Source organism: Grampus griseus (assembly GCF_964374135.1).
Source record: "Grampus griseus genome assembly, chromosome: 11".
Lineage (NCBI taxonomy): Eukaryota > Metazoa > Chordata > Mammalia > Artiodactyla > Delphinidae > Grampus > Grampus griseus.
The window spans coordinates 11,997,454-12,285,811 of NC_139005.1; the positions used below are offsets into that span (position 1 = coordinate 11,997,454).

At 38.3% G+C, this 288,358-nt stretch overlaps 2 protein-coding genes across 3 annotated transcripts; one reads left to right on the forward strand and one right to left on the reverse strand.

Moving 5' to 3' along the window:
• Positions 1 to 964: 964 nt before the first annotated feature.
• On the reverse strand, positions 965 to 192,555 carry EPS8 (EGFR pathway substrate 8, signaling adaptor). Its single transcript, XM_082665769.1, has 21 exons — positions 192,365 to 192,555; positions 70,852 to 70,925; positions 68,545 to 68,618; positions 59,519 to 59,586; positions 58,356 to 58,517; positions 55,917 to 56,066; positions 53,159 to 53,241; positions 52,447 to 52,583; positions 48,733 to 48,806; positions 47,277 to 47,403; positions 45,467 to 45,555; positions 45,015 to 45,089; positions 39,172 to 39,320; positions 36,306 to 36,489; positions 31,789 to 31,922; positions 28,051 to 28,150; positions 27,073 to 27,216; positions 17,378 to 17,594; positions 5,571 to 5,751; positions 3,969 to 4,098; positions 965 to 2,216 (listed from the first exon to the last, which is right to left on the reverse strand). Exons 2-21 carry the CDS (start codon positions 70,908 to 70,910, stop codon positions 2,103 to 2,105), a joined length of 2,451 nt encoding a protein of 816 aa, XP_082521895.1. The 5' UTR covers positions 70,911 to 70,925; positions 192,365 to 192,555; the 3' UTR covers positions 965 to 2,102.
• A 68,494-nt stretch (positions 192,556 to 261,049) lies between these two features.
• On the forward strand, positions 261,050 to 280,164 carry STRAP (serine/threonine kinase receptor associated protein). Of its 2 annotated transcripts, none has more exons than XM_082666809.1 (9): positions 261,050 to 261,478; positions 262,196 to 262,331; positions 268,268 to 268,349; positions 269,161 to 269,233; positions 271,855 to 271,951; positions 272,624 to 272,761; positions 276,270 to 276,406; positions 278,060 to 278,209; positions 278,774 to 280,164. In XM_082666809.1, exons 1-9 carry the CDS (start codon positions 261,367 to 261,369, stop codon positions 278,896 to 278,898), a joined length of 1,050 nt encoding a protein of 349 aa, XP_082522935.1. In that variant the 5' UTR covers positions 261,050 to 261,366; the 3' UTR covers positions 278,899 to 280,164. The 2 variants fall into 2 exon arrangements, with proteins under 2 accessions (XP_082522935.1, XP_082522934.1); XM_082666808.1 differs by having other exon boundaries at positions 278,771 to 280,161.
• The last annotated feature ends 8,194 nt before the right edge of the window (positions 280,165 to 288,358 follow it).

Sequence of the window (288,358 nt, forward strand, 5' to 3'; positions counted from 1 at the left end):
TCTCCTCTGAGGTCTGAGTCCCAGCTCCATGGATTTCCTGAACTATTTCTTCTGCTGAATTCTTTTCTGAATTCCTGAGGCAAGAGCACCAGTTAGGCTGTGCCCCCTTCTCCGAGGTTTACCAGTTGTGGCGTCTTTCCTCCAAACTTCTCATCCCGTGGCCTAACTCCTCAGATGTTGGGATACAAACTCTCCCTCAAGCTTTTAAATCCCATTAATCCCAAGTCTTCTCTTGGTCTCCACATCCCAGAGGGAGGTAACTACTTCCTGCAATTACTACCTTGGTGATATTTTCCTTTGGAATTTTATAGCATAAAGACATACTTATAAATGATACCAATTCTTTTCATGTCAGATATGCTATATTACACACAGGTTATTTTCACTTTTCCGTGCCAATTTCTTTTGTCTTATACCTACATTTTCAGAGATTTTCAATAAGGGCTAAGTTATAAATGTGCATCAGTGCTTATGAAATGGGAAGGATCTACAAGAATTATTATTCTCATGTTTGCCTCACTTTGTCCAAGGGACGACGTTACGGACAGACTGAGAAATGGAAGACAAGAGATTCTCATATCCCTCATGATTTGGGGAAAGTTAGCCTTTAGGAAGCTAAGCCTCCTCATCTATAAAATACAACTCACAGATTATTGTAGATCTCTAACAAAGCGTTTATGTGGAAGCACTTTGTAATCACAAATGGTGTGTAAGGTTGTTTTTACTAGATGGTAAAAGAAAAGATGATGAAATAAGAGAGGTGGAAAGAAGAGAAACAACTGAAGAAAGTATTCTAGAGAAGTTTCTACCCACTCAGAACTCCACTGGGAATAAGTTAAAAAAAAAAAAAAAGGAAGAGCGTGGGCCTCTGTTTTTCCCATTCCATGCAACCCTGATCCCCACTCTACACGCCAAAGGTCCCTTTTGCCAACGACACAGAAGCCATTTATTAATGTACGGCAAATACTGTTTATTGCAGACTTTCCAGCTGACTCATGTGAAAAAGGCACTATGAAAATTAATGAATCTAGATAATCTCTCTAAATGGATTTATGTTAAAATATACAACATTCTTACATAACATCTGTTTTATATATGTGAAATAATATAACATTTAATGACAAAAATCATGTTTTCAAAAATAACATTTGTTGAAGGTTAAGTCTCTTTCTTTTCTCTACCTAGAATCTTTCACAGGATTAAAATATGTGTATATTATTTCTTATTACCGGAAAAACTTGACACAGAGAAACTCATAAAATGGCCCCAGTTTGCTCTTAACTACTTATATCAATATTCAGGACTGAGGCCTTCATTTAGCAGAATACTGTAACACACACCAATGCAGGCTATTTCCTGTGACAGAGTTGGAATGTATATGACCTCTTTTACACTTGTGCTTTCTCATATATAAGAACACAGTATAGATAAGAAGAAGAATATAAACGGAATCAAAATACAAGCTATACAAGGAATTGTGATCAACAGAGCCACGACAGATAAAACGTCTCGGGAATGCTCCAAGGGTTTCTATTTGTATGTCCAAGGCCTTGTTGCATTTTACAGTTCATTCACTGTTTTAATCTTTTTTAAAAACTGTTGGCATTAAGAACTTTAAATAAACCTAAACATTCTATTACTGAGTATGTTGAAGAAGAGACCTAAGTAGGCAGAGGCTAGCCTAAACTAAGCTACACCCTGGATGATACCTACCATAGTCACAGGCAAAAGTGAAGCTGTTTAGATTTTGAATCATGGGCAATATCTCTGTTTTGTTGCAATAAATAAACTCATCACTGTCAAAAAAAAAAAAAGTCTGCTTAGGCATTGAGATGGGGATGAAATAATTAAGCCAATAAAGGAAACCTCACCTTGGTAAAGTAGGCAAAATATTCCCAAGGTGAGAAATTCTGTTTAAAATGTTTTCATTTTAATAAAAATAACGGGCCCAGGAGCAAGTCGTCTGCTTACTTATGTTTGCGTTGTTTCTTTATGGCGATAAATTCTGTACACCAAGAAATGAGAATCTGACATTCCCTTCATGGCTTCTTAAAACAAAGCACGTTGGAATAATGCCAAGAATAATGGAGTTTAAAAACTAATTAGTGACTGCTTCCCTCATCAAAAGATTCCACTCCTGAATCGCTAGCAGCAGCACTGATTTTTTCCTGTCGTCTTCGCATGATTTCTTGCAACTCAGAGCTGCCGTTGTTATCCTGAAAAACAAACACGGTTCAGACGAGACGGTTACTGGTTTGTGAGGCTGCAAATCATGTCATGAAATGGCTTAGGCTAAAAGTTCTTTGTGTTTCTCTTCTCATGTCTCTAAGGGGAAAACTGAAGGCCGCCCTTCATATAAGTGATGATGCTGGACTTTACTAACATCACATTTTCATTTATACTGTCTTAAGGCAATTCATTCACCATGCCTTTCACTTGAACCTGTTAAAGATAAATCAGTAATGCATGTGGAATGCTCTAGATTCCCTGGGGGAAAGAAGAGATTATACAAGAAGCACAAAAAGATGGTAAATTATCAAAGAATGCTCTTTAGGTCAAGTAAGATACTCATCTATCTACCTTAGGGAATTCTAAATCAGGCCCAGAGACTGGGCTCGGAAGACACCAAGTTTCCTCATACCAAAGGGTTCTGACCTTCTGACATCTTGTTGGCTTTTGTCCTTTCCAAACCTGGCCTACAGTCCCTATGCACCCTCCTTATTCCTCTCTCATCTACAGAAATCTCTGGCAACACAGGTGAGTAATATGAACCATGAACTAGATGCAAGAGAAGGGCATGATGGGAAGGTGCCTGGGGAAGACAAAGAACCTCAGGTAGGAAGTCTCTGCCTTAATTCACATCCAGAGGAACAGGAGCTAGAGGCCAGGAGCACATGGGAAGTCAGGGGAAATGACAGTGATAGGGAGTCTGGACTAAAGGAATTCAGAAAGGTTAGGAATATGGAACTTTCTATCATAATCCTTAAGGAGGAATTTATACCTTCTCAACAAAATTAGAAGGTATAATGGTAACAAAACTGCCTCAGAAAAGATATAACCCCGACTCACATTCAATATACAAAAAGTCTAATATAGAATCAACCAAGATGAATGTCGTAGGAAAAATTTCCAAGGGAAATATAATTTCTCCTGAGTGAGAATGGTTACAGGGTTGTATGCACGAAGCTATTTTACTGAGTTATTTAACTGTTGAATTTATACAATAAACCTGCTAGAGATAATTACGTATTGATTTCACACCAAAGCCTACACCCTTTCATTGGAGTCTAAGTTTAATTTTCATGAAAGCTATTGAGAGCTGTGAGATGTAACAGTTAGAAACTACTACCCTTACACAGCCCACGTAAGTAGAGTAGGATATTGAAACCTTAAGAACAGCCAATCTAGAAAACATTTACTCTTTTTCTTTCATAGAAACAGCTATAACTAAAGAATGACGCTTCAGGGCCCGCTGTTTGCAATGATCCCTACCTAATATTTTCCCTCTGATTATTTATATGTATAAGCAGGCCTAAGGCACACAGCCACGGTTTTAAGACTTGACAACCTCTAACCTGCTAGAGTCTCCAAACTAAACATTAAGGACAGGTAAAAGGGTTCTGGCCTCTCAAGTCACTTACTCACCCGAAGTAAATGAGTAAATAAAATTCCTACAGAGGTCGTGCACGTAAAATGAGAACATTAGGCTTTTCACTAGATATCCAAAAGTACATGGAGCTCAAGCTTCATGTTATAGGAGCACTTATAACAAACTAATCTCCCTGAAAATGCTCGCTGATGGTCTCCAGTGACAGATTACTAAAGCTGAACCGAGTTGAATTCAGCTCTGCATGAAAGGCAAAGAGAGCGACCAATATGGACATAAATACTGTTTCCAGAGCTTTCAAATTGCAGTCCATACTCTTGACTAATGTAGAAAAACACCACCTTAGGTTGAGAAGTCGTACCTCTAATGCAGCTTTCTGTACAGTAATTTGGCTAAAGACTCTGGCCCCTTCAGGGCAGACGGTTCTCAGTTCATCTTTATTGAGAGAGAAAAGTTGTGCACCATTTAATACTCCAAGACTATTGACAGTTCTGAAAAAACAAAAGGAGGAAAAGAGGGAAATAGAGCATTAAAAATACTGTCTGGATTTGTGGTTGCCAAGGGGGAGGGATGGACTAGGAGTTTGGGGTTAGCAGATGCAAACTAGTATATAGAGGACTGATAAACGACAAGGCCCTACTGTATAGCACAGGGAACTACAGACAATATCCTGGGCTGAACCATAATGGAAAAGAATATAAAAAAGAATGCATACAGGTGTATAAGTGAGCTACTTTGCTGTACAGCAGAAATTAGCACAACATTGTAAATCAACTATACTTCAGTAAAAAGTAATTAAAAATAGGGCTTCCCTGGTGGCTCAGTGGTTGAGAGTCCGCCTGCCGATGCAGGGGACACGGGTTCGTGCCCCGGACCGGGAGGATCCCACATGCCACGGAGCAGCTAGGCCCGTGAGCCATGGCCGCTGAGCCTGCGCGTCCGAAGCCTGTGCTCCGCAACGGGAGAGGCCACAAAAGTGAGAGGCCCACGTACCGCAAAAATAAAATAAAATAAAATAAAACAAACAAACAAACAAATAAATAAAAAAAATACTGTCTGGATAAAACAAAAGAAAGATTTCTGGTCGTGCTACAACCTCTCTTCTCTAGGTGTCCCATACACTGGAACTCATAAATGGTACTAGAGTGCTTAGGGCAATGACAGGGGACGGTCATGATAACGACCCTGAGGCTATATAAGATCACTGATCGTGAAGTGTCAAAAAAGAGTCAACTGGGTTTATTATCTTTATTGTGTATTACCAATTTCTTGAAATTTGGTGTTTCGTAGAAGGAATGGATAACTTTCTAGTAGCCAAGCAACTGACTAACCAGTGTACCTCATGTTTTCAGTCACACTGGGTGAGTTTATAATGTGTCAAGTGCTCTTGAATATGTATTCGTCAAATAGTTCAAGTATATATATTCAAATATGTTTACCAAATACACGAGAAAATGTTTACAAGTTTTTAATTATAGACAAATAGAAACTTCACTGTGGCTTTCCTAAAGGAAAGCTCTATTAGATTATAACCTACGATAAGTAACGTCACCTATTTTTTATTTGCCTGGGATCTCTATGCTGCAGCAGGAGGAAAGGTTCTGCTGTATGTCCTCTGCGGTCTGGGGAGTCTAGGTAAGACTACAGACCTAGCCTGTGTCACCCTCTGAGGCAGAAAGACAGCCACCGGCCTCAAAGTTGCCAAGAGACTGCTCGAGGGACCAATGATGAACAGACACCACCATCTAGAAAATGGGGTACCATCAAATGATAGTTATTTCTCCTTCCTCCAATTTTTTTTTTTTTTTAGCTAAAAATGGCTAGAGTCATTTCCTGAGCATGGAAACAGGTGCAGTTCGGGTTCTCACATTTTCTAAGAGTCACTTGTGACATCTTAGGGATCAAATTGAAAACACTGCATGTTATACACACAGAACTGTAAAGTATCCCCAGAGAGACTTACACAGGGTTGAAGCCCTTTGACTGCAACCATGTCTTCACATCCTCTGGGGTGGAGTCATAAGTGATATTGACAACTGGCACATTCTGCCGTGGCACGTGGAACTTCTTCTGGGCGGCGCTCCGACCAATGGTCAGTCTGTGGACGAGTTCATCCTGCACTTCCTCCATCTGAGATTTCCTTCCTAGATACCAACACAGAGGAGGTTAGTTTTGAAAGCCCTAACAGTTGTTGCTCTCTCTAGAACCCCAATGCCAAGAATCCTTTGACCCCAACAGGACTTACGATCTAGTATTCCTACCATCTTTCCTTTCATCCTCACCAAGTATAAACTCTGTGATCAATTATTAACATCACTCCCTGTCTCTTCTTTCTTCACTGTGTTCATCTGGCAAGCCCCCCACCTTTGTTAAATCTCACTTTCTCTTTATTCTGTGCTGAACTTGCACGCCAAATAGAACACAACAATGCTGAGTGAGCTCATGTTAAATTCACGATCATGAACCTCCATTGGGCTGTTAATGGTCTGTGACATTCATACTACATTTCCTGAGGCCAGTGGCTTTCAACTGGGGGAAATTTTAACCACAGGGTACATCTGGCAATGGCTAGAGATACTTTGGGATGTCACAAACAGGGGGCAAGGGGGAAGGAAGCTACAGTCGTGCAGTGGGTAGAGGCCCGGGATGGACAAAACATTCTGCAGTGCACACAGGTCACGTTGCTACATCAGAGAATTATCTAGCCCCAAATGTCCACAGGGGCTCAGGTTGAGAAATCCTGCCTGGGACCGTATAACTGTCCGTGGTCAGACAAGTATTTCCTATCTTCTTCCTTTTGCAAACCTCCAGTTCCCAGCCCTCAGTCCTCTCCCTGAGCTGATGATTTCACTTGCATAATTTCTGAGTAAAATGAAGAAGTTAAAAGAAAACCTCCCGAAGTTCCCCCAGCAGCTCTCCTTACCACCAGCACTTTCCCCGTACACTCTGCCAGCCTTCCTTCTATTACATTATAGATGAACTGTTTCCACTCTCCTCAGGCCAGCCCCTCTACATGTGCACTAGACTCCGTGTCCTCTGTCTGTTTGAATACTTTGACAGTAACTTCCCCCCTGCTTCTCCCATGTTATCAATTTTCCTCTTTTACTGAATCATTTCATCCGCTTACAAGCATGCTATTATTTTATTTCTCTCATGTTTAAATAAGCCCTTTCTTAACCCCACATCCCCTGCCAGCTACTGCCCATTTCTCTGCTCCCCTTTTAGCAAAACTCCATGAGAAGCTGTCTATACCAGCTGACTCCAATTCCCATTCTCCAATTTCCTCTTGAATTCACTGCGATCAGGCTTTTGGCCCCATCCCTCCATGCCATTTTGCTAAACTCCAATGGTTGATTCCCAGTCGTTTCCTCATTTAATCTAGCAACAACACTTGAAGAAGGCGCTCCCTCCTTGAAACACTTTCTTCTTATGGCCTTCAGGACACCACACTCTCTGATTTTCCTCCTGTCTTACTGGCCTCTCCTCAGCATCCTTTTCTCAGATGCTCATCTCATCTCCCCAACTCTCCAGGCCACAGTCCTTGGACCTCTTCTGTGTCTGCACTCACTCCATCAATGATTGTTGTGCCTGGTCTCCTGGCTTTAAATGCCATTTAAAAGCTGATGACTACCCAAATTATTTCTCTAGTCCAGACTGGTCCTCAGAACTCTAGACCAATATACATCAACTGCCTATTTGATATATTCATTGGATGTCTATTAGCTATCTCAAACATAACATGTTCACATCTGAATTACTCATGTTCTTCCTGAAGCTTACTTTTATGCTAGACTTCCCAACTTGGTAATTCTATTTTTCCAGTTCCCCCAACAAAATACCATGTAGGTATGCCTGACTCCCCTTTGCCCTCGATTATATCCAATCCATTGGCAAATCCTGTCGGTCCTACCATTAGAATACACCACACAGACCAATCACTTCACTCCATTTTTTTCTATTAGCAGCCTGGTCTGAGCCACCAGCCTTTTTACAGGTCTCTCTGCTTCTACTCTCCATGAACCCACTCTTCACTCTCCATCCTTTTCTCAATATAACAGATAAAGTGATGCATTTAAAATGTGAGTCAGATACACACACACACACACATACACACACACACACACACACAGATACATTATTTGTATATCACCTTCAAGAATTAAGTGCAAAGAACTGATATAGTAATCCAATTAACTAACTTGGCAAGTGACAGTGACCTGGACACTAAGGAAGCTTTTGTGACCATTGTTCTGATTGGTTTTTTCAGGGAAAGTATTTTTAGAAAGTGTTTGGTGCCCCTGGGAAATAAATGAAAGTGTGAAATAATCAAATAGTGTTATTTCAGCCTAATTTTTTTTAATGCCTCAAGTACTCAGGAAACCTTTTGAAAAAGAAAGAAGTCAAAAGAAAGAGAACTAAGAGAAGGGAAGGGAGGAAAGGAGGGAGGATGAGGGGGCTAAAGAGAGTAAGAGGGAATATAATTGATTGTTATATTTAAGTAATACAGGACATGCATTTCATTAGTTAACTCTTTTAAATCAGTACAATGTAGTCACACTGCCATACAACACAGGAGTACATCTCAAAGAAATACAAGAGAAAAAGTATAACCACACTAAAATAGTTATCTCCTTATCTGTTGACTTAGCCACTGTGGGATCATTTCCAGTCCACAGCATAACCTCTTTCCAGGGAATATAAAAACCTCTTCTAATGTGTTCCTGGTTTTGGTTTCCATTGGCAATGTTCTAGCACATAACAACACACCAGACAAACTTTACACCTCTTTCTAAAACAACACTTCTGATTACAAAAGATTAAACTCATATAAAAGGACTAACATTTCAAAGGAAATGGAAGACATGCAAAACAACTGAAGCATTGATATCTTCAAAAGTGATGAAGAGAACCTTTTTGAATCTTACAACTCAAACTGAATAGCTTATATGACACAGGGCTCCAAGCAGCTAGTTTGAATAAACGCAGTAAACACTTCAGAAAAGGAGCCGGGTTCTCGCTACTTGTGACATTTTAAAAATAGGTCTGTTGACTTTTTTCCCTCGTTCATAGCTATTTGGTAACATTTTTATGGGTGAGTATTCAATTTACAGCTCCTTCCATTTTACTCTTATCAGAAGTCTAGGCCATAAGCAGGGAACGCAAGTACCACAAAAGGTATATTTTGAAAGAGACCTGGTTACCAGTAAAGAAGCATGTCTATTTGGTTCTAAAAAGACTGTTGAGAAGCCCCAATATTCGTTCAGTAGAAATGCTCTTCAAAAAAGTGCTCAAGAAAGAAAGTTATCAAGAAAATATTTGTTTTATAAAAAGGACTATAGTTAATGTCAAACTATACTTCTGAGCTATCTTTAAAAGGAACATTACATAAGTAAATGCAAAATTTTATTAGTTTAAGGAAACAAGTACATGTGTAAATTTGGGGACATATGTTTATGTTTTACATACCAGTGTCACCCTTTGACTTATGAAAAACAGACTTGAAAATGATGAGTCACAATTATTAGGCGGGTTCTCTATCTTTAAAGTATTCTAACCATGCCTCTTTCCCACTAGGTTATTCTTAGTTTCTTAGACTAGGACAAAGAACAAACTGTCCCAGCCCACAGACTGTTCCAAAACTGGGCCTGGATGCCTATGAACCCTGACCCCAGGCCTGGAAAAAGAGTGCCACTGTGTCAAAGATTACCGTGCTGACGTAACAAAGAAGGGAGATGTTATAAACTTGTGGGAAGAATGAAGAAAGTTTCTGAGAGGAAAATTTTCCTTAGGGAAATCAATAAAAACATTTACAGAACTTTCTCATTTCAAAACTATGTCTTTCGTGTCTGAAAAAAAAATAAAAGCATCTTTTCAAAAAATACACAAAAATATTTTAAAATTTACTTGCCAGTTATATTTATGCACACACACTCTCATACACACACATGCACAGGCATAGTTGTTTCTGCCACACAGAAAGAGCTAATCATTTTTCCAAAACTTCAGTTTTCCATTAGTTCTTTGGTAAGGTCACGATATGGATGAGAAGGTAATTTTAATTGGCTATACTTCAGCTGAGAAAGTAATATATAAAAGTAGGTTTGTGTTTATTGCATTTAACCAGAATTTCCAGAACAATTAAATAGTAATAGTTTCAGTGTCTTCTTTTTTTTTTTTTTTTAACAGTGGATTCATCAGTGTCTTCTTTTTAATTTTCTTTAAATCAAGAGTGACCACAACTGAAGAGATAGGGCTATGATTTACTGAGATGAGAACTTGAATCTTAAGTTCCAATCTCAGCTATAAAGTTAATAGTTCAAAACTTGTATCTGGACTCGGGCACAGGGAGCCTGCTGAGCTCCCAGTCTAATCCCCTGCCCTTTCCAGGTCACGTGGGTCCTTGGGGGCATAGGAGGGAGGCCGGGGAGATCAGGAGAGTCAGGCAGGAGGGGCCCTCCCAGAACCCAGACCGGAAGAGCAGCAGAGGAGAGGAGGGCATTTGCCCCACCCACTCGAGCCCAGGAAGCCTGCTAGGCTCCCAGGTGAGGTCTCCCGCCCTCTGAGACTGGGGTGGGGGGCACGCCTGGGCCCCTTTTGTTCCTTGAGCCTAAGCCCCACCGCCCACAGCCCCCAGGGCCTTTTCCAGCCCTGTGGGTCCTGAGCATTGGCCCCACCCACCACCCAAACCTCACCCTTACTTAGGCCCCACCCTCCACAGCCAAGGTCTTTCCATCCCCCCCCCAGCTTTGTTTTCCTTTCCCTCCTTCTCTTTTTTTACAATTGTGGTACTGATGTACCTTCTGGTTGTTGATTCATCTATATTTTTATTTTTACATTCTTTCTAACATATGTTAGTTTCCTAGCTTGATTTTATTTTTTATTTTGTTACTTTTCTCTCTCTCTTTTTTTGTTTTTTGCCACCCCACGTGGCTTGCAGGATCTTGATTTGCGACCCTGGGGTCGGGGGGAAGCTCCTGCAGTGGGAGCTCCAAGTCTGAACCACTGGACTAACAGAGAACCTCAGACCCCAGGGAATATTCATCGGAGTGAGGTCTCACAGAGTTCCTCATCTCAGCACCAAGACTCAGCTCAACCCAATAACCTACAAACTCCAGTGTTGGAAGCCTCAGGCCAAATGACCAGTAAAACAGGAACACAATTGCACACATTAAAAAAAAAAAATGAGATGGCAAAAAAAAAAAATGTCATAGATGACAGAGCAAGGTAAAACCCTACAAGACCAAATAAATGAAGAGGAAATAGGCAATCTACCTGAAAAAGAATTCAGAGTAATGATAGTTAAGATGACCCAGAATCTTGGAAATAGAATGGAAGCATGGATTGAGCAAATACAAGAAATGTTTTACAAAGATCTAGAAGAACTAAAGAACAAACAGAGATGAAAACACAGTAACTGAAATGAAAAATACACTAGAAGGAATCAATAACAGAATAATGGAGGCAGAAGAATGAATAAGTGAGCTGCAAGACAAATGGTCGAAATAACTGCCAAGGAGCAGAATAAAGAAAAAAGAATGAAAAGAATTGAAGACAATCTCAGAGGCCTCTGGGACAACACCAAACGTACCAACATTCAAATTATAGGGGTCCCAGAGGAAGGAGAGAAAAAGAAAGGGTCTGAGAAAATATTTGAAGAGATTATAGTCGAAAACTTCCCTAACATGGGAAAGAAAATAGTCACCCAAGTCCAGGAAGCATGGAGAGTCCCATACAGGATAAACCCCAGGAAAAACACACCAAGACACATATCAATCAAACTAATAAAAATTAAATTCAAAGAAAAAATATTAAAAGCAGCAAGGGAAAAACAAAAAATAACATACAAAGGAATCCCCATAAGGTTGTCAGCTGACTTTTCAGTGGAAATTCTGCAGGCCAGAGGGAGTGGCAGGATATACTTAAAGTGATGAAAGAGCAAAACCTATAACCAAGATTACTCTACCCAGCAAGGATCTCATTCAGATTCAATGGAGAAGTCAAAGCTTTTCAGACAAACAAAAGCTAAGAGAATTCAGCACCACCAAACCAACTTTACAACAAATGCTAAAGAAACTCCTCTAAGCGGGGAAACACAGAGAAGAAAAAGGCCCACAAAAACAAACCCAAAACAATTAAGAGAATGGTAATAGGAACATACATATCGATAATAACCCTGAACGTAAATGCCCCAACCAAAAGACACAGACTGGCTGAATGGATACAAAAACAAGACCCATATGTATGCTGTCTACAAGAGACCCACTTCAGACCTAGGGACACATACAGACTGAAAGTGAAGGGATGGAAAAAGATATTTCATGCAAATGGAAATCAAAAGAAAGCTGGAGTAGCAATACTTGTATCAGATAAAATAGACTTTAAAGACTGTTACAAGAGATAAGGAGGGACACTACATAATGATCAAAGGGTCAATCCAAGAAGATATAACAATTATAAATGTTTATGCACCCAACATAGGAGCACCACAATACATAAGGCAGATGTTAACAACCATGAAAGGAGAAATCGACAGTAACACAATAAGAGTAGGGGACTTTAATATCCCACTTACACCAATGGACAGATCATCCAAACAGAAAATAAATAAGGAAACACAAGCTTTAAATGACACAACTGACCAGATAGATCTAATTGATATTTATAGAACATTCCACCCAGAGTGGCAGAATACACTTTCTTCTCAAGTGCGCATGGAACATTCTCCAGGATAGATCACATCTTGGGTCACAAAGCAAGCCTCAGTAAATTTAAGAAAGTTGAAATCATATCAAGCATCTTTTCTGACCACAATGGTATGAGATTGGAAATCAATTACAGGAAAAAAACTGTAAAAAATACAAACACATGGATACTAAACGGTGTGCTACTAAATAACCAAGAGATCACTGAAGAAATCAAAAAAATACATAGAAACAAATGGCAACGAAACATGACAACCCAAAACCTATGGGACGCAGCAAAAGCAGTTCTAAGAGGAAAGGTTATAGCAATTCAATCTCACCTTAAGAAACAAGAAAAACCTCAAATAAACAATCTAACCCTACACTTAAAACAACTAGAGAAAGAAGAACAAAGAAAACCCAAATTCCATAGAAGGAAAGAAATCATAAAGATCAGAGCAGAAATAAATGAAATAGAAACAAAGAAAACAACAGCAAAGATCAATAAAACTAAAAGCTGGTTCTTTGAGAAGATAAACAAAATTGATAAACCCTTAGCCAGATTCATCAAGAAAAAAAGGGAGAGGACATAAGTCAATAAAATTTGAAATGAAAATGGAGAAATCACAACTGACACTGCAGAAATACAAAGGACTATAAGAGACTATTACAAACAACTAAATGCCAATAAAATGGACAACCACGAAGAAGTGGACAAATTCCTGGAAAGGTACAATTCTCCAAGACTGAACCAGGAAGAATTAGAAAGATAAACAGACCTATCACAAGTAATGAAATTGAAACCGTAATTAAAAATCTTCCAACAAACAAAAGTCCAGGTCCAGAAGGCTTCACAGGTGAATTCTATCAAACATTTAGAGAAGAGCTAACACCTATCCTTCTCAAACTCTTCCAAAAAATTGCAGAGGAAGGAACACTCCCAAACTCATTCTACGAAGCCACCATCACCCTGATACCAAAACCAGAAAAAAGACATCACAAAAAAGGAAAATCATAGGCCAATATCACTGATGAACACATATGCAAAAATCCTCAACAAAATACTAGCAAACAAAATCCAACAGCACATTAAAAGGATCATACATTATGATCAAGTGGGATTTATCCCAGGGATGCAAGGATTCTTCAAAATAGGCAAATCATTCAATGTGATACACTACATTAACAAATTAGGGAATAAAAACCATATGATCACCTCAATAGATGCAGAAAAAGCTTTTGACAAAATTCAACACCGATTTATGATAAAGACTCTCCAGAAAATGGGCATAGAGGGAACCTACCTCAACATAATAAAGGCCATATATGACAAACCCACAGTGAGCATCATACTCAATGGTGAAAAACTGAAAGCATTTCTACTAGGATCAGGAAAAAGACAAGGATGTCCACTCTTGCCACTCTTATTCAACATAGTTTTGGAAGTCCTAGCCAGAGCAATCATAGAAGAAAAAGAAATAAAAGGAATACAAATTGGAAATGAAGAAGTACAACTGTCACTGTTTGCAGATGACATGATACTAAATATAGAAAATCCTAAAGATGCCACTAGAAAACTAGTAGAACTAATCAGTGAGTTTGGTAAGGTTGCAGGATACAAAATTAATGCATAGAAATCCATGGCGTTCCTATACACCAACAATGAAAAATCAGAAAGAGAAATTAAGGAAACACTCCCATTTACTGTTGCAACAAAAAGAATAAAATACCTAGGAATAAACCTGCCTAAGGAGGTGAAAGACTTGTACTCAGAAAACTATAGAACACTGATGAAAGAAATCAAAGATGACATAACCAGATGGAGAAATATACCACGTTCTTGGATTGGAAGAATCAATATTGTGAAAATGACTATACTACCCAAAGCAATCTACAGATTCAATGCAGTCCCTATCAGACTACCAATGGCATTCTTCACAGAATTAGAACAAAAAAATCATACAATTCGTATGGAAACACAAAAGACCCCGAATAGCCAAAGCAATCTTGAGAAAGAAAAACGGAGTTAGAGGAATCAGGCTCCCCAACTTCAAACTATACCACAAAGCTACAGTAATCAAGACAGAATGGTACTGGCACAGAAACAGGAATATAGATCAATGATACAGGATAGAATGCCCAGAGATAAGCCCACACACATATGGGCACCTAAGTTATGAGAAAGGAGGCAAGAACATACAATGGAGAAAAGACAGCCTCTTCAATAAGTGCTGTTGGGAAAACTGGACAGCTACATGTAAAAGAATGAAATTAGAACACTACCTAACACCATACACAAAAATAAACTCCAAATGGATTACAGACTTAAATGTAAGACCAGACACTATAAAACTTCTAGAGGAAAACATACGAAAAACACTCTGACATAAACCACAGCAAGATCTTTTTTGACCCACCTCCTAGAGTAATGGAAATAAAAACAAAAATAAACAAATGCGACTTAAACTTAAAAGCTTTTGCACAGCAAAGGAAACCATAAACAAGACAAAAAGACAACCCTCAGAATAGGAGAAAATATTTGCAAATGAAACAACAGACAAAGGATTAATCTCCAAAATATACAAACAGCTCATGGAGCTCAATATCAAAAAAACAATCCAGTTAAAAAATGGGCGGAAGACTTAAATAGACGTTTCACCAAGGGAGACCTACAGATGGCCAAGAGGCACATGAAAAGATGCTCAACATCACTAATTACTAGAGAAATGCAAATCAAAGCTACAATGAGGTATCACCTCACGCCAGTCAGAATGGCCATTATCAAAAAAGGTAGAAACAATAACTGCTGCAAAGGGTGTGGTGAAAAGGGAACCCTTCTACACTGTTGGTGGGAATGTAAATTGATACAACCACTATGGAAAACAGTATGGAGGTTCCTTAAAAAACTAAAAATAGAACTACCATACGACCCAGCAATCCCACTACTGGGCATATAGCCTGAGGAAAGCATAATTCAAAAAGAGACGTACCACAATGTTCACTGCAGCACTATTTACATTAGCCAGGACATGGAACCAACCTAGATGTTCATCGACAGATGAATGGATGAAGATGTGGCATATATGTACAATGGAATATTACTCAGCCATAAAAAAGAGGTGAAATTGAGTTATTTGTAGTGAGGTGGATGGACTTAGAGTCTGTCATACAGAGTGAAGTAAGTCAGAAAGAGAAAAACAAATACCATATGCCAACGCATATATATGGAATCTAAAAAAACCCCAAAACAAATGGTACTGATGAACCTAGTTACAGGGCAGGAATAAAGAGGTAGATATAGAGAATGGACTTGATGACATGGGGTGGGAGGGTGAAGCTGGGGCGAAGAGAGAGTAGCATGGACATATATACACTACCGAATGTAAAATGGTTGGTGGGAAGCAGCAGCACAGCACAGGGAGATCGGCTCTGTGCTTTGCGATGACCTAGAGGGGTGGGATAGGGAGGATGGGAGGGAGGCTCAAGAGGGAGGGGATACGGGGACATGTGTATGCATGTGGCTGATTTTCTTTGTTGTGCAACAGAAACTAACATAGTATTGTGAAGCAATTAAACTCCAATAAAGATGTATTAAAAAATAAAAATAAAAAAAACTAGTATCTGGATGCCAGAGATGAGATTTGACATGAAGACAAATTTTCAAGTCACTCCTTTTCCAACAGTATAAACAATATTGAAAGAAATGAAAATAGAGTGATCATCTACAGTAAAAGTATGTTTATATGAGAAAAGAACCCAGAACTGAGCCCTAGGAGAAGCCGTTTGAGAGAATGAAAAATATCCTTTACACACACATACACTTTATATACTTTTATCATATTAAGGAAACATCTTCCTGGCTCTAGTCTTCCAAGAATTTTTATGTATCAAGTATCGATAAAGCAAAGTAATTATATAATACTTTGAAAAACATAATTTGAAGATTAAACAGACAAGATAAAATATGCTACAAAACAAAATAAAAATTATCTTAGAATTATCTTCAGTTTTCAAATTATCCACCCTGCTCTTCCCAAGTACTAAAAAGGATAATCCAAAGTTGGCCATAGGGTCTTTTGTTTTAACTTATTTAAATCTGGTTTTCAGATTTAACCACTCACATGAAAAATAAAACTTCAATTTACGAAAGTATGAAGTTGAAATCTAAAATTCTGAATTTGCAGGGCAAATTTGAAAGTGCTATTGGCAGGTTGATTATATTAAGCTAGTGTGACTGTGTGTGTATATAGACACACACACTATATATATATATATATATATATATATATATATATATATGGCAAATATTAGGAATAGAAGCAGGAAGACTATGATGGTGATACTGATGACGATAAGAGTAAATATTTACTAACTGCTCATAATGTGTCATATTGGTTAAAATCAATCAGGCTTTTTCAGCCTTAGTACCATCGATATTTTGGGCCAGATGATTCTGCTGTGTGTGTGTGAGCGGGGGAGAGGGAAGCTGTCCCGTTCATCTTAGGATGTTGTTAACTACATCCCTAACTTCTACTTATTATAATAGATGCCAGTAGCATCCACCCAATTGTGATCAAAATATGTCTCCGGACAAATACCAAATGTCTCCAGGGGAAGGGGGCAAAATCACCCCTGGCTGAGAACGACTGGTCTAAATGCTTTATACGCATTATTTCATGAAACCCTCACAATTATCCTATGAAGTAGATATCACTGTCCCCCCCTTTTCAGATATTAAAGCATACAGAGGATCATCAAATTCTTAACAGTCTCGTGGCCAGCAAGTGATATTTCACTATACAAACCCAAGCATGTCTGGCTCCAGAGTCTGTATTCAATCACCACAATATATTGGAATATGTAGAAATACACCCATTAGAGAGTAGACAGAACTTCCTGTTTCTCGGAATTACTTGGAGGATGAGAAATGAGGTGAAAATCTTTGCAATCTATGAAGTACCGTGCAAGGACTATTCTGTATATTTAATAATATTTATTACCAGCAGAACCAATAATAAACAATTTTTACTTAGAGTGCTTTTAATTCCCAGGAGAAACTGTATATATTTTGCCTCCCTAGGAAACTTACGGTCAACAGGAACTTGTTTTTGTCGTTGGCTATCTCGCACAACACTGCCACCACTCTCACTGGAGCTGCTGTTCTGACGGGTTACATTTGCTGGGACCTTTGACACAGGTGCTGAAGCAGAAGGTGGGAGGGGAACAGGAACAGGAGCTGGTGTTGGAGGAGGTGATGGAGCAGAGGGAATGTCAGTTGCTTTTGGACCATACTCCATCCTTTGTTTCTATAAAAAGACAAATCATTAATTCGGAATTGTGAAAATATAAACCTAGGCTAGGAAAACAAATTATACTTTGACAGGACCCTGTTGGCTATTTATTTGTAAACCTCCTTGCAAATCCATAGCAGATTTGTGTGTGTTAATATATATACATACATATATATGTATGTATAGACAGACATGCACAACCCTCCAATCCTACCTGATGTAATAATTATTAAAAATTATTTTTTAAATATTCTACACATTTGTTCACAATCAAAAAGGATACACCAATAGCAAACATTAGTACTAATAGTAATAAATGTCAAGAAAACTAAATTTGAACCTGGAATCACACAAGATCAGGGTAGGTCAAGAGATTTCTGATTATTTTATAGTTTCCGTTAATAAGAACTTCTAACTGCACTAGAAGCCTAAATATCAATAACAGAAAGCATTACTTACTCCTTATTTTAAATATATATTATATACAAAAGTGTTTAATTCTGCTGTTTCCAAGTAATTTGTTAAGAAGAGGTGTAATATTTCAGTAGATAAAAGGAGTATGCTTTAAAATAAACAAGTAATTTAAAAGTATTGTTAATTTTTTCAAGCCATATTCCTTTCTGCCATCATCTTAATGCTAATTTATTAAATTTAGAAAGTTTCCTTGTTAAAATAGGAATGTGGTGAGGGTAATGGTATGGTCTTTAATTAAATGTTTATGACTATGAAATTGTTCTATGACAATTTCAAAGAACTGGAAAAAGAATAGATACGTGTATATGTATAACTGAATCACTTTGCTGTACACCTGAAACTAACACAACATTGTTAATCAACTGTACTCCAGTATAAAATAAAAAGTTAATAAAAATAAATAAATAAATAAAAACAAAAATAATGAATTGTGACCAAGTTATCTAGGTTTGACCTAGAAATAAAAAGTGATTAAAAATTAGGAAATTTGTCTACATAATACAACATGTAAATAAAGTTAAAGAGAAAAATTCTTAGAAAAAGAAAAAGTTAAGAGGCTCCTGGACTTTTCATTATGTGAAACTACCTAGTATGTGCCTCCCTCTGGATTTTTTATTATGGGAATAAAGCAACCCCCTAATTACTTAAAAAATGTTTATGACTACACGTCAAAAGCATATTATTAGGAAAAAAGTCCACAGGGGAATTTGTATTAAAAAAAAGGTAGATGTGACAGAATATATAACTTTCAGTAATTTTTAAACCATGATTTAGGCTATTATAAAATATTAGTTGTGCATCTTCCCTATTAAACTACACACAATAGTTAAAACTTTAAACAAAATAATCTTAATAACTGAAATAAAATAAGTTCCAAATTCTCAAAAGGCAAATTTTTTGTATAGAATCAAAGATACAGAGCAGTGACTTATAATTTAGGTAAAGTTTAGATACTGCACTGGCACAACTTTAATTATTCTAAAATTCAGGATTAGTAGATGAAATACAAAAAGCAGGCCTTTTGGTAATCTGGTCCTTTGGCTAGAAGAGTATTTACATTTAATTTCTAAATTGGCCCAAATATAAGGTCATATTGATTGTAAAAGAGGCCTTCCCAATTTCCACAGAGATCAAAAACATCAAAATACACACCACACACACACATCACTTTGTAATTCTTGCTTAAAAAACAACACACCACCCTCAAAGGCACCTTCACAGCAAATGAGTAACACCTGTGGAAACCAGAGGGGGGAGCAGCCCTGGTTCTCTACTGCCTCTTTAAAAGCCACCGCTCACCTGCCAGTGGGTGGGGAAGGTGGGAGGGTATGAAACAAGGATGGGAGAAGGACTGAAAGAAGAGTTTATGTGCTGCTCTTTCTTGGAGGGGGATGGGAGGGAGAAGGAGAGAGGCAAAGAGGAAGGGAATGAGTAGGGGTTAAATTCACAGAGCAAGCCATGGAGTTTGATGGGAGAGAAACAGATATTGCTGACCCCTCTGCAATTCAAGGCCTGGAAACATTTCTAATATATTCAATAATCGAGTGTATTATATTATTATTATCATCATCCACAAAACAATGTTCCTATATTTGGGCCAATAAAATAGTTTGAGCAATCAAAATACAGCAAACATCACCGAAATGTAATACTTAGCACACACCAAAGTCATCAATGTATATGCAATGTACCCTTAACAAGAATGTCCTAGGCACATAATTTCATGAAGAGTTAGTGAATTCTCACATTAGGATTTCAAAAGTGTCAGTTTAAATTACTGCTTTTAAAGCTTAAACAAAACAAAAAATGCTTTCAGCTCCGCATTCCATGATATGATTCACATTTTTTGCTTTCAGAAAAACAAGAACAGCTAGCGTTTGGCTAGCCATCAAATAATACTGTGAAAAACTGAAAACCTGTGTTATTGTCACAATCAGGCCTGCAGACAGGCTCACCAAATCTTCTATGCCTTGTTTCACCCATCTGTCATTGCTACGTAATGCAACTTTATCAGTATAACCTATCAGAACTACAGACTTAAATATTCATATAATATACAGAGAAACCATAGGAAAATTTTTCATGAATTAGGTCATAATTTTATTTACTTGCATATTTTCCCCTTTTTCTTGGTCCTCCTTCCTGCCTCATCCTTCCAACCCGTGGAATGAAAAAGTGGGGGAAGGGCCTTCCTCAAATCATGATAACCTGCTCTGAAACAGAAACCAAGGTGGCTTTTCCATGGAAACTGATGTCATCCTCCACGAGGAGGGAAGGGAATCAGGAGTGACTCATGAAATCACTTGGCTCTGTCCCCTGCTACCTTCTCCACTCCCTTTTACTTACCACCCAGTTACTGCTCTTCTCCCTTTGCTATTACTGTCTCTTGGTTATATGAGGCTGAAGGTAGAGAACTGATGGCCCCTCAACGGATGGCAAGTCTTGGAGAGCAGAAGTCCACCCCAAACTTTCTTCTGCTGAACGAAGGGTGCTGAATCTCCAAATCCAAAAAGAAATCTTGACCGACTGTTCCCAGTTTGCCTGGGACTCTCCAAGTGTCAGAACCAAGAGTCCCACATATATCCCTCCAAACCCCTCAGCTGTGAGCAAACTGGGATGATGGGTCACCTTGGTGTGGCTGTACTTTTGTACGATCACCGTCACTTCCTAACTCTTGCCTTTTATCTCTCGCAAATATAAAGTTCTGCTTAAAACAAAAATCTCTTTGTTTTTTTTCTTTCTCTGAAAGAAGTCAGAATTACTAGACCCTGTGGAAAATGTACTTTTCTGTTGACAATTAAGTCCAAATGAGTCACTTTTCTTTAGCCACTAAAGCTGAGTAGAAATTCTCAAGGATTAAAGAAAGACATGTGTAGATAAGCTCCTGATTCATGCAAGATACTGCTTCAGAAGGGAATTTATGCAAGCAAACCCAACAAAGCCAGTAAAATTGAACTGTTCTTAAAAATGGAATCTATACATTTTTTCCTCTAAATTTAGTCTCTTTGGCACTCTGCAGTGAAAACTAGGCACAGCTGGAATGTTTGGAGGGTGTTAAGTCCAGAGATTGAATCCAAAAAATTACATTAAAAAGAAGTAAGTGCCTTGAGGGAACAAATACGAGTTACCTCTGACAGCTCGCCAAGTAATTGCTATTAGGAAAATGGAGCAAATCACATCAAATGAGAAGATTTAACATAGGAGATGGAACTAGATAATATCAATTATACTTTACATCAAATATCAGAAACCGTGAGCAAATTAGTTTTTGACAGTAAGATTACCTCCCAACAAATCAACCAGGGAAGGAGCCTGTAAATATATAATTAATTTCCACCACTATCTAGCCATGGAAAACTAATTATATAGGCTCACACTACAGCATAAACCATGTACAGTATTTCAGTAGATATTTGTGTATGAGTATTGTGTTTTAAAAATATTAAGATAAAGGTTCATCTTATTCTTATAGCTTATAAAGAATTCAATTAGAGTACATTTAATGTAAGACTAACTCTTAAGCTGATTTACAAAAGGAAATATATATCATGGTGTGTTTTAGTGAACTTTAGTTGAACTTGTAAGCAGTTAAGCAAACAGAAAATTTTATGATTCTGTAATATGCCTTTTGGGCAGTAATTTATATATATATGGAAAGAGAGAGATAGTAGGTATTATTCAAATTATTGCAAGAAGTATTTGGAAAAATGTCAACACGTGAAGCAGAATAAAAAGTAACCATCCCTGTCTAAAGACCATGCCTCTAATTGATAGATGAATAGAGTGTTCTAAGATTAACTTAAAAAAATTTTTTAAGAACGGAATATCATCAGGAAGTTGGTCTGCTGGAATGAAAATAAAGACATCTTTAGTAAAACTGTCCTCTCTGTCCAGCAGTGTCTGAATATCTGGATTGAGCTTGAAAAACAGAGCATTCATAACAGGAGCTAAAATTAGTAGTGCTAGTGGTCTACTATTCACCTGAAGAAAACATTTCCACTTTTAACTTAGGGCTACTTTAACATGTATATAGAAAAATAATAAAACTTTATATCTAGACTGGATTGTGGAGATCATGAAACTTGGCCCCTTCCATTTCACAGCTCAGCAAATTGGAGCAGAGAAAATGAAAACGCTTTCTTTAAGGTCATACAGCTAGTCAGTGGCAGAGCTAGGACTAGAATCCTCATGCACCAGGACCTAGACTGGAGCTGTTTCCACAATATCATAATATCTCTTGCTCGGAAACAGAGCAGATGGGGAAACTCTGTGTTGAATTTACAGGACCATAATGGCCAGACATTTAAAATTATTTGCATCTTGTAGAGTAAGCATATCTATAATAATAATAAGCACGTGGACTTCATAATTAATAATAAATAAAAGAGTTCTTTAGTCAAACCTCTGAAGATACTGGAAATAATATAAGGGCAGGGATTGGTTTCTGCTCTTGGTGTTCGACATGGGAATCTACGTTGGCAAAAGGGCGATTCTGGTAGATGAACAGTCAAAGTGCTAGAGGTCAGGGAATCAAGTCAAAAGACATATCAGGAAACTTTATGTGGCAGGTAGTTTCCAGGTGGGCAGGAAGTACCCTGGATGTCCATGTGTTGCCCAGCAAAAGTACTCTAAAGTCCTGGAATGTTCTATAACAGAATCTTCATCAAAAGATATGTCATTTATCTTCATTTCTCCGTAATCTCTCATAAACATTTGCTTCCTTGTCCCTGTGGTTTCAACCCATCTATTTTTCTTATGTTCCACATCTTTCGAAAATTCTTTATTACCTCCCTCCCCTTCATTTTTAAAACTTTGCTGAAACCCTGGTGAAAAACACTTTCGGTGGGAATGGTAGTCTTTACTGAGCTGTAAAAAATCACTCCAAATGTGAGGATATTAAATAGCCTGGACTCGCAGGGACAGTGGGTGGCAACTCAACACCTATTGACGGCTGGTGCCAGGTATGATCATCCCTGCCAACAGAGAAAATCTCTAACCAACAGTGTGTGAACTGCAGGCAAGGGCTGCTCTTGTGCCCTTCCCCCAGCAACTGCCAGTATTTCTACATATTTATTTACAGGAGATGTAAGTATGAATCTAACATCCTAAGTCTGTGGCTTTTTAAAATTCGGTGACTTGTAGATGCTACGTGGAAATCATTCACATCTAATTCCCTTATGCCCACCATTCCAAAAAAGCCTACTTTCTAAGTGAATTACATAGTTTGGGTTATTTTCTTAAATGATTAAAAAATGAAAGAATTAATGAAACCCAAGTGATGGAGGCATAAAGCAAAAACCCAATTCCAAGGGTGATGACTGATCAGATCAACTTTGATCACAGTACAGTGCAAGGTAAACCTATTCTGAGAAAGTGTCACTTTAAGCATTCATACAGTGAAAAACTATATGTCTGTACAAAATGGGATATCAGTCTTTTTTTTTTTTTTTGAGAGTTATGTTTTATTCAGCAGGAATTTTTAGGACTTCAAGCCTGGGAGGCAGCATCTCAAGTAACCCTAAGAGAACTGCTCGTGGGAGGCAAGTGGGGAAGCCAGGTTATATAGAAGTTTTGTAACAAAGGGCAGGCAGTTGGGAACATCAAAAGATTATTGTAAACTAAAGAAAACCAGATATTCCAAGTTCAGGAATTTAGCGCCTCTTTTCTAAGCATTATTCTTCATGACAGTTGAGCATATCAGAGCATAGGTTCTGATTCCAGAGTCCTGGGACCCCACTCTGGCTTCATGCGGCCATGTGACTGTGGGCAAGGTACTTCTCTGTACCTAACTTTCGTCATATATAAAACGTGCCTACTTCACAAGGTTGTTGTAGGAATTAAAATATACTGGTATTTGTGAAGTCCTTAAAGGACGTGGCATAGAGTCTGAGCATCTTTCTGTAGTACAGTACAGGGATACAAAATGTTTTTGTGAGAAGTTTCTTTAAACTTCTGTAAAATTTTGATGTCATTGGATGGACGAGACAGGGCAAAAAGTGTCAGCCACTTCTGAGCAGACAGAGGGTCACTGCTCCTGATACACAAACACAAAGGGAGGGGCAAAGCCAGGGCAGATGGCCTGGATATTTGATTCTGGGAGGCAGGCTATAATGGAGGAACTGCTCAGTCCTAGGATTTCTGTCTTTCTTTTCAAGTGGGAGATGCTGGCACTCAATAAATATTTGTGGGGTGAATGAATGAAAAGGTAAATAAGACATAGAATTGCTTTTGCTATGTTTGTAATCCAGTGGAGTTCTATGAGATTAGGGTGTTAGGATTACCTGAATCTATAGGAATATGGTGGTACCTTTACTGTCATTCTGAAATAAGCCGCAGGATTTTTCTTTAGATATTTTAGATAAAAGTGTCTGGTAACGCTGTTGTAGAGATATAAAATAATTGGCATATATTTCTGAGAGTGATTTTTTTTCATCTTATTCTATCTAGTCATTTTTTTCTGGGTGTGTTATAAATGCTTTGAGAATAGGAATCCTTTTAGAGTCATATTTATGCCAGATAACAGATAGCAGATTCTCAACCTTGCTTATTAAAATTTTACAAGATTTCGGTGGTTTTGTTGGGCTGAGACCAAATATTTCAGGAGATGTTAAAAAGTAGATTGTTTTTAATACCTTTTAAAAGTAGAGCTTTCAACCTAAACACACACACACACACACACACACACACACACACACACACACACACACAGCTTCTATACACATTTCTACGTATATCACTGCATTTAGAGCTGTATCCAGAAAATTTCAGCAGACAGTCAGATAGTGTTGAAACGTTTAAAAGGAAACAGCCCGAACAAGCAATCCCTACAAGCTTCTATTTACATAAAGTAGCCAAACAAACTCCTGAAACTTGTGAGCACTTAAAAAATTTCTTGGTTTTGCCAAAGTTGACAAAAATATAAGCTGAGGCTCTGTTCAAGAAAGGAGAAATAATTTTATGTTCTCAAAAAGTACTCTACCTATGATATGTATTAATAGTTTGGGTTCAGCTTTACACAGAAGCAACCTTTAAACAGAGTAGTCAACTTATGGCCCAAGCCGGGAATCTAAATTGAAGAAAAAAACAAGACTGAACAGTAAACAAGAAAGGTAAGAGAGGTTAAATTCCCTAGGAAACCTCAGGTGGGGAGAATACTTAGAATTCACGTTAGTAGTTGCAAGTTTTAGGGTATCTTATTTTATGGGAGTTTGCCATTCCTAGCAACCATGCACACAAATAAAAACAAATTTGGCTAAGTGTTTCTAACATTTTATATATAAAATCTGGGCTTCTGCTCACATACAGCAACTAGGGATATCCTTTGTAAATAGTGCTTCTTACTGTTTATCATGAGTTAAATATTAAAAACAGTTCAGGGGCCTCCCTAGTGGCGCAGTGGTTAAGAATCTGCCTGCCGATGCAGGGGACGTGGGTTCGTGCCCCGGTCCGGGAAGATCCCACATGCCGCGGAGCGGCTGGGCCCGTGAGCCATGACCGCGGGCCCGCGCGTCCAGAGCCTGTGCTCTGCAACGGGAGAGGCCACAACAGTGAGAGGCCCGCGACCGCAAAAAAAAAAAAACAAAAAAAAAACCAGTTCATATAGCTCAAAGGGTATGCACTCCATCACTGGTTTAGGAATACACTCTTTAACACTGCTTAAGGCATTCAGTGAAAACCTCTATAGGAAAGAACACAAAGAATTGGTATTTACAAACCAGACAGAAGCCTATATTATGTCAGGTAACCACATCACAAAAATCAGAAAAGATAGAACTTAGGAAAGAAAAAGGTATTAAGTCTAAGTTAGAAAATTCACTTCAAAAATCCATGGGAAATGGAGTAGACCATACCTTGAATAACTCAAACTCCTTCTTTGGCATCAATAGCTAATGACAAATGATGAACATAACATAAGTACATAATATATATGCACATCAGGCCAGCCCAAACATAAGCACAGCAAACAGAATTCCCACTGCCACCGCTTTAAGTTATCAAGATCTATAAATTGTACATCTATCCTTTATTTTACATGTTTCCTTGATTCTCGAATTCTAATAAGGCCAGAAGTCTCTCTGGATAAGTGCAGGGCCTGCGCTGGGCTTGAATGCCATGAGGAGGCAGAAATCCGTACAGAATGGTCATAGCAGCACGTGACCACAGTTCTAGGTTTGGACAGTCTGCATTTTACTTAGCCTAGGCATGAAATTTCACTATTTCACTGCATATTCTATGCAGTTTCAGCTTCTGCGCAAATTTATGACATCATTATGGGGTCAGATGTGATCTTTTGCTCAAGATTCTGAAAATGAAAAGAATTTTCCTGGGGGCATGAGAAAGTAGCTACCACAGGTTCAGAGGCTAAGCATGGGACAGTCCATCCATTCCGTCTCTGCCGGCAGGTGTGATTCTAGAGATCCTGTCACAGATTCAAAAGCACATGGCGGCGGCCCTGGTCTCTTGTGATTACCACATCTGAAGAAAGATAATGGCGCTGAAACTTGGGTGGAGGGTCTACCATGTGAAGGCAGTTTTTAAAAAAGGATTAGGATTCGGTAGTTGGAAAGTTGAAAGCAAACAGGCTATAATCAAAGTCTATATAGAGGATGAGAGCAAAGGCTGGTGAAGATGAACTGGTAGACACTCCAGCCACTGTCTCAGGGCCATTCTCTATCAGGCCCCTTGGGTAGGAGGGCTCTGGGTAAGAGTAAAGAGGCAGAAATACTATTTCTCCAAATGTCAAAAATATTATAGGGTAGAAAAAAATAGCATTCAGAGGAACAGTCACTGAGATAAACATTTTGAGCAATTTCCTGAAGAAGTCAATCAGAAAAACATATGTATAATTCTTCCTTATGTCCCTAGCCACTGTCCCCCTGTTGCCTTAGGAAAAAGGTATAAATTATACAGTCAATTAAATCTCAAAATGACTAATACATAAAAAGTGTTTAAGCCCTGTTTAGGAAAGATGAACTTGAAAATTCGAAAAACTTAAATTTTGCTCAAAAATTGTAATTACCTGTATGGTATGCGTGTAAGGTGGATCCGCACGCCCCAGTCCAGACTCTGGAGGTCTCACGATATCCAAAATGTTGTTTGGCACAAATCCAGAATCTCCACTTGCATTTAGAACTTTCCACCATTGCTTCCTATCATCAAGGATCTGTCATCATGCAAGAAAATAAAGGCGGCATTTGTGTACCCAAACCGAACCACGAAGGAAGTTCGATTTTTATTCTTTGACCAAGAAAATGTTTTCACTTTTAATACGCTGACTCAGCATCAACATACTGTGGGTTAAATGACTGTCAGGAATTACACTAAGAATTACAATTACTAGTATAGAACAGCTTTGGTACCACTCTACCCAAGGTCCATATTACCTCCCAAGAATGCTTAGCCATTTGCGGTATTTGAAGTACTTAAGATGAGTTACTTGGAAAAGGTCTATTGTCTCCATCCTTAGAATAGAGAGGAAAGGTATAAAAACATTTTTTCTTTTACTATTGTAACTATGCCATATTATATATTAAAGAAGATGAAGTCTCAGTTATAACTGAAGAAAGAAATTTGAGAGTCATGGGAGATTATTCCCAAAACCATTAGCACACTCACTGCTGGTTACATTTGTGCAAGGGTCCTAAAATAGGAAGGAGGAAATGTTTTCTCTTATTAAAATATTATGGTGCATCTACATCTGAAGAGAGGACCAGCCTTGATTCCAGAATGAATAAAGGCCAGAAGGAGGAAGAGAGCAAAGTAAGCCAAGAAATCCAACCCCCCCCCCACAAAGACACAAAAAACACATAAAGGAGCTACCCCGCCTAAACAGATATAGGTATCTATAATATGCTGTGTGTCCTTGGTAAAACAAACTAACACTGAAGAATAATTTCTTGACCTCAGCATTTCTTTGAGGAAGGTTTAGATACATACCAGAAAAGGAGTACAATAAATCCACTTTATTAAGAGTATAAAAAAGGTAAAATTCTATTACCTCTAAGATATCATCCTTTTGAACTGAGAGCTCACTGTGGTTCCTTGCCACAAAGTCATACCTGGATTTGGCATATTTCTTGGGTTGTGGATCACAATTTCTACACAAAGAAAGAAAAAAGATAATCACTCTGCTAGCTTGTCCTAAAGGCTGAAAGCAGAAGTGAAACACTAAGGCAAGCCAGTGCCTACCAGAAACCATTTGGACAAGTTGTTTAGATAGTGGTTAATTTTATTATATTTTATAGAGTGTGAGAATATGAGTACTTGATTTGATTGTATTTTGGAGATTTTACCATTAAAATGAACAAACTATGGCTAGGGTAAAAATAAATAATGCAAAATTACAAAGCTAGTTAGTGCCAAGCCAAATCTAGAATGCAAATCTATGAATTCTTTGTCTGTTAAATCTAATATCCAAAAGACTGGATACTGCTTTGTTAGCCAGCATTTCTACCATGAAAGAACCAGGGTAATGGTCGATGTTACCATGTTTCATAAAATTAAAGGAGACTAAACATAATGTCCAAAGTGGTAATTTAAATTATATGTTGATTTCACTAATTCAAGCAATGTCTTCAATTCATTAACCAAATATATATGAAAAAATTATGACTAAGTGTCAATATTCAGGAAAGCCCTGTCCAGTTATCCAAATTGCAAAGGAAGGTATGGGTTAAGTAATAACACTTCTTAGTTAATTTGTTAATGGGTTAAGCAGTATTTTTTTAAAAAAGAAAACTTTAAAAATAAACTACTTCTTCTTTTTTTTTTTCTTTTTTTTTTTTTTTTGCGGCACGCGGGCCTCTCACTGCTGTGGCCTCTCCCGTTGCGGAGCACAGGCTCTGGACGCGCAGGCTCAGCGGCCATGGCTCACGGGCCCAGCCGCTCCGCGGCATGTGGGATCTTCCCAAACCAGGGCACGAACGCGTGTCCCCTGCATCAGCAGGTGGACTCTCAACCACCGCGCCACCAGGGAAGCCCCAAAATACTTCTTTTAATCATTAAATGGCCATTAATAGATTTAACAACATAATTTTAAAATACTTTTATATAATATAATAAAACCTGGTATATCAACAACGTAATAATATTCTCTTCGTTTCAAAAATGAAATAATAACTTTAATTATTTTTTAACTAATTTTACTCCCTAATCTTCTCCTCCATTTACATCCCCACATTTCCTTTGTAAGAGAAAAAGCAGGAAGGCACTAATGATGTTTGGTCATCCTTCCTCTGTCAAGTGGCCATTCTGCTTGCTGCCCACCAAGATTGTCTGGAATACTGAGTCACAGCGGGGCCTGCAGGACAGCTGTGGGCACAGTATATCTTGTCATCATAGGTAATCTGCTACCTCTTGGATAGTAACTCCAGGAGAAGAGAAACAGGAACAAAGGAAAATCATAGCCTGTAAACCATATAGGCAATTTTTGGTATATTAAAAAACTAAGAAAATGTGGAAAAAGTGAAATTATGGCCAAATAATTATTATATATTATTAATAATAATAAATTTTAAACTGTGTTCCATGGACTTCCTACCCCTATCTCTAGTTTTATATGATCACGTTCCATTAAAATTTCATTTGAGGGGGAAACGTGTTTCAATCACTCCAAAGGTTAGCAAAACAGTAGTAACTTCAGTTTTCTATCTTTCTCTCCTCCCTCATGTTCTTCTCTCCAAATCACTGCTGATAACAGAGAGTTGAATGTACTGTTTAGCAAAGGGAAGAATAACTCTCTGCCACTGTGTATATCAATCAGTGCGTTGGTTAAAAGAAAAGTTGACTGTAGTTCTCGTTGAAGTCTTTGCTATCTTGCATGTCTCAGAAGTGACTGCCTAGCATGCACTTGCAAAGTGCTTTAGAATTTACAAATATTTATGGTTTATAGTTTCTTGCCCTCTATAGATTAAATGTGGGTGTGACACTGACCATAGTTATCAATCTGAAAATCACACTCTGTAATTTTTCAGATGTACCAAAGTTTCTTAAGAGATCTAGAATATATCAAAATGCATGGTCTCCGTTTCTGATTTGGAGTTACAGATACCCAGCTGATACAGAGTCGACACAGAGATGGCAATAATCTGAGACTTCTCTAAAACATGAACTGCTTTTGAATAGCAGTGAACTATAATCCATCAAAGGTGAGGGTGCTAAATTCAATAGGTGGTTTCCCTAAATGACACTGTAATTTCACTGAAGAGTGAATATACTTCATATGGTATTTAATGCATTCCTGGCATGTAATAGAGTTTAAGATGAATAATAATTACTGTAAAAACAAATTCCAAATCCCTGTATTACGTATCAGACCAGAACTTTCAGACAGTTTTTTCAATAATTATGACAAATTTTCTTAGCAACATCAATGATCCAGCTGTCTATTAAACTATCCAGCTCCTATTATAATAGCCCAGGGGAGAAATTGGACCCATAAAGGCAACTGAGATATACAATTTACTCCTTTTAAAAAAATTATTTCTCTGGCTAAATATTGACAGTCTTAAGATCTATATACTTGAATAGCCCTTCATGGAATTTCCTTCACTAATCTGAAATAATTTCTAGAATACTGACAGCTAAGACAGAAAAAAAAGGAAAAAGAAAGTACTAGGATGAAGAACAAGTTTCTCAAGAAGAATTGCCATGAAATAATTTTTAAACTTCAAAACTGATTTTCACCTGTATCTCCTAAAAATTGAATCTACAATTCAAACTTCTTTGATATGTTGGCATTTTCAAAATGTATTATTCATTGACGACTTTTCTTTGTACTGAATTTAATACGTTACTGGTGCCCTTAGAATAATAACTGTATCATTTCCACATCATTTTACTTAAGTATTACCTCTGTTATCATCCCTGACAAAAAACCAAAATTTTAAATCCCACCTTCTTTAGATTCTATTAAGAAAAGAATATACTGAAGAGAAATTAAGGGCATGTAACACTCACAGTAAGACAGGCTTTGAGGTAGGAAAGTACCTCAAAGTGGGGTAGGACAAGCTCTCTACCCCACTTCATCTTAATGATCATTCTCCCATATCCGTGTTATCAATATTTCACCTTTTTTCTTTCTCTTATGTGTATGGGTTGGCCTCTATGTAAACCTTACATGCAGTTTACACTGCAAACAAGATTGAAAAAGTGACCCTATTTCAATTCAATTTATTTCTTCCCCATCTCAATTCTCCATTTTTGCCTATATTGAATTTTTGGAGAGAGAAAAATATGGGAAAATAAATGAAATGTAAACCTGGAAAGTGAATATAAAAAATGAAATGGTAAAAATGGCAAATAAGGCATTGATTCTGTTTAAATATTCAGTTTATACTTAGTTTAAATACTTCTATCTAAAGGAAGGTTTGTTTGTTTTTATTGGGGGAGATAAAGATGGAAATTATTTCCTTTAAAAGTTACAGAGCTGGAAAGATCCTTAGAGACCATCTGGTACAAACTAGAGAGTTTCAAAACAATTCTTCTTCTTAATTCACAGATTCTGTCAGAGGCATCTTTTAAAAAATGGAAAGTTATCCAATGGCATTTGCACTAAGTTAGAATTATAGACTGGAGACTTTGCTCATCAAAGCCAGCTCTATAAAGGAACAACTGAAATTTTAACAAACAATTAATAGATGGAAAGCTCAAAGAAGCAGTGAACAGTGCAGAACTGTTTGCACTAAACCAGAGATAATCGTCCACAGCTCTCCAAATGATGCCCATGAAATGTTACCTATCTACATGGCGTTGAGGAGTTGGCTTAAAAGCAACAGCAGCTTCCCCTTGGTCCAGATGGGGCCCTCTTCCATAAATGTTGTTGAATACTGTGTACCCATCAGCTGGAGGATACTCTGATACACTGGAGTGCTGAAAGACAGAGGAGGAAAGATTAAAGAATCACCAATACTATTTGAATGAGCACTGACGTCAGTTAACAAGAACCCTCCACTACATTGTGGTCAGTTTCATTTTCAAGTGATTGACTATTATATGTTAATAAATTATGAAATGAGGGTTTTTGCCCAAGACCTAATTATAATAAGAAAAGTAATTAGTGCAAAGACTAAATCTTAATTCAGGAAATACCCAATGCTTTTATTGTATAAAAGCAATAAATTCTTTCCTCTGGAATTTCAGTAATAGGTGATTTTGGTATTAGGCAGACTTTAACAGCTTGTATAAAATAAAACTGGTTTAAAAACAGCAACGATGAAACCCTTAACTTTTGCTTTCTATGTTTAAGAAACAGACCTTTACCACCCTAGCAAAGTAAATACTATCACATGAAAATCATCTGAATTCTATGTGTTAAAATTATACCACCCTCTCTCATTATTCTCATTTTTTTAAATGTACATGGACACTATTTTTTTTTTTTTAAATGGCAGCACTATTATCGGATTTACTGTTAAGGAAAACACAGAAACGCAAAAACACATTGATCCTGAGAGTCAACAGTCCAGGATAAGACAAAGCTGGAGCCACTTCTTTTTGCAGTTAACACAACGCAGACATGAGCCTAACGGGCTACCGGGAGGGAGAACCGAAATCTACGGATCCCATTAAGCAGCATGGCTTTAAAGCTATGGGGCAAAAACAAAGAAACAAACCAAAAAAGTTCATCTATGAATTTTGTATTGTTTCCTTATGTAAAATGAAGTATGGTGGACGCACAACGGACCCTAAAGCGTTGGAATTTCAATTGTTTATGGATTCACTGGGACAGAATATTTGAAATTGGGAATGTTTTAGAAAAGTTCTGAATGCACATTTACTGTAGTTAATTCAAATGACAAAGTTGGCAGGAGTAGGGCTGAGTTCATCCACAGACAGTGTAGGTGAGGTGTCTCCAATGGACTGCTATTGATGTCAAAGTACCCGCATTATATTACTCCTGTGGAATATATATCAGGATACTGCACTTAACGTACAAATACAGATAAACAACTTTTACCATTTCAATACCTTAGCTTAAACCAGCAACAAAGTGAAAAGGCAATCTATAGCATGGGAGAAATCATATACCTGATCATATATCTGATAAGAGGTTAATATCCAAAATAGATAAAGAACACATACAACTCAATAGCAAAAAGCAAATAATCCAGTTAAGAAATGGGCAGAGGAACTAAAAAGACATTTTTCCAAAGACATACAAATGGTCAACAGGTATATGTAAGGGTGCTTAGCATGACTAATCATCAGGGAAATGCAAATCAAAACCACACTGAGATATCACCTCGTACCTGATAATAGCTATTGTCAAAAAGACAAGAGAGAACAAACATTGACAAGGATGTGGAGAAAAGGGAACCCCTGTGCCCTGTTGGTGGGAATGTAAATTGGTGAAGCCATATGAAAACAGTATGGAAGTTTCTCAAAAAATTAAAAATAGAACTACCATATGATTCAGCAGTCCCACTACTGGGTATAATACTGAAGAAAATGAAACTAGGATCTCAAAGAGAATTCTGAACCCCCAGGTTCACTACAGCATTATTCACAATAGCCAAGATCTGGAAACAACTTAAGTGTCCATCACAGATGAGTGGATAAGTAAGATGTGGTATGTATGTATATACAATGGAACATTATTCAGCCATGAGAAGGAAGAAAATCCTGCAATTTATGACAACATGGATAAACCTTGAGGACATTATACTAAGTGAAATAAGAAAGACAAACACCACATAATATCACTTATATGTGGAATGTAAAAAAAAGAGTCAAGCTCATAGAAACAGTAGAAAAGTGGTTGCCAGAGCTGGGGGTGGGGGACAGAGGGAGAGGTTGGTAAAAGGGTACAAACTTTCAGCTATAAATGAATAAGGTCTAAGGATCTAATAAAAATGTGGTGACTATAGTTGATGACACTGTATTATATAATTAAAATTTCGAAGAGAGTGGAACTTAAATGTTCTCAACAACAACAGATAAATATGTGAGGAGATGGATGTGTTATTTAGCTAGATGGGGGGGAGTCCTCTCACAGTGTACACATATATCAAATCATTACGACGCACACTTTAAATATCTTATATTTTTATTTGTCAATTACACCTCCATAAAGCTGGAATTAAAAAATAAAATAAAGAACAAATGGCTTAATTAATTCAGTTCAGCACTTCCCTACATGATCAGGCCATTTTTTTTGTTGTTGTTAAATGCTGTTATAAAAGGGAGGAGTTGAGGAAACAGAATCACCCACACCTTCTGCCTGGCTCTGAACATAACAGTGAGGTTGGACAGTATAAAGTCACTGGGTCCTGAGAGTGACTGGGAATATGAGAAGGGAGGAGAGAAATGATGACAAGTGACTAACTGTGATGACTACACAACACTGCTCAGGGCGGCTGCTGCTTCAGAGGAAGGAAAGAAGCTGAGTACTGCCACCCATATTTGTCATGCCTTGTCACCTATGCCACCAGATCCTGAATCACCCAAGTCTTGTTCTGAATGCATTTATTATAGGTGCAATAAAGTATAATAAAATCTCTCTTCTGGGGACGATTGCATGTTACACATGTTTAAGTCACCATTACTTTGGTCTCTTTTCCAACAAAATCTTAAGATATAAAATCCCATAGAACTGCTAGCAGGTGCTTTTCAATTCATTTTTTTCAAACCTCTGAATAAGTGCTTAAGCCATAAAATGGACAATAGTTTACAACAGGAAAATGATAACTCATTACGAGGAAGAATTCTCAATAATTCTTCTTTGAAAGTTACTTATTCTCTGAGAGTAGACAAACTTTTATACTGGAAGCCAGAACACATTACTCTCTCTTTAAATAAACAAATTGAAAAAGAACTCACAAAAGTGAATTTCTGAGGCATGCATTATAAAGTGGATATATTTTCTTATTTAAGACATGAGGACTGTAAACTAGAAATTTCTATGATTTGAAAATACTCAGCTGTAACTATGGCAACAGCAAGTGTATCATAATTTCACGTTTGATTACATTTTTTTACTCTAGAAAAGTTTCCCTTTATGAGGAAGGAAAATTCATTGTGATGAGGTCTGAACTATAAAATACAGCTAGGGACATATGTCTGCTAACCTGCACCCAGAACTGTGAGGTCACCTTCTTAATCACTCAGTTAGAGGGAAGGGCAGTTACAGAATCCACCGGTACCATTATATGCAGCCAGAGGAAAAAATAATTACAGTAGAAAAATATTACTTTCAGAGAAGTATATTTGCTTTATTTTTAAAGTTTCAGAATTTAAGCAATCTTCTATAATACTATGGCTATTGTCGAAAGAAACGATTTTAAGAAATTTAATTTATATAAATGTTTCTCCCTAAAAGTCAGGATATACTCTAGTTTCCTAATTCATTCCTTGATATCATATTTGCCACATTGTAAATACCCACAGGGATCGGAGAAGATTAATCTAAGGAATTAAATAAAGGAAATGAACAGGACTTCAAGGAGGACCTAGTCATTAATTTTCTGTTGCTTCTTCAAACTAGACCTCATTCATCTAACTCCTTGGGTTGTGATCGTCCGCTCAGTTTGGTTCAGCTTTAGGTAGTGTTTAATTTTCTTTTCTGTCAGAACAAGAATTGTCATAGAAAAATCATTTTTAAGGAATGTGAAGAGATAATCATACCCAATTTCAATCCCTCAATTTGCTCCCCCAATAAATCATCATCTAAAGCTTACTAAAGATCATAAAAGATACACTATATTTTATGATCTCCTAAGGATGTAATAGTGTTATAAGTCATCATTTGGACCTGGGACTGGAGTCCAGGAGGAGCTTTGGCCTTCTAGCCAGGCTGATAGGACTTCGGGAGGTTTAGAATGAGGCCAAAAAATAAAAGAAAGAAATGGGACATTCAGGAAAGAGCTGCTTGGGAGGGGCTTAAAGGTCCTGGGTCAAGGAACTGTCTTGAGGGTCTGATGACAGGAGAGGAAAATAGAAAGAACAGACCAAGCAGCAGTGGGGCAATTCCCTGATAAGCAGGGAAAGTACACAGTCCAAAGGATGGGATCACCAGGGCTCAAGGAGGACAGCTGGCACGCTGTGAGGTGTGATACGGGCTGGGTTTGGGCTTCACAGGGAAACAGAGCAACTGTCACCATGACAAAGAGGTGAGAGGTACCTAAGAGCAGCAGGACATCTAGTCATTGATTTGAGAACAATCTTCAGATCAGTAAAGGGAGAACTCACAATTAGAATTACAAGAGAACACACAGATTACTGCACTTCCCACAAAAGATGATATTGAAAGACTACCTCCGTGGATAATCTTTTTGTTTCTTGCTTGCGATGCTGTTCTGCTGCGTTTGCCACGGACTCAGTCAGTTGATAGAGATCCGGCTCCACCGATGTTCCCATGAAGTTCAGCATCGGGGGCTCCCAACCACTGCGGAACCGTGGGACATAGGGTGGGATAAACTGTTCTTTTGGCCACTCTGCTCTGCAGAAGGACATTAAGACATACGAACAGCAAAATTAAGAAACACCTCCATGCTCAAAAGGATCTTCAGTAAGGCTAGCCACAAAAAAACAAAAACAAATAAAAACAAAAACAATTCACAGGTAGTCTGCCCTCTTTCTATCCAAACAGAGAAAGTAAACATGTTTATGCTAGTATTTGATGCTGATACAATGAAAGGAAGTCTGAATTCTACTTTATGATGTGCTTTCGCTACATTGCCTCAATTATCCATTAATTCAACCTTTTAACATAAATATACATCTTTGACAATTTGAGAAAGGAATGTGAAGCTAGAAGTCTGGTGAGAACTTAGGACATAAGCTTCTCTAAGCATCAAATCGGTTCTGATCCTCGTCTTTCCCTTCACTCCCCTCCCATCATCATGAAGCCTCCTGATACGAGATGTATTTTTCAAAAGACAAACAGCAGACAATATCCTTAAGGCTCATGATCTTTTAAGTTATGAAGTCTCCTAAAATGAAGCACATTACTGATTTTATAAATTGAATGGATCAGCTAGGTTTTCATCAGTAAAATCAAGTTAGTACTAATCTGTAATATAATCATGACCCATTCATTACTTAGTAACTCTGAGACTTATTCCTATAAGCTCCTAATCACTCATGAACCACAAAAATAACTGGGAGAGACATTATTAAATTCTGCTAAAATATGTTGTTTTATCTTTCACACATGATTTAATTCTTCAGGTTATACTTCTACTGTGATGAAATGATTCTGGTTATTATGTTCCTTTAGGATTCTTTTTTATCTTTATGAGTTTTTAAGTTGGTATATTCACTTCCTAATACTCTAAATAATTAGGATCTGAAATGACCATTTTCTCATGTCAAGGGCTAACAATATGAGTTCCTTTTGATGTAGGTTTCCTAATAGTCATTAATTTTCTCATTTTGAGGTGGGACCCAAGACAAAGAAATTAAAAACCCTCAACTATTTTAGTACTATGAGATCTGATAAATTTAATAGGGTTTATGGGAAAATTTATGGGAAAAAAAACAGGGTTTATGGGAAAAAAATGAAAAGATCCCTACCTAGGCTTACCATAAAAGCATAACCTACATAAATCTAATAGATTAAGAAATCTATTTAACCAGTTTTTACATAGTATGATATATAAATGATACAATATGCTACATTCATATATAAAGAATATGCAGAAATAAATTTAGATAACATTTTCAATCAAAAAAGCAACAACTGCAGTGCCCTTAAAGAATCTTCTGTTTGGTAAACCACTCCATGTGTAAACCATATTCCCACACAAGCAGGTGCCAAAGTCCAAAATATAAGTGGGAATGGTTTACACATATTTCAATAGAAGAACAGCAGAAAAAAAAATATGAATTGGTCCATTACTTTCAGGCTAGCCTAAAAGCATTACGAAGACAAACTTCCAAGTGACCATACTGAATGATTTCCTCTAAGTAGTGAGAGAAATAAAAAGATTCAAATAAATGAGGAAAGCAGAAATTATTTAATCACATATAATGAAATGAGAAATAGTTTTATAACTTGCTTGGCTCAGCAAACTTGAATCCTGCAGTTGTTAGTGACTTCTTTTCCACAGTCACCTTACTGATGAGATACAATTCTTAAACTTATCCCCTCCTCTTTTCCATTCCCACCACCATGGTTCTAGTCCCAGGGAATGCTGATTAATAAGGAACCTCTACTATTGCATTATCGTCCCAAGGGGCCTCACGCCTCTAGTAACTTTTGTCCATGTCCTTATTAGACTCAATGACCAGACTGATCTTTCGAAGGTCTGGTTGTGTCGCACTCCTATTCACAAAGCTATTGGTTCTCCGCAGCCTACAGAACCGTACTCCAGCTCCTTAGCGTGGCACTGGGAGACTGAACCCAGCCCTGCTCATTTCTGTACACCTCATTCATCACTATTCCTCTGTTCCCCATCCTCCACAATCCCCCACTACCCAAAGTCTATACTCCGGCTAAACCCACATTCACGCTCCATTCTCTTGACTTTTTGCTTCATGGCTTCAGTCATGCTGCTCTCTCTACTGAGCAGGCCCTTTCCCTGCTACGTATTTGTGGAAATCCTACTCATCCTGCTGAAAGGCAGCTGAGCAAAATAATTACAAACATCTATTTCAGGGCCAGGTTGCCTGGATTCAAATCCCAGGTCTGTCGCTTACGAGTTGTGTGGCCTTGGGCAAATTACTTAACCTGTCTTTGCCTCAGTTGCCTCACCCGTAAAATAGCATAAAAATGGAACCTATGTAAAGTGCATGGAAGAGTGCCTAGCAAACACTGTATGTACACCCTTGTTTATACACGTATACCTCCTAGTGTTATTATCTGTTGATTTTAAATGCCAGCTCTTCTTTGAAAGCTAAGCACCCTCCTCTCTAAACCCTCTTCCTGACGGCTCCATCTTGCCAAGTGACAGCAGTTTATTCATGAGTCACCCCTGGTACTCATCGTATCTTACACTGCACACTTCTATGTTCTCCACTAGACCTCCAGCTTTTTAAGGGTTTAGCCTTTTTCATCTACAACACCTACTCCTTCATACATAGAAGGTTGAATAAATCTCTCACTAGATTCATGTACTAGACAAAGAACAATACTTTAAGTATTATAGGTATTCAATGCTAGACTCATATATATGTTTACCTGGATTTCATCCACGAGTCTCCCAATGACACCCACAGCTGCCTCTCATCGACGTTGACAGTGTAACTCAAGAAATCGATTGTGTCCTTAGTCAGTAGAGGGCTGAGTACTGAATTGGCTAGTTCAGGACCTCCTGTGGCCTGCACAACCTAAAATGGCAACAAATCACTTTTTAGCAAGAAGATGATGATTATTTGTACATTTTCAAAATGTGCAGATTAAAAAAAACCTATGATAAAAACAAGCAGCTTTTATATACTCAAATTAAATCTTCATCCAGAGCAGTCTCTCCAGCCCAATGGTGCCTAATCATCTAAAATGAAGTTAATAGTTTAACAACTTTCACAGGGTCTATCTATTGGCTTCATAGGACTGTACTTTGCCTAGAAAGTACTAATGGCTATCCAGAGAATTCTAAGTCAGCTGGTTTAACGATCACTGCCTTAAAAAAAAAAAATGTATTTCTACTGGAAAATCTATTATGTCAAACTTGAACAATATGGTTCCAGAAATGAGTACTTTAGGGAGAAGCAAGGCTCGAGTTAAGTCTATGGCTGTGCCTATAAAGACATACAAAAATAAAGGAGCCAGAGAGAAAGGTGAGAGAAAAGATGAGAAGTGGTCCTCCGAATCGATGGTATTTCTTCCCAGAATTTAATTCTAGGAAATTGCCCTCATTTAAAAGAGATAACTTAATGATTAGCAAAAACAAATAAACAGGTGCAACTCTCTGATAAGCAAAATGATGATAAGTAGGTGTCTGAACGCTGCTCCAATTTTATTACTCAGGGGCTATTTCCTGGTTAAGGAATGGTATCTCCTAGAGCAGGAACCAGAGCCCTTTTATAAAAATCTCACCTTCCCAGAGATACGGCACAAGAATAAAGGGATTTTTTTTTTGAATGGCTCCTGACCAAGAGTCCAGTCATCCAGGTGTGCTGAGCCTGCTATGCTGTTTTATTCCTCTGTGTCTTCGCACATGCTGTGTCCCAGCCCTCAGAAGGCCCTTCCCCATCATTTTAAATAGAACTCTCCTCGGATATCACCTCTTCTGAGAAGCCCTTCGTAACCCCACAGTGTAACTCTGAGGCACCCTGGGGTCCTCAAGCATGCATATCAGCTACACATGCCATTGTAACTTGGGCCTTATTTTTCAGTTCTTCTCCCTTGAGAGCTTGGACCAAAACTTATCTGACTTTGAACTGCAGAAGACACAGGGTTAGGGGAATGAATGAGAATAAGTGAAAGAAAAGATGAAGGATAAAGGAGGTGGGTAGACCCTTATTTGAGAACAAAACCTACCCTGAAAGCCCGGCACAGTGATTTTTTTTTTTTTTTAACGTCCAAGCCCTATAAGCTCTAATAAATAGGCAGGAATAACTGAGAGGGATAGTAAAGAAGTAAAGAAATATTAAAGGTCTTTGGTTTAACAGTGGGAATAGGGAATGGAACAAAGGAAAGTAAATAAAAGGCTATGGGCCATAGTTTCCTCTGAAGAATGTAAGTAGGCACACATGCCTGCGTGTGTGCTGTGGGTACGCTTGCGTGGAGATGCTGAGGATACAGGGAGGGACACTCAAGGTTTAAAGCCACTAAATTTTGTCTGACTGGTAGCAGGCCCTGAGTTAATGTTCCTTTCCATCTCTCTTGTCCAAGTGAAATGTCTGGGACTCCGCAGACAGAACATTAAAAGAAGCAATAGAAGTACTATGTTTGGGAGACCATTAATAAGGAGTCATTTTTGAGAAAAGAAAATATAAAATAAAGCAATGTTTTCAGATACATAGCCTGATCACAAAGACTAATTTTTGTGTGTTAGGGAAACCAGTCCCACTATGTTATAGTTCTACTCTGTGTAATGTCTAGATATCTACTTACGATCTGCGAAAGACTTGTGAAAGGAACGAGAAGAGGCGGCAAAAACTGCTTTATAAACAATGCTTCCTAACACACAAACTAAGACAGTATCAAACGTGTTGAAGAATAAAGAATAAAAATGTTGTTAACGAGCTAGCATCACTTTATTTGCATATGGATGGCCTTGATCTCATTTTTAAAAGAGCTTAAAAAGCAACAATTATTCAACAATAACTAAACAAGTAGAAATCGGATACTCTATAAATTATTGATGTAGGCTCGGACTTGCACCTTCCAATTGCTTATCACCCAGTTCTGACATGCTGATAAGGTTACGTACTTTCCTATGTTTGTAAGCAATATTCATTTCATATTCTACTTCAGGTCTTGTCTAGTTACTCTTGGGGAAAGAAGGATGAGATTTATCCCTTTTTGATACTTGGATTCTTTGTCTCGTTTTTTTCTGATAATCAAGCAAAACCTATGAGAAATGCTTGAATTTGCTCCATTTTTTATAAAGATCAAAGAACTCAATGACCATGGTCTTCATATGCTCTAAATCAAATCAGTGAAATTTATCTGCTTCACAGTTACCATTCTTACCCTTTAAAAAAAATCATGGAAATAATCACACTACTAACAATTATCATTGCTGCTATTATTATTCTACAAAGCAATTATTTGCTCTTTTGACAGGATGAACCATTCAAAACCACTCCACATGGGCTTCCCTGGTGGCGCAGTGGTTGAGAGTGCACCTGCTGATGCAGGGGACACGGGTTCGTGCCCCGGTCCGGGAAGATCCCACATGCCGCGGAGCGGCTGGGCCTGTGAGCCATGGCCACTGAGCCTGCGCGTCCGGAGCCTGTGCTCCACAACGGGAGAGGCCACAACAGTGAGAGGCCCGTGTACCGCAAAAAAGAAAACAAAAACAAAAACAAAAACAAAAAAAACACTCCACACATTCCTGTCTTGGCCCATCAAATAGGAAACTCTGTCCTCCGAGAAGTATTTAAAAGAAAGAGATTCTGCCTTCTTTCCATTCCTCTCTCACTTGCCCTCTCCACAAAAGGAGGAATGACCTATCAAATTTGTGGTCTTGTGGAATTGTAGAAAAGGGTGACTTGTAGCCCAGTCTCTTTTGGAATCTGTCAGTGTGTAAGGCCAACAGCTGTTCCGTCTGCTTTCTGTTGCCATGCTTTTCCCAAATCCCAGCACTTTTCTTTTTGCACTCAAATGTTATTTCAGCTAATTCTCCCAGCTGTCCTGTGGAGAAGATGGTGGTATATGTTAGCTTGGAAAAACCACTATTAGACCATTTGCAAATATAAGAAATAGAAAATGGGAAGTGAAGTATATTACTGCACCTATTTCATTAAACGTATAAGAAAAGAACATACCTGGGTACTGAAAATCTAGAAAATGAAAATGTGTATCTTGGATCCCGGCCTATGAGACAAGTGGTATAACCTTTTGCTGGATAAACTCATGGAAACATCCAGCTCCTTCACAGAAGGAATTGTTCCCAATGCACCATTTTGTTATCTTCAAAAATTATACCTTATGTAAAAAACACATGTGCAAGAAGGGAGTTTTCCAGGGGAAAATCTGTATTATGTACATATCACTAGACCTGGCACATATGGGCCTCCCAAAGACTGATAACTGTCCCCCTAGTATCCATTCTCTTCTTCTCCCTTCTAGAAAGAGAAGCCCCTACATTTTAGATGGACACATAGCCACTCTGGTGGAGACTACATGCCTTTGGTGTTAGGGATGGCCGTATGAGGGAGCTCCCGCCAACTGGATAATAGCAGAAATTGTCTAAGTTTGGAGTCACCTCCTTAAAGACAATTCTTTGCCTTTGTACTACTGTTACAAGGACAGGGAGGTAAGTCAGCTTCCACCATAGAAATGCCTGACAGAGTATCTCAATTCCTCCTCTTGGAAACAGTTTCTTCGTTTGGCTTACAGGATACCTACCATGATATTCCTGTTTTGCTTCTCCTGACTTCCTGCTGCTTCTCACTCTTCTTTGCTGGTTCTTCTCACTCTCCAATCACTGAAATTACCTAAGGCTCCAACAGCCCTTGTTCTTCTTTATTTATCATCACTCCCTTGGTGACATCATCCAATTTCTTGGCTTTGCATGCACAGGATTTATAACTCTAGGCCTGATTTCTCCACTGAACTCCAAATTCATACATTCAACTACCAATGCAAATTTCTCCATCTGGATATAAGTCACTTTTGACACTGTCTGAAGGGAATTCCTTACCTTCTGGTCCAAACCTGCCTTACCCACAGTCTTCCCCATTTCAGTTAATAATTAGTCCATCCTTCCAGCCTTAAGCCAAAACTTTGGAGATATCCTGGACTCTCACACAACACTTCCAACCTACCACCAAATCGTGTTGCTTCTGTTTAATAACCAGAATGAGGGACTTCCCTGGTGGCACAGTGGTTAAGAATCCACCTGCCAATGCAGGGGACACGGGTTCAATCCCTTGTCCGGGAAGATCCCACATGCCGCGGAGCAACTAAGCCCGTGCGCCACAACTACTAAGCCTGCTCTCTAGAGACCGTGAGCCACAACCACTGAGCCCGTGTGCCACAACTACTGAAGCCCACATGCTCTAGGGCCTGTGCTCTGCAACAAGAGAAGCCACTGCAATGAGAAGCCCATGCACCGCAACAAAGAGTAGCCCCCACTTGCTGCAGCTAGAGAAAGTGCACACACAGCAGTGAAGACCCAACCCAGCCACAAAAAAAGAGGAAAAAATTAAGAAAGTAAATAAATAAAATAAAAAATTAAAAAAAAAAACCAGAATGAAATCTCACCACCTCCAATGTTACGTGGTCCAAACAACATAATCTCCCATCTGTATTATTTCCATAGCCAGCTCAGTCCCTTCTTCCCTCAAATTTCTAAACATTGCAGCCAGAGCAATCCTTTTCAGCTGAAACCCCTCCCAAAGTGTCAAAGGTTTCACAATCACCTATAAAGACCAATAAGATATGTCCTCCTGTTTGCTGACCTCATCTCCCTCTAGTTGAGATCTCCCCCCTCATTCTATTCAAGTCACGGTACCTATTTCTTCCAAGAACGTGACTTGTATGTTACCATCTCAGTGCATCTGCATTAGCTGTTCTCTGTCTGGAATTCTCTTCCTTCAGAAACCCGCATGACTCATTCCTCACTTCATTTACTCAAATGATACCTTCTCAGTAAGTCGTTCCCTTAACCAACCCTACTCAAAAAGTGTAATACTCCACAACACACACACACACACACACACACACACACACACACAAACACACAGCACTCCCTGTTCTCCTTCTCTGCTGTATTTTTCCACATAGCATTTATTTTGGGTGAATTATTTATACATTATTTAGGTTATTGACTGCCCCTCCACACTACAACATAAGTCCTGATAAGAATTTATGTGTTTTGTTCCTATGCCAAGCACATAGCAGGCTCTCAGTTAATATTTGTTGAAAAAATGAATGAATGAATAAGTGATTGAATCAGAGATAGCTCAGGAGATGGAGGAACACCTCACTGAAAGAAATCTGGACCTCTGAGTGACTTCACGGAGCAAAGACATCCATCCAGCATTGGACTCCTCACACCTAGCTTATTTTGTGAGAAAGAGAAAATTTTCTATATTGTTCAAGCCATTTATATTACATACTAGTATATACTGAAACACTAGTATCCAATAAGTCTTTATTTCTTTTCGTTTCCCTAGCTCTATCAGAGACATCAGTTTCCTCAGCTATAAAATCAGGTGTTTGGACTAGATGATTTCTAAGGTTCTTTTCAACTCTCAAATTTCACATACTCAGTGTTCACAGTAGATGGCAAAAGAAATAGTACCCATGCAAGGCAAGGAAGAAAAACTGTCCAGATAATCTAGACAGACACGTGGGGTTGAAAACATGCTAAGAATAATTACTTTCTTAAATTAATAAAATCTTACCATATTTAATGGAGTAAATAAAAAGTGAACCAGATCTGCAGCACTAGGATTCTGGATGTGAGACTTCAGTTTGGCCTGTAACATTAAACAATCAGGCAAGCCTATTACTATGATGTAATCGAGACAAAGGCAGACATTCAAAAACGTTCAACATAGACTCAGAGAAGAGGTTTTTACTACTAGTTTCACTTTTTTGTATCTTAATTAGCAAGCGTGAGTTAGATTAGGAGAATTTCATTTTAAAAGACTGGAGTCATTCTTTTCTGATTAAATCTCTTAGATATACAGATTTTTGCAATCTGCTCTTCCAATGAAAGGCAAATCAAAACACACATACAAAAAAAAAATCTATAACAACAATTTAATCTCTTAATTTGATCAGGTACATCCTGGCTAGACTTTGATCTCTTCCGTTTGTTCCTCTTAATTGTATATAAATAAATTTCACTTACCAGAAGGTTAAATCCATGTTTAAACTTTTGGAAACAGTCAATAAATAAGTCAGGAGGTGGAGGTTTTGCCCTCAGTGTTAAAACACCCTCTAAAGAAATAAATGGGAGGAGGGGTAGATGAGAGCAGAGTTCCAAGAAAACTTATTCAATGAAAAAAATTTAAAAACACATTTATGTTTGTAAAATTTGATGATCACATCAGATATCATGCTACCTAGCTACCCTCCCACATCTCATAGTCTGACTGCAATAAATTAAGGTGATCCAACATTTGAAATGGATTCCTCTACCCTTAGACACTATCAGATTACTCATCAATTCCATAAATTTATATTGTAGCCCTTCTATGTACCAATCATTGTGCTTATCACAGTGAAGGCTATACAGAAGTATAAGTTACTCTTAAAGGCCTTAAAATCTATAGAAGACATGAATCAGATAAGTAACAGAGATATGTCAACTGAGAGCTTAAAAAGAGACTACAGATGGGGAAATGTATTCTTAAAGATGTTTCATGGGGAAAGCAGCTTTTAAGATGGGATTTGAAAAGTTTGTTCCAGGGCAATTTGGTAAGAAAAACATCATGGTTGGATAAAAACAGCATTAGCAAAAACATGGAAAAAGGAAATTGCATGTACATGAAACAACAAACATAAAAGCAAAGAAACATGAGAATGGAAAAGCAGATCAAGGTTAGATTGTGAATGACCTTGACTGCCAGACCTCAACCGCCAGAGTTTGACTTATATCAGTAGAACATGGGATTAACATGCTTTCCAGCAGAAGAATGAAGTGACCAACTTCGAGCTTTAAGAAGACTGTCCTCATAGAATGGAAGACTAAAGCCTTGAGGGTTGCTTAGAAAGCTGGGTAAAAAATGAGGCAGCTGGAAGCAGTGCTAGTTATGAAAATGAAAAAGGAAAAAACTGGGTACAAGGGACCGAAAAAACAAAATCAATGTTGGTTATAAGCTAGAGAATGGACTCATAAAAAAATCTATGGCTTTGAATCTGGATGGCCAAGAAGATAGTATACCCTTCGTAAACAGTACAAGAGGAGTAAGTGGTTTGAGACATCAGAAAGCAGTAATACTTGATTTCAGAATGTATGGAGGTGAGGTATATCCACATCCATCCATCTAGAAAACAAGTCTACAGGTCACATGCTTATGATATAGACAGAGCTAGAGAAAGATGTGGAAGTCATGTGAAATAAAAGGAATATTTATTTACTATTCCCTTATATATTTCAATCTACACCATTTTGTTCCATAATTATAATTTTATACATTTTGAGGTCATTTTAAATAGCTGAACCACAGCATACTTAAAAACTGCTTGTAGGTGACCCGAATGTACTGTTTGGTGTTTTGTGATAAGAAATTAAAATTCACTAACATTTTGAACTATTTTAATGAGAAAAGTCAATCCTTTTATTTAACAAAATAATGAGGTTCTATATTTACAATTAAATAAATTCAAATATGGGAAGAATGGTGCTATGACTTTCTTTAACAGACATTACTTTTATAATGACTAATGAAAACTATAGACATATGGTCACTAAGAGTCTCTGTAATTTAGGTAAAGTGTCCTAGAGTCTTTCTTTACTGTAGCCAACTTGGGACCAAATGGACTCTTCCCCAGGCTCATCTTAATCTCTGCCTACATCACTGGTGCTATCTCAAAACCAGAAAAGGGACCTTGGTCCCTGCTCAATGGAGTCTTATTGAACAACTCAGAAGGGCAGAAACTCTGCCTAGCACTGGCATTCTGAATGGTCTTTAGAAGGTTAAGAAAATCCAACTTACCTCCTGGTCCTTTCTTTTTACCTTTCTTAGTTTTCTTCCTTTTAGAAAGCTCAGAAAATGCTTCAGCTGCTTTTTGGAGTTTTGTGATAAAAAATTCAATGTCATCCAAAATGTGGTTTAAGATTTGCTGGAATTAGAAATTACAGAATAAAATATAAAACAAAAGAAAACTATTTTTGCCTTAGCTGTACACTGTGAAGGAAAATCAGAAAGTTAAAAAAAAAAAAGAAAGAAAGAAAAGAAAAAGGAACACCTCCCACATGCAAATTTCAGGTTTATCACTAATTCTAAGAAAAAGTTTTGAACTAAATATACCTGTGGCTAAAGTCTAACATTTACATTTTTCTTTAGCTTAATTTTGTTCTATTTTTAATACCATAAAGAAAGCATTCACAATATCTATTCAGATTATTAATTATTTTCAATTACTCTGATTTTTTCATTGTGTTCGCCCACATAAAGTTAGGGGAAAAATTTCCAAGAAACACTTTGTTAGAACAGCACTGAGCATTTCTGTTTTTCTAATAAAATTTCCAGTAAAGCACTGACAATGTTATTTCATGGAATTAAAGGGCTCTAGAGTGTTATGATAAATAAACACATAGATAATCTGCAATAATAGGCATTAATAAGCATTTCTTCTGGGTAAAACAGAAATAATGATGCACTATGCTTTCAGAGATCATGAGATCAACTTTGATTATACTATATTGTATATTATATTATACATACTATAGTCTTACTTGACTTTCTCTTTTATGTGTGAAACTTGACATTCTTTTAACTAAAGAGTAAAAACTGAGGTTAAATAAGCTTTTAAGTATTAAATAAAGTTTTAAGTATTAACAAGTAATACTGTGATGTAAAAATTAAATTCCAAACTTCAAATTCCTCTAAATATTTGTTTCCAAATAAGCTGAGAACATAAGTAGAGTATAAAAAGTAATTATGCTGATGTCATATTTTATGATTATGTCACAGGACATTGTCATTCTGCAAGGAAATTACTATGGAGAAATAAAAACAAATACAGCCTTATCCTTTAGAAAGCATTAAAATGTACTTATCTACCCTTAAGAAATGCCACATAACTTTTATCTTTCGGGCATTATAAAATATTTTAGAGTAAATGCCAGGAAGACAAATGTAGAAGATATTTCAATTATGGGTTACAAACTATGAGAAAAGAAAAACCCCTCAAATCTTGATGATTCAGCTTAAATTCCTCTGCAAACCAGTTGATAGTCTAGTTCTATCACAGCCTTAGTCTACTAATTAAATATTGGCATAAAGGCAAAAATAGTTTAAAAAAATAATTCAAAGGGCCTAACCACCACTGGAAAGAGAAAATATGGTTTCCACAAAATACCTTTATTGAAAGCAACCTAATTTTCCCTGTTAATAATTTTTCCTTTAAAAAAAAAGCCAAAGATATAAAGATGACTATTTCACTTACCACATCTCTGTCAATGCGGGCTGCCATCACCTCAGGTGTTTCTTCCTGCTGATAATAATTCCTTTGTTTCTCAACTAAAGAAAAGAGAATCATGTATCTTTCAACCTGTTGCTTAAGTGATACCAATATAGATCATCAAACATGCAAACTGGCTAGAAAAGAGCATCATTTGCAAAAGGAAACACCTCCACTGGGTACAAAAGTCAAAGCTGTGCCCATCACCTCTGACGTGCATCCTTGCTACCACACTTGGCAGGGCTGCAGTACTGGCTTTCCATTTGTATGGGACTGATTTACACTGTAATTTCCCCTCTATTCTCTCTCTTTCCAAAGTCAGCTGCCAGTGGAACCAACCCTAACTTAGTACCCTTTAATTCCTACACAAGAAAAAAATAGAAACCCACGAGGTCCTGGCCGTGTTGCCCACCACTGGCACTCCAAGGTCCCGGGGGACCAGGCCCAAGCCGTCTTTTCTCTCCTTCCCACTGCTTGCCGACCAGGTGGCTTCTCATAGAACATGCCCCAAATGGGTTGTTTTCCTCTCTCCCACTTTGGGTTTATGCGGCCCTGCCAGTGACAAGGGGCAACACCTGGGTTAGGCGATCAGGAGGATCAGCTGCTTAAGTGCGGCCCGGAGCTTCCGAGGCCTCCAAAAGGACAGAGCAGCCGACTGTCTACATTTCCCGGGCTTGCTGTAAGGACAGATGGAAAAGCACATCCAGGGGTCTGTCCCAGGAGCATCCCCATGGGAGGACTATCTCATTTCCTCTCCAAGCCCCCGCTCGTCACGTCCGAGCACCGGCTCCGACTCAGCTGGCGTTTATCTGCCTGTGAAAAGCCAGGAATTATGAGGAGGCGGCGAGGGCTGTGGCTCAGCCACTTAAGCTGCTTCTACCACCGGACACAGCTGTCCCGGCCATGCGTGCGGCTAAGCACCTACTTCTTAAAATGGGCCGACTACGTTCTAAGTTCTAAAGCTCCTAATTTTCATACCATCTAACATCATGACAACAGTAAAGCTTTGGGGGTTCTGATAGTAAAGTGCTTCTAAAATTGTAGTCTAATTAAGCTTAAAACCCACAATGTTGGGTTCATTATCATGTTAAGCCATAAACTTTATAAGTAGAAATACCTACAAGAATTTGCAAATTAAAGAACCAAAGTCTTGGGCTTCCCTGGTGGTGCAGTGGTTGAGAGTCCACCTGCCGATGCAGGGGATGGGTTCGTGCCCTGGTCTGGGAAGATCCCACATGCCGCGGAGCGGCTGGGCCCGCCTGCGCCTCCGGAGCCTGTGCTCCGCAATGGGAGAGGCCACAACAGTGAGAGGCCCGCGTACCGCAAAAACAAAAAAAATAGAACCAAAGTCTTGCATTAGCTCAGTTGGCTAGACCATGATGTTAATCATGATCATTATCATGAACTCCGTCCTGCTACAGGTCAGTTAACACTTCCACTAAACACAGATACTCATTCAAAGATTTCTCAGTAGATGAAATGAAAGAAAAATGGATGGATGAAACAGAAAAACTGTATCATCACTAATGGAAATACAACTCATGATGGATCATCATGACTCTTGATGTTCAATACAGAGAACTGCAAAAAATACTGAAAACTGCTATGCCTCCTCTATGCCTAACTTTACCATTAAATGGAATACTTGCCAAAAAGGGGGAAGAAATCGTTCAGTCTTATGAAACTTAATCGGTGAAATTTCAACATATGAAATTTTGCCAGTTAGCTGCTGCTTTACACACGGTTAGCTGCTGTCTTGGTTTTAGTGCACTCCAGAGGGCAGTAAGTTGAAGCTGAACTACAGCTATCAGGAACTCCAGTAGGTCCCCAAATATCATTCAGACGGCACAGTGAGAGAGATGCGGTATTTCTCGGATTTTTCATAATCTGCGGCGCTACTAGCATCCCACTGCCACTATTCTACAGAGGTCTATTCTGCAGTCAGGGGTAGAGCTACGTTAAGGGTCCAAAGAAGGAGTTGTCCAGCCTGAGTCAGCTGGAGCCTTCAGAGGGACCAGGGGGATACTCCTCTTGGAGGGTTTTCCACTGGCCTGGAGCCTGCACGCTGGACAGAACCTCATGTGGTAAGTGGTGTGTTCTGTTTGACCTGGTAGTAAACCAGAAGTTCTGAAAACCTTACCTAACTGTAATTTAAATAGATGAGACTGCACAGAGTATTTCAGACAAAATCTAATGAGGGCTCAGAAACTCCTGGGAATAAATTTTTGTTGTTGTACATTACATTAGGTTTTACAGATGTTTTTACAGGTTTATTCAGAATGTCTGAAAACTTAAGATGTCTTATCCTTCCTCAACTTCAAGAAAAACCATTTTGACTTCTCTCAAAATAAAACCTACATCCCCTCTACAAAATAGTAACAGTAGCAAAAATATTGTAAGTACACAAGAAGTAGAAAACACTGTAAACTCCCGTTTAGTTTTTAAACATAAAATTGTAAATACAAAGTGGATTGATAGAAATGTATATAATTCCTAAAGACAGAAACTGCTATAACATTACAGTAAATAATAATTCTGTTACTTTATTTTTGAAAAGCGGATGCTTCAAAGATTTCTTTCTTTCATCTGTTCGGTAGCTGGGTTTATATGTAAAGTGAAAATAACTTTAAGAACATGGGAATCTAAATAAAATGGAAAGCAACTGATAAAATAAAATGAACTCAATTTGGCAAAAATGGATGTCTACTACACTGTTCCAGGTACTATTATAGACATTATTTGCTTTCAGACTCACAGCAACATAGGAATTATTATCCCCATTCTGCAAGTAAGGCATAACTTCACAAGGTCGCACAGGTAGGTCCCTGTCTTGCTCCAGAGCCCAGATTTTGGCTCTCCAGACTCAAAGTACAGTCCAGTATCACTCATTTTGGCAATCAAGTTCCGTAGGTTAACTACACTGTTAGAGTCTCATGAATAATGCTTTATTAGATAAAGGATAAGAGATTTAAGAAATCACATTGAACTAGGAGGCAAAAGAATGAGGCTATGGTCTCCATCAAATTCAGACCCACTGGATCACAATTTATTCACCCTTAAAATGAAGAGATTGGACCAAACATATTTTAAGGCATTTTCCAGTTATAAAAATTTCAGACTTAGTAAAACATTCTGTCAGATAAAAGGTTACACTATGTTCTTTGCCATGATTATTTGTTTTTAAAGAAGAATGTCATGGTAAAATGATGGTACAGACATAGGGTCCATTGGGCAAGTTTACCCGATGGTGAATGCATTTTAGCCCTTTTCCGTCACCCTACCCCTGCCCTGACATCCTGTCCTTGTAACCACAAACAGTTTGTCCAAAAGAGGACAGTGGTAAGATAATAATAATGGAAAGAACTTGAAGTATTATCCTAAAAAAATATTGATCATCTCCTGTTTGGTATATATAATATTACCATTCTTTTAATTGTTAGTTGAGTCAAACTTCCTCTCTTTGACTGCTTTAGAAAGAAAAGAGTCTACCCCTAACACCATATTTATTAAGACTGGTCTGAACTCTCAGAGACAATAATCTTACAGTGCCCAAGGCTTAACTTTCCTTTAAGAAAGATTTATTTTTACAAAACTAACCTCAAGTTTCAGCTCAGAAATCAGCATCAGATTTTGAAAACAAGAACTAGGTCACAACTCAAAGTAAATGATAAATAAGCACCAATTCCTGGAAATACTCACAGTCCCCTTGGTCAGCTGCCAATGCGGACCAGGCTGCCACCCGACTTCTAACATCCACCTGGGTCACAGTCCCAGGTGGCACAGGGGCGGGAGCTCTGGGTGGAGGCGGTATACCAGGGTCTGCTTTGGAAATCATCCTAAAAACAGATGAAAACAAACTGAATTTCTACCATCTCTATTTCTACAATACATCAATTCTCTCAATTTGATGGTATTAGTCCTTCAACCTCAAGAAGAACTATGTCAAGGGGTAGAAAAACAAGGATTTCCTAACCATGCCATGTTATGTATATTTATAAATGTATATGAAATATAAAAATATAGAACATTTTCAAATCAGCTGAAAACCAGGTTTGACATTTTTTCTGGGTCTCCTATGATTTGCAAAGGCTGTTAACCAACTAGAGACCTAACATCTGTTTATAGTCCCTTTGGCTACCTTGCCTTAAAATGCCACACATTGGTTCATGGGTCTCTGTGACAACACAAGTAGAAGGAGCCGTATCAGAGAAAGACCAGAATCACGGAGAGAAAAGGCACACACACATACACCGACAAACTTGCGAGAGCAAATGAGTTGAGATTACAGGTTGTAATCTGAAAAATATAATAATATACCTTCACTGAAAATATGTATTTTTTCATTTTTAGAGGAAAAAAAAGACTTAAAAACACACCAATTCTAGCCCTTAATTTCTTTTCATGTTTTTACCTCAGGACATCAGGCCGCCTCTTCTGTTTCCCTCCTTTACTGTCGCTGATTGCACTTTCAATATCTTCACTAATTAGGTTTGCCTGCAATGAAAGACAAGTTACCTGGGGGCTTATGGATTTTTTTTTTGTCTTGATATGTAGGTTAAAACAGAAAAAGGGATTATGTTCCCTGTCCAAAACAAAAATGTCTTGATGCAAAGAAGCCATTTTATTTTTTTTAAATCTGCTTTCGAAACATAACACTTCCAGTTTTTTTAAGTGAACTTTGTAATGACAGGATTGGAAAACTGAAGGAATTTTTAAAGATTATTTAATCCAGATTCCTTTAGTTTTTTTTTTTTTTTTTTTAAAGCTATACTTGCATAAAGGCAAAGAGAAAAAGGATTTGCATATGCTGAAAGTATAAACACATGCTGAAAATGTAATGGGTCAATAGCTATGCCTGGGAAGAAGTGAAGGAATCAGAAGTACCAGCATGTGGAGCAGCATCCCTCCTCTCCCCCGTCCTCTCCATCCACTGGACCCCCATTAACTGGTGGAAACCACTCAGTTGCAGCAGCGCTACTCCCAGTTTAAGACGAACCCACATTGTCACGGGGTGGACCCCAACACTAGGTTGTAACCTTTGTGATAACCCCTTTATTTTGTCATTGCACGTTCATAAAAATTAACTTTCTCTAAATGGTTTGACCTTTCCGATCCTTTTCCAACAATAACCCTTGAACGTTTAATTTGGTTTTCTTGGGAACCAATAAGAGATTAGCAGCTAAGAAATTTATTTTGTTTGGTTCTGAAGTTTATTTAGCCAGTGATTATTACTGTATATTAGGTTCTTGCTGGGATGTATTTATCTTCTATTTTGTGCCTGCTTGTTCTCTGTAATTACGGATGTTTTTCTCAAATACATATATGCACACATACATACATACATATTATACTCTTTTACCATAAGTCCAGGTAATCATAAAATTTTAGAACTGAAAGGATACTTAAAGATCATATAATCTGCTCTTCTTGTTTTATAATTAATAAAACTGAGGAATACTTATATGATGACTCGGCCTAGGTCACACGGCTATTAAACGAGAGTGCTAATGCATCCTAGTCGGGCTTCACTTCCATACGAACATCCTCGTTTTAGGAAGACATTACAAACGTCATTTCAAAGGCTTTCTATTATGTGGGAAAATAAAACTGAAGATGCCTAGGAATCCTGAACTTCCTATGGGCAGGGTGTGGGGTTGGCCATCATATTTCTAAGAAAAAATTTACTACAGAGGTGAGCAGGAGTTTTGTGTAAAGTCCCCTGATAAAGAAACTTTAAAACACAGAACTGATGTTGCAAGACGGCCCATATAAAAGAAACCACATATTTCATTGGATTTATATTTTTAATGGGGCAAGAAAAAAAATCCATCTCATATGTGCACCAATGGGTAAATGCATATAGCTGTGTGGTGGTCCTTGACTTTTAATGAGGACAAAACAGCATTCAGTAAATCTGTTTTGGACCCATCAATATCATCATGCCCTATCAAATAAAGCAAACCTTTTATCCTCAAATCTGAAATCCAGAAACTTCACTCAGCCCAATAACTCTTAGTTTCCAGGGAGGGATTTTAGAGCGCTGAAGCAAACACCAGATTGAAAATGTTTTAGCATAGTTCTCTGTTTTTAAAATGTTTGAATTAAATTTCACTATATTTTCAGAGCAAAATATTCATCTTAATCCTTACTGATTTAATAAATCTAACCTTGCAAAATTCTTAATACGCTTTATGACTTTCAAAAGGCACTATATAAAAGTTTGATGAACATTACGTATACAAATTATCTACTGCCACAATTCTTTTCAAGTACGATTTTTAGAAAATCATTTATGACATAAATTGAAATTAAAAGAAAATTATAAAATACACAATTCATAGTCAATCTTAATTTACCTAACATATTTTAAGGTCAAAGAATTACAGAAAAGATCAAGTGACACTTCATGCTAATCTCCCGGCACTTCTTTATAAGATAAAAACTGCCTGTATATGTTATAATATGCAGTCACAGTGATAAAACACTGCTTTGGCGAAGCACCAATCAACTCAACCAAAAATGATTTCCCTTTTAGAGAAATCAACTCATGAAATAAAGATTCAAGTTTGAAGATAAATTCTAATGTCCAATAAAGCATCACAAGTTATAATCATTTGAAAAGTACAGTGTACTTTGAAATACAAATCTTCAGCATATGGCATATTATTACTGGTAACTATGCTCAACTATTTTCACATTATCAATAGGGGATTACCTATCTTGAGGAGTTATTCCAGTCACATAATTAAACAGTGAACCTTAGATCGATATCATGGAAAATGTCCAAGTGTTTCATTGCAATAATCCATGCTATGTGATTAGTGCAGAATAAAATAGGATGACATGATTATTTATTGTCCATGAAGAATGATTTTTGAAGAATCAATCTTTAATTATAAGTCCAAGTCCCTCAGTGAAGAATTTAATGTATTATCCACACCTTTGTTTTAATAAACAGAATGCATCTGATTTCTTTCTTTTAATACTATTCTATCTCCTCTTTATTTACTTAGCCTGGAAACCCTAGGGAAGATACCGAGGTATTTGTTTTCCTTACAAAATCCTAAGAAACTAAAAATCTAGTACCTACTAGCCATGTGATTGAAGTAGATAATCAAAAGCTGCTGGAACATGTGCTTAAAGGGAAAGAAAATTCACCCTTCTTTTACCTTAATCTCATCACACTGGAAAAGATGAAGATCGGGCTTGTTCTGAGTTGACTCTTTGCACACGAGGGCAAGAACTGAATCATAGTTACAGGAGTGCATCACAGCCTGGCAGTGTTGGATTGTGTTCAAAGGAAAATTCTCCAGTTCATTCTACAAAGTAAAAATATAACTTGCCTTATTTTTCATTACCTATATAAAATCCATCCCACAAAGAGCTCTAGGCATCCTACCAATAATTTTTAAAGTATGCAAATCACACTGACAATGGATGCTAGTAAACACGGTAAATTTGGAGGATGATTAGGTACAAGTAGGCAGCAAAGATAACAAGCCTGGTGGGTGGGAGAAAGAGCAACAAAAATGGAAATATTTAACAAAGGAATGTAGTTGTGTTCTTAATAAACAGAAGAAATACTGAAATTAGCATTACTGATTTCCTAAGATTACGGGCTAGAGATGATGCCTTTAAGAGCAAAATAGGTAAACTGAGGCCTCTTTCCACAGTTATTCACCATATTACCTGGTATTCTTTTCCCTGTGGCTATGTAGTTTTGGGTTTTTTTGTTTGTTTATTTTACTTGAACACTGTACAGTCATACTCTTAGTTTCTACCTTCAGTGATCACAAATGTTAGACTGAGATGAGAATAACACATCATTTGTACACTTTTTATTTCACTGAATCTCTCAGATGAAAAAATTCACTATGTAAGTTTTTCCAGCCAAAAATGTCAAACAGCATGGTCAGAACAATCTTACTAAAAAATACATTCTTCAAAATGATTAAGATATTTGGTCTTGTGAAAGTGAGTATTATTTAATGAGATATATTTAAGGTGCTTATCCTAACACTAATGGCCTTACACAAGTAGCGAGTGGTGTCATGATGGAATTGACAGGAGAAATTGTGGGGGTTTTTAAGTAAACAAAATACAATATCCCTGATAACTAGAACATAAAAAATAACAATAACTTTTATTACAGACAGCACATAGACATCACACCATAAATTTATTCTAAGTCCTGACTCCCTGGGACCCAGAAAAGGTGAAACAAAAAATGCAGGTTCCATTAAATTAGAATGAAATTTATGAGCCATACTAGAGAGATAATAACTTTTCTTTCTTTGCAAAAGCAAATTAAATAATATCTCTCCTCTACAATTACTTGAAACTATGAGGATTAGAGAAGCTCTTAGTTGCTATTCTCTCACAGAATTCAATGAATGAGATGAAAGAAAGGGCAAATTTTACCCCGACTCCTATCAGACAACAAAGAGTTGTTGTCTTTATCTTAGCAACTCAAATGCCTATTAGATGATGGAGCTCAGAGAAGGCCTTTTTTAAGAGGTCCAGCATCTTACCTGAGTAGCTGTGTAAAAGAAAGGTGCCCAGTGTTGACCTGGTGGAAGTTAATGTACATACACACAAACCTTTTTATCCTAGTTCACTCACTGGGGTTCAAACCATATCACTGGGATATGGTTTGACATAGCATGTAATTAATATGTGTCATAAAGAATAGTGCCCTACAGGGCTTCCCTGGTGGCGCAGTGGTTGAGAGTCCGCCTGCTGATGCAGGGGACACAGGTTCGTGCCCCAGTCCGGAAAGATCCCACATGCCGTGGAGCGGCTGGGCCCGTGAGGCATGGCCACTGAGCCTGCGCGTCCGGAGCCTGTGCTCCGCAACAGGAGAGGCCACAACAGTGAGAGGCCCGTGTACTGCCAAAAACAACAAAAAAAGAAAGAATAGTGCCCTACAGGGGCCGTATTTTATTTTACTTTTTTGGTATCAGTGCAATTGTTTCTCTTTTTTAAATTTATTTATTTTTATTTATTTATTTTTGGCTGCATTGGGTCCTCAATGCTGCGCATGGGCTTTCTCTAGTTGCAGCGAGTGGGGGCTACTCTTCGTTGCGGTGTGCGGGCTTATTGCAGTGACCTTTATTGTTGCGGAGCATGGGCTCAAGACGCACGGCCTTCAGTAGTTGTGGCACGCAGGCTCAGTAGTTGCAGCACGTGGGCTCTAGATCACAGGCTCAGTAGTTGTGGCGCACAGGGCTTAGTTGCTCTGCAGCCTGCGGGATCTTCCCGGGCCAGGGATCGAACCCGCGTCCCCTGCATTGGCAGGTGGATTCTTAACCACTGTGCCACCAGGGAAGTCCCCAGGGGCCTTATTTTAGCACGATGCATTTTTTCCTCAATTCTTCCATCTCATCATACATGGTTAAAAAAACATTGTATCCCTCTATCTCTAGTTTAAAAACATGATTTCACATGCATAAAGTACATAAAGTATGACACTTTTTCTTCAAAATGACTGACAAGAATATTTTACGTTGCTAAATTTTTACCCATCTTCAAACAACCTGATCTAATTGTAAACATAAATATTTGTGGACTTTCTTGAAAATAAAATAGTATAAATATTTCCAACTTGCCTTTGATTCTAAATCAATCAGGCTCACAGCTCTCTCGTCCACTTGAAGAATCATATCTTGAGTCCAAACTTTGCCCTTGGCATCAAGCAATTTCAGCTTCCTTATTCCATCATCAACAGTTATCATAGCATCTTTCCGATCCAGAACAAAGGTAGTCAAGTGCTTATGATTGGCAAAAAGAAAAAACATAATACACACAGTCTCTTATTAAACATTTTCCCAAAATATAGCAAGTTAAACTAACTGAAGTCAGCTAGTAGAGAGGGGAGAGACAAATACAAAGTACTCTAGAACTTCATGGTTACCTTATTGGGATAATAAGGTCAAACAGGTTTTTGTTGAATAGAGGAAATGATGCCTTGAATCATAAAATATCTAAATCTGTTTAATACTGAGCCTTGTGGAACTACATAAACATGACAAAAACAACCTCTAAACAGATTAAATAACATTCTCTTTATTTAATCCATTTTATTCCATTTTGGTTATTTAAATGCTGAACAATAGAAAGCAATCTACAAGGCAGCTTGAAAACTACAGACATTGGTAATTGACAGCAGCAACAGCAATTCTAGTCTGTAACAACTGTCCAACTTTTCACTCTACTGAAACAAAACTGTTTAAATGTAATTAAGCATGCTTGAGGAGGTAGAAACTTGAAAATAAGAGCAATTTAAAAATTACTTCCTACTTAAATATTTTCCATTATAATAAGCAAATGTCCACCCAAGTAGATTCCAATTAAGAGCAAATATCTTAAAAGACAGCAATAGAGGAAAAACTAAAAAAAAGAAACCATTGCTTAAACAGAACTAGTAATGACTTTAGACAAAACTAAAAGTAAAACTAAACCATCCACTGAAACTGTCAAGGCTTATTTCAAGAAGATTCCATAACACAAAATAGAAGCCTTGGTCCTGTTTTTAACCAAAATAAGGCTGACAATGATAAATGACTAGTTATCATTTTAATTTATCCTCTATGAAAACAGATTAACAAGATACTTCTATATTTAACATCTGCTTTATAAAAATCTGAAAGAAAACATGTCAACACAATTTACAACATCATAGAAATGAAATAAAACATAACTCTGATTTTACTAACAATTTTTATGTCCCTCAAGCTTCATTCTAAAGTTAGCAAACATCAAAGCATCTTACTTCAACATGGTATTGGGATATATCTGACACGCTGCTGACACTATCCCGTGCATAATTCTTCCTTTGTTCTGGAAAAGAAGTTGAAAAAGCCATTATTTACCCATGAGTGGGCTGATGTTCATATATCAGTGTCTCATGGCCATCTCTAAAACTAGTCTATCTCATATATAAGTACAGTAGTACAGTAGTATAAGTCACCACTGTGTGGTGTATCTGAAAATACTCATCGTTCACATTAAATGAAAAAGTCATGAGAAAGCTTACATTATATGCAAGAACAATTTGACCCAACGTAAGTGTTCTGAATCCCAAAGGTTAACAAGATTATTAATGTTGTAAGAAAAAGTTATTTTGTGTAAAGATTTTATTAATCAGGGACCTCTTCTTTGGCAAAAAGATAAAAACTGGCTTGTAAATTTCATCTTTTAATGCACTGAGAACAAAATGGAACTGCAGATACTGTCACAGATGCTGTATTATATGAGTTAGACTACATTATTAAAATAATAAACACTGCAAGGAACATGTTTCACCACATCCACACCATGGAGAGTGTTAAAGGAGAGTCAATCATACTCACTGCCATTAAACTTTAACAATTTTCACACATCTACAGAACACACAAATGTGATACTCAGAATTGTAGATATAAGCTGTTAGAAAAAATAAGAAAGTTAGGTAGAAAGTTTCTGCACCAACTATTGAAAAAGCAAAAAGCAACCTTTGTTTTTCTTTTGTAAAATGCTGCAAAACCAAAATAAAATATGTGAAGGCAATATTTTGTATTTGCTGCTTTCTAGTCAAGCAACTTGATTATTTGTAAATTTGCAGTTGCCCTATTTTTCCTAAAGCAGCATGCTATGGTGAAAAAGAGCTCTAAGTGGGAACCAGAAGAGTTTTGATTCTTACTTGGGCTCTGTCATTAAGTAGGAGATTGAACTTGGCAAAACTCTGGATCTCGGCACCCTTATTGTAAAATACAAGGGTTAAAGAAATAAGATCAAACTTCAAGACTCCTACAGTAGTAAAATTCTGTCTCTCTGTCTCTATCTCTTTCTCTCTCTGTCTCACACACACACCTTAGCTTTCCTAATAACCATTTTGTTTTTCCCAAATATAAACCTGTTTCTTTCAGGTAGTATAGAAACTTTTAGATTTTCCTAAAACAACAGAAGTTGAAAAGTTCTGCTGAACATAAAAGCAGAGCAAGTACAAAAATATAAAGCACATATACAGACTAAGAATGTTAACACATAGAATTTTTTTAAACTTTGATACAAGTAATGACTTTTCATTTACATTTATCTTAATGCTTACATGAAAATATAAATATGCCTTATATCACTATGATATTATTCCAATATATTCTATTTTTGCTTTTGCAGCATTAAAGTTACTTAATAAAAACAGACACACTACAAAATTCAGTATCTGCTACCTTTCTTTTTCTGTTTGGATGATGATCTGAAGAAGTATGATCCATCTGGTCCTACCAAAACAATGTGACCAAAAAGAAACATCTGGTTTCACCTAAAATGTTCTATTCTGTTATGACAAAACATAAACCTTAATTTACATATTTTAAAAAGTGAACAACCATAATTTTTCTGATTATTAGCTGAGGATTAATCGATGTGAGATATTAACAAATGGATCATTTTTCTTGGGAAAACCATTATAACTTTTAAAATACAATGGATAACTCAGGGACATATCTGAGAAAAGCACTTTTAGAAATAATCAATATTTCAGAATCACTGATTCATCGTATTCTAACACAATTCTCCACGGCCAACTCAGAACATGAGGGTAGTTCTGTTTCCTCTGGTCTGATCTGAGGACACTAAAAGAAATGGCAGTGCTTGCCATGGTCTCCAGTTTTGATATGGCGACACCAGGATGTTCAAATGCTTTTCTGAGTCTTTCAGATAAGTGATTGGCAAACACAGTTGAAGGTCAAAAATATTATGTTTTGTAATTAAATATTCTTATTATGAAATAGTAAGACTTTGTTCCCCCAAATTTCCTAACACGTAGTTTCTCAATCCCACAGAAACGTACTTTACAAAAATAGAAAAACACTATTTGATAGTATTCATAAACAGCATGATGTTAACTGATTACTCTGCTTGCCTAAAAGATATGGTACCATTTCTAACTTTCCAAATCAAGGATCCATTTTAGGAATTCCTAAGCTCTTTCTCTCCCATGTTACACAATAAATAAGATGTATGTGTTACAAGAAATTACCTTTAAAAATCCTAAAAATGTATAAATGCCATAAGATGGATTTATAAATAAACTAGTGGTTTCAGTGATTTAAGTCAATGAATAAATAAAAGTGACTATTAACATTTTAATAGGAAATTTTGAAAGAAGGCTCCTAAAAGGCAATTATAGTACATTTATTTTTTATGAAAATCACATGTATTCTCAAGTACAGCTGTAAATAGGAATTATGCTCCTAAGCCTGAAAAATCTCACCCAAAGCCTTAAAACAGTGTGAAAAGCCTAAATAAAGTCTCCATGATACTCAAGATAAAGTCTCTCCTGACGTTCACGACTTTCTCTAACAATGGTTCTCAACCTTGGCTGCACGTTAGAATGAACTTTAAAAAAAATCCTGCGCTCCCTACGCCCCCCAGGATTCTAATGTAATCGGCCCAGGATGCAATCTGGGCCCTGGGATTTGGAAAAGCTCTCCAGGCAATTCTAACATGCAGCCAAGGTTGGAAGCTACTGTCGCAAAATCTGTGTAAGTGGCAACTCATCTACCACATCTTATCTCCTTAAGTTGAAATTTTTTTCTTTCCAAATTAAGAGCGTAAATCACGGTCAAATAGTCTCTCTCTCTGAATCAATTAGAGCCAGGAACAGATTTTACTTGGTTACAGTACCACTGATTGTGTTTCACTGTTTTTCCTAATAGCTTTTATCCCATGGACCACAATATACAAACCCAGAAAGATGGAAGAATTCAGTCACCAAAGACGAAAATCCTGTAACGCATCATTTTAGCATTCTTGAGTTGATACGCTGCTGCGAAAACTGATATTCTACTTCCGGATCAGGAACTTAAACTTAGGTTTCAATGAACTTTGGATGATTATGATATATCACAATAGGTTCATCATTTGTACCAGATGTACCACTCTGGGGGGCTGGTGACAGCGGAGGAGGCTAGGCTGTGTAGGCATATGGGAAATCTCTGTACCTTCTCCTCAGTTTTGCTGTGAACCTAAAACTGATCCCAACAAAGTCTTAATTTTAAAAAATTAGGTTTCATCTAACGCTTCAATGAGTACAATGACAACTATAACAATATGCAGGTCTCAGCATTTAAACTGAATTCTCGTTTGCCTAGATTGCTGTTTATGCATAAGAGCAAGATTTGAAACAGCTAACATTCAGAAAATTGTTATTTTCTCTTTCTCTGAAAACAAAGTGCTGCTTCGAAAATAAGGACTTGATTATTAAAAAGAAAAAAATGTAACACAAAAGCAGCTGCTGAGTAGTCCTCTCCCTAAATAAAACAATGGGCTACAGTTCATATGACTTTACACTTATAAAACTTTCAACCACAGTAAAGGAGAATTCCTTTCTCACTAGTTTAGTGTATAATTTCCATAGAAGAGAGGTGGCATAGTGGGAATCAGTAAGAAGCACTGAGTAAAAATTATAAGCTCTCATTATCTAGGCAACTATAATCACGGATTGACAAATCAGTATCTGAACAAGATAACTTTTTAAAATCAAGGTCATTTTTACAAAACTACATTATTTAAGAATTAATTGTATTGGCCAGTCCAACAAGTCGTTAAAATAGCTTATCCCCGAGGAGAAAAGAAGCTTTAAAACTTTCAGCTGAGGTGGAAAAATTGCCAAAGTGTCTTTCTGAGTCACGTGCGCTGACATACTCTATGAAGCAGAATTTTGACTCTACCATCGCCCAACCTCCTGACAGTATATAATCAAGGGCCTTTTACTTCTTAAGAATTTCAAAAAGGTTTTTCTTAGAATATTTATTTTTTCCAAGTAAATCACACTTTGTAAATAATGAGTATGGCGATAAGAGAAGTGGGTTTTAACCCTTCAGTGCGACCTGAATGTATAAGAGTTGGCCTGAGCTTCAGTTAGGACAAGTAAACAGAGAGCCTAGTTCCAAACCAAGATCAGGAGACACAGAGAAACAGAAAGAAAAACAAAGATAAGTACAAAAAGAACAATACGTGGGGTAGATATCTATTAAGAAAAGTGGTATATTCAGGAATACTGCTCTGAGAAAGTTAAGTCAAGCACTATGTAAAAATACAGGAACGTGTACAGTCAAGTCAATTATACAGAATGAACTGTATAGTTTATAGATTACTTATGCTCACTTCTTACCAGTACCTCCCTGAGAAGAACAAAGAAAATCAGGAAAAAACCAAATATATTTTCCTACTTGCTAATATCACAAAAACGTTCAAACTTAAGGTAAAATGAAACTCGAGAGAGTGCCTGTCTGTCATGTTTATCTTTCACTACCTGGTCTCCCAACAATACTATAAATGTTGGTCATGACAATAAAGTATTACTAAATGATAATTCTGTGAAACTTACATTTTTCTGGAGACAGGATGACTTTAGACAGCTGATTATTTAAGGTAAATGGTCATATTCCAAATCCAGCAATATCTAATTTAAAGGAAAGTTATTTTTCTAGGAAGTTCAGCTGTTCAGCACACAGCAGAGAATCCACACTTAAATAAAATAAGCCCTCTGAGTGGCAGACAGAGACGTCACAATGTTTAATATTCAAATTTGCACATTTTAATGCATAAGGGGGAGGTCTCTCAATTCCCCACTCAGAACCCATGTACACTACTCACAAGATTTCCTATTAGTTTCTCAGCCCACACATATCAGAAGCAATGCTAGAAGCAGGCATGTTACCAACAGGGAAAAGTTCACATGGGGTTATTAAAGCTGCTTGGGACGCAGACACATGGGAAAAACAGCCTCAAATACTCCAAAGGGAAAAGATTCTGAATGATCTGGTGTAAAGGTAAGGAATGCAGCCTCTGAGCACATGGCAGTACACAAGCTCGTGTGCACACCACTGACCCTCTGAGTCATGGACAAGAGGTTACAGGAGCCACGCCCCAACAGAAGGGAATGTTTTAATACTTTTTACAAGCATGTTCCTTAAAAGCAATTTTAAAGCTTAAAGGCATTGACAAGCAGGTTAGCCAGAAAAAAATGTATAACATTTTCAATTCCCTGATTAACAGCAGACAAATGAAATGTTACTGTCATGAGATAAGAAAAGAAAGAAACCGTAGAAGAGAAAAATTAATACGTATTTCCTATTTATGTCGTCAGGGACTTTAATGACGCAGAGCCTCTGACATGCTGGCTTTGACATTTCTTGTACAATAATAAAGAAAGGACAGTATAAGGTTATTAAAACTGCAGCACATTTTAACCATTTTCCTTGAATAAACTAACACATATCTAAAAGAAGCTAACGTATTGTCATAATCGTGTAGTTTGCATTTACAGGATTTATAAAAAAAATTTCTAGTGATATCTGGAATGTAAGCTTAAAAACATATGATGAAAATTACCCCTTGGTCCTGTCAAAGTATCACTGTGATTAGATGTATAACATCATTTGGAGGTGACAGTAAAATATTCAATTTGAGAGCCTTGATGAATCTGAGGGCCCAGGACAAAAAGTGACTCTCCTATGCCCTTCCTCACTGCCATGAGAGGCTCATTACTTCTATTTTTTCCTATAAACTTACCACAATATTATTATCGTTTCTATTTTGTAGTTGAGGAAACTGGGACCAATAGGCTAAACCATTTGCTCAAAATGGCAGCCCTTTGGTAGAAAGTGCCATGATTCAGCCACAGATCGTTTGGCCTCCCAAACCCACGCCTCTCCGAGAGTCATCCTGAAGCAATCTGCATGGCGCATTATGGGGTCAGACTGAAAAGTGTGCTCATAAAAAAGACCAAGTTGCATGAAACTCCTGATACAGTGACTAGCCTGTGGTCGGTGTATAAAAAAACAGTGGTCATTACCGTGAAACTCATGTTTCAGTGCACTAAGTAATACCTTCATATCCCGGAGAAGTCCACGTACCAGCCATGAAAACAAATGAATTCTTGAAGGATTTATTCAACTGGTTTAATCATTGTGAAAGGAGAAATCTTCAAGAAAATGCACACACTGTGACACAGTAAATGACATTACAAATCTCTCCTCTACCAAGTTTCTAGTTACAAAAAACTACGCAGATTGGGAGGCTAAACACTCCCAATGTTAACTAAATATAGTTAAAACTTCAAATAGAATTTGTTCATTGCAAAGGTTTGTTCAAAACCTGGACGTGTTTCTCCACTGTCATTCATGCATCTGACCATTCATTCCATAGGCGTTTATTGGGAGCCTGTCGGAGAGAAGGCATACTGTGTGTGTGTGTGTTTGTGGACAGCAAGCTGGGAGGGAGAGGTGAGTATTAGCTACAAGGAGGAATGAAACATTACCTGCAACTTCAAGGGACTTAAAACCCTCTGACTTGTAAGCCTAATACACTGCTGAGTGTTCTTTCGTCCGTACGAATGTCTCTTGCATTTGCCCCTTTCCATCCCTCTATTTATGTCCTCTGTTTTACCAATATGCTGTTCATTGGCTTCACACTACACAAGATTGACTGTTATATTTTCTTACCATCAAGATTTTTAAAGTTTTGTGACTTTGACAAATTACCTCACCTTAAAAAGGAGCCTCAGCTTGCTTTATACGTAAAAGGGGAGAAATAAAAATTTACTGCTTAAAAGCTAAAGATTCAATCATTGGAGCTATGATTTTATGAAATTGCTCCCAACACAAAATAAACATTAACATTTGCAGGTGAGTACTACTTTTTATTCCTTATTCCTTTCTTAGCTTTCTGAAAATAGACTTTGGGATCTATGGTATTTGTGAGATGATTAATACTCTTTCTCCTTAACAAGAATCTTCAGGCTATTATTTAGATATCTGACTTACCTACATTATTTAGGTCTCTGATCCACCTACTTCCATCCATGCTCATCAAATCCATGCTCAACTGCTACCAGAGTGATCCAAGATGGATATGACCTATGATTCCCCCAGTTAAAACACTTCAGTGGCCATTCCTTGTAAACAATGTCCAAATGCCTTAGCGTGATTTTTCCCAATGTCGTCCGTGTTTATTTTTCCCATCTTATTTCCCGGTGCACCACCTTGAGCCCTCCAGTTAACACTTAACTGTTTGCAACTCATTGATGCATTATATTCATTCTACAGTTATTTACTGAGCATAAGTTATACATTAGCCACTCTGCTAAGCTTAGGGAATCCTGAAGTAACCAAGGCAAATGTGACCCACCTTCAGAGAGCTTATAGTCTAGTTTAAAAGGGTTCATACAGCTGTTTACAGCACCCTCCAGCCCCACAAATGCCTGGAGAATTTCAGAGCTGAATCTCTCTATGAAATCCCTCCTGCCTACCTGCCCTGCCCACATAGAAGAGCTGACCCTGCCCACATCCTCCAACTCATACACATTGCCATCCAAGCTTATCCAGCACTTTATTATAACAATACATGCACGAGTCTACCTCACCAAGACAGTGCACAAGCAATGACCATCTCCTATTCATCTTTGAAATGAATCAAAGGACATGGAAACAGACACTGTGAAGATCATGGCCAAGCACACAGAAACACGTAATAACCTTCTGTCTAGAAATGAAAGACTGAAGGAATTGATTATCTTTGCAAAAACCAAAAAAAGTTTTTCCCTTTTCAGTTTCTTCAAATCATTCTGTAGAGTGCAAGTCCCTTAGGGTCAAGGACCATATGTTACTGGCCCTGTGCTGGGCACATACTAATCATAAAATAAGTATTTGTTGAGTATATACTCTAGATATACAGTTCATAATGACTAGGCCATGGTAAGAATGTCACAATATCGTACTCAAGAGAACTGAAACCAACGCTAATCAGATTGACAAGGCCACAAGAAAATGTACCTGTGTACGGTATAAAATCCATTTTCTGATTGTATAATTTGAGTCCTCAAGTCTAGTCACTGGACATATAGGCAGAGAAAGAATCACAAAACCTTAGAATGAGTCATTCTTACCACAGCCAAGGTACTGTAGCTCTAGGTGACGTAAAAAGAAATGAATTTCAAATTTAGAAAATGCTATTGGTTCCTATAGTAGATAATAACAATAATAGCAAATATATACAGTGTTTTTTGCTTGCCAGGCACTGTTCAAAGCATTTTACATGTACTAACTCATTAAATTCTCCTGTCAACCCTACAAGATATCTCCACTATACACACAAGCAAAATGAGGGACAGACAGGTAAAGTAATTTGCTCAGCTGATAACTGGATTTGCACCCAGGACGTCTGGCTCCAGTGTCTTTGCTCAATACTAGTCTCATTCTTTATGGCTGCATAATAATAAAAGGCCATGCAGACCCTGTGAAAGCAAACGCCTTCCTAAACATATGTGGTATATTTCAGGAGTCCTTAACTTCTTTGTAGTATTGACTTCTATTTTATATTTGAAGTTTACAAAAAAAACCCCAGTATTTATAAGTGAGACAATAGAGGGAGGACAATGGAAGTTAGAGAAGGAGCTGAAAGAAGTTATATAAGGGCTGTTGGTCATACTGTAATACTACCTAAACAAACATATCATACATAATGAGATGGGAAAATCCACCTAAGGTACTGGTACCATGCAAAAAGACTCCTTAGAAAGTACTGAATACATTTCATCTGTAGTTCTAAATTGTATGACAGCCAGCAGAGATTAACGGCATTGGTAGCTTCTGTAAAAATTATTTTTAAAATAATCCTTATCTATCAATCGCTACTTCATTCCCAATAATATAAACAAGGCATGGGTTCAAGCTACGGCTTTGAACAAGTCATTCATAAAAAGTAAGTAGTTAGAAATAGAATTATACCCCATTAAATACACAAACATACCATAGAGAGCCTTTGCACTTGTTCTTGAACTGTGTTCTCTGTCCATGGAAAAGGTGGGTGGTGATCCGTAGCCACTGCAAAAAAAAAAAAAAAAACGTCATCGTGCCGAGTTAAAGTCCAAAGTAAGCAATAAAATGTCAAAACTACAAATAAAAATTCCAGTGGACCACAATCACCATGTGTTTTTAAAGAACATATAGAGTTTATACAACCGGCTCTGTAAAATAGAGCCAGATACTGATCCAGTCAAGAAATAGGCTATTGGATCCTGACCCACCGTGGATGGAGGCCGGTACAAATGGCAACCTCTCAGGCATCAAGTCAGAACCGCAGCCAAGGGGATTCAACAAGGTTGAAGCTGCCTTAGAAAAATTTAAGTCTGCCATACTGAATTGAGCTGCGAGCAGTGACCCAACCATAAAAAGTTCTCAGTCATTTAGACTGTAACGAAACAGACACTACTTTCACAAATACTTAAAATGCAGTTAATGAAAATAACCCGGTATCATTAAATTTGACCAGCTTTACCTGGTACTTCTAGCTTACTGTTGCTGTTATGTGAAGTAAACATATTATTTGAATTTTTAAAATGTATTCAGTAAACATTTATTAAGCCCTAAAATCTAGAAGAATGAGGGGTAAGGCGGGGCGGGGGGAGGGTACTGTTAATAAAACAAGTAAAAAAAAAAGTTAAAAAAAGATAAATAAATAAATAAAAATAAAATAAAACAAGTAAAATGGTTACAACAGAATGTGACATCTGGGTTAAACTAATAGATATAACATCAAATAAGGACTAAATTTTTATAAGGATGCCCAAGAAGGCTTCACTGGCATTTAAGCAGAATCTAAAAGAATGGAAAGCAGCTCTAGAGGCAGGTGGAGAATTAAGTGAGGAAAAAGCATGTAGATCTGGCTCAAGAACTAGCATGACGCCCGAGGGGAAAAGCATCTAGTGGGATTGGAAGAGATGAATGACTCGAGAAGTAAGGAAGGCAAATAGAGGGCTTAAGGATTAAATTTCTATTCTCTAGATGGAGTAAATATCTTTATACTGGGAAGTAACATGATCCAAACAACTTTTTAAGAAAGATAATCCAGGAATTAATGGCAAGGTAACCAGATGGAAAGGTGCTGCAAAAATTCAGGTAGGAGATAAAGGCCACAAATAAAGTTAGAAAAGAAAGAATAGTATGGGATAGAATCAAGAGTTCCTTAATAGAAGAAATTATAATAAATTCATGATTAAATGGATATTTGTTATAAGAAAAAGAAAAAAATTGAGGGTGTGGCAAAACTTTCTGGCTTGAATAAATTGATGGACAAGATGAAGATAGTACATGACATACTCCCCTGGTGTCTCTTACCGACCAACACCAAAGGGATTTGCAATCATCTTTGTAAAGAGGAAGGTGAAGCAATGTGAACAACCTGGTTCTGAAAAATGTGAATAACGTGGTTGTGAAAAATAGTGAACTCTATACCATGATGGCCAATATAAAATAACAACAATATTAACCGCAATATATAAGGCAACGGCCACTTAAGTCAGGGCGGTGATTTCAAATTATATCTAAAGCCATAGGAACTTGTCTCTTTTTGTTTTACCCAATGGTAAATATCTTGAGAGACTGGACTAGATGACATTTAACTTTCCTCAAATGCAAATATTTTATGAATAACAAAAAAAGAATGCTCCAGGGGGCTTCCCTGGTGGCGCAGTGACTGAGAATCTGCCTGCCAATGCAGGGGACACGGGTTCGAGCCCTGGTCTGGGAAGATCCCACACGCCGCGGAGCAACTGGGCCCGGTGAGCCACAATTACTGAGCCTGCGCGTCTGGAGCCTGTGCTCCGCAACAAGAGAGGCTGCGACAGTGAGAGGCCCGCGCACCGCGATGAAGACTGGCCCCCGCTCGAGGCAACTAGAGAAAGCGCTCACACAGAAACGAAGACCCAACACAGCCATAAATAAATTAATTAAAAAAAAAAAAAGAATGCTCCAGAGAAAGTGAAAGCTATGAAGTAGAGTATGTATGCAACTATGGAAAGCAATAATACATAAAATACCAGAACCAAATGTCTTCTATTAGATCACTATCATTGGGGTTGATATTACTTAACCATCTTTTTCTTAAGAGACACAGTAAACTTTTAACAATAACGTATCTTAGTGTTAGAAAGAAATTATACATTGAGGAATGAACTACATAAAGAAATGAAAGAGATCTTTTCATTGAAAATACAACACAATTAAAACCACCAAATCAAATTTAAAAAACCAAGAAATTATAAAATTTCCAACTTACTTCATTTGAGATGGATACATTCCAAAACCACTGGGATGATTAGAAATATGACCATTCATTATGACTTTAATGTTCTGAAAAAAGAAAGGTACATGGATTGAAGGCATTAAAAAGGTTGAGACATCTCAGTTTTAAAGTTTTTCATTCAACAAAATATGTGTCACTTCCAGGATGATGCTAGAAATATAAAGATCTCCACCCGCAAAGAGCTCAGGCTCCAGAAGTACAGATGGACATATAAACAAAGATTAAATTGGCATTTAACATTAATATACTAAAATTGTAAGGAAATATAAAAAAGAAAAATTTTAAATATAATTCTGAACCCTCTAACTACAGAAACATAATTCTGTATTCCCCTCAACCTCATCATTGGCAGTTTTATGAAATGTTACTCTGTTTAATGTTTCATTATGAAAGTAATATAAGCTCATAAAATTAAAAAACTTGAGAAATATGGAAAAGCACAAAATACAAAAAAGTACAGAGGGGAAAAATATCACCCAGAGCCCCATCATTTAAAGATAACCATCAGAGGTTCCTTAAAGAACCAAAAATGGAACTACCATATGACTCAGCAATCCCACTACTGGGCATATACCCTGAGAAAACCATAATTCAGAAAGAGTCATGTACCACATGTTCATTGCAGGACATGGAAGCAACCTAAGTGTCCATCGACAGATGAATGGATAAAGATGTGGCACATATATACAATGGAATATTACTCAGCCATAAAAAGGAACGAAATTGGGTCATTTGTAGTGAGGTGGATGGACCTAGAGTCTGTTATATAGAGTGAAGTCAGAAAGAGAAGAACAAATACCGTATGCTAACACATATATACGCAATCTAAAAAAAAAAAAAGGCCTGAAGAACCTAGGGGCAGGACAGGAATAAAGACGCAGACGTAGAGAATGGACTTGAGGACATGGGGAGGGGGAAGGGTAAGCTGGGTGAAGTGAGAGAGTGGCATGGACATATATACACTACCAAATGTAAAATCGATAGCTAGTGGGAAGCAGCCACACAGCACAGGGAGATCAGCTTGGTGCTTTGTGACCACCTAGAGGGGTGGGATAGGGAGAGTGGGAGGGAGACACAAGAGGGAGGGGATATGGGGATATATGTAAATGTATAGCTGATTTACTATGTTATAAAGCAGAAACTAACAAACCATTGTAAAGCAGTTATACTCCAATAAAGATGTTAAAATAAATAAATAAATAAAAATAACCATTTAACAGTCCTGTCAATTTCCTCCAGTCTTTTTTCCTGTATCTAGTTTTCCTTCCTTCCTTCCTTTCTTCCTTCCTTCATTCCTCCATCCCTCCCTCCCTTCCTTCCATTTTCTTATTTCCTTCTTTCAAAGTACATTTGACAACATCCTATATATACACTTGGATACACCTTTTTTTTCAAGACGGTATTCATTTACACAACTTTTACTTTTCACCAGAAAACAACTTTTTAAATTAACACCATAAATTTATCTTCAGAAACCATTTTTAATCTGTTTCACAAATTAAACAAATTTCCTTCAAACAAGATAAATGCAAATAAGTAAAACTTCCTTACTGCCAAATCCAACGGCCTTTTTTTTTCTCCTCGACAGTACAGCTACACCTGAATTACTTCTATTCACCCCTGAACATGTGGCCCTTCCTGCTTTCTGTGGCACTGAACTATTTTGGATCTTGTCTTACTTTTCTGACTTCTGTATACATTACATTACTATGTCTTTTCAGTAACTGAGAGGTAGGTAGGACATAGGCCAGCTTTATTATAAGACAAAGGCAAAGAGTAGAAATATTAACAACTACTGTGTGAGTTAATTGTCAGGTACTGTGATGGATCCTGGCACTACCAAGGTGATCAAAAGAGACACAGTCCTAGCTTTGGGCCAATAGTCTAGTGGGAAAAACAACATTTAGTGAATAAATGTAAAATTTTAAATTGTTGTTACTATCACAAAGGGAAAATTCAGGGTCACTTGGGGGGTATATAATATGGGAACTTAATTCAGATTGGGAGGGCACAGAAAGCCTGCATAAAGAACATTCAAGACCTAGTAACTTCCAGTTAATTCTTTCTCATTCTTCACATTTCAATTCAATCACCGTGTCCTCAGGGAAGCATGTACTGACCTCTGTGAATAGATAAAAGCCCACCACTATCAGATACTCTCGGCACAATACACAATTTCTCAAAGTATTTACCACAGTTGTAATTTCTCATTTGTTTAAATTAATTCCTGATTCTTCACTAGACTTTAAGCTCCATAAGGGCAGAGCTGCTTTGAGGACTGCTGTTTCTTAAGCAGTAAGAATAGTACAAAATATTTAATATTTGAATTAAATATTAATTCAAATAAAGAAAGAAGGAAGGGGAGTCCACGTCCTACTCTTCAAAGAGTTTATTGTATTCTTAAGGAGACAAAACCAATCCATATGAAACACACAGTAAGTAAGTCCCAATGTATGTGGCTCTATTTTAAACCTACTAGAGGTTCTGAGGTAGGAAAAGCAAGGCAACTGTCAATATTTTGAAGGGCTGGGACTTGACCTAGTTCTTAAAGAATGGATAGGATTTATAAAGGTCCTCAAAACACTCAAGTTTTTTTTTTAATTTATTAGTATTTTTAAATTTTATTTATTTTTGGCTGTGTTGGGTCTTCGTTGCTGCGTGCGGGTATTCTCTAGTTGTGGTGAGCGGGGGTTACTCTTCGTTGCAGCACGCGGGCTTCTCACTGCAGTGGCTTCTCTTGTTGCGGAGCACGGGCTCTAGGAGTGCGGACTTCAGTAGTTGTGGCATGCAGGCTTCAGTAGTTGTGGCACAGGCTTAGCGGCTCCATGGCATGTGGGATCTTCCCGGACCAGGGCTCGAACCCATGTCCCCTGCATCGGCAGGCAGATTCTTAACCACTGCGCCACCAGGGAAGCCCAAAACACTCATTTAATTCAACCTTTCCTGAAGTCTTGTCCATATTTATTCACAGCTTAGAAGCAAATTTCCAAATTAAGGAACAAAGAAATATTGACCTCTAACCAAGTATCGCATCCATAAAATTACATTACATTTATACTATATTATCATTTGTTTTTATTATTGTTGTTTATTTTCCTTCAATTTATACTTAGATACAATCAGTGTACAGAGGTAAACCAATTCTCCGGAGAAAAATAAACCCCTGATTTGTAGTACTTCCTGATTTCCTTGGTATAAGTATTCCCACCATGGCCCATTTCAAGCTAGCATTGGTTTAACAGCAGCTTACAAAATCCTAAATATTTCACAATTGGCTCTCATAAGTCTACAGAATCAAGAGAGAGCACATCACTGTTACGTCCTGGAATTTGGGCCAGGACAGAGGCCTGGGATAACATTATGGATCTAGAGCTAAAGGCTAGGACAGAGGCTTTCACAGACGCCTGGAACTTTAACACCATTTCTGGCACTAACTAGCCGAAAGGAAGTCAATTAAGCCTCTGTCTCAATTTTCTCATCAGTAAAATACAGATAATTCTTGGTTTTTCTAGCTCACAGGGCTAGTGAAAGATCAAATGAGATAGATGTACAAGTTTCTTCTAAAGTTAAAAAAAAAAAAAAAGAAGTATTCTTTTAAAACAAGCTGGTTCATTCAGCACATAAATTAAACCCCCAGGGTTTGCAGTCGTTTTGATCTAGTTTGCATTTTAAACCCACAGCAGGTGGTTTTAGTGAAAAGAGATAGCCATAACCGTCTCATCTTTTTCATGTTTAATTCTTCATGACAGTCAAATAAATTTGGGGTTTGTTTTGCTTTAAAATAGTGATTTGTCAGAATAAGAGAACAGAATAAAAGGGAATAGAAAATGTTGATTTGCTAAACTGAATTTTAAATATAGAAACTTTTCTCTTTGGCAACCATAGTGTCATTTGTCAGAGATGCTCAGGTAGCAACATAGAACGTTTCAGATATTTAAACACAGCAACACAGGGCACACCTTGCAAAGGAAACAATTACAAATGTTTTCTCCCCTTTAGGCTTTTAAGAGACATATCCAATTTATACCTATATGGACTATATGTATATATAATATAGAAGAACCATCAGTCTTACTGAGAAATTAGCTGCTTTTATTTTTATTAACTCTTAAAACAACTTAAAAACTGAGACAAAGTTTTTCTTCATTAAGTTTTTGTTTTTGTTTTTGTTTTTTGCGGTACGCGGGCCTCTCACTGTTGTGGCCTCTCCCGTTGCGGAGCACAGGCTCCGGACGCGCAGGCTCAGCGGCCATGGCTCACGGGCCGCTCTGCGGCATGTGGGATCCTCCCGAACCGGGGCACAAACCCGTGTCCCCTGCATCGGCAGGCGGACTCTCAACCACTGCGCCATCAGGGAAGCCCTCTTCATTACTTTTAAGGACTCACAAATTCAGTTAACTCTACTACATTAACTACTTAATTCTAAAAAAGTGTACACTAAAATCTTCATAATAGCTTCCAACAAATCTGAAATAAGAATATCAGTTTCCTTATGAAAACATTTCTTGTAAGTCATAGTTACTATAATTTTCTCCTTATTTTCTCCAGCAAATAAAGTGGTAAATTTAAGATCTCAGTTCAACATACCCAAAATGTTGAACACTGAAATTTTCAAAGGAAAATAAATAGAATGTATGAAAATCATGGTAAGCAGAAACAAATGAGGCTATATTAAGGCTAAACCAGCAAGTTAAAATTGTACTGGAAAGTTTAAGATCCCAAATATAAATAAATAAACAACAATTTATATTTCCGTTTCTTTTCTTCACTCTTGCTTGCGTATGGTATCAATTTTCAAACTGATGAATGAGTTTGTAGTCATCACGCAGTGTTAGAATCCCGTCTACCCAATCTAGCTACCACACAATGACTTGTGCTCTCAGAAAAATGTCACAGACACCTTTCTGTTTATTTAAGTTTTTGTTAGTCTGTTTGAGTGTACCTATCTTGAAGTATCTGTATTTCAATTTCAGTTTAAGTCACATCTCTGGGTCTAAGTTATAACCAAGATAGGGGTGAGGAGATTGATTACCATCATTATTTAGGGTTTTAACTCAAAGACCGTTGAAATGTAATTTCTACCAATACTTCGTGACATGGTCTACTAGTGATTGTGCTTAATTTACTAAAAGACAAAAAAATGTGCTTTAAACCTGCTAAATCATCACATATTCTGTCTCCTTCTGTGTCTTCTAGGAGTAACTTTTCAATACATCTTACCAGTACTGTTGTCTGTAGAGATGTCACCCTCTCTATTTCTCTGTGTCATTTGGTCTAATATTTAGTAATAAAGAATTTGTGTGTGTGAATAAATTTAGGAAACTAATAACAGTAAACTGTTATGATAACAGTAATAATAATGATGATGACAATAGTAGCTAACACTTGTGAAGGTGTCACAATAATTTCTAGGCCATATGGAAGCACAATATTTTCTCAAGGCCAATATCGATGTAGAAAGAGTAATTCTGTGCCTTAAAGGCACAATACCTTGTAATCACTTAAAATAATTAACTTGACTCCTCTTTTTTTATAATTCTGAGAAAAATGTTTCACTGTTTACAGGTAAGATCATAATTTGGGGGAAAATATATGTTCAATTCAGAATGTTGTTGGTTTAACAATTAGCTGAAGAAAAATATTTGTTCCTAAAATTTAATAAGCAGAAGAAGAACTACAATCCTGCAATCTGTGGAACAAAAACCACATTCACGGAAAGATAGACAAGATGAAAAGGCAGAGGGCTATGTACCAGATGAAGAAAAAACATAAAACCCCGGAAAAACAACTAAATGAAGTGGAGATAGGCAACCTTCCAGAAAAGGAATTCAGAATAATGATAGTGAAGATAATCCAGGACTTCAGAAAAAGAATGGAGGCAAAGATCGAGAAGATGCAGGAAATGTTTAACATAGACCTAGAAGAATTAAAGAACAAACAAACAGAGATGAACAATACAATAACTAAAATGAAAACTACACTAGAAGGAATCAATATCAGAATAACTGAGGCAGAAGAACGGAAAAGTGACCTGGAAGACAGAATGGTGGAATTCACTGCTGTGGAACAAAATAAACAAAAAAGAATGAAAAGAAATGAAGACAGCCTAAGAGACCTCTGGAACAACATTAAACACAACAACATTCACATTATAGGGGTCCCAGAAGGAGAAGAGAGAGAAAGGACCAGAGAAAATATTTGAAGAGATTATAGTCGAAAACTTCCCTAACATGGGAAAGGAAATAGCCACCCAAGTCCAGGAAGCGCAGAGAGTCCTATACAGGATAAACCCAGGGAGCAACACGCCGAGACACATAGTAAGCAAATTGGCAAAAATTAAAGACAAAGAAAAATTATTGAAAGCAGCAAGGGAAAAATGACAAATAACATACAAGGGAACTCCCATAAGGTTAGCAGCTGATTTCTCAGCAGAAACTCTACAAGGCAGTGGCATGATATACTTAAAGTGATGAAAGGGAAGAACCTACAACCAAGATTACTCTACCCAGCAAGGATCTCATTCAGATACGATGGAGAAATCAAAAGCTTTACACACAAGCAAAAGCTAAGAGAATTCAGCACCACCAAATCAGCTCTACAACAAACGCTAAAGGAACTTCTCTAAGTGGGAAACACAAGAGAAGAAAAGGACCTACAAAAACAAAAACAAAACAATTAAGAAAATGGTCATAGGAACATACATATTGATAATTACCTTAAACGTGAATGGATTAAATGCTCCAACCAAAAGACACAGGCTTGCTGAATGGATACAAAAACAACACCCATATATATGCTGTCTACAAGAGACCCACTTCAGACCTAGGGACACATACACACTGAAAGTGAGGGGATGGAAAATGATATTCCATGCAAATGGAAATCAAAAGAAAGCTGGAGTAGTAATACTCATATCAAATAAAAGAGACTTTAAAATAAAGAATGTTACAAGAGACAAGGAAGGACACTACATAATGATCACGGGATCAATCCAAGAAGAAGATATAACAATTATAAATATATATGCACCCAACATAGGAGCACTTCAATACATAAGGCAACTGCTAACAGCTATAAAAGAGGAAATCGACAATAACACAATAATAGTGGGAGACTTTATCACCTCACTTACACTAATGGACAGATCATCCAAAATGAAAATAAATAAGGAAACACAAGCTTTAAATGACACAATAGACCAGATAGATTTAATTGATATTCATAGGACATTCCATCCCCAAACAGCAGATTACACTTTCTTCTCAAGTGCGCACGGAACATTCTCCAGGATAGATCACGTCGTGGGTCACAAATCAAGCCTCAGTAAATTTAAGATAACTGAAATCATATCAAGCATCTTTTCTGACCACAACACTATGAGATTAGAAATGAATTACAAGGAAAAAAAACGTAAAAAACACAAACACATGGAGACTAAACAATACGTTACTAAACAACCAAGAGATCACTGAAGAAATCAAAAAATACCTAGAGACAAATGACAATGAAAACACGATGATCCAAAACCTATGCGATGCAGCAAAAGCAGTTCTAAGATGGAACTTTATAGCTATACAAGCCTACCACAAGAAACAAGAAAAATCTCAAAAAAACAATCTAACCTTACACCTAAAGGAATTAGAGAAAGAAGAACAAACAAAACCCAAAGCTAGCAGATGGAAAGAAGTCATAAAGATCAGAGCAGAAATAAATGAAATAGAAACAAAGAAAACTATAGCAAAGATGAATAAAACTAAAAGCTGGTTCTTTGAGAAGAAGAAACAAAATTGATAAACCATTAGCCAGACTCATCAAGAAAGAGAGAGGAATCAAATCAATAAAATTAGAAATGAAAAAGAAGTTACAACAGACACCACAGAAATACAAAGCATCCTAAGAGACCACTACAAGCAACTCTATGCCAATAAAATGGACAACCTGGAAGAAATGGACAAATTCTTAGAAAGGTATAAACTTCCAAGACTGAACAAGGAAGAAATAGAAAATATGAACAGACCAATCACAAGTAATGAAATTGAAACTGTGATTAAAAATTTTCCAACAAACAAAAGTTCAGGACCAGATGGCTGCACAGGTGAATTCTAACAAACATTTAGAGAAGAGCTAACACCCATCCTTCTCAAACTCTTCCAAAAAGTTGCAGAGAAAGGAACACTCCCAAACTCATTCTGTGAGGCCACCATCACCCTGATACCAAAACCAGACAAAGATACTACAAAAAAAGAAAATTACAGACCAATATCACTGATGAATATAGATGCAAAAATCCTCAACAAAATGCTAGCAAACAGAATCCAACAACACATTAAAAGTATCATACATCAAGATCATGTGGGATTTATCCCAGGGATGCAAGGATTCTTCAATATATGCAAATCAATCAATGTGATACACCATATTAACAAATTGAAGAATAAAAACCATATGATCATATCAATAGATGCAGGAAAAGCTTTTGATAAAATTCAACACCCATTTATGATGAAAACTCTACAGAAAGTGGGCATAGAGGGAAACTATCTCAACATAATAAAGGCCATATACGACAAACCCACAGCAAACATCATTCTCAATGGTGAAAAACTGAAAGCATTTCCTCTAAGATCAGGAACAAGACAAGGATGTCCACTCTCACCACTATTATTCAACATAGTTTTGGAAGTCCTAGCCACGGCAATCAGAGAAGAAAAAGAAATAAAAGGAATACAAATTGGAAAAAAAGAAGTAAAACTGTCACTGTTTGCAGATGACATGATACTATACATAGAGAATCCTAAAAATGCCACAAGAAAACTACTCAAGCTAATCAGTGAATTTGGTAAAGTTGCAGGATACAAAATTAATGCACAGAAATCTCTTGCATTCCTATACACTAATGATGAAAAAACTGAAAGAGAAACTAAGGAAACACTCCCATTTACCATTGCAAGAAAAAGAATAAAATACCTAGGAATAAACCTACCTAGGGAGACAAAAGACCTGTATGCAGAACACTGTTAGACACTGGTGAAAGAAATTAAAGATGACACCAACAGATGGAGAGATATACCATGTTCTTGGATTGGAAGAATCAATACTGTGAAAATGACTATACTACCCAAAGCAATCTACAGATTCAATGCAATCCCTATCAAATTACCAGTGGCATTTTTTACGGAACTAGAACAAAAAAATCTTAAAATTTTTATGGAGACACAAAAGACCCTGAATAGCCAAAGCAATCTTGAGGGAAAAAAAACGGAGTGGGAGGAATCAGACTCCCTGACTTCAGACTACACTACAAAGCTACAGTACTGAAGACAATATGGTACTGGCACAAAAACAGAAACATAGATCAATGGAACAAGATAGAAAGCCCAGAGGTAACCCCAGGCACCTATGGTCAACTAATCTATGACAAAGGAGGCAAGGATATACAATGGAGAAAAGACAGTCTCTTCAATAAGAGGTGCTGGGAAAACTGGACAGCTACATGTAAAAGAATGAAATTAGAACACTCCCTAACACCATACACAAAAATAAACTCAAAATGGATTTGAGACCTAAATGTTAGACCAGACACTATAAAACTCTTAGAGGAAAGCATAGGAAGAACACTCTTTGACATAAATCACAGCAAGATCTTTTTTGATCCACCTCCTAGAGTAATGGAAAAATAAACAAATGGGACCTAATGAAACTTCAAAGCTTTTGCATAGCAAAGGAAACCACAGGGCTTCCCTGGTGGCGCAGTGGTTGAGAGTCCGCCTGCCGATGCGGGGGACACGGGTTCGTGCCCCGGTCTGGGAAGATCCCACATGCCACGGAACGGCTGGGCCCGTGAGCCATGGCCGCTGAGCCTGCGCGTCCGGAGCCTGTGCTCCGCAACGGGAGAGGCCACAACAGTGAGAGGCCCGCGTACCGCAAAAAAAAAAGGAAACCATAAACAAGATGAAAAGACAACCCTCAGAATGGGAGAAAATATTTGCAAATGAATCAGCGGACAAAGGATTAATCTCCAAATTATATAAACAGCTGATGCAGCTCAATATTAAAAAAAAAAAACCCAACCCAATCCAAAAATGGGCAGAAGACCTAAATAGACACTTCTCCAAAGAAGACATACAGATGGCCAAGAAGCACATGAAAAGCTGCTCAACATCACTAATTATTAGAGAAATGCAAATCAAAACTACAATGAGGTATCACTCCACACCAGTTAGAATGGGCATCATCAGAAAATCTACAAACAACAAATTCTGGAGATGGTGTGGAGAAAAGGGAAACCTCTTGCACTGTTGGTGGGAATGTAAATTGATGCAGCCACTATGGAGAACAGTATGAAGGTTCCTTAAAAAACTAAAAATAGAATTACCATATGATCCAGAAATTCCACTACTGGGCATATACCCAGAGAAAACCATAATTCAAAAAGACACATGCACCCCAATGTTCATTGCAGCACTATTTACAACAGCCAGGTCATGGAAGCAAGCTAAATGCCCATCGACAGACGAATGGATAAAGAAGATGTGGCACATATATACAATGGAATATTACTCAGCCATAAAAAGGAATGAAACTGGGTTATTTTTTGAGACATGGATGGATCTAGAGACTGTCATACAGAGTGAAGTAAGTCAGAAAGATAAAAACAAATATCGTATGTTAACGCATGGATGTGGAACCTAGAAAAATGGTACAGATGAACCGGTTCGCAGGGCAGAAGTTGAGACACATGTGTAGAGAACAAACATATGGACACCAAGGGGGGGAAAGCCGCGGGGGGGGTGGGGATGGTGGTGTGATTAATTGGGCGATTGGAATTGACATGTATACACTGATGTGTATAAAATTGATGACTAATATGAACGTGCTGTATAAAAAAATAAAATAAAATTCAAAAATTAAAAAAAAAAATACTAAACGTTCTTTGGGTTATTTGCATGGAAAGATGTTAATATAAATGTTTCAGACATTACGTGAAATTCCTAAAAATCTTATATGTTCTGGTATAATGTTATAAGTCATAATTCTAGTTATTATTTTAAAATATATATCTCAGAAATAACTAAATTTCCTTCTCAATTGCATTATCATGAACTTTCATCAAATCTTTAACTGTGGTCATTTTTAAGTCTTTTGTCATTTACAGACAGTTCTGGGTGTACTCCGATGCTTTTGCAAAAATGTTCCTATAAAAGGTTTCATCTTCAAGAAATTCATGGAAGAGACTGAAAAGTACAGGTCTCTGGTAACTGACTATACTGCTGAACTGAATGAATAAGCATTTTCAGAACTCTAATGGAAAACTGATGAATTCATAAAAGTGCTAACGAAAGATCAAGATGAAAAAAAATTAATTACATGGGACTGAGTGAACTGATGAGGATGACTATAATTTTTGTGACTTTCTGTTTGAATAATAAAAAAATAAAAATTGAAGGTCTGCATGAAAAAAAATTTAATGAACAACTAAAAAGAAACACTTTAGCCATAATTATGTGTGTAATATTGTGATAGATTTGATAGGAAGGCCTAGTACAGAGAAGAATCATATATACCCTATTAGTACTATTTGAGTATTTCCCTCTAATTCTTGTTGCACTGATGACATCATCAGTGCATATACACTGCTTGGATATTAAACACAGGAAATGACTAATATCTCAGTTCAAAACATGGTTAAGGTCCTACTGTATAGCACAGAGAACTATACTCAATATTTGGAATAACCTATAAGGGAAAACAATCTGAAAAAGATATGTATAACTGAATCACTTTACTGTACACCTGAAACTAACACAACACTGTAAATCAACTGTACTTCAATTAAAAAAAATTTTTTTTTTTAAATAAATTTATTTATTTATTTTTGGCTGTGTTAGGTCTGTCGCAGCCTCTCTTGTTGTGGAGCACAAGCTCCAGACGCGCAGGCTCAGTAGTTGTGGCTCACGGGCCTAGTTGCTCCGCGGCATGTGGGATCCTCCCAGACCAGGGCTCGAACCCGCGTCCCCTGCATTGGCAGGGAGACTCTCAGCCACTGTGCCACCAGGGAAGCCCCAATTTAAAAATTTTTAATAAAAATAAATAAATAAGGTCACATTCATAGGTACAGGGCAGTAGGATATGAACATATCTTTTGGAGGGACACAATTCAGTCTGCAATAATGACCCTGTCAGTTTTCTGAGGAGTGCTGCATTTTGATATTCTGCAGGATGTCTCTCCATCGGGGTTTGACTGATGTTTTTCTCATGATTAGAATGGGGTTACAGGTTTTGGAAAGGAAGACCACAGAGATATATGCCATTCTCATCACATCACACCAAGACTACACGCTGTTAGCATGACTCTACATCGTTTATGCTGACCTTGGTCCTTGACTGAAGCAGCATTTGTCAGGTTTCCCCACTACAAAGTGACTTTCCTCACCACCACTCTACAGGCCTGTTGGGAAGGAGGTCATTATATGCACCCCACACTTAAGGGGTGGAGAGTTCTGCTCCACCTCCTTGAGGAAGGAGTATCTGCACAAATTATCTGGAATTCTTCTACATGGGAGATTTGTATATTCTCCACCATCTATTTATTTATTCTGTTTCTTTATATTGAAATGAAAAGATAGAGAAAGAAAAAAGAAGGGTTCAGATTCACCAAGTAAAAACTCTTGATGATTCATTGCCTGTAAAACTCCTGTTTCAGTTGGTTCAGACAAGATCTGAGTTAGCTTTAGTTCTGTGCTGGGCACAGAACACTGCTAAAAAAGAAAGAAAGGAAGGAAGGAAGAGAGGGAAAGAAAGGGAAGAAAAGAAAGGAAGGAAGGAAGGAAGAAAGAAAGAAAGAAAGAAAGAAAGAAAGAAAGGAAAGAAAAGAAAGAAAGAGAGGGAGAAAGAAAAGAGAGAAAGAAAGCAAGTGAAATCAGGGCATGAGAGAGATCCCAGCCCTTAACAAAAACCCTAGCTACCACCACCAAAAGATGATCAGAACTTTAAAAGGTAAACATTATCTAAGAAGTTCAAATCTTTCCAGAAGCAAAAATTGTTAGACACAGATTCTCAAGAAGAGGTAGGAGAATATTCACTGTGGACATTTTCTCTCAGGGTAAAAATAAAACTATAACTTTTTCTGTCAATTCATTTCTCAATTGAGCAGAATTCAGAGAAGAACATTTTGGAAAAATAAGTCGAGAAGACCATCTCAGTAATTTTTACCCCACCCCCAGTAAGTTTCTTTCAAATCTCTACTTTTTGCAAATCAATCTTGAGGGTTAGTATTCACTGATATTCTATGAACCTTGGTGGACGGTTTCCAAAATTAACCTTTGTGCCATTGACTAATGCAAAACAAAAGCCACTGAGGAATTAGGATCTCATACGACATATTTTTATTGCTAAACTTCCTTCTTCCCTAGTAGTGCCATATGCTACATTAGTACAGGTCAATATACCTTACAAAGGCAAACAAAGCATTATCTGGGCCTGACGCAACCCAGCTGGGTGGAGAGATAGAAAAATATGTTCTAAAATTATCTTTAATGAAATCGAAACTCCTGAATTCAAATTTCATTATGATGTAATTAAATGGCCCCTAAAAATAGTAAATCAAAAACCTTACAGGTACAGTGAGAAGCGTTCTAACCCACGGATAAGATATAACATTTTAATATTTAACTACCCTGTTGCCACACGATTACCTTCCTCGGTATTACCTAGAGCAACGGATGTTAAACAATAAACTAAACGCGGCAGGTGATTCACTCTGAATTTTCAGTACAGCTCCTTAAGAGGACCAATGGTTTACAAACGGTACAACATAATTTTAGAAATGGTCACAACCCACAAAGTGGGAACTGTCACCTTTAAGCAACTGTTATGCTGAAAGCATCCCACTTTTCCAAAACATAAATACATCTCCCTAAGGTTATTAGAAATAAAAATGTTTAATTGTTAAACGATACAGGACTTTTTTTTTAAGAAATGCAATTCTGTACAAATGAAGGTTAAATCAAGCTTTCTGATGCATTATAATGTACATGTTTACATCACTCCCAAACTGCTTCTCAGATATTTTATAAAAAGATGCTACTTGTCATCTCAACTTCATCTCTCCCTGCCTGCCATACCACTCAAACATTGATTATTTTGATAAGAAGTCATAGAGGTCCCATATCTTATCAAAGCCTATTCATTATTTCAATTTGTTTGATCTGTTTTAGCAAGATATGGTTTCACAGATCCAAACACCAGCATAATGGTTACACAGGGACAGGTATTTTGCTCTAATAGAATACCTTGTGTACTGCTTTAGGTATCAGAGTGTACCAAGTTCAATATACATAACTTTATAAGCCCATGGAAAGTTCATGACTAGGCAGATAAGGTCAAATTCTCAGATCGTTCTTAACTGCTTCTTATTCCTATTATTCAATACAGCTCAATATTTTGTTGACAAATATAAAAATGCACTCCTTTCAAAATACTGTTTTTCATTTATCTTCAGAAATAGAGGCAGTCCTAATACGCTGTTAGAAAGCGATGCAACCAGGAATAGTCCCAAAACAAAGCCAATTCCAGTAATCATCTACATTTGGCTGAATATGAAAAGAACTGATTGCCAGTAGATACTTTTACTAAAAAAACAAATCCCTGGCACCCCAACCAACTCACAGCAGACCTGTGACTAATAAAGACTTCCTTGAAAACTTGCCCATCTTACAAGGACATTTTAGGGAAAAGAAAGAAAGAAAAGGTGTATTTAGGAAATGAGCATATTACAGACAATGTAAGGACAGCACTGTATAAAGTTCGGGAGAAGCTAGCGTCGGGGTGGGTCTCCAGAACAAAATCTCCCTCAAAGGACTGAATCAAAGAAGGCAAGATAAAGCCCTTTAGAAATGTATGTTTATAGTACAATGTGGCAAGCGGACAGGCAGAAGGCAAGGTGGGCACCTCCTGCTGGGAAGGGGAGGGCATTCAGTTCCTAAAAGCCTTCCTTCAGGTTTTGATGCATGAGCCAGGTAAGCCAGAAGAGAAAAGGGAAGAGTGAAGACAAGAAACAGCTTCATGCAGTTAGGAAACCACCAGCAATTCAGTTACTTAGAATAACTTAAGAAGTAGGAAGTAATGAGGATGAAGCTGGAGGTAGAGTGAGAATGCACATCACAGAAGGCAACGTTACATTTATATCAAATTTGGTTAGACCAAAGTTTAGTGCATTGTGTCTGCGCAATTGCCATTCACAGTAGGCTAGGGTTAAATTTCCTTTTCTTGTACAACCTTTTCTCTTTATTAGAGTTAATAATTATTTTACCTTCGACCCTTAGTTCTCCTATGTACTTTTATTAATTTCATCCCTTTACTCTCCACCAGAAGTGTCTCCTTTGAGTACATTTAAACACCATCTATTCCATCATTTTTATCTTTCTGTGGGCATCTCTCTCTGATCTCTATATATTCCTGCCACAGTCGGAATCGATGACTCTCTAAGCCTCCTGCACAGCTTTTGTCGTGGTACCCAAATTCAACATCTTGTTCATTACCTTCATCTTTCTCCTATCTTAGATCCTTGTTTCCTGGATCCCGAGTCTCTCCCTTTCCTATTTTTACTTTCTTATCTTGGAAAAGCACATACTTCTGGAGCTTCCTGACAAAGAGTATGATGAGAAAAATAATTTCTGAAGTTTTATATAACTGCAGACATGTTTATAGTACTTTTGTAGATGATCAATAGTTTGTCTTGGTTTCAAATTCCATAATGGAAATTATTTTTGTAATCTTGAAGGCATTGTTCTTGTCTTCAGTGTTTTTCCCGAAATTTCAGGTGCCATTCTGTTTCTCAGTATTTTGTAAGGGACTATTTTATTGTGTTTCTGCAATTCTGGACTTTGGGGATCGTCAATTTTCTCCCCTGATGTTTTGATATTTCATGACCACATCAGTGTAGGAGTTTTTAAAAAATTCAATACTTTAGAAACTCAATAGGCTTTTTCAAATTTGAAAATTATTGTCCTTAAATTCTAGGAAATTTTCTTGACTTATTTCTTTGATAGTTTATTTACAACATTTTTTTAAAATTTTCTTTTTTCTAAAAAAGTCTGTTATTCAGAATAGGACCTCTTGGACTGAGTGTCTAATTTTCTTGTCTCTTCTCTTTTGTTTTCCATTTCCTGTTATTTTTGTTCTACTTTTTGAGTGGCTTCCTCAACTTTATCTTCAAAATACTATTTAATTTTTCCATGTCCTCTACCAATTTTCAATTATTTCCAGAAGTACATTTTTATGCCCTGTTTCTTTTCTCATAGCACCTGTTCTTATTTCCTAACTGCAATGTATTCTTGGATGTTTCTGAGAATAATGATTGTATTTAAAAATGTTTTTCTCAAGTCATCATCTCTATTTCTGGCAATTTCCTTGTTTTCTCCAGGTTTGTTTTGGTCTCTGGATTTCTTCAAATGTCTGGTGATCATTGGTCTCTCCTCACCTTGAAGGTAGAGCACTAAATAGCTGACTGGAAAGTCTGTGTCAATGGGTGGGTCTTCTCAACAAGTGAGCTTCACTACAGAGCAATCTGGCTGGGCTGTTCCATTGGGAGACCTCCCCAACCATCAGTACCTACAGGTCTTCTGCACAGATAGATCAGATTCTTCAGAGAAGCATCTTCCAATTTCATCCCTGGAGAATACATATCTGACTGCCAAAATTTGGGGAGGAGTAGAAGTACCCTGAGGGTGTCTCACTGCTTAGTAAGTTTTTCCCTTAATCCTCCCACCTCCGTATGTGCCTTGGTATCTCCCACTTGAGAGTTCTCTACTTCACATTCTCCACGGAATAATCCTGCTGGAGAGTGGGGAGGCATCTGGGATCTAAGCTCTATTTAAACACACTCATCCTCCTGTTTCAGCCTCACCTCATTGTCGAGTCTTTCTGAGGCTCTGAAGTGAACCTCAGTGTCTCTCCCTAGCAGCGTGGGTTTCAGCTTCTCAGGATGTGTAGGTTAGTTACAATCGTCCCTGGACTTTCCAGAGTCCCTTGGTCTCACTGACTTTCTGCATTTTTCAAATCCCTTCATTGTCATTTATTTAGTTATTTATTTTTTTGGAGAGACTGGAATATATGTATGTGCTTAATCTGCTTCTTTCTCTAACGTATTTTCATTGTCTAAACATTGACAAATATCTGTTAATGAAAAACTCAGGAGAAAAATTCAAAGTCACCTGTAATATGAACTTGAGAGGTTAAGGTGGCTGAGAAATATGAGTACAAGTTTATACTAAAAATAAAAGTACTATAACAGCCAGAGTGAAAGCACAAAAAATGAAGGAGATTTACTCTACATAACGTCAGGTGATGTTTTGGTAGTGTACGTTTAACCGCCTGCTATTTTTATAAAAACAAACGCTACTTTCAAATTCCAGGAAAGGAACAACATTATAATACGTAAAAGTGGGCAATATCTCTAGCTAACTCAGGCATTACAGTTAATGAAAAATTCTTTAAATGTTTTTCCAGAAATTATATCATAGTTTTAAATGCACAACAGAGTTAGGTTCCTAAATGAAACCTGAAATTCATCCTTAGGTAAATAACCACTAATTTATTCGTTTTAATTAAATGGATTTTCAAATATATTTTTCCAAAGAGAAGCCCTTTTTAATAAATATATCTGGGAAACAAATTGTTTGTGAGCTACCCCAAAATAAAAGTCAGAGATATCTGTGCATTAGTTTTAAAATTCAAGTTGCCTATAAAACTAGTATGAAGCTTTCTTTTCTTGAGAGGTTAGATATTTACATAGTCATAAAAATTAAAGGAAGAAAAAAATTAAGTCCGATGGGAAAATTTTTTAAATCAAGGCTATGAAATGTCACATTTAAAAGATAATAAGTATAAGCTTTGACTGTGGATAGTACTACCTTTGAAAATGTCTGCCAAATTATAACAATGTGCGTTTTCAAAATTAGCAGTAAAGTTCTTTATAACCAACCCGGAAATTATCCATGAACTGGGGTCAATTTAGGCATATTTCAGTTCACTATTGTAAAAAAAAAAATAATAATGCTTATTCATTAAGGATTTTAATGTGTCGGCCACTGTACCAATCACTATTTGTACATTATCTTACGTAATTCTTACCACCTTATGAGGTTAGAAGAGCTTATTATCCCCATTTTAATGGGGAATCTGTGACTTACAAAAGTTACAAGCAAAGCTAACTTGGTCATGATACCTACATAGCATGTCTAAGATTTGATCACTAGTCATGCTTTTAACCACTGTTGTATACTTTCCTTTAACTAATGATAAATCCAGTATTTTGAAGTTGGCTGGGGGTATGTCAACACTGATGAATTAAAAATCAGAATGACCTCTGTAAATGCATCAAACAAGATTCAGCCAGTGTTAATTGGCACGAGCCAACAGCAGTACTCATTCATTCATTCATTCACTTGTTCACAAGGATTTACTATGTAACCATTCCATAGTTATCAGTGCTCTGGATAAGCCCCGTCAAATAAAACTTCCAGCTTTGCTGAAAAAGTACAGTATCATCACTGTTCAATACAGTAGCTGAGCACAAGTGCTGAACACCTGAAGTGTGGATAGTGCCACCGAGGAACTGAAATTTGCATTCTTCTAGATTTAAATTAATTTAAATGCAAATAGCTACATATAGCCAATGGCAACCATATTAGACAGGATAGCTCTAGACCCTGGGTGCACAATTAACGAAATATACATGGTTCCTATCTTCACGCTGCTAACAATCTAGTGGGGGAGCCAGCATGAAATAAGTAAAATAATAAATATAATATTACAACATTTGTCAATTGCTTAGAAGAAAAAGAATAGAAAAGATAGTATTTATGAGGATATAAAGTCAGACTGAGTCAAACCTATCTATGAACTTCTGAAAAGTATGGGACTGAGAGATTCATTCTGAAATGTTATTTCAGGATTTCCTCACTTAAAACCTAGGATAATTAGTGAAACTTTGAAACAAAGAATTTATGTAGTTTTTTGAAAGTGCTTTCAGTGTTTCAAGACTGATGCACAGAAACAGTGCCCTGTTGGCAAATCTATGCAAAAATCATCCTGAACAAGAATGTTGTTTTCAATCCTATTCGATAACAACCTGAATTTAAACGAAATAAAATAAAAGAGAATAGGGAAGAAGAATCACAAAAACTAAAGCAGTAAAATCTATAAAATGCTAACTGAAGGTACTTCAAGTTTAAGAGCCTGGGAAATGAGAGAGAGAGAAACAAATGAACTACTATTCCCACTTGGGCAGAAATGGGATTTGTTTATAGCAACACGTCCACTTTTGGGCCAGTGTCAATTTATAACCCCCCCAAAAAAAATTACATTCCTGGATTTGAGCACCTGCAATTGAAACAGAGCAAACACAACTCACTATAGTGAATTATTAAGTGAAAAAAGTGTTTGATTCAGCCAGGGAAGGGAGAATCGCTCCAACCCGTCACGTTCCTGGATCATACTGTATGGATTTTTGTTTGGGAAGTTAAGATAGATCTGTTTGGGTAAGCAGGCTATTTGAGGTCTGAAGGAAGTGGAAATTTGAAGAGGGAATTATCACAAGGGCTGGTAATGCCACATTTGCATTTCTTTCTTTCCATTCCCATAGCTTCCAACTCTGAGCAACTGGGAAAATGGCCCATAGGCAGAGGTAGGTAGAACAGACAAGGCGGAGCATGATTGGATTTAATTAAAATGTATTGCTCGTTACAAGAACAAGTTTAACATTTCTAAATAGCCCCCAGATTAATTCCAGCTCTTTAGTAAATAAACTAGGTATCACTAAGCTAGCATAATCACTGTCCCCCTTTTTAAGCCAAATGATTTTGTAAAATCAGTGCACTGCGAGAACTGAACTACTACTGCTATGATTGCTAATAGTAGTGATAGGAGGAGGAGAAAGATGAGGAGGGGCAGCAGTAGCAGCTAACATTTAGATGCACTATGTGCCAGGCACAACTCTAAGTGCTTTACATCTATTTATTTTCTTTTAATTGTCACATTAAACTCACGAGGTAGGAACCGTTACTACGCTCACAGTACACATGAGTTAAGCTAGGTACAGAGTTTAATAACATGTCAATGTGAAAAAGCTAATAAGTAGTTACATGTGGAATCTTAAACAAATGATACAAATGAACTTATTTACAAAACAGAAATAGACTCACAGACGTAGAAAAACTTATGGTTACCAAGGGAGGAAACGGGAGGGAGGGATAAATTGGGAATTAGGGATTAACAGATACACACTACTGTATATAAAATAGATAAACAACAAAGACCTTCTATATAGCACAGGGAACTATGTTCAATATCTTGTAATAACCTATAATAGGAAAGAATCTGAAAAAGAAAAAAGATATATAACTGAATCACTTTGCTGTACACCTGAAACTTTGTAAATCAACTAAACTTCAGTTAAAAAAATTTTTTAAGCTTATTAGTAGATATAGAATAAAATCCAACCATTCTGCCACGGAGAGGAAAATAATGGTTAGAGAGTTGTTTTTCACCCAAATTCACATAGCATCTAAATAGAACTAAAGGGACTTTCTTCTTTTGCTATAAATTTATTACAAATGACAGTGCATACATTTGTATAGAAAAGAACTAACAGTCAAGTTTACTTATAAAGAAGAAAGAAAAGGACTGGATTCTGGATATTTATGAAGTAAAGGAAGGAGACAGTCAGAACTATTAGAAATAGTATCAAGACGAAGGCAAAGACAGTACCAGGATAAAAACAATGCACCCTAGAATTTCAAAATGATCACAAAATTCTAACAGGGCATAACATCACCTTAACTTTTGTTCAGCAAAGTCTATGCCTATTACAGAGTATTTCTCTATGGGAACATATTTCCAATTGTATAATTGCAATCAATAAAACTAGAACTGACTTTTATATCCAACTTTGAGGCAACATATATTTTTACAAACATGGGGACATATGAATTATTATGAAAGACAGATACCAAAAACTACCCCAAGAAGCCTTATGAAACTATAGAGATATTCCATTTTATCTCTATTAAACATAATGATACGTGGTGGGCACTTTTCCTCAAACTTCTGTGGGAAACATCTCTCATGAACTTCAACAAATCAACTTAAAAACGTGCTGCTTTTTCTAACAATCTTACTTAGTTTTAGCAAATTTGATGCGAAAAGAGATAACAGTTTTCCTCAAGCTGCTAAGTGTCAGCATAGCTTAAACTCAGCAACCTCTTGATTGACATATATACATTAATATGTATAAAATCGATAACTGATAAGAACCTGCTATATAAAAAATAATAAAATAAAATTCAAAAAAACTAAAAATAAATTGTAAGTATTTTCCTAGCTTATTAAAACTCCTAATAATAACCTAATCTAAATGGCTATAAATGACTTACCACGTGGCTGTGCCGTGACTTTTTAAGAACTGTTTTCATATTTACTTATTAAATAATTATTTTCCACAAGGAAAAAAAAAACAAGTCAGCAACCTCTTCTAATAGTTTTAATATATTACACTCCAAGGGAGACATGTGATTGTTTCTGGTAACATACGTTTTCTTATATTTGGTGTTATCTCTTAAATAGTTTTTAAACTCCCTAGCTTTGTGCTATATAAGCAGTAAAAATCTACTTTTGAAGAGTGTCAGGATTTTAAATGATCTCTTGGTCTTTTGATGATCTAAACTGGAATCGTTTTAGAAGCTTTTGTAGAAATAATTTGAACCAATCTAATACTACTGCGTTCTAAAACTTAAATTTTTTTTTTTTTTTTATCATTCCTCTACTTAAATCCAGTCAAGAGATCCCCACCACCCCGCAGGTAGCCAATTCGAATGCATAGCATAGCAGTCTTCGAGGATTTGACCCTTTATACTGTAAGGCTTCTTTTCTCACAAGCTCTGCCTTCCTGCCCCCTTCCAGCACCCACATCCCTCACACTGGCAGCTATGCACCAGCTATACTGAACTATTTTGCAGACTCTTGCCTTCAAGTTACATCCTCTATGTGGAATACACTTTCACTCCCAAAACCTCCCTGCCACCTTTACCTAGCCAGCTCCGACTCAAAGTTTAGTCTTGGGAGGCTCTCCGTGAGTCCCCTACCGTAGGCTACATGCCTCTCTCATGTGTTCCCATAAGGCTTGAGTCCAACACTGAGATGTACTTATCACCCTGCACTGCAACTTCCTATTTTCTTGTTTGTACACAATATTGTAGACCCCTTGAGGGCAGGGGCTAAATAATTTTCTTGAATACCAAGTGCTAAACATAGCTCATAACATGTAGTAAGTTCTCACTAAATACGTATTCAATGAATGAAAAAATTAGGCTCATAATTATTTTTTTACTCGATCAAACTAAGATGTTTATTTCAAACCTTCTTACTAAGGAGAATGAAACAATGCTCTAAAAGCAAGAAAAACTTAGTAAGAAATATTTTAACTAGTTGAGTTAAAAACAGAAAACATTTAGCATCACTAGCTTCTAACAAGAGCTACTCAAGGAAAAGGGCAGGCAGTGTGGACTCTCTCCCAAATCCCTCTAAGCCACCCCCATCCATCCTCTTGCCTCTCCATCCTGCCCTCTATTATTACCAGCCACCTTCCTTATCATCCCCAAATGGAGTCGAAAATAAATCCTCATCTAACTACATCCTCTCGCCTCTCCAATCCCATCCCCTCTCCAACAGTGGACATCAGTACTGCCAAAGCCCAACCATTCTTCCTGTGAGTGTGAGGAGATACCACTCCTGAACTTCCAACTGGAACATCCTAGGTGTCAACTTGCTTTAGATTTGTCCTGAGATTAGAAAGAACACTGAACACCAAAGTCCACACTATTCCTTGCTTTGCTAATACTATTCCTAACTCTGTGCCCTTGGACATGTCACTTGAACTCATCAGTTCCTAATCAGTACTGATTAAGCTGAAAACTGGGGTATCTCCAAGAGCTCTTTGCAGCTCCCATGTCATTAGCTCCAGGACATCAGTGACAAAGGCTAGCACATCAACTCAGTGACCTGCTTCCTGTCATACAAATTTACCTACACAGACCATTTGACAGAATACAGCAGAGCTGAAAAGTATCCTGTTTTCTCATTGATGGGGGTGGTCCTTACATAAGTAACTTTGAGGACTGGCTGAACTCTAACTTCATAAACTCCAAGCCCGCCTACGAAGAAAGCATGTGACATGAGGAATGTTGTCCTTTTTTTTTAAATTTTTTTACAATTTAGCTGCTAAGAAGCCCTGGAAATAGCACATAGCAGCACACAGTAGCATACAAACTAGTTAGCCAGGAAGAATAAGATGAATTTCCCTGCTCTCCTAAGAATTGAACTATTTCATTCCGGGATGCTAAAAAGGAATTTTTTTTTTTAAAACAAGTCTTCGCATTTTATGAGGTATTAGACTCAGTGTTTCTAAGAGTGGTGCTTAATCTCAACTGCCACTGTTGTCACCTCAGGAAGGGCTAGTTTTGCTGAGAGCCACGTGGCTGCTCCCCTGCCATGAAGGAAACAGGATGAAGCTAAGTGGCGTGCTCTTGTAATAACTGTATGTGCCAAGACAGAAAATCAAAGACTCCGACTCACCAAGGCTCAAATGCTTAAGACTGAAAAAAAAGAAAAATGACCAAGTGTCCATCTACTAATATAAGTGGACAAAGGATCAACAGCATGGATCACCTCTACCCACAAATAATTCCTAAACATATTTGATGGCCCTTGAAAACCTTATAGAGGCTTAAATGACAATAATCTACTGTAGAAAATAAAGATGGTCCAACTGCAGCTCCCCAAGAGGATGGGTGAGCAAGCTTGCCCAGGAGCAATTTCCTAGCATCCAAAGACCACTTTCCTATTCCTAAAAAAATAATAGTAATGCTTCTACCAAGAAGGAAAATGCTTTGGGGGTGCTTTTTATCAGAGCCTCAGGAAACAATAAAAACTTACTGAGTATATTCTAATGCTTTCATTGTGGTATTGTGAAATAGTAAAAAGAACATGCTATGAAGATAGGCACCCCTGAATGTAAATCCTCATTCTACCATCTCTCTGTGACCTTGGACAAGTCCTTATCCTCTCTGAGCCTCTGTTTACTCATCTGTTAAATGAGAATAAGATTCTTATAAGGATGACATACAAAAGCAACAGGTCCCTTGAGATCTGTATCTACATCTATCTATCAGCTCCTTTAGTTTCCTGAAGAACTGTATTCTGGAGAAAATAGAGATGGAGATCTTTTCTTTAAATACTCGTTCTAAAAAATGAAATCCACTGAAGTAAAATCCAGTTGCAGTCAATCAAATATGACACAAGAGAAATACATGAGAATCAGCATAAAGAATGCTACCAGTTACATTCGCACACGCGCAAAAAGAAAATTCCTTAGCTTACCATTCAAGACCCATAAGAGTTTGCCTGCAGCGATCTCTCCGGCCTTCCACGTTCCCACAGGCTTTCCCACCTATAAACCTCCCCTAGCACCATGCACTCTTCTGAGCATTTCTTGCACTGGCTCACCTGCAGGCTTCTGGTCTTAAACTAAACACCCCACCCACTACTTTATATCAACCATCCAGCAATTGCTCAATTCCTCAATTCCTACTCCTTTCTTAAGGTTTTTCCTGACCAACTCAACATTAGCAACAGCTAGTCACTTGGCAATTAGTTATCATGTTTAATATTTTTTCGTGTAGCTAGGAAGGACCTTTGTGATTTATTCCTTGGTAAATCTGACCTTGCTCTGGGGAGTGGCAAACTCGTACAGTCTTTGGCAAAATGATTCCAGTACTAAACATGTGCTACGGAGAGTTTATATATGTGTACTAAAAGAAGAAAACACATAGGATTTTAGTGACCCAAGTGGATATTATTACCAACATAAATTTCCTCTGTGATTGACATAAATGACCACCTGACACAAATGACTCCTGTTTAAAGAAAAATTGATGCAAAATAGAAACAAATTTAGAAGTACAGAATTGAACTAAAATTTTGTTAAAGAATTTATCTCGCAGAATTTCTACAATCACAGTTAGATAAGACCCTCAATGTTGAGTGGAAATGCCAATGAAAGTACCGCTGTGGGTGTGGGCATGTATAAATGATGATTTTAACATCTGATCTGAAAAGCAGAAGTTTGGGTAAAAGTACACCTGTTTATATCAAGGAGGTTCAGAACTGACTCAGAGGAAAAAGTATTATCCTCTGACTCACCAAGACCACTTCCTGAAACACCCAATGTTTTTCTTGGAAGGAAGGATATGAAGTGTCATTTCTTTCAAACACTGATTAGACAAAATTGGAGTCTAACACAAAATGGACAAAAGACATATATTTTCCAAAGCCAAAAAGGTTTCAAAGTGGAGACCATTCTATAAACATATATTATCTGGTCATGAAAGGGAAGACTTTAAATACAGTCAGAAATGAATAATCCAAGGTATATTATAATGAGTAAATCACTAACTACGTACACATATCCCTCTTTATGCCATAATCTCTCTCTCTCTCTCTCTTTTTTTTTTGGCCACGCCATGTGGCGTGTGGGATCTTAGTTCCCTGACCAGGGATCAAACCCACACCCCTTGCAGTGGAAGCGTGGAGTCTTAACCACTGAACCATCAGGGAAGTCCCTATACCATAATCTCTTAATGATGAAGAAACACTATGATTTTTTTTTACATCTTTATTGGAGTATAATTGCTTTACAATGGTGTGTTAGTTTCTACTTTATAACAAAGTGAATCAGTTATACATAGACATATGTTCCCATATCTCTTCCCTCTTGCGTCTCCCTCCCTCCCACCCTCCCTATCCCACCCCTCCAGGTGGTCACAAAGCACCAGCTGATCTCCCTGTGCTATGCGGCTGCTTCCCACTAGCTATCTACCTTACGTTTGGTAGTGTATATATGTCCATGCCTCTCTCTCGCTTTGTCACAGCTTACGCTTCCCCCTCCCCATATCCTCAAGTCCATTCTCTAGTAGGTCTGTGTCTTAGAAACATTATGATTTTAATTCACATAATTAACTAATGTCTTTGGCTTAAAACCAATCATTTTTCTTCATAGTAATTACTTTCTCTTCTCTGAATCACCTGTGTGGCCAGTATTTAATAAAAATTTACAAAAACAATAGGTAACACTTACTGAGTGCTTATATGGGCCAAACTTTGTTATAAATTCTTGGCATGCATTAATTCATTTGATAACCACAACTCCTCTAAGAGGTAGGTACTATTATTATCTCTATTCTACAGATGAGGAAACTGAGGCACAGAACAATAAAGCACCTTGCCCAGTATCACACAGTGAGTACATGGTAAAACCCCAAGCCCAGGCAGACCAATGTAAGAACCCAAACTCCCAGTTTCTGTGCTCTGTGTGTGTGTGATACCCCTGCCCATTAGAATGCTTGCCAAAACTTAAAAACACTTAATCACACACAACACACACATACATATAATTACACACATATACATCTGTATAAACATTTCACATTTACACAGTCCACGCCGAAATCTATGTATGCCCTTCTATGTTACCATTATATCAATAGGATTTGGGTACCAATAATACCAAGTCTTCAGTCTAGAAGAACAATTACTTAGATAAGCTTTGAAACATTCCACTGGTCCAGATACATTTATGTCAGTCTCACTTGTTTTTTAGTTCTAAAGCTTTGGAAACATCTCACAGAACTGCAAAAACACCAAAATGATACTGCCCTGGACACAGTTCTTGGGGGAGAAAAATACACATAACATTTCCTTCTTCAAAATAACAAGCAATTAAACTGAATCTTGCTGTTTGCTTCCTTTTGAGTAATCTAGACTGGAAAGAGTTCAAATATCTGACTCCCGCAGTATTTTGCTTCCAGTAGAAAGATCATCATTTAATATGCCACGTCAGCTAATAAGTGTTTCCTCATATCTATAACTGACTCATAGAAACTAGCTTAAATATTAAATGACTGCCTATTTCTAAACATTTGAAAAAGAAATTCCTATTTAGCTAAGGAGGCAGAATAAGCACTTTGAAAAGAGTCATACCACCCTGACCTTCAGATTATAAAGGGGAAATGTAAGAAGGGGAAATTCATCCCCTTAAAAGGAAGGGTGAGGCCCTTACAGTAGCAGCCTCAGGAAATATATTTCCAGTGTTAATACCACCAGGTGCTGAAGATTCAGGGGTGCTTTGGGAAGCCTGCATGCCTAGTGTGATTTGAGGGGCAAGACAGAGTCCTCCTGCTTCCTTACATGATACCATTTACCCAAGGGATACAGTGAATGAAATTCCGACCACTGGAAATTTATTCTTTTGCATTAAGCATTTTCATCCCTAGGAACCACGTTTAAACTGCAAACACTTGTGGGAGTAATAATGTATTATGTCATTAACACTTAAGTATAACTTATCAGATACTTTCTCCTAAGACAGGAGGAATCTAGGGTAATGTGAGAACGTTACCGATGAAATCAGTATGCCCAGAAATGTAAGAAATCTGCCCAGAAATGGAGCAGTAGCAAAGTACTGAAGAAAAAACTTGCCTGCTTGATACTTTTACATATGAAAAGATATATTCGGTTATTAATAATTGCTGAAATTATGAAAGGAATTCCAGCTTATAGATGGAATGATTACTTATTAGAGGCAGACATTCTATACAGTGAGCAAAACCACGTAAGAAATTCACTCAGTATTTTCTGTCTACACCTTCCAGGGGTTGTGCTTCACATGAAGGCATATAAGAAACACCATGGTTTCTCTCCTTCAGGAGCACTTAGTTGAGCGAGACATATGCAAAGAGATAATTACAATGCAACTTAGTAAATGCTACTGTCGTGTTATAAAAAATGTACAATACTGTGAAACCATCAACCTAAGGCAGCTGTCAGTAGGTTTCAGTGTTGAAAGACACAGGAGTGTGTCAATCAGCACAGGTACGGGTAGGAGAGGACATTCTAGGCATATGCAAAGCATGGTACGTGGAAGGGCATGGTTTTTAGGGAAGAGTGAGATATTCAGTGTGGCTGCAATACAGGGTATATGAAAGATGAGGCGGCAGAGAAGAGCTTAGCACGAGGTTGTGAGGGGCCTGGTAGATCATGTAAGGGAATTTAGACTCAGTCTTTACGGAAGTAGCAAACCAGTGGAGGCGGTAACAGTCTTACTACTAATTTTAATAAAATCACTACGGGGGCATTCTGGAGGGTAGACTAGATTAAGAAGCAAGGTTAACTAATTTTGAGATAATTTTATCTGTTTCTTTCATTCCTATGGGAATCTCCCCAATTGTATTCTGCTCTACATATATATATATATATATATATATATATATATTTTTTTTTTTTTTTGGAAAAATTAAGACTCACCTATGTCATTCTCATAATGTCTTCTTCAGACTTCTGAATTCCCCAAGGAGAAGCAGGAAGATAGTGTCACTCAACGGTCCCCAACCTTTCTGGCACCAGGGACTGGTTTCATGGAAGACAATTAATTCTTCCACGGACGGGGGATGGGGGGAGGGATGGTCAGCCGGTAATGCAAGTGATGGGGAGCCATGGGGAGTGGTGGGAAGCAATGGGGAGCGGCGGGGAGCGATGGGGAGTGGTGGGGAGCGATGGGGAGCGGCGGGGAGTGATGGGGAGCGGCGGGGAGTGGCAGATGAATCTCCGCTAACTCTCCCGCTGCTCACCTCCTGCTGTGTGACCCAGTTCCTAACAGGGAGGTTGGGGACCCCGGTTTAACTAATTTAAAATGTGCCTATCAATAACCTATAAGGACACAGCTCACATTTTCTAGAGTTATTAGTTACATAAGGAGCCCAAGGGAGCTATATTCATCCTACTTTAGAAAAGTTCATTTTAAAAATTCAGAGAGTGAGAGTTCCCTGGTGACTTAGTGGTTAGGATTCCAGGCTTTCACTACTGTGGGCTCAGGTTCAATCCCTGGTTGGGGAACTGACATCCCACAAGCCATGCAGCATGGCAAAAAAAAATTTTAAAAATCCAGAGACTTAAGAGAATTGAAGATTGGTTTTTACTTTTCATTTAAAACATTCCTTTAATGGTGTGGCCATTGCGGAAAACGATATGGCAGTTCCTCAAAAAATTAAACACAGAATTACCATATGTTCCAGCAATTCCACCTTTGGGTGTAGACCCAGAACTGAAAGCAGGAACTCAAACAGATACTTGTACACTCACAGTCAAAGCAGCATTATTCACAACAGCCAAAGCGTAGAAGCCAAGTGTACATCGACAGATGAATGGATAAGTGAAATGTGGTCTGTATATACAGTGGAATATTATTCAGCCTTTAAAAGGAAGGAAATTCTAATACCTGCTACAACAACGGATGAAGCTTGAGGCCGTTAAGCCAAGTAAAATAAGTCAGTCACCGAAGGTCAAATACTGCATGATTCTACTTATATGACGTACCTAGAGCAGTGAAATGCATGGAGATAGAAAGGAGAATGGCAGTTGCCAGGGGCTGGCGGGGTACAGGGGCTGATGAGTAGTTATCCTCTAATGAGTATGGAACCGTCTGTGAAGATATAAAAGTTCTGAAGATGGATGGTAGTGACAGTTGCACAACATCGTGAAGGTACTTGATGCCCATGAATTTACACCACAGATGATTTAAATAGTAAATTGTATGTTATATATACATGTTACCATGATAATAAAAAAAGTAAATGAGGAAGGAATAAACCGCTGCATGTCTGTGAGGCCATTAGGTATGGCTGCCTGGCCTGTAAGGCTAGATATTACTGCAGCTGCCTCTGTAATGGAGGATGCACCAGGACATCAGGGATTTCTGTGGCAAACACACACACACACACGAATTAAAACCATCCTTACAATGCTTTGTGTGTATGATCATATAAATATATACATACACATGTGTATATATACATATTTTGATTTGAGGTGAATTAGATTATCATATATTCTACTTTAATAAAGATCAAGAAACACAATCCTTAATTTACAAAAGCAATAAATTGAACTGTGTGTTGGGGGGGAAAAAAAAGAGAACTGGTCCAGTTTCACCAACTATTGATTTCTTGTCCAGCTCTAACCTTACCTGGCAGCTCCTCTTACAAACACCATTTCTCAGTGACCCTTAATTTTCTCATTACTCAAATGAAGTAGGACTCTATGTCCCACCCCCTACACACCAATCTTACAGTATACTAATGGGATAAACTAAGGCAATGTATATATAAAATTATTTTAACATAGAAAATGATTTGGAATAGATATGCTCTTTTACAAAAGGATCATTTGACTTATGAAAGGGCTCAAAGAATTTTTTTTAAATTCCTCTGCATTTTTCACTTTTAAGTAAGCATTCAAATAATCTAACGTGCATACAAACTTTGAGGAGAACATCCCCTGAACAAAATAAAATACATCAGTATTCCTAAGGGGGTAAATATATATACATTATTTATATTATATGTAAATAATATATATATAATATACACATATTCAATAAGATGGCTTCAATGGTCAAACTTTTAAAGTGATAAGATTTAGAGTTTGCTTTTATAATTAATTAGTTCATTATTAAGTTCCATACCAAATGTCAAAAGGAATTACAAAATGATATTAACAAAAGTTGATTCATTTAAAATGGGTAAGAAACATGTCTGTTTAAGAAAGTTATCATTAACTTGATGTCTTATGGCAAATCAACTGGTAACTGCAGGAGTTAGTCCCTGGAAATAAGCCGAGTGACACTGACAATATCTTAACTCAGTCATTTTAATAGTTAAGAAACATTCTGTTTAAAATAAACAACCAAGAGTTTTCCACAAGTCAGTACCACCAATCCCCCTCCTAACATACCTTTGAAAAACATTCTTCAGGGGGCAGGGGGTGTCTGTTTTCCTCACTGATCAAAACAAAACTCACAACTCTTAGCAAGTATTTACCTTACCTGCTAGCCAATATTTCTCTTTTTGTAAGGAAATAGACTTTTGACATCCAGTATGAAATTCCTCAAACCTCACATTAAACCCCCCAAATCCGATACTGTCAACTGAAGTTCACTAAAGTTTAGGCTTAAACAAAGCACAGACAAGTTTATTATTAAATTCTTGTATAATCAGCTGTACGTGTATTGTTTTCACCACTTACTGCTCTTTCTTTTAACTCAAAAACTAAGATTTCAGAATAACCCTGAAATATTTTCTTTCCTTCTGTCTCCAATTCCCATTCTCTTTCCCACCTAAAGTGACCTTCTCTTTCCTTAGTTGTTGTGAACCCCTATTTCACCTCCATCTTATGGTAAATATCTTGTAAAATAGTCCTTCTAAGTCTATTACAACTTTATTTCACCCACTTGGGAAATATGCAACTCTCTCTCCTTCTCTTTCTACTTTATAAATTCCTCAATGCATCCAACCTGTAAGTGAAATTATCTCAATTTAGAAGCTCAGATTTGATTTTGAAGAATCAAGCTCCACAAATAGGAAGCATTTCAGTATTTAACTTCTTAATCAAACCTCTAAGCCCGATTATCATGTGTTACTTGGTCACCCAGTGATCACTCAGAGAACCTGTGATCATGTGTTCTAGTACAGAACACCCTCCCCACTCAGCTGGTTATTTTTAGAAAAGTAGCTGTATTCATTCTATCTCAGATTCAGTCCTGGCATTGTAATGATGCCAATTCACTTTTCCTCCTCAGGATCAGATGCAGCTGAAGCGGTCTGCATTCCTTTTTCCTGCCTTTTCTGTTCAGACTTTCTCCAGGTCGAGCTCCATTCAGATACTTTGACAGCTGTTAAGAAGGTTTGGGAAAGCTGGGCTGCCAGTGGCCTAGAGTAACCGGGGATTACCAACAATCTGAGAAGTTTAATGTAATTAGGTGAGCTTCAGACAGGAGGGGAGTAGGATTCACCCAGGCAATCCCTGTGCTCAAAATTATATCATGAATTTCCCAGCGAAATGTCTATTCAGTCTTTGTTCATTCAGTAAATCTTGGTGAGAGCTTGCTGTGTGCCAGCAGGTACGTCTGAGGCTGGATAGACAATGATGAACAAACAGATATAATTCCTCTTCTCAGAGTCATTAGGAGATACAATGGCCTTCTGTGATCATCCCTTGAATAAGCCAAGCTCTTTCCATCCTCAAGGCCTATCACACTCTGTCTGGAATAATTATCTTCTTTGTCTTTGGCTGCCTAAATCCTGTATCTCAGTTTAAATGACCTCCTGGGGAACTATTCCTCTGACCCCTCCAATTTGTATTAGATCCCTCATTGCATGTTTTCATTGCACCCTGAAATTTTCTTCATAAAACTTTACGATTAGACATATGAGCCAATATTTGTTTAATAATCTGTTTTGCAAAGATAAACTGCTACCTGGTATACTCTCTATTGACGCAGAATACACTTTCCTATTTTGTACTTTATATTGAGAATATTTTAAGTCTCATCTTTCTTTTAGGTGAATATTATTTTAAGTGTTTAATATGAGGCTTGAATTTTCTGTTCTTTAAGTTTTCTCTATAGCTCTATATAATTTATCCAAAAACCTTCCTTCAAATGCAATTTTTATAATAAAATTACACAATTCTCCAACCAATTCTATTTTTTGTGTGTACAACTTGTGTTTTTTTTAATATTTTAGATACTGGCTAAAATGACTACAAATGTCTATATCTGATATCTAGATGTTTTCAAGCCAGAATTTTGAACAGACCATACTCAGTTTTTACAAATAAAGCTTCTCTACCATATTCTTATCTGGAGAAACCCAGACAAATACGAATCCCACTACTTAATAAATGTGGAGGCTTACTTAGCTTCTATGAGCCTGGTTTCCTCATGTGTAAAGTAGTTATAAAATCTTTCGAGGGTATGAGAAATAAAGTATACAAAGTCCCAAGCAAAATATCATACTAAATAAATATCAGTTCCTTCCTACATGTGGGGAAAAAAGAAAAGGTCCGGGGCTTCCCTGGTGGTGCAGTGGTTGAGAGTCCGCCTGCCGATGCAGGGGACGCGGGTTCGCGCCCCGGTCCGGGAGGATCCCACATGCCGCGGAGCGGCTGGGCCCGTGAGCCATGGCCGCTGAGCCTGCGCGTCCGGAGCCTGTGCTCCGCAACGGGAGAGGCCACAACAGTGAAAGGCCCGCGTACCGCAAAAAAAAAAAAAAAAAAAAAAAGTAAAGGTCCACGTATGAAAATATAGCCCTCTATGAAATATAATACCAGTTTCCCTTTACCTAATCTGATTTCCTAAAAGGAAACAAGTCTAACTTTTTCTGCTTTATGGGCTATACTTCAGGGCAGGGGTTGACAAACTTTCTGTAAAGAGCCCGGTTGTAGATATTTGGGGTTTGTGGGCCACATATGGTCTCTGTCAGTGTTCTTTGTTTTTGTTTTTAATAATCTACTAAAAATGTAAAAACCATTCTTGGCTTGTAGAAAAACAGACTGGGCACAGTTGGCTAGCCCCCTGCTTTAAATTCACAGATGCTAATCGATCCTTCCTTATCCTCTTATCTGTATAATATTAGGCTCTTAACACTTGACTGAAAAGTTGCTCTCTCAACTATTTATCAAACCTTCAGTTTAATGAACACTAACTAAACACCTGTTTATATGCAAGGCGCTGTACAGTAACTGACTACCTAAAGAAAAAAAGACACATCACAGGTTGTAAAAGAAGTGCTAACAGAGCCTTTTGAAGCTTTCCTCTATTGTCACCTCTCTTCTTCCTCTTTTTTTTTTTTTCTTTTTGAGGCTACTACTAATCTGGACTTACAGCATAACCAATTTATGTTCATGACCTCGGGTTTCTCTCCCTATAATCCTGAGTTGAAATTGGTGCTAGCCTGAGCTCCTTGGTGAGAATCTGATTAGGCTTCTTATACCATAGAGTTAGAGGTCCCCTACTGCCCATCCTCCATCAGGCTCTGTCCTTCCAATTCTGATATATTGTTATAAATTCACTTGTTTCCCCCCCAACTTCCAAAACAATGATTTCTTCTTCTCTTCCCTAGTTCAGCTCACCTGATCTCTAACTGTGCAATTTTTCTCCCTTTTCACGTATAATCCCAATGGAAAAAACTCTGAATTTGGCATCAGAACGAGTTGTTATTGTTCTGCCTCTGACAAACTGTGCATTTCTTAGCCTGAGTACCTTTGTTTTTTCATCTATCACAGGGGTAAAAAGACGGCCTGTGATGCCAATCAGACACAGGTGGGGGCAGAGGAAATAATACATGTGGAAGTTATTTATTTATAATCTACAAAGTACTCTAAGAGACCACTGAGATCTCCGGTTCAGAAGTCAGATGGGATTCAAGATCTGGCTCTGCCCTTTATGTTTATGAATTATCGACCTGGGGCAAGTTAACTAACCCCTGTAAGCCTCACTTTCTTCATCTGTACAACAAAGACAGTAATAACATCTACTTTATAGGGTTTTGTGAGGATCACATGCCCTAATCCATGCCAAGCACTTATCATAGTGCCAGGCACATAGTAAAGGCTCACAAAATGTTAAACATTATTATTATTTAAGGGTAAGCCACTGGTCCCTGGTCTTTTAGGTTCAGTCTCTACGTGCTTCTAAGCATATCTATTTATTCCACAGGTAATTTTATACCCTTTTTCTACGACACTGGTTAAACAAGTTCTCTGGCATTTTTCTCTGTTGCACTGTGTTCCTCTTACAGGGTTTTTTTTTTTTTTTTTTTGCGGTATGCGGGCCTCTCACTGTCGTGACCTCTCCCGTTTGTGGAGCACAGGCTCCGGACGCGCAGGCTCAGTGGCCATGGCTCACGGGCCCAGCCGCTCCGCGGCATGTGGGGTCTTCCCGGACCGGGGCACGAACCCACGTCCCCTGCATCGGCAGGTGGACTCTCAACCACTGCGCCACCAGGGAAGCCCAGGGATGATTTTTTTTTTTTTTTTTTTTAGTGTCTCTCACCATTCAAAGAGCGGGGAGAGGGAGGGTAGAAATGAAGGAAAGAAAGAGAACTGTCAGTTCACACGCTCTATGTTATCAATTAGTACAGTCAGTTCTGTTATAATGCGGCATAATATGTTCCTGAAAAATCACGATGCTATGCAAAATCATGTCACGAAAAGCCCAGGACTTCGGGGACAAAACAGCTGTCAGGGACACATATAAAAAATAAAAGAGCCTAGGAAAGACCCTAGCACAGTTTTTCATACGTTAAATGGTTAAAAAAATAAATAAAAACTATAATAAATATAGCATCTTACCTTGCAAAAGACTTTAAGTGTGCTTGTGGAATTGCGTGTCCAAGGGCTGCAGCTTGTGAGTTACTGTGCAGTGGTAGAAAAAGGGTTATCTGAAATTGGAGGGAAAGTTATGAAAATGAGATACGGGTGGTTGTGGTTCATGATATGCAGTGAAGTCAGGGAGCTGGAAGGTGTCTGAGGCGTGCGCGTGTGCATTTTGTCTGTTCCTATGTGGCTCAGTTCAGCTAGGTGAGAAGGCCTGTGTTGACCAACGAGGTGAAAATAAAATAAAATCACACATAACAAATGTGAAATTTACATTCTACTCAAGTTGTTCCCTAATATTAATAAGGTAGGAATAAATTCTCATTTTCAAAACAAGCATGATAGCAGAACTGACTGTATTTATCCCCGAACTGTGAACGCCTGAAAAACATTTCTGACTCAGATCCACAGTCACTATTTCCAAAGTCTGTGTTACCCTTCAATTTCCTATCAGCCCAAAGGCTTTACCTAGAAAAAGTTGTTCTTTCCTTGTCAGTATTAAAGTACTACACATAATCTAAATCATTTTTAAACTGCATCTTTGATTGTTTCTTCAGCTTTCCCTGCTGGGGAGATGATGTGCTATCCCCAAACATCCATTCCAACAGAGGAATAAAATGCCTGGTAGTCAATTACTCACTGCCATGGCATGACATTTATTCAGTTGCCAAATATTTACAATGAGCATCTACTAAATACATGGAAACATAGGAGATATAAGATGAAACCACATCCAACTCATCATAGTAAGAGACAGAGACGCGGCTCAGCGGATCATTCAAAGTTAGGCTATGCTACGTACGAGGCGTAAAATATTACAACACATGTAAAAATAACGGTAACACAAGACATAACATGAAGCACCTTAAGAAAATACAGCAAGTACAAAACAGATTAGTTTCAATGTTGGAAGAGGGGACCAGGAGAAATTTAATGGGCCTGATTAGTAGACCTTAAGGACGAGGTAAATTTTGCATATGAGGGAGAGACTCATATGCAAAATGTGCATATGCGCAAAATATGTGGCATGAGTGAAGGAAAAAGCAGGACATGGAGGTGTAAAGCATAAAGAACAAGAAGTGTAGGCCAGGGACTTCCCTGGCGATCCAGTGGTTAAGAATCTGTGCTTCCACTGCAGGGGGCACAGATTCCTGGTCAGGGAACTAAGATCCTGCATGCCGCGTGGTGTGGCCAAAATAAAAAATAGAAATTGAAAAAAAAAAAAAAAGGAAGTATAGGCCATAAATTAAGATACATGACTACAAGTGATAAGTTACGTACCGGACTTTGAATTTGATATGATGGGAAATGGGAAAGCCACAGACAACTTTTAACCAGAAGAGTGCAACATCAGCTATGAATGGGCAATGGGGAGCCCAAAGGGCTTTCAGAGATCCTGAATAAGTTAAGAGACTTCATTCAGAGTCTTTGGACACCAAGCCAGAGCAGCAGGAGGGCTTCCCCAACTACAATCCCAGGCTTTGTGTCCAAGATTGATATTCATGGCTCTACTTAATGGATACTAACCGTGTCATTTGGTCTGGCAAACTGTATAAAAAAGTGGGGGAAAAAAAAGAAAAATTACCTACAAAATGAAGGAAAAGTATTTTTTAGAAACAATGAAGGAAGACGAAGAATGCAATGCAACCTACAGTAATAATAATATTGTCAGATATTTAAATCTGACCATTAGGATCATATAAATAGTGAAGTTAAATAATATGGTTCTGAGTTACATCTAAACATCTGACACAATGTATTTTTAAGATTCAAGAAACTGTATACCAATGTTCCTAAAAGCAAGGCATTCTTGGACAAATGTTCATGTGAGATCTACAGCATTTCAACTGAGATTTTACATTACCAAGTACAGAGAGACAGTATTTTATAAGTTTCTTCAAAATTTTAGAAAATACATTGAGAATTAAAACTACCACAAGTTTCAGCTAGTCAAATTCCCAAACTTAGTTAGTATATTGTATACAGAAGATTCTGTATACAAAGCTCATAAATTTTAACTAAAATAAGAAGTATAATTTTTCATATAGCTGAAAATATCATTTTAGGTATCCACATGTCAAATTAAACAGTTAAAAACATACACAAACCTCAACTCTAAAATAAAAAAGAAGTTTTAAAGAATACTTAATGGTTTAATTAAATTAGAACTATCCTATAGCGTAAATGATCAAAAGAATGTATGATAATCTACCTCATTATATCACCTGCACAAAAATTTTATGCAATTCAACTAAGCTATTATTTAAAAATCTAAAATATAATGAGTTGACTTGGAGTCCCTTAAAACTCCAAGGCAGTTCCCTTAAGTAAACTTCATACCTACCTTGAGAATTAATGACACATGATTTCACTGAAAAATAAACCAAAAAGGAGACCTCTTTACACAATTTATTTCAGAATTATTTACATAGAAAATGAGTCTAAACATCTTATCCTCTCCAGAGTCATTTCCTCTTATAGGCAGTTTACTTAAACTGAAGAAACTGTTTCCAAGTTTAGCTTCTGAAAACCAAAAACCTCCTTTAAAAGGCTCTAGGTACAGGGGTATCCTTCTTAAGGTGAGAATAGGTGTGTCAAAAGACAAAAGATTTTACATACCATTCCCAGAGTATGATTCCCAGAGTATGTATGAGATTTGTACTAAAAGTGATTCTGACATTTGCCTTGGAATTTTGGCCTGTAAAGCTGACAAAAGCTTTGTAGCAAGGGTAAAAATAAATAAATCCATAAACATCTCAAGGAACCTCATTTTTTTTAGCTGACAAAAAGCTGCAAACAATGCTTGTATAAGTAGTTCAAACTTGTGTGAATTGATAATGCTCCTATGGTGTAGAGAGTCTCAATAAATAAGACACATTACAGGAAAATGAACATAGCCAAGAATCCATTTCCAAAAGGATCAATACAGCCATAACCGTGGTACCCAAACTCAAGAAGGCATTACATTTACCAGCACCAAAACAGTGATGTAATCAGTTATTTACTTTTGTTATGTACTACATTGTGATACACTAGTATTAGCTCTCCTTTGTTTTTCTGTAGTATAAATCTTAATTTATACTTGCACTTAATTATTAGTAAGAGAACAAAAAGTCTCCTCCTGAATGTTAAATGTAACAAGCAAATCGATAAGAACTACAAAAATAGTTAGATCTCTATGTATTGAGAATTATATATATTTGCCATTAAGCTCAAATTTTTTATTTAAAACACCCTACATATAAAATTATGGTGTGTTATGAAAGAGTTTTATAAAAAATTATGGATTTTTGGAAAGAGTTGTTTTTTGAAAAATTCCATTAATTGACTATTTAAACATTTACAAGATCCATTAATATACATGGATTTAAAAAAAAAACACTTTAAATACACATATTCACTACTTTTTTTGGTCCCAAGCAAAATGTTTACACAGAAATTTGGCAGTGTTAAGTCTGTGGACTCAAAGCCAATAACAACCTAAGAAAACTGAACTTGGTAATAAGCACATTTTCATAGTACAACTAACGGTGTATAACAATCCAAAGTAGTTAATATTTACAGGATAATCACAGTATTTTGCATACCAGATTAATTTTAAAGCAATTTTAAGAAAACATGATATATCTGTGCTTTCCCAACTGTTAACAGTCAACAGATTTCTTCTTAGCTATAATTGGGGTGGGGGGGCGGGGTATTAGTCTCTTAAACATCATGACCTAAGGGGAGGAAATCAATCCTGTATATTCCCATCTCTGTAAGCAAGAAGCCAGGAGGCAGGAGGCAGGACCCTGTGGCACCTGGAGTACCAATTTCACCAAGTTCAGAATCCACTTGGCATTCCAAATGGGAATTTACAATATTGTCAAAGGGCTTATTGGGACTAAAAGCATTACCACATGTTTCAAGGTCTACAAATATACTCCATGATAATCACGCCTTTGAGAGCCCTCCTTAGCAAAGAAAACATTCACAAACTCAAGCTTACCTACCCTCACAAACCAGGCAGAGCTCCTCTGAGTGATCCTCCAGGCAATACTGAGAGGACATTCCTCTCTGTTCACTCGTGGTGCCAAGTGACCTTTGGCACATCAACATCAGAAAGGGTGGGGCTCGGAGCTTCAGTTTCGACATTGTGCTACACTGAACAAAGTTTCTCTGGTTTCTCCAGGGCGTTAACTAAGACTTCCTCTTCTTGTTAAGTAAGTCAACACAGCCACTACTACATTTCCAAGTCTTCCCTAAAGTGGTAAAACTTTAAATGGTACAAATACTGATGGGGAAATTACTAGGTGCTCTAAATTTACACTAAAGCCATACAGGTGGGCTATTATAACTCCCATTTTAAACAGGTGATATCTGAGGAAGAGAGGTTAATAAGTAACTTGTGGGAATTCCAGGTGCCACAATATGGTCAACTGAGCTAATGAAGAAGACTTTCCACCATAAATGAACAACACAGAAAAGATGAGAAAGAGTAACGCATTTTAAAAATTAAATACACAGTTCCACTTGCAGTAAAGAAAACCCCCCTGGTGCCAAACCAAAGCTAGGACTGATGGCCAAAGTGGTAGTAAGCACAAAAGCAAATATTGCCCGCTGTGGCGCCAGGAAGAATCACTGGATTCTCTTATAGCTCTTAGGTCTAACTGAAATTGGTAAGGAGATGCCCCCTCAAGGAATGGGATCAGAAGAAAGTTCTCTCTCAGGAGAGCAGAGTTAGGCTAAATTTCTGGCCCGGCTTTTCTTCAACACAGGATACAACCTGTCCAACCATTTGTAGCAACCCTGATGCCCATATAGGGACAGAAAAAGAGATCTTGGGCACACAAGTTGGGCATAAAGTTGGCTCTGAGGTGCTTCCATAAAACTGGAGCCATTGTCAAAGGGCTGCAATCACAACTGAAAACTGGTGAGGGGGCAGGACAAATCCACCCACTGTCTTAGTAAGACTTCAGTGGAACTTGTCTCTGAGAATCTGGGTGAGAGGGCAGGGGAAACGTTTACAACCAGAAATTAAAACCCTAAGCCTGTGTCACAGCAGTTCTGAAGTCTGAATCTTATTTGTATGAGAATCTCCAAGCTTAAGAAATTAAGAAAAAAAGAGAAAAAAAGGTTCCTGGGCTTGTGATATCCCTGGAGTATGTGAAATAAACAAACATAAAAATACTTTAGAGCTTCCCTGGTGGCGCAGTGGTTGAGAGTCCGCCTGCCGATGCAGGGGACACGGGTTCGTGCCCCGGTCCGGGAAGATCCCACATGCCGCGGAGCGTTTGGGCCCGTGAGCTATGGCCGCTGAGCCTGCGCGTCTGGCGCCTGTGCTCCGCAACGGGAGAGGCCACAACAGTGAGAGGCCCGCGTACAGCAAAAAAAAAAAAAAAAAAAAAAAAAAGGGAACAGCATCACTATAAATAGGTAGGAGTTTTAAGCTTGTTTAGAAAAGCACTGATCAATGCCAGAACTCAATGATCTGACAGAACCTACTCACACCAACTTTTCTTCTCTGTCACTTTTCAACCTCCTGGCCACTCTGCCCTACAACTCCTCATTCTGGAAATTCCAACCCATCTCCCAAGCCATTGGGAAACCTCCAGCACCCTTGCAAAACAGATGGAGTGGAAACTGTGATGTACGACCCAGATCCCCTTTCACAACTGAAGGATTTCTTCCCCAGCTGCTGTAGTACTGCCAGCATACGGGCCTCAGCTATCAGCTGTCTTCAGAATGGCCTTGGCTGAAGTCTCCCCTTGCAAGTTCATGCTCCCCTCCCAGGGCAGCCCACATCCAAAGACTGGCTGACGTGGGGAATATAAAGGCTTGCCCCCCTCTCTCTAGCTGGAGACAATGGTGAAGCACCATCCCAGTTTTAGAGCTTCTAGGGGCTCAGATCTCCACCAAGACTACAGGGCAGCCTAACGTCCCCTCTGCCCAGTGCTGGTTTCTTCCTTCCACTCCACAGCGGTTGATCTCAACAGCACTTTCTAAGAAACTTCCAGGGCACTAATTTTCACCTCAGAGTCTGCATCCTGGGGAACTCCGACTACAACAGAAGAGCATCAGAAAAAAAAAAAAAAGGGGGGGGCAGGATATGGGGCAGTGCTGTCAAGGAAGTGAAAAGAATAAGAAAGCCTTGAAATCAGCCAGGAGAACAGCAGAAAGTACTAATGTAATCTCTTTCTTTGATAGTAGAAGGGAAACCCTTTTTCCAAATGAACAATATAATCACAAAACTTCCAACCCAACGTATCAGTGTATCTCTGAACTTGACAGTCAAAAAGGATCTTACGGGATATTCCAATTCTAGCCCCTGTCATTTTGAAGATAAAGCTTTTAGGCCGTGGATCTGCTAAATGCCAAAACTGTTGCTGCTTAGAAATAAGTCCATTTATTCTTTTAAGACATTTACTTTCCCAATAGCAAGTTAACAGGCACATTTAATACCCTGCTAAAACAAGGTTATCAGGGCTTCCCTGGTGGCGCAGTGGTTGAGAATCTGCCTGCTAATGCAGGGGACACGGGTTCGAGCCCTGGTCTGGGGGGATCCCACATGCCGCGGAGCAACTGGGCCCGTGAGCCACAACTACAGAGCCTGCGCGTCTGGAGCCTGTGCTCCGCAACAAGAGAGGCCGCGATAGTGAGAGGCCCGCGCACCGCGATGAAGAGTGGCACCCGCTCGCCGCAACTAGAGAAAGCCCTCGTACAGAAACGAAGACCCAACACAGCAAAAATAAATTAATTAATTAATAAACTTCTACCCCCAACATCAAAAAAAAAAAACAACCAAGGTTACCAGCAGTGATGTATGTGTGTGTGTGTGTGTGTGTGTGTATACAATTTCTAGCTTTAATAGTCATGGGAAAATGTGCAGCAACCAAACCTATAACGTTCCAAATACGTATTTTTCATGTCTACTTCTGGTGAGCTGCCCTATCTTAGAAAGGGGAATCGACAAAAACCCATGAGCCTTGCTTAGATTTGTCCCATGTCCCAGTGATATAATTCTGATATGTCTTTTAGTTCTGAATCATTGGTAAAGATGTAAACGATAGTTTTATAAAAGGCTAATCTGGTACAGACTGGTATATGACTAATCATTATCCAGAATACTAATAAAAAAACTGCATGGACTAAAATAATATTCATATACACACTCAGAACGCCAATGACATGGGACAAATCTAAGCAAGGCTCGTGGGTATTTGTTGATTCCCTTACCCTTCTAATATAGGGCAGCATACCAGAAGCAGTCATGAGAAATATTATGTATTTGGAAAGTGACAGATTCGACTGCTGTACATTTTTCCATGACTACTGAAGGAAGCTGGAAATTGTGTGCGCACATGCACGCGCGCACACACACACACACACACACACACACACACACATATACATCTCTACTGGTAACCTTGCCCTACATTCCACACTTTGTAACCACGAATATAGAGGCAGACAAGATAAGTTATAGCAAACCCTATCAAACTAAGCCCACTGGATCCAAAAAGACATGAAGTCATTTACATAAATTGTTAGGACAGCCAAGCAGAATGGATTAACACTGTTACAATCCACTCATCTTGGAAACCTAAGCAGAACTGCACTCTCAGTTCCTCAATATGTCTTTCATTCCTTCCTCTCCTAAGAATCACAATCTGCTGGGTCTAAGCCAACCCTTCTTCTCCTTCTAACTTTAAAACCTTTTTTTAATGGGAGTAAGAAATTCATGTGCTACAAATATGAGAGAATCCAAAAGAGGTTTCTAAACTCTAAATTGTATATGTCAAATCTCAATTACATACAAGCTAAGGGAGTTGAATTCATATGGGCAGAATGACCAACCAAATGCTATAACAACTTATCTGGAAGAGGAATGACAGTGCAATATAATTCATATTGGGGGAGAATCATGTCAAATTATTAACATTTTATAGGCATACAAAAGGGCAAACATGCACGGCATGTGAACGAGAGAAAGAACTAATTTGTTCATATAAAAAAAGATCAAATGAGTCACTACGGGTTTAGAGCTATTGTTTGGACATAGAATCTGGGTTAAAGGTAGAAAACATAAAAAGAGAAAAAACATATAAATGGGCACTTCTTGGGGTGAATAAATACAAACAATAGGACCAACAATACTCATTCTTCGCATAAGTTATTTAGAAGAGTGAGATCATAATTCAATTTTAAGTCTACAGATGGCTTAAGTCTGTTATTATGTTAGGAAAGTACTGATTTAAGAAAAATGAACTCATTATTACTGCAAAATAATGTAATTGTATATAGAATAAAATGGTAGTTTTGCCTTAAATTGGCAAAGTTTATATATTTGGGAACATCACACATACTTATTTGATTATGGATTTTAAATGTCATTTTCAACCTAGAAATCACTGTAGAGTTCCAATAAGTCACACTTTTATTTGGCAATTTCAATCAAAAAGCCAACAAAATTTTGAAAAAAACATGGTGAAAACAAAAGAAAAAAGTGATTTCTCGTTTCTATTCATGTCCTATAACCAAAGAGAAGTTGGAAAGTGCGAAGACCTCAGCATTGGGAAACCAAACGCTTGTGTTTATGCCCCAGGTCTGCCACTGAATAGCTCTGTACCCGGGCAAGTAACTTAACCTCCCTCCGGCTGCATTTCCTCACCTGTAAAAGGAGATCAATGAGACCAATTTGTAAACTCTCATTCACATCTATTCTAGAACACTTACCTAATTCAAATTTAAAAATAGAAAATCTACTTAATTAGATTTGGGCTAAAACATAGCCATTGGCAGTTTTACTCTTTTCAACATAAAACGGTTAAGTTTTCAGAAAAAAATAAAATTACCAAATAGTCAGAAAACCTAATGATAAATGAGGAAAAACATTAGTTTGCACGAGGACATCTATAAATTCACCTCAGAAATTACAAAGAAACACTTTACAGAACCTCCAATTTCTGCTGAAAATTTCCCATTTAAATACAGACTCCGCCGAAACACAATAGACACAAAGAATTTCTGAGAGGCAGGGAAAATGGAAGCTTTTGGCGTGCAGTACCAATATTTCCCATCATTATTAAGATTTCACTTAGAGCCTCCTCATTTCACCTGGCTCAGATGGTGCTGCCATTCCACATAACTGGCTGCGTGAAGGCATATCAAAAGAACTGATAGGATGTTCCTTGTAAAACTGCATTTTTTTAAACTTATAACATCATCCCCCAAACGTATGCTTTCCACAAAAAGTTAAAGTCTAAAAAAATGATAGGACTACTTTAGTCTATTAAAATCATGGGTGCCTTGGAATTCTTAAGTGCCATTTGGAAAGAAAAAGACATTTACTAATAAGAGTACCAATCCTAGCAAGAGTACTTTTACCTTAACTCTGTAACAGTCAGGAAATTATCACATTAGCTAGATAACATAACTTAACCTCTCCTAACCTATAATCATGTGCTATAGAACCGGGAAGAAAGGGAGGGAGGATGAAAGGGAGGGGGTAAACCAGCAAATACTGAAAATAACTGAATGCTGATAAGGTACTGTCTTACCAAAAAATCAGGAGAAATGCCCAAGTTTCATTTCAAAGCATGTACCCTCTGAAATGCTGCACAGAATCATCCTGTATATGCTTTAACAAGCTAATACTGAGCAACGAGCCTTGAAAAATTAAATCAGGCAGCATTACAATAAACAGAACGAAACGCCCGTTTTCAGAGCAGCAGTTTAGAGAAAGCTGTGTAAATAGCTGTTAAAATGATATAGCCTATGGCATCCTTCGAAAATAAAGCCTGCGATTAAATTTGCACATCAAATGATCCTTGAAGCCTGTATGTTACCACTAAATAGGGGGTGGCAGACGGGGCTTAAATCAGACAGGCCTTGCCAGTGGCACAGAGAGTTGCCGGCACGCAAAGAAAACCCCCTGCACAAACACCGAAGCTGAATGCAGGAGGCTATGCCAGTTTTCAAAGTGATTTAACTTCTTCGAAGATCATTGGACTAGCGTTTGCCCAGTCAGCAGAATTTAGTTATGGCCTTCGGCGGAAAAGTGCTAATACAATGAACGGTTACCCTGGTTGGGCAAAATATTAAGGGTCACTTATTTTCAGTCGATAAAATGTTGATTCTCCAAACCAATTCTTAATCTTTCTTTAGTCTGCAGTTTCAAGACCTTTTAATGATGGCTCTAACACTAGTCTCTAATTCCCCCGTATTCCTGACGTGGGGCTATGGAAAATAGACGAAATAAACCTATGTCAAGAGTAGCATGCTGGGGGACGGGTAAATAAATTAGAAATTTGGTACCAGCAGACAAAACTACTATATATAAAATGGATAAACAACAAGGTCCTACTGTATAGCACAGGGAACTATATTCAATATCTTGTGGTAAACTATAATGGAAAAGAATCTGAAAAAGAATACATATATATGTGTGTGTGTATATATATATGTGTATGACTGAATCACTTTGCTGTAACTAACAACACAACATTGTAAATTAACTATACTTCAATATAAATTTTAAAAAGAGTAGCACGTTGTGGTCAAAAGAGCCATGGATTTGAAACCTACAACCTTAATTGTTTCCCCTGGCTCTACAATTTTGTATTACATGACCTTAAACAAATCATTAGTATAGGCAATAGAATATAAAGAACTTGACTTTATGTGCAGAACAGGTAAGCCCTGTTACTCACAGCTGTATGACTCTGGCCAAATTACTTCACTAAGTCTTTTTTGCTTGTCTATGAAGTGAAAATAACAGAATCTTCTTCATAGAGGCTGAATGAAATAATGCATGTCAAGAGCACAGCACAGTGCCTGATTAACTGTCAGGAATAAATGATAGCTTAAAAAACGTCACTACTTCTCTGAGTTTTCTTTACCTTTTTAAGTAATCTGCCTCAGAAATCAAGATGTTATATCTTAGATGAATTTCCTGTGCTTCACAGTATCTTTATCAGGTCACTAATTATTTAAGAAAGCTGAGTCTCCTCAAAATTAAAAGACCTAAATTTTGTTCACAGCTATGTAACCTTCTGTATTTGCCTTTAAAATCTTCTTTTCACTTTGGTTAAATAGGTATTTCATAATGATCTGTGATCCTATTTGATATTTATCACAAAAATCCCGAAGTCTTTTAGACTTCAAACTAATTTTGAAGTTTCCCAGAGGGTTCCTGGAAAATCTCAAAGGATTTGTCTCTAATCTTATAAAAGAGGGGCGTTAAAATAATTAGGTTTATTTGGAATTTAAATGACATGGGAAGGACTGTAAAATAAGACGTGATGATAAACCCTCATAGGTTCTATGTGTATGGATAGATCCTATTAGTGTATTTCAGAAATTGTGTGAAGTTCATAGAAATGTGTCAATACTTGTCAATAATTTGCCCGAGTATTATCTTAAATTGCTGTATGCCACAGAAATAACTAAATTTCCTTATCAAATGAACTCTCATAAGAACTTTAATCATGACTGTTTTTAAGTCTTTTGTCATTCACAGACAGTTATTGTTTTACTCTCATTCTTCCCGTAAAGTTTTTACAATCAGTTACTGTGAGAACACTCCATAATGGCATAACTTGAATACTTTGAGACCATGCCACTGGACTGTGTAAGAATTTCCAGAACTAATGAAGAAGCTGATGGATTCATAGAACTGCTAACCAAAGATGAAGCAGAACATGGGACTGAATGAACTGACTGTTTATGACTTTTGTTTGAAGCATTGCTGGTTCTTTAATGTTACATCTTCCAGATGTAAAGAAATCTTTTTCTCTTAAGCTACCTATAATTCACAGCAATCTGGTGAATTACACCTTTGTTAACAGAATTGAAGCAATTATCTCTTCTCCCTACCTGATCCCTCCAGAATTAGAAAACCCTCCATGAGTGTTCTTATTTTCAAGGCAACATAGTTATTTGCATAAGTTCAATAAGCATCTGTTCTCCTTGTAACAGGACACAATTGTAAACATTGGCTATATTAGCAAAGCTTGGACTGGAATGTCATGTCTGAGAATGATGTGCACAGAATCAGATATGACCAGACAGCTTTAAGGAACTAAGGTTTAATTTAAGGAGCCAATATATGTATAAAGCTCCCCTTCAAAAACCAGCCTGGTACCTTGCTTATAAGGTTCCTGAACAGGTGAGTAAGGAAGGTCACTTCCTGGAAGACCCAGGAACCTCGGGATATTTTGGGGATCTCGAGAAGAGTGTAATTCACCCAAGTCTATAAGTATTACAGGCAGAAGCTGAGGGTGAGTCATTGGCTTGGTTTCCTAATCCTGAAAAGATTTTAAAAGTCCAATCTGAGATTCCTTATTAGAAGTGGTTCCAGCAAAGCAGACTTAAAAAGAGCATATAGGGCTTCCCTGGTGGCACAGTGGTTGAGAGTCCGCCTGCCGATGCAGGGGACGCTGGTTCGTGCTGCGGTCTGGGAAGATCCCCCATGCCGCGGAGCGGCTGGGCCCGTGAGCCATGGCCGCTGAGCCTGTGCGTCCGGAGCCTGTGCTCCGCAACGGGAGAGGCCACAACAGTGAGGCCCGCGTACTGGAAAAAAAAAAAAAAGAGCATATATAGTCAATCACTATTCTTGCTGGACTGATGTAAATAATCAGGCCAAGTTTAATGAGAATAGACTTATTCTGCAAACAAATTAGTCTTACTTAGAATATCTTTGATGGAAATGGGGGTGTCAATAGAAAAAAAATTATGTTTCAATGGAAAACTACAGCACACCCCTGTGGTTATTAATTCTTGCCTTGTTCATTGTCTTTGAGGTTTTGTTATCTCCCTGTAAACTGGACTGGATCCTGAATTCTTCTAGGATCCTCCAATACCTAGCTACAACTCTCCAAACTGATGCGTCCAATTTTTCTCCCACCCTTCTGACCTGGAATCACTGAAAATTAAAACTGTCTCTTTCCCAAAGTCCAGCAAGCTGCAGCTGGACAACTTGATGTGAACTTCAGAGAAACCACCACAATAACACATGTATGGACAACCCTCCTGCCTGTTGCCATGTGGGCCCCTCAGAAAGTTCACCAGAACACCTGATGACATCACCAGGGACAAACTATGAACCAGGAAAATCTGTCAGATTGCTACTGCCTGCTCTCACTCCATCTGAAGATTCTTTGAGTCCAACGTCTAGAAATGATCGTGACGAATGATTGCCCTCTGGACTCAAAAACTAAGTTCATGGTTTGTTCTAACCATTAACCTGTTTTTTCTTCTGTCTCCATGGAAATGTTCAGGACTCAGAGACTGTTTTAATGGGTTACCGGACAATCTACAACTAACTCAGTTTCTGGACTGTGAAAGTTCTTGGGGAAGTTTCAGAATGAATGACAGGGTTCAGGACACACTACCCCCCAAATATGGCACCTTGGCATACTGAATATTTTAAGGTGAAGGAGTTTGAGGAAACAGCAGAAGCAGGAAGGTCACCTGATCTTCACCAAGATTTTCTCCCCTGAAACAGGTCCTAAAACGTTCGTGTGAGAAGTGCGCTTCCTATACCCAGAGAAAAGGAGCGTCCTTATCTCTGAAGACAAAGGGCCACAGAACAATCCGGACACACAGGCCTTGTTAAATCCCCCCCACTTCCCTACACTTATCTCATACTCTTTAATCTATCATATTCCTGCACAGCTGTCCACTCTTCATAAAACCCAGCATAAAAACACTCAGATCTAACTATTTCTTCATTTCCTTATGAAGGCTCCGTGTCACATACAACTTTCACTAAATAAATGTGTGTGCTTTTCTCCTGTTAATTTGTCCTTGTCAGTTTAATTTGCAGGTCCAGCCAGGGACCCTGAGAGGGTTAAGGAAAACATTTTCCTCCTCTATGCTCCACAGACATTATACTTACACTCTTACCAATAGTTTAAAAGGTTCTTTTTCTATTCTCCCACACCCTCACCAAAACACTACTGCATCACTTGTTTTAAAAATCTATTCCTATTTGACCGAAGAAAATTTTTTCACACATCTTTTAGTTTAGCGGTGATATTCATCTCTCTTTAAAACCATTTCTGTATAACTTCTTCAAAATTTTCTTGCTGATTTTTCACCTTTTTTTCTTTCAGACCAACAGGATTCATTCTGTCCATTGTCAGCATGGATCTTTAAAAATTGTGTATATAAGGCAAAACATGCATAAGATTTTTCCTCTAGACCAAAATAAACATACAACTTAAATACATGTTTTCAATGTCAAACTGTAACTTACAAAACATAACGTAGACCCTATTCTATATCTATACCTTTAAAAAAAAAAAAGGCAGATTAGGTCTTTCTGTACTCTCAATAATAATATCACACATGATCCCTGAACTAAAAACCACATTTGTTTATCTTTTTATAAATCTGATGCATGTGGTAATCCTTTCTTTATCCTGCCTAGATTATTCTAATTATATTTAATCTAAAACCAGAAGTGGTTTTTGACCAACTCCCAAGTTAAGGTCATTTTGTACTTCAGAAGATAAAGCTTACACATTAACCTAATGCTACCTTTTCCATCCCAAAGAGGACACAGCTTAATTTTTACCGCAAAAACAGAATTAAGTTTCAAGATAACCAATACATTGACTATTCTGGTACCAAAGCATCACTTCATTTATGTGAGGATGCCTGTTGTCACTCTCTATTTCTTAATGACTTTGAGTATTGTAGTATTCATTGACACTCAAAATATCACCCCTGAGTCAGTCAGTCAGTCAATCCCTAAGGCTTATGAACTTCCAGAGCTTGATGTCAAAATCCAATCCTCACCTCAGACTCCCAGGATAAACTGTGCATTTTACATATATGGTATGTTTCAAATGCCACCCAAAAATCTCCCTTAAATGACTTCAACATTCTAGAGAAGACTAAGATTCAGGAAGAACAAGGTAGCTTTTCTGAATATGAATTAATTTTATCAAATGCTTTCTATATCTTTAGATATAAAAATTAATTCAAATCAGCTATAATTCTATTTTAAAATTTGGCTGCTATGGTATAATAGGTACATATTACATAGTCGCTTACATGGATTTTAAGATTTTTACATGGATCTTTTAGAAAGACACATACATATGCATAACTCCCACACCAATTCTCTTGGCATTGCTCCATTTTGTAAGGGAGCCTGTTTACAGACATCTCAGGATCTGCAAGTAATGGATACTGCTTTAAGTAATGGATACTGCTTCAAGGTTCCCCCCGCTAAATTAAGATAGTACAAAATGCATGAAAATTATGAGCCTTCAGTTCACTTTATGTCATTTTGATTCATTTAACAATGAAACAAAATTCAATATCTACAAAAGATCACTCATTTCCAGGTATCTTGTTAGGGAATTTTTTTTTTTTTTAAATCTACTCTGTTTACTTCAAGGCAAACGCTATTCTGCATGCCACGAGGATACCACTAGCCCACGGACATATGCCAATAAATCAGGATAAGCCAGAAATATCTGATACTTACCTGCTAGCTCTCTAAGCCAACTTCTGCTATTTGTGAAGACTGTCAGCAATTACAGCAGCAACACACTTTATCTCACATCACTAACTTTGCATTGCCTGAAATCACTCTCAGAGTGTGTGTATGCACACACATATATAGTCTACAGAGCACTTTCACCTTCTTATATTTCATCTTAATTCTCTTTTGTCACCCTATCGAAAATTATACAATGGGGTTATACCAATGACTCTTAAGTCATACGGTGACTCACCCACTACTCAGTACTAACCTTGAACATCAGATCTGTAGAAATCTCATTACAACAGGCCTGATTCATCACAAAAGGACAGAGATATAGAAGAGGGAAAAAAATATGAATGAGGGGAAAAATATGAATTTTAAAAATTCATAAGCTCTCTCAATAAACAACTATTTATAGTATATGTTTATTAGGTGTCTGTTGAAATTATTTGTTGAAATTTGTCTCACGTGAGTAGGCTGATTGGTTCATAAATAAGATGCAGAATTTGCCCTTTAGGTTACTCTGTATTACAGATATAGATACACACACTAAAAGCATACTAGTAGCACAGGTATATGCATAAACATTAAACACAGCACGAACCTAATAAAATCGTACTTAAGTATAAATAAAAGATCAGAAGACTTTAATATGATGGCTAAGGAGGAGTTAGTCAGAAAAACTGAATAAACAGACAAAAAGGTTTCGGGAAGCAAATTGCCACTTTTCTTCTAGTAAAGTTAGAAAGACTTTGCGGGGAGCTAATACCTGAAGATGATTTCACAACCACAACTAAAAAGCCTGATAAAGCAAGAAGGATTAAGTGTTCCTTCCCTATGAAAGACAAGCTGAGGAACAAAGGATACAAGTAGGAAGAAAAACAGCAAGAAACAAGATGAATAATTATTGTCAAGGAGGACAGAGTGATAGGATTGGGGGAGGGGGCTGAGAATTTCATATTCAGCTCTGGGGTATAAAATTCAGTCCCTGTCATTGGCAGAGAAGAAAATCTTAAAACGAAACCACCTTGAGAAGGCAGCATCAGTTCACTAGAGTTCAAATATGTGGCAAAGTCCAAGTCAGAGAACTAGAACAGCTAAGTTCTATAGTGATAAATGCCAAGTGGATTTATGAAAAAGGGTCAAAAGGGAAGTGCCAGGTTTTGTCAAAAGCCTGGATAGCTATGGAGTGACAGCAAAGAGTGAAGATATATGTATGTGTGTGTGTGTGTGTATATATATATATATATATACACACACATACACACACATATGGACATATATACAGAATGCTTTCTTGCTGGAGACATTCGTGATACAGTGGGCGTTCCTCAAAATAGTGAGATGGCAATAAGAGGCAGGTTTTGAAGTGACAACCTGTAGTTTTATCTTCCTTATTTATTTATTAATTAATTATTAATTCATTAATTCATTTAACGTAAGTTGGTAATTAGTTTTCCTGCCTCCTTTTGCCTCCTGAAAGAATGAATAATGATTTACGGAGTGCCTATTATGAAACATGTATCATATTAGGTATAAATGAAATCATATAGTCATTCTAGAAGCATAAATGATTATTATGAATTCTCTTAATGATGTAGAAGTAAAAGAGGGAGAGGAAAATCCCTTCAATTCAACTAATTAAATGGAAAACCATTTCGATTACTGAGAGTTACAAGTTAGAGAAGACATACTATAACCAGAACTGAACTAAATGAAATGTTGTTGCATGTGACTCCTTAGATTTAAATTATTAAATAGATCAGAATGACTGTAATTCAGTAAGTGGTATTTTCTCAGGGTTTGAAATTCACTAGCTCTTTTAAATCATTCCACTCTGGAAATTATATTAGTTGTTTACTTAAATCTGAGTGATACACAAGTAACTACACTTTTACTGTTTAAATTTCTCACAAGGCCTGTGGCATCTGGGGTTCTGGTTGTTTTCCTGGTTGATTTAATTTCTAAACATCTAGGACTGTATAGAGTTGGGCTTGGTATAGGTATAGAGCATCAACCCCACATAGGAAGCTCTCATCATATCCAGTCTGACCATTTGGCATATAATATATATCTCCAAATCAACAACTCATTTTATTATCTCGAATTCATTGTTTCACTTGTGTTCATCCCTCCTCATTCTTATGTTACATTTTAAATGTAACTGAAAAACCTTAATATTTCTTTTAACATTTGTAGATACAGACAGGTTTAAGGTTGACAGCTGACCCATTGCCACAGCTTACATAAATATAGTAAAGCAACATACTTGAAATGTTGACTCATTAAAATCAAGAATGGATAAGTCAAGCTTCCTTTATCAAGATGTTTTTGTCAGTTTTCTTCGCCCTCCCCCATAATGCTCCAACAAATGACAAGTTCACAACTGCAGTACAGGGTAACGACTCCCCACCAGTTCCGATTGCAAAGGGAAGGTTGGAAGCAGTGTGAAAGGAGTAAGCTCCTGCTACTTAGCACTGAAAGGAAATAATCAACAGATTAAAAGCATTGATGCAGCGAATTCTACTAAATCACTAGTTTTGCCTTCTAACTACTTGCTTTTTAATGATGGAAATTTAACTGCTGCCCAAAGTGTGGGCAACTGGTAGTAAGAAAACACAGGTGACCCAAGCTGGAAGAATCGTGCCAACTGTGAAACTAAACAGGCTATTCATCACCATGGTAATAACTCTTAAAACAGACACAGAAGCCAATTCATAGATCCCAATTTCAAACCAGGAAGAGATTTGGGAGTGTATACATGTATATAATTTATACAGTGTCCTGTGCCAAACTAATAACAGTCCAAGAGATGAAGCTTAAAGTAACTACAGAAGTGGCCCTTTTAGTAACATTGATTCCCAATGCACGGAAAGGTAATCTGTTTCTTTTGACAAAGAACCTCAGAGAATGTTACAAAAACACAGCAACAATAATCAGGAACATTCTCCCAGGTGTTGAGTCATTAATTGAATTTGAAAGGTCAGGCATTACTCCTAACACCACTATATCTACCTGAGGACAGCATATATCTTTTGCAAGAAAATAAAGTCCAAAGTTTATGCCTTGTGACTTACTTTGAATGCAAAAGAACATTACATATCTGAGATTTTGAATAAGTTTAACTGAAAATGGTCTTTTCAGAGATACTATTTCCAGAAATATTCAAAGCACAATATATTTTGATATCAAGGTTTGGTAGCAAAATATTCAAACCAAGGAAAATGTGCTAAAACACAACTAAGAAAATAAAAAGATAAGCCACAGACTGGAATATTTAGAAATCATATTTCTTTTAACATTTCCTTCAAGGCAAGGGTACTTGTGACAAATCCCCATTTGTGATAAGGATTCAGGAAGATACACTAGAACTAGACCGTTCATATCTGCAGGGAGCTTAGAAATTAAGGGGCTTTTAGATAGATCATTCTAATTTGCATATGAAACTTAACTTTTTGAGGGCAGGGACCTTACCTTTACACTGACCTACTACTACTCAACCTTTGCTACATTTGCTTCCTGTGTTACTAAGGAGAATAACAAACTTGACCATCAGGCACCCTATAAATTTATGTCAGTATTAGTTGGTCTCTGATTGCTGCTCATCAACGCTTTCTTTCTTTTTGGTTCCACCACATATTCCCCAAAATAACCATATTTTCAAGCTATAATACAGCTCCTCTTTTCCTTCACCCTCCTCAGAAAATAATTGCACTTCCCATATAACCATAAAAAATGGAGACAAGCTGAATGACCTCCTTAATCTACATGGAAATAAGAAAATCTCCAATAGCACAAAAGATTTTTCAGATGTTAAATACTACTTTAAAAATGGATTCACATATGACAAGCTTCCACATGACATTTAAAATACTCCATTTACTCATTTCAGAAATGCATCCCAGGCAAAAAGTTCAGTCAGTAATATATCTTATAGTACTACCCTACAGGCATGTCTTTATGTGCTATGGAATGGAAATAAATTCTTTTTGGATAGAATAATCAAAATGTTCTGAGCAACTGTTACCCAAGTTTTTTCGCTGACTGAATCAAATCCCCTAAACAGAATACTTGTCCTCCTAGAAATATTTACTGCCTTTTCAAAGTATTTTGAAGAATTAAATTCAGAGTATAAAACTTTAAAATAAGCTTTTCACCATTTTAAATGTTTCACTCAGCCTTTTTCACCTCATGTGAACTTCACACGAAAAGATTCAGAGCTAGAGTATTTTCTGAATAGAAACATGTTTTCCAGTATTTTTGCAAAAAAAGATTTCATTCAGTTTGACGTGTCAGTAGTTTCAATTATCCCCAAACTGACAGCAAGAAGTTACTCCACGTGCTGTTATCTAACCTCTACAGCTTGTACATTCAAACTCTGAACTGAGAGACAAAAAGTAAAGTGTGCCTGTTTGCAGGCAAAAGGAAGCTGACGATTCATCACTGTATATATGTCTGTTCTTTAAAATCTGATTTCATGGTAGAATTTTTTCATCATATCCACAAAATGGAAACACTCTGAAAAGGTGGAGTTTTTAAAAGTGGTTATTACTTTTTTGAGTGTTGCTTTTGCAAAGGTAAATAGTTTAAATAGCTGTCTGCTTCTGAGAGTAGTTAAGTCTGAAGTTAAACTGTGTATTTCATAAAATTCTAACACTATTGCCAGAAAGAGCTCGTTAGTGACCAATTAACCCATTTCCATAATTCTGTGGTAACCCCAGTCAGATATGTTTACCTATCTGTAAGCCTGGACTTTCTCACCCTAACAAAGATGAATAGTGCAACAAAGAACTCCAAACCGCACACAATTCTCAAGGTGATCTACTGAAACAACAAGAGACCTTTACAAGGCTGCATTCTATAATCATGACAATAATGACAACAAGGAGGAGAAGAAATCAGAAATGACAATAATTACCTAAGCACCTATTAGTGCTCTGCGCTGTACTAGGCACTCCTTATATGCTAGCTCATTTAATTCCAAAAATTCTATAAAGGTAATGATGTACCCATTTTATAACTCTGAAGGTTGAGGCTCAGAGCAGATACATGCCCCAAATTTGACAAGTATTAATAAGATGGTGAAGGCTATGAACACAGGCCTTCTGCTACATCCTACACTCACTATCTAAATTTTTAAAAAACGAGTAAAAGCCTTACAACTATGTTTCTTTGGACTGGTCCATTACTTTTGGGGAAACCAAAGAAATGACTTATAAGCAAAACAATATAAGCCAATTATTTAATAAGTAAGAAACCAACATTTCTTTTGAAGATACAAAAGCATGTGATTTGCCATTGCATAAAGAGAACACAGAAGTAGCTGCCAGATGACTCAACCAAGCAATCAATTAGAGGTTAAAGTGTCTGAAGAAGAATTAAAACCGTAGCACTAGCTCTGAAGATTAAAGGACAGGTCACTAGTCATTGTGAAAGGCCCTGAACACAACATTCCCTTCAGTCACTTTGCAAGGAGCTGAATAATAAGTAAAGTGTGCAAGGAAAATATAATTTTCCTCTAGACTAAGACACAGTCACAGCTGCAACATTAGACAAAAGACCAAATCATCTAGCTACAGAGTACCGACCACCACACTAGAATGTGATAATACCTGCATAACAGTGTATGTGAAGATAGTCATTTTACTACCACCCCACCAGTATTTCTCTTCTAAGATGTAGGAAAATACCCTCAAAACATAGTTGCTGGAAAGAAATACAGTCATCACATTTACTAAATAGTATCCAGGCACCTTTACAAAACCTAGGTATACATTTTGGGAGACCAAGAATAAGAGGATATGTGAAAAAAAGTCTCAGCTCAAAAAAGAGACAGACCATGGCGTGTAATTGTAGGCTGAAGAACAACAAGAGAAATAAAGAAAGTTGAAAAGAAAACCAAACAAAAAAACTGACGGAGTTAGAAGGAACACTCAGCTTTACCAAGCTTCAGACCACAGACACCAAGGCATATAGATGAATGGCTAAAATTCTAGAGAAGGGAAAAATCAGATCTAGATCATTTTTCCACAGCAAGAATGTAAAATTCTGAATATAAAGATACTCTAAATATAAACAGGTTTTTAATGGAAAATACATTTTTAGTAACTCATAGATTAATAATTCCTTCTAATATTTCCTAATAAGTAAAGAAATTTATAGTTCTAGACACTCCAGTGATTTCAAGATCATCTAATTGGTTTTATTTTATTTTGTGTTCTTTCCTCCACCACTTCTACATCCTCTTACTTTCCTCCTCTTCTCCTTTTGTGCTTGCCAGTTTTTTCAGAAACAATACATAAGATGGCCCTGTCTTGCTATAATTACCACTGTCTCGGTGGTATTAGGCTACAATTACATTCAAAATGTTCATACTTAAAAAGATTCTCTCCAAGTAAACTGTTAATTCCCATTTAATTCACTGTGACAGTTAGAATATTAATGCCTGTATCTTACATTTTTTTTAATTAAAACACTTTCATATCCACAATCTCAATTTTTTTTTTTAATTTATTCATTTCTGGCTGTGTTGGGTCTTCGTTTCCGTGCAAGGGCTTTCTCTAGTTGCGGCGAGCGGGGGCCACTCTTCATCGTGGTGTGCGGGCCTCTCACTGTCGCGGCCTCTCTTGTTGCGGAGCACAGGCTCCAGATGCGCAGGCTCAGCAGTTATGGCTCAGGGGCCCGGCCGCTCTGCGGCATGTGGGATCCCCCCAGACCAGGGTTCGAACCCGTGTCCCCTGCACCGGCAGGCAGACTCTCAACCACCGCACCACCAGGGAAGCCCCCCCAATCTCAGTTTATTCTCACAATATGTAATGTGGAAGGTACCAGAGCCAATAGCCATATCACTCCCACTTTAAAATCGGCAAACTGACACAAAGAATTCAACACAGAGGGTGCGTGCAGCAGAGCCAGCTGTGCGGCAGCTTCATACAGCCTGGGGCTTTCACCACCACTCCAAACTAACAGCATTTCAGGGATAATTGTAATATGTCTCTGAGTAAATGCAAATGACTACATTTCCTAAGAAACGGCAGAATGCTTTAAATATACTAATTGATCTACAAACGAACTCACCACAAAAATGAAAATATGCTCCAATTCTTACGTTTCCATTTCAGTCCAATAAGAGCTATATTAGAGAAGACCTTCACATAAAAGTAAATGGATAAAAGGAAAATACCACTCATTTTTAAGCACAGCATGCAAACAGTAGTTGCTTTTTCTTAATAAATACACTTTGTTCTCTTTTACTCATACTCTGTGTTCTCTTTTTATCTAGATTCAAAATTATATGGATGGAAAAGATACAGAGGCAAGAGACCGTGAAGAATCACATATTGTGACAGGCACATGAACATGCTATCTGATCTAGTTCTTGCAGTCACTCTGGGAAGTACTGGACAAAATAAGATTCTAAGACTTAAACTAGGACTTGAATCCACGTTTAACCCCAAATGCCTCAAAGATGCTTTATTTCGCATCTTTGTAATCGTTTCTAGCATTTCACAAACTGTTAAGTAGAAGAGGCATATTTAACTATTTCCTACATGTAGCTGGACTTGTATATTCAGCTCAAGGCCTACAAATAAACATAGTAACCAGGGTATTTTAAATAGACCCATATTAAAAGTGCATGCTATTAAGTGACCTACATCTATGTAACTTATAATACTGTAAAGTACATTTTAAATATGTACCTATCTATTGGATGTTTATAGAATGCATATGTGTGAAAAAAATTTTTAAACCTAGGATAGAGAAAAATGCCAATAATAAGACGAGGACAAATAGTTCACGTTTTAAATCAGAAACTATCACTAATAACATATAATTGGAAAGAACAAATTATGTAATAATTAACAGTGTTGACTTCTTTGTCACAAGAGTCTAACAGCAATGAGAATGGACTTTGGAATACAGGAGATCTGAATTTGAATCTCAACTCTGTAAGTCAACAGAATGGAAATACTGAAGATCAGCATTCCATTCTTCTATTCAGATCCTAACATAATAAAATGTTAATTGTCTAGAGGCCACACATATATGACACCTCAGCAATGTCAAGAAGTAAATTTAAAAGCTACAAGGCTAGTTAAATAGATTCCACATAGTCTATGTGCTAAACTTCTGCATTTTACTCTGCAAAGATGCCCTCAAGCTCAGCTTGGATCTTTTTAAATCTTATTTAAATAAAAGTTCTAATGAAGTCGGTAATCAAATCAATCCACAGCAGGTTAGAACTACTGCTTAGAAGCATTAAATTTGAATTTTAAGACTGCCAAAAGTTGCAGAAAGAAAGGATATCAAAAAGAAAATGCTAGGTTTTAATAACAAGAGAAAAATAAAACATAAGATGTGAAGAAAAAATTTATAAAACATTCTGAGAATATCTGACATAGAACCATATAACCATGCATATATCAACAGTGTCCGATGATACACTGTATTACAACCCAAATAAATAGTATTCATGGTCATGAATTACATTCCACTTAATAAGGCTGGAGAGTACTTGACGCTTGTAAGAAAAACTGCCATCCTAAGAGTTTAAAGATAAATAAAATCCTAATATTTAAAGAATTATGCTTTAACTCATGTAGTTAGATAGCTAGGAAATTCACTTGTTTGTGAATTTGAGAAGAATATTGTATCTATTTACAATAGGAAAAAACTCTCAACAAGTGTGTGTAGCGGGAATGTACCTCAACATAAATACCACATCTGATAAGCCCACAGCTAATATGATATTCAATGATGAAAGGCTGAAAGCTTTTCATCTAAGATCAGGAATAAGACAAAGATGCTCACTCTCACCATTTTTATTCAACATAGTATTAAAAGTTCTAGCCAAAGGAATTAGGTGAAAAAAAAAGAAAAAAAGCATCTAAACTGGAATGAGAGAAGTAAAACTGTCACTATTTACAGATGACATTATACATAGAAAACCCTAAAGACAACACCAAAAAACTGGTAGAACTAATAAATGAATTCAGTGAAGTTGTATATTGCAAAACTAATATACAAAAACCTGTTGTGTTTCTATACACTAAAAATGAACTATCAGAGAGAGAAATTAAGAAAATAATTCCTTTTACAATTTCATCAAAAAGAATAAAATACCTAGGAATAAATTTAACCAAGGGGATGAAAAACCTGTACACTGAAAACTATAAGACATTAATGAAAGAAATTAAAATATATGAATAAATGGAAAGATATTCTGTGGTCATGGATTAGAAAAATTAATATTGTTAAAATATCCACACTACCCAAAGCAATCTACAGATTCGATGCAATAGCCATCAAAATTCCAACGGCATTTTTTCACAGAAACAGAACAAACAATCCTATAACGTGCATGGAACCACGAAAGACCCTGAAGAGCCAAAGTCATCTTGAGAAAGAACAGAGCTGGAGTCATCATGCTCCTGATTTCAAATTATATTACATGGTCATAGTGATCAAAACAGTATGGTATTAGAATAAAAACAGACAACAGATCACCGGAATGAATTGAGAGTCCAGAAATAAACGCACACACATACATGGTCAATTAATCGATGACAAAAGAGCCAAGAATATATAATGGGGTAACAATAGTCTCTTCAATAAGTGGTGTTGGGAAAAATGGACAGCCACATGCAAAAGTATGAAACTGGGTCACTATCTTACACCACACAAAAAAAATAACTGCAAATGGATTAAAGACCTGAATCTAAGATCATAAAACTCTTAGAAGAAAACATAGGTGGTATGCTCCTTGACATCAGTCTTGACTATAATTTTTTGGAATTGACACCAAAAGCAAAAGAAACAAAAGCAAAAATAAACAAGTGGAACTACATCAAACTAAAAAGCTTCTGCACATCAACAAAGTGAAAATGCCACCTACTGAATGGGAGAAAATATTTGCAAATCATATACCTGATAAGGGGTTAATATCCAAAATATACAAAGAACTCATACAACTCAATAGCAAAAACAAGAAATCCAATTTAAAAATGGGCAGAAGATCTGGGCATTTTTCCAAAGAAGATACACAGCTGGACAACAGGTACATGAAAAGATACTCAACATCACTAATCATCATGGAAATGCAAATCAAAAACACAATGAGATATTACCTCACATCTGTTAGATTGGTTATCAAAACTACAACAAATAACAAGTCTTGGTGAGGAGGTGGAGAAAAGGAAGCCCTTGTGCACTGTTGGTGGGAATATAAATTGGTGTAGCTGGTATGGAAAACAGTATGGAGGTTCCTCAAACAACTAAAAATATAACTAGTACCATATAATCCAGCAATTCCACTCCTGGGTATTTATCTGAAGAAAACAAAAATATTAACTAGAAAGGATATATGCACCCCCATCTTCATTGCAGCATTATTTACAATAGCCAAGATAGGGAAGCAACCTAAGTGTCTATCAATAAAGAAATAAAACACAGTGTGTGTGTGTGTGTGTGTGTGTGTGTGTGTGTGTGTGTGTGTGTGTGTCTATATTATCCAGCCATAATAAAAGAATGAAAGCTTGCCATCTGCAGCAACATTGATGGACCTTAAGGGCACCATGCTAAGTGAAATAAGTCAGATAGAGAAAGACAAATAGATAAATACCATATGATCTCACTTACATGTGAAATCTAGGGGAAAAAAAAGCTTGTAGAGAACAGATTGGTGGTTCAGAGGTGGTGGGGGCGGGGGATGAACAAAATGGGTAAAGCGAGTCAAAGGGGGTCAAAAGGTACAAACTTCCATCTATAAAATAAATAAGTCATGAGGATGTAATATACAGCATGACAACTACAGTTAATAACACTGTTTTGTATACTTGAAAATTGCTAAGAGAGTAGGTCTTAAAGGTTATCAAGTTCTCATCGCAAGAAAAAAATTTGTAACTATGGTGACAGATATAACTAGAATAACTGTGGTGATCACTTTGCAATATATACAAATATTGAATCATTATGTTGTACACCTGAAACTAATATAATGTTACATGTCAATTATACCTCAATTTAAAAAAAATCACATTACTAGGCAAACCTGATAAATGAAATGTTAGAACAGTTAATGAAATAGATATTAGGGATGTAGACCTCATAACTAATACCAAGCACTATATCAGACACAACAGTATAAAGTAAGTCTCTCCCCTCAAAAAATTCACAGTTCAATGGAAAACACCATCAAATACATAAATAAACGTTAACGTAACTTAGCTGTAAAACAGAGGTATAAGCAAGAGACATATAATGTTTGGTTGCCTCTTTTTCTGATGTTACCAGCTGCTTGATGTACAATGCCTTGACACTTCAGTAGAAGTTACAAATGTAACTTTAAAAAGGCTGGAGCATATGAAATGGATAAGGAAAAATATATATTAAAATTAAGACTCTAACATGGATAAAAATAAGCATCAGAAGCTCCCTCCCTTGTTTCCACTATAATTGCAAAGACGCATAATGACAATAGCAACACTTAACATTTATTGAGAACCTACTAAGTTCCAGGCTCTGCTAATATGTATGAGCTCATTCAATCCTCAACAACAGCCCTATGAGAGAGGTTCCTCTCTTATACTGATCTAACAGATGAGAAAACTGAGGCACACAGACTTTAACCTGCCCAAAGTTATAGTGGTAAGTGAAGAACCTTCACCACCGTGTAACTAAGGGTTAAATAAATGTCTAATGACATTACTGTCTTAGAGGAGGTACACTCCTCAAAGCATCATGCATTGACTTTTTTTTTTTTAAGTTTTTATCATTAAACCATATTCCTTCAAAACCAATTCTTTTCCATTTTTGCTCGTTCATCAATACATGTTCAGGATGTGGTTCTATACTTATTCTATATTCTCCAGGAGCTTTTCATGAATATGTCAAAATTTTCCCCGTGACTCTTTTTTTTTTTTTTTGCGGTACGCGAGCCTCTCACTATTGTGGCCTCTCCCGTTGCGGAGCACAGGCTTCGGATGCGCAGGCTCAGTGGCCATGGCTCACGGGCCCAGCCGCTCCGCGGCATGTGGGATCCTCCCGGACCCGGGCACGAACCCGTGTCCCCTGCAACGGCAGGCGGACTCTCAACCACTGCGCCCACCAGGGAAGCCCTCCCCGTGACTCTTAACATTAAAAACTCCGAAACCAAGAAAGAATCAGGCATTTATCCAAACTTTCTTATACAAACGGTACAACTGGCTAAACAAATAGTAGATGAGGGGAAGTCTTTAGAGAAGTATTCCAGATAATAAACTGAGATAAAAGAATTAAAATATCATACTTTGCAACTCCTAAAAGTCAAAGCATGTAGGCTTTACATCTGCTAGCATCAAACAAAGAAAAACAACTACACATCATATGTCTCTTGAGGGAAGAAGACATACTACTCATGCAATAGGAAGTTGAAAGAAGGATGGAGAGAATGAAGGGAAGAAGGAAAGAAGAGGAAAGAAAGAAAAAAGGAAGAAGAATGTTAATTTGATTAAACCTCTTGGACTTCCCTGGCGGTCCAGTGGTTAAGACTCTGTGCTTCCATTGCAGGGGGAGTGGGTTCGATCCCTGGTCCAGTAACTAAGATCCCACATGCCTCACGATGCGGCCAAAAAAAAAATTAAGCCTCTAGATCCTTCTACCACTTTATTAAAAATATACAGGACAGGGGCTTCCCTGGTGACACAGTGGTTGAGAGTCCACCTGCCGGTGCAGGGGCCACGGGTTCGAGCCCTGGTCCGGGAAGATCCCACATGCCGCGGAGCGGCTGAGCCCGTGTGCCACAACTACTGAGCCTGCTCTCTAGAGCCTGCAAGCCTAGAGCCTGTGCTCCACAACAGGGGAGGCCACTGCAATGAGAGGCCTGCACGCCGCAACCAAGGGTGGCCCTCGCCACAGCTAGGGAAAGCCCGCACGCAGAAACGAAGACTCAATGCAGCCAAAAATAAATAAATAAAAATTAAATTTATAAAAAATATACAGGACAGAGGGACATGTTAAGCCACACCACAGAGATATAATCAGCAATATCTAGCTGTGGGAAATTCTACAGGGCAAATAAAGGGTTTCTTCAAGAAATAAATTACGAGGAAAAAAGATGGACAGGAACATCTATACATTAACCAATCCTAAGGGCATTATCTGGACCCTGATTCAAACAAAATGTAAAAAGGACACTTTTATGAAAACACTGGCAAACTGAACATTAACTGAATATTTAATAATATTAAAGAACCGTTAACTTTTAGTTTTAGGTATGATAATGATATGATAATTATAGTTATGGCTTTTGAAAAGTGTTTTACGTTTTAGAATAACATACCGAAAGATTTACAAATGAAACAGTGCATCTAAAATCTGCTTTGCTTTACAAGGGAAGAAAATGGGGAGATGGATGAAACAAGATTAGCTGTGAGTTAATAGCTGTTGAAGCTACATGATGGCTATATAAGGGCTTGTTATACTATTCTGTCTACTTTGTATATTTGAAATTTTCCACAGTACAAAAGATTTTTAATCTGAGAAATTTAGTACCTCAAAAAATGGTGCCTCAAGTACTACAATAGACCTCAAGTATTATAACAAAAGTACTTTTCAGAACAATTTAAAATTTAACTGCATGTTCCTGTAAGAAAAAAAAAAAGTTTTGACTAGATAATAACACTAATATGTCAACTAGAAGATATCTGTCTCAATTCCTTACCGAAAATATTGTTTTGTTTGTAAGTTATGGCCAATCTCTTTATGCTAGTACATTGAAAACAGCAATTTTTTTGGAACTAGAAAAATAGCAACTGTTTAAAAATATAAGCAAATTGCTACATTAGATTTTTTTACTTCCAAAGTTTTTTGTTCACGTCAACTGGCACTAGGAAGACTCATGATGAGTTAGAATGGTAGCACAGATTTTCGTTCAAATTTTTCAAGTTTGGGTAATGCATTTGTAATTTACGTATTATGAATCCCATTAAGTGAGAAACAGTTGTATTCAACATAAAGAAGGTGAAAAGAACAAAGCCTCTGAAATACAATTTTGGTTCTATCACTTAGTAGTTTTATATAATTTCAAGCAAGTTCAAATTCCTTCATCTGTAAAATAAGGAAATCAGTTTCTTCTATATGATGCTGTGATATATTAATTTGAATTACTGTATATACAATATATGTAATATATTTAAATCTTTTGTATACACTTCAGAAATATATATATTTATTTATTCCTGTTAATGTTTAATACACAGTAACTAATATTCTAATTGTCAACATCTAAGAATTATTCTGCTAGTTAATATTATGTTATGCCAGCTAACAGACCTATTTCTCCCCACATGCCAACAGTATTTCCAATGGGTGTAAATTGTCATTTGGAAAACACATCCACTTTGATGGGCTGAGAAACCCTTTTATATTATTGAAGCTATAGTGTCTTTATGTAATCAGCAGACAACAAGAATTTGCCTATAACGTCTGTTTATCTAAGTTGTGAAGACTTTGAATAAATAAAATGGTTAAAAAGTTTAAATATAGGATGCTTTCAGTTAAACAGCCAAAGTAAAGTTACATTTTAAATACATTTGGTGTTTGAAGGATCAATCTACGCTAAAAATGTCAAAATAAATCATTAGGCTTACTGATAATGCTTCTACTATAAGAAAATTCTTACTTCTGAAAATAAAGTCTCAACAAAGAATGGCTTCCTTCCAACTTTCTGGATGCCCTAGGGCATTCTGCATGTACCTTAAAGCACATAGTGCTTTATCAGTCATTTGCTTACATATTTGTTCCCTAGCTGGAATATGAATTCCAAAGAAACAGATGCAAACTTATTCTCTTTTTGTATCACCAGCACCTGCATATAGTGCCTGGCAGTAACAGGTGCTTAATAAATGTTTTTTGAATCCATCTATGAGTATATGTACCTTCACTCCAAGGACTTCTGGATCAAATCATTAAGTTCCCCACAGTTACACTCTGTGATGGAGCTGAGACTACCAAACCTGGGACTAGGGCCTTAAGAGACTTTCAATTGTGGTCTTATCTTTCCCCCTTAGTCCGTACAGGGCACATCTGCTCTAATTCAGCACAGACTCTCTCCCTGGGTTACTCTTCCAAGCCTCACCTTCAAGCTATACTACCAGCTAACACAGCACGCTACATGCCAGATACCACACTAAACACAGCACATACCTCAGTTCATGTGATCTTTACAATAACCTGGGAGTAAATATCAGTATTACGCCCATTTTACAGGTAAAGATGCCAAGGCTTAGAGATTATAAAACATGTTCAAAGTCCCAAGGTTACAGAGCAGAGGCAGAACTTGAGCCTGGTCAGTCTGACTACAGCCCATATTCTCAACACTGAGTCCTCTGAACAGAAGGCTACTAGTAAACAAAGCTTTTTGAAAAAGGATGTAAAATTCCTTTAAGGTCACTTTAGATGTTTTTTTAATGAGCTTTTAAAAAGCTACGTTAGCTTCCTTTGGGAGTCCTTCATTTTTTCCTCTTATGTTCTCTGACACAGAGGGACCCATCGATACAGAGAACACTAACTAACAGAAGCTCTGAGATGAGGGCAGACAGAGTTGAGAATGGAAATCATGCTCAAAGAAAACAATCTGAGCAGTCAAGAAATCTTGTGAACAAAAGACTAGGAAAAAAAATCAAACTGACAGATGCAGAATCTTAGTGGATAAAGAATGAGATCCCAACTAATGACTAAAATTTGCATAGAGCTGAAAAGCTACAGAGCACTTACAAATATATATACCAATTCATTAAATGAGAAGGTCCTCAGGCACAAAGCTCCCCACAGAATGTGGGTGTCCCGTAGATTTGACACTAAAACTTTCATTAGAGCCAGTAGAAGCTATATAGGCTAATGAATAAGACAGTCTTTCCCAAGTTTAACTCTCAGCTTTGCCAATTACTGCATGTCTTTGGCAAAGGTACTGATCAACCGTTCTGAGCCTCAGTTTCCAGGGATGTAAAATAGAAATAATACCTCCCTTATCATCAAAAAGTCTACAAATAATAAATGCTGGAGAGGGTGTGGAGAGAAAGGAACCCTCCTACACTGCTGGTGGGAATGTAAATTGGTACAGCCACTATGGAGAACAGTATGGAGGTTCCTTAAAAAACTAAAACTAGAGCTGCCATATGATCCAGCAATCCCACTCCTGGGCATATGTCCAGAGAAAACTCTAATTCGAAAAGATACACGCACCCTAATGTTCATAGTGGCACTATTCATAATAGCCAACACATGGAAGCAACCTGAATGGCCATGGACAGATGAATGGATAAAGAAGATGTGGTACGTATATTACAATGGAATATTACTCAGCCATAAAAAAGAATGAAATAATGATATCTGCAGTAACATGGATGGACCTAGAGATGATCATACTAAATGAAGCAAGTCAGAAAGAGAAAGACAAATATCGTATGACATTACTTATATGTGGAATCTAAAATACAATACGAATGAACTTATTTACAAAACAGAAACAGACTCAGAGGCATAGAAAACAAACTCACAGTTACCAAAAAGGAAGGGGAAGGGATAAATTAGGAGTTTGGATTAGCAGGCACAAACTACTATATATAAAATAGATCAACAAGATCCTACTGTATAGCACAGGGAATTATGTTCAATATCCTGTAATAAGTCATAATGAGAAAGAATATGAAAAATAACATCTATATACAGACACACAAACTGAACCACTTTGCTATACCCCAGAAACTAACACAACATTGTAAATCAACTATATTTCAATAAAAATAAAAAATAGAGGCTTCCCTGGTGGCGCAGTGGTTGAGAGTCCGCCTGCTGATGCAGGGGACACGGGTTCATGCCCCGGTCCGGGAAGACCCCACATGCCGCGGAGCAGCTGGGCCCATGGCCACTGAGCCTGCGCGTCTGGAGCCTGTGCTCCGCAACGAGAGAGGCCACAACAGTGAGAGGCCCGTGTACAGCAAAAAAAAAAATAAATAAAAAATAAAAAAAGAAACACCTCCCTTGCAGCAAAATGATGGAAAAAACAGTTAATGCATCATGTTGTCCAAGACCATTCGGTTGAGCACGTCTATGTGAACTGGCATTGGTAGGAAAAAGGTAACATTCTTTTTTAAAAACAGTGCTTTTAGAGACCCTGCACTTTCAAATGGAACAGCAGTCAAGAAAATGAACAACCAGGGCAAGCTGTCCTCAGGCTTAGATTCCCAGGCAGAACTGAACTGCCTATTGAGGGCACCCCACCCAGAAAGGCATATGGGAAAAAACTGTTCTTCGCCAGGGCAGCCTTCATGGACAAGCAACCAGAACAGGTACACGAGGTCTCATACAGAAAGGGCCAGGATCTTGTCCTGGGAGAACTGTCTTGAATTCTTAATAATGGTATCTTTGAATCTGTGTTTGGTACATGGAGCTTGGCTCAGAGCCTTGGCTCATGTGTGGTCCCACCTCCTAACACCTCCTTACCAGGGCCAATAACTGGGTTGCAAGGAGGCAGGAAGGGGAGTCATTGGCCATCCACACCCTCAGCTGGTAGCACCACAGCCCATTAGCTGGGTGACTCATGGGGTCCCCTTGCCCACCCCCAATGAAGGCACAAAGCAAATCTGCGTGCAACCACTTGGAAGTCGACCATCTGCAGCTTGGGGCGGCAGCCCAGGAGAAAAGGGGGATTGACTTCCCCACCCAAGCTGGACACCCTCTTTTCATTTTGCTCTGGGCCCTACAAATTATGTAGCCTTTCCTATCCTTCACTTTGTGATGGCAACAAAAATACTACCACCAGGAGAGAGATGTTTGGTTTGCACATATTTTTTTAAAGTGTAAAAACTACTGGGAAACTATTAGTCACTCCCAGACTAGATCAGCCAACTGTTTTCTTTACAACACCATATGGGGATCAGTAACACTAAGTCTTAGTGACTAAGGAAAAAGAAGTTTTCTCCTGGAGTGGAACTGAGCAAGAATGGAAATAGCACCTGCGAACAAAGAACTGGCCTCTTCCTGATTCCCCCCAGGAGATATCCTGGGACATCTTCCCATGCCCCCTTCCCTATGTCCCTTGAAAGCAGACACCTCTAGGTCCAGGGCAGATAAGAATGAACCATGAACAGGAGAGAGAGTGAAACAGATCAGTAACAGTAGCAACAGCTAATATCTGAGAGCGTGTTATGTGCCAGGCTCTTTCTTAACTGCCTGACATATTTGATGATTTAATTCTCACAACAAGCCCATGAGGTAAGGAAAATACTGTCCTATCTTAGAGATGAGAAAATGGAAACATGGAGAATTTTAATAACTTGCAGCTACTAAGCATGAAGCTCGGATTCAAACCTAGGTAGATAATGACAACATAGTGTGATAAATGCTAAAACACAGGTTATGGGAACATCTAGGACCAAGAATTTAAGTAAACTGGTTAGTAATTGATAAAGTTAATAAATATGCGGAAAGACCTTAGAGATCCTTAGAAATACACAAAGAGAAGGTAAACAAAGACACTGGCCTCATCTTTAAAATTTTCATGAACCATATAGATAATAGCTCTGGTTCACCACCTCTTGGAAACATCAACAGCTGTCATATTTGGTTTCACTGATGCACAGAAGTTTAAAAACAAGTGATGAATGACCAGGGCAAATACTTTACCCAAATAAAACTAAACATTATTAAACTGAATTACAATCATGACAAAAAATGTAATCACATCATAAAATATCACAAAGCCACTCTAGCAATGGCTGAAGGGTAACACCATTTTCTGTAACACGTGGTTTTTACATGGGGTTGCATATCCAACTAATACTTTTATAGGAAAAAAAGCAGCATCATACAATTGGGCCAGTAAAGGTCTTTTTGAGGGGAGCCTGCCCACACCAGATTTTTCATTCAGTGACTTGTCTAATAGGTAAGTTATTTTTTCTTGAAGCAAAAGCCCTAGGAAGATTTCCTAGAACTAACTTGCCCTTAGTCGTACTGTGTGAAGAGATTAGTCCTGTAATACATGCTATCCTACTGGTCAGTCCTCACTATCTGTGAAATATAATTTAACATCTATAATATCAGCCCCATATTCTTGTCTACCTAACAATACATTTCTCCTTGATGTCCTAACTTATTCAACACTGAACCTGATCTTCCCCACAAAACAAAGTTACTCTTCAAATATCCTCATTTACTTTAAGGGCACTTCCTTTCTCCTCATCACCCAGCTTGAGACTCTAGTCATCACTAACTCTTCCACCTTCCACTCAGCATCATCTCATGATCAAAAGAAGCTTAACTGGTCTTCCTACTTCAAATAACTTCGCCATCTAACCCTTTTTCTAAGACTGAGAAAATGTACTCTTAAAAAGCACTGCTTCTGGGCTTCCCTGGTGGCACAGTGGTTGAGGATCTGCCTGCTAATGCAGGGGACACGGGTTAGAGCCCTGGTCTGGGAGGATCCCACATGCCGCGGAGCAGCCGGGCCCGTGAGCCACAACAGCTGAGCCTGCGCGTCTGGAGCCTGTGCTCCGCAACAAGAGAGGCCGCGATAGTGAGAGGCCCGTGCACCGCAATGAAGAGTGGCCCCCGCTTGCCACAACTAGAGAAAGCCCTTGCACAGAAACAAAGACCCAACACAGCAAAAATAAATTAATTAATTAATAAACTCCTACCCCCAACATCTTAAAAAAAAAAAAAAAAAGCACTGCTTCTACTCTGCTGTCCTCTGTCCCAAAACCAACAGTGGCAACCCATGAGATCGTTTAATAGAAACAACATTAGCCTAATAATCAAGCCTGGGTTCCAGCCCCAATTCCTCCACTAACTAATTTAAGTAACTCAACTTGGTTTCCTTACCTGGAAAACATGACTCCTGGGCTAGAAGAGTTCTGCAATCCCTTACTTTGAGAATAACAAAACTTTTATCCTGGAATTCATGATCTGCCATAATTTAGCTAATTAATTTCATCTACAAATCTCCCCCAAGGCATATTCTCTGACTCCCAGCTACCTTCTCAGGCTCCTAAGTTATGTCAGTCATTCTAGTGCTCTACTTACTAATTCCTTCTTCTAAAATGACTTCACCCTCTCCTCTCGCCAAAGATGTTCTCAAACAGAAGGGTTACAAGGAATTATCTTTTTCTTTGTCCTTTTCTGACATTAGCAAATTCTCAACAGTCACCATGTATTATGTATGTAGTAAATATTCCGAAAAAAAATAAACTTCCTAAACTAGAACTATGAGGTAAAATTATCTCAATACATAAAGCCTAACCTAGTAACCCTCAATAACATACCCTCTATTTCTTCCTAGGGATTTTATTCGCTGTACACAATTGGCCCTGTTAACTCTAAAACTTAACCTACATAAGCTGTGGCTTCAGTGTAAGGACTCGATAGTTAATGATCTGATTTTATTTTGGTTCTCCAAAGTGTACAATCCAATTTATCAAGGCTCCACTGAAGTGGATACTGTATATAGCTAATGTGGTAATGTGAAAGTTCTTAATCTTACATTAACAAACTCACTCCCTGTTTCTCTGTTTTTAACATCCGACCGTGTTATTTTACGAGCAGCAAGTTAGTTCCAATAATATCAATTCGGTCACTTGAGAAGTTAAATTATTTTTGTGAACGGACCTGAGAACTCCCAATTACCAGCTACCAGGCTGCATTGGTAAGAAACTGATGAAATAATAACTTGGGAGGAGCCCCAAACGTATTTTCACTTCCCTCAGTGGTCATTCAGTTTCCAGAAAAAAAAGGAATCAATGGCCCATAGATATCATCCAGTTCTCCAGAATCTGTATTAACCTGATTCTGATATAAAACAGAATACTCATTTAAGAAAAAAAATGAGTGTCTCATATATATACTAAAAAGAGCAAAGAATTTACTAGCAAAAGGCTTGTGCCAAACCCCACCACTTAATAACTCATAGTGACCGGCAAGTCCCATCACCTGTCATCCTCAGATTCCTCATCAGCAAAATGGGGATAACCATACCAGCCTCATCTACTATATAACACCTCTGACATTCAAATGATATAATAATGTAAAAGTGTGTTGAAAACTGCAAAATGCTTCACGAATACAAATCAAGATATTATGTAACAATATTCTTAAGTCAAATGCTCACAGTTGTATTTGTTTATTATCAAATAAATACACCTAGTAGGAAAACAAAAGTGAGTAGGATTAGTAAGAGAAAAATTATCCTTAATGATATCAATTTCCTAAGCCTGGGTTTTTAGACATCTTGCTTTTCTAAAGTAGGATACACAAAACTCTACACAAAGAATTTCAGGCAGTTAAGTGTCTGAACACCTTTCCTGAAAGATCTCCCAGGAGAGAAATTCCACAGCTCTCTTGGTGTTTTTCACTCTGAACAACTCAAATAAGGTATAAACAAGTAAGTTCTCATTTCTTTCATCAGATATAAAGAAAATAAAATACAACGAGTTGGTTTAAAATGGAACAAGCAGATATAAAGTTCTATTCTGCAACAAGTTTTCTGCCAGGTGAAGAGAAAACATCCAAGGCATAATGGACCTAAGCTTTTTCTCTTGCATTCAAGTTCCCTCCTTGCAGAGGTGGAAACATCCATTGCCTAGACAAGAAACAAATGAAGATCAGGCTTCCCAGATTTCACAATGAAATACTCACCTTGACACCTGGCAATCTAGAGTATAAAACATACGGTCTTGTCTTCAATCCACACCACAAAACATCGTCACTTTAGGCACTTGTCAGTGCTAATGTTAAACTCCTAACACAAGAAATATTAAATTGATACTTGAGAGAAGTTAAGGCCCATTTAACACAATTTCTCAAGCTCCATCCTTGTGGTTTTTGGAAGAACAGAATGTAATGTACCTCACTGTACTACCTTCTTTGTTGCCATAACGCATTTACTACTTGACTATTCAAGGTTATGCCCTAGGCTCTCATCGAAGAACAGCATTAAGAAATAAGAACTTAAAAGAATGTTTTTCTTCTGGTTTCTAACACTGTCCAACATGTTATTCAATGTATCTGTTAATACAATATCTTCCTACAGCACTTGCTGTCTGTGGCACTTCACTGACACTTCACATAAGTTATGGAAATTCTTACTGCTTGTCTATCGCCTCCCCTGGTCAGTAAATTCAAGGGCATAAACTACATCCGGCTAAACACTATTTCTCAAACAATGAGTACAGTGCCTAGCACCTAAGGGAGCTCAATAAACAACTGTCAAATGAGTAAATCCTATACTATAATTTTATGTTTCCAGGACATATGTTCAGTCCTAAACAGAAAATTATCTCCTTAAAAGAAGAAACCACAACTTCCATTTATTTATCTTCTCCGCTCCTTCTGGAACTTGCCTTGATCCTAATGAAGAATTGATAATAAATATTTGATGACGACGAGGACAACACTCATGACCGTGGTAATGGCGGGAAGTCAAATTATCCTCATCAAAACAACACATAGCATATTGTTCATCATTAAAATCAGATACGGAAGTATTAAGTGATTATCTCTGTATGTTGAGACTATGAATGGTTACCTTCCTCTTTACTCTCTAGGTCTTCCAAGATTGGTTAGGAAATTAGAGTGGTGCTTCCGTATACCAGCGGGCCTAAAAAGCATCAGTTTCTTATGTAAACGAAATCTAGGCTGACGACAGTAATTCACCTAAGAAAAATGAATCTCTTACCATACGATACTGACATTGCAGACACCTCAAGCCTCAAGCCCCCTGCCTTCTGTCCCCTACGTCCACAACTTCAAATGGTAACTTTCCTGTTTCCTCCTGCTGAGAACGACTGCCCGGAGAATTGGATGCTATCTTTCTGAACCTGCTGGTTGCTTGGATAAAGGTAAGGAGAAAGCAGGGAGCCAACAGTGACAATGATCTCCCACCCTGTAGAGGACACACCTGCCACTCCGGTGCTACGTGTGTGCTTGCCATGGCCCTGCCCTAATTCCAACTCCATTTTATTCATAGCTGGCAGAAGCAATTGCCCTTGATTAGCGAGCCTGGCTTTACACTCTGTCCTATGGCAGACACACACACACACACACACACACACACACACACACACACACACACACACACACACACACACACACACGTGAAATCTCCTATCTATACATGAAATTCTTGATCACAATCAGGGGTAATTTGATCTGCTAAGCAGCAGTCCAAGCACTCAATGAAGATAAAACCTCAAGATGGAATTCCTCTAAGTGTTCCTATCAAGATAAGCTCTCCTCCTCCATTTGATCATTTGGTTTATCATCTGAATAGGTTTCACTTCCCCAGGGTAGCAGTGTTTGAAAAGTATATATCCTTACGGCCTAAAACGGTCCATGTCAGAATCCAGAGATAATGGTAGATGAAGGGGTGAATCTGGCACCCAGATTCAAGGAACCTCAAACAGGGAATAACTACTTAACACCACAGGATGCCAAAAGAGACCAGCAAGAATGAGAACAGTGGATGCCTTTCCTCACTTTGTTGAGTACTTGAAACCACAGCAATTATTCACAGGACACTGAATAGAAATATACTTCTGCTACTGAGGTATATAAACATGTTGGCTATCCATACAAGCAACTTTTAAAAGACGTTTTACAAACATAACCATCTATTGAGATATTGGATTTTAACTCAAAAAAAGAGCATCTTATATAAAAATATCCTTTCTTTTCCTTGGTATCAAGCGGATTTTCTTCCTGAACCCTTCAGATCAAATAAGAGTACACTTAGAGAACAAAGCTATTACATTAGACAGAAAAAGTAGGCAATAAGATCTAGAACTCTGCTTCTTTCCTTGTCATATAAGAACCAAATCCTTGTCTCAGCATTTGAGATTCCACATTATCAAGTTCAGCCTTCCAGCCTCCACTCCACTAATCCCCATCCTTATTCATTCGGCAAATATATATGAAGCTATGGCAATAAACAAGGCTGCGACGCTCCCAGTCCTTAAAAGCTCACCTTCAGGGCTTCCCTGGTGGCGCAGTGGTTGAGAGTCCGCCTGCCGATGCAGGGGACACGGGTTCGTGCCGCGGTCCGGGAAGATCCCACATGCCGCGGAGCGGCTGGGCCCCGTGAGCCATGGCCACTGAGCCTGCACGTCCGGAGCCTGTGCTCCGCAACGGGAGAGGTCACAACAGTGAGAGGCCCACGTACCGCAAAATAAATAAATAAATAAATTTAAAAAGCTCACCTTCAAGTGCCTCTTAGTCAAACCAGTCAATTCAGCGTGTCTTCCAAACACCCATTCAACAAATACTTACTTGATGGGTTAAATGCTGGGCACATTTCAGACACTAGCAATATAGCAGTAAACAAATGGACAAGATTTCTTGTGTTTACAAAGTGCACAACCTTGCGAATGAAGAAATGTGTACCTGTCCCTTTATATTTTTATGCTATGGTCACATCATTTCCCCCTCTCCTCTATAACCTCTCAATACTTTCCCTTCCTGTTAGCACTAGTCTTACCAAATTCCATTTACACCATAGTTCAGATAACATGATTGATAGATGTTAACTAGACTGCTGGTGAATAAACTGAGACTCAAGCAAGATTTAAATTTGGGATATGTCGGGGGAAGGGGCGAGGGTCAGCTAAATTTAGGAAATCAAAGAGCATTAAGGGATTCTGGGCAGGTTTTTAAGGCCAAGACAAAGAGTCAACGTGGGAAATCAGTGCCTAGGCCTGGGGTGCAGTTGAGGATTTCCTCATACAAGCAAGACAGAAACCCAGTTACCAGTGTGAGGCACAAAGTTAATACAAAACCAGCAGCAGTGGTGCTTGACATCAAGTAAGAAGCTAATATGTATGTACGTAATCAGGGCTCTTAAAATTTTCCTAAGGATGGAGCTGTCCCCTCTGGACTGGGCTGAACCTTTAAGCAGAGGTCAAGTACTCCCAGAAATGGAATTTTTAAAAATTTATCTTTGCAAACCATATATCTAGCGATGGGCTAATATCCAAAATATACGAGGAACTCATATATGAACAAAAAATAAATAACCAGATTTTAAAATGAGCAAAGGACTTGAATAGATATTATTCCAAAGAAGACATACAAATGGCCAACGAACACATGAAAAGATGCTCACTGTCACTAATCATCAGGGAAATATGGATCAAAACCACAGTAAGATATCACCTCACACCTGTTAGGATGGCTATCATCAAGAATAGATAACAGGGCTTCCCTGGTGGCGCAGTGGCTGAGAGTCCGCCTGCCGATGCAGGGGACACGGGTTCGTACCCCGGTCCGGGAAGATCCCACATGCCGCGGAGTGGCTGGGCCCGTGAGCCATGTCCACTGAGCCTGTGCGTCTGGAGCCTGTGCTCCGCAACGGGAGAGGCCACAACAGTGAGAGGCCCTCGTACCGCAAAAAAAAAAAAAAAAAAAAGAGATAACGCGTGTTGGTAAAGGGGTAGAGAAAAGATAAGCCTTACACACTGTCCATGGAAATGTAAATTAGTACAGCAATTATGTAAAACAGTATGGATGTTCCTCAAGAAATTAAAAATGGAACTACCGTACAATCCAGCAATCTCACTTCTGGGTATATAACCAACGGAAATAAAATCAGTATCTCAAAGAGATATCTGGACTCCCATTTTCATTGTAGTATTATCCACAATAGCCAAGATATGGAAAAAACAAGTGTCCATCAATGGATGAATGGATAAAGAAGATATGAGATACACACATACATGCGCGCGCACACACACACGCACATGAATGTTATTCAACCAGTGGAAAGAAGAAAATCCTTCCATTTGCAACAACAAGGATGAACTTGGAGGACACTATGCTAAGTGAAATAAGCCAGACACAGAACGACAAATACTGTATGATCTCACTTATATATGGAACCTAAAATAGTCAGACTTATAGAACCAGCAACTAGAATGATGGATGCCCGGAGCTGGGCAGAGGGACAATGGGGAGATGCTGGTCAAAGGGTACATACAGACTTTCAGTTATAAGACGAATAGGTTCTGGGGATCCAATGTACAGCACAGTGACTAGAGTTTAAAATACTGTATTGTATACTTGAAATTTGCTAAGAGAGTAGATCTGAAGTATCCTCACCACACAGAAAAAAAAAAAAAGATAACTATGTAAGGTGATGTATATGTTAATTAACTTGACTGTGGTAATCATTTCACAACACATATGTATACTGAACCACCACACTGTACATTTTAAATATATACAATTTTATTTTTAAATTATATCTCCATAAAGTTTGAGGGGAAAAAAGAAATTTAGTGGCCCAGAGTCAAAAACATCATTATATTGAATCTCAGATTCTCTCTAAGAAAAGCCTCTAATTATAAATTCTAAATTACCTTCCCTTTCCTGATAAGTTAATTACAAAGTAAAGAAGATGGGTCTGAGAAATTATGCTCCAAGAGTGAAGATGTTAATAATGCTGATGTTGGTAGTGATGAAAGTAACAGAAAATTAACTGTAATAACATCAATAATCATAATCATAATGTCTTTTATATTTATTGATGCCTTAACATCTTAAAAATACTTTTGATCTATCTCATTTCATTTCATAAAATCCCATGAGGAAGGCAAGGCAATCGTTACTTTTCTAATGACACCAACAATATTAGTTGCATAATTTCGGTTACATTATGGTGGAAGGGGCATTTGGAGGATAACTGTAATTTATTTATAGCATTGATGTCTTACAGAAATGTGACTCAGGCTGTAACTGGATCCTCAGGAAATCAGGATATTTCCTTGAGCTGCAAATCCAGTGGTGAACGAGAGACCCCAGCCTGGGCTAGCAGGAAAAAGTGCTTTCCTCCCAGTCTACCAAAGTAATTTAGCTTTGTCTAGAAACATTTACGTGTCTCAGAAATATTATCAATAAAGTTCTTGGGCTTTTTTATTACTTTCAAAAATATTTTTAAAAAGCAAAACTTAAATAAAATGCAACTGTAAGAATGGTACTAACAATGCATCATAATCATAGAAAGCAAAGGTAGTATTAAAATGAAGCATCTACACAGATGAAGCTCTGTGAAATGACCAGGTCTTTGTTTCTTCTTTGGAATTCCTTCTTGATTTCTTCATATACTTCCAACTCTATTTGAGGATTGAAAACAAATCAAAGCAGTTGTAGATGCTACTACCATTATTGAGATAAGGCACACTTAATACTATAATATAATCCAGACACAAAAGCATAAGGACCATAAGATGCAGTGGATATATTTCCACTTGAACAAGACTTTGGATGCTCATCTCTGTCTTACAGATGTCAGGAAATGGCTAAAAGATAAAAGGTACTAAAACTATTTAATTAATACAAATGTCAGAAGAAGTATTTCTAGTGATCAAAATAACTGTATATAGTACATGAACTACACTAGTTCAATCTAATTCAAATCCTCTCACTTCCTCTACAATGCTCACTCCAGAAGCTCTTTTAATACTTAAACAGTTCGGTGCTAAATGGATTCCATTCTTGAATTTTAGCAAACAATTTAAAGCTTTCATGCTACCAGCGAAAACCATATTGGTAGTACAGCAGTTACAGAGTTAAACAAAATGATGTAAATTTTAAGTAACAGTGAGAACAGTTACTGTTTCCACAAAGTAACTCCTGCAAGGAAAGGGACAGCTGGGCATTTTATCCTAGACCTGAGGGGGGCTGGGGAAAGGCCAGAGCCAATGGTTCACCCACCAGGTTGCCGTCTGGCTTGGGACCAAACAGAACAACAGAGCTTGGCGAGAGAGCCGCTGTGTTGTGCCTCCAACTGGGCATTAGCTTTATCCCAGTGGACACTGTTTGGATACACAGTTTCACACCATTCTTCTACTCCATGAATTCTCTCCCTGTGCCAGGAGGATGAGGGGAAAACTGTCACAGTAGGTGTTGGCCTGACCTCAGTGAAGGCACTTGCCCCATTTGGAAAAAGAGAGTTTCAATGACTCCTATTCTATGAACTCCTAAAGAGTCCAGAACCCAAACCGAAATTGCAGGCAGATGAAGGAAAGGATGGAGCTGGCAGGGGTCATGAGCTTGGCAGGAAAGGGAAAAACAGGAATGGAAATCCTGAACCTCTTCCCACCACAGCATTATGAATCAGAAATACAGGAGGATGAGCCACATAATAACACAGTCCTGCTTTATTTAGTAGCTGATTTGGGGATATAGTGGTTGGCATGGCTTGGTAGTAAATGACAAACAAGCGAGTAGCTATTCATCTTAAGATCCTGGGCAAACAGAGTTAACAGTCATGTATACTAGCAGTGATAAAGACGTCCAAATAACTCTCAAACCCTTCTTCTATAATTGAAAATTATGATGCCTTTCCCTGAACACTCAGCCCCACGTTTTCCAAGCAAACTGTCTACAAGCTTTAGCTAAAAAATGTGAATGAAATATGTGAAAGAAAGCACCCACCCCACGCCCACCAAAAAAAAAATCTCTACAAGCAACAATATTAACTTTTTTTTCCCCCAAGTGTTGAGACAGGGGTGTAGGCTGGCTGAGCAGCCTGTCCCGTGATGCTGTGATGTGACGATACTGGGCAATCTGCCTCTCGGCCACTTTCTACTCCACCTCTCCCAGGTCTGACGGGATGGAGTGCAGCTCCCCCTCGGAAGTCTAAGCCCTTGGAAGGAGTTCCTCTCCTTTACTATCCCCTCAATCCAAAAACCACACTGGCCTGATACGGGCATAGCCAGAAAGCTGTCCAGAGGTCATGTCTGCTTGATCCTAGGGGGCAAAGATGTCAGGAGAACACCTTCGAGAGATGCCGTTTATCAAAGGTACATGTGGATGGCATCATTCACAAGTAGGCACTTTCAGAGTCTGCCAGCCAACACCTTCTGTCTCAAGATTTTGAAAAACAAGCCCTTCCTCCTTGATACTTCAAAGTCTTCATCTTGAAACCACCTGCAGCAGTGGGGTCTCAGTCTATGGGTTTCCCGCTCAGCAGATCCTTTGTCTCTTTCCTAAGCACCCAACCCCACAACCCTTCAAAATGTAACATGCTTCCTGTCCCCTCCCTTCCTTTCCTGTCTGCTGGAGTCCAGGTCTATCCTAATACTCCTTCCCTGTCCCTCCGATGACTCTTCCCTCTGCATTTTGCTCCATTTCTTAAATAGCCTCATATTATTTCACACTTATCTCACACTTCCAGAGTTAAACCCTTCTTATCACCGCAGGCCTCTCAGAATTTTATACTTTGCTGAACTCATTTATTTTTTGATTGCTCTTTCCCCAGCGAGATAGCATTACTCATATATTTTCACATGATCCGGAAGCAGCCAGAGTTGTATTCTGATTTACTTTTCTAAATTGCTGATTGATCCGTTCACTCTCTCGTGGAATTTTTCCTGTAACCAAAGTTACATGGAAGAAAATGTTGCTAAACATTGAGAGCAAGTAGCAGGTGAAACTCTATAGCCCCCGGGGGAATTAAATATCATGAACTTGATGACATTAGCAACGTAGTCTAACCAACACTGTTTCACCAGAGAGACAACAATGAAATATTCTAAGTAGACCCATAAATATACACTAAGGTGATTAAAGCAATAAATACCAGAAATAAATCCTTACTGCAGGGTTTACAGAAAGTGTTTTTACCCCAAGGAAATCCCAGCATCACAGATTTGCAATGAGATTTTGCTGAGAAAGTTTAAAAATTTTTACTTTGTTTTCATAACATATAGAGAGGAAGTCATTCTTTGGGGGAAGTACAACACCATTTCAATAACCACATCTATAACTGATTAGACAATATATAGTTTGGCACATTTAGTACTTTTTTCACATTACTTATCTATTAGAAACTCAGTTATGATTCCAGGATTTTAAAGTGTGGGACTTATTTCTTCTAACTTGTCTTAAATTATATGTCCACCAAGAACTTTAAATAAAATTTGGGACAGAAAAATCTAGGTAAATTTGCAATTATCAAACCAAACCAAATGCCCAAAAAGTGCTTCAAATATTAAGTCTCAGAACTAAACAAACAACAACAAAAAAAATCTATGGATTCTTATTGGGAGAACAAACTTTTAAATCCCTATATAGTTGATTTACATGTATTATATTCATAATCAAGGAACAGGAATTGTAAAGCATGGTTCATATGTACAGAACTCAACCAACAACCATTTGGGGCACTAGGTTAGATGCTAGATGCTCCCACAGTTCTTTAATCCATTATACCCCATATTTTTAAAATATCATGTGACAGTATGATATCATTATAATCTTCAACTCATAAACATTCATTTAGCTCAGTATTAGTTATTTACTAAGTTATTTAATAAGAAGTTTGGGCCAAGATAGAGTTATATTTTAAAATACAAATATTTATATATTCAGAAAAAGACATTCAAATCCCTAAAATACAGAACTCACAGAACTTTTAACATAAAAGTACACCTTAAAAAAACCTGGTTTTAACTTTAATTCTGACTGATAAAAGTATAATTCAGAAAGCACCACTGACCAGTCTTAGACCAGAGTATACAGTTACCATAATGACATCATTATAATCTTTTGAAAACTAAAATCTTCCAGTCAAATCATCTTGGAATACAAATTCAGTAACACCCAAGCAACCCCTCTGCATTCCAGTCATGTTAGTTTTCATCCGTAAGTGCCAAGGCAGTAAACATCACATCTCAAATATTTCTGTGTCCCTAGATCCAAGGCAGTATCTCTAATGGAAACCTAATAACATTTACTAAGTGAGGCTCCCAAATGAGAAAACTAAGTAAAATGGTTTCTAAGGTTGCTTCAAATTTCTCAATGTACTCAAAATAATGAGGCACAAGGTGTTGAGAAGGAGCCTGTTGGAAGCTTATATTCTTTGCAAAATTAAACTTTCTCTCAGTTACTTACTAATTACAAAAGGGAAAAGGTACTTATGATCCGGCGATATGATGGTCACCACCTTAGCCAAGTGATCAGACATCACCAATAACGTCCCACTGAGGCTACATACCTCCTAATGTGATGCAATAATCAGGAAATGCACACCATCACTTGCCAAAACTGTTTAACCTGCATACTAGTTACCTATTGCTGAGTACAAAATTCCCAAACCTTAGCAGCTTGAAAGAATAATAATAATTTATTGGCTCTCTCAGTTTCTGTGCATCAGGAATTTAGACGGACCACAGCTCCCTACTCCACTATGCCTAGGGGCCCAGCTAGAAGACAGGAATAACCCTAAGGCCCATTCACTCGCGTGTCTGGCCATCAGCTGAGGCCTTAGCTGATGCTGTGTCACATCTCCACAGGGCCTGGGCTTCCTCAGAATTTGGCAGGTGAGGTCCAAAGGGAGGCATCCCAAGAGTGACTGAGTGAACCTTAAGTCATACGGCATGACCCCCACCTCACTTCACTGGACGGCTGTTACCAGTCCTTGCCCACATCCAAGGGGAGGGGACCAAGACTCCACCTCTCAACGGGAGGAATGTCAGTCACATAAATATATTCGTGCAGCTATTGTTGGAAGAAACAATCTGCCACAACCTGAATCTGATCACTAGGAAATAACCAAGATGAATTCCCAGTGTGGAACATTCAACAAGACAATGTGCCTGAATGCTCCAAAAAATAAACTTCATGAAAGATAAAATAAGATCGGGGGAGACCTTCAAGGTGGTAGAGGAGTAACATGTGGAGATCACCTTCCTCCCCACAGATACATCAAAAATACATCTACAGGTGGAGCAACTCCTACAGAACACCCACTGAACGCTGGCAGAAGACCTCAGACCTCCCAAAAGCAAGAAACTCCCCACGTACCTGGGTAGGGCAAAAGAAAAAAGAAAAAACAGAGACAAAAGAATAGGGACGGGACCTGCACCAGTGGGAGGGAGCTGTGAAGGAGGAAAGGTTTCCACACACTAGGAAGCCCCTTTGTGGGAGGAGACTGTGGGTGGCGGAGGGGGAAAGCTTCGGGGCCGCGGAGGAGAGCACAGCAACAGGGGTGCGGAGGGCAAAGCGGAGAGATTCCCACACAGAGGATCAGGGCCGACTGGCACTCACCAGCCCGAGAGGCTTGTCTGCTCACCCGCCGGGGTGGGTGGGGGCTGGGAGCTGAGGCTCCGGCTTTGGAGGTCGGATCCCAGGGCGAGGACTGGGGTTGGCGGCGTGAACACAGCCTGAAGGGGGTTAGTGCTCCACATCTAGCTGGAAGGGAGTCGAGGAAAAAGTCCGGAACTGCCTAACAGGCAAGAGACCATTATTTCGGAGTGCGTGAGGGGAGGAGATTCAGAGCACCGCCTAAGTGAGCTCCAGAGAGCTCCCAGAGGCTCCCGGGAGGTGAGCTGCGGCTATCAGCGCAGACAACAGAGACGGGCATGAAATGCTAACGCTGCTGCTGCTGCAGCCACCAAGAAGCCTGTGTGCGAGCACAGGTCACTACACACACCTCCCCTCCCGGGAGCCTGTGCAGCCCGCCACTGCCAAGGTCCCGTGATCCAGGGACAACTTCCCCGGGAGAACGCACGGCGCGCCTCAGGCTGCTGCAACGTCACGCCGGCCTCTGCTGCCGCCGCAGGCTCACCCCACATTCTTTACCCTCCCTCCCGCTGGCCTGAGTGAACCAGAGCCCCCTATCCAGCCGCTACTTTAACCCCGTCCTGTCTGGGCAAAAAACAGACACCAGAGAGCAACCTATATGCAGAGGCGGGGCCAAATCCAAAGCTGAAGCCCAGAGCAGTGCAAACAAAGAAGAGAAAGGGAAATCTCTCCCAGCAGCCTCAGGAGCAGCGGATTAAACCTCCACAATCAACGTGACGTACCTGCATCTGTGGAATGCCTGAATAGACAACGAATCATCCCAAAATGAGGAGGTGGACTTTGGGAGCAACTGTAGACTTGGGATCTGCTGTCTACGACTGATTTTTTTCTGATTTTTATGTTTCTCTTACTATAGTTTTTAGCGCTTGTTATCATTGGTGTTTGTTTTTTGGTTTGGTTGCTCTCTTCTTTCTATTACTTTTTTTAAATTTTTAATAATTATTTTTCATTTTAATAACTTTATTTTAATTATTTATTTTTTAATTATTTATTACTTTTTTTCTCCCTTTTATTCTGAGTCATGTGGCTGACAGGGTCTTGGTGCTCCGGCCGGGTGTCAGGCCTGTGCCTCTGAGGTGGGAGAGCCGAGTTCAGGACATTGCTCCACCAGAGACCTCCCTCCCGGCTCCATGTAATATCAGACAGCAAATGCTCTCCCAGAGATCTCCATCTCAGTGCTAAGACCCAGCTCCACTCAACAACCAGCAAGATACAGTGCTGGACACCATATGCCAAACAACTAGCAGACAGGAACACAACCCCACCATTAGCAGAGAGACTGCCTAAAATCATAATAAAGTCACAGACACCCCAAAACACATGACCAGACATGGTCTTCCCCACCAAAAAGACAAAATTCAGCCTCATCCACCAGAACGCAGGCACCAGTCCCCTCCACGAGGAATTCTACACAACCCACTGAACCAACCTTACCCACTGGGGGCAGAAACCAAGAACAATGGGAACTATGAACCTGCAGCCTGTGAAAAGGAGACAACAAACACAGTAAGTTAAGCAAAATGGGAAGATAGAGAAATACACAGGAGATGAAGGAGCAAGGTAAAAACCCACCAGACCAAACAAATGAAGAGGAAACGGGGAGTCTACGTGAAAAACAATTCAGAGTAATGATAGTCAAGGTGATCCAAAATCTTGGAAATAGAATGGAGAAAATACAAGAAACATTTAACAAGGACCTAGAAAAACTAAAGAGCAAACAAACAATGATGAACGACATAATTAATGAAATTAAAAATTCTCTAGAAGGAATCAATAGCAGAATAACTAAGCCAGAACGGATAAGTGACCTGGAAGATAAACAGTGGAAATAACCACCGTAGAGCAGAATAAAGAAAAAAGAATGAAAAGATTGAGGACAGTCTCAGAGACCTCTGGGACAACATTAAATGCACCAACTTTCCAATTATAAGAGTCCCAGAAGAAGAAAGAAAAAGAAAGGGACTGAGAAAATATTTGAAAAGATTATAGTTGAAAACATCCCTAATATGGGAAAGGAAATAGTCAATCAAGTCCAGGAAGCACAGAGAGTCCCATACAGGATAAATCCAAGTAGAAACATGTCAAGACACATATTAATCAAACTCGCAAAAATTAAATACAAAGAAAAAAAATTAAAAGCAGCAACGAAAAAGCAACAAAATCATACAAGGAAATCCCCATAAGGTTAACAGCTGATCCTTCCGCAGTAACTCTGCAAGCCAGAAGGGAGTGGGAGGACATATTTAAAGGGATGAAAGGGAAAAGCCTACAACCAAGATTACTCTACCCAGCAAGGATCTCATTCAGATTTGATGGAGAAATTAAAAGCTTTACAGACAAGCAAAAGCTAAAAGAATTCAGCACCACCAAACCAGCTTTACAACAAATGCTAAAGGAACTACTCTAGGCAGGAAACACAAGAGAAGGCAAACAGCTACAATAACAAACCCAAAACAATTAAGAAAATGGGAATAGGAACATATATGTTGATAATTACTTTAAATGTAAATGGATTAAATGCTCCAACCAACAGACTGGCTGAATGGATACAAAAACAAGACCCGTATATATGCTGTCGACAAGAAACCTACTTCAGACCTAGGGACACATACAGACTGAAAGTAAGAGAATGGAAAAGATATTCCATGCAAATGGAATTCAAAAGAAAGCTGGAGTAGTGATTCTAATATAAGACAAAGTAGACTTTAAAATAAAGACTATTATAAGTGACAAAGAAGGACACTATATAATGATCAAGGGATCAATCTAAGAAGAAGATATAACAATTGTAAATATTTATGTACCCAACATAGGAGCACCTCAATACATAACGCAATACTAACAGCCATAAAAGAGGAAATCGACAGTAACAGAATCATAGTATGGAACTTTACCACCCCACTTTCACCAATGGACAGATCAACCAAAATGAAAATGAATAAGGAAACACAAGATTTAAATGACACAGTAAACAGGATGGACTTAATTGATATTTATAGGGCATTCCATCCAAAAACAACAGAATACACTTCCTTCTCAAGTGCTCATGGAACATTCTCCAGGATAGATCATATCTTGGGTCACAAAACAAGCCTTGGTAAATTTTAAAAAACTGAAATCATATCAAGTATCTTTTCTGACCACAACACTGTGAGACTAGATATTGATTACAGGAAAAAATCTGTAAAAAATACAAACACATGGAGACTAAACAACACACTACTTAATAACCCAGAGGTCACTGAAGAAATCAAAGAGGAAATCAAAAAATACCTAGAAACAAATGACAATGAAAACACGATGGCACAAAACTTATGGCATGCAGGAAAAGCAATTCTAAGAGGGAAGTTTATAGCAATACAATCCTACATTAAGAAACAACAAACATCTCAAATAAACAACCTAACCTTACACCTAAAACAATTAGAGAGGGAAAAACAAAAAAAACCCAAAATTAGCAGAAGGAAAGAAATCATAAAGATCAGATCAGAAATAAATGAAAAAGAAATGAAGGGAACGATAGCAAAGATCAATAAAACTAAAAGGTGGTTCTTTGAGAAGATAAACAAAATTGATAAACCATTAGCCACACTTATCAAGAAAAAAACGGAGAAGACTCAAATCAAAAGAATTAGAAATGAAAAAGGAGAAGTAACGACTGACACTGCAGAAATACAAAGGATCATGAGAGATTACTGCAAGCAACTCTATGCCAATAAAATGGACAACCTGGAAGAAATGGACAAATGCTTAGAAATGCACAACCTTCCAAGACTGAACCAGGAAGAAATAGAAAATATGAACAGACCAATCACAAGCACTTAAATTGAAACTGTGATTAAAAATCTTCCAACAAACAAAAGCCCAGGACCAGATGGCTTCACAGGCGAATTCCATCAAACATTTAGAGAAGAGCTAACACCTATCCTTCCCAAACTCTTCCAAAATATAGCAGAGGGAGGAACACTCCCAAACTCATTCTACAAGGCCACCATCACTCTGATACCAAAACCAGACAAAGATGTCACAAAGAAAGAACACTACAGGCCAATATCACTGATGAACATAGATGCAAAATCCTCAAAAAATACTAGCAAACAGAATCCAACAGCACATTAAAAGTATCATACACTATGATCAAGTGGGGTTTATCCCAGGAATGCAAGGATTCTTCAATATATGCAAATCAATCAACGTGATACACCATACTAGCAAACTGAAGGAGAAAAATCATATGATCATCTCATTAGATGCAGAAAAAGCTTTCACAAAATTCAGCACCCATTTATGATAAAAAAAACTCTCCAGAATGTAGGCATAGAGGGAACTTACCTCAATATAATAAAGGCCATATATGACAAACCCACAGCCAACATTGTTCTCAACTGTGAAAACCTGAAACCATTTCCACTAAGATCAGGAACAAGAAAAGGTTGCCCACTCTCACCACTATTATTCAACATAGTTTTGGAAGTTTTAGCCACAGCAATCAGAGAAGAAAAAGAAATAAAAGGAATCCAAATTGGAAAAGAAGACGTAAAGCTGTCACTGTTTGCAGATGATATAATACTATACATAGACAATCCTAAAGACGCTACCAGAAAACTACTAGAGGTAATCAATGAATTTGTAAGCGTAGCAGGATACAAAATTAATGCACAGAAATCTCTTGCACTCCTATACTAATGATGAAAAATATGAAAGAAAAACTAAGGAAACACTCTCATTTACCACTGCAACGAAAAGAATAAAATACCTAGGAATAAACCTACCTATGGAAACAAAAGACCTGTATGCAGAAAACTATAAGACACTGATGAAAGAAAGATGACAGAAACAGATGGAGGGATACACCATGCCCTTGGATTGGAAGAATCAATATTGGGAAAATGACTATACTACCCAAAGCAATCTACAGATTCAATGCAATCTCTATCAAATTACCAATGGCATTTTTCACAAAACTAGAACAAAAAATTTCACAATTTGTATGGAAACACAAAAGACACTGAAAAGCCAAAGCAATCTTGAGAAAGAAAAATGGAGCTGGAGGCATCAGGCTCCCTGACTTAAGACTATACTACAAAGCTACAGTAATCAAGACAGTATGGTACTGGCACAAAAACAGGAATATAGATCAACGGAACAGGACAGAAAGCCCAGAGATAAACCCACACACATATGGTCACCTTATTTGTGATAAAGGAGGCAAGAATATACAACAGAGAAAAGACAGCCTCTTTAATAAGTGGGGCTGGGAAAACTGGACAGCTACATGTAAAATAAAGAAACTAGAACATTCCCTAACACTATACACAAAAATAAACTCAAAATGAATTAAAGACCTACATGTAACATCAGACACTACAAAACTCTTAGAGGAAAACCTAGGCAGAACACTCTATGACATAAATCACAGCAAGATACTATGTGATCCACCTCCTAGAGAAATGGAAATAAAAACAAAAATAAACAAATGGAACCTAATGAAACTTAAAAGCTTTTGCACAGCAAAGGAAACCATAAACAAGACGAAAAGACAACCCTCCGAACGGGAGAAAATATTTGCAAATGAAACAATGGACAAAGGATTAATCTCCAAAATTTACAAGCAGCTCATGCAGCTCAATATCAAAAAAAAACAAACAACCCAATCCCAGAATGTCAGAAGACCTAAACAGACATTTCTCCAAAGAAGATATACAGATTGCCAACAAACACATGAAAGGATGCTCAACATCACTAATCATTAGAGAAATTCAAATCAAAACTACAATGATGTATCAACTTACACGGGTCAGAATGGCCATCATCAAAAAATCTACAAACAATAAATGCTGGAGAGGGTGTAGAGAAAAGGGAATCCTCTTTCACTGTTGGTGGGAATGTAAATTGATACAGCCACTATGGAGAACAGTATGGAGGTTCCTTAAAAAACTAAAAATAGAACTACCATACGACCCAGCAATCCCACTACTTGGAAATACCCTGAGAAAACGATAATTCAAAAAGAGTCATGTACCAAAATGTTCATTGTAGCTCTATTTACAATAGTCAGGACATGGAAGCAACCTAAGTGTCCATCGACAGATGTATGGATAAAGAAGATGTGGCACATATATACAATGGAATATTACTCAGCCATAAAAAGAAACGAAATTGAGTTATTTGTAATGAGGTGGATGGACCTAGAGTCTGTCATACAGAGTGAAGTAAGTCAGAAAGAGAAAAACAAATACCATATGCTAACACAAATATATGGAATCAAACAAAAAAAAATAAATGTTTCTGAAGAACCTAGGGGCAGGACAGGAATAAAGCCGCAGATGTAGAGAATGGACTTGAGGACACAGGGAGGGGAAAGGTAAGCTGGGACAAACTGAGAGAGTAGCATTGACATATATACACTACCAAATGTAAAATAGATAGCTAGTGGGAAGCAGCTGCATAGCCCAAGAAGATCAGCTCGGTACTGTGTGACCACCTAGAGGGGTGGGATAGGGAGAGTGGGAGGGAGACGCAAGAGGGAGGGGATATAGGGATATATGTACACATTCACTTTGTTATACAGCAGAAACTAACACAACAATGTAAAGCATTTATACTCCAATAAAGATGTTTAAAAAAAGAGAGAGAGAGAGAGAGAGATGGGGCATGTCCTAGATCTGTCCAATAGAACTTTCTGTGATGATGAAAATATTGTCCAGGTGTGCTGTACAACAGAGTAGCTATTAGCCACACATGGCTACTGAGCACTTGAAATGTAGCCAGTGTGACTGAGGAACTAAGTTTTACAGTTTATTCAATTTTCACCTATTTAAATTTAAATAGGGAATTCCCTGGCAGTCCAGTGTTTGGGACTCTGCACTTTCACTGCCGAGGGTCCAGGTTCGGTTCCTGGTCGAGGAACTAAGATTCTGCAAGATGTGCTCTGTGGCCAAAAAAGAAAAAAAAGATCTCACCACAAAATAAAAATTATAACTATGTGAACTGATGGATGTTAACTAACCTTGTTGCAATAATCATTAAAATAAATAAAGAAAGAAATTTAAATAGTCAGATGTAGCTAGTTGCTACCAGGTACAGATCAGAGGAGGCCTGTCCTGAAGAGACAGCATACCAAATGAAATAAATCTGCCTTGATAGTTCCTAGCTCAAACAAACAGAAAACAAACAAAAAGGCTATGCAAGGCAGCTGGAAAAATTTAAAAATGGACTACACAGTTAATGATAAGATTGAATCAATGTTAAAAATTTTAGTAAAAAAATGATATTGTGGTTATATAGGAGAATGTCCTTGGTTTTAGGAGATACATAATCAGTGAAATATCTTGATGACTACAATTTACCATGAAAGAGGGGCGAAGAGCATTAATGTGTGTATGTATGTATGTGTGTGTATATATATATATATATAATGTATATATATCTACACACAGAGAGAATATATGTACATATACATTCACACACAAAAAACATATATGGTGGGAGGAAGAGGGGAAAAAAGTAAATTCAAATGTGGTAAAGTAGGGCTTCCCTCATGGCGCAGTGGTTGAGAGTCCGCCTGCCAATGTAGGGGACGCGGGTTCGTGCCCCCGCCCGGGAACATCCCACATGCCGCGAAGCGGCTGCGCCCGTGAGCCATGGCCGCTGAGCCTGCGCGTCCGGAGCCTGTGCTCCACAACGGGAGAGGCCACAGCGGTAAGAGGCCCGTGTACGGCAAAAAAAAAAAAAAAAAAAAAAAAAAAAAAGTGGTAAAGTGCTCAAAATTGGTAAATTTGGATGAAGCATATATGCGTGTTCATTGTACTCTTCAACTTTGCTATAGGTTTAAAATTTTTCTAATAAAAAGATGTAAGGGGGGCTTCCCTGGTGGCGCAGTGGTTGAGAGTCCGCCTGCCGATGCAGGGGACGCAGGTTCGTGCCCCGGTCCGGGAGGATCCCACATGCCGCGGAGCGGCTGGGCCCGTGAGCCGTGGCCGCTGAGCCTGCACGTCCGGAGCCTGTGCTCCGCAACGGGAGAGGCCACAACAGTGAGAGACCCGCGTACCGCAAAAAAAAAAAAAAAGATGTAAGGGAATTAAATTCTCCTCCTTCTCTAATACCTATTATACTTCTTATATAAACTATATTATTAAAATTAGCTTATGGTTTCATATTTTATGACTTGGTATTTTATATCCCCTACATTTTCACAGTAAACAAGAGTGCTATAATGTACCAAAACTGTCCCAATTAGTTGATTAACTAATTAAGTTTAAAAAGGAACATTTGTTTATTCAATTGGGAAGCAGAATTATTTCTCATCAAATAAAGTTATATCATGCTTTTAATGTAGTAATTAGCTATATTTTCACAATCTGATTCAACACAGAACTGATTTTTGGCAATAAAGAAACATAGTGAAGTTCTATTGTATTTAATATTTACAATTAAGAAATATACCAGCATCAACAAGTTAAACCTTTATATACTAAAAAATATTCTTTGCCTTTTTTAAATTTCAGGAGGCAAAACAGAATTCCAATTGTGTTTTCACTATGAAAATTATGGTTAGTTGTTTCTGATATAGGCTTATGTTATATTTTAAAATAGAAAGATAGGATTTTTATTTTTAAGAATCATACCTGGACAGAAGGGAAAATGGGTGTGTATGCTAATAACATCCGATAGTGATATCTGACCAGGTTCAGACAGTAAACTTTCCAAGTCGGTAATAAAAAAAGGCAAGGCAGTGAAAGATGGGATACAATATTTAACAACCTAAAGGATGGCACATCTGGACCAGTTCCAGACTAAGTGGAGAGACCGCACAGATGAGAGAGACTGGAGGATGCAGAAACAGCCTGACCACTGCCTTAGTCTCCCAGCAATGGATCTCTGGGGAAGGAGCAGAGTTGACACACAAGGCAACCTACCATCCTGCACCACAGTGATTGTGCTGACTTCACAAAAAGGGGCCTTTGCTCCTTAATGGAAAGTACTCAGAAACTGTAAACTTTAAACGGTATTTGTAAGGGGAATTACGCAGCTCTCAACTAGATGATAAAACTAGAAGAAAGATAAACTCACCAGGATATATAAGCAGGTACTACATAGCATCCTCTTTTCTCCATCCCATTTCAGCATGGAATCAAATTTTAGTGTAGTTCTTCAATACCACAATGCCAACTGTCCAGTTTAGACTTAAAAGTCACAAATTCCAGACTCATTTCACACACAGTGCATACCTATCCCAGGCCTCCTCCACTTATTTGTGTCCCCACAATTTTTTTTTTTTTTTTTTTTGCGGTACACGGGCCTCTCACCGCCGTGGCCTCTCCCATTGCGGAGCACAGGCTCCGGACGCGCAGGCCCAGCGGCCATGGCCCATGGGTCCAACCGCTCTGCGGCATGTGGGATCCTCCCAGGACGGGGCACGAACCCATGTCCCCTGCATCGGCAGGCGGACTCTCAACCACTGCGCCACCAGGGAAGCCCGTCCCCACAATTTTTTACTAGTGTATACTAAAATTATTTATCTCCCAAGTAGATTTCTTGCTACTGTGAAAACAAACCATGACTTAACTCATTTTTTTATTCACAACACTCAGCAGGGTATTTGTACAAAGCTAGAGTATAAAAAATATTTTATCAGAAAAGTCAGAAGTAGCTAGATGGAAGGTTAATAGATTTTCTGTTCAACTCAACAAGGTTCAAGGCAAAACCAAATTTTAAAATATCCCAGGATCAGTAGGGGACAGGCCAAATATCAGACAACAGCTATTAGGACCAAGGATTGATTTTACATAAACTGTAAAACCAACTGTAAAACCTTTGAAGACCTTTTCTCTGTATAAGTCTATGACTGCAAGTCATAAGGATTATATTTTCTAGGTTTGGTAAATCTTCAACTGCATAAAGTAATATCCGAATTTCAGAAGCAAGAAATTATACTTTATCAATTTACCACTTTTCAATGAATACCCAAGTATGATGTCAGTAATTCTAAGGTGCTAGATCCTAGAGAAAACAGTTCAGTGTGGATAATCTGACTAAATCTTAACCTCTTCTTCCTCTAAGCTCTCATCTTGAGGTATAAGGTTTCATACTTTCTAGGGAATGAGGTTCTATTATAAATAACTCATTGAAAAATAAGTACTATCTACAACCATTATAACTAAACATCATCAATGCCAAGTACAATATTATTCTCTTAAAAAATTCTCCAAAAAGAGAAGATCATTAATCATTTTCCATTAAATTATTTCATATTAAAAGTCAGGAACATCCTTTTCTGTAAACTGAGGTTAAGCCATATTTAGTGATACCAATCAGGTTATAATTAAGCTTAGGAGCTCTTTAAGTTATGGGGTCACAGCCAATTTAGAATTCCAAGAGAAATGAAATAAAAAAAAAGCAGATATAATTTTTAATATTTAAAAGCTTTTTCAATTCACAAATCAAAACTCTGTCAGCCAGACTTTCCTTACCAATAGGAACAGGAAACAATACCTAGATGAACTAAAATAAGCTTTTCCCCTGAAGATTAATGCTTAGTAATGTACTGCTTCACTTTAAAAGTTATCAGAATACAATAAACTATAGAATACAAGTAAAAGTCTCATGCACAAATACTTCCTGGGGACATGGGTATGACTCCAGACTTGTCTTAAGCCCATATCAACTGCTGATTTCTACATCCATCTCAAATAGATGTTAGAGCAGTCAAGTGTTAACAAGAGTTTGAAAAAACCTCTTCCTGGGGAAAAAGAGAAAGAAAAAAAAGGAAAGGGAAAAAAACAGAGCCCCCCCCTACAAAAAGAGAGAGAGAATAAAGGATTAGAAAATTACACCCTTCAATCAGCTTTCAGTAAGAAAAAAATGGTTGTTTTAGTTTTTTAATTATTAGAAAAAATGTATGAGACACGAAAATTATTGGGGGTGAGGAAGGAAGAAATAAATAACAGGAGGCCTACAAAAATTGAAGAAACAAATTTCTTCAGAAAAGCAAGAAGTGAGGTAATTAGTATTACAAACAAGTGATTTTCAAGTGTCTACAGGGAGCTTAAGGAATTACAAGCCTTCTATAAGGAAAGAGTATTTTTGGTTTTAGATATATATATCTACCTGCAGAGAAAAGGCATTACAGAGAAATGAATACTCTTCAATTATTTGTTTCAGTGTTTAAAAAAAAAAGTTTAAGAAGAAAAGAATGTGATGATGCTCTTGGATTGGAAGAATTAATATTGTTAAAATGGCCACACCACCCAAAGCAATCTACAGATTTAATGCAATCCCTATTAAAATGCTCAGGACATTTTTCAAAGAACTAGAACAAATAATCCTAAAATTGACATAGAATGACAAAAGACCCCAAATTTCCAAAACAATCTTGAGAAAAAAGAACAAAGCTGGAGGTATCATCCTCCCTGACTTCAGACTATACTACAAAGCTACAGTAATCAAAACAGCATGGTACTGGCACAAAAACAGACACATAGATCAATGGAACAGAATAAAGAGCCCAGAAATGAACCCATTCACTTAGGGTCAATTAATCTATAACAAAGGAGGCAAGAATACACAATGGAGAAAAGACAGTCTCTTCAATAAGTGGTGCTGGGAAAACTGGACAGCTACATATAAATCAATGAGATTAGAACATTTCCTCACACCATATACAAAAATAAACTCAAAATGGATTAAAGACCTACATGTAAGGCCTAAAGCCATACAACTCTTAGATGAGAACATAGGCAGAACACTCTTTGACATAAATCATAGCAATATTTTTTGGATCTGTCTCCTAAGGCAAAAGAAATAAAAGCAAAAGACAAACAAACAAACAAAACAAATGGGACCTAATTAAATTTCACAGCTTCCTCACAGCAAAGGAAACTGTCAACAAAACAAAAAGACAACCAATGGAATTGGAGAAAATATTTACAAACGATACGACCGACAAGGGGTTAATGCCCAAATGTATAAACAGTCCGTACAACACAAAATCAAAAAAAAAAAAAAAAAATGATAGGGCTTCCCTGGTGGCGCAGTGGTTGAGAGTCCGCCTGCCGATGCAGGGGACATGGGTTCGTGCCCCGTCCTGGGAGGATCCCACATGCCGCAGAGCGGCTGGGCCCATGAGCCATGGCCACTAAGCCTGCATGTCCGGAGCCTGTGCTCCACAACGGGAGAGGCCACAACAGTGAAAGGCCCACATACCGCAAAAAAAAAAAAAGATAATAAACAACACAATCAAAAAATAGGCAGACGACCTGAATAGACATTTTTCCAAAGAAGACATACAGATGGCTAACATGCACATGAAAAAATGCTCAACATCGCTAATTATTAGAGAAATGCAAATCAAAACCACAATGAGATATCACCTCACACCTGTCAGAATGACTGTCATCAAAAAGTCTACAAGTAACAAATGTTGGCGAGGATGTGGAGAAAAGGGAACACTTGTACTCTGTTGGTGGGAATGTAAATTGGTAGGTCACTATGGAAAGCAGCATGGAAGTTCCTCATAAAACTAAAAATAGAACATATATGATCCAGCAATTCCACTTCTGGGTTTATATCGGAAGAAAATGAAAACACTAATTTGAAAAGATCCATGCACCCTAATGTTAATAGCAGCACTATTAACAATAGCCAAGAAATAGAAACAACCCAAGTGTCCATCAACAGACAAATGGATAAAGAAGATGTGGTGTGTATAGACACACACACACACACAGGAATATTAGTCATAAAAAAGAATGAAATTCTGACATTTGCAGCAATGTGGATAGACCTAGAGATTATCATATTAAGTGAAGTCAGACAGACAAAGACAAATATCATATGGTATCACCTATATGTGGAATCTAAAAAAAATGATACAAATGGGGCTTCCCTGGTGGCGCAGTGGTTGGGGGTCCGCCTGCCGATGCGGGGGACGCAGGTTAGTGCCCCGGTCCGGGAGGGTCCCGTCTGGGCCCGTGGGCCATGGCCGCTGGGCCTGCGCGCCCGGAGCCTGTGCTCCAGAGCGGGCGGGGCCGCAGCGGTGAGAAGCCCACGTACCACAAAAAAAAAAAAAAAAAAAAAAAAAAAAGATACAAATGAACTTATTTACAAAACAGAAACAGACTCACAGATATAGAAAACAAACTAGCGGTCATCAGTGAGGAGAGGGAAGTGGGAAGGGGCAGGTTAGGGGTAGGGGACTAAGAGATACAAATGACTCTGTATAAAGTAGATAAGCAACAAGGATATATTGCACATGACAAGGAATAATAGCCATTATCCTGGAATAACATTTAATGAAGTATAAACTGTAAAAATATTGAATATGTTGTACACCTGACACTAATATAATATTGTAAATCAACTATACTTCAATTTAAAAAGAACGTGACAATGACCATGAGACCCTTGTCCTGGTTAAAAGCTACATGCAATTGATTTTAATCCAAGCTTAAACTTATGAAATAAGACTCCCTGGGGTCATGCAGACATATATCTAGCTTGATTCTCTGAAACAGGCAAAACTATTCAATCATTACTACCAAATGGAATTAGTTAAATTCTTTAACTATTCATAACATTTCCTCTAACTCTAAACACCAGTTCACATTTTAAGATATTCAGATTTATACTTTTCACAAATGCTACAAACCAGTCAAATAGTAATCTCTGGTTTTTAAATACATATATTGATTACAAATCAACAGTGGCAATGGTGATGATGATGGAGAAAAATAATGACAGCAGCCAACATTTTGGGTGAAGAACAAGAGACTGCATGATTGCCTCTTCCATTCAAAAACTAACTGTGTTTATATGGTCAAGGAAAACCCAAAGAATATGGTTTACCATATACACAGGCTAATGAGAAGTTTACAAAGTAGAAGGAGAATGAGATATGAATAGAATCAAGAGCCGTCAGGTCTACTTTTTTCACAAAGTAATTTTATAGAAACAGACTGGTTCTATTGAGGTCTGGTGAATACTGCTCACCAATGGTATTTTATGCAAAGAAACAAAAACAAAATTTGTTTCTGCTATAAAATTTATTTTGAAGCCTTCTTTTCTAAAGCCACGGACTGTACACAGGACAAAGCCATTAAACGGCAGAGAAGAGTGGTTCTTCCTTTAGGGACATCCTACTGAATGGAAGACACTGAAGTTCACAATATCAGGTCAGTCCTAGGCCATAAGAAAGTACTTTATACCAACATTGTTAGCGTCTCTATTCTTCATAACGGTGAACGAAGTGCCCTATTTTTCAAATACATTTCTTAAAAGTTTTATACTCACCCACCTCCCCCAAAACTAAATACTTGTTTCGAACTGTGATGTCTTGTTCTCTGCTAAACATAGCTCTTATAATAAGGAAATTGAAGTGGTTGGTGGCTATAGCTCTCCTTCCAGGAATACCTGTCAAAAATACCCGTTTGTCAGTTTCAAGCTGTCTGGAAATCTATTTTCCCAAGTGGCTTTCACAAAGTAAAAGCATTTCAAGTGCCAAAAATGCGTGATAGAATTATCTTTCCGCAGAGGACAAAAGCTGGGTATTTGTTGCTTGTTATTTTACAAATAAAGCTCTCCACTCAACTTAGGATGATATAAATAAATTATAAGTATTACCTTAAAAACTAGAATCATACTACTCTTCCATTGAAGTCAAGAACTGACCTAAATTAAAATCAAGGTCTTGTAAAATATTAGAGTTAGAAGGAGTCTTGGAGATATCCATTTTTTAAGACTGTTCTGAGTTATACAACTAACTTTTGAATAATCCTGGGAAAATAGGGGAAGATGGAATTTTAAGAGCAGAGGTAATACAGTTTCCTAGCAGGTCATACAAACTTGAGTATGCTGTGTTTACCAAATATTAATTAAAGAATATCACTTTAAGGTTGGGTTCTTAATACTTTAAAATTATCAGAGAAAAACATTTTTTCAATGTTAATATTAATATTAAGCAAATATAATCTCTTTCCATCATAGTAGTGATTTAGCTCTCCACACACAACCACACAGGAAAAAACTCTCTTTGCTAGACCTTATAGGTGGATGGCTAACATTAAACAATAGTGACAGCTTCTCTTGAAGTCATATTAACAATGACACCAGGGAAAATATGATACAATAGTGAAAAAAAGACAAAAGGAGGTGGTCTGGCACTCTCTGCAGGTTTTCCAGGTTTACACACCTTTTGATTCTGTAAAAAAAGAAACAGGGAAAAACTAAAGGGATCAAAACCATTTCCTATACACATACTATTTGAAGCAGACTATACTTTTGTTTTATAGATGAAATTAAAATCACCTGAGCATTTAAAATAGCAAAATAAAAACTAGGCACATGTACACTTATTCACAATTGCAGTGGCAAAGAGTTCTCTGTAAGATATTTAAATTCTTTGTGAATAGATATCCCATTTATTTCCATATGCCCGCAAGTTAAACCAATGTCTCTCTTTGTCACCCCATAAGATCTCACTTTATGTTCCATTAATCAAGACTGCATGAACTTACCGCTAAAAGAAGGAGTTCTCTTTCTATAGAATGATGTTAGCAAAATAAACTGATGTATGCTTATCAAAAAGCATGCAAAATACAAGATAGTCAGGCACATATTACAAGTCATTTTTCCATCATTAACAACACAAAATAGCAATTCTACTTCTGTATATTTTATTGACAGACTCATTAAAATAAATGTCACACTTGGTATATACATATAAGGAAGAAATAAATGAAAAATATACTTTCATGGAAACATTTAAGAGAATTCTTCAAAATTTTAAGTAAAACAAGCAAACCAGCATTGTGGTTATCAATCAACTTTCAAACATTTAAACAAATATAGTATAAGACACCACTGAACACAAAAATTAGAATAAAACATTTCCACAGAAATATCTTAAGTTTCATATCTGGAAAGCAAAATACTTTTAAGACATTAACACATAAGATGCATTTATAATTTAAAATAGTCTCTATAAAATTATTCCACACATGTCATGAGAATGTTAAAGATTCGGTTGAATTTCTTCTCAAACAATGAACATCCCTAAATAGTAACCATATTTTCAGTCCTTTGTCTAATGCTAGCATACACCAGAATCTGAGTACAGAGCAAGATAAATTGAACACAGTACAAAAATTTCCTGAGCATTCTGACCAAAGCCATGTTTCTTTATTTTTCAAATGTTTTTTGCAATTACACTTGTTTTACTTTCAGCAGCTGAATAGTACCCAAAATAGTTCCACTGTCATAATTATTTATAATTTTCATATTCTTAATTGGACTTTATTCATTATAAAAACCTGGATTGAGAATCACTTAGTAAATAATACTCTGACAAGCAATAGTGAACCCAATTCATTTTACCAAAGAAAACTGCAAAATAAATTAGAAAAAACCCCAAAAAGAATGGATAGCATTATTCATACTATTAAAAATACTCACAATTATCACAGAGCTTGCTAAAAACAACATGCTGAAGGGTTGCTTTTGAGGCCGTTTTCAGGAGGGTTTGGTTAGTAAAAGTATCTGAAAGATCTCATTGTCTTATTCATAGGTTGGCATTTTATACAAACCTTGAAAACTGTTCTCTAATGACAGGAACGGATAGAAAAGAAAGTGTCAAATCGAAATACTCTCATCTCTGTTGGCCTTTTACTTCAAGAGTTCAGTTTCTTCATGGAGTAAGTTATAAAACTTTAACACAATGGCTCACTTATTAAATCTGTGAGATGTTTAAAGGGAATAATCATAGCCCGCATTTGAAAACTGAGAACTTGAAAAAGAGGCGTGTTTGCCAGAGGTTTTATCCTAAATGACAGAGTACATTCTGATGGTCTCCACGATTAAACTTTTTCAGAGTACGTCAATGTAGGCTCAGTAAAAACTGTGGCCAGTATTATAATTTTCCTTTTCAGATTTGGGAGCTGAGGTGCTATTGATATAAAACTCACGATGAAATATACAGGACAGAAATTCATTTATTTCACCATTTAACAAACATATATAGCAAGCTTTTATCACACATAAAAATCACCGCTCTAGACCTTGTGGTCCAGCCAGAAGTAAAAATCAGACATGGAGTCTATGGAGTCAGATAGGGAGAAGGCAAATACCCGGTGGCAGGTAAGACATACGTATATAAATTACAGTACACAGTACACAACAGAAGTAAGTGCCAAAGAGATCCTGAGAAAACAACTTGGAGGGTTGCAGGGGCAGTAGGGGGAGGGTTTACCTGGGAAGGTAAAGATTATTCCATAATGGCGCAGAATAAATTTGCCAAAAGATAGAACAGATTTGCATATGAAGATAAGGGCAAAAGACATTCCAAGTAAAGAGGGAAGAGAGATACTAAGGACAGAGAAATGGGAGAGACTGAAGAATTCAGGGGCAAGTGCATAGTACTTCAGTTTGGCTAACCAGTCATTTATAAGGAAAGAGAGAAGTAAGGCTAAAGTAAAAATGAAAGGAAGCAACCAGGTTATGGATAGGCTGAATCTTCTGTTGGCAGTTCTTTAAGGACCGGCTGACAAAATCTGAGCTCGGCTTTAGCGAAACTGAACTGGAAGTAGCAATTAGAATGAATTGAAATAGGATGGAAGCAAATGTAGAGACCGTTTAGGAGGTTAATAGCTTAAGAAAACATTTAAGTAGCCCTAAAACAGTGAATGTAGGGCAGACAGGGCAGAGGCAAGGATTAACTTTAATGTGAAAGTGGCAGGAGTTGGCCACCAATTGGATATGGCAGGCAAAGGAGAAGGGGTCAAAGATGTGTTCTTCTAATGCGCTAGAAATTCTCCATGGCATTGAATTATTTCTGAAGCTAACTCACTGTAAGAATTATTTGTACCAGTATTGAGAGCTAATTTCAAAACACAAAGAGGGAAAGAAACATATTTTGTATAATTTAATCATGACCTTAAATGAGATATCATAAGGAAGTGATCCCAAATTCCATCACTATTTTTTCCTTTCTTTTTTCCTCTAAACTTTTGGAAATGAATTAGAGAAAACATGCCTGTCATATACAAGTCCTTCAACTGACAAGGTAACACAAAACTTAAGGGTCATCCAATCATAACTTTCCTTTTGAATTCCAGGCAATAAGCCACTGAACACAAGAGTAAGCTTTGCCCAAAGGCCAAGTAAGGGTTGGAACAAGTACAGGGCTAGCACTCTGGGTGGACAAGCTTTGCTCTCTAGAGAGATGTGGATTCAGATCAACTCCCTGTCAAAACAAAGGAGCTCGACTTTTGGACATGAACCAAAGTGCAAGTCCGAGTCCCAGAAACCCACAATAGTACTTTGTCACCAGCAAGACCAAACTATCCCATGAAATCTGGCTGAGCAAGCTTTTGTCCTTAATGCTTTTTACCTTCTTGCTTTGATTTTAGAACATTTTACCACCAGTCTCTAACTCTTTTTTAATTTCAGCCAAGTCACTTTAGATGATCTGAAAAAGGAATCACTTTATCAGCACAGAGAGACTTTGGGAAATAGTTAGGATGCTGCAAAAACTATTCATACAACACAAACTTAAATAGCATAAACACAATTTAAGATCAGGAGAGCTAAAATGAGATAAACCAACTTAATCGCTTTATCATGCAGAAAACAGTATCTTCTTTTGGCAAGAGAAGTTCTTCTACCCCTGAATCAGCAAAGGAAAAGGAGAGATGAAAACACCTCTCTAGGGGAAAAAATAGATTGTTTAAGCACATGAGAAAGGCTAGAGAGAATATTATTCAAAAGGTTTTAGTAACAAGGGTAGGATATGTTTCTCAGGTTCCCAGATGGATTTTATGACTCTTGTTCCAATCACAAAACTAGAAAATTTTAGCCACTATAACTCAGCGCTACGGAGGATTAAATAAATTTCTGCAAACTCAACTGTGAACATAACACGTTTATAATGTTTTGGGAAAATAATTTGAAGCATAAGACTTTTCTTCAATATTCAGTCAAAACCTTTATAGAGTCTCTACAATAAACCAGACCCTAACTTTGGCATCGGACAAGAAAGCTTTTTCAAAGTTACTACCCTTCAAAACTGTGTATGTATACACATAAATAAACAAATAACAGCTTCTCAAATCATAAATGATATATAACAGATCACCCTTCAATCCATTTCAGTTATGCAGCTTTTCCATGACTTTTCCAATGTGGCTACACATTTTTTGTGTGTGTGTGTGTGTGTGGTTCGCGGGCCTCTTACTGTGGTGGTCTCTCCCCTTGCGGAGCACAGGCTCCGGACGCGCAGGCTCAGCGGCCACGGCTCACGGGCCCAGCCGCTCCGCAGCATGTGGGATCCTCCCAGACCGGGGCACGAACCCAAGTTCCCTGCACCAGCAGGCAGACTCTCAACCACTGCGCCACCAGGGAAACCCACACATTTTGTTTTTGATGCCACAATTTACCTCTTTTTTGTAGTGTGTATCCATTAACAAATTATTGCAGCTATAGTTATTTTTAATACTTTTGTCCTTTAACCTTTATACTAGAGTTAACTGTTTAACACACTAGTATAATACAGTATTGAAGTATTCTGAATATGACCGTATAGTTATCTTTACCATTGTGTTTATATTGCCATATGTTTCATATGTTTCCTAATTAGGGTCCTTTCATTTTCAGCTTGAAGAACTTTCAGCCTTTTCCATCAAGCAGGTATAATGGGTGAATTCCCTCAGCTTTCGTTTGTCTGGGAAAGTCTTTATCTCTGTTTCTGAAGGACAACTTTACTACATAAAATACTCTTGGCTGGCAGTGTTTTCCTTTCACCCCTTTGAATATATCATCTCACTCTCTCCTGGCCTTCAAGGTTTCTGCTGAGAAACCCACTGATATAGCTTTATGGGGGTTCCCTCCTATCTAAGGAAGGTTTTTCTCTTGCTGCTTTTGAAATTCTCTTTGTCTTTGATTTTAAACAATTTTATTATAACGTGTACTGGAGTAAATCATTTGGAGTTGAAATCTGGGGGGAAATTATGAGCTTCATGAATTTAGATGCCCAATTTTCTCCCCATATTTGGTAAATTCTCAACCATTATTTCTTTAAATAAGCTTTCTGCCCCTTTCTCCCTCTCTTCTCCTTCTGGGACTTCAAGAATATGTAGGTTGTTTCTCCTAATGGTATTCCATAGTTCACACAGGCTTTATTCACTATTTTTCATTCTTTTCTTTTTTGTACTCCTCCAAAGGGATAATTTGAAATAATCTGTCCTCTACTTCACAGATTCTTTCTTTTGCGTGATCCAGGCTGACACTGATGCCCTCTAATGCATTTCATTCATCATATTCTTCAGCTCCAGAATTTCTATTTGGTTCTTTTTCTAAAATTCCTGTCTCTCTGTTAAACTTCTCCTTTTGTTCACGTATCGATTTTTAAAAATTTCACTGAAACACTTTTCTGTGTTTTCTTGTAGGTCCCTGAGCTTCCTTAAAATAACTATTTTGAATTCTTTTACTGGGAAAAAATTGCAGATCTCCATTTGGCAGGAGGAGAGTGGGTCAGTTACTGGAAAATTATTGTATTCCTATGGTGGTGTCATTTTTTCCTTGATTTTTTTTCCTGTTCCTTGGAGTCTTGCATTGCTGTCTTTATATCTGAAGAAGCAGTCACCTCTTCAGTCTTACTGACTGGTTTCAGGAGAGAAAATCTTCTGGAGCCCTGTTAGGAATGCTGAGACTTGCTCAAATCTTCTTTTTTTTTTAAACACTATTTTTTTTAACTTATTTTTAAATTTTATTTATTTATTTATTTATTTAATGGCTGCAACAGGTCTTAGTTGTGGCATGCAGGATCTTCGTTGAGGCATGTGGGATCTTTTGTTGTGGCGTGCAGGCTTCTCTCTAGTTGTGGCGTGCAGGTTTTCTTTTCGTTACTTGTGGCATGCGGGTTCCAGGGTGCGTGGGCTCCAGAGCGCATGGACTCTGTTGTTTGTGGCATGCAGTCTCTCTAGTTGAGGCGCATGAGCTCAGTAGTTGTGGCACACGAGTTTAGTTGCCCCATGACATGTGGGATCTTAGTTCCCTGACCAGGGATTGAACCGGCATCCCCTGCACTGGAAGGCGGATTCTTTACCACTGGACCACCAGGGGACTCCCTCAAATCTTTTCTATGTATTCGACTGTTTCACACTTCTTATTCCCTTTTATGAGGGAATTCTTTTTTTTTTTTTTTTTTTTTGCGGTACGCAGGCCTCTCACTGTTGTGGCCTCTCCCGCTGCGGAGCACAGGCTCTGGACGCGCAGGCTCAGCGGCCATGGCTCACGGGCCCAGCCGCTCCGCAGCATGTGGGATGCTCCCGGACCAGGGCACGAACCAGCGTCCCCTGCATCGGCAGGCGGACTCTCAACCACTGCACCACCAGGGAAGCCCTATGAGGGAATTCTTAAGACTGCATGCCTTCCATGGATCCTGCAAACCCAAGTCAAGTGCTGACAGCCTCCCCTTTGCTTTCCCTAGGGCAGTATTGAATGCTCAAGTTTGTATGGTCTGTCCCAATTCTACAGAGTCAGGCTGGCTTTCCAGCCCTGTGCTGACTTCTATAAAAGTTCACTCTCATTGCTTCAGGGGCACACACAGGTAACTGGCCACAGGGTGGAGTACGGAGGTGTGTGTGGATGAGGCACACAGAGCATTGTGGGCACTGGGCACTCACACACTCTCACTTTCCCCTGTGGAAGAAATCATGGGCCAAGAAGGTCCCTGCTGGCACTGAACTGTGCCACCTTCGGGGAGGGGGGATGCACGTAAAGTAAAACTGTTCCTGTTACCCTCTTCAATGCGTGCAATCTCAGACTTTTTTTTTCCCTCAAAATGGTATGCTGGAACTTCTCTGCTGGACTACCAGACTTCCACAGGGGCACTACTGTCCATGGGTGATTGCCAAAATAGGCACTCTTTGTGGGGAGAAAACTCTCATTCCCCCACGTGATGACATCATTCTTCTGCAGCCCAAGGGACACTCAGCCACTGATGCTCTGCTCAGGCTCATAAACACTTCTTAGTCTGCAATGAGTTGGGCTCTTTTGCCTCATATAATATATATGTAAGCTTCACATTATTGTTTATATACGTTTCTAGAACCTCATCATCACCTTCTAATTTCTTTCTTCCTTTTTGCTCTGGGATTGGAAAAAAAGCTAAGCCAGTTTTTTCTAAGAGTTTAATAAAGAAGCTTTAAATACAGGTCAAGTACCATACCGGTGACTTAAGTAGACTGGTCTACGATTTACATCATTTTAGTAATTTTTAATGCCTCCTCACTCCATGATTTAGTTCCAGCCATGGAGGGCCACCTTATTACCATCTGTATCCCCAGTGCCTGGCACTATCTAGTTTAAAAAAAAAAAGACAGCTGATAAATATTTGGAATAAATGAATTTTCAGCTTCCTGACCAAATTCAAGAGAGCATCAGGCTTATGACAGTACAGTCATGTGAAGGCGTAGGGTGCTTAGATTTCAGGACTAATTCTGCAATAAATTAGTTGTGTGACTTAGGACAAATCATTTGACATGTCATGGTTTCCCCTTCTTCATCAATAAAATGAGACAGCTGTACTACACAATCTCTAAATTTCTCATATATCTAATATTTCCATATTCTTTACCATCTACTTTGATTACTCACAGGCTACTTTTTCTTAACTAACTGATATTTCTTAAGTAACTAAGATACAAAATAAGTCACCTCCAGATAGCTGTTTTGGTTGGGTACTGATCTCTCACTGGCAAATACTATAGGTCTTCTTTTCGTTGAAAGGGAGATTAGGAAGGGTGCATAAGAAAGAAGCAGAAGGTTCAATATTAAAATTTTCCATACTGGTCTAATCCCAGCATTTTATCTATAAATTACAGGCTCTCCAGCCAGACATAACTTGAACGGTAAATTTCACAAGGGTAGAACAATGGTCACAGCGACATGTCTTGGGCAGCTGGAGGACAACCTTGAGGCATCCATGGTGCAATAAGTGGACTAAGGACAAGAGAAAGGGAAATAGAATGATACTGTAAACAAACGGTCTTCCTCACAACTGCACGTCCAGAACGCGCTGGGAAAGCAAGCAGGTAAAATGGTCAAATAGAGAATAAATGAATCCTGCTCAGTTTTTCCATCACACTTTGTTTACATGTAGAAGAGACTCTCACTAACACCACAGAGCATTTTATGCATTTATTCATTGAATATGTATTGAAACAAAAACTGAGTGCACACTGAGCATCCAGCATTGTGCTAAGGCACAAGAAAGACAAAGATTATCCCGACACATCCTCCACCTGTAACTGTTCAGACTGGCTGGAGAGAAAAGCAAGTAAATAAGCCATAAAACACAACATAATTACTACTTTAGAGTAAGTATAGGATACTACCCCGGCACAAAGAAAGGACTTTTTTTCTGGGAAAGTGATCTTTAGGCCAGATCTAAAATGATACAGACAAGCTGATGAGGATGACAGAGAGCGAACCCAGGCAGAGGAAACAGTGTGAGCAAAGCCATGGAAGAGTGAAGCTGAGTGTATTCCAGGAACTGCGATTGTGAGGGCATTCGTGGGGCTCAGCAATCAAAGAGGGAGGCCTGGAAGGAAAGCAGGAGCTGTGTCACAGGGCCTTCCTTCGTTGTGTGCTATACGAGGCGGACCTGGACTACGTAACGAACACATGGGGAAACAATGAGGAGTTTTAAACAACATAAAAATATGATCAGCTGTCAGGATAGGGAAGGAGGGCGTGCCCTGTCCCCCATTTTGTAATAGGAATCAACAGGCTTTGGTGACTGATCACTTAAAGGCGGCACAGAGTGATGGTTAAGGCAGAGTAAAGAGTCCAGAAAGGTTCACAGACCCCTGATGTTATCATCTGGGTAACAGTGGCTCCATTTAGAGAAACAGGAAAAGAACAGAAGGAAGCTGGGTTAGGAAAAAGGCAACAATGTATCTGGGGCTATGTGAAGGCCAAGGTGCCTGTGCAACATTCAGGTACAGCCAGAACTAAAGGGCCCGAGCTCAGGGGAACAGCAATCAGAGGAGATAAAGAATTGAGAGTCAATGTTCTAATTGAAACAATGTGAGTGACTGAAGTCACCTTGGAAGATAATGAAACATGAAATCAGATGAAGGCTGAGAAAAGAATCCCAGAAAATTCAGAAACTTCTCAACTTGTGAGTATCTAGATTATGAACAAAACCATGAACTGAGAACCAACAGATGATGGCTCTCCCTGCTACCAACAGATGATGCTAGAACTTACTTGAGAAGATTACCACTTTGGAACAATTTTTAGATACCTATTAAACTCCAAGGAGCTGAGCTTCTGAATTAACATCTAAGTGCAGATGGGTAACAAAGGAAAGCAGGAAAGAATAGCACCGTGGGAGCCAAAGGAAGAGAACATTCTTCGGGAAGAACCAAGACAAAACACTGATCATTGCAAACATATATTCATTCAGCAAATAGACAACCTACAGAGTACTAGAAACTCTAGGTGATAAAAAATTCAGTAGTGAACAAAACACAATCCATGACCTCTAACAGCTACAGCAAAACCAAGTATGATAAAAACTAAATGTTTTCCTTTTGGTTTGGCCTTTAGAAGATTACAAATAACCTAGAGACATGAGCTTAGGCACCAGACTAAAGTGGGCTGACTAATGTAGGAAAAGTGAGGAAGAGGAAACAACGGGTATAAGCTTCTTGTCAAGAATCTTAGCTGGGAACAAGACAGAAAGGCAGCAGCAAGAGGCCGTGAAGAGAATAGTTTCTAGCTACGCATAATACCACACCAAGAGACACAGGCACTCCAAGAGCTTACTATATAAACACTCTGACTCAGACACATTCATATGAGAGAAGAACAACAGTTTAAACTGACTCCATAATACACTTTATAAGCTAGAGAGGCCTAAATTATTAAAATTACATTCCAATGTTATTAATTTTGATTATTAATGATTCTCTGACTACCATTTGGTCTAAGTTGAAAATTAGAAGGCAGTCAAGAGGTTAAAGAACTTCAATCATCCCCAGAGGAAGAAGGAAAATGAATGAGGTACCTCAGTGCAGTTGGGGATTAAAGATAGGCATGGGACCAATTACCTGTTAATGGGAGATGCATGAAATATTTTAGAACTGGGTTTATGAGCCCCTTCAAGAAATGCTAGAGAGAGGTAAGAAAATGTTAGGAGTGGGAAGAGAGACAGGATATGGTAGAAGCAAATAAGTATTTCGGCACAAGTACTTGTCAAACAAAAACAGTGTGATTTAAATAAGTACAGCTGACCTAAATCTGCATCAGTTTTATCATTCCAGCAAATAATCTCCACACAAGATATTTCAACATAGCATACGACACGAACTATATACATGCTGCGAGAAAAGGAAGTTCCTATCCGTATCTAGTGAGCATATACAGAGGCAAGAGGGCAATTAGAAGTCAGTGTATAACCAAACAAAGCTGACTCACAGTGATATCTAAAATTCTCTTTTTTGCAGTAACAACTTAGAAAATGTATAACGAAGGCTGGAAATCTTATGTGACTTTAGTATCACATAACAAACTTCATGTATTCATAAATATTTGCCTAGTGAGAGAAAAACAGCCTCATTTTATTTGGATAGTTGAGGAACTGCTACCAGAAACGCACAAACTAATTTACGACAAAAGAAAAGCACAGAAATGATTCCACCACGTCTAACCGATACATTTGCATTTTACCTTTTCCTTTAAGGAGAAGAGTTCAAAAATAACTAACTTTTAGTGCGCCATCAATTAAAAAAATAAATAAGCTCCTCTGGTAGTGATTTGTTTGGTAGTGATTTGTTAACATATAAGGAGGAATAGCCAAAATGAGGAAATGATGAATTAAGTTTCCTTTTAGAACAAAAGTGCTTCTATATTACAGATTTGGCAAAACCGCAGAAATGGATTTATATATCTACCCTTCCCTCCTTCTTTCCAACCCCCAACTTGTATACAAGCCAAGAGTTCTTTAAGCTAAGAGTATACAGCTATAACTCTCGAGTGAGGTAGACAGGGCTTGGAGAATCAGGTCACAAGGTTGCCACGGGGACTCTAATTATCTGTCTGGCAAGTTTGTATGACATCCTACTCCTTTCTGTGATCCTGTCATATACCACCCGGTAGGAAAGATAAGGGAAAGGTTAGCAGGGCTTTCTATAATAGCTACAAAAATATTTGATCCAAATCACTAAGAATGTGGGAAAACTCAGGTACTCTTATCCTTCTACAGTCAACGTAGTAATTGATGGTCTGATAAATATTTATTCAGAACCTTCTTTGTGCACAGAAATTATTTTTTTAAAGGTCCAGTGTCAATCATGGCCCAACCCATACATGCTGACTTACAATTTAAAAACAATTCTTGATCCTGTTCCAAGCAAGCTCTTTGTAATGCAAATAAAGACGTTTTTTGAAATAGATAGTTATGAATCTTTCATTCATAGTTGCTAACGAGAAACACATGAGCCAAACACATTGTGGGGATCATTTCAGCGGTGTGTAATTTGAGAGGTGTGTTAGGAAGTACTGGGCTCCACTAGAGGAGGAGGAGTCCCCATCTTTCTTTCTTGCAAGTCAAATACAAAGGCAGTGTTGCTTCAGATGATGGTCTTAAAGTTACACACATTCCAAATGCACGATAACACATATTTCCCCATCTCTAAAGTTTACCACTTTACAACCAGCCTGAGGTCTTTAGTATGACTTCATTTTATGTATAATGCCTTCCTCATTCCTAAACATTTCCAAGAAAAAAAATACTGAGCAGTGTGTATAAACCTAATACAAACCATACTTGTCTGTTCTGATCTTAAGTTGACCTTAACAGTTGAAAATCTTTCAAAGGGAGTTCTGGCATACCATAATTTTTCCCACAGCTGTTTACAAATAACAAATGTTCCTTTGAGGGATGACTGTAAAATCATACGTAATTTGGAAATGGAGTTATTTTATAAATCCACAATATCAGGATGTGTTTAAAAATATAACACAAAATGTGAATATCTTCACTCTCTTAGAAATGAACAAGAGGGAAGGAAAAGGAAAGAGAAGAAGGATGGGAGGGAGGAAGAAGCCAGAAAGGTTATTCTTTATTTTCCACATTTTTGACCATTTACCTAGAATCTGATGCTTCTTTTAAGTTTTTTATGCTTCTTCTAATCTAGGTTTCTGACACTGTGGACTCAGTAAGGATAGCAACCTTGTCTGTCTTATTAATTACAGTAATTATTATTATTATTTAGTAATACAGGCACTTTTTAAATATTTCTTTATTGACAGATAACTTTCACTAAATGAAACAAAATTATTTTCTATTAAATAAAGCTGAATATGTCCAGAACTGTTTGATCAAGAAACTAGATTGGGTTGAATTAAGCCAATGTGCCTGCTAACGGTTTAGCCAAATCCTTAATCTCACCTAACTATCTCGTATATGCATACCACAAAAGGATCACTGGAGAAAACTGAAATGAATCAAACAAGATCTATCACCACAACAACTAACAAAACTCACCCTCACGTACAAAAGACCTTTCAGTATGTACTTCATTGTATTCAATATGCATTTTGTACACATGCACATTGTACACGTCCCTCTTCCATAATTTTCCTTTCAAAGGAAATTTTACCCCAGTATTATCCTTCCCAGTGATTGCTATAGCTGACAGCAGTAACAGAAACTTGGTAAGAGTAAGGGGGAAATAGGAAGCTAAGGTGATCACAGCTAGAAGCTTTTAAAAGTTCTTTCAGGAAAAAAAAAAAATAATGAGTGTCTTTTGCCTTTAAAATTAAGTCAAGTTCTCAAATCAACTCCTTGCAAAATTCTACACACTCCCGTGCTCCTTTGGAAGGGAGAAAAAGCCAGCAGGTTTAGATCAGCTACCTCATCTTAAAAGCTTCCCCGCAAGTTTATATCCGCTCTCTCAGGATGACAGAACTAAACCCACCTCTGTGGACAGCAAACATTTGTTACATTACACCTAATATCCAAAATCCAATGAATGTCCGCATTAGCCTAATAAAATCAGTGTTAGCCAGAAAGATCTGGCTGTTAAATCTTGCAAGAACAGGGACAGTTCAGAACCCAACTTTACTTTATTTTATGTTTATTTACTGAATAAATAGTTAACATATACTTCTAACAAACAATACATTGTTCTTTACAGTATATATAATCAAAGTTCCCCATATGTAGTTCATGAACAGCAGAGTGGTGGTAAAAACAGCCTATAGATTCTTGGGAAATTTTAGCGTTTCTACTTTTGTTACTGCCAAACTATTTCTATTATCTATCAGAATCTACCACCACTAGTTTTCCCGATCATTTTACTACTTAATCCATTAGTTTGGAATCTTTTAGTTTGGAATCTTTTAGGTTAATCATATAAATGCCTTTGAAAACCATAAATATAACACAATATATAATCGGTAGCCACTGGGCTAAATTATACCATATTCTCAGGCCTTCTACCCTGTAGTACAGTGATAGCTCACAAAAATCATACTTCAAATATTCCAACTGCCTGGGAAAGAGAGAAAGTGGAAATAACTCTAGGTAACAGATATAGGTAAGGTGTGGGAGGGGAGGCTTTGGAGGCAAGATGAGGAAACTCCGCCACCGTGCTGCATGTGCGGGATCTTAGTTCCCTCACCAGAGATCCAACCCGTGCCCCCTGGAGTGGAAGGGCGCAGTCTTAACCACGGGCCACCAGGGAAGTCCCAAGATGAGGAAACGTTTATTCCTATTTGAAGACCCTTTAGAAGACCATGGACTATTCCATAAAAAAATTTTTTTATATTATACAAATTTACTTGACAAATATTTGAATTGAAATTCTAAAATTCCCTACAGTGTCAAGGGGCTCCTACAAAACAAAATGTTAAAAAAAAAAAAAAGTCACTAGCATATATTCTAATATACACACAAAACTATGGTGGATCATTTCTAATTTGTACGAAAACTGAATGGTGTTAAGATGCATTCCAGCTGAAGTCAGTCACTGTGAATGTATTTAGTCTGGACAAGATTTCATTATCTTCATAATGAGACTTTACTTTCAAAATAATTTACTTACTACCCAAGTAAGATGAAGGTGATGAGGGCTTCAATCACTCCTTTGTTTCAAACTCTCCAGCAGCCTAAACTTAACCTTCAATGTCATAACCACCATGAATGTCTCCTTTATTCAGATTTCACTCTCCACGGCTGAGATCTCACCAGGCAGTGAGAAAGAGTTCAAATTGTAACTGGAAAGATAGCAAAGTTATGAAAGATACATTTTTCAGCTAACGTCATTTGGGCGCTGAAAAGAGGTCGAACACTGGGGCTGGAGGATGGGGTAAAGCAGGAAGGAGGGAAGCAGGATGGAGAAGGGGTGTCAAGGGAAAACCCACATGGTCATTTATCTGCTTCAAGATTTTTATAAGACTATTTCCTTCATGAGACCATGGAAAATCTTGAGGATTAAGGTGAAAAATGTGAAATACAGTGAAGTGCATAGATGTTTTAATCAATGGTGCTGAAACTTTTATTTCAGTCATTTGCATAAGAAATATATGAAAATGTAAAATAACAGAAAAAGAAGAAATGGTACTTTAAACCCTTAATTTCTTCTATGATTCTATAAAGATAGCAAATATACTAATGTACAAAAAAAATAGAGGACTAATTATTCCTAAATTTAAATGAAGTTATAAATGTTTTTTATATTGTTCTTTACACATTATTGTTCAGGGTTGACTCTCATGGATCATTCACTTAAAAACAGAGGAGATAAGACTTTAAGCAAATCTGTGAATTCATGCACATTAAAATCTTTAGAGGGTTATTTTCCTCAATAATTAAAAAAAACCCTCTTTAATACACATCCTTCAGGCATACATATTAATTCCACACCTTTACATGCATGAGTATCATGTGAATAATGCTACAAGATTTGGCCTAATGACTAGATTTTTATCATAGAAAGGATTCCATTGCTTTTAAATTATTCAGAGTCTAACAAGGCCCCACAAAAGAGCTAAATAAAAGAACTACCAACAAAATTAATGTTCTCTCTTGACTAAAAGGATCATGAGATGTAAAAAATATATAACCTAGCCACAGTACACAAACTCAACGGACTTTACATCAGAAGTTCTGATAGTGTAGATAAATACACTAAAATAATAAGACAAATCAACCTAAAGACAGGGTTTCTAAATTAATATTTCTGAATTAAAAAGTAATAATTCTAAATCCCAATATACAGTTGTTCATAAAACAGTTAAAGTTTTTAAAACATACTGGAAAGAGAAACTGGAGATTACACACACACACACAAACAAGATTAGCACGCTTATTTGGGGGAAAAAAATCTATATAGCTACAATAATGTTCTGTTTTCTTCCACATATGAAAGTTAAATGTATCTTCTTTCTCTTTCATCACAAGTATATCCTTCTTAAAATTTAAAAAACAACATACTTAAAACATACTTAAAAAATCAACATACTTAAAATCAACATACTTATTATATGTTCATGTCTAAGATTACCATTAACTTCAAATGTCAAAATTATTGTAGAAAATTAAATTGTGTTCAATGTCATCTCAAAAGTGACAAATTTCATCCATATTTCTCTTTATGGATTTGTTTTGCTGCTTATACTTTTTTAAACATTTATTTTCTAATGAAAAATATTAGAAACAATTGCAATCTTACAAAACATTATAAATATTAGAATCCACAGAAAAAAATTACAGTGTTTAATGATCACAAACGTTATATTTCAGACACTGGAAACATTCTGTTGTTGCATTAAACCAATAAATATATCAATAATATGCATGTATTTCTAGGATAAGGAATAATATTCTAATGGTGATAGAGAAGTAATACTCTAATGGTGCTAATAAAGGATCTTCTAAATAAAATGAAATTCATATCAATAGTCTTCAATAGAGGACTTTGAAAATATCTTTTTCCCTCTACTTAAATATAAACTTCTATTGATCTTTTTTCCCCCTTTTTTTCTCCTTATATTAAAAACACAATTTTCAACTACAAAACTCTGACCTCTTATCAAGCACATAATTCATTCACTTAACAGATTATTTTAGAACGTTCCTAAGTATTATGTTTCAGGTTCTGTTGAGAAACTGTTCATGGTTCTTAGAATTCTGGATTGGCTCAAATAGGACTAGATCCCACCTTTGTGGGATATTAGATTCTTATGTTTCCATGCTACTAAATATAAGAATAGTTCAATAAACCATGATGGAAAAGTATACATGCATATATATACACACACACACACACACACACACACATATATGTATATATAACTGAATCACTTTGCTGTACAGAGAAACTAACACAACACTGTAAATCAACTATACTTCAATTTAAAAAAAATTAAATTTTTTTAAAAATATGGTTTGAGAGAGGACCTCTGATTTCACCCAAACACACAAGTGCTCTTTCTTAATAAAACCACTTGAGTGCCACAGGACTGAAAAAGAACACAAGAATTTACTTGCTACATAAAGGACTACATTCAGAAAGTCACATGATTAGTAGAAGGGATTCGTGCAATTCTTCAAACAGGTTTGGTACCTTTATTCTCTCCTACTCCAGTGTAATGACTATTGTATTGTTACTTACAAAAATGAAAAATAACTGCTTATTCAGTTCTTTCTAATAATCCTGGAGGCTCCGTCTGTGAAAACACGCAGAATTCCCCACCACTCTCATGCCCACCCATTCTGCACACTTCACATTTATTTATCTTTCTGCGTGGAATGCCCTGGAGTCCCACCTCATACTCTCATTCTTGACCTCAAAAATTTATCCTATAAAAGTCAAGGGTCAGGGCTTCCCTGGTGGCTCAGTGGTTGAGAATCCGCTTGCCAATGCAGGGGACGCTGGTTTGATCCCTGGTCCGGGAAGATCCCACAGGCCGCGGAGCAACTAAGCCCGTGCACCACAACTACTGAGCCTGCGAGCCACAACTACTGAAGCCCGTGTGCCTGGAGCCCGTGCTCCGCAACAAGAGAAGCCACCGCAATGAGAAGCCCACGCACCACAACGAGGAGGAGCCCCTGCTCACCGCAACTAGAGAAAGCCCGCGTGCAACAACAAAGACTCGACACAGCCAAAAGTAAATAAATAAATAAATTTATTTTAAAAATAGTCAAGGATCACATCCCCAGTAAAGACTTTTCTGACTCCCTCAACCACCGTGAGCCTCTCCCTTCTCCTATGCACTGAGATATAAAGATAAACGTGAACATTTTTTTCTTTTTCACTTAACCTACTCCCAAAAACTGTGTCAAGTAGGTACTGCTACTGTTTCCACTCCTTAGATAAGAAAACTAAGGCAGAGAAGGTCTCTCTGATTGCAAAGTCCATTGCTTATTTGTTTGTTTAATACATACTCCATTTAGCTCCACACTCTACTGAAATGGTTCTCTGGTTGCCTCCATTCTCTGGGTTCCCTGATCACAGAAAGCAGAGATCCTGCCTTATTCGCCTCTGTGTTTCCAGTGTCTGGCACAGAACAGATACTCAACAAATGCTCAATAAATGATGAATGAATGAATAAATGAAATGTAATTACGTTCAACTTCCTGTGTGAAGAAAAATTCATCCCCTTCTAAACATTCTAAACGAACTTCTGTAAAAAGTATATTTAGTGCTGATTTCATCCAGCAAACAGTTTGTGAGTGCATAGCACATGAGATGTGCTGTGCTTAAAGATCATTAAGACTCAATTCCCTGCCCTCAAGAAACTTATAATTCAGAGAGGCAAAGGGATAAACAACTAGCTAATGCTACCATTGCTTGTTCTATTTTTCCTAATCCTCCACAACTTCCTCTCTTTAAAGGCACTCCGTTCTTTATAAACATGTTCCAATACCTCATACCTCTGGGTCAGTGGGATGTAGATCAGTCAACAGAAAAAAAAAGTTAAAAGAATCTCCATGGATCTCAAAAACACAATCTTCTGAGCCATTCTCGATTAGATCAGTAGTCATTTAAGTAGTGTACAGTGTTAAAGAAAAGAATAAAATCAAAGACATATTAATACTATCTTAGCACTTTTTCATTTACTAGAGATAGCATAGCAAAGCGAAAAGAACATGGGTTTTGGAGTCAGAAAGATCAGGATTTCCATCCCAACTCTGTCCCTCTCTCCCCATGTGGACCATGGACAAGTCATTTTATCTTTCTGAGCCTATTTCTTACCTGTAATATGGAAATAAGGGGATCTGCCTTAAAGAGCTCTTGTAAGAGTTAAAAGAGATAATGTATGTAATGGCTCCCATACCAAAGATGCTAGTTTTTTTGTTGTTTTCTTGGGGTTTTTTTTTTGCGGTACGCGGGCCTCTCACTGTTGTGGCCTCTCCCGCTACGGAGCACAGGCTCCTCCGGATGCACAGGCTCAGTGGCCATGGCTCACGGGCCCAGCCGCTCCGCGGCATGTGTGATCTTCCCGGACCAGGGTACGAAGCCGTGTCCCCTGCATCGGGGACCACTGCACCACCAGGGAAGCCCCAAAGATGCTAGTTTTATGATGTCTGATCTCTCTAGATGCTTCCTGAAGGGTATTGGTTCTAATTGTAATTCAACAATACTTCTGGCCCCAATATCAACAACACAAAGTGTTGACCAAAAGAAAGGTACTTGAAAAAAGGCCACTTGAAAAAAGGCAAGAGGAGTGGTATGGGATAAGATTCAAAACCAGTTAAGTCTCAAGTTTCTATATGGTGTGTATATCCTCTGCCTCTTCTCGGCACACACCCTGCAAATCTCTTATTTCAGATCTTTTTTGTGAAAAATAAAGCTTTATTAATTATTTCTACAATTAGATCTGAAATAACTGACATATGTTACTCTGTATTAACAATTCTATTTTCCACAAAGGAGAATCTCTGATTTAGTGAGGAAGAAGTAAATGAATTATATACGATGTCCAGGAATCAATCTCAGCATATAGTCTATGCAGTATTACATTTTGGTTTCCAAATCATTTCTCAACTGTTTCTTTTAAGCAATTTCACAAAACATGTAAAAAAAATCAAATAAAAACACTTTCCTTTCCATCCTAAACCTAATATATAATCTACTTGACTTAAAAATCACATTAATTTGCTACCAGTACAACTCAAAGTCCATGGACAAAAAAGTGAATCTAGACACTTAACCTTTTCACAAAAAGTGAAAAGTGTCTTTTTATACATTTTTCACAAAAAATAACTCAAATGGGTTACAGATATAAATGTAAAACTAAAAAACTTCTAGGGGCAGGAAAGCAGGATAAAATCTAGGTGGTATAGAGTCTGAAAATGAGTTTTTAAATACAGCACCAAAAGCTTATCCATGAAATTGATAAGTTGGCCTTTATTAAAATTAAAAACATTTGCTGTGTAAAGACACTGTTAAGAAAACAAAAAGACAAGCCAGACTGGAAAAATATATTTGCAAAACAAATATCTGATAAAGTGCTTGTACCAAAAATATATAAAGAATTCTCAAAACTCAAAAATAGGAAAACAAACAACCCTATTAAAAATGGGCAAAAGTTCAGAACAGACATCTCACCAAAGAAATGGAAAATAGCATATGAAAAGATGATTAACATTAAATGTCATGGAAAAGGCAAATTAAAGCAATGAGATATTACTGTATACTTATTAGAATGGATAAAATAAAAAAACTGACAATACCAAATGTTGGCAAGGATGAGGAGCAACAGGAGCTTGCATTCACTGTTGGTGGGAATGCAAAATGGTACAACCACTCTGGAAAACAGATTGGCAATATGTTACAAAGCCAACCAGAATCTTACCATATGATCCAGCAATCATGTTCCTAGGTATTTACCCAACTGATCTGGAAACTTATGTCCATATAAAAATTTACCCATGAATTTTCATTGCAGCTTTACTCATAGTGGCCAAAAACCAAAGGCAAGTAAGATATCCTTCAACAGATGAATAGATACACAAACTGTGATACATCCATACAATGCAATATTATTGCATGATAAAAAGAAATGAGCTATCAAACTACAAGAAAACATGAATGAACCTTCAATGCACATTACTAAGTGAAAGAAGTCAGAGAAGGCTATATGATTCTAATTATATGATGTCCAGAAAAGGCAAAACTATAGAGACTGTAAAAAATATCAGGGGTTGCCGGGGGAAGGGGGTTAAGGGAGTGATATGTGAAACACAGAAGATTTAATAATCTGTTGAAATTATTCTGTATGATAATAGATATATGAAATTGCTCATTTGTCAAAACTCACAGAACGTCACAGGACAAAGAGTGAAACAATATACACAAATTTTTTAAAAATCATGTAGAACGTCTGGGGATCCCAAAATAGAATGTAGATTGTGACAAAAGTATCTACCTGTATCATACATGTGTGCAACAACCTCATGAACGGAATAGGAGGAAAAGGAATGGAATCTGTAAGACTAATTGGAATCTATAAAATCTAAAAATCTATATAATCTAAAAATCTATAAAATGTACTACACATAAGCAATGTACTCTAGTTGATAAAGCTGTTCCCCCTCTTTGTGAAGGGAGCACAGGTTAACAATTTTGATACCACTATACACATATAATGGGTTTGAACAATTAAGTAAATGGACGGCAGGTGGTGGAAGCCAGGTTTCTTCTCCCTATTAGAATGAGTTTACAGATAAGCAAGGGGAGGAATCCAGGATGATATAGGTGGTAATGGATTAGGTAGAGTAAGAGACAACCGTATGAACTCATATTTACCTTAAAATAGATACACATGGTTACAAAGAGAAACATGTACCCCTGTAAGAGTACATACAGGGGTTTGTATACACACATATGTATTTCCTGCTGTCAGAGGAGAGGGCCTAGAAGTAATGACACCTCAGTAGCAACAAGAATACCTAGAACCCAGATCTTTCTTGGCTTCCAACACCATTTCCCAAGAAGATGAACCAGATTCTTTCTGGCTGACTCTAGGGCTGGGGCAGGAAATGGAAATATACAAGATAATCCTGGAGCATCTTTTAATGCTAGAAAGTAAGGAAGTGATCTTTTAAAAAACTTACATTAATGGAGACATGTCAAAGGAGGACAGGAACCAACTGAAAGAGCTCCCAATGGCCAAAGCTGAAACAATTTGAGGAACAAAATAAAGTAGTATTGGATTATAACCCAAAGTATAAATATATATCCAGGAGGCCAGACCAATATAAGCAAATGATTGAGTAAATTAATAAATAGGGAAAAAAGACAAATCTGCCATTCAAAAGAATTCCCCAAAACTTATATAAACACTCCACCCTCAAGGAGGAGAAGCATAACTCTCCACTCCTTAAGTATGGGCTGCTCACAGTGACTTCCTTCTAAGAAAAAGCATTAAAAGAAAGAAAAAGAGTAAGTTTTCAGTGCAGAAAACTAATACTACTGCAGCCAGGTGATCAAGATAAATATCAACAGTGATAAATCATGTTGCATAGTATGGACCCTTTATATTATGTGATAAAAGTAGCACTTTACCTCTGTGATCTTCCCCTCAAAAACCCAAAACCTCAGTCTGAGGAGGAGAACAATATTAGTGGAATGCCTATAGAGGACATTCAATAAAACATCTGACCAATACTCCTCAAAACTGTGAACAGCAACCAAAACAGGCAAAGTCTAGCAAACTAAAAAGTATCAGCAAAGATTTAAAAATTGAAAGCAGGAAAAGCTAGAGATGAAAACAAAATGAAATCTTTACATCTGATCAGAAGCAAGCAAAGTGGTCAAAATTCAGCATTAGATTCCCAATAGGGAACAAATAAGAATAAACCATTTTGAGAATCTTCACTCTGAATACAACTTAAAGTATTCCCCTGGTATTAATAAAAGGCTGAAAATTACTATATAATGATAGTCAATGACACTGGAAAGTGAGAGAAAAAAAAAGATTACAAAGAGAATGTATCAAATATTGTGAACAGTGGTTATCTCACAACAGTGGAATTAAAAGCAAGTTAACTCTCCTTTTCTTTTTTTCTGCTGTGAAGAGAATGACTTGGGGAATTTTTAAAAGTATTAATCTCTGAATTCTGCACTAAAGGCATTCTATAAAATGTTATTACATTTGTAATACATTCTACCCTATCCTTTACGTGGCAAGTCTATAAAGTGGGTTATTTTTCAAATTGGTAATTAAAAATGTGAACCCATGATGAAAACTTTTCCACACCAGCAACTTAAGAAAGAACTATAGTAATATGTCCAGAAAACTCCAATTCCTAGAAAATCGATACTAGGTGAGAAAGGATGACATTGACTTTAATTTTCAATGACCACATGATCTAAATTACTAGTTCACACTTTCCAAAACCCAAGTCGCTGTAGAAGAATAATATCCTTTCAAGTGAAATAAATTAGAAGCAAGACACAACACAGTTACTTTGATATACGTATATAAAGAAGCTTTCTGGGAATCCTAATTCTTCTATCTCCCAAAAAAATAAAGCCAAAATCAAACTAGTCACATGCCTCTGAAACCAAGTTTTATCTGAACTCTTAAGACATTATCTATTCCTCTTATTAACTGAGGCGAGAACTGAAACCTTAAAAATTAAAGCTAGAATACATGTCATGGAAATATGTTTTGTAAAGGTGGATTCCAATTCCTAATGCTCTACCGCTCTTGACGTCTATGGATTTCAATTCCTAATACCTAATACAGCATCCTACCCCCAAAGAGAGCCCAGCGATGCAACGGGTACTACGGGGAAAGAAGGATTTGAGAAACAGTGCAAAGGAAGGGAACAATCCGTGCCAAGATTCTGCATACAGGTAGTCCTTGAAAGGAAAGTAGAAAGTGAGAGCATAGGAGGGGCGGGCAGGGTCTTGGAAATCCACTCCCAAGGCGTTCAGTGACAAAGACACCAGAAGGGCTGTCTCCCCAAAAGTAAAATGGTGAGTGAGAGGAGTGGAGCCCGCTACGAAAGGAAAGTCACCAGGAATTAAGAGGGACAACTATGCACAAACAACAAGCTCTCTCGAAATTTGAGGGGGTATACGATGGTGGGACCTTGGTGCAAAGTGTCAATTGGAAAAGACCCCCCCCCCATTTGGGGGTGGGGAGGGTAGCTCTCGAAACCCCAAGTCTAAGACAAGCCGGGAGAAGAATACTCGTTATGGAGTCTCCCCACCGACCAGAGAAGCGCAGGTGTATCTGCGGAAGCTCAGGTTACCGGGAAATATGACAAGGACGGTGTGCATCTTCTCTGCCCACCGTGCAGGAGCCCCGGGCGCGGCGGGCGACCGAGGGTCGGCACCGGCTCCGAGCGCCCCGGGACCCGCCCGCGAACGCACTTCGGCGGCAGCGCCCTCGCACACCTGGCTCCCGACACCAGTTGAAAGCAGTCAAAGTGAATGAAGACGGACGCGGCGCCTGGCACCACTCCATCCCGACACACAAAGGCAGATTTTGAAAATCGAGGGAGAGTCCAAGCCGCCGGACCCCAGCGGGCGCCTTTCGCCAAGGGGCTCTTACCTCGGATCTGCCCTCGGGGCCGCGGCTTCCCCGGAGGCGCCTCGAACCCAAACCCGGCGGGAGGCGGCCGGGAGAAAGCCCCCGAGCCGGACCGCGCCCTCCCAATCCTCCGCGAGCCGCCCAGCCGCCGCCTGCGTCCGGCCGAGGAGACGCGGTCTCCGGGGCGAGCTCAGCGCCGACCTCGCGCTCGGCTAGAACGCCTGGCCCGCCGCCGCCGCCGCCGCCGGGGAACTCTGGAGCTGCCCGCCAGCTCACCCGCTCGCCCAAGCCGGCCGCGCGCCGCGCATGCCCAGTACATCTCGGGGAGCGAGCCCGCGAGCGCGCGCCGCGCGGCCGGGAGCCGCTCCGCTCTCCGGGTCTTGGCGGCAGCCGAAGCGCGGAGCATCTGGTCGACCGCAGCGCTGGAGGAGAACTGGCCAGCGGGGCCGGGTGGGCGGGAGACGGAAGGTAGGAGAGAGGGCAAGGCAACGCGCCGAGCTATCAAGGCCGCGATCGAAGTCGGACCGAAGTTCTGAGCCGCCGACGGGTTTTCAGAAGTGCCCTAGCAGGACCCACTAGCAGCTGGGAGGCGTGAGAAGGAGTACAGAGCGAGGATAGGTTTGCCCCGGGCAAGAGTGGATGCTCCTGGCGGAGGGAGCGCGCCAGTTACAGCGCCCCGGGTCTTAGTGTGCAATTCGTGGCCACTAACCTGCGGGCAGTAAACCTGCAGCACCCAAAGACCCTCCAGCCTTGGTCTTCCTGCTGGGACCCTCCCACCTATTTTTCCCCTTTTGTCGCTTCCTTTTTTTTTTTTTTAAATCTCCTCAACTCATGCCTTAAACTGGTGGCACCCAAGGGCCTCCACTCGGTCCCGGGGAGTCTCCAAACTACCGGTCCTTACCTGCAAGCAGCAAGCCCAGACCTGCCTCGCCCGCATCGCACGACTGCCTTGGATCCTATTTTTCTCACAGCTCTTAGCAAGAGCCTGATGTGGTTTGAAGTAGTGGAGGCTTCTTTCACATAATGCCTCTCGTGACCTAACCAACCTTTATAATCTTCTTCTCCCCCCAGTAGCCCCCGGCGCCACTAAGTGAGAAGTCCTTCCATCTGTAACATTGCATTTGCTTCTTCTTGAAACTCCAGCTTTGTCATAGCTATGACCCCCTCCTTTCTAACTTCTTTAAGGTCACTTGACTCTCAGAAATCAATGAAAGTCTATAAAATAAACTTGGTTAAAGTAGATTGGACCTGCTTGTTTTGTGAAGCATGGGAGAAGCACAGTCAGGGGAAAGAGAGATTTCAAATCAAGATGGGAAATAAAACCATTATCCTAAAAGTTGGAACAGACCTTAGTCTGCTATCTTAAGTAGAAATCCTCTCTCCAGTGTTTCCACTACACCATCAACCACTTAAACTTTTCCATTGTTGGAAATCTCTATTTTTATCAATATTATGTATAATTATTTTTCATTGAGTACCTATGCCAGGAACTAAGCCATTTTTATATTATTATTTCTAATCCTTAAAATGAGATGAGCCTTGTTATACCTATTTAGCAGGAAAATGAAGCTCAGATGTTTCATTCCTTTTGCCAAAGCCAATGCTGATGCCAGAATTAAAATCCAGGGTTGCTTAACTCTAAAGTCTGTGTCATTTGATTTGTGAACATCAAATCAACTTCCCTTAACCACTGGTTAACCCTTAACCCTTAACCACTTCCCCAGACCACTGGTGCTGGTTCTGCCCCAAAGAGCCACACAAAATTAATCTCATTTCTTATAGACATTGCAAGCCTTGAAATATTTGAACCAACTATTAAGTAACTACCAGATCTTCTCATATTTTCCTCTTCTTCAAAATCTCTAGAACCTTTCATTGTTCTTCAAATGCAATGGTGAGCCCTCATAACCACATTCCATACCCTGCTTTGAATGTGCTTTGATTTTTCACTTTTCTACTTGAACTGTACACTCAGAAGAGAACACAACATTCAAATACGGTGGGCTGAGAACCGAGTCACACAGGGATCAGCCACTTTGATCCAAGCATACCCTGACAATAATGCATCCCGAACTTGCATTAGGATTTTTAGCAAGCATATTACAGAGAGTCAGATCAAATATCCAAGTCAATTTCACACAGACTACAATTAAACCATATCTTTCACCTTACATAGTCTGTACTTCCATAATTTAATATTTAAACCTATTTTTTACCTTTAAACCATATTAAATTTCATCTTGTTTGTTTTAGGACATAATTTCAGATTTTAAAATATTATTAGTGATCACTTTAAATTTATAACATCTGTAAATTTAATGAACATGCCTTCTGTGTTTCCACCTAAGTCTAATAAAAAAAAAAAAAAGAACAGTTACATAAAACAGGCTTACAAAAGAGCCTTGCAGCCCACCACCAAAAATGAGCTCTGAGATAATAATCATTTATGAACCAATACTTTTCAAGATCAAGCACTTTAGTTCATTCAACAATGCTATAACCAAGAAGGATTTCATAAAAGGTTTTCTACATGCTCTGCTGAAATGAAAAGTCACTGTCTCTAGCATTCCTAAATCTACAAGTTCAAGTAACTCTTAAAAAAAAATAAACAGGACCTTTTGAAATATGAACCAGTTTTGGTATCAATGATCTCCATTACTTTTCTAAGTGTTTAGAACCAAAGTTAATCTTTTTACACTTTTGCTGAGAACTGATGTCCAACTCCCGTGTTTATTGTGCTGCCTTATACAAGTTTTTCCCTCTTGAAGGTTTCATTTGCTAATGTTGGTATGGGAGATGAAAATGAGGTAGAACAGAATGAAGGTAGATACATGGAGTGAATGGGGTCTCCCCAATACAAAGTACACTAGCAAAACTTGAGAAACAGGTAAAATCTATAGCTGGGTGTAAAGGCTAGATACAGAAAATATGAAGAAATGATGATGGCTAAATGTAACCTGAAGACCGAGAACTATATGTAAACTTCCCAAGAATCAAATGTACTTTTCACACACCCTCTCTACTCCAATCCCTCAGTATGATGTGCGAGTATCATTTAGGGACTGCTGTGTTTATCTTTGTAGGCAGTCTTAAAGCCAAGTAATGCAAAATGTACCTATGGATAAGTTAGATAATGTTTACTGTAGTTAAGAATATTACTATTTTTATGATCTAATCTAAATATTTTAAGCATATCTTGAAGTTGAGATATGCTTAATTTCCTTTTGGCCACAGCTGACATTCTTATTTAGCCTTGCTGAAGAAACAGGCCAAACTGCTGGATTATTATTTTTGCTCCCACTTTAGAAACTGCTTGAGCTTGCGTCTTATCCTTTTTTTTCTTTTTTTGCTTCCTATCTTGTAATTGATATCTATATTTCTTGTTTGTTATGGTTCTTTACATCTATTTGGGTGTAGCAAATTCACTTTTGCTTATTCTTTGAATGTGAAAATGCTTTATTTGTTATATACCATATAAGTAGACGTGTGAAAATTTTGAAGCATGAAGGGAAGTGAAATATTTTTAACAAAGAGTCTTTCCAAGTGTAACCCCTACTTATCTACAAGGAACTTTATTAGTCAAAAACAAGTAAATGACAACACCCCTCTGTCAGAAATGGGTAGATCCAGTAGGTAGAAAATCAGTAAGGACATCGTTGAAATCAGCAGAATACACATTCTTCTCAAGCTCATGTGGAATATTCACGAGGATAAAATCACATTTTGGGGGCTTCCCTGGTGGCACAGTGGTTAAGAATCCGCCTGCCAATGCAGGGTACACGGGTTCCAACCCTGGTCCAGGAAGATCCCACATGCCGCAGAACAACTAAGCCCGTGCGCCACAACTACTGAGCCTGTGCTCTAGAGCCCGCGAGCCACAACTACTGAGCCCACGTACCTAGAGCCCGTGCTCCGCAACAAGAGAAGCCACCGCGATGAGAAGCCCATGCACCGCACCGCACCGCACTGAAAAGTAGCCCCCGCTCACTGCAACTAGAGAAAGCCCGCGCACAGCAACCAAGACCCAATGCAGCCAAAAATAAATAAATAAATATATTTTAAAGAGTTATGGAAGATAGAATGTGAAGATGTAACATTTATCTAATCAGAGTCCCAGAATGAGACACCAAAAAGAATAGGTTAGAGGCTAGAGGTGAAGAGACTGTTAGATTACTAACAGATTACTAACAGTCTACTCTCTTAGATTAGATATAGGTTATAGTATATAGCTGACAGTGTTTCAAGATTAATATAAGACATGAATCCACCAAGAGAGGAAGTACTGGCATATACACGTATCAAGTAGAATACCTAAAAAGAAAACCAGAAAGAGAAAGAACAACATATACATGTATCAAATAATATACATGAAAAGAAAACCAAACCAAGGTACACGAGAATGAAATTGCAAAACACCAGAGGAAAAGGCCATATTAAAAGCATTGCGAGGGCTTCCCTGGTGGCGCAGTGTTTGAGAGTCCACCTGCCAATGCAGGGGACACGGGTTCGTGCCCCGGTCCGGGAAGATCCCACTTGCCGTGGAGCGGCTGGCCCCGTGAGCCATGGCCGCTGAGCCTGCGCGTCCGGAGCCTGTGCTCCGCAACGGGAGAGGCCACAACAGTGAAAGACCCGCGTACCAAAAAGAAAAAAAAAAAGCATTGCGAGAAGAAAAGCAAGTAGACCAAAGAATTTTAAACAGCAATAATGGCAGCCAGAAGACACTAGAATATCTTCTAAATGTTGAGAAAAATAACTGTCAACCTATAATTTTGTGTCCAGAAAAATTATATTTCCAGAACAAAAATGGAAATAAGACATTTTTAGAAAAATAAAAGCTTTGCTTTTTAACACCTTCACTAGACGAACTCCTAAAACAACCTTTGGATGAAGGAAGTGACCCAATAAGAAATACTGAGATGCAAGGAAAAAATGGTGAGCAAATAAATTGATAAACATTTGGGGTAATCTAAAGAAAACTGGTCTGTAAATAATAATAATAATAATAATGTCAAATTTGTGGGGTTAAAAAGCACAATTAAAATATTGGGCGATAACATAAATCAGCTGGAGGATGATCAGAGTTAAACTGTTCTGCGGTCCTTGTATTGTTTTGAAGGGGTTAAAGTATTAATTTTAAATGTCTGTAAGAAAAGCATTCAAGATAGAATTTCAAGCGAAACTACCCATATGATATTTACAATGTTTTAATGCTGTCTATGTATCAACTCATTTACATTCTTCCAACAATCTTCTGACAGTCTCCATTTTATACATGAGGGAAAATAAAAGACACAAAAACATGAGCCACAAGTCATCTAACTACTGTGTGACGAAGTTGGAATTTGAGAACATGGCTTTGGTGGTTATGTTCTACAGTATCTTAAAGACTCTGAAAGAATAGACACAGAAAGCAGAAATTCCAGAACAGCAGAGGAAGAGAAAGGCAATAAGAAATAAACAAATAAACATAACAGTATCTCCACCTATTTACCCCGTGCAAAGAAAAATTTTAAAAATACAAGAAAGAATTGTAGAAAAAGAGGGCCAAATAGAAAATAGAAAGGAAAGACCAAAGGGAAAAAATTCAAATATGTAAGTAATCACAACATAAATGGATTAAATTCTACAGCTAAAAGAGTCAAAGTAGTTTTTAAAAACATAGCTATGTGCTATTTACAAACATAAGGATATGGAAACCATAAGATATATCAGGTATATAATAATGAAAAGAAGACTGGTGTAGCTACATTAAAATCACACAATCACAATGGACTTTAAGATAAAAAAGCATTATTGGGGATAGAAAGGGCACCACATAATGATCAAATCTACAAGGAGAAATTGATAAATCCACCATTATGGTGGGGCTACTTCAATACTCTCTCACCTATTGATAAGTTATTGACAACTCCATGTACATAGATAGATACAGATATAAGGTATACAATATTTAGAGATTACAGTGTCGACATACAGCAATAAGAGAATACACATTATCATCAAACCCGTAAGAAATATTTACATAAATTCACCAGTGTACCTTAACATATTTCAAAGAATTTGGATTATTTAGACCAAGGGTTGAAAAACTTTTTCTGTAAAGCACTAGATAGTAAATACCTTAGCTTTGTAGGTCAATGGTCTCTATTGCAACCACTCAAGTCTGCCCCTGTAACTTGAAAGCTGTCATAGTCAATATGCTTATGCAATTCAATTATCTTCTCCTCCTGCAGGAACAAGGATTGTAATTAAGCAAATGACCATAGCCGTATTTCAATAAAACTTTATTTAGGCACTCTGAATTTGAATTTTATTTAATTTATACATACCTCAAAATATTTGTGTTTTTCAACCATTTAAAACGTGCCAACCATTCTTAGCTCACAAGCTGCAGAAAAACAGGTCGTGGCTGGGTTTGTTGATCCCTGATCTAGACCTTGTAATCTCTGCTTGCAAGGCAATAGATTTAGAAATATATTTCAGACTAATTTTTTTGTTAAGATTTAACTTAAAACTTAAATAACAGTACCTTTTAATTTCTAAAGATTCACTTAAATAAGTGGGATTTAGACTTCCAAATAACCATGGATCAAAGAGGAAATCGTGAATGAAAATTTAAAAATACTTCGAACTGAAAAAAAAAGAAAAATAAATTTTGATATAGTCAGATCATGAAATATTCTATAGCAGTGAAGGTCAGGAAGCAACCACCACATTCAGCAGAATAAATTACTCTTAGAAACATAAAGTTTCTAAGATCACAGAAAATTATGTGCAGTAAGTTGCCCTTTTTACAAAGCTCAGGAACAAGCATAACTAAATGATATATTATTTGGGAACACGTATATACTTGCTAAAACTAGTATGTAAACAAAGGAATGTTTATCATAAAATTAAGAATAGTGGTTACTTCTGAGGGGCAGGAAGGGAAATGGAACAGAGAGTCTTTATAGATAAATTGCAATAGTAATGTAATGTGTGTCACAGGTGTTCACCTTAATTACACTCCTTGCTCCTGCAGAGGAAAAGACTGTTGAATTGCATACAATGACAGAGGAGGGACAGAGCAATTGTTACTCTGATTTGTGGTGAAAGCGATCCAGTTACCGTTCTCTTATTTACCTGGACACAGGTCATCAGAATGCCTCATCGCCTATTATCCCTGACCTTCGAATGTCTGGTGAGCTCTGTACATAAAACACTCCTTTCCGAGCAGGACCACAGATACTCTGTCCCTAATTTTAAGTGTGAAAGTTGATTTTTACAATAAGGCTTATTTCCTCCAGAAATTCTAATGCCTCGGTACAGCTGAGGAAAATTTAATTCTCACACTTGAGAGTTACTCATTCCTTTACTAGTAACACCTGAATATTCTTTAAAATTCAGAAGAGACATCGCTTGTTTCATCTTTTTGAGATAACTGTACTGCTCGTTCCACAGAACTGGAAATTTGCCATTTGAAAACAGTTATCTCACTATTTACAGCTTTCTCTAATCAAATCTAAGCTTTTTATTTTTCTACGTGTGCCTAACCAGGAAAGCAGATGAAAATCAAAGGAGAAAAATAAAATAACCATGAGGAAAAGTAAACCTTCAGAAACTGGTTAATTTTAAATTACAGTAAAGCCATAAAATGGAATTCTATTTCATGATGAAAAAGAATGAGGTGGTTATATTAACCACTAACTTGGATGGACATCAAGATATATAGTTGTTAAGTGGGGTGAGGGGAAAGGTGAGTTGCAATACACTCTGTAGTAGGAATGAATTTATGTAAAAAAAGAATAACAGCTAGAGAAATACAAGCCATATTTTAACAGTTTCTTTTATAGGAAGAGAGATGACGGTGGAGGCAGGAGTTCCTTTCACTATTTCGGTTAATATAATTCTATAATATTTGAATTTTTAACCACGGACCTGTATTATTTTGTGGCAAAGAAAATTTAACATTGTAATATTTTGTGAATTTTGTGTTTCTGAATTCTTTACTCCGTCTAGAACTCAGCTAGAGTTTTAAAATTTCCATCCCTAAAGTCTAAAGTATCTTTAGTTTACTGAGCTAAAATAACCCTCAGGCTATTTAACAATTCCCTTTGGGGACCGTATTGGAATTGCAAATGCAGACTCTGTTTCCTTAAGTTGGCACCCCAGTTTTTTTCTCCATTGACAGTAGAATCCTGGGGCGGGGGAGGTGGGAAGGGAATAAAACAAAACAAAAGAGAACTCCTGTTACAAATTTAAAGGTTTTAAGAAGCAAATTCGCATCTCTCATTAGCTTTCTCACTCCAATAGCCCTGGTGCTCAAGAAAACTCCAGCAACCTTAAAGATAATTTTCCTGATAACAGTGCTTAAATCCAAGTTTTGGCAAGACAACAGCAAAAATATGCCCCAGATTCCAAGTCTACTTTCATCTTAAAGAACTTGGATACACACACACACACACGCGCACACACACACACACACACACACACACACACAGAAATCTCTAAACGCGTGTTGGTTTTCCGAATACACTTTCCTTTCCTTTAATGGACACTTTTTTTTTAATGCAAAGCTTTCAAAGCATTTTCCACACTTTCTTATTAAGCAGAGTGTTTACCTTACTAACCATAGTTATCATTGTGCACATTAAGGGTTGTACTTCACAAGTACACAATTCCTTACCCAAATCCTTGCAACCAGATGTTTGCATCTTGTGAAGGTAACGTGACGCTTATACCACATACGTATTCATAGCAACCCAGCAGGGTCTGTAATTAACACATTATTTCTGCAGCAAATCATATTCACACAAATTAGAACGAAGTTCATAAGTAGCCTCATAGCCCCTCAGATTCGATTTGCTATCAAACAAGCACAAGTCGTCAGACTTTGTCACCAAATGAAATTTGAAAAAACAAACAAGCAACTTTTTAAAAAACTTTTGACTTGACCTTGCAGATAAAGCTGTTATGCACCTGTATGATGGTGCCACAAGGAGGAACTGCCTTGCTTGCCTTGCATTTGAGACTCTAAATGGCTATCGTTTTGAGGGCTTGATGTCTTCTGCCTCTTGTGTGCCTTCCATCCATTTTGTTGCTGTGACTTCCTCTACCACCTTCCTGCCCAGATACTTTATTATGTTTAATCGGCTATGACCTGAAAAAAAATAGATAACCAAGTTATTATAATCATGTATGAAATAGAGTAAGTAGATTATACATAAGGAGCGCTAGAGTTATTTTGTGATATGTGCATTTTGCTTGCATTCTTGACAACACCTATTTCAACAAGTTAGAGGCTTTGGTTTGCTAATGATTGTCACCTGTATTCACAATTTTTGAGATTTTTATCCGTAAAAAAGCAACTCTAACTTCCTGTTCTAAAAAAAAAAATACAATGTCTCATTTTATAGATGTCACCAGTTTCAGAAACGGACATCTTGTGAAAGCATGCTATTCTAATATATGCATATACGACCTTTTGGTCATATGCAAATAAGCTAAGGGCTAAAGTTTATTTACTCTTGCACAAAAAATAAGTGATGACAATAAAGATTAAGGTATTTATAAAACCTTAAAGTACAATCTCAGGGTGACATTTCTAAATCATCACAGTCACTCGCCTGTATTTTTCTTCTTTACTCAACTTGCAAGTCCTTCTGTATTTTGACCCCACTCTGTACATTTATCTTCATTTATTAGTGCTCCTGCTGTGAGCTTCCCACAGCTCCAATATGTAGAGCCCTTCCTTGGTGTTGCCCACACAAGGCACACTTATCACTGCAAGACAAAGAAACCTGGGGAGGAGTGGAGAGTCATGACTGGAAATCAATGCAGGAATGTCCGTGATTCAAGTTTTCAGGAGGAAAGTAGCCAAAGCAAGTGAAAGATCAATACCAGGTGCTAAGAGAGTGACATGAAAGAAAAGTATTGAAAGCAGTAAGAACCCAGAAACCCAATCAGATGGCTCACTAGTGAGAAAGCATCTAAAGGCCTCTGATTCATTCATTCAGCAAAGGTTCAAGCACCTGCCAAGCACAGGGATGGGCTTTGGGGATATAAAAAGGAGTACAAAATGGTCCCCACCCTTGAGGGCTTGCAGTATTAGCAATTAAACAGACAGAAATAAATAGAGACAACCATATGCCATGTTGTAACAGCATAATGTAATACCAAGCACTATCTGAGCCACAGAGAAATGAACGCTCAACTCTGCTGTGCAGAATCAGGCTGGCATCACAGGGACTCACTTGACTGCCCTTCGCTGATCACCTTCGAACCTCCTTGCTGTTCCTCAAGCACCCTGGCCTGCTTCCACCGCAGCCCTAGCACTGGCTGTTCCCTGACCCTTAACGCTCTTCTTCCAGATATCGACAGGGCTCACTCTCTCACTTCATTCAGGTCTCAGCTCAAATGCTACCTCATCGGAAAAGATTTCTCTGACCAATCACCCTATTTAAAACTATATCACCCGGGCTTCCCTGGTGGTGCAGTGGTTGAGAGTCCGCCTGCCGATGCTGGGGACGTGGGTTCGTGCCCCAGTCCGGGAAGATCCCACATGCCGCGGAGCAGCTGGGCCCGTGAGCCATGGCCGCTAAGCCTGCGCATCAGGAGCCTGTGCTCCACGACGGGGGAGGACACAACAGTGGGAGGCCCCAACAGTGGGAGGCCCGCGTACCGGGAAAAAAAAAAAACACAACACAACTGTACCACCCAAGGGGAAGGATAAATTAAGACTTTGGCATTAACATACACACACTACTATATATAAAATGGTTAACCAACAAGAGCCTACTGTATAGCACAGGGAATTATATTCAATACCTTGTAATAACCTATAATGGAAAAGAATTAAAAAAAAAACAAAACGGTACCCCCAGACACACACACACACACACACACACACACACACACACACACACACAGAAACTCAACTCTTTCTCTCTCTTTCTCCCTGTTGCCTGACTTTGTCTTTTTTTTCCTCAGCCCTTATCACAATCTGCAATCATCTTGTCCAATTATTTATTGTCTGTTTCCCTCATGTAAATTCTGTGAGAGCAGGGATTTATCAGTTGTATTTACTGCTCTAGCCCCAGCACTGGACAGAGTTGAATGAGTGAATGAATAAATGAATGAATGAGGAGAAATTTGAGCTGAGTTATGAAGAGCATGTAGTGGCTTGTCAAGGGAACAAGGCGTGTGTGGAGGCAGAGGGAGGACTCAGAATGTACAGAGACACCAGGGTAATTAAAGGGAGTCAAGGCACCTTGGAAGGAATTTAGAGAGAAATAAAATGATCTGTGCTCAGCACACAGTGGGTTTTCATTCAACGTTACTAAGTAAATAAGTGAGAGAGCAAGTGAGTAAATGAGTGAATGAATACACGATTGAATTAATGATCAGGTTTTTGTCTTAGAAAATGTGTGAGCCTAGATGGGTGGAACAGAAGACAGGAAGTAGAGATCATTGAGAAGGCTGGTCTTCTACAAAGAGGAAAATAAAGAAGGCCTGAATGAAGCAAGTGGGAATAGAGAAGAGAGACCACACTTGCGAAGCAAGTAGAATTGTGATGTGATTGAAGTGGGGGAAGTAGGTGAACGCAGAGGATCCCGATGTAAGTGTCCAGATGGGTAGTGGTGCCGTGGACCACACGGTAAAACCAGGAATGGTGAAAGGAGGCTGCGCTGGGGAGATAATCTATCCTGGGTTGTACATCTTGGGATTGAAGTCTCTCTGTAATAGGGGAAGACAACTAATATGTAGTTGGAAGCGTTGACCTAGGAGAAAAGTCAAGACAGAAGACAGGTTTGGAATACCTTTATGGATGGATGTCTTTATCTTCAGGAAAACATGTTAGGATAAGAAGACGAAATTCGAGGATAATTTAAGAGGTCGAGAGGCAGAGGGGGGAAAAGGAACCTCCACTGAAAACTAAGAAGCAGCTAATAGAGTGGTAAGAGGAAAACTAGGAGTTTAAGCCCATGAGAATTAGCATGTGCTGTCTTGCTCATTACTGTAGCCCCAATGTCCTGGTACAGGATAAAGAGACATGCAAATACTTGTAAAAAAGGGAAGTAGGGAAAGAAGGAAAGAGGGAGGGATGGAAGGAAGCTTGAAAGGAGGGAACTGGTTAACAGTAAGACTACAAAGCTATCAAGAAAGATAATGGGACTGCCCCGGTGGCGCAGTGGTTAAAGAATCCGCCCGCCAATGCAGGGGACACGGGTTCCATCCCAGGCCGTGGAAGATCCCACATGCCGCGGAGCAGCTAAGCCCATGAGCCACAGCTACTGAGCCAGCGCTCTAGAGCCGCGAGCCACAACTACTGAGCCCACGTGCCACAACTACTGAAGCCGGCGTGCCCTAGAGCCCGCACGCTGCAACCACTGAAGCCTGCGCTCCTAGAGTCAGTGCTTTGCAACAAGAGAAGCCACCACCGTGAGAAGTCCATGCACCTCAACGAAGAGTAGTGCCGCTCACCGCAACTAGAGAAAAGTCCGCATGCAGCAACAAAGACCCAACGCAGCCAAAAAAAAGATAATGATAGCTAAGAAAACTCAGATTTATTTTATTAAGGGATTATAACATGCCAGAGACCCTTTTAAGCAGTTCACACAGCTTGACTCATTCAATTCTCAAAACAACCTCGTGAAGCAGGGGTGATGATGATGATATGATGATGACGATGATGATTATCCCCTCTTTATAGATGAGAAAATGAGGCACAGAGAGGTGAAGTTGCCCAGGGTTACACAGAAAGTAAATGACAGAAGCAAGATTTCAAGTCCAGCCATCTCGCTCTGAAGCCTCTTTGCACAGATGGAAGAGCGAGTTTTGTGAGGGGCCTTGAGTGAGTATGGTTTCAATGGAGGGGCAGCTCTGTGGCCTGGGGAGGGGAAAGGAAGGCAAAGAAGTGGAGAGGGCAAATGTAGACTGCTACTGCAAGGCGGTTCACTAGGAAGAAAGAGGGACAGATAGTAGCTGGAAAGGAACACAGGGATGTCAGAAGCCGTTTTGTGGTTTGTTTTTATTTGCGGTTCGCGGGCCTCTCACTGCTGTGGCCTCTCCCGTTGCGGAGCACAGGCTCCGGATGCGCAGGCTCAGCGGCCATGGCTCACGGGCCCAGCCGCTCCGCGGCATGTGGGATCCTCCCGGACCCGGGCACGAACCCGTGTCCCCTGCATCGGCAGGCGGACTCTCAGCCACTGCGCCACCAGGGAAGCCCCGTTTTGTGTTTTTAATGAGCAAGTCTGGTGCATGTGGACTCGCTACAGTCTGTTTACATCACACCCCAGAATTGCTAAAAGAAAAATGAGGGGGTTGGCTGAAAAGACACTCAGGTTACTTCCAGCTCTGATTCTACTATTCCACAACTTTGAAATTCTTTCTCAGTGCAGCCAGATGGAAGATTTCACTTGATAACATTAGTTGGAAAAATAATTTAATACACTTTTAAAGAGGTATATAAATAGGAGTCCAGGGGCCTCTTTGAGTTTCCTTATGATTCATGAGCTTTTCATCTTTTCGCATCCTAGTCAGTGATGCGTCCTGTCTTTATGAGGAAGCTGAAGTTTTTCTTGTCTTTAGATTTGGGCTAAGAACATATTTTTACTTTCTTTTCTTAGGTTAGGAAAGAGTCAGGGTCATCTAGGTTCACATCCTTTTTCTCCATTGCCTTTTCCCTTTTGTACTCTACCCCTCCTTGCACAGGAAAAAATTAATTTAAGTGCAGGCAGTTATACACGAGCCATAATGTTTCTTTCACAACATGCCCTAAACTGTTTAATCATTAGTGTTGTTTCCTGCGATTCTTTCTCTGCTAACTATTCCTTGAGACACTTTTCCTCTTTCCTAAACTTCTCCTTTCCTCCTCCTCTATGACCAAGTGTAGTGGACACATACCAATCCCAGAAATTACACTAGACCCTCCTTTTCCCTCTATTCTTACCTTATGGAGCCCTTTATTGGCACACATCCTTCAGTGACACATATTCCTATCTTTTTCACACCTTTGAACAACTTTTCCATCTCTAGTTGCTCCTTTTCCTAGCCACACAATGTCAGTTTTCAACGATCTCCTAGTAGGGCTATGAGATGGGGTAGAGATTGGCTATGGAAAATAGCAATATAAGACTCATTTCTTTTCTGGCTTTGGGATGTGTTTTCACACTTACCAAAGTTGGTACATACCCAAATTTGGAAAATCACAGCACTTCAAACAAAGTAAAGCGCTACTTGGAAGACATGTCTCAAAAGGAATTAGAAAGCTATCTACTTAGCTAATCTGTGCTCTTTGCTCATTTCTATTCTGGGCACCCCTCCAGACAATGGATGAATAGTGTTTATCTCTTAGACAAATGCAAATAATCTTCACAGAGAGATCTTTATTTTCCTCTCCAAAGCATGATATGTTTCTAGCTCTCAATTCCCCGGAGCAAGGTGATAATTAAAGTGTTTCAGGTTCAAAGGCCCTCTCTCTAAAATTCCTGATGAGCTAGTTTCAGACAGGAATGAGAGTAAACAGAGATGGCTATGATATCATAAGTGAAGCAGGTTATAATGTTAATAAGATGCTGAAAATAAGACGTGTCTGCCTAGTATCAGTAATTGACTCTGTTCACATTTCCCTGACACATGTGAATCCAAATCCTATCGTTCATAATAGTCTTTATTTTGGCAGGTGTATGCACCAAGCAAAGATGAACAGAGTGCAAATAAAGAACCTTTGTCAGTACTGTAGCCAATACCATGATAGCACCTCATTATAAAGAGACCTAAAACATTTCATGACAGCAGGCAACCTTCCTCTAGAAATCTCCATATCTCTGAAGCCAAATAATGATTTGCCCCCTTTATCTTTACAGGCTGTGCTTTTGAAATTATAAAATAGTTCAGAATACTCAGCAGTGATCTGGGACAACCCAAGTACTTCTTTCTTTATATATAAGGAAAATTTTCAAATATTGACAATGCTGATGATTTTCAACCAATTTAATCAGTTTAATCAGCAAGGATTCCTCCATCTTATTCTTTGTAAGAATTATTCTCACATTATTTGATACAATAAAAAAATAAGTAATACCTTCATTCTATTTTTCCTTATTTCTGCTTGTTCTTGATTAAAAATAAGCTAAAACTGAATTGTCAAACCAGGAAAATATTGCATTGGCTAAGAATATGGAACTTTTTTAGCTAAAAATAATTAATTTGCAAAAGGCCAATGCAAAATGCTTTCTCTATTAAACTTTTATATCTATTTTTACAAAGGCAAAATATATCTAGAACACGTGATTTATGCCATGTAATAGTGAGAATTCATCAGTATATGAGAACGTAAGATGCATCTGTAGTAGGAAAATTTTTCCCAAAATGAGTTTTTGAATTTCCTGTATTTCTGGGTCACAGTAGTTTCTGGCTGTGTTTTTGGTTTTTTTTTTTTTTTTTTGCAGTACGCGGGTCTCTCACTGCTATGGCCTCTCCCGTTGCGGAGCACAGGCTCTGGACACGCAGGCTCAGCAGCCATGGCTCACGGGCCCAGCCGCTCCGCGGAATGTGGGATCCTCCCGGACTGGGGCACGAACCCGTGTCCCCTGCATCGGCGCCACTGCGCCACCAGGGAAGCCCGTTTCTGGCTGTTTGACAAGACCCATCTCCTAGAGCTTCTGATATTCCTTCCTAAGAGTCAGTGAGAAGAAGCTTCCTTTCACTTTCTCTGGGAGGAAAGGCCAGAACAACTCTCAGGCCACTATTCTCTCTCATGACCTCTTGTCCTTCCCTGCTTTTAGCTCCCAGGGGTCCTGCCAAAGATTGCCCATTGGTTTTAATCCAACTTTTTAAATGAGGGCTTAGAGAAGCAACTTAGAGTTGTATAACTTTTTCCTCTTGTTTTATAAAACATGAGATAAAAAGATTACTCTAAACTACTGACTTTCAAACACCTAAATGGCCTTGGCCATACCTTTATTGGCAGAGTCTAAGAGACCACTGTGGTCCCAAGACCCTTTATGAGGTGGAATCTTGTTTCTGAAGTGGATTTTGGAACATATGCAGTACGTATAAGAAAGTTGTCTTTTCCAGCCACAGTGGAAAACATCTGCTTTGCTAATGGATTTGACTCTACTTGCCAGAATAACTTCCCAGATGTTTTGAAAGCTCTAAACAACTGCAGCCTTTTGGATCTGCTCTGACTCAAAAATTAATTTACTAAGAAAACATGTAGGTCTGTGACATAAAAGAAAATAAAAATATTTCTCTTAACGAATCTGTAATACCAAAATATTTTACATATGGCCTCAGATTAATGGTCTTTCTTTTTTTTTTTTTTTTGCGGTATGCGGGCCTCTCACTGCTGTGGCCTCTCCCGTTGTGGAGCACAGCCTCCGGACGCGCAGGCTCAGCGGCCATGGCTCACGGGCCCAGCCGCTCCGCGGCATGTGGGATCTTCCCGGACCGGGGCACGGACCCGTGTCCCCTGCATCGACAGGCGGACTCTCAACCACTGCGCCACCAGGGAAGCCCCTAGATTAACGGTCTTTTATAGATTTTTTAATTTTTTTAAGATATGCATTCAGACAGGTATATACATAGTCTCTCGGAAGGGACTGGAATGCGAATAGAAAATTCTTTCCACTTTTCTGAATGCAACTAGTACTACTATTTATGCTCTTTTGTCAATTCCCCAGCTTTCAATAAATGATTTCCTGGTAAATATATGCATGTCCCGCTTACATTTTATCTTACTGGATCTGATTTAAAAAAAAAAAAAAAACTCCTAAATAGCATAAAAAGTATTTTATATTATCGACTGTTCAGCCTTCTTTAGCTTCTGCCTTGGCTATTTCTTCCTAGTTAGCCTCCAGCTGCTGCTTTCTTGCTTAATATTTACATAATTTAAAGAGACTACTTTTATTTTGTTCTTTTATGATCGGCTGCCAAGCAATATTTCTTTTTTCTGCCTCATTACACCTACTGACTTCAGTCTCTGTTGTTTTTCCTAACCCTGTTTGGATCTAAATCCTCTATGTTGTCCTTCCATTTCTGTGTTCTATTCAACTTTTCCTCTGCCTTCTTTACGAAATCCTCCAGGAGATCATACTCTCGTGTCCACTACAATCCAGAAATGCAAATGTTTTAAAAGGAAATTCTAAATTAAACAGAACAAATCAATTGTGCATTAAAATTTAGTATGTATTTTCCCTTATAAATACTTGCCAACCTTTTATATGTTTATTTCATATTATACATACGTTTCTAAACAGCAAGAACCTGTATTTTAAGTATGTTTTTAGATGCTAAAGCTGGTCAGTCATTTCTAATAACCACACTTCTTTGCATTCATCCCCTAGAATGTAGGTTTCATCTTGCCCACATCTGCATTACCAGTGCCCAAAGCAGAGCAGCTGCTAGGCACTCAATTACCATTTGCTGAATAAATCTAACACTCCATAGAGGGGTGGGGTCGGTGAGTATTATGTCCCAGTCTCTATGCTAAGTAATTTTACAAACACACACACACACACACACACACACACACACACACACAGAGGCACACCCCATATATTCCACGTAATCTTCTCAAGAACTCAAGTAAGTATTGCTTTCCCCACTTTACAATTGAGGAAGCAGAAACTCAGAAAGGGAGGGAAGTAACCGATCCAAATTTACACAGGTAGAAAGTTGCAATATTTAGCTTCAAAGAAGGCTCTTTGAATAAAATGAGAGATAAACATGACCCATACAAATTTCTTTCTTTCCCATTTCTCTCTCTTGTGGCTGGTCCTGAAGAAAACTTTAAAAATACAACTGATGTTCAGTTCTTCTTTCCTTTGCCCACAAGACCTAACTTTTGGTGCCCACATCCTTTGACTTATCCATCCCAACCAACTCCAAAAGCTTGTCCTGTGGACACTCCTTCCCTCACCCAGGGCCCACGTGCCTGGATCTGTATGGCCAGCTATCCTCAGCTGTACTGAAGTCTGATTTCCCTTCAGCAATCTTGCATCTCATTGCTTCACAATACTTGAGATTTTGAGATTGAACACTTGCTTATTAGATAACACTTCTTCCCTAATACAGAAAAGCTGGAAGAGTCTAGAATTATTTGATCATGATTTTGTGGTCAAAATGTCTCTGCAATTATTGTAACCAAAACCAGTGAACTTAAATTGGGCTTCCCTGGTGGCGCAGTGGTTGAGAGTCCGCCTTTCGATGCAGGGTACACGGGTTCGTGCCCCGGTCTGGGAGGATCCCACGTGCCGCGGAGCGGCTGGGCCCGTGAGCCATGGCCGCTGAGCCTGCGCGTCCGGAGCCCGTGTTCCGCAACGGGAGAGGCCACAGCAGTGAGAGGCCCGCGTACCGCGAAAAAAAAAAAAAAGCAGTGAACTTAAATTGAGCTGAATAGAAGCTTAGGGGGGCACCTTGGCAGGAACCTGGTTGTCCATCTTCGATCAGACTTCACCGGACTAGGCTGACCTCTACTCTATTTCCTAAGAAGAATCCTAGTTGAGATACACAAATGCCTTTAAATTTTCTTATGTAGCTTCCATCTTGAAGTCAAAATTAGAATTTAGTCAATGGTAGGGTCCAGAAATGTAAACAGAAATAAAACTACCAGAAAATTTATTAATTATTGTGTCATTTTGTTAAGTTGCACAAACACACATTGAGAATACAGTCCTCCTTGGAAATTATGATGTCTGCTTTTTGCATATTTATGTCATTTAAATACACTGATGTAATCATTAATTTATTCAACAAGTAGTTGTTGAGTATCTACTGGATATAAGGCAATTAGTGGTACAAAAGAAAGATTTTAATCCTGTAATCAATATAAATCATGTGCCCAAATGATTCAAATTCAAAGCATTTGTGATTGTTGTCAAAAAATAATAATAAAAGGACAAAATAGTTGGAGATTTCAGAGTGAGGAAGGATTATGATGAGCCAGTGGGAATCAGTGGTGATTTTGACATATTTATCTTTATATTTTACCTTATATTTTACTTACAGGAGCAATAATCGAAGTTTTTAAACACAAGCTATTTTTCAGACACAGTGGAGGCTGTTTATAGCACTACTGAATTGATTAGGATTGCTTTTGGCTGCAAGCATTAAAATATCCTATTACAATTTACTTAAGCAATAGTGAGACGTTAAGTTATTTCACTCAAAAAGCTGTCTGGAGGTAGGCAGTTCAAAAATAGAGGAAGACTTTCAGTAAAATCATAAACAGCATGGGTTCTTTCCATCCTTACCTTCTGCCAATTTTGTGATTGCAAGATGGTTAAAGAACTTTCTTTAGCATCATGTAGTCACACAAAAAAGTTTAAAAACAGTAAGAAAGGAGGTATTCTCCTTAAGGGCCTCTGTTAATAGGAAAGGAAATCTCTTCTAAACATCCCCAGCTAACTTTCCCCATGTCTTTTTGGCCAGACTTGGTTCACATACCCTCCCCTAGAGCAATCAATCATGAAGGGGAATAGGGTTGTCACGATATAGTAACAACTACATACACTGCCTCCTCGCCATCTCTCAAGTCCCCAATTTAAATAAACAATATATTTGCATGGATAATAGAATTTTTAAATTACTGTTTTTAATTTAAAAATTAAAAGAATTATTACGATAGTTTTCTATTTGTCAACGATGGCTACAGTTCTGTCCATCAAAGGTATATTAATCTAATTTTAGTAGCCAAGAAACAGTAACTATTGTTTAGATGGAAATAGTAATTCATTGAGGTAAAGTTATATTTAATTTCTTTGTCATTTTGCCCAGTCTGTGATCCTAGTGGGTTCCAACCAGGAACTTGAGAATGAAAACTGGCCCATGTCAAGCCATTACTGTAGTGTCAGAGAAAGTACATAGCCAGTGGAATTGAATTAATACAGCTAGCGTATTTGGAAACATTGTATCTGCCAGTGTTGTACACTGAATTCAGTGTTTTAATTTCTTATACCTTTTGTATTTAGCCAGAGTTCCAGCTTTCCACTTTATTCAGTCCGAACATTAAAAGTAGTAACTCTACTCTTATTATGCATAGTATGAGAGAACTATTTTAACCATTAAAAAAAAAGCAAAAAGAATTTGTTTTAACATCATGTGTCTTTGAAACAGCAATATAAATATTTTATTTATGGAATCTTCTTCACTTACACTATGATATTTCTAAGGCTATATTCTAGTCATCTATTACTGCATAACAGACCACCAAAAAATGTAGCAATTTAAAAGAACAATAATCATTTTTTTGCTCATGAGTCTACAGGTTGGGCAGGGCTTTGCTCTTGTCCACCACAGCATCAGTTTGGGTAGCTTAACTGGGGCAGAATCCACTTCCAACATGACTCTTTTACTTAGCTGGCAAGTGTACTAGCTCTGCTGCAAACTCAACTGGGGCTATTGGCTGGGTACTTTGGGTCCACTATGCATGAGGTTCTCCATGTGGGCCTCTACACAGGACTGTTTGGGCTTCTTCATAGCATGGCGATTGGGTTCCAGAAGCTAATATTCCAATAGAAAACTGTCCATATCTTAAGGCTTAGGCCCAGCAGTTGTCATAACATCACTTCTGCTGCGTTGTAGTAGTCACACAAACCCTACCTAGATTAAAGACATGTCTCGTTTTTAATCTCCATAGACTGGAAAGAGGATTTGGTTCTATTTTCAAGGTTCATTCCCATGGAAATTCTCTATTCTTTATGATATGTTATGGCCAAACCCTGAAGATTACTCTAGATTAGGGCTTCCCTGGTGGCGCAGTGGTTGACAGTCTGCCTGCCGATGCAGGGGACACGGGTTCGTGCCCCGGTCTGGGAAGATCCCATATGCCGCGGAGCGGCTGGGCCCGTGAGCCATGGCCGCTGAGCCTGCGCGTTCGGAGCCTGTGCTCCGCAACGGGAGAGGCCACAGCAGTGAGAGGCCCGCGTACCGCAAAAAAAAAAAAAAAAAAAAAGTCTAGATTAAAGCTTTAACTGGAAACATCAACATCCTCTGATATCTAAAATTAAATTGTGCACTTTGTATTTTATAAATTATGCTAATACTGCATATTATTTTAGATAATTATTTTGTTTGGGTTTTGAGTATTAGCAAGTCACAAGTTAATTTTTTTCTCTTTAAAGTTATTTGGAAATATTTGCAAATTTGAAAGCGAAATTAATAACAACGTGTAATTATAGAAACCCAGTTTTTTTCTGAGTCTTTTTTGTGGCGTCACTTTACCCTTACAACATATACTGGGAAAGTTATCTTTCTCCCCTTACAATATATACTGGGAAAGTTATCTTTATCACATTTTTTAAGACAAAAGCCTAGGTATATTAATTAATTTTTCTTCCAAGATTACTAAAAATATTAGCAACAGAGTCAGGACTCAAGCTTAAGGTCCAACTAATGCTTTTCTACTCAGAAAATTGGTCAGAACAAATTCTCACCACAGAGAAATGTTGGTGTGTTATTTAATATGGTAATAATGACTAAGTAAGAAATGTCCCTTGCTTACACTTCTTTGTTTTGATTCAATAATTCTTAATTAGGTAAGGTATTTTTTCCTTTTAAAAAGCAACATTTTAATTCTATAATCTGTTAAATATTTTTAAATTGTACTTTGATATTTAGTTATAAGAAAGTGAACTAAAACAGGAAATTTTTCTATTTGGAGTTAAATGGAACTTGCAAGATAACTTCTGATGGTAAATAAACAAAAATTATTATTATATACGGAGAGAATAGTGCTAACTCAATATCAGGCACACTGAGGTAGTTTTAAATTAACTTTTTTTATGAGGATTATGTGCTTGGATTTTATAGAAATTGAAAGGTTTCATGACACAGTAAATGACAAATCTTATGGGCTTTCTTCTACTTATCATTTTGCTGGTATAGAGGAAAATGCCATTTTATTTCTTTGATTTGTGAGAAAACTCTCTGTTCTCTAGTTTTACAGGCATCGTTATTATTGTTTGTCGTTTATTGTTCAACAACAATGTGCACGATTAGGCATGAGCAGTCAAAGCAATAGAGAGGATAAAAAAATAAGTAGGTATTTGCACTGGCAGTGTTTTTCCTTCCAAGGATAAGCTATTCAGAGTTTCTAGTGCTCAGTCAGAACATCACTTCCTCCTTGAAAACTGTGATGATACTGCTATTTTCTCCCACAGGCTTTATATTACCTAACCAGTAGCTTCCTTGCAGTCTTCAACAGTCTACCTCCTCTTTCTACCTGGAGACTGTCACATCTGCAGAGTGCTGCACCTGTTCCTCTTCTGCTATAATTCTACATTTCCTGATCACAACTCCTAATATTCTGACTTCTAGCCCAAACTTTTCTATTGAGTTCCACACCTATAAGCCAGCATTTCTGTCTATATGTCCTACAGGATGTCATCCTTCTTCCTAAATCATTGACAGTTGCTCCCGTTCACCCACATCCACTAGGTCAATAGGTCCTATCAATTTCTTCTTAAAACACACGCATGTTTGCCAGATCCTTTTCATCCCCCTTACCACTAACGTCTTTCAGGTCTATATTTCTTTCCTAGATCATTGCAAAGGTCTCCTTACAGGTCAAGTTATCTCCAGTTTCGCTCCAAACCATCCTGTGAACTGCTGCCCGAATGACTGTCCTCAAAATACAACTAAGATCACGTGACTATCATACTTGAAACATCTTCCTTCATTGCCTATAGAGTGGAGTCCAGTCTCTGTCATCAAATATAATACACCCTCCATGATACGGCCCTTGCCTTCTTCTCTATTATATTTTTTCTCCATTGATTCCCCCAAATATTCATAGTTTCCTGAAAGAAACATCGTATTTTTTCAGGCCTCCATACCTTCATAAGCGCGCACACACACACACACACACACCCTTTTAAATGGAATTATTCCTTCCCTCTCTTCATAGTTATAGTGCCTCTGTTTGCCAAGACCTTGTGTAAACATAACCCTCTCTTTGAAGCTTTCCTCACCCCTCCACCTCTGCTGCAGGTGGGTTATTGCTAAATGTATTGTGCTACCAATTCTGCCTAAACAAAACATAACTTCTATTATCGCACTTACAAGATTGTATTTCTATAATCCTTCGCATGTCCATCTTCTGCAGAAAAGCATGAGTTCTTTGAGAGGAAGAACCACGACTTATTACCAGCAGCATCTGGCTGCAGAACCCTCCACAAAACCTACCAATTAAACTGTGTAGTATGAATGGAAGAAAAATGTGAAGATAAACTATGCTAAATATAGAATGCTTATTAACTTCTAAAACTGTGTTGAGAGAGTACTACACTTTACTTTGAGAGAGAAAAGACTTAAAATTAGATACCCAGAAGAAGTAACACTTTGAAATCCAGTCACAATAAAAAAAAAAGTTCAGTCTGTCAGGTTTAAATAAGTAGAATCAGATGCTTTCCTATGTAATAATTAAAACCAGAAATTTTTCAGAAAACATGATTGGAAAAAAGCAAATGAAAGTAATTAACTTTCTAAACAATTACAGAGGCAGAAGATATTGAAAATTATTTGCTATTGTATAAAAGTTTTTATATTAGGAAAATAATAATGTGGAACAATGTGAAACACAGAATAATCAGCAGAAAAGGAAGAAACAAAATTATAAATAGCTACAGTAATAATAATAATAATTTCTACTATTTATTATTATATGCCAGGCACTGTGCTGGAACTCTATATGTTTTATCTCATTCTATTCTCACAACAGTCTTAAATATAGGTATTATTGTTTATCCCATTTTACAGATGAAGAACCTGTCTTAGAGGAGTTAATTAAATTATCAAAGTCACATAGTCTAGTAAGTGACAGAGCCAGGTCTTGAAGTCTGACTTGGAAACCCAAGCTCTTCCCTATTACACTAAAACAGAAATAATTCTTTAACCATGTTTGACCATGTTTCTTTTGTCCCTTAGTGAGGAGAAACTAGAAATCACATCAGAATCAAACTCCATTTTAACTGTGGTAGCTGGATGAGGCTAAATTTTGTGATCACGCTCTTGGGATCGTGAGAGCAGCAGTTGGGAATGGTGTACTCCCTGAAGGGGCTACATATTCACCATGTCAATCATCTATCCACTAAGTAAACCCCATGTCCATAACTGAGAATCGGAGAACCAGTGACAGCTGAAGATGTGAGGAGAGAGAAGTTTCCTATCTCTTGGGCTAGAAAGCAGTCGATCTCTGTCTCCCAAAAAAGGAGATATGAAATGGTTTTGGTGGAAAGTGATGACCTGCCCCTGGCACATGGATTTAGTCAAGGTGTTTGCCTGATCGGAGAAGGGGGACAAGAGGTGGGATTTGTGCAGAAGTTGTGCTTAATTCTTGGAGTTGCAAAGGCAGTGAACAGAAGGAAGCTCTGCCTGGCAAGGTAGATACCTCATGAAGGTCAGAGGCAACAGGTGGGCTCAAAATAGAGAAGCCTGGGTTAAACAGATGAATAAACGCTGTATACCGAGAACAGCAGGTGCCACAGAGGCAATGCCATATAAATGCTTGTCATTGTGATGGACACAATTTGATCACTGACAGTAAATATGATCTTAGTTTTAGTCACAGGCTGTTGAGGCCTAGACTTCTAAATCACATTACTCACATTAATGCCCTACTTTAAGATCCTTAGTACCTCCATACTGTCCTCAAAAGGAAGCTCAAATTCCTTAGCATGGCACAAGCAAGGCAATTCCTGAACAGTCCGATTGCCAATGTCCTCTCCCACCAGTCTTCTGTCACCACACACAGGCCCTCAAGTTCAAATATACTGAATTATGAGCATTTCTCCAAATGTGCTCTTCTCTTTTGCATTTGGATATATGATACTGTTTCTGTGTGTAATTCACTTCCTCAAACGCTTTACCTAGTTCTGTCTCTGAAATTTATTCTTTGGGGCCCAGCTCAAGAGTCATCTTTTCCTAAAAAGAGTGGATATATGTATACATAAAACTGATTCATTTTGCTGTGCACCTGAAACTAGCACAACATTGTAAATCAACTGTACTCAAATAAAAATTTTTTTAAAAGGGTCATCTTTTCTAAGAAGCCTTTCAGGACTAGAATTCAGCTTTGGTACCCCTATTCACCCTTAAAACTCTATGGAGACTTAAACTTTTGCCTTTATCACTCTGCATTGTTATGATCTGTTTACTTATCTACTTCTTTTTTTACACCATGTGCATCTGGAGTGCCTGGCCTATGGCAGGACGCGATAATATTTGTAGAGTGAGTGAATGGCCAGTAATGCTCTTGGTCATGCATAGTCACTGCTCTAGTCCTAGGAGATTTGCATGTGCCCTTTCTTTTGTAAAAGTCATGTAGGCTGGTTCTTCCTTAAATTTGCAAATAAGTCTGACCAAAATTGAAATTAGTGAGGAGGGCAGAAAAAGACTTAAAGAGAAAAATTTGACAATGTATTTTTCCCTTCCTTAGTTATAATCATTGAAGTTATTACTGATATTTTCATGTATTATATGAATTAAATTGATGATACTTAGGACATGTCCAAATGTATAAAATATAGATATATTATGTACTGCTTTCAACATAGCTCCTAAAGGAATTATGTCTTTTTTTTTTTTTTTTTTTTTTTTTTTTGCGGTACGCGGGCCTCTCACTGCTATGGCCTCTCCCGTTGCGGAGCACAGGCTCCGGACGCGCATGCTCAGCGGCCATGGCTCACGGGCCCAGCCGCTCTGCGGCATGTGGGATCTTCCCGGACCGGGGCACGAACCCGTGTCCCCTGCATCGGCAGGTGGACTCTCAACCACTGCACCACCAGGGAAGCCCTAACAAAGCATTTTGATGATGATGGGATTACTCCCTTTTTACTAAAGTTGTTAGGTCCCTTTGGAATTGGTAACAGGTTCTATGTGCAAAATAAAGACCTGCTAGCAAATCTTTTAGTTGTGGGGGAGAGGGGATTAAATGGAAAGAAGACAATTTTATTATTGATTATGCTGACATTAAGATACATTTTAATTTAAACATTTTAATATACAGGATTCAAAGAGGGTTGAAATATGTGTTCTTTCTCACCAATGGCCTTTTGAAGATGCCTACAAAAGCTGTTGCCTCATTTGCTTGCAAAACCTCCTACCCGAGCATATCATAATTTCAGTGAACTTATATCCCAGGCTGGATTCTTCATTGAGGAAGCCTATGATCACATTGTTAAAATTTTTAATGTTAGCTACATCACCAGCGATATTTAATGATGTGGGAACTATTATCTCTAATATAGTACTGTACACCGAGATGATGTAATCTTTTTTTTTGGATGATTTGAATAATATAATATATATATTTTTATACAGCAGGTTCTTATTAGTCATCAATTTTATACACATCACTGTATACATGTCAATCCCAATCGCCCAATTCATCACACCACCATGAACATTTTTTTTATTCTCCTTTCTCACTGGAAAAGGAAAAAAAAAAAAAAAAAAGATACACTTTCCCCTTAAACGAGGTGCAGTATTTGAAATGAATGAGAATACTTCAGGAAACAAAGATTTGATTAATTCTCCCAATGCATACCCACTATGAATTCACAGCTCTTTGTAAATAAGTTTTTCACCATCATATCGTTTTCTGGCACTGTTACCCTATTCATGCAGTAGAAGAAGGTATTGATCTGATCCTTGACCTAATAATCAAATTTCATTAAAATTTTAAATGATTGAATTACAACAGTCTGTAATAGAGATAAATACTTGCTTTTTAACTTAATATGTATTTATGGAACAAACTGTTTTGCTAGAAGTTTCTATTCCAGATTTTATGATCTTTCTATTTTAAATGATTAAGGGAGAGCACCCATTAGCCTCTCTGCTATTCCACTTCTAGGCAGTGTGAACATGTGTCCACAAAAGAACTTGTACATAAATGTTCATAGCAGCATTATTCATAATGGCCAAAAAGTGAAACAATCCAAATGTCCATCAACTGATGAATAGATAGACAAAATATGCTATATCCAAACAATGGAATATTATTTGACCATAAAAAGAAATGAAGTACTGATATAAGCTACAACATGGATGAACCTTGAAAACATTATGCTACGTGAAAGAAGCTAATCACAAAACATCACATATAATTCCATTTCTGTGACACGTCCAAAATAGGCATATCTACAGAGACAAAAAAAAAAGATTAGTGCTTGCCTAGGGCTGTGGAGGGTTTGGAGGAAATGGGGAGTGACTGCTAATGGGTTCGTGGTTTCTTTTTGGAGTGATGGAAATGTTCTAAAAATTGATTATGGTGACAATTGTGCAACTCTGTGAATATACTAAAAACCATTGAATTGCACGATTTAAATTGGTGAATATATTATGGTATGTGAATTATATTTCAGCAAAACTGTTAGAAAATACATAGAATGAAAAAACCCTACATATTGCATAGAGAATATGTAGTAGACGCCCATGCAGATATCTCCAAAATTTTTAAATATGTTGTTTTGCACCAAATCTTTTTAAGAAACAAAAGGCTACAAAATAAGTTGAAATCCTTGGTCTTCACATTTTCCACCTAACCCAGAAATAACCACTATCATGAAGCTGGTGAGCATCGTTCCCATGCAAATTTTGATCATTTCACGACTTATGTGCATATCCATAAATAAAACATGAATCTGTTTTGAATGTTTCTGACATTTTACATCAATGGTATAATAAAAAATAGCTTTCAAACCTCACTTTTTTTACTTGGCATGGTATTTAAAAATTTTAAATGTCCAGTAAACATACAGACCTACTTCATCCATTTAAATTCTGTATAGTACTCCACTGTGTTAAAATAGCACAATTAATTTACCCATTGTTCTAGTGATGAAAATTCAAGCTGTTTCCAAATATTTACTGCTAGAAAAAACACTGGAGAAACCATCCTTGAACATGCTTTTATGGGTGTGTTTACCGAAGTTTATCTAGAGGTATACTTACTTGAAGTTGACAGTTTCTGGGTTAGAGGTTATGGTCAGTTTAAATAATTTCCAAAACATTTGTATCAATTTACACCTTTGCTGAAGTGTCTGAGGATACTAATTCCTTCCACCATGGCCATCTCTTGGTATTGTCAATCACCTCAAATTTTTGCTAACGTGATAACAGTGTTTAATATCTCATTGTATTTTAATTTTATTTTTTTGAATTCAGGTGTGATTGAGCATCTTTGTGTTCATTGTATTTTGGGTGTTGTTTCTGTAATATTTTTTCCCTATCCGTTGCTTGTTTTCCTATTGGGTTATTTATCGTATTCATACTGGTTTTCAGGAACTCTTCATGTATCACTATTTTGGATTGTAATCGTCTATTAGTTAATATATGTATTTCAAACATCTTTCCCAATTTTGGTTTGCTTTTCAAGTTTTTAAATAACATCTTTGTCAGATGCAGGTTTTCAACTTTTATATCATTAAATTTAACAATCTAGGGACTTCCCTGGTGGTGCAGTGGTTGAGAATCCACCTGCCAATGCAGGAGACACGGGTTCGAGCCCTAGTCCAGGAAGATCCCACATGCCACAGAGCACCTAAGCCCGTGCACCACAACTACTGAGCCTGCTCTCTAGAGCCCACGAGCCACAACTACTGAGACTGAGTGCCACAACTACTGAAGCCTACACGCCTAGAGCCCGAGCTCTGCACCGCAATGAGAAGCCCGCGCGCTGCAACGAAGGGTAGCCCCCGCTCGCCGCAACTAGAGAAAGCCTGTGCACCAACGAAGACCCAGTGCAGCCAAAAATGAATTAATTACTTAAAAAAATTAACAATCTATTCTTATGGCTGGTGCTTTTAGTGACATGAACAAATTCTGCTACATTTTTTCTAAACATTTTAAGGTTTCACTTGTCATATAATCCACCTGAAATTTATTGATTTTTTTTTGTATTGTATGAAGTAGAGAAATATTTTTCTCCTTTTCCTTAAATGGGCACTTATCCCAGAACCCTTTCCTCAATTGATTAATAACTGTTATACATCAAGTTCCCTGTATAGATTTTTGGCTGTTTCTGGTTTATTGATTCTTTCCCCTTGGTCTATTTATCATTTCTTGTGTGAATACGATGCTGTTTTAATTACTATATCATATAAGTCTTGCTATCTGTTTATTTTTTGGTACCCTATCAGCAATGTTTTGACCAATTACAGAATAAACTTGTGAAGGAAAATACTTAAGGAAATAGATTTCTCAAAATGATAAGATGTTGGCATTGATTTTGGAATGTTATTTGGAATAATTCACAGTGGTACCTGTTAGTGATACGTGCAACTATCTGAAAATTTTTTTTTTTAATTTTTATTTATTTATTTTTGGGTGTGTTGGGTCTTCATTTCTGTGCGAGGGCTTTCTCTAGTTGCGGCGAGCAGGGGCCACTCTTCATCGTGGTGCGGGGGCCTCTCACTGTCACGGCCTCTCTTGTTGCAGAGCACAGTCTCCAGATGCGCAGGCTCAGTAGTTGTGGCGCACGGGCTTAGTTGCCCCGCATCATGTGGGATCTTCCCAGACCAGAGCTCAAACCCATGTCCCCTGCATTGGCAGGCAGATTCTCAACCACTGTGCCACCAGGGAAGCCCAATCTGAAAATATTTTGAATCATGACCAGCTGCTATGATTTTGGCTTACAAAGGAAATTGCCTCTGGATATTGAATATTGTACCTACCACGTACTGATAGAAGGATTTTCATCTGAAGATGCATAGAACTCTGTTAAAATACTGGTGACGTGAGAAAGCCTTGTTTTCAGTTTTTTTAGAATATAAAACTATGTGTATGTGGAATAATTATTTTAAAGGCAAAATAACCAAATTCTGAAATAGTAAGACACACTAATAGTAATATAAGTTTCTATAGTGCATGAAAAATCCATACACACTTATGTTTAAATGTTTATGGTAAAAATTATTGAATATACTGAAATATACAAATAGAAAAATTAAGAACATGGAAACGGTCTTACCATAGTAGTAATAAGTACTAGCCACATAGCAACTTTTCTGACACTGAGATCCCAATAATTGCCTGTTGGGAAATCTCCTCTGAGTACAGCGTCATTAATTAAAACTCAACATTTCTCAAGATGCTTTGCCCACATGTCAGTTTCCCCTCTTGGCGTTCTTATTTCTCTCATTGGTATCAATGTCTTTACAGTTTCCCAGGTTCAAAACCTTGGAATTAGCCTTGATTTTTTACCTTCATGTAATCTATCTATGGTGGGCGGAATAATGGCACCTCCCTCTCCCACTCCCCAACGATGTTCATGTCCTAATCCCTGGAAACTGTGAATATCTTATGTTACATGGCAAGGGGAAATTAGGGTTGGAAATGGAATTAAGGTTGTTAATCCGCTGTCTGTAAAATAAGGAGATCATACCGATTTGTATGGGTGGGCCCAATGTAATACAGGAGTCCTTTAAGTGTGGAAGATGGAGATAGAAGAGTGAGTGTTAGAGTGATGCAGCCTCAGCAAGATTCAACAGGTGATTTCTGGCTTTGAGGGTACAAAGAGTCCACAAGCCAAGAAAGGCAGGCAACGTCTAGAAGCTGGAAAAGATAAGGAAACAGATCCTCCCCTGGAGCCTCCAGAAGGAATACAGCCCTGCCAACACCTTGATTTTAGTCCAGGGGAACCCATTTCAGACTTCTGACCTTCCAGAATGGTAAGATAATACATTTGTGTTCTTCTAAACCATCAAGTCTGTGGTAATTTGTTAGAGCAGCAATGGGAAACAAATACACTGTCCACGCACCAATCACGTCTTCATTGGTTCTTACTTTACACTTCCTCTCAAATGTCTTTTTCATCTCAATTCCAAATGGCAGTACCTAATTCAGGCATTCATTCGTTAGCTCTGGATGCTGCAACAGATTTCTAACCACGATACGGCGTAAGCAGTCCTAAATTGTGAGTGAGGATACTTGGGTTCTAGCCTGTCTTTGCTATTAATTAGCTTGTGACCTAAGGGAACCTCTGTGCCAAACTTCCTCGCCCTCCACACGACACACACACACACCACATTCTCACGTTATCAGAAAACGGGTAAGTTAAATAAGATGATTAATTCATTTATTTCTAGCCCTTGTAAGGGTTACTGTATAGACTGTCTACCTCTTACCTCCGCACTTCTTCAGTCCATCCTATACATCAGTCCAGAATTCGTCTTAAATCCTACGTGGTATAAATTACACACATATGTACAAACTTGCGTTGACTTTTCGTGGCTCATAGGTTCAATTAGTCCCTATTAAGGATCTTTTACAATCTGCCGACTGCCCCAAATCCCTCCAACATTTTTTTCTCTCCCAGAGTATCCTGTCCTACCCATTTCAGCAAAACAGATCTACTCATTCATTCCTCAGACATGGCCCACTCAGATCCTCCCTCCTTCCTGCAATATCCATCCCACATATTTCTAGTTATCTGAGTCCCACTCTCTCTGTAAAGGGCCCAGCCACTACCACCTTCCACAATTATTGCCTACACTGTGTTTCTCAAATAAATTAAATTATGATCGGAACTGACAAATGATCTAAATTTTTCAACTCAACACTTAGTGTTGAGGATGGTAAAAGGATGAGAGAAGAGGGATAAAGAAAAAGAGAAACTAGCTCAAAGGGCTAAAGCTTTGCCTTCCAAGTCTCTGGGGAGAGTAAGGAAACAAATGTAGTCACAACTAATCTGGTATTTTCTTGCTTTACTAGTTCTCCCTTTATGGGTATGTCTTGTCTCGCAAAGTAAGAGCCTTTAATGACAGGGTCATTTCTCATATTTCTTTCTATCCCTGTCAACTAGAAAGAGTTTGATATTTTACTAACAATAGTTGCTCACTTGTTTGCTCAATGTTGTAATGCATAAATAGCAACGGCATTAACATACCAAATCCAGTTCAGTTTCCATAGTTCATGAGGGATACAAAATACTTAGACTGAAACAACGGGTTCAACCATCAAGTATTTATGAAAAGTCTACCTGAGCTCAGTATGTGTTAGCCAAATAATCCCCAATGCTGAACGTGTAGACTCTCACTTCATCTCCCTAATTTCTTGGCCTCTCAAACCCACCTCCCTAGCAGCACTTTTCGGTATGTGCCAAACATGACTCATACTTCTCTAACCCCTCTCGAATTTCTCTGGATTCTGGGAGGGAGTTCCTCCTACCAGTGGTTCAAAGCCTATTTCACTGCAAGCTGCACAGTCACATAAATCCCAGAGGTGGTTCCTTTCCCCCACAACCACCAAAAAAGATCAATTTCTTAAGAAAGTGGGCATCTGTGGAAGGTAGTATAAAAATTAATTCCCATCCTACAACTTTATGAAACATTTTTAGATTTCCTTGATTTAGTTAACTCATAATAGCACTTATCCAGATTCTTGGCTTGAAACTCTGTGTCCAAACCATCTATTCAGCCAGTATTTTCAATTCTGACTATAGCGTCATCTCCATGGGGGCTTTATAACTTTGCCATCCTATTCTGAAACCAGGATTTCTTCCTGATCAACTTACACTCTCATACTCCATGAGGCTAACACCTGAGTTGCCACAATAGAGGTGAGCTCTTGACTCACGTCTGGGGTATTGGTTTTAACCCAAAGTGAACCTGAGTACTTGGTCTGAAATCTCAGACACCATGTCAGCACAGATCCATCACTGAGAATCTTAAGCGATAATGTTTAAGAACCGTTACATATGGTTAAACATTTGTTTCGATTGGCTGTTCTTTCTCTATAGTCTATTTTCTTTCAGTTTTCTTTTTCCTTTTTTTCCCCACACTTAAATTCATTTCCACATACATATTGTACCAACCGTCAGTAGCGTACAAATGCCTCCTTCTTTGGCTTGTCAGTGACATAAATTTTCTCTAGCATATCCTGACAGGGGCATTGTATTCGAAATGTCATTTCCTTCTCTCATTTAGTCACAGATTTTAAGCCTCTTCCAAATATTCTGTCTTTCTCATACAAATTCTTTTGCCTGTACAACATTTTTTTCTCTCCCACACAGAACGTATATTTCTATATGACATAATAAAACTGGTAAGGAAATAACTGCTTCAGCTTTCTAAAACCATGATAGTATCTTGGAGCTAATATACTATAAATTAGTTATTTCAGTCATGTACATGTGTGTATACATAGATATACTTGCAATGCATAACCACCTTTAAACCATGAGTCATGTACAGACATACAAAGTCACACATATATATTAACTGTTGCTGATTTAAACATACAGTACAGGTCTACCCACATAACTACAATTTCTGACACTTCTATTTTCTCTGATCTTTCTCCCTCTCTTCTCCTTCTGAACTATGTTCATCACCACCAGACTATGATGAGTACATAGTCTCTGATGGATGATGTACTATGATGTACTGATGGGTAACCTGTCTATTGTACCCAACACTGCCTGGAACAGTATTCAGATGAAGTACTTTGCCAGAATGAACACCATTGGACATCAGAGGATAGTGCAAAATATTTCTTTATTTTTATGTACCATCTTACTAGAAGATATAGAATAAACCTTATATGGGCATCTTCAAGTCACCCTTCTGAGAAGCCACACTTGTTTTCTATCCCTCAGCACTACTGCTCTACCCCAGAACACCCTGTCTACATCGTGAGAGAGCAGAGGTGAATTTAGGCCTCTTTATACTCCTTCTTGGAAGTAGGCTTCAGTGTTTCAGATTCTTCAGAGCAGAGCAACTGTAAAGCAGACAAATCTTTTCTTTCTAACACTAGTAACCACTCAATGAAAAATTTCAGAGCACGATCATGCTATAAAGAACCAGAGCTGAGAATAGTAAAACATAAAGGGATAAAGTAAGTAGACAGACAGTCCTCTCTCTCCTACCACAAATATGTGACAGCTAGCTGGACATACCAGACAGAGGGGCTCAGAGCCTTGAGGCCCAGCTCAGGGTGGCCTGGACAAAACTCTGAATGACCTGAGGCTTCAGGCCTACATGGGACAATGGCTTTAGGCCAAGAGAGATACCCTGAACGGAGAGTGAGGCTTTGAGGAAATTGCCTGGAGATGTCTTGAGGAACTCAGTCCAGTCTTTGATAGCAGTGTGGCTCCTAGCATATAGGCAAAATTTGACTCATGCATGAGACTTAACAAGGAAGATAGAAATAGCAATGGAACACGAAGCAAGAGTGTGTATAAAGAGTAAAAATGGGGAAAAGACCAAGTGCGAGCTTCAAGGTAATGTTGACAGTAATTCAGAAGGAATAAAACAGCCAAGGATGAAATCCCTTAAACCACTAAGAAGCCTAATAATAGAATATAAGCTCTGTAAGGGCAAGGATCTAGGGATTTGTTAGGAGAGGCAATCTGCTAATGGGCCCTAAGAGTCCCTGCACAGTCTTGCTAAGTATGCCAAGAATACCAGGTCTTCACTGGTCTTTACCTGGGTCATTTTTCTGGGTTATATTTGTAGCAAGTAACTTGCGAGGGAAAAGGTAACACCTCTCTCCAGACAAAGAACAGACTTGTTCATTCTGAAAGTGATGGATTCTCCAAGCACAGTGTTCCTCTCCTGTAATGCAACCCAACGCCTGTGTAGGCAACCACGTAGGCCCGCCTGTGTCATCCTGTGGAAACTGGGGGTCGTGAGACACTGACAGAAGCAAACAGAAAGCTCACGCTGCCCGCTGTGCCATGAGTAATATAGTCCTTCATCTCTGACCCAAGAGTCTCATGTCTCTTGTCAGCGTGCAGACACAATAACAGGCTAGCTTATTAGCGTGAAAGTTGAGTAAATTCCCGCCCCTTCCTCAGCTCTATTCCCAGCATTTAGAATAACACCCAGCAAAGAGGGATCATTCGAGTTGTTAAATGAGTCCCTCACTTAATGAATATTTGAATTTGCTTTATCTTACTATTAACCTCATTTATGAGCACTAAAATAGTTGATATATACTTGTGAAATCACATGTATATATTATTATTTATTTATTTATTCCTGATTAAAGGATCACGCTAGGTGTTCACTGCTCAAATTCAAATAAAATGGAGTTAGTGAGATTTCCATTAAGAAATGCTGCTCATAATTTCTAAATAGTTGTCAAATCATGTGCTAATCAGTTATGATAGATATTTGAGGGAAAGCATCAGAATCTTAATTATATTATATATCACATATTTTAATTTCATGTGTCTAATATTTTTTAAATGTGTTTTATGAAAATAGTGAATACCAATTAATAAAGAAATGAAAAAAGACCTCTCACCACTAATTTTACCCAGACCAGAAATCCAGATCAAGAAGCCCTGGGAAAATAAACAACTTAATTTTCCCCTTCACCCTAAGGAAGACACTGGTCTTAGAACCTCTGAAGCTACTGACATTAAGACCTCATGGATAATCCTCTCAGTTCTATCTATAATTGATTTATCAATAAATAAATAACCACTGATTAATGATACCTGTCAGCAGAATCTTTATCCAGTTATATACTAAAAAATAAAACAATTTAGACTTGAACTATCATTTGCAAGGCATGTGTGGTATACCAGTCTCTGCTATGTACTTTCACACCCACAGTGATGCAGAATCTCTGAGCAACACCTGGCAGGTGTCAAGTCTCTGCAACTGGCTCATTGTATTTTTCTCAATAGGTTGCAACACTTTTTGCAATGTGGGCTCCACACCTTTCTAAATATTTACTAATTTATGGGAAAGGCAACTTTCTTTTCCTGGTGAGAGGTTGTAGAATTTGTTTTAGCTGAAATGGAGAACTTCCTTTTTATTTCAAACAATGTGAAACTGTAAACTACCAGCAGTGGCACAAGTAACACTGGAACAAAACTTCAGTGAGCAAAATGGGTCATCAATGTTTAATTCAAGTCTTTAAATATGGCGGTTGCCTTGAAGTGATCTTACTGAATAATCTTCTCTAGATGTCTAAAAATATATTGAAGCTGAAAAGTACATTATTATGAAGAGAGTAAATTGGGTCCATGTGGGTAACCTCGTTACACTTTTTACCACCACTCTTTCGTCTTTCTCCAAACAATTCACTCACATAGGATTCTGGAGCCTTGGGGTTTGGACTAATATGGCCAATTAAGTCCTATGTTTATAAATGAAGGTCAACTAAAACATTTAGATTATTCAGATCGTCACATTTAGTGGAAAAAACAATGCCCTTTGAAGAAAAAGAAACGTGGAAATATGTGAATTTTCCTAGGAGGTGTTGCACCTAATAACAATACAGGACTTACTAAAATGTATATGTATTTTTATGTCATCACATAACAAGTATGACAAACATTAATGCAGATTTGCCTCACTTCTGCTCTGAAGCAGAATTTTTGAAGATGACCAATGATCTCATTACAACCAAATAAAATAGTCTTTTGAGTTCATTTTTAAAAGCATTTTTTATCCTTGTTAGTCACACGCACTTTCTTGCATATTCTTCTTTCTCCACTTAATATATTGATATTTACAGTCATCTCCTCACTAGTGTGCTGCCAGCACTGGAGGACTGAAGATCCTTGATGGTAGAGACTATCTTACTCCATTAAGTGTATTTCTATAATCGTGCCTACCTAAGTACTTGGAACACCTTAAAAGGTTAGTAAATGTTGGCTGGATAAATAAATTTGTATCCTCCTCTATTCAGTTTTCAACTTAGAGCTCTTTTAACTCTTCACACACTTCTTAGGTTTTCATCCGTATATGGAAAGCGCCTAAATATATCTGTCCATCCATCCACTCCTTCTATATAACGAGTCTTTCGACTCCAGCTGATTGCTGGATATTTCCCTCTGAATGCCATAATCTCGACATGTGTAAAATTAAAATCATAGTAGTCTCCACAAATTCAATTCATCTTCAAAACTACAATTCAAGAGATATTTCAATGTCAATATCAAGAGATATTGACATTCCTATGTAAAAAGCACTCCCTAGACAATGCAGGTGAGGTGAACAAGAGTAAACCACAGTGTCTGCCCTCAAGAAGCTTACAGGCTAGTAAGGGAGATGAGCACTTGCAAGGTACAGGGTACAGCGTGGTAAGCATTATAAGAGAAGAGCAAACTAAGAACAGAAAATTCTGGAACTATCTCACAAACACCAATTCTTTGGGAAGTAAGAACATTTCATCAAAAGCTAGATATGAACTTCAAAAAAAATTTTTTTTCCAAAGTCCTGGATCATCCACAGATTCTTTACATTGGCCCCAATGCCCTACTTATATCCACAATTTTGGCTTCAATTCTTGGATCCTGACCTGCCATTCCACTTGCTCACCATTCTTAGCTTTAATGTGCCGGAGGTGGTCTGGATATCTCCCCAACCTTTAGATCCCTACTTGCTGTCTGGGAACTGGCATCCTGGGTCTCATCCATCTGGCCTTCCATGCACTCATCCAGCCTCAAGTTGTTTCTAAATCTGTAAGATGGGCTTTCCTGGTGGCGCAGTGGTTAAGAATCTGCCTGCCAATGCAGGGGACACGGGTTCGAGCCCTGGTCTGGGAAGCTCCCACATGCTGCGGAGCAACTAAGCCCGTACACCACAACTGTTGAGCCTGCGCTCTAGAGCCCGTGTGCCACAACTACTGAGGCCCATGCGCCTAGAGCCCGTGCTCTGCAACAAGAGAAGCCATCGCAATGAGAAGCCCATGCACTGCAATGAAGAGTAGCCCCCGCTCACCGCAACTAGAGAAAGCCCGTGCGTAGCAACAAAAGACCCAACACAGCCTAAATAAATAAAATTTAAAAAACTGTAAGATGTATGCTAACAGGAAGTAAAATATTATATTTCAGGAAATACTTTAAGAAAGAATTAGCATTTGACTTGAATATTAAAGGATGGGTTTGATTTTAAGAGGGCAGCAGAATGGGAAAACTCGTCAAGGTAGTTGGACTTGTATGAGCGGGGACACCAGAGAACATCTAAGGGCATATTCCAAAGAGAGTGGGTAGGATAATTTGGTGTGCTTGGGCCTGTTTGGTGCCCAGCTACGAACTTACTACTCTACTCACAGAGCAGGACCATTTGACCAATGTTTTCCTCACACTGAAGGACTAATCCTAATATCAGAGAAAAGGAATAATATCATGCCATAAAAGGGGGAGTGGAAAGACCGAGAAGGAAGTAAACATGCAGTTAAAAAAAAAAGCAGGAAATAAAGTAAAGCAGTAAATAAAGCTTGAGGGGGTGGCAGAGTTGCACAAAGGCAATTTGAGGGTGTGGGCGGTGTTGGAATCTTACATGATTCCTCATTCATCAGCCTGAGGCCAGACAATCAGAGAGAGCTATGAGCAACAGAGTAACAGAATGGCACGCACTATAAAGAGGCTCTGGATGAGTACCCACCAGATGAAAGCTATCCTCCCGTTTCCCTGAGCTCTTATCCTCTCCCGGGCAGTATCAGAGGACCCAAGAACTCTCCATATTGGCCTATGGGTACCTCTAATGGCAGTAGTCTCTGCTGAGACAACAGACTAATGCAACACTGTTCCTTATGATACACGCTTCATCTCCTCATCCTCATGGCATTTCTCTGATGTTGTTGCTGCCGCCAGCTTCGTCTCTCCGCCCAATCTCTCCTCCTACTGAGGCTGCCACTGCCGCACCCACTACATCCAAGCTGACATGCTCTGAATTACGTGCTCTTTTGCTATAGCCTGGGTCCTGGGTTGTATCAATCAATTGTATGTTATGGAGATGAACAGATAGGGTCGAGGAATATTCTAGCATAGAAGAGAGAAAACGAAATGGTCCTTGATAAGGTAGAATTTGTCCTGAGCTTTGAATGATAGGGGAAGGGGAATTTTGAAAGGCAATGAAGATAAAGGAGAGCTTTCCGAGTTTGAATAAAAATGTCAACTATGCAGCTACACGTAAAAGAATGAAATTAGAACACTCCCTAACACTATACACAAAAATAAACTCAACACTGTCAAACTCTTAGAGGAAAACATAGGCAGAACACTCTATGACATAAATCACAGCAAGATCTTTTTTGACCCACCTCCTAGAGAAAGGGAAGTAAAAACAAAAATAAACAAATGGGACCTAATGTAACTTAAAAGCTTTTGCACAGCAAAGGAAACCATAAACAAGACAAAAAGACAACCCTCAGAATGGAAGAAAATATTTGCAATTGAAGCAACTGACAAGAGGATTAATCTCCAAAATTTACAAGCAGCTCATGCAGCTCAATATCAAAAAAACAAACAACCCAATCCAAAAATGGGCAGAAGACCTAAATAGACATTTCTCCGAAGAAGACATACAGATTGCCAACAAACACATGAAAGAATGCTCAAAAAAAAAGAATGCTCAACATCAATAATCATTAGAGAAATGCAAATCAAAACTACAATGAGATATCATCTCACACTGGTCAGAATGGCCATCATCAAAAAATCTACAAACTAGGGCTTCCCTGGTGGCGCAGTGGTTGAGAGTCCGCCTGCCGATGCAGGGGACGCGGGTCCGTGCCCCGGTCTGGGAAGATCCCACATGCTGCGGAGCGGCTGGGCCCGTGAGCCATGGCCGCTGAGCCTGCGCGTCCGGAGCCTGTGCTCCGCAATGGGAGAGGCCTCAACAGTGAGAGGCCTGCATACCGCAAAAAAAAAAAAAAAAAAAAAAAAAAAAAAATCTACAAACAATAAATGCTGGAGAGGGTGTGGAGAAAAGGGAACACTCTTGCACTGCTGGTGGGAATGTAAATTGATACAGCCACTATGAAGAACAGTATGGAGGTTCCTTAAAAAACTAAAAATAGAGCTACCATATGACCCAGCAATCCCACTACTGGGCATATACCCTGAGAAAACCATAATTCAAAGAGAGTCATGTACCACAATGTTCATTGCAGCTCTATTTACAATAGCCAGGACATGGAAGCAACCTAAGTGTCCATTGACAGACGAATGGATAAAGAAGATGTGGCACATATATACAATGGAATATTACTCAGCCATAAAAAGGAACGAAATTGAGTTATTTGTAGTGAGGTGGATGGACCTAGAGTCTGTCATACAGAGTGAAGTAAGTCAGAAAGAGAAGAACAAATACCATATGCTAACACATACATATGGAATCTAAAAAAAAATGGTCATGAAGAACCTAGGGGCAAGATGGGAATAAAGACGCAGACCTACTAGAGAATAGAGTTGAGGATATGGGGAGGGGGAAGGGTAAGCTGGGACAAAGTGAGAGAGTAGCATGGACATATATACACTACCAAATGTAAAATAGATAGCTATTGGGAAGCAGCTGCATCACACAGGGAGATCAGCTCGGTGCTTTGTGACCACCTAGAGGGGTGGGATAGGGAGGGTGGGAGGGAGGGAGACGCAAGAGGGAAGAGATATGGGGATACATGTATATGTATAACTGATTCACTTTGTTATAAAGCAGAAACTAACACCACTGTAAAGCAATTACACTCCAATAAAGATGTTAAAAAAAAAATGTCAACTATGGAATGACAAAGTGTGTTTGGAAGTCCCATGACAGAACTGTTTAGCAGGTGATAAGGATCCATGTAAGAAACTAGTGACATTCTGTTTTGTCTCGGAGCTAAATATTTTTTAAAATTTCATTACAGAAAGGGAGGATTAACATAAACAGTAACTTTTTATGAAGGTGGAATATTTTTTCCTTTCTTCATTGTTGAAGAAAGTTGAAAGTTGTCTTCAGCATAAGTTGAGAATTTCTTCTTAACATGGTCTTCACACAGAGAAAGGAAGGCACATGTTTAACTAGAATAAGCAGAATGAAGACATTTATCCCAGTGGTTCAAGATTCCCCAGGCACGGTTAGTGCATTCGCTTTGCGGGCCACTGGGGTGGTATTTAGAAGGGCCACAACCACTCCACACAAGAGCAGTTGTGTGAATGAGAAAAAGACACCCCCTTCATCCAAGCAGATATATTCTCACATAGGCACATAGATTGCTAAACCAACTGAGAGCTGGATTTAACCCCACTTGCCCCCTTAGCAGGTGCCCTTGGGTAGTGCACACACACACACACAAAGCCGGGCAACCCTCAGGTTCTAGCTACATTTAAAATGAATTGGGAGGCTCCACTCCTTTTTGCTGCCTGACTTAGAAATAGACACTTCAAAACGGCAATTAGTCTATTTTCTGGCACACGACATAAACCTGGATTCCCTACTCCCACGCCATTTTTCCTGTTCTGTCTCTTTGAGATTGCATTTCTTGTAGTCTTGAGTGTTGAAAAGGGAAGATCAAACCCATTTATTTAATGTCACAATCAATATTGATCCCAGGTCTATCTACTGGAATAGATTCTCTGTAGGCCGTGCTTACTGGGGCTCTCAGGAATTCAGGGAGAATTTATGAGCACAAATCTTTTTTCAGTTGGAGAGGAAGCACATTCAAGATGTACTAAAATAGCTGAAAAGAAGTGTAGTGCCCTACTTTATGAGCACAAGATGAGCTAGTATTTACTAGACAAAGAATTTATAGCTGGGAGAAGTAGATTTCAGCTTATAGGAATTTCTAACTGTCTTTGTCCTTGCTCCAATAGCTCATTGTAGAAAACTGGTTTCTGAGAGGCTCTGAAAAATGAGAAGGTCATGAACAATTGGATAATAACATTCAATTACTAGCTTTCTCAATGAATAATATTGCCTTATGGTTTAGTGCAACTGCAATTTATAAATAGCCACTTAAAATACATTCTTCTATTACACATAGTGAAATATAGCTTTTTAGATAGGTTATTACAATAGAAAGTAGCTACCTATAAACCATGCTTTCTTTTGAAAGGTTTGCTGTAGGAATCTAAAGAAAGTGTGGACTGGAAAGTACTTTTTCAACTTACATAATTGTAAGACAAGATGAAGCATTTTATACTTTATGACATCTTTTAATTATAATACCCTGTTTTGTTGTCTCTGGTATTCATTTGCAATTACATGCAAGGCTAGCCACAATTTTTTTTAAGTTATAAAATATGGAAAAGATTCACAGTAGGGCTTTCTGTTTCAAACAACAAATGAACAAAGAAATTAGACAACTGAATCCTCCCTTAACATCCTGTAGTATGACACTGAGCATGTCACTTCACATTTTGGCATTTTCATGTTTCAAATAGGTATTTTAACTCCCATTACCCTAAGGTCCACTGTCACAAAATAAGAGCAATGATCACCTCATAAAGATCAGATAGAGTAAAAGCTCTGCTACGCTCTTCCTAACATAAATCCCTATTCTGCTCTCCTTGTTGTCTTGTAAGAGATAAGGGTCTGTTCTAATGGCAAACTAGTGCTCAAAATATCTCCCATCCCTGAAGGTGTGTTTCATTACTTTCTACCTCCCCAAATTCTACTTCTAATCCAAAGCCTCCCTAGCAAGCTCTCTCTAATCCATCCTCCCTCCTTTGAGATCTGACATCATTATATACTCATCTATCTAACTTTAATGTAATCCTATGCCATCTTACAGTATGTCTGTCTAATATGCATGAGCTTTGTTTCCCTAGCAACACTGTAAGCCTCAGAATAGAAAACAAGGTTTATCTCATTTTTGCTCTTGTATAGAGCTTGGTGTAGAGCCGAGCACAGAACTAGTGCTACTCAATTTAATTCAGTAAAATTGATTCAGCTTCCCTCCAACATACAGACTGTGTAAATTCCCAGGATGTTTGTTTTTGTGATCAATGATCACCCCCATATATATCTCCTCACCCACCACTACAAACTGTATATATATATATATTTTTAACGACCAACACTCACCAGATTTAATCACCATTTAACCATAGTCTACCACTGAATCTCATCTAAAGAACAAGACACATAAAATTAAAATATGTCAAAGGAAATTTACATTAAGATTCACTTCCCTCAAGAGACTTATTAATAGTTTGAAAATTAAAAGTGTTTGAGAAGGCATAATCAGCATCATAATATGTGAACGGAGAATGAATGTGGACTACCTCACCAAATGCACGAAAAGAAGTAAAGAGGAGCTCTTAAAGTTGAAAAGACTGGATAAGGATATATCAAGAACAATACATAGGGGACTTCCCCGGTGGCACAGTGGTTAAGAATCTGCCTGCCAATGCAGGGGACACAGGTTCGATTCCTGGTCTGGGAAGATCCCACATGTCGCGGAGCAACTAAGCCAGTGCACCACAACTACTGAGCCTGCGAGCCACAACTACTGAAGCCTGCCCACCTAGTGGCCATGCTCTGCAACAAGAGAAGCCACCGCAATGAGAAGCCCATGCACCGCAACGAAGAGTAGCCCCCATTTGCCGCAACTAGAGAAAGCCTGTGCACAGGAATGAAGACCCAACACAGCCAAAAATTTAAAAAGTCAAATAAAATAAAAATTAAAAAAAAGAAAGTTCTGTTTAAAAAAAAAAAGATCTAAAAAAAAAAAGAACAATACGTAGGTTTAAGAATAGATTTAGATAAATTCATGAATGAAAGATGCAATATAATCATCCAGAGGGAGAGTAGGAATATAAAATAATGTCTAATGCTTACTGAGCACTTACTGTATATCAGGATCCATTTTAAATGATGTCTCCTTAATTCTCATAATGATCCTTGGTGGGGGGGTGTACTGTCATCTTCGTTTTGTAGAGGAAGAAACTGAGGCATAGAGAGGTAAAGTTGCACAGTTAATCCATGGAAGAACTGGGATTCACCCAAGAAAATCTGACATCAGGTCTGGAGTTTGAAAACAGGATACCCATTTAACCACGTGGGTTTACATCTGATGGCAGCTACTGCACATTCAACAAGGCCCTGTTCTTTAAAAACCTGGAAGCCACTTTGATCTGAACTTCTTCCAAAGTTGCTCTGAGCACAGACTTTTTGTGGCAGATACAACGTAAGGTGACCCTCAATGAGTCATACACCCTTGTATAATTTCCTTCCTCTGACTGCAGAATGGAAACTGCAACTTGCTCTAACTAAAAGAATATGGCAAAGATAATAGGATGTCACTCCCATGATTAGATTACATCATATAAGATTCTGTCTTAGTAGACTAGACAAAGATACTCTCTTACTGGTCTTCAAGAAGCAAATAGCCATGTTGTGAACTGCCTATGGAGATGGTTACATGGCAGGGAGCTGTGGGTCACTGCTGGGAGTGACTGTCAGCCAACAACCAACAAAAATCCAAGGTCCTCAATCACACAGTTACAAGTATATGAATTCTGCCAACAGCCTGAATCAACTTGGAAGCACTTACTTCCCCAATCAAGCCTCCAGATGAGAACACAGCCTAGCTGACATTTTGATTACAGACTTGTGAGACTGATAAGCAGAATTCTAAGATTGTCCCCAAGACTCCTTACCCACTGGTGTACACCCACCTTCCCCCAGTTATTCAATCAAACATTAAGCTAAGTGCTATTATGAAGGGATTTTGCAGATGCGGTTAAGATCTGAAATCAGGTGACCTTAAAATAGAGAGATTATCCAAGTTTGGCCTAACCTAATTAAGTGAAGCTGAAAGAGGGACTAGGTCGGTCCTTGAGATATTTGAAGTGTGAGGAGTATTCGACACAAGGGAGATTCTCCATTGGTGGCTTTGAAGAAGGAGAGGGCCACGTGGCAAAGAATGTAGGAGGTCTCTATGAGCTAAGAGAAGCTCCCTCCTGACAGCCAGCAAGGAAGTGCAAGCCTCATTTCTACAGCCATAGGAACTGAATTCTGCTTGGAAAAAGGATCATGACATCCAGTTGAGAACACAGCCTTGCCAACACCTTGATTTTAGCCATGCGAGACTCTAAGCAGAGAATCCAGGCACACCATGCCCAGACTGTCCAGACTTCAACACAATAAGCTAATAAATGGGTGGTATTTGTCGTAATTTGTTACACAGCAATAGAAAACTAATATACTTCTCATAGTTAGAGTTGACATAAATTGAATTCATAAAATGAATTTCATAAAATGTAATTGAGTCATTTCAATTAAGCAAAAATGAAAATAGCCCGTACAATTGCCTGGAACATAGAAGATGCTAAGCATTTGTGGTACTTCTTTTCCTAACAAGCCTCTGAAATAGAGAATTTCTTCTATCATTGTCAAAGTGACCAGTAATGTTTGTAAGAAAAAAAATGTTCACCATTCGGAACAAGTGAAAAATATTATGCAATAGTCTATGGAAACACAGTGTAGCCAAACTCTCCTTTGGACATCTGTGATTACCCAGGAATCAAAACCAAGAGAATAAAGTCACTAAACTTTATTTGCACAGCTCAGAATTGGAATTCAAAGAATTCAAGTTACTATCCTGGTGTTTGAAAGGTAGAATTTTAGGGGGAATTCCCTGGTGGTCCAATGGGTAAGACTCGGCGCTCCCAATGCAGGGGGCCCGGGTTTGATCCTTGGTCGGGGAATTAGATCCCACATGCATGCCACAACTAAGAGTCCACATGCTGCAACTAAACATGCCGCACTGAAGATCCCGCATGCCACATCTAAGACCCTGCACAGCCAAAATAAGTAAGTAAATAAATAAATATTTTTTAAAAATAGTAGACTTTTAATATTTCGTATTTTAAATTATTCCACAACTTACTATTTCTCCAACTTCCCAGCTTTTCACAGTAAAGTCCAAGGATACTGAGATCATGCGGAAAGTTTCAATAAATTGTCTCCTGACTGAATCATAAAACTTGGCGGCTGTGAATTTGTTTGTCATCTACATAAGATGATCTCTGTGCTGAGAATTCAAGTGCTTAAATTCTGGCCTATGTGTCATAGATAATTTGAGTATCTGTTCCAAGGTCTTGGGATACATTCCAATGTAAGTCTGTGTTGTCTGAAATTTGGAAATTCTCCTGCAGCTGAAAGCTTCTCACTTTCTGCTTTAAGAGAAATTACACACCAATTTAGTTCTATCCGAGACTATGTGGCCTAGAGGTGATTTCACATCACTGGTAAAAATCAGTGATTCTCACATACATGCTTGTTGGCCATTTTAGCCCCTTGGGTTTTAAAACTTGTAAGTGATCTTGACCATTTCAGGATTCCAAGTATTAAGATTGAAATGAGGGCATTTAAATTTTACTCTTTAATAAGCAAGAAAGATTCAGCATGTTGCATGGCGACTTCAGGAGGGTTATGATTGATATTTGAGCACTACAGAAAGGTGCCTTGTACAAGAGTTCGTTTTCATTAGAAACAAGTTTGAATAAGGAACAAGGTACTTTTCAAGTTTGTGCTGGTAAGGGACAGGACTGGGTGCAATCTCCTGAAATTTTTACTCATGTAAAAAATGTATGACCCCCATAAAGATAAATTTATCCTTTAAAAGATAAAGTAAATTTCTTGAGACAGTGAGCTTTTTTATGTTGGTTGTGAGTTTATCATACACAATATTTCTCTTTTTTCTGCAGGCACGTTTGATTTTGTGTGTGGGGGTGTGGGGGTGCACTGCTTGTAGAATCTTAGTTCCCTAATCAGGGATTGAACCCCGGGCCCCAGCAGTGAAAGTGCCAAGTCCTAACCACCAGACTGCCAGGGAATTCCCACATTTGCTTTTGAATGGAGAAACAGGTCAATATTCAGTTAAGAATGTTTTCTTTCTTTCTTTCTTTCTTTTTTTACTTTAAACATCAACTAAATTTGCTATCCAAACCTCTAGTCCTGTCCTTAGAAATAACTCTCTGTTGTGAAAGATAATGTACTGCTTTAGAAATGTAGAGGTTCATTTTTTTTTCTTTTTTAAGGAGCATAGTGGCATCTTTTGCTTATGAAAATACTATCTTCAGAGATTCTGACTGGTACTTAGGAATTCACAAATTCAATTTTATAAAGCTTTATACTCATGCTCACCAAAAAGGCTGGTTCACAATTTGATACAAAAATATATAGGAAAAGTGCTACCCATTAAGGATTCTGGAATGTCCAAGATATGCTCAATATATGTTGAACAATAATCTCCTTTTAGAATGACCTAGTGGCCTACCAGTTTTTTTCTAAATTTTATCCTTGGGGTAAAAGGGATGGGGATGGGCTCTATAAGATCAGTGAAACACATGAAACGTACACCAGGTCAAGGAGCCTTTACATATGGGGAAAAATAGAGGATTCTGAAAGCAATCTTCTACACAGAATATGAATATTAAGAGATTCTGGAAGCCTGAAAAAATTCTTGGAAGGGAAGAATGATAGCCCAAGGTATGGAAAGATAAAGCCCAGTTAAGTACAATATAATAATCAGCTCTCTCTCGGCTCTCTAGCTATCTCTTGAATCACCTTTCTTCGATTTGCTTATGAGTCCCATTATTTCCCCACACCTCAGGTCCCAAAGCAGATTCATTATCTTTCCTAAAACACTGCTCTCATGGATGGCATCACCACCAAATGCCTAAGACTCATCCTCCCACTCTTTCACGGCCTGTGTAGTCAATTACAAAGTCTCTTTGCTTAAAGCTTCTAGATACTTATCAGATTCCTTCCACTGCTTCACTCCCATTGCTTTGGCTTTAAGACAAACCCTAACCGTGTCTTGTCTGAAATACTGTACTAGCCTCCTCCTAACTGGTCTCCCTGTCCCCACTGTCACCATGTCTATCCCTTCCCCACACTCCCAGCCAACCTCTGCTCTGCCAGAAAGATCTGTCTAAAAATCTTATCTTTCCATTTCCTTGTATGATCTCCCTTGGCCTAAAGAATACAGTCCAAACTCTTCAGTGTGACGTGGGAAGTTTTTGTGGTTCGGCTTCTACTTGTTCAGCTGCTTTTCTCACAGTTCCGCCATATACCGAACGTCCTGCTCACACGAGGATGTCTTCCCCACGTGCTCTTCTCAGCCTGTGATTCCCTTTTCTCCCTTGTCTGTCTGATCAACCTCTACTTGTCCTTCTATTTCTTCTGACTGCCTACTCAGTCGATCTCATTTCTTTCATTCATCCATGAGCAAATAACTGTGAAGGTATAAAGCTGAATTAGCACACAGCCTACCCTCAAGAATCCTAGTCCAGCAGAGTTCAGTGTAAATACAGCAGCAGGTTGAAATGGGCACATGTACCGAGAGATGCCTGGCACTGTGCTGTGAGAGTTCAGAAGAGGGAAACAAAACAACGGTTTTTGCATTTGCATCCTATTGCCATCTTTCTTAGCAGAAATTTAAAACCACAGACTGCAGGCTGATCCAATATAGTGTCTCAGTTATTCCCCAAACATTACATATTTAAATTTATTCCTAGCATAAGCCATAGCTAAATGCAGCAATGGTGTTGCTATAATATCATGTACAAGTGAATGTATTTCCTTTTCTTACTGTTTTTTTGCTAGGTACTAATATTCAACAAACATTTCACGTATAAACACGATATTGAAGTTCGTTCAGCTGTATTATTGTGGTTTATCTTTTGTTCTGGCTCATGATCAATGACTTTTTCCTAAATGTACTTCAGCTATCTGTATAATAATCCAGCCACATTTACTTTATACTGTGGCTCGGTATTAGTTAAAGTACTTGCTGAAATACTGTAGTGGCATTTGCTTTACTGTATTATGTGATCTCCAGTTACCAGTAAACTTGCTGTGTGGCTGCCTGCTATGTGGCAGTATTCCAGGGAATCAAAGCGTTTCTTTTGAGATTTGCAATTGCCATCTTTCAGGGTTAAGAGTTCTGCAAACCCAGAATTGATGCCTTCCTGCTGGATTACAGTATTGGTATTTGCATGAACCAAATAATACATTTTTCCTCACAAAATCAATTTCAATACATGTTTGATAATGTGCACTCATCCCCACATCCCATAACACAAATTTCATTATAAACTGGAGGCATATTTTCTATACCAGCAAATGTCAGCAAATAGAGCACTTCCAGTTAAGGGATTTGGGGAAAGATCTGTAGAGGAAGTAACATTTCAGCTGGGCTGTGATGGATGGTTTTTTAGCAACACAGGACTTACTGAGAAAATAAAAGCAAGTCTAGGAGGAAAATTCATGAAGGTAGGAAAGTTCAGCGTATAATTGTGGCCCCGCTGTAACTCAGGAAGACTACCAACAGTGTGTATAAAAGGAATTTTAGGAGGAAAAATTGAAAAGCTAGATCGTGGAGCCAGATCATGGAGGCCCTGAATGAGAGGCTGTGAGTATAGAAGTTCATTCTGTAAGAAATTGGGAGCCATTTAAGGGGTTTTTGTTTTCATTGAGCTTTAATTGAAATATAACATCGTGTAAGTTTGAGGTGTACAGTGTGTTGGTTTGATAATTTATATATTGCAATATGATTACCACCATCATGTTAACACCTTTATCATGTCAAATACTTATTATTATTTTTTGTGTGTTGAAAACAGTTAAGATTTAGCCTCTTATCAACTCTGAAGTTTATAATACAGTATTGTTGACTATAATCACTGTGTTGTGCATTAGATCGCCAGGATTTATTTATCTACTTGTTTGGGGTTTGTACACTTAAATATCTCCCTATCCCTGGGCCCTAGTAACCATCATTCTACTCTCTGTTTTTACAAGTTCAGTTTTTTCCTGTTCCGCATATGTGAGATCATACAGTATTTATCTTTCTCTGTCTGACATCTCACGTAGCGTGATGCCCTCAAGTTCCATCCACGTTGTTGCACTTGGCAGGACTCCCTTCTTTCTCATGGCTGATTAATATTCCACATCTTTTTTATCCATTCATCTGCTAATGGACACTTAGGTTGCTTCCATATCTTGGCTCTTGTGAATAATGCTGCAGTGAACATGGGTGTGCAGATATCTCTGAAGGGTTTTTATTTTAAGAATGGAAATAGTACAATAGCTGCCCTTTGATAGAGATTAACCTGGCAGCAGCACTTTAAATGGATTAGAGAGGAGCTCTGGGAGGTGGGGGACACCTGTAGAGAGGCCAGGAGTGCACATAATGTACCATAAATATGATGAAAGTCTAAACCTGAGCAGTAACACTGGGACCCTGCAGAAAAAAGAAGAGAAAGAAAAATAGGGTAGAGATTGGATCGAGAGAATTCATTGGTTATTTGGATGTGGAAGGCAAAGGAAAGACGAGGTAAAGGTTGCTGTTGGTACTTGGGAGAATGGTGGTATGAGTTAGGACAGAACTAAATGTTCATTTTGGAATGCACTGAATCACTGAATTTGAGGTGTCAGAGGTCATTCTGATGGAGCTTTCCAGTAGACAGTTCACAATTTAGGAGCAGGAAAGAGGCCAGATTTGGAGCTGCTGATTTGGTGGTTGTGTCAGCCACCAGTGTCAGGAATGTGCCTGACAAATGTCCTACTGTAGGGAAAGTAATTAACTGAAGGACCCAGCTATTGGACTGTAAAGTCACCTCAGTATCGCAGCTGAGGACATACATCTCACAGGTGACTTCCAGACAATGAGCAGGTGCAGTAGCAATACTAAGGCAGACCAGCTCAAGAAGACAAAGCATTCCATGTAAATTTGCGCAGCTGCTATGGAAAGCAGTACAGAGTTTCCTTGAAAAACTAAGAATAGAGTTACCATGTGATCCAGCAATCCCGCCCCTGGGTAGATATCTGGAAAAGATGAAAACCCTCATTCGAAAAGATATATGCACTCCAATATTAATAGCACCACTATTTACAAAAGCCAGGACATGGGAGCAACCTAAGCATCCACTGAAAGATGAATGGATAAAGACGTGGTACATATATACAGTGGAATATTACTCAGTTGTAAAAAAGAATGAAATAATGCCATTTGCAGCAACATGGATGAAGCTAGAGATTATCACACAAAGTGAAGTAAGCCAGACAGAGAAAGAAAAATATTATATCATATCACTTATATGTGGAAACTAAAAAATAATACAAATGAATTTATTTACAAGATAGACTCACAGGCACAGAAAACAAACTTACGGTTACCAAAGGGGAAAGAGAGGGGTAAGGGTAAATTACAAGTATGGGATTAAGATACACACCACTATATATAAAATAGAGAAACAACAAGGATTTACTACATAGCATAGGGAACTATACTCAATGTCTTGTAATAACCTATAAAGGAAAAGAATTGGAAAAAATAGGTATATGTATATAACTGAATCACTTTGCTGTACACCTGAAACTAACACAATATTATAAATCAACTACACTTCAATTTTAAAAAATAAGAAAGAAGAAAGAAAGAAAGAAAGAAAGGCAAAGCATCCCAATGTCGGCCAACTTTGGTTCAAGGACTCACCCATAGCTTTGCTGAACCTTCCATTGACTGTAGTGAAGTCTACAAGGTCCCAGCCAAACTTCCTTCTTCCCATTCTTCTTCTCTCTTCCTCATTTGGGATCAGACTTGCATCAGGGTCTGACTTGTCTCCCAACCATATCTGACCTCTCCCCATTGTTTTTTAGCACAAGCATTTTACACTGGCCATAATTTTCTTATTTAATGCTGTCTTGGCATCTGCCTCTCAGAGCACCTAGATTAACACAAGTTATTTGAAAGAGATGATAAGAGATGATATTAGAACAAAATTCTAATTTTGTTCAATTAGAATTAATGTTCAAAATAGTGATCTTAAAATTTTCTAAGATTTTGAATCATTAAAGCAATATAAAAGTATCAAATTTAACTTATAAATTATAAAATTATATTTAGTAGGTTATAGCTTTAATGTGAGGATATTATGCATTTATATTTAAAAGATTACTTTAAATGGAAAGGGGGAGTCATTATAAGAAATTCGAGCAGCTGATTGTATTAACCTCCAGTAAATATTCCAGCGTTACAAATCACTGAGTTGGAGTCACAGATAAGAGTGATCTTTGAGGCAATGCAGTACCCCAGGTAATTAGTATCTTTATTTTCCAGCTACTCAGAAAGATGAGGATCCATTTATGTTGTTCTTTGGAACCCTTTTCCAACTTTTTAAAACTTTTGAGCAACATTACTGCTTCTAATATTAAAAAATAAATTGTGATAATAGATGTATTTTATAAATAAGATGGATAAATACATTTAAAAAATCTGACTAACCAATCACTACAGCATATTACAATAAGTTTAGCAAACACTGTAGGTCTTTTTGATTGCAGGCAGCAAATAATTTAATGTTTCTCTTACATCATTGTTTCAAAAGAAATCCATACTCTCTAAAAAGGAATTACTTAGAATCAATCAAAACAAATGATTTAATCAACATAATAATTAGGTTAGCAACTGAATCATTCATGAAGTTATGGTGTTCAGGTTTATTGATGTGAGTATTCTAAAGGCCAGTGTAATTTGAGAATTGTAGCTTTGCTAGAGAATGGTAGTGTATCTCTTTAGAGGTTAGAACTTGACTTTGAAGAAAATGTCCTATGGATAAGCCTTTACTCAAAGGACTTTTGCTTCTTCACATTCTTAGGAATTGTTTACTTTCTCTTTTGCATTAAGCTGTGGTTTAGAAATCAAGTTTGCTGTTAATTCTATCTCTGTTGGATGCCTTTTGACTCAGGAGACTAACAGACTCCTAAATGTTAGCAGGAACATCAGTTGATCTTTTGAAAGGTAACCAATGAATTTGGAGTTTTCTTGGCCAGACAAGTCAGGGGATCACAGCCCAGTCCTGAGCTAAACTTAAGGACAATAAGATTAGTTCTGATATCTAGAAAAAGAATGGAACATATGGGAAAATGCTAGACTTAGAAAAATTAATATTTGCTGATTTTTCTTCACAGTTAAAATTAATGGAAAGTTAGAAAGGCTGGAAACGTTGTAAAAACTTATATATGCACAATTAAAGAGTTGAATAATTACGTGGACTTATATAAAATTTTTCTATGAAAAAAAGACCCAATACAGATCTTTTCTTTTTTTAAAAAATCTTTATTGGAGTATAACTGCTTTACAATGGTGTGTTAGTTTCTGCTTTATAACAAAGTGACTCAGTTATACATATACATATGTTCCCATATCTCTTCCCTCTTGCGTCTCCCTCCCTCCCACCCTCCCTATCCCACCCCTCTAGGTGGTCACAAAGTACCAAGCTGACCTCCCGGTGCTATGCGGCTGCTTCCCACTAGCTATCTATTTTACGTTTGGTAGTGTATATATGTCCATGCCACTCTCTCACTTTGTCACAGCTTACCCTTCCCCCTCCCCATATCCTCAAGTCCATTCTCTAGTAGGTCTGTGTCTTTATTCCCATCTTACCCCTAGGTTCTTCATGACATTTTTTTTTCTTAGATTCCATATATATGTGTTAGCATACAGTATTTGTCTTTCTCTTTCTGAGTTACTTCACTCTGTATGACAGACTCTAGGTCCATCCACCTCACTATAAATAACTCAATTTCGTTCCTTTTTATGGCTGAGTAATATTCCATTGTATATATGTGCCACATCTTCTTTATCCATTCATCCAATGATGGACACTTAGGTTGCTTCCATGTCCTGGCTATTGTAAAGAGAGCTGCAATGAACATTTTGGTACATGACTCTTTTTGAATTATAGTTTTCTCAGGGTATATGCCTAGTAGTGGGATTGCTGGGTCATATGGTAGCTCTATTTTTAGTTTTTTAAGGAACCTCCATATGGTTCTCCATAGTGGCTATACCAATTCACATTCCCACCAGCAATGCAAGAGTGTTCCCTTTTCTCCACACCCTCTCCAGCATTTATTGTTTCTAGATTTTTTGCTGATGGCCATTCTGACTGGTGTGAGATGATATCTCATTGTGGTTTTGATTTGCATTTCTCTAATGATTAATGATGTTGAGCATTCTTTCATGTGTTTGTTGGCAATCTGTATATCTTCTTTGGAGAAATGTCTATTTAGGTCTTCTGCCCATTTTTGGATTGGGTTGTTTGTTTTTTTGTTATTGAGCTGCATGAGCTGCTAGTAAGTTTTGAAGATTAATCCTTTGTCTATTGCTTCATTTGCAAATATTTTCTCCCATTCTGAGGGTTGTCTTTTGGTCTTGTTTATGGTTTTCTTTGCTGTGAAAAAGCTTTGAAGTTTCATTAGGTCCCATTTATTTTTGTTTTTATTTCCATTTCTCTAGGAGGTGGGTCAAAAAGGATCTTGCTGTGATTTATGTCATACAGCGTTCTGCCTATGTTTTCCTCTAAGAGTTTGATAGTTTCTGGCCTTACAGTGAGGTCTTTAATCCATTTTGAGTTTATTTTTGTGTATGGTGTTAGGGAGTGATCTAATCTCATACTTTTACATGTACCTGTCCAATTCTCCCAGCACCACTTATTGAAGCGGCTGTACTTTCTCCACTGTACATTCCTGCCTCCTTTATCAAAGATAAGGTGACCATATGTGCATGGGTTTATCTCTGGGCTTTCTATCCTGTTCCATTGATCTATCTTTCTGTTTTTGTGCCAGTACCATACTGTCTTGATTACTGTCGCTTTGTAGTATAGTCTGAAGTCTGGGAGCCTGATTCCTCCAGCTCCTTTTTTCGTTCTCAAGATTGCTTTGGCTATTCGGGGTCTTTTGTGTTTCCATACAAATTGTGAAATTTTTTCCCAAGAAAGCATAACGCAAGTCTAAAGACCACACATTAGGTTTCCAGTAAGAGTCCCATTTCTATCCACTGGCATCCTACCCAGGTTATGGATCTTTTACTGGCTTTGTGGGTTTACAGAATTGCTGTTTGTAGCTTGATGGTCTGCAGAAAGAATTTAAAAAGTGATTAACTTCCCTTTTTGTTTACACATAAGCATTTACTTGAAACATCAATTTCAGGTGAAATAAATAAAATTAAACTCTGTTTAGAAAACAGTAAACCAAGACATCTGTGATGCACTTCATCCTAATAACTTGTGCATTCTTCAGTTTGGGGAGCTATCAACTCTGCCTCATTGTTTGAAATGTTTTTATTATGTTCATCTATTTGGCGAATGATACTATGACTCAGAATTATGTGGTAAGAACTGTTTAGATGATACACAGCACCAAAAGAATAAGTTAAAAAGAGAAAAACATAGCTAACCAACTGATTATCTTATTTAGGTGCATAGTATCTGTATAAGAATGAGCTCTATACTTAGATGAACTGGGTTCAAACCCCATTTCATGTATTTATTATGAAAGGAGGCTGATTAATAGTATCTACCTTTTAGGGTTAGCGAGATTAAGTGGGAGAATTCCTGTAAATCCCATTAGCATAGGGGCTGACACATAGACAGGGCTTGATGACTATGAGCCATATTGTTATTGCCAAGCTCAGCTGTCACCTCATCTGCGAAGCTCATCTCCCAAATCTTCCAAATCCTTTAATGAGAACCACCCCTTTATTTCTGTACTACTTTGGCATTTTGTTTACATCTCTCTTATAGCACTTCTACTGTGAATTATGGTTATCAACATATACTATACTGGTCTTCTGCATTAGATATTAGGCTCCAGATGGCAAGAAGCACGTCTTCTTCATCTTTATATTTTAATCTCAGTACCCCTTTCCCAAGACCTAATACGAGGTTTATGCGCACTGGACTTTAAATGACTGTTTATTAAGTTAACATGACATGTTCCTCGTCACCCTTCGGGTCTCATATCAAATGTCACCTCTCTGTTGACTGATTCCAAGAAGCCTCCTCAGCCCTACCCACCCCCTAACCAAAGTAACTCTACGACATCACGCTGTTTATTTCTTTCACAGTCCTTATCATTTGGGGAAATAATGTAATTAACATATATACTCGTTTGTTGTTTGCCTCTCCTGACAGAATGTAAGCACCATGATAGTGGAGCTCTTGTTCACACTGAATCCTTAGCCCCAGGACAGTCAAGAGTCAATTTAAGTACTCAGAAAGTACTTCTTAAATGAATCATTATACCTCCGAGGGCCCAGGTATGACAGTGGCAGTAGAAGTGATGTGTCCCAGTGCCCCTCGTTTAAAGAGCTAGTAAAGTTGCTGATGGCTTTTGAATGTTTAAAAAGGTGACATTCAGGAACAACTGTGATAAGGTGCCAGTCCCCACCTCACTCCCTTTGTCTTTGCCATCCCCAGCCCCCTCTGCTCACAGAGAGGCCCCACCTGCAGGCTTAAGTCCTAATGAATTCCCAAACCAATAATGGCATGAGGAAGGAAAGCCTCAAACAGCTGTTGGAGCCATGACTGAAAGAGTTAATGAGGCCCCAGTCATCCCTGCATGGTTTAGACAAGGTTTGCCTACGTGCGAGGATCTGCCAGGTAGTACTCCCCAGACAAGCACTGTCTCTTCGTACAGGTAATGCAAAACGCTGGTTCACTAGCGTCTGGAACATTGCACCATTTGAACGATGCAACCAAAGTTTTGAATTACTTTTATTAAATGTAGTAGATGAAGATGGTCTTCCACTTGGCTCATTCCCAAATCTGTATTGGGGTCTGGTGAATGACCTGGGGACTTGAGAACTAATCCAGAAGATCTGGTAGGATCTTCCGTAGAAATAGTGTTGGAGCCTGATCAGAACAAGGCCTTTTTATTCTTTTTCTGATTGAAGAATACAGGAGTCTTAACCAATTATACAGAGTGTTTCATAAATTATGGCTTGGTAAGAAAATAAACCCTTTTTGCCAGAATCTGTGAACTTGGTTTTTTTGTTTTGTTTTGTTTTTTATTTTTGGCTGTGTCAGGTCTTCCTTGTGGCGTTTGGGATCTTTTTTTTTTGTTGTGGCACACAAGCTCTTTGTTGCAGTGCTCAGGCTTCTCTCTAGCTATGCGTGCGGGTTTTCTCTCTCTAGTTGTGGTGCGCAGGCTCCAGGGTGCTGGGCTCTGTGGAATGCGACAGGCGGGCTCTCTCGTTGAGGCGCGTGGGCTCAGTAGTTGAAGCGCACAGGCTTAGTTGCCCCGTGGCATGTGGGATCTTCGTTTCCCGACCAGAGATCGAACCCGCATCTCCTGCATTGGAAGGTGGATTCTTTACCACTGGACCACCAGGGAAGTCCCTGTGACCTTGGTTTTAAAGAAATTACATGAGCTATGCCATAGTATAAAATTATCAACTCAGCTTCTCATTAACTAAAAGATGGTATTACTTGGAGCAGAAATCTTGACTCTGGAGCTTCCAGGTTGGTGACCACGTGGAGGTGCTGGGATAGTGACACTCCCAGAGAGGGCAGGGAAGTGCCACATTCCTTCCCACACACCTTGCCCTGTGCATCTCTTTTGCCAGTTGTTCCTGAGTTATATCCTTTTATAATAAACCAGAAGTAATCTAAAACACAAGACACAGAGACAGAACATCACATGGGGACAGAGGCGAGGACTGGAGTGATGCATTTGCAGCCAAGGAACACTGAGGATTGCTGGCAACACCAGAAGCTAAGAAAAAAAATAAAACAGATTCTTCCCTAGAACTTTGAGAGAGAGCACAGCCCTGCCAACACCTTGATTTTGCATGTCTGGCCTCCAGAATTGTGAGAGAATAAATTTCTGTTATTCTAAGCTACCCAGTTTGTGGTACTTTGTTTTGGCAGCCCAGAGAAACTAATATGGGTTCCTCTACATGCTGCCATGCCCATCTATGGATTAACCAAATAGTAACAAAATTTTCCTCTGAGCAAAGCATTCACTACATAGGGAAAGAAGCACAAAAAATTTTTGCTTCTCAGAGGGTTTACTATAGTGGCTAGGTTGTTGCTTCCTAGAGGATTGAATGCATTTTCAGTTGTGATGGATTCCCGTAATAAGATTAAAGAAGGATACATGTCCTCTTCTGTGAAAATTGTAGAAATAGGTATGAAAAGAGGAGCCCTCAATGTTCATTATATAATGTTGGGTATAAATGAGAAGAGAATTGGTTTATTTGCTTTCCAGGGATAATTTGATGAGTCAGGATTTTAAATTATATCGTCTTTTCAGACAAAATTTAGATCCCCATGTGCTCAATTGTATTCCATTGGAATTGCAAAGTTTTGCTGTAGGAAGACTTAGCAGGACAAATGAGTGATAAAACCATAAGAAATTAGGTTTTAGAAAAATGAAAACTAACTTCTGGGAAGTTGCTGGAATAACACTGGTCAAAGAATAACGCAAGTTGTATTTTTACACAACAGAATAGGGGCATTTCATACATGTAAATATGTCTCTCTTTTTTTTGGGCCACACTGCGTGGCTTGCGGGGATCCTGACTAGGGATGGAACCTGTGCCCCCTGAAATGGAAGCGTGGAGTCCTAACCGCTGGAGCACCAGGGAATTCCCAATATGTCTTTATTAAAAAACAAAACTCGACTCTCTCACAGCCTCCAGCCAATCCACCAGCATATTTTGGCTGTGTCCTTCAAAGCATATCTAGACTCTGACCATCTCTTCTCACCCTCACTGCTCCCGCTCTAGTACAAGTTTCCATCCTTTTTCCTGGGGGTTATTGCAGTATGCTCCTAATTTGTGTCCCTGTGTTACCCCAGATCTTCTCACTCTTTCATTCAAAACTCTCCAGTGGGCTACTCAATTCGTTCTAAGTGATGGCCAAAGTCCTTACAATGCTCACAAAGACCTACATGGCCTCCCCCTGTGCCCCTGCCAGCAACCCGCTACCTCCCTTATGGTTACCTGCTACCGTGTCCACCTTGATCACTCCACTCAAGCCTCGGTGGCCTCCTTGCCCCTCCCATCCCCTGAAATGCTCTTCATGCAGGTAGCCACAGGGCCACTCCTTAATTTCCCTCGGGACTTTGCTAAAATGTGACTTAATCAACCACCCTCCCTCTATCCCACTGTTTTTCTCCATATCTCTCACCACCACGTGCCGCACCATACATGTCATTTGATTAGTCTGCCTCTCCACACCCGCAAGGTTCTGCATATGCAGATTCACAACCTTGGACGGAAAACATTTGAAAAACAAAATTCTGGGAAAGTTCCAAAAAGCAAAACTTAAATTTGCGTTGCACCAGCAACTATTTACACAGCGTTCACACTGGATTTACAACTATTTACATAGCACAAAAGTACTGCGCTATTTTATAAAAGGGACTTGAGCATCTGCCGATTTTGGTATCTGTGGTGGGTCCGGGAACCCATCCCCTGCTGACACCAAGGGACCCCTGTATTTATCTACTCTCTGTCTGCCCCCGCTGAAACATAAGTGCAGTGAAAGCAGAATGTTTGTATGTTTTGTTCACTGCTCTACCGCCAATCTTTAAGACATCCCCTGGACCACAGCAGCACTAAACAGATATTTTTTGATACATTTCACTCTACAGTTTTCTGACTCCTTCATTAGACTCTAAGTAAAGACTGTTTTATTCACCTATCTCTGTGCTCCATATATGTTCTTTGAATGAATTAATATAAAATGTTTTGAAAGAAATTTATAGCTCCATTTATTTTGAAATTCACTTTACACTGACAGCAAATAGCAACTAATAGGCACAGATGGTGTTACTTTTAGGTTTGTTTGTTTGAATAAAAGAGGAAAATAATTGAAAGCAACCAATGTTCATTTTGAATATTGATTTCTAATCTTCTTATTTTAAAATTCAAATTATGCTCTGAAATGTCCTAAAGAACTGAAGCAGACATTTTCAATTCCATGGACATTGAATCCATATTTCTTAGGTTGATGCAAAACTGAGGCTCCCTGTTCTCTTATTTTAAATCTCTCTCTTGTATTCCCCATTTCTATACACAGGGGATAAAGGGAAACATTCATCCTCGCAGAATGGCATGGCACGCAGAAGTGATGAGGGTTGCACTCTAAGAGGATTAAGCACACAAAGAAGATAATTAACTTGCTGAGGCCCTACAGAAAATTGTGGAATAGTAAGAGCAGCATTCAGAGTTTCTGTTATCCTAAGAAAGATCGATTCAAATAGCTACAGTGCATGCCTCAGGGTTCATTTGTAAGCCCCAAGTGTTAACATAAATGAAGAAGAATATTTAACCTTAAACGTAAGGCAGAGAAAATAAAATGTTCATAATTTAAAAGTGGCTTTCTTTTAAATATAGGCTGACATCTTGTTTAAGACCAAAACAGACTATATTTTTGTTACTGCCTTTAAAATCATTCACAATAGCAATAGAACTCCACGTAATAAAATTTCACTAGGGAAAAATGATGAGAATGCAGAGATACTAGGCTTACTTCTCTAAATGCAAATCCTTATAGGTGGTTTAAATAGCATCTTATAGGGTACTTTCCCTGGATGGGGAAATTATGAGCAATTTTAATTTTCCTTCTTTGAGATTTTAGAGTCTTTCAAAAATTTTATAAAGAACGTATAGTTTTTTTTTTTTTTAATTAATTTTATTTATTTATTTTGGTTGTGTTGGGTCTTCGTTTCTGTGCGAGGGCTTTCTCCAGTTGTGGCAAGCGGGGGCCACTCTTCATTGCGGTGCGCGGGCCTCTCACTATCGTGGCCTCTCTTGTTGCGGAGCACAGGCTCCAGACGCGCAGGCTCAGTAGTTGTGGCTCACGGGCCTAGTTGCTCCGCGGCATGTGGGATCCTCCCAGACCAGGGCTCGAACCCGTGTCCCCTGCATTAGCAGGCAGATTCTCAACCACTGCGCCACCAAGGAAGCCCAAGAACGTATAGTTTCTAATCAGAAAAAAATATGACAACTATAATGTGTTTCTATATTTTTCCTAGTACATATAATGCTCAGCCCTTAAATTTAGACATTAGAAATGTCCCTCACGTGTTCGAAAGCAAAACGCCCAGTTGATTGGGCAGAAAAACAGCTCCAAGGCTACTGAATTTGACTCATTCCCTTAGTGCTGTTTATTGTAAATTGAAAATGTACTGCCAGGCAGATAAGTCATCATCTAAGAAAAGTGAGTCAGAGAGCGGAACCACTTTTGACAGGCAACTGGACTTTGGAAAGAAAGGGCTAGAGAAAGAGAAACTAACTGGAAAGAATCGGAGATTTCTTTGATGCCTGTAATACCATACATGCAAGCATCAGTGAGAAATGGGCAACAGTTAATGTTTTAGATTTTGCCTAATGATCTATTATCCTCTAAAATCTTGGGAATATTCACTAATACTCTTGAATACATTATTTCAGACAAGATTTAAAATCATTCTGACACAGATATGTGCCTTCAGGACATTCCCCACAGGAATATCTTTTCTCCTTCCACTCTCTGGCTTTGGGAAGTTTGGTTCAATTTGACCCAACTCTTAGGTCTCTGCCAACGCAGAGGTGCTATACGCAGAAGGCTGGTGGCGGTCTCTTAGTCTTGATAATACCAGCTAGACAAGTAATTCCTCTGGGTATCATCTGCAAGCCTAAAGGTGTAAATCAAGAAGAAAAGCAAAAGGAATTCAAGGGTGAAGGGAATTTCTGCCACCTTATAAGTAGTGAGATGGGGCTAATTGGAGCAGAATTGGTTGGGACAATACAAATAAATGTGAGGTGTTTATAAGGAAATTGATGTAAATTTTAGATAATTAAAAACCACAATTTTCTTAGTGTGTATTCAAATATCTTATAAATATAAACAATATATTATAATGTGTCAGTTTAAAAATAAAAATATTTATGTAAACCAGGCACAATCCCTTCAGTTTCTTCAGCATTATAAATGGGGCAATACATGGGAAGAGTGCACCATCTAGTGGATAAAGGAAAAATACATTTTTGTGTAGGAAGTGGGGGGCAGGGTTAAAACCCTTTAAGCAAATGTTAGCATTCCTCATTATACTATTTTATTAACCAAACACTTCTTTCTTAATTCAGAATCAAGTAGATTCAGATATTTTGATATATACAGTGCTTTAAAACACGTAAATGATTTTGCCAATACATTCTATTACTTTTCTTCTGTTTAAAAGTGTAACAAATGCCATTGTAGAAAATTTCTAAACTACAGAAAGGTACAGAGAAGAAAGTAAAATCTATAACCCTGCTGCCTAGAGACAACACAGTTAACATTTTAATGAATTTCTTTCAACTCATTTTCTATGCATTCACAAATGTTCATATAACTGACATCTCAGAAAGTAATGTTTGAAGGGTGCTTTAAAACATTAAAGTTACACTACGTGTTTTTAACCATGTGATTAAAACTTGCTATTGTTCGGGGAGGTTCCTTTCCTGGAGGGAATAAACTATGCATTGCATGGATAAGTGAGAGAATATCTTATGTTTAGGAAACTGCGAGTGGCTCAATACTGTTGGAAAGTGAAGTTAGACGTTTAAGTTCAGTGAGAAGAATGAACAGGAGTTGGAGAGGTATGTGGAAACTGGACCAAGAAGAACCATGGGTATGCCAGTTGGATATGTTGTCTGTTGATAGGGATAACTATTGAGGAATTTGGGGTAATGGACTGATGTTATTGGATATGGATAGCACACAATAATAAAAAAAGTAATTTGATACTAATATGGAGAGCAGACTGAAATAATGGTTCTCCAAAGCTTGCTGTACTTTATTTTTTTTTTAATTTATTTATTTTATTTATTTATTTTTGGCTGTGTTGGGTCTTTGTTTCTGTGCAGTGGCTTCTCATTGTGGAGCAAGGACTCTAGGCTCGCGGGCTCAGTAGTTGTGGCTCGCGGGCTCTAAAGCGCAGGCTCAGTAGCTGTGGTGCACGGGCTTCATTGCTCCATGGCATGTGGGATCTTCCCGGACCAGGGCTCGAACCCGTGTCCCCTGCATTGGCAGGCGGATTCTTAACCACTGCGCCACCAGGGAAGCCCTGGCTGCACTTTAGAACTACCTAGGGAGCTTTAAAAATACTGATCCCTGGGGCTTCCCTGGTGGCACAGTGGTTGAGAGTCCACCTGCCGATGCAGGGGACACGGGTTCGTGCCCCGGCCCGGGAGGATCCCACATGCCATGGAGCGGCTGGGCCCGTGAGCCATGGCCGCTGGGCCTGCGCCTCCGGAGCCTGTGCTCCGCGATGGGAGAGGCCGCGGCGGTGAGAGGCCCGCGTACCGCAAAAAAAAAAAAAAAAAAAAAATTGATCCCCAACTCCAGTCCAAACCAATTAAATCAAGATCCTTGGGAATGAGATCTTTTAAATAGTTTCCCAGATGGTATTATTATACAGCTTGGGGTGAGAATCACTAGACTAAAGAGAGATGAAACCAGAGACAGAAAATACCACTAAGAAGGGAGTTGCATTAATTAGGTCATGTGAAAAATTATGTGTGCCTAAACTAGGTTAGTGACAGTAGAGGTGTGGAGAAGTTGCGTAAGCGGTAGAATTGACGCGAGTTGATAATTAATTGAACACAAAGTATGAAAAACAAAAGAATTAAAGATTATTCTCTAATGGTATCTTGGCAGATGGTGTCAGCAGGAAATACAGCTTATTGGGCATGTGTGGGGGAATCAGAAAGTGTTTTAAGAAGCAGCTACAGGGACTTCCCTGGTGGCGCAGTGGTTGAGAATCCGCCTGCCAATGCAGGGGACACGGGTTCGAGCCCTGGTCCAGGAAGATTCCACATGTCGCGGAGCAACTAAGCCCTTGCACTACAACTACTGAGCCTGCTCTCTAGAGCCCGTGAGCCACAACTACTGAGCCCATATGCTGCAACTACTGAAGCCCACGTGCCTAAAGCCTGTGTTCTGCAACAAGAGAAGCCACCCCAGTAAGAAGCCTGCATAACTCAACAAAGAGTAGCCCCAGTTCGCCGCAGCTAGAGAAAGTCCATGAGCAGCAATGAAGACCCAACACAGCCAAAAATAAATAAATAAAATTAATAAATTTATTTAAAAAAATAAAAGCAGCAGCTACAATTTCCCTTTAGATTCATCACCAATGACACAAACACACTTAGATATATTTTGTTTGCCTGTTGGGCCAGATAATGTCTCTCAGCTCCACCCCACCCTTTAATTCTCTCCTTTGGTGACCTTGGGACCCAGATTACAAATCACATCTTTCCTCCACTAGGTTCTTCCAGCAGGGGCATGAGAGGAAAACTGCAACACTGGGAAAGAAGAGGGATTTGCTCTTGCCGGTTTGCCTTTTTGGTGGCTCCCTGTCTGACAGGGGTTCTACTGAAAATCGCTTAGGCCACACATTTTTCACCCCTGTAGACATCATGCCTTATCTGTAGCCACCACTGACTCCAATTTGCAATTTTTTCAGCACTTGTAGAACCAGCCTCATCCCTACCCCACCCCCGCACAGACACCAGCGGCCAACAATCCGGTGTCTCCTCCTCAGAGGTCTGGGTTTCAGCACCCCAGGGACCCCTCTCTAAATTTCTAAGTTTTTCTCTTTGTTCCCTTTGCTCCTTCAGGCCTAGGGATGGTACATGCTTCCAGAAGTTGCTATTTCCACGACTCCTTAGAGTTCTCTTTTTACTCATTTAGTTGTTATCACCTTTATATCTATATGACTATTCCTTATATTAAGCTCTTTCTACTCAAATAACTTGTGTAGTATCTATCTCCTGACTTGACCCTAGAGGGCCACGTTGGGTAAAAAAGTGCACCCTCAGCCCTAATTTGGCCTGACCCTCATTCTAAGGGCCACCACTCTATATTCTAGACTAAATAAACACTGAGCTACAATGGCCGTTTCAGCAGCTCTTTTTATAGAAGAGTTAAATAAGCATTTCCAATCACTACAAAGTATAAAAACCTAGAAGTTGTGGCTTTACCTAATTCTTTCTCTTGTACCACACAAGGGAGAGAGGAAGAGGGAAAGCCTCAGGGCTTCAGATTGTTGTCCTTTGTTTCTGAACTCTATCTCCCCAAACTCTAACCCTCTTCCTGCAGACATTGCTCAAGCCTCCACCATCAAGGGTCTCCACCCATTTTCTCAGGGAAATTCAACTTCTCGCCACTTGAGAAAGGAGCCACGTTCTTGTGTGCGGTTAAACACACAGGCTTTGTTCACAAGGTGATGGGGTTTTCCTGGGCCTGAGGTTTCCCAGAGGGACAGAGGAGTTTGCCAGTGGCCCTGAGGTTTTGTGGGGCAAAGATGGTGAGTGCTCTGATTCCAGATTGGTCTCTTCATCAGTGGGGCACTCCTACCATTTTCCACTTGATTTATAAAAGAACAAAGGGGACTTCCCTGGTGGTCCAGTGGTTAAGACTCCAGGCTTCCACTGCAGGGGGCACGGGTTCGATCCCTGGTCAGGGAAATTCCACATGCCGCATGGTGTGGCAAAAAAAAAAAAAAAAAAGAACAAAAGCAACTCACTTCCATGAGTTTTCTGCTCAAGACAACACAATCTAGCATTATATGAGGAAGGTATAATCTTCATATTGCTGTGACTTTGACTCTACTTTTTTGGGAAAAAATAACCTTTGAATTCCTAGATATGGACCTTCTGGCTTTTTCCTGAGCATGTCCATGTTACTAGAACCATCGCTTTAGTTAGGAATTGCTCTGTATGAATCACTTAGGGAAAATGCCAGCCTCAAATGGATTCTTTCTGACAATGTAATATTTCCTCTCAGAAAAATGTAAGTGATGGTGGAGGAAGGGGATCTTTTTTATCCCATCAAACTGTCTCTATCTCTATCTCCATCACTTTCTATCTCTGTCTCCATCCACAAAACCACCACAGGGGGTGAGATAGGGAGGGTGGGAGGAAGACGCGAGAGGGAGGGGGTATGGGGATATATGTATACATACAGCTGATTCACTTTATTGTACAACAGAAACACAACATTGTAAAGCAATTATACTCCAATAAAGATGTTATTAAAAAAAAAAACCCACCACAGCTGATCTTTCGTCCAAAACACTAAGGTAGGAGCAATATCAAAATTATCCATATTAACTGTCTCCCTTCTCTTCACTTGGAATATAATTTGAGATTTCATACCCTACAAGCAGTGGATTTCATTCTAAAATCATAAACTAAAAAGCTTCTGCACAGTAAAAGAAATAACAAAATGAATGGGAGAAAATATTTGCAAACCATGTATCTGATAAGGAGTTAAAAACAAAATATATGAAGAACCCATAAACCTCAATAGCAAAAACTCAATCTAATTTTAAAATGTGCAGAGGAACTGAATAGACATTTTTCCAACAAAGACATACAATGCCCCACAGGTACATGAAAAGGTATTCAACATCACGAATCATCAAGGAAATGCAAATCAAAACCACAAGGAGATATCACTTTATACCTGTTAGAATGGCTACTATCAAAAAGAAGAGATAACAAGTGTTGGTGTAGGTGTGGAGAAAGGGGAACCCACATGCACTGTTGTCGGAAATGTAAATTGGTGCAGTTACTATGGAAAACAATACGGAGGTTCCTCAAAAAATTAAAAACAGAACTACCATATCATCCAGCAGTCCCACTTCTGAGTATATATCCAAAGGAAATAAAATCAGTATTTCAAAGAGATATCTGTCCTCCCATGTTTATTTTAGCATTATTTACAAGCAGCCAACATATGGAAACAACCTAAGTGTCCATTGATGGATGCATGGATAAAGAAAATGTGCCAAATTTATATATATGTATATATATATATATATATATAATGGAAAATTGTTCAGCCATAAAAAAGAATGAAATCCTGCCATTTGTGACAACGTAAGTGGACCTTGAGGGTATTACGCTAAATGAAATAAGTCAGATGGAGAAAGACACTATGATTTCTCTTAAATGTGGAATATAAATTTAAAAAAAAAAGCTCATAGCAACAAACATAAAATGTAATTTAAAAATATGCCATGTAGGGCTTCCCTGGTGGCACAGTGGTTCAGAGTCCACCTGCCGATGCAAGGGACATGGGTTCGTGCCCCGGTCCGGGAGGATCCCACATGCCGCGGCTGGGCCCGTGAGCCATGGCCGCTGAGCCTGTGCGTCCGGAGCCTGTGCTCCGCAGCGGGAGAGGCCACAACAGTGAGAGGCCCGTGTACAGCAAAAAAAAAAAATATATATATATATATATTTTTTTCTTTATATGTAATCTCCATAAATAACCTTTAAATAATCACAGATTTGTAATTTTCTTTGCAACGTTTATGCCTTATTGGGTTACCTAAGCATCTAGTTCAATGCTGTATTGGAGTGATAGTGGTAATCATTCTTATTTTGCATCTGACCTAATAGAGGGTGATTAAGTGTTTCATCATTATGTGTGCTGCTTCTTTAAATATTCTATCAAGTTAAGGAGGGCCCTTCTAGTTCTGGTATCTAAGTTTTTATCATGAATGAATGCATATTAAATTCTGTCTACAATTTTTTATACAATACAATGAAATACATATTGATACCATTTTTCTTTTTTAGTCTTTTAATGTGGATAATCGTATTAATTGAAGTAATCTGTCTTTTAATGTTAAACTGACTTTGAACCCCACACGATTGATCATGATAATACTCTTAGAACTCAGAATCCAAATGAGTAGGAACTATACATTCTTTAGAGACAAAGAAGTTTTCAGTTGTAAAACTTACCTACACACAACAAGCAACAAATGGACATATATTAATATTTTACTGACTAGCTCTAACTTGTGTCTTTATTTACCTCCATCAGTAATGCATCTATTTATTTAATAATCATTTGTTGAGCATTCACTAAATGTCATTCACTCTTCTGGTAATAAGAATACAAAGATGACAAAAACATAACCTTTCCCATTAAGGAGCTCATAATTTAAATGTGAATGGAGTGTGTGTGCGGGCTGGACCACAGGGTGAGGTTGGCACAGAGAGAACAAAAGATAATGGAAAACATATACAGTAAGTGCTCTACTATAGATGAATGAACAAAATGCTAAGGAAATAAAATGGGGAAGTAGTTCAAGTGTTCCTTCAAGTAATTAGACTTGAATCTTCAATGAAGATACATGTTTATCACCAAAAGATGATGCAGAAGGAAACACTGAGAGACTTTTGTGCGGATTAAATATGTGTTATATGCCAAGACATTATGGCCTGGGGGATAAAGCAGTGAATAGGCCACAAAAATCTCTGATGTTTTCGATTGACTTTCTAACCAACATCAAAGGAAAGAAACAACTTGCCCAGAGAAAAGACCTTTCCTGCTCAGTACAGCTTTTGTATGAGCACTCCATCAACTGTTCTGGATGCCACACAACGCAGCGATATCCAAAGTGGGCAGCCTGCAGGAAGATAATACCAGCGTTTCTATTTATATTTAGTTTTTAGATTCTTCTAGTATTTCTATTTTTGTCTATGCACTAACATGAACGTAATTTACAAATTATTATCCATAGACTTGGAGTGCGGACTCAAGTTTTATTGATGTGGGTATTTCATCCAAAAATTTGAGGACCACTGCTCTAGAGTCCTCCGAAGTCCTCAAAACAAAAAGTAATTTGAATTTAACTGTCTTGAAAGTTACTTAACACTTCTAAAATACTAGCAATGGAGGAATGTTACACAGCATTAGGGGTGGCTGGGGAAAGTACTTTTCTTAAAGGCCTTGTAGACAATCCCGGAGGAGGTGCCTATATAATTGTTAATAAAGATTGAAAAAAAAGTTCTTAGTGTTTGCAGGTTTGGGGCGCCGCTGGGAACAACTCTGGTTGTTCAACTTAAATGTTCTGATACTAAGCAGAGTCCAACTGGTTGGACTGCTCGGTGCATAATCCACATGGGCCGCCAGCTTCAGGGTCTGAGCGGAGAAGGACCCGCTTTCGCCCCCCCCCCCCCCGCCCCGAACTGCGCCCGAGAACAGCAAGGCCGCGACCGACCGCTCAAAGTTGCTCACCGGGACTTTTATCCAGAGCCTAGAGCGCTGCCAGACGCCGTGCGTAGCGGGCGCAGGTCCAGCGTCACGTGTTCAAAGAACGCTGATCTCGCGCCTGCGCGCTGCCGTCCTTCTGGCTCCACTAAGCCTCTTCTACCTGGCGAACCCGCCTTCCCGCCGGATCGTCACTTCCGGCGTACGCTCTGCGTGGTTGGTGTCGTCACTTCCTGCCTGTACCGGTGTAGACGGTGTGGGTCGTGGCCGCGGATTCTGCGGTTCTCCCCTCCCCTACTCTCCTCCCTCCCTCCCTTTCCCTCCCTCGACGGCGGTCGGTCGTCTGTCGCAGACTCCCTGACCCGTCCCTAACCCCTTTCTGACCTCGGGGCCACCGGATTGGCCTTTTCCCGTTTCCCGGCCCAACCCCAGAGTCAGGGCGGGGGCCTTGAGGAGGCGGAGGCGGTGCCACGGAGGAGAGAAAAGACCAGACGACCCTCGGCTCCCCCGCCGGATCGCACGGCTCGCAGCCGCCATGGCGATGAGGCAGACGCCGCTCACCTGCTCGGGCCACACGCGGCCCGTGGTGGATCTGGCCTTCAGTGGCATCACGCCTTACGGCTATTTCCTGATAAGCGCTTGCAAAGGTGAGCAGGGCCGCTGATCGGTCCCCTGACGGCTGGGACTGGGCGGAAGGGGAGTGGGGGCCAGCACTCCCCTTTGCCGAGCGGACTGCGGCTCTTGCAGCCTTTGAGGTTAGGGTCCACGGTGGGCTGATGAGGAGAGGAGTAGTGTTAGGGTTTCCTCAGCTGACGCCGAGGGGCTTTACTAAGTAATGCCCCTAACCAAGGTCTCTCATTTTAGCTTTATTGCTATTTCTGGAGAAGCTGAACTGTGCACTTGCTTAGACGCCCCGGCCAGCAGACACCGTAAATCTTTCAAGGATTCGGGAAATGCAGAAACTAGGCCAGGCCTTGTTTTACACCTTAGTTTACAAAGACTTGCTACTCCTGTTATCTCATAGGATACTGTTTGTTGTATGGAATTTTTCATTTCCATTTTTCAAATGGAAGCTGAGACTTACTGTTAAGAAGTTTGTCCAAAATAAGACGCAAATCTAGATTGTTTTGATGCAGATCAGTAGTCTTCTCACCGAATTACAAATGCTTCCCAAAGAGAGTGTCCAGCTCGGTTCTTCAGTTAATTTATTTCTGGACGTTCCTTAGTGATCCCTGTGAGTGAGAATAGTTAGAAAACAAAAGCAGTTTTCCACTTTGTTTTTCAATATGATCATTTTATGTTTGAATCTTAAATTTTAAGTAATCTAAACTTGTAAATCACATGTCTTCTTAAATATCTTTTAGATGGTAAACCTATGCTACGCCAGGGAGATACAGGAGACTGGATTGGAACATTTTTGGGTCATAAGGGTGCTGTTTGGGGTGCAACACTAAATAAGGACGCCACCAAAGCAGCTACAGCAGCTGCAGATTTCACAGCGTAAGTGCCGCCAAAAATGGCCACCTTTGGAGTTGTCTGTGGATTGTGTTCTGAAATGATCAAAACTTCAATCAAAGTATTCATAGAATTCTCACTGCCTGCCATATAGAACACATAGTGTTTGATCTCACCAAAATTCCACCCTGATCCTGCTTGCTTCTTTCTCTTAAATAGTTCTCACAATGTTCAGAGACTTAAATGACTAAATTCTTCATGTCTGGATTGGGACCCAGGAATCGGCATTATTAACAGACACTTCAGATAATGAATGTTGATGGTCATGCTTCCAAATACTGCCCCACATGTGCTGGCTGAGTGGTATCATTAACTCCTATGACTTCCTAGTGCTTAATGACCCCACATTTTTAGCCCAATTTCACTCTCATTTTTGTTAGACATATTTAAAACTCCCCAACTCAATTATTCTTCATATTTTAAGTTTTTTAAGGCTGAAATCTAAATCATTCTTGATTTTTCCCTTCCATCTAGATTATCATCTTCTTTGTTGATTCTACCAGCAGAATGTTTCCTGACCACATTGTTTGTTATGCCTCGGCCACTGCCATATTAGTTTAGGTCCCTAATACTTGTCCTTTCCCATCTGTTCATCCTCCCTGGTGCTGCCAGTTGTATTCGTGAACACAGATACAAATATCGTCATGTCAGTTCTCCATCTCATGATCTCTTGTCTTCCCTGTGCTTTGTCAGTGGTCCATGATGTTGGGTGTACATTAGAAGCTTTTAAAATATTCAGATGCATGTATCTAGAAATTCTGATTTAGTTGGTTTGGGGGTGCTGTCCCGAACATCAGTTCTTTTCCTTGAAGGTCTAGGTGATTCTGATGTGCAGCCTTTAACCACTGACCTAAAGGTTAAATTTCACTTGTTGGCTCTTGAAAATTTGGTCTCATCCTAGTTCATCATTATCATCATCTGGCACTGCACACCGTATGCCCCACAGTCTAGTTATACTAATATTGTTGCCAGAATACACCTTACCTATTCTGATTTTTGGCGTTTGTGTATGTTATTAAAGTGATTTGCGGTGACCCACTTTCCCCATCTGAACATGTGTCATATATAACTTTGGTACCTCTAGTTCCTAATTGTGTTTGTGATTTAGCAGGCACTTAAATGCTTAAACTAAGGAAGGCAATGTCAAGGGCTGTTGCACATGTAATACTCTATTAAAGATTTGAGGCTCTGGAGAGTAAAAGTGGTCTTGTTGATTTTTTTTTTTTTTTAACAGAATTTCACACTAGGGAGCAATTGTAAATGTGTTTGTTGCTCCTTTGTATTAAGCAAATTAAACATACTAAGTTTATTATGAAAAATGAAGGCAGATTGATTGAGTGGTGGATACATGACTATATATTTGATGAAACTCGTAGACCTCTATATCTTGGAGTTAGTTTTACTATATGTAAGTTTTTAAAAATAAAATTTTTAAAATAAGGAGAGGGAGATATAATCCCATGCTTATGTGGGATTAAATTTGAGACGATGAGAGCAGTAAGAAAAGTTGTAAATGTCAGTATGAACTTTTTTTCTGTGATGAATAGATGAATAGATGTTATTATGTTCATGAATAACCATTGTAAGGCTTTGCACGCTGCCCTACTGTGATTGTATGAAGTTCTGGTAAAATAAGGAACTGCTTGGTTTTATGTCAGTCCTGTAATGTCAACAGCTTCAGGTCAAATGTTGCTGTAGATGTCAGCATGTATGCTTATAATGTGACAGAGACTCCTTTGATTGTTAATTATGGGAGGTGAAAAATAGGAAGTAAAAGTGATTCTCAGAGGAGGAAGACTTGAGGAGTGTTGGAAGGTGAAGGTGCCCATTCCTTCTTTTTGCTCACACTGTTCCCTGTGTTAAACTTCTGGCTCTTACAGTACTTATTGACTTCAGTGTCATTGCTTTTTGAGGCCAGGGGCCATGTTTTATATTTTTTTGTATCCCTGGTTTGTTCAGTACTTTATGTTTGTCAAATAAATAACTTAAGGAATTTTTCTAAAGTAGAAGGATAAAGAATGGACAAATTATAGATCTTGGTTTTGCTTCTAAGACATTTGTGTCTGCCATGAGTTGAGCTTTTTTTTTTTTTTTCCCTTTAACTCCTCCAAAGTTTGTTTTTTGCTCAGTCCAGTAGGAGCATTGTCATTGGGAATGAATGTCATTGATTTTATAACAGAGATGGAAAATTGGAATTAAAAGCTCTAGATTTCAGATATTTGGTAAGTGGATTTTACAAATGTCATTATTGAAACTAGGTCCCAGTTTGGTGGTAAGTTAATAGTTAATAAAGTGGTATTTTAAGTTAAATATAATTAGGTAATAAATGTAACAAGATCTTAGACACTATAGACATTAGCATTAAAAGAGACAAGCTTTTGTTTTTTGTTTTTTGTTTTGCGGTACGCGGGCCTCTCACTGTTGTGGCCTCTCCCATTGCGGAGCACAGGCTCCGGACGCGCAGGCTCAGCGGCCATGGCTCATGGGCCCAGCCGCTCCGCGGCATGTGGGATGTTCCCGGACTGGGTACGAACCCGTGTCCCCTGCATCGGCAGGCGGCCTCTCAACCACTGCGCCACCAGGGAAGCCCAAAAGCATTAATTTTAATGGGGCCATATTGTCTGTGTTTGAACCCAGGCTCCATCCTTTAATAGCTCTGTGACCTTGTGAACTTTATTTAATCTCTTTTTTTTTAGTTTCATCATCTATAAAAATGAGAATAGTAATAGTGCCTACCTCTGGTTGTGAATATTAAATAAGTTGATATGTTTCTAATATTTAGAATATTGCCTAAAATCTAATAACTATGTAAGTGTTACATGTGTAGGGTAACACTGGTAGCTACCACCCCTACTAGACCAAAATCATGTGTTATTTTGGAACTTCTGTGCTAAAGCCATGAAACCTTTCGGTTTCATGCAAGGAAGTTTGAGTAGATTTAAATAACAAGAGGGAATAGTTTTGGGTTCTTCCCCCCTCAGTTAAGGCTCTCAGGTGCCATCATACAGTGAGAAAGATGTAAGCGTTTACATTAGCCAGGCCTGAGTTTATGCACTAGCCATGCTGTGTATTTTCAGTTTGATCATGGGATGCTTCTTAAACTTCGGTTTTCACATCTGTGAAATGAGTGTAAGTCTGATTTTTGTGCAAATCAGAGAGATCTTTCTCCACTTACATGCCTGGAGTCTAGCATAGTGTCTGTTACGTAGTAAGTACTCGGTTAATGGACGCTGAGTCTTACCCTTCAATTGCTCTGTGTCTGTCTGTGAGGTGTGGGAGTACGTGCATTCTTTGTTTATTATATTCTTCTCTTTTAATGACTTGAATGGGGTCTGCTGTTATGGAACTTGATCCAACTAAAGAGCTCCCCAGCTTACCTGATTAATCGTAGTTGGTATAAATTATTTTTGGGTGATTGTTTTTGTTCCCTCATTCTTAGGTTTCTCAGAAAATTCATTAATTTCATGTTTATCTAAAGGATAATTTTGTTCCTATTTCTTGTGGAGAAAATATATTCAGCAGAGCCGGTCCGTGGGTCAGTTTAGAATGTTAACTTGAGGTAATTCGGGCAGTCAAGTCAGCTGATGTGTACACTGTCCCTGAAACACCATCCTCTTTATGTCTTTTAATTCATAGAGCTAATGTTAGCACTACATCTCCTGATCCTCTTCTCAGTCCCTCTACTGTCTTCATCTGGAGAGTGCCAAAAGTAAGGAAGATGCCTGTGCTCTGTCCAGACGGTGCTTAAGTAGATCTAGTACAAGTGACTAGAACATGCTCTGTCGAGAGTGCCGAACTCAATTTTACTAGTGTTTCTAAATAGGAGGAAAACAACTAGATGCGTGGGGCTTCTGGATGATACTCCTCCAGTCACTCCAGTGCCTTCCTCCTCACCAGTGAATGGACATGGTCTAAGCAGCATATTAAGATTTTAAGGAGTTTGGGGAAGATGATTGAATATACTTGAAATTAGTATTTCTAAAGACATTGCCCAGAGTTCCTTTGAGGCATGGCATCATATGAACAGGATAGAGGTTTCAGGTACATTTGATGTTTTCTTCACTTTTGACACCTTCTGTTATTGCAGCAGTTTAATCTTTGTCAACTCTTATCACTGATTTCCCTGTGATTAAGAGTAAGCATATGTAAACAAAAGTTAAAGCAAAGCAAAGTTAAACACAGTAATCAGTATAAGCTGAGCTTTGTGGAAAAAACAGAAAGGAATGGTTAATGGAGGCGAGATAAATAGAAGGTTTAGTGAAAAGATACCATTTGTGATCAACCAAGGGTGAGTAGAACTGTGATAGCTGAGAATGTAAAATACATGCTTAATAGAACAATATGAGCAGAGACAGAGGAGCCTGGAAGAAAATACATGGCTTGTTTGAGGAGTGGTCTATAATCTGGTGTGACTAGATTAGGAGAAATAATACAGAATGAGGTGGGGGAAGTAGGGTTGGACCAAGAGAGTTGAATTGGAAACGGGGGAGATTAGAACAGGTTTCCTGTGCAAAGAGAAATTAATATTTGAGGGTTTAGTAGCAGTACCACTCATAGTTGACATTGTTTCTCTCAGAACATATTTACTCAGCTACTCATGACTCAAGTATATAATTTGCAAGGTTTCTATTGTATCATCAGCATTTATTCCTGTTAGATGGTTCATGTTTCTTTACCGTTGCACATGCTATTAATGCTTATCTACAATGGCCTTTCCCTTTTTTTTCCCCTGACGTATTTCTACGTGCTCTTTAAGGCTACAGGTTTTGATGCTTAGAGTTTCTGGACTTTCTGGCGTAATTAGTGGTGTGTTTTTTGTGTTTCTATAGTCATGTGTGTTTGTCATTTAATTATATTTCTTAAATGTATTATTTAATGGATTTTTTTTCCATCTCAGCTAAAGCTAATGCTCTACTAAGGCAGGAACTTTCTTTGGGATCATTTTTTTTCTCCCTTTTGTGCCCTAGTACTGAGTCTAGAGTGACATACTTGATATATTTATTGTGTGTTTAATGAATAAATGAAGAAAAGATACTCCTTGCTTTTCTCTGTTTTTCTTTCTCCACTATTTCATTGTTCACTTTTTTCCTAAAAATAACTGTCAATTACATTAAAATGGAAATCTTTAGGGAGCGTAGCTTGTTCCTCATAACAGTTTCTTTTCCTGGGTGGAAAGTTTTCTTGTTTATTTTTCAATGACCTCTTCTGACCTAAAATGAATTGTTTTTTTTTTCTCCTTCTTTACTGTTTAAGCTTTTTTATTTGGGGAACCCCTTACAGTATTTTTATGAACTATTATTTCATCATTATCCTCCAACGTATACACACACATACGTATGTGTGTGTAATCACATACATATTTTGGGTTGGGTTAGGGAAAATAACAGTTGAGAGATTTAAAATCTTCTCAACATTAGCATTATATAATCAAAGGCTGTTACTTTGTGTGGAAGTTAATTGGACTAGGATTTGAGAATTTAAGAGTCAACTTTGAGGAAGAGATGGGGAGAATATTTTCTTCTCTACTGTCTTGTTTTAAAATTTCATGTAACTTCTGTCAAGGCTTTTCATTCTCCTGTAAAATTCTTTTAGAGGACTTCTTGTTTTTCATTTCTTGTTTCTCATGTACACGAGAGTAAAGAATAGAGAAAAAATATTGGAAAGGTGAAACTGAACTGGTTAAAATGTTTACAGTCTTGCTAAAAGGATATTATGGCTACAGGCTAAAATGAAAGTAAGAATGGATTGCTTCATGAAACTTGTTTACTTAAAATTTGATATTTTCCATTGTCAAAATTAGATTGTTATATTGTTTTTACCTTATCATGTAGTTATATAACATTTCAAATATCTAACTTATTTGGTAATTAATTGTCAAAATTACCACATGTTTATCTTTTAATTTTACTTTTTATTTTTAGCAAAGTGTGGGATGCTGTCTCAGGAGATGAATTGATGACCCTGGCTCATAAACACATTGTCAAGACTGTGGATTTTACGCAGGTATCAGAAAATGTAATTTGTTTTAGGAAGTTAAATTGCTGTTATTATAGGATATGACAATGGTTTTATATTTGATTGGTTTGTATATTTGGTTTTCTGGGGGAATATTTGGTGTATATTGGCTTATATTTGATTTGACTGTAGATTAAACTGTACACCTTTACAGTTGACTCTTGAATAACACAGGTTTAAACTGTCTAGGTCCACTTAACATGGATTTTTTCACTGATAAATACTGCATACTGCAGTATCCCATGGTCCACAGTTGTGGAATCTGCACATGTGGAGGAACTGCATGTGGGAGGAACCACATGTATAGAGGGCTGACTATAACTTATACGTGGATTTCGACTGTGTGGAGGGTGGGTCCCCTGATCCCTTTGTTGTTCAACTCAATGAGTATTTCTTCTTAGTTGATCCTATGAGGCTTTTAAGAACCCTGGAACTCTTGTATCAGTACTTCAGCAATAGCAACAAACATCTGAAAAGCCCAAATAATGGTTCCCAGCCACTTTCAAAAAGGGAGAGGATAAATTTGAGATCATCACAGATGTACTCCTCAGTAGGCAGCCGGATCAGGGCCGCTAAGAGAAGCCATGTGGAGGTGGTATGACATTTGAACTGGGAAGCTTACAGGGCTTGAGAAAGATAAATGCTCTGCAGTATTTTCTCAGGAGTAATTGGTCTGTATGCATCTCCTTGTGACATCTGTGAGCCTTATTTGGATTCTGTTTGGTGTTGAAGAAGTTTCAAAGAGATGTAGCTTTTAAAATGGTTAATCTAGTAAGATCTTACTTATGTGTGTTTTCAGGATAGTAATTACTTGTTAACCGGGGGACAGGATAAACTGTTACGCATATATGACTTGAACAAACCTGAAGCAGGTAAGTGTAATTTATACGTATTTGTGGTTTTGTTTTCTTTTAATTTAAGTAACTTTTCCTGATTAAAGGAATTCATATTTAGTACTCAAATTAGGAAAATAAAGATAATCACAAAGAAAAAAATTAAAATATAGTCCATCATCCAGTATTATTAATTGCTGATAACATCTTTAGCTTTTGGTTCATGTTTTTCCAGTTCTTTTTTTAATGCAGGTATCTTTTGAAATATTAATTTATTTACTACCTTGTGCTTGTATAGCCTTCCTACAATTTAAAAAATTATCATGGTAAATTTTTGTTATGATACTGAGTCTAAAAAGGTGTGTAACAGTGTTAACTACCTTTTGGTTAGAAGGAGTGATTATTATCTGTAGAAGGTGAGAAGGGTAAGAATTCTCAGTGTGTATACATACTTAGACTTTTGAACCACACAGGTATATTAGCTATTCAGAAGAATTTTAAAAATCTGTAATAATAGTTTTTTCATGTCTTTAAATATTCTATTCATTCTTTCTAATGACTGTGTGGCTCTCTATTCTGTGGGTAAGTGAACTAGCCAATCTCCTATTATGGCTTATTTGGTTATTTACAAATTTTCAAGATTATAAGCAGTGTTGTGCTTAACATCCTTATAGTTGCATATACTTCCACAATTGTTTCTGTAGGATACCTACATAGAAATAGAATTGTTGGGACAAAAAGGAGGTATGCTTGGAAGCAATTGATAGATACTACCAAAGGGCCCTCCAGTGAAGTATAAAAATGTATCTATAACTAACCTGTTCTAGCAAACACTGATAACTAGCTTTATCTTTGCCAATTTAATAGAAGAGAAATGATTGTCTTATTAATGTGCACTTGAAAAATTATTCATGAGATTAAAATACTGTTGAATACCATTTTAATGTACTTCTTCTGTGAACCAAGCACCTGTACATCTTTTTATTACTCGTTTTAAAGTTTCTTTATTGTATTCTCAGTAGTCATTTGCTTTTAAATTTTGTCAGTAAGGTTTATGGTATGCACATTTTTAAAAATTGGGTGGTAAAACCTATCATTTCCTTTATGAATTCTCTCATTGCACAGAAGTTGTAAGATATACCTTTTCTTCCCTAGTCAGATATTCACCTCTATTTTGTAGTATTTCAGTGCTTTTCTAGTCACATACTATGTATTTTAAAAGTTACCAAAATATGACAAAAGAATTTTGTTTTATTTATTATATATTAGTTAGGGTCTTAAATTTTGTATCTTGGGTACTACTGTTTATTCATGTCAATAAATTTTTGAAGTTTGTAAGAAAGTCAAAGCTACATTGGAAATTAAACAGTTGTTCTTGAAATATTTTTTCTAAAAGTACTTCTAAGGTGAGGAAACAAACTACCTTTGTGGATTATTGTCCTTTGGCACCTGGTAATTTTTCTCTTCATTCTGTCTAATAACTTTATGCCAAAGCATAGCAAACTACTCTGACCTCACTGAATCAGTGTATCTGTCTGACTCAGCAAGATAGTTCAGGGCTCAGGTAGACAACTTCCGTCGTCTTTTACCTGTCTCAAAGCTGCCTTTTGAAAGTGGCTCTTCCACTGTCTTGCATTGGAAAGAAGAGCAATTAACTGAGCTTTTACTGTCTGTCAGAAACCCGATTAGAAACTTTAGATGATGGCTGCTGTAACGTGTGCATGGTTTTCATCTGTGTCTTGGTAGCAGTGTCTGTCTGTGTTTTGCATTCAGCTCTTGCTATCCACTCAAACATCATGCAGCCAAAGAGTAAGTTGGGATCATAGTACTGTGTAGTGTTGTCTCTTTGGACATATCCACCACTGGCCAGCCTCCAAATTCCCACACACAGAACTTTGGGAATAGAGATATTGTCGCTTGGGGGAATTTAATGTGAAATACCTCTAGTAACTCTGTATTTTTTTTAAAAGGAAAAAAAAGGCAAAAAACGAAACTTTGAATGTATATTCTCATTTGATTCTTATACTCAAATCCAGGGTATAATAACTATTGTTAATCCAGTTTCCAAGTGAAGAAATGTAGTCTTCAAAAGGTTGTGACTTGCCCAAAGTCAAAATTGTGTTGAATGTTATTGCCTCAAACTTTTCCTTTTGCCCAGAGATAACAAGTGGTTTTGTTTTTGTTTTTTAAGTCTTTGGAAAGTCTCGAACAGAGACCGGTTCCCACCTTTTTGATGCTTTTCTCTGCCAACAGTGGCTTGGAAGAGGATCCTAGCATTAGTGTTAGCACTAGAATTAGCTCAGGCTGTCTTGTTCCTGGGTCCATATTCTTATTAAATTATGCCACCTTAGTTATTCTTTTATTTCACTGAAGTACGACAGTGCTTTCAAAAGCAGAAAAGTAAGCTGGAGGGAGTGGTGTATTCAGTCCCATCTACATGTATAGTTCTTGGGTTCCTTATCACGCAGATAAATTTTTGTTTCAGTATGGAAAAACTAAATGTATCCTAGGTAAACATCAAGTTTAAATTGTGGTGCTTTGAAAAGTTGCAGTCTAATTTAAAACATAGTATTTCTTTTCTTTTTACATAGTTGTTCAAATATTGCTTAGTTTTAAAAATCAAATATTAACAAATGTATTTTAAATTGTTTTATCTTAAGACCCTAAGGAAATCAGTGGTCATACCTCTGGTATTAAAAAGGCTCTGTGGTGCAGTGAGGATAAACAGATCCTTTCAGCTGATGATAAAACTGTTCGGTAAGTAATTTTTCTTTAATAATTTAAAGTTTGAAAAATATTTGACCTTAGAGCTTATATTTGAAAGTTTTTTATAACTACTATGTAGGATGAATTGTGTCTGAACATTACAACTTTGGCTGTGCAGGGGTCACATTTTTCCGAAGCTATCCATTTACTGTTATAAACATAGAGCAGAATTCACAAGACAATTAAGACTACTGACACCTTTATACGCAGATGCTCTTAACCTGGGTCAGTGGGCAGACTGGCCACAGGGTGTCAGTAAACCCCTGAAATTCTGTACACAGTTTTGTGAGCTGACACCTAATGTATTTTTCTGTGGAAAGATAACTATCAGACTCACAAAAATCAAGTGTAAGAACCATTATTTAGAGCAACGCTGAAATTGATTAGATTAGGAGTGTCTTAATAGCACAGTTTTGCTGAATCATTTGGGAAGTATATTTAAAGTATTAGTTTTGATTTCATCGACAAGCTACCAAATAATTTGATGTTTTATAGGATCCCAAAATTTCTCAGTATCATCTTTAATTTATGAGTTGGAGTAGAGGTTGTTTTACAATTGTGGTTATTTCATTGGTTAACCTGCAGATGTAATTTAAGCTGTAAGCGTTTTTCTTAAATGAGTAAATACCTCCTTACTGTCCTCTTTTTCTTTTTTTTCTTCAGCCTTTGGGATCATGCTACTATGACAGAAGTGAAATCTCTAAATTTTAATATGTCTGTTAGCAGTATGGAATATATTCCTGAGGGAGAGATATTGGTAATAACTTATGGACGATCTATTGCTTTTCATAGTGCAGTAAGGTATGTCTAAGAAATACCTTCTTTTTCTTTTCTGGTAATACAGGGGCAGTTTAAGGTACTTAAAAATTGGAAGACATATGCTAAGGTATTTAACTCTTTTAAAGGCAAATTTTGGCCTATATTATGTAATATGGAGGGAAGTGTTTCCATACCCAATAATAATGAGTTTTTTAAGAATTTGGTATACTTTAATCAGAGGAATTAATCAAATTAATTTCCAGATATTTAGGACATTTAATGGTAAAATTCACCAATTTTTAATCAGTATTTTTCTTAAAAGGATCACTAGACTGGTGCTGTAGTTTATATTGTTCATTACTCTATAAAACCTCTGTGATCTTGATTCTGCTATTTATTTCACTTTAAAATTTCAGAGAAATTAGTGATTTTTTTTTTTCTGCTTCCAAGTATGGTATAGACCTAATGATTTTTTAAAAAACAGACTTAATTTTTGTGACTGTAAATGTATTAAATGCTGACGTTGAAAACTTAGAAAATATAATTTTTAAAAACCTACAGTCCTACAGCCAGAAGGTTCGTGATAGCTATATTTTTTGCTAGTCTTTTTTCTTCGTGTGTGTGTATTACTGTGGGTTTTTTTCTTTAGTTACTAGTACCCTAATGAATATAACTTTTATTTTTTATATTTTTTGCCGTACGCGGGCCTCTCACTGTTGTGGCCTCTCCCGTTGTGGAGCACAGGCTCCAGACGCGCAGGCTCAGCAGCCATGGCTCATGGGCCCAGCCGCTCTGTGGCATGTGGGATCTTCCTGGACCAGGGCACGAACCCGTGTCCCCTGCATCGGCAGGTGGACTCTTTTAACCACTGCGCCACCAGGGAAGCCCTATTTTTTTTATTCTAAAATACTCTTAGCCATTAAAATTCTTTGCAAACAGTTTTACTAGGTGTTTTGCATCATAGGTTATACTAAATCATGTATCAGTTCCTCTGTTTTAACACTGCAGTGAGATTTGTGGTACATCTCTTAAATGTTTCTTTACAAGAGAATTCTGTAAGTAGAATCATCAATTCAAAGGTTAGGAATGTCATGGCTGGAGCAGTCTGCAGCCTGCGTGCTGCTTTGTCACCTGACCCACCCTGCCTGCCACGGCCCTGGGTGGGTGCCTTCCACACGCTGTGCAATCTGCTCTCCAGTGGGTAGATTCACAGAGAAACATGACAGCAGAACATGGTGTTGGAACAGTGGGGATCAGCAGTTTTTCACAGGAAGCTTTGGGAGATGTTGTTTAGTGTAGTCTGCCTGAAGTTGGAACAAAGTTGAACAAACAAGATGAGTTTGGTGCTTTGGAAAGCGTGAAAACTGCTAGTGAACTCTGTTCTCCTCTATCAGGAGAAGTAAGTGAAATTAATGAAGCCCTTGCAGAAAAGCCAGGACTTGTCAATAAATCTTGTTGTGAAGATCAAGACGACACTGAGTAAACCCTTCAGAATTAGATGAACTAATGGGTGAAGAAGCATGTGAGAAATACATAAAATCTATTGAGGAGTGAAAATGGAACCCCTAAATAAACTAGTTTGAAACAAACAAAACAAAGGGTGGCAATGTGTTTAAAGTTCTTAGTAAACATGCCACTTACTTGATTTCCATAAGGAATATACCACATTATACTCTGACCAGCAGTCCTAACCTTTCCTCTAAAGGGCCATCTGCAGAGCTAAGCTTCACTGAATGGCAGAAGGAAAGAGAAGGCAGTTATAATGGACATGAGCAATTAAGAATGTAAAAGAGTTCATACACACTCAGTGAATTGATAATAATAGTAATGTTATTGATAATAATAATGTTATTGCTCAGAACCATTAAATGATACAACTACGTTCATTGTTTCTGGATTTGGGCAGCGTGCAGCCCTGCTGTAGAACGTTGCCTGAAATGTTGGTGGTGGAGGTTTGCTGGCCTGTTAATATATTCTAACATTTAAGTCAGAAAGTTGCTATTCAGTGATCCTGCGTAAGTCAGCCTTAATTTTCATGCTTTGTAGTGTGTGATGTGGGAATAGGATGGCAACATTTCGGAGCTGAAGTACTCTAACGTTGTGTGTTGGAAACCTTTCAGGATTTTTAGGGTTAGACTGGAAAAGAGCCGATGTCCAAACTCATTGATACTCAGGTGATGCTACTGTTATGCATTGATTTTTGTTATGTAGCTGTAGTCTCGGATTTAGTTATTGTTTTATAGCCTGATAGTTAAAAACTGATCCATTTTTAGCAGTTCTGTATTTCACAGTATTAAAGGTTTTTCCTGTTGCAGAAACTTATAAATTCTCAGCAGTTGAAAATAATATACAAATAATCCTTTATATTAATTACTTACTGTAAAAACTTTTCTATTTACAAATATAATGTATGCTTGTCCTAGAAAAATCAGACAATGCAGAATTAAATTTTTTTCAAAGCAAAAGTCCCAGTATATTAGCCATACTGTTTTAATTAGCCAGCCCAGTCATTTTCAGGAAGGCATTCACTGCACAAAGTGTGGATATCCCTCTGTGGAAGTATCTTTGTATTTTGCAGATGAACTTCACTTGGGCATAGTATCCTTCTGAATTTTTTATTTTTTTGCTAATATTATTTAGAGGGGTTTTTAAAGGTGTTTTTACTCTTTTTTTTTAAATTGAAGTGTAGTTGATTTACAAGGTTGCGTTAATTTCTGCTGTATAGCAAAGTGATTCAGTTATACATATACATACATTCTTTGTTTATAGTCTTTTCCATGATGGTTTATCACAGAATATTGAATATAGTCCCCTGTGCTCTACAGTAGGACCTTGTTGCTATCCATTCTCTATATAATAATTTGCATCTGCTAATCCCAGACTCCCACTCCATCCCTTCCTCCCCGCCCCACAGCCACCAGTCTGTGTTGTGTCTGTGAGTCTGTTTCTGTTTCGTAATTTCATTTGTGTCATATTGTAGATTCCATATGTAAGCGATATCATATGGTATTTGTCTTTCTCTTTCTGACTTACTTAGTATGATAATCTGTAGGTCCATCCATGTAGCTGCAAATAGCATCATTTCATTCTTTTGTATGGCTGAGTAGTATTGCACTGTATATATGTACCACATCTTCTTTATCCATTCATCTGTCGATGGGCATTTAGGTTGTTTCCATGTCTTGGCTATTGTGACTAGTGCTGCTATGAACATAGGGGTGCATGTAGCTTTCTGAATTATAGTTTTGTCTGCACATATGCCCAGGAGTGAGGTTGCTGGATCATATGGCAACTGTATGTTTAGTTTTTTAAGGAATCTCCACACTGTTTTCCATAGTGACTGCACCAAGTTACATTCCCACCAACAGTGTAGGAGAGTTCCCTTTTTTGCACACCTAGAGGGTTTTTTTTTTAACATCACTGTGTTTGACTAAATGAATATTGGATTATTCCTTGAGTTTCAGAGTTTAGGAACAGTTTAAATGTATAATTGTTTCCTTATTTATTAACTAATAAAAATTTATAAATATTATCTAAATTTTTTTTCTAGTTTGGACCCAATTAAGTCTTTTGAAGCTCCTGCAACCATCAATTCTGCATCTCTTCATCCTGAGAAAGAATTTCTTGTTGCAGGGGGTGAAGATTTTAAACTTTATAAGTATGATTATAATAGTGGAGAAGAATTAGGTGAGTTGTCCTCTTTTTCTTAAAATGTAGGTACCTTGATGAAATGTTAGGTTTCAGTGATTAACACCTCAGCCAATTTTTTAGCTGCTACTTTGCTTTTAGCTGTCTTGCTTTACCGTCCAATGAACTTAAACTTGTTAGAATTATACACAAAGAATAAAAGACAATTTTATGTTTTGTTTCTTTGGGAAAACTGATGGATTTGGGTTGGGTAAATCAAACCTTGGTGAATAGACTAAATAGAATCTATTTTAATTGTTTATGGTTCATCCTTTATTGCTTGAATGTAAGTGACTTTTAAAATTTTATTTATTTTTGGCTGCATTGGGTCTTCGTTGCTGTGTATGGGCTTTCTCTAGTTGCGGTGAGCAGGGGCTACTCTTCGTTGTGGTGTGTGGCCTTCTCATTGCAGTGGCTTTTCTTGTTGCGGAGCACGGGCTCAGTAGTTGCAGCGTGTGGGCTCTAGGGCACGCAGGCTTCAGTAGTTGTGGCACTTGAGCTCAGTAGTTGTGGCTTATGGCTCTAGAGTGCAGGCTCAGTAGTTGTGGTACACAGGCTTAGTTGCTCCACAGCCTGTGTGATCTCCCGGCCCAGGGATTGAACCCCTGTCCCCTGCATTGCTAGGCGGATTCTTAACCACTGCGCCACCAGGGAAGTCCCTATAAGTGATGTTGAAATAAGAGATTCTTTTCCATTGTTTTTATTTAATGTCACTTTTCAAAGTTTTAGAATGTTTTGGCCACATGTTTTATGCTCTGAAAAAGAGAAGTAAATTATTTGCCTGGTATCTGAGGTCACAGTTAGTGAATACTGAACCTTGGACCCAGACATTCTTATTCCAAAATCTCATATTCTTTCTATTCTCATGATAATTTTTTACACTCATGGTAACACGATCATGATATTCTCTGGGGGAAGCTAGTATGTGAGTGTCCTTGAGTTGAATAGACATGGAGACAGAACAGGATCACTTGTCTAGTAAACAGCTTTGAAAACTGATAAGGTGATAAGGCATTAGAAAGTAAATGAGAAAAGTTCATAACTAAGGATGTGCCTTAAACAGAACAACACCACTACTAATCTGTACATTTTCTCTTTAAACTCCATATAGGATCAGCATTGATCCTGTATCTTCATGTTCTTTGTGACAGAACTAGTGCACTCTAAGTAGATGGCTGGGAAATGAAGAGGCAGAGTGTGTAAAAGAGCTCCATCTGGTGGCTCTCTATAGTCATAGTAAGAATTGGTTCCCTAGTAAACAGACAGTGAGTTTGGGATTTGGAAATGGGGATTGAATTCACAGACTTTAGATCTGCTTTCTGTAGATTTTAGAGGGATTTTCATTTACTCACTTTCTTTATTTTTATTGGGACATGACGCCTCAGTTTTTTGCATTTTCTTTTTTTAGAGACAGTCTGAAACCATAGTATGTGCTAGGATTGCAAAGGAGTAATCTTACAAAGATATGGTAGACATGATGAACCAGTGTGTGATGAGAATCACTTTATTTTTAATTAGGTATAGTTCTTTGACTTTGCCCTCATGAATTTCACATCTTCCCAATAATGTAGACAATATTTTCTCTAGTGTATCAATACTTAAATGTCATGTTTAAGAATTAAATTATCTAAAAGCCCTTCTCTTCTTTTTCAGAATCCTACAAAGGACACTTTGGTCCCATTCACTGTGTGAGGTTTAGTCCTGATGGAGAACTCTATGCTAGTGGTTCTGAAGATGGAACATTGCGACTATGGCAGACTGTGGTAGGAAAAACATACGGCCTTTGGAAATGTGTGCTTCCTGGTAAGAATTTTTATTCATGATTTTGTATCATTTTGCACTGTTAATTTTTTCAGTATTTCTGTCTTTATAGATTTTAAAGTATATAATATGGTTACAGCAAGGAGAAGCCCGTGACTAATAAATCATCCACTGTGTTCTTTGGTTTAAATTTTTTTGTTGTACGATATATTCTGTTCCTAAATTTTTACCCTAGATCATTTGGTGAATGGAATACTCCTAATTCAAAATTTGCTAGAGGACAGTATAAAGAACTTATAAGTAAATATATTTAATCTCTGAATAATACTACTTAGTGATTCTTACTAGTAAAGTAGACTTTTTTTAATAAAAATACTTAGTTAATGATCCCAGAGTAGTTGTAGTATGGATTTAAAAGTAGGAATCTAAAAGACATACTTTTTTAGAACCACAATTATTAAGAAAGCTGTTCCTCTTACGTTTTGTAGCTCATCGCTTGGCATAGTCTCGGCGTCCTCTTCTTGCTTGTTAAATGCTAGAAATTGCTAGCAATTGCTAGTGATATTATAATTCACATAATCATCATTGCCTTTATTTTCATAGAAGAAGATAGTGGTGAGCTGGCAAAGCCGAAGATCAGTTTTCCAGAGACAGCGGAAGAGGAACTAGAAGAAATTGCTTCAGAGAATTCAGATTCCATCTATAGTTCAACTCCTGAGGTTAAGGCCTGAGCATCAGGCAGATGTACACAACTTATGGACTAAAACAAACAGAGAAAAGCATCAGCCTCCAGAGTTACTCTCTGCTTAAGGCAAACATGAGCAGTAAATAATGAGGAATATGAATTAGCTCCAGTGCTGGAACTAACCAACTTGGTGATACCTGTAAGTGAAAACACAAGAGTATCAGCTGAAGGCGGATGAAGTGATACTCTTGTAGTACGATAGTCTGTTGTCTTTTTCATGAATATGTGCAAACCAACATCCAACTTCTCTTATTACAGGTAGATTTCTTGTAGCTGTTTATGTTATTATGAAGAGGGAAAATATATTGGCCTATTTTTCTGACTTTTCCCTTAAAGCAGAAAGCCATTTTTTTTGCTTTAGTTATAAAGAAGAGGGGGAATACATGATAAAGTAACTGGTTTGATTTCTCTTTCATTGTACACTGCTTCTGAACATCTAATTGTTTTTAGCTGTCTAAATAAAACGCCTCTAAAACAAAACTGTGTTTGTTTCTTAGGAAGCATTGATAGGCTTGAGTTTTATAAATGGAAATTGCCAGAAAGTTTTTCTACATCATAACTATATTGAAAGACAGCCCGGTTAAAGATTCTGTAGTGAACATAAATTGTTTCCTGATTTTGAAATTCAGTTACTTGTACTGGATTTTTGAAATTTTTATGTGCTTTGGTAGGGTTGTATATACCTTTCTTCCTCCTAGACTGGAAAGGGGTACTTGACCTGCCTTTTAAAAAAAACTTTCAGAATAATGACTTATTTAAATGATACTTGCTGGTTAAAAGAGAAAAAAAAAAAGCAATTCAGAAATAGCAGAGGGCTTCCCTGGTGGCGCAGTGGTTGAGAGGCCGCCTGCCGATGCAGGGGACGCGGGTTCGTGCCCCGGTCCGGGAAGATCCCACATGCTGCGGAGCAGCTGGGCCCGTGAGCCATGGCCGCTGGGCCTGCGCGTCGAGCCTGTGCTCCACAACGGGAGAGGCTGCAGCGGTGAGAGGCCCGTGTAACGCAAAAAAAAAAAAAGAAATAGCAGAAAGATACCAGAAAAATCACTCAAAATCCCACTACCCCCCAAAAAATTGTTAAGATTGAGTGAACATTAACACACATGAGTGTACCTCTGAATGTGTATATGCAGATAGATAGGAAAGATTTTATAAAAATGGGGTAATTGTAGACCTGCAATGTTTGTTTTACTTTATCCTTTTAAGTTCAGGTGGTATTCAGAAAGCCTTTTTTTTTTTTTTTAACCAACCTTTTAATAAAATGAATCAACTGAGTTTAGATTTGTGATACATTTATTTTTTAATATGGAAGGAATATTGAACTAGTAGTTTGTAAATACTTTAGAGAAATAAATAACATCTCTGCCAAATTGCTTTTTCTCTATCTTGTGAATGACCCTTGATAACTTTCCTTAAAAGGAATAACCAACCAAAAAATAAGTTTTTGAGGATTTCTGGTAAACTGGCGGAAAGCACAGTAGGCTGTGACTGCCTTAGAGGGCCAAGAGAGGTGTGTCAGGGGAGAGCCGACTGGTAATTCACACGGGGTCTCACAGCATGAGGGTGTTTTCTTGTCAACTTGCTACATGCCTGGTTCTCTGCTTTGCAGCAGCAGTATTGTCAGTGTACCACAGACTCTAATCCTAGTCTGACTTATCTTAAATACAGTTGAGATTTATATGCACCAGGTTGGCATTTTGAAATTGCTTGGTATTTATGAAGTTTATGACCAAAGCAAGTCTCTTCTATTCAGGTTTCATAAAAGTCAAAAGAAAATACAGGGACTTCCCTGGTGGTGCAGTAGTTAAGAATCCATCTGCCAATGCAAGGGACACGGGTTTGAGCCCTGGTCCGGGGAGATCCCACATGCCGCGGGGCAACTAAGCCCGTGCGCCACAACTACTGAGCCCGCGCTCTAGAGCCCATGCTGCGCAACAAAAAAAGAACATGATTCTGTTAACTCAGAGTAAAAAAAAAAAGACAATAAAGGTGCATACTTACACCATCACTGGGTGGCATATAGCTTGAAATCTGTAAAAGTTGTTTTAAGTTTATGAGTTGAAGAATTTCAGGCCATGGAGCTCTGTCATACCATAACTTATACTTGTGTGATTAGCGAGTTCATGTTGGTCAGATCTCTGGTTGACCGTATTGTCAAGTTCTTAGGTTTTTAGATTCTGGTTACCCAGTCAAGTCATTTTAGGTTTTGGCTTTAGGTTTTTAGATTCTGGTTACCCAGTCAAGTCATTTTAGGTTTTGCCGGATTAATGATCGTTAGCTATAATCAAGGTGTTGGCAGAGCTGCATTCCTTCTGGAAACTAGGAGAGAATCTATTTCCTTTTTCCAGCTTCCAGAGACCACTGGCATTCCTTGGCTCGTGGTCTCTTTCTCCGTCTTCAAAGCTGGCAACATAGCATCTTCAAATCTCTGAGTCTCCTGCCACCCTCTTTAACTTATTAAAAGGACGTTTGTGATTACATTGGACCCACCTGGATAAACTCCTCAGTTCAAGATCCTTAACTTACTACCGTCTGTAAAGTCCCTTTTGCCGTGTAAGGCAACATTCGCAGGTTCCAGGGATTAGGCTATGGACATCTTTGGGGGGCCATTAGTCTGTTTACCAGACCTTCTAATGGTAGAATCCTATAGTAGAAATTTAGCAAAAAGTTAAAGTATATATTTACGAAAATTGCATTTGTCAAAGTCTCAAGTGTCCTGTGTGTTTCTAACCCAGTGGTCACTTTTCTCATCTTACTAAACCTTCAGCAGCATTCAATAGTTGTCTGCTTCCTTGTTTTTGAAATACTTTATTTTTTTCACTTCTCTGCAGCTTCTATCACACTCCTGGTTTTACTTAAATCTTTCTGACTGCTTCTGAATTTGCCAATTCCTCCTTTTCTGCTTCAGGTCTGGTCTATACTTTCTAGCTCTGCTCTCCAAAGGGAAAACTCATTGTGGGATTCAGTGTTTTCTGAAATCTTTCAAATTCATATATCCAGCCTGCTGCCCTGAGCACCAGAGTTTAATGGCATAGTTGATGTTCTACCTTAACCTTTAGTAAGCATCTCAGACTTACCTGTGGAAAACAAATCTTAATTTCTCAACCAAACCTATTTCCCCAACTTGTTACCCATTCTGATAATGGGCACTGCCTAAACTGAAAGACATAAAGTCCTTGAGTCTGTTCTCCTATCCCTATTTTTAGTCTATATGTAAGTCCTGTGGGTTCTCCTGAGTCTGTACTTGCCTCATGTCCACTGTTAACACCCTAGACCAGGCTCCCTCTGTTTCTCACGTAGACGGCTGCAGTGCCTTCCTAACTGTCCCCTCTTGCCCCTACTCCCCCACCCTGCCCTCATCCCATCCATTTTCTACACAGTAGGAAAGGTAATTGCTTTAGGGCTTGAAGAGGCTGAGTGACTGTCCCGTTTAAATCCATAGTGTCTTCCTATTATACCATGTTTTTACTATTTTCTGACTCTTGCTGCCTTTATGACTTTTCATTTTTCCCTTGCTTGTCCTGCTCTAGCCTCAGTGGCTTCATTTCACAAGGCCTTTTCACTTGGCTTGCTATTTCTGCTACTGGAGCCACTCTTAAATATATGCATGGCTGACCCTTTCTTGTGATTCAGGTCTCAAGTCCTGTGACCCTCTTGGCACTTGCTATTTTGCCCTATTTTATTCAGAGTTCTTACCAGTCTGAAATTACCTCGTGTATTTTTTGTCTTCACCAATATTGCTTTGCTTAGAAAGGTGGCTGGTACATCATAAGTGCTCAGTAGATGTTGAAACAAGTCCCTAAATGAGCACCAGATCTTACCAGACCAGTAAGATTATTTTTCAGTTATGCAGCAGACCATCCCCTCCACTGAAGAGTCAGACGTGGCCGGAACCTACTCAGAGCACTTGCCTCTCCAGTGAATTCATGTACAGCTTTATCGGAGTTGAGGTCCAATAACCTAGGAGGACTTCAGCTTGTGTGATACAGTCTCCCCATCTCCACCCTGCTTCCCATTCCATTCTTCCTCTGGCACTTCCTCTCTGTCTTAACGTCATGGTAGCTCAAATCCTGCCTAAGTTTTAGTAATTTACCCTACGAATCATTGCGTCTCCATGTCATCTAGAGGTTTCTTCTAAGAAACCAGGGTTGAGCGCAGTCAATTCTCTTGAGAATTTTTCATGTCAGTAAAGTTCAACATATTCGTTTTAATGTCTACAAAATAGTAAAGACGTACCATAATAACTTAAAGGTTACATGTGTTAATAGTTCAAATTCAATGGAATTATTAATTTAGCTGCCTGGTTTTGAGACGAAGGTGGAGGCAAATGGATGTAACTGTTCAGGGTGGAGCAACAGAATGGGGAATTGAAAATGCAGACCAAGGGGAAATATTTCTCTTGTAGGAACCTTATGTTTTACACCTGAATATTTTCGGACAAACAGTGATTCTGTTGAGTTACATGTGGGTCTCACACTAGGGGGATTCCTGAAGAAAAAGAATCACTGGAGGAAGAACATTCTCAGATAGGCTTAGCTTTTCTTTGCTTAGCTATAGGAATGCACAGTGTGACAGTGTCACCTAGATCAGTGTGACTTTAAAATCAACAGGGTTCTTGGAGAAACAAATGAGGCATCTAACAAATTTACCTATGGAAACAAGGCCGGAGTGTGCATCTAAATGATAGCTAATGAACAGTAACCGTACTTTATAGGTTGAATCACTATATAATTAATGAGAGAATGGAACTTGGTCAAGTGGAAAAGAACTGGTGAAAGTTTACAGATGTGTGTAGAAATAGTATTTTTTTAATCTCTCCAATAACCCAGTGGAGATAGGTAGTATCTACATTATACATATGGGAAGCTATTTTAGAGGTTAAATGACTTGTCTAACGAGTTTGGCTTCAAAGAAATAGTTGGAACAGTAAGTGTGTGGTCTGTAGGTTATATTGCCTGGGTTTGAACAGATTTGGTGGGGAGGGATCAAATAATTGATGGAATGGGCTTAACTCATACGAAGCACTTAATATTAGCTAGTGTTATGTATTTATCAGTGATTTCCCAACTTTGGGATTTGGTGGAAAAATAGATTAAAAAGGCAGGGGGCATTAGGTGGGGGTCGGTGGCAAGACTGAGTGGTCTGCCTCTAATTTTGCCAAGTGAGGCTATGAAAACATCTACCAGCACAATATTCATGAAAGAAAGGTCATTTTAAAATCCAAGTTGGTAGTGAAGGGCATAGTGTCAGGACTGTTCTTTAAATTGAATAAAACTTCATAAAAGACTCAGTATAATTCTTATTTTTCTTATCTCACCATGAAGTAGGAACTAGATGTTCTAGAAGTCTCTCTACAGTTCTGAAATATTTTGATTCTAATATTCATACTCTCCCCTAGTCCTCCCTTTCCCCCATCCGATTTAGAAATACTGTTGACAATCCATAATCTAAGTGAATTTTTACCTAAGGAACCTGTGAAGGACTGCTCTAAGAAATCAGAAAGACTACAGTCGAATAAAATTGGACTTGTTAAATCAGTGGGCACTATAAGAAAGTAGCACGAACAGTAATATATGATCAGTCATCTAACAAGTACTGTAGTAGCCTCTGGGCGTATGAACAAGCGAACACAAGTATTGGGTTGGCCAAAAAGTGCCTTCGGTTTTTAATTAAAAATAAAAGACACAGTCTTCATTTTCACCAAGAACTTCATTGAACAACGTATTCACCCTTCTGTTCCACTACCTTCTGCCATTTTTCAGGCAACTTTGTAATTCCATCTTCCCAAAACTTTTTATCTTTTTGAGCAAAGAACTGTTCCATTTGCCTTTTACAGTCTTCCAGGGAATTGGAGTTTTTTTCATTAAGAGAATTTTGTAAAGACCGAAATAAATGGAAATCCGAAGATGCGACATCTGGTGAATACGGCAGATGAATCAGAACTTCTCAGCCAAGCTGTAACAGGTTTTGCCTGATCATCAGAGAAACACGCGGTCTAGCGGGCTTCCCTGGTGACGCAGTGGTTGAGAGTCCGCCTGCTGATGCAGGGGACACGGGTTCGTGCCCCGATCTGGAAAGATCCCACATGCCGCGGAGCGGCTGGGCCCGTGAGCCATAGCCGCTGAGCCTGCGCGTCCAGAGCCTGTGCTCCGCAACGGGAGAGGCCACAGAGTGAGAGGCCCGCGTACCGCAAAAGCAAAAAACAAAAAACAGAAACATGTGGTCTTGCATTATCCTGATGGAAGATTACGCGTTTTCTGTTGACTAATTCTGGACGCTTTTCGTCGAGTGCTGCTTTAAGTTGGTCTAACTAGTACTTGTTGGAATTAATCGTTTGGTTTTCCGGAAGCAGCTCATAATAGAGGGCTCCCTTCCAATCCCACCATATACGCAATATCACCTTCTTTGGATGAAGACCGGCCTTTGGTGTGGTTGGTGGTATTTCATTTCACTTGCCCCACGATCTCTTCCGTTCCACATAATTGTACAGTATCCACTTTTCATCACAATTTGTTTTAAAAATGGAATATTTTCATTACGTTTAAGTAGAGAATCGCATGCAGAAATATGGTCAAGAAGGTTTTTTTTTTTTGCTTAACTTACGTGGAAACTAAACATCAAAGCGATCAACATAACCAAGCTGGTGCAAATGATTTTCAATGCTTGATTTGGATATTTTGAGTATGCCAGCTATCTCCCACGTGGTATAACGTTGATTGTTCTCAGTTAATGTCTCGATTTGATCACTATCAACTTCAACTGGTCTACCCGGCTGTGGAGCATAGACCAGGGAGAAATTCACAAACTACTTTTGACACGTTCCATCAGTCACAGCACCTTCTCCACACACTGCACAAATCTTTTTTTGCATTTCAGTTGCATTTTACCTTTCTTGAAATAATAAAGCATATTATGCTGAAAATGTTGCTTTTTTTCTTCCATCTTCAATATTAAAATGGGTATACAAAAATTCACCAATTTTGATGGCTTTTTTTGTTTGTTTGTTTGTTTGCAGTACTCGGGCCTCTCACCGCTGTGGCCTCTCCCGTTGCGGAGCACAGGCTCCAGACACGCAGGCCCAGCGGCCATGGCTCACGGGCCCAGCCGCTCCACGGCATGTGGGATCCTCCCAGACGGGTGCACGATCCCGCATCCCGTGCATCGGCAGGCGGACTCTCAACCACTGTGCCACCAGGGAAGCCCCTTGATGTCTTTTTTTAAATGCATGCTGATAGGACAGCTGTCACATACAATCTAAAAAAAACTGTGTTTTTTAAAAATTAATTTTGGCTGCGTTGGGTCTTTGTTGCTGTGCGCGGGCTTTCTCTAGTTGTGGCGAGCAGGGGTTACTCTTCGTTGCAGTGTGTGGGCTCTAGGTGCGCAGGCTTCGGTAGCTGTGGCATGTGGGCTTAGTAGTTGTGGCTCACGGGCTCTAGAGCGCAGGCTCAGTAGTTGCGGCACACGGGCTTAGTTGCTCCGCGGCATGTGGGATCTTCCCGGACCAGGGCTTGCACTCATGTCCCCTGCATTGGCAGGCGGATTCTTAACCACTGTGCCACCAGGGAAGTCCCACAAAATTGTTTTGCATGAAGTTAAAGACAACTAAGTGCCACTAGAGCCATCTTACGGAAAAAACTGAATGAACATTTTGGCCAACCCAATAGTTCATGCCCTTTGACCTTTAACTTTTGGATTATTCCTGTCTTCCAGGCCAGGTATGTTCTTGAGGTTTCAAGATAAATATGACATGTTCTTAGAGCTTTAATTTTCACTGAAGGAGAAGTGGGGGTGGGAAGATAAGTAATTTATCCAGTAACTTTTTATTTAAAAACATATCCACAAAAAGGAATGGCATGCAAAATGGGTTAAAAGAATACAATAAAGAATGTTACTCTTCTAAGAGCCAGTTTGGTCTCTAGCTCCAGATTGCATGCATAGTTTCTCTGCCTCTAGGCTGGTGATTCTTTGCATTTAGCTGGCATAAACATCATCTGAGGGAATCTGTTAAGAATACAGATTCCAAGGTCCTAGAGATTCTTTTTTTTTTTTATAAATTTATTTATTTTTGGCTGTGTTGGGTCTTCGTTTCTGTGCGAGGGCTTTCTCTAGTTGTGGCAAGCGGGGGCCACTCTTTTTCCACTCCTGTTGCGGAGCACAGTCTCCGGACACGCAGGCTCAGCGGCCATGGCTCACGGACCCAGCCGCTGCGCGGCATGTGGGATCTTCCCAGACCGGGGCACGAACCCGCGTCCCTGCATCGGCAGGCGGACTCTCAACCACTGCGCCACCAGGGAAGCCCGGGGGCCACTTTTCATCGTGGTGCACGGGCCTCTCACTGTCGCGGCCTCTCTTGTTGCGGAGCACAGGCTCCAGACGCGCAGGCTCAGTAGTTGTGGCTCACGGGCCCAGTTGTTCCGCGGCATGTGGGATCTTCCCAGACCAGGGCTCGAACCCGTATCCCCTGCATTGGCAGGCAGATTCTCAACCACTGCACCACCAGGGAAGCCTGGTCCTAGAGATTCTGATTCAGTAGGGCTGTGGTGAAGCGTAGAATCTGTTTCAGGAAAAAAACTTTTGGGAGATTCCAATGTAGTAGTGGTCCAAAGAGCTAAGAGGCCTTACCTTAAGGATGGATACTTCAGAAGTTTCAGAAAGCAATAAATTTAAAAGGGAAGTCCACAAAGTGAAACTTAGCAACATTTCTTCATTAAAAAAACCCTCACTTTTTGCATTCCATCCCTAGTGTCTCTGAATGCTGCCAATTTGACATACGTTCAAACTGTAGAGATTAATTCCAGATTAGTACTGTGCAACAGGCCAGTTTTAGAAAAAATCCTTGAGAAATTCTTGTCAGATATATTGCAAAAATGTTTGCTACAGGAGGCTGTCCTGATTCTGGTTTTCCAACTAAGTTAGGATCTCACAGCTTTTTTTGGTTTCTTTTAATACATTTACATTATCCATGAATGCATAATGCATGGCTTGGAATCTGGCTTAGAGTTGTTATCTGCCTCTAAAAAATAGAATTCCATTTATTGCCTTTGTATCTTTTAGGGATTTCTGGCCTCTCCAGCCAAAGATCACCAGGAATAAATTTGGGTTTACTGACTTGCTGCAGTAAGGGAGAATACTCACCAGGGGAACTGTGAGATGTCTCAGTTAGAGGGTGTCAGAAATGACATAGGATTTGGGCTTGTGTTTGGTGATTTGGGGAAAGTTCAAGGAAGTGGGCCATTGCTCTGCACTGATGTTGGCAGGAAAGGGTGATAATTCCGACAGGGCATTTTAATTCTTATCTAAAATACAAGAAGAATGGGGTGAGGCTAAAACTGACAAGTAAAGAAGTGACAGTCACTTATAACAGCCAGGATTAGGGGGCTGTTTGGTCATTTTTGTGGTTTGGACAATGGTCATTTTTTGTGTTCAGACGTGATTACAAGGGGTCTTGT

Coding starts and splice junctions, on each gene's coding strand:
- EPS8 (XM_082665769.1), bottom strand. CDS start 70,910: ATGAATGGTCATATTTCTAATCATCCCAGTGGTTTTGGAATGTATCCA. Junction 68,619..70,851: donor ATGTATCCATCTCAAATGAA/GTAAGTTGGAAA, acceptor TTTTTTTTGCAG/TGGCTACGGATCACCACCCA. Junction 45,556..47,276: donor TAAAAAGAAAGGACCAGGAG/GTAAGTTGGATT, acceptor TTATTTCTTTAG/AGGGTGTTTTAACACTGAGG.
- STRAP (XM_082666808.1), top strand. CDS start 261,367: ATGGCGATGAGGCAGACGCCGCTCACCTGCTCGGGCCACACGCGGCCC. Junction 271,952..272,623: donor GCTGATGATAAAACTGTTCG/GTAAGTAATTTT, acceptor TTTTTTCTTCAG/CCTTTGGGATCATGCTACTA. Junction 276,407..278,059: donor TAATAGTGGAGAAGAATTAG/GTGAGTTGTCCT, acceptor CTTCTTTTTCAG/AATCCTACAAAGGACACTTT.